We start from the raw sequence: 288,358 nt of genomic DNA, 5'->3' as shown, positions 1-288,358 counted from the left end.
GCAATAATCTCTAATGAAAGACCAAATGTTACTTGTATTTGTTGCCGCAGAACTCATTATAGAAAACAAACTAGGAATGTTGATCTCTACAGAAAGAGTGAAAATGAAGATAATTATAAGTGGATGGATTTTGCCACATATATATTTCTTGAAAATTGTTTTGAATTGGGTGAAGATCAGCGTATTTGTAAATACTGCTACAACAAGTTAGAGGAAAATAGAATGCCGACCAGAGCTGTACATAATAATTTAGAATTGGATGCTATTCCTGCTGAACTTTCTGAATTAAATACATATGAGTCTATACTCATTCAATGTGTTCATCCGTTCCAGACCATAGTACGTATGGAGCCCAAAACTGGTAAATTACCTCCTTCAGATTTACTGAGAGGTTTAAAAGGTAGAGTGGTGTATTTGCCCTTGGATTTGAAAAAAAATATGGAAACTATTGATGCGGATACTTTGGAAACTGAACCATTAATTATTCTGGTTAATGGTGTACCTACAAAGAATAAGAAGATTTGGCAGGAGCTGGTAGATGTGCGGAAAGTACAAAGAGCAAATTTGTATTTGAAAAAAAATAACAAATGGTATGAATCAATTTATATAGAAGAAGAAGAAGAAGAAGAAGAAGATTTACAAGGAGACACAGAAACACCAACTGGACAAATTGAAAAAGTGGACAAGTCAAAGGAAGAAGAAATTTATGAACATTTTAGCATACATCCTCTCCATTCGAAAGAAGTTATGGGAGACAATATTGATCTCTTTCAGATGAAGAAAGCAAAAGGAAATCCCGTGAGTGTATGGGAGGAGAGCTTGGAAGCTCGATGTTTTCCCCAGCTGTTTCCTAAAGGAAAAGGAGGACGATACGATGAACGTCCAGAACAGATTCCAGCTTCAGAGTATCGAACTACAAGACTATATGCTGAAGATCCCAGATTTCGACAAAGTATTCCTTATTTGTTCCATCTTTTATTTGAAAGCGACTTGTCTGCACTGTCTTATGCAGTAAATCACATTTTAAAAAGTGGAGTACATTTACAAAATGTGTCTGCTAAGGATTTTATGGAGAAAGTGCAGCACCGAGATGATCATTTGGAAACACAACTGATCAATCTGATGGCTTGTCAGCGTGGGACAAATGAATATTGGTACCGACGCCATGGTGAACTAAAATGCATGTTACGCAATTTAGGAACACCAACATGGTTCCTTACCCTAAGCTGTGCCGAGTACGCTTGGGATGATTTACTGGATTTTCTACGAGAGGCCAATTCAAACATTAAAAACATCGAATACAAGACAGCAGGAGAACTGTGCTCATTGGATCCGGTTAATGTTTGCAGATATTTCAATCATAGATTTGAGGCTATGATGTCCTTCATCTGCAATAAAAAAAATCCACCCCTTGGAGAAGTAGTGGATTTCTTTTGGAGAAAAGAGTACCAGGCAAGAGGTGCTCCTCATATTCATATGCTGCTGTGGATCAAGGATGCCCCAAAGTTTGGAACAGATACTGATGAAGCAGTGTTATCTTACATTGAAGAATATGCAACATGTGCTATACCTAAAAGCACAGAAGAGAACAAGTTAAAGGAGCAAGTTCTACGTTTCCAAAGTCATCGGTGTGGAAAATACTGTCGACGGAAATACAAGAGCAAAGAAAAATACTACACTAAATGTCGATTTGGATTTCCTAGACCTGTTCTTACAAATGGAAGAGTCAACAGTTTTATGTCAGCTGTGAGACATACTATCACAAGAAAATCACCTAAGAATACCTACAACCTTAAAAGAAAAGAAGAATCAAAAAATATAAATGACTACAACCCAGTCATTTTATCCATGTGGAACGCTAACATGGATATACAGTATGTTGCTGACAATTCCATTGCTGTTGCTCGATATGTAACGTCTTACATTACGAAATCAGAAAAAACAGAATTGAAGGAAATGTGGGAAGAGATTTCTCACGAGAAGACTGTCAGTAAGAAGCTGTACAGTTTCAGTTTGAAGATGTTATCGCATCGAGAAATTGGATCCTACGAATGTTCAGATAGGTTATCTTCTGCAAGTCTCTACTCGAAGTCAAGAAGAATAATTTGGGCAAGTTTAGGCCTTGCAGCAATGAGAAATCGGGTACTGAAATCTGTTGGAGAAATTGAATATTTGGCTGAGAATGACCCAGAAAGTACAGACATATTGAAAACAAACATGTTGGACACATATTATCCCAAGAGAAGTCATCATCTGGAGAACATGTGTCTCTATGAAGTGTTACAGAACTACATTTATTCACGGAAAGCTGCAGAAGACATCAACAGTGGAAAATATAAAGTTGTTGGTGAAGAAGGATGTTTGGTGAAGCAAACCAAAGGAAGTTTGATAAATCACCGGAAGCTGAGTTGCGACACTACCGACAAGAAAGAATTTTACTACTTGGCTCTTTTACAGTTGTTTAAACCATGGCGTACAGAGGATGAACTACTGGGAGAATTTCAAAGCTATGAAGATTCCTTTAATGCTTGCAAAGACAGCATACAATGCAGTACATTCTCAACTTATCTGCAAATGTTAAATGAAGAAATTAAACAGGAAACTACAATTGCAGCAGAAATAGCTAGAGACAGTTCTCAGGACAGCCAAAGTTCAGGAACACACAGTCAAGATCCCCTAGGACAACCAATCGTTGAAAATGAAGCATCAATAGCCATGAATGAAGTGGAAACGGCTATGAATCAAGCTCAAGAAGAATTTATAGACTTAGAAAATTTGGAAAGACAACTGAATCAAGAGCAGCAACAAATTTATGAAGAGATCAAAAACAAAATTGATCACGGATTTCTACATATCAAAAAAGAGTGCTCATGCACATCATTTCATCCAATCAGGATGTATGTAAGCGGACAAGCTGGCACTGGAAAAAGTTTCCTAATTAAAGTCATCAGAAGCTACCTAAAGCAAAAAACGGATTCTACTTTGTCTTGTGTGGTTACTGCTCCAACTGGGTTAGCAGCATATAACATAAAAGGAATCACCTTACATCGTTTGCTAATGTTACCAGTGGAGCATGAGAACAAAATACAATTCAACAAGCTAACTGGAGAAGCATCCTTGGAAGTTTCACGAGTATTGAAGAAGATGCAAGTTCTCATTATTGATGAGGTGAGCATGGTATCAAACTTAATGCTTGCCTTTGTGCATTTAAGAATGCAGCAAATTTTGAAGACAGACTATGACGTGTTATTTGGTGGAAAACACGTCATAGTTTTTGGGGATCTTTTGCAACTTACTCCAGTTAAAGGACAACCAGTGTTTAATACTGTGACACATGAAGACACAAAGAAGTCATTGGGAAGCATTGGAAATACAAATATTTGGTCCTTCTTTGAGTACAAGGAACTTACAACTAATATGAGGCAAGCAAACGATGAAGAATATGGAAGTATTCTGAAAGATATCAGGATTGGACTACTCACAGATGTTGGGAAAAAAGCATTACAGAGTCGGCTGCTACATAATTTATTTCCAAAGGAAGAAATAGTTGCAGAGAAAATATACAAGAATATTGCAGAAAACAAAAGTGTCATCTGCTTAATGCCAACTCTACGTGAATGCTCAATATTTAATGAGGAGCTTTTGAAATTGGAAAAGGAAGACATCAGGAAATTGGAAGCAGTGGACAAAATTGAGGATGGAAGAATTACAGTCACAGTAACAGGCAAACTGAAAAATAAATTGGACTCACTAGAGAAGAACATCTCCAAAACAGCAGGATTAGAAAAAAATCTTTATGTTTGCATGAACTGTAGAGTGTTTTTAAGGAGAAATTTGGATGTTGAGAAAGGCTTAGTGAATGGAGCGATGGGAAGAGTTGTGGGTTTTATTAATTATCAGAAAAAAGAAGGAATTGAATGTTTACAGATAAAATTTGATCAGATAGAGGAAGTTAAAGACATTTGTCGTTGTTCAGTTCGTTTCATGCTTGTGAAAGACTTATATGTACGTAGGAAGCAGTTTCCGTTTTCACTAGCATATGCTGTAACTATCCACAAGTCTCAAGGATTGACTGTAGATTGTGCATTTGTGAACATTGGTTCAACTGTGTTCAAAGAAGGTATGGCATATGTAGCTTTGTCACGAGTCAAAACATTATCAGGTTTATTCATGATAGACTTTGATGACTCAAAAGTTAGTGCTGATACAAACTGTGTAAAGGAGTATAATAGATTAAGAAGAAGCTATGCTCCTCATTTAGGTCAGTATCCTGTGTTGGAGAAACGTGTAGTTTCTCGTAAAAGGAGAAATGAGAATATCTGTAATGAAGATGTAGAGAAGAGGAAAAAAAAGAGGAGTGATGTAATTGCAAGCAAAAAGAATAAGGAAAATGAAGAACAGGTTGTAGGATGTCATTTTGAAAATAGCTCTGGTGTCAACTGCTACGCTAATGTAGTGCTGAATGTTGCATTTTATCTGGAAAGTTTGCAAGAGCAGATAATAGTAAATCAGGGAAAAAGATTCTGTTCAGAGCTCAGTCTCCTTTTTGAAAAGCTGAGTAAAGATAAAACTCAAATAGAAAGTGCTACTGAAATTAGAAAACTTTTAGATGTATGTTCAGGACGAACACAGTTTTCTCAAAATGAACAGCAAGATGCACACAAATTTTTGATGTATTTTCTTCAGGTAGTGGAAGAAGAAGGAGTTCCCATTGACATTTTTTTTGGTCTCTCTTATAAATGGGAACATAGTTGTGATAATTGTTATAATATATGTGGCTCTATTGTTGATAATGAAAGGTTTATTTATTTGACATTGCCAGAGAGTAAAACAGTCACTTTTGCAAAATTAGTTAAAGATGCTAATCATAGCATGAAATGTGGTGAGTGTAATTCTGACATGTTTTCAACATTAATTTTAAGGGAATACGGACAGTATGTAATTTTAATGATGCAACGATGTAGAGCTGATGGATCAAAATTGGATACTTTAATAAAGAAGTTTACAGGACAGCAATTATCAATTTCAGGAAAAACTTTTGTAACTGTTGCAATAATTTTCCATGATGGACCTACTGTTACTTCTGGACATTACACAGTTTATCTAAAATGTGAAAAAGGCTGGACACTGTGTAATGATTCCCAATTGATTTTCAAACAACGTTTGCCTTTTGATTTAGCAAATTCCTATCTAATCTTCCTGAAACCTAAATTTTAGAGAGATTTGGCAAGATCTGGACAAAATAATTTTACCATTTTACTGGATTACCATTGCAATTTTGTAGAAAAAAGATTTTTAAAATTATCATTTGGCCTAAAGGAAAGATAACCAATTGTAATGTGGACTTTTTTAAATTTTAATGCAATTTTCAAAAACCAATAATTTAGAGATAATCGGTAACTTCTGCACATTTTAAATTATGGAATGCTATTGGACTGCCATTGGAAATTTTTTCAAAAATGATTTAAAAAATTACTATTTGGCCATGTGGAAAAGTAAGCAATTCTATTGTGGACTAAATAAATTATTCAAAAAATTTTCGTGAACCAAAATGTTACAGAGAATTGGTGAGATCTGGACAGATTAAACTTTAGAATTTTAATGGTTTTCCCTTGGAAATTTATTCCAGGAAAAAAAAAAAATACTATTTGGCCTAAAGGAAATAAAATCAGATGTATTTTGGAGTTATTTGAGATATAATATTGTGATTATACTTCTGAAACAAACATATCAGACGGTATTTTAAAGAAAAAAGTATTGTTTTTAGATGATATTTTTTTAGAATAATATGCATTTCTGTAATGATAAGTTTAAGTGAGAAGACATTCTGGGCTTTTTTAATACAATCTTTGTGATTGTTAATTTTTTTTGCCCGCTGTAAAATGATGAATGCAATTGCTTTCACAATTAATAGTGAAATGCAATATATTCTGAAAACAGCAAAAATAAGGCAAAAATATTTTTTTGTTAAAAATGTAAATATGTGTATTGTATTATAAAATGGATAAAAAATATTAATACTTTTTTCTTTATTTTCAGATCGATATAGAAAATTTTCGGAAACTACAACCATTTTAAAAACTATTTTTTAAAAAAACAAATGAATAAATATTTTTTTTAGTGAGTATGGTAAGTTAAAAATAAAAATTGTAGTCTCTCAAGGACTTTGTAATGAGATAAATGATTTTTAGTGTTTTTTTAAAAAAAATAAAAAAAAGGTACGCTTACCGTACGCGTACGGTAAAAAAAAAAAAAAAAGTTTTTAAAAAAAAAGAAAAAAAAAGATGAAAGATAAGGTTGGCTCTTAAAAGAACCGTTGTGTTCATGCAGGGACAGAGGAAAGAAAGATTGGGAATATTAGACGGTACGACAAGTGTGCTGATCTATTTTACTGTTCACCAGGGAAACACTGGTCTCCCTATAAGTAATTAGATCGTGACAAGTGGCGCACCGTACTTCAACCCTCGCAAACCGAGGGTTAATTTCCAGAGGGCCAGCAAAAGGAGATTCTCCCCCCACAGATGAAGGGCTCACCTGACCTGCAGAAGAAGGAGTCTGCCCTGCAGATGATGGTCCAGGCTGAGCTGCTGTGGATGTACTGGCTCGTCTTTCTGAAGAGTTACCTCCAAAAAGATGACCATGTGTCCTTCTGTGTACTTCCTGGAGGTGTCTCTTCATGGTGTGATTCCCAAAGGAATACTTCCTGTTAGGATTACCTCTAGAAAGTACACGCTTACACAGCTTGCAAGTAACTAAGGGTGCATTCACCTTTTGCTGGCCTTCTGGAAAAGTAAAATACTCCCAAACGTAAGAAGGCTTTACTTTCCTCGCTCTCTGCCTCAAGACAGTGCTGCTGGTGCTAGCCTCACTCTCAGAAGAGCTCTGCTGTTCTGCCATCGTATCCCAAAGACAAACCAGCTCCTTCTCCCAAGGGATCACAAGCAGAAATGAGGGGAATGGGTGTGGTGTAGGAGAGTTCTAGAACTGAAAGTAGTTTCAACCAATCAAAAGTTGTGTTTCAAGATCACATGACCTACCGTACGCTTACGGTACGCTTACGGTACGCTTACGGCAAAAAGTACGCGTGCGCGTAAAAAAGACACGCGCTTGCGCGCATGCGCATAACAGTCATTTCCCGGCACTTCCGCGTAACGTGCGCGTGTTGCGTAAGCGCGCACGCGTCCCACGCGCAGTACGCGCGGCCACGCAAAGTACGTAACTATGCGCAAGCAGCGTAGATAGATTACGGACGTTGCGTAAACCGTACGCTTACCGTGAGCTTACGGTACGCGTACTATAAAAAAAAAAAAAAAAAAAAAAAAAAAATCTGGAAATACATTTTACATGTTTATTTTAAAAAATATATATAAAAAAAATATTTAAGGATTTTAAAAATTTAAGCATAGTCTTTATAAAAGATAACAAAAATTAAATTAAAAATATGTTTGAAAAAAATGAAGAATAAAAGAAAAAAATAGCATTTAAAAAACCTTGCAAATTCACTGAAAAAACCATGGGTTTCACACACGTTATAGTTAGGAATTAGCATTTAAAAAACCTTGAAAATTCACTGAAAAAACCATGGGTTTCACACTCGTTATAGTTAGGAATTAGCATTTAAAAAACCTTAGAAATTCACTGAAAAAACCATAGGTTTCACACACGTTATAGTTAGGAATTAGCATTTAAAAAACCTTAGAAATTCAGTGAAAAAACCATAGGTTTCACACATGTTATAGTTAGCTGGACATTTTACTCGTAAAAAACCAATGAAATTGCCCCGTTATAGTTAGTTCAGCTAACTATAACTCGCGCGCCCGCAATGCACTGCTGATGACGTCACATATTACATCACTCATGACATGGTCAGTGACATCACTCATGACATCACTGATGACATCTCAAATGACATCACTGATGACATCACTGATGACATCATCCTTGTGATAGAGTGGCAGACCTCCTCTCACCTTAATATAAGCTTTGATACACACATTCAAAAATAGAGACTAAAAATTTCAAAACAATGGACATACCAATACCAGTTACAACAACCTCTTCAGTAATTCTAAGATCCACATACACATCCACTCATTCACCAACAGTCCTATACAGTCACTCATACATGTACTCACTCATCATATGTACTCATACATCTATACATCCTGTTACACAATGCCACTCATCCATAGAGTTACTCACACACATAGTCACTCATGCTAATAAAGAATAAAACATACATTTACTTGCATATACAGTAATACACACACCACCATACTTACTTCTACGGAAACTTACACATACTTAGTCTTTTAAACAATCACTTATAGAAACACATACTTATTCATACAGGAACTCTTTCAATCTCTCCCTCTCACATATACTCACATATATACACCAATAGTCACATATACTAGTTAAAAACATATGTAGTTACTCCTGAAGACACTATTGAGACAGTCATTCACTCAATAACACACCCATACACACACTCATCCACACATACAGTCCTGCACACATGCTGTCTTCAACACATACAAACAGTGAGTCACTCATTCATACACCTATGCACTACGTAATACCCCCCACCGTACCATACAGACACTCAGACTGATACTCAAAAAAACAACTAATAACCTATATAGACACCCATGTAGCTACTCACCAACCCATGCAGCCACTTATACACAAAGTGAGAGATACACTTAATCAGTCAGTAACACAATCAATTTTTCAAAAACAAATCATCCATCTAGACACTTATATACCCATTTATTCTTCCATCGACCTTGAGATACACATATATAAAACATATTTAATTTTCAGAAAAACACACATTCACTGGACGATGTCATCAGTGATGTCATTTGAGATGTCATCAGTGATGTCATGAGTGATGTCACTGACCATGTCATGAGTGATGTAATATGTGACGTCATCAGCAGTGCATTGCGGGCGCGCGAGTTATAGTTAGCTGAACTAACTATAACGGGGCAATTTCATTGGTTTTTTACGAGTAAAATGTCCAGCTAACTATAACATGTGTGAAACCTATGGTTTTTTCACTGAATTTCTAAGGTTTTTTAAATGCTAATTCCTAACTATAACGTGTGTGAAACCTATGGTTTTTTCAGTGAATATATATATATTTTCCAAACAGAAAGAGCACCCACAGTTGGAGAACCTCTCACTTTTGTGTCATATTCTTTTATTTTCACCAGGCAGCATCGCAATTGAACTTAGTAGATAAAGGCTAGTCTTGCCACAGTTCTCCCCAATGCGTTTCTGGCATCATCTTGCCCTTGTTCATGGGCAATGCTCAAGTGGAGAGGCAGCGTCACAGATATTTGAACCGTTCAAGTCCCGCCCGGTGGGCGTATCCGCTCTATGTATTCTGGTACTAGTAGTCTTTCATTAAATTATCCTCTCGTAGGTATCGCTGCCAATTCTCCTAACAGTTTCTTAACTTTCACAATGGATTGCTGTGTCCACATCGGGTCATTGCGGTGCTGTTCTCACCCTCGTTGATTTGCGATGCTGCCTGGCAAAAATAAAAGAATACGACACAAAGTGAGAGGTTCTCCAACTGTGGGTGCTCTTTCTGCTTGATATATATATCAAGCAGTAGATAGTTATAGTTAGGACCTATAGTTATAGTTAGGACCTATTTTCCATAGGAAATCTGCAACATTCTATTCCCAATAAGTCTGGCGCCGGTTGATGAATCCTCGTGAAATTTTCAAATCTTTTGCCCAGCTCCGCTCCGCTCCTACCCTGAAAGTTTTGTGGTGATTCGTCAAGCGGGGGCCGAGAAAAAAGGGGGGTCCCAAAACACGTTTTCCCCATGAAATTTCCCATAGGCTCTGTTGTCGCAGCTACAGCCCAAACCGCTGAACGGAATGACACCAAATTTGGCAAAGAGGTAGTCCTCAGTTCAGACTCATGCCTTGTGCATATATGCTGTGAATCTGTTCAGTAGTTCCTGAGAAAATTAGAGTTAAATGTACATAAATATCTATGGCCGCGGAGGATCCGCGGACCGTACACGCACCATAAGCGCACCCTCCCCGAACTGAGCGCGCACCCTCCGGATGGCGCACTGAATGCTAATTGGCTGTCGAGTGTCTCTCTACATTCGAAACCAGGAACTGTTGGTGGCCATTTTCTGCCTCGGTAGAAGCGAGGCTGAAGAAGCAAGGGGAATAAGTATGTAAAACATATAAAGGGGGCAGAGTGGAAATACTCTGACCCTCTAGAGGTGCTTAGGGGATCCCAGAAGGACCCCCTGGGGCCCCCCTTTTTTTTTTTTTTAAACGGCGAAATGCGCGCACGGTGCGCGCTTCCTATTGCGTTGGATGCATGGATTCTCACCCGGTGGGTTCGCGGATCCAAGGGAAAAAAAATGAAATTGTTGGGAGATAAAGATTAAGCTTAAGTGTTTTGTTCTTGAGTGGCTCTAAAAAGAGCCGTTGTGTTCATTCAGAGTTTTTGGTACTTATACGTAAGTATCTATACAGAGTCTAAAGTTGTTGAGGAAGACTCTGTTTCCTTCATCAGTAAAGCGTACTCCATCTCTCCTATACATCTCTTGCATGTGAAAGAGCAGATTGTTATTGTAAATGGACCCCATTCTGTAGTCTCGGAGAAAAGCAGAAACAGATTTATTCACATGTTTCCTAGCTTTCTCAATCTGTGGACAAAAATGATCGGACCAGTTCCATTTCTGCCTTTGGCATATGTTAGAATACACAAAGGCAGTTTTAGGGAAAAGTGAAATCAGTTCTGCAAAGGTGTCCTTCATAAGCATTTCCAGACCTACCCCAGTCAAAGTGCCTAGGTCATTGCCACCACAGTGCACTATTATGAGGTCAGGGTGTTGGATTTGCATGAAGGATTTCACCAATGGCATCAATTGGTGCCACTTTAACCCTCTCTGTTCAATCCATTTAATGTCTACATTTGGCAAACCTAGGTCTTTGTGAATGCCTTTGTTTTCTGCATACCTTTGGCTCCAGAAAATGTAGCTGTGTCCCACAATCCACACTGTAAGCATCTTGTAAGGAGGTCTGGATGCACTCAGATGGTCTCTGTAAATGAAATGGCAGTTTGGAAAGTAAGATGTTTGTAAAATGGTGGCTAAGATGCAATTTTGAAAAAAGACTAGAAATCATTGGTTGTTTGACAACCTTCTACACTGAAAGGTAGGGTGCATATTTCTGTTTTTTAAACGTGTGATTCTTATTGGTTAACAAAAACTTATTGTAAGGAACATAATATATGATAGATAAGCTGATATGTTGAGAAGTCAAGCACACTTGCTGTTTTGATTAGCAACATTGTGTGTGCTGAACTTGTGACCTGTGTGCTCAGTACAGTGTTCCATGACCTGTTTCTATGGTAACGGGCAGAAGGCAGATTGGGGGAAGGGTTGAAGTTTATGTCATTTGGAAAGGGTTGAAATGTTTAACCAATAGAAATGTGTGTTTGCTTTTGAATTTATGTGGGAAGGAATGTTATTTGATGTTTACATGTATATGTGTGGAAAATTAGAGGGAAACTTTGACATTCTTTGGTTCTGCTGACAGGTGCACAGTGCAGAGATTCTGTATAAGAAAATCTGGTGTGTGACTGATATCTGGTGTGTGACTGATATACTTCTTAATCTACAAAACATCTTGAAAGATGAGTTATTTAATTGTGAGGGGATGTATGTAGACTATTTTTATTTTAATCAGACTAATGTATTTCTTCTGCTGAAGTGTAGGGAGTTCTTTTTTTCTCTACAATCTTATTGACAGTGTGTGTGCATGTAGAAAGCATTTTGTGATAAGGATTTGTTTTTTTCATGTGTTTGTAGACAGATAACTATGCAGTTTTTATATTTTGGTAGAATTAGAAAGCAGTCATTGTTTATGAATTTGTGAAATGAGTTATGTTTCTGCAGTAAAATGTAGTTCTCCTTGTAGATGAAGAAATGTGTTTTGATATAGTGCAAGGGATAGTGTTGTTTGTCTAGAATCACACACAGAGCCTGTGTGTATTTGGGAACCACTGTGAGAGAAGCATTTAGTAACATCTTGTATTTGCTGACAGATAACTCTTTTAAAACCTGTCATGTTGTCAAGTTTTAGTAGCATTAGTAGCCAATCTTAGCTTCTGCGTTGATTAAATGAGTCAGGCTTTGACACAAAAGTGCACTTTTGAAATATGCACATTGTGTGCAGTTCCCTTACCACTTCCATAGCAGGAAATAATTTTTGGTAAACTCGTAGGGATAGTGGTTGTTGTCTAGAATCACATTGTGAGTCTGTGTGCATTTGGGAACCAATGTGAGAGAAGCATTTGGTAACATTGTGTATTTGCTGACAGATAACTATTTTAAATCCTATCATGTTGTCAAGTTTTAGTAGCATTAGAAGTCAGTCATTGCTTATGCGTTGATTAAATGAGTCAGGCATTGACACTAAAGTGCAGTCGTGAAATATGTAGATTGTGTGCAGTTCCCTTACCAGTTCCACTGTAGTGAATGAGTTTTGATAAACTCCTAGGGATAGTGGTGCTTGTCTAGAATCACACTGTGAGTCTGTGTGCATTTGGGAACCACTGTGAGAGAAGCGTTTGGTAACATCGTGTATTTTCTGACAGCTAACTGTTTTAAAACCTGTCATGTTGGCAAGTTTTAGTAGCATTAGAAGGCAGTCTTTGCTTATGCGTTGATTAAATGAGTCAGGCATTGACACTAAAGTGCAGTCGTGAAATATGTAGATTGTGTGCAGTTCCCTTACCACTTTCACTGTAGTGAATGAGTTTTGTTAAACTCCTAGGGATAGTGGTGCTTGTCTAGAATCACACTGTGAGTCTGTGTACATTTGGGAACCACTGTGAGAGAAGCGTTTGGTAACATTGTTTATTTGCTGACAGATAACTGTTTTAAAACATGTCATGTTGTGAAGTTTTAGTAGCATTAGAAGACAGTTATGGCTTATGCTTTCATTAAATGAGTTAGGTATTGAGAGTAAAGTGTAGTCGTGATGTAGATTGTGTGCAGTTCCCTTACCACTTCCACTGTAGTGAATGAGTTTTGGTAAACTCCTAGGGATAGTGGTGCTTGCGTAGAATCACACTGTGAGTGTGTGTGCATTTGGGAACCACTGTGAGAGAAGCATTTGGTAACATTGTGTATTTTCTGACAGATAACTATTTTAAAACCTGTCATGTTGTCAAGTTTTAGTAGCATTAGAAGCCAGTCATTGCTTATGCGTTGATTAAATGAGTCAGGTATTGACACTAAAGTGTAGTCGTGAAATATGTCAATTGTGTGCAGTTCCCTTACCACTTCCACTGTAGTGAATGAGTTTTGGTAAACTCCTAGGGATAGTGGTGTTTGTGTAGAATCACACTGTGAGTGTGTGTGCATTTGGGAACCACTGTGAGAGAAGCATTTGGTAACATCGTGTATTTGCTGACAGATAACTATTTTAAAACCTGTCATGTTGTCAATTTTTAGTAGCATTAGAAGCCAGTCATTGCTTATGCGTTGATTAAATGAGTCAGGCATTGACACTAAAGTGCAGTCGTCAAATATGTAGATTGTGTGCAGTTCCCCTACCACTTCCACTGTAGTGAATGAGTTTTGGTAAACTTCTAGGGATAGTGGTGTTTGTGTAGAATCACACTGTGAGTCTGTGTGCATTTGGGAGCCACTGTGAGAGAAGCATTTGGTAACATCGTGTATTTGCTGACAGATAACTGTTTAAAAACATGTCATGTTGTCAAGTTTTAGTAGCATTAGAAGACAGTTATGGCTTATGCTTTCATTAAATGAGTCAGGTATTGACAGTAAAGTGTAGTCGTGAAATATGTAGATTGTGTGCAGTTCCCTTATCACTTGCACTGTAGTGAATGAGTTTTGGTAAACTCCTAGGGATAGTGGTGTTTGTGTAGAATCACACTGTGAGTGTGTGTGCATTTGGGAACCACTGTGAGAGAAGCATTTGGTAACATCGTGTATTTGCTGACAGATAACTATTTTAAAACCTGTCATGTTGTCAATTTTTAGTAGCATTAGAAGCCAGTCATTGCTTATGCGTTGATTAAATGAGTCAGGCATTGACACTAAAGTGCAGTCGTCAAATATGTAGATTGTGTGCAGTTCCCCTACCACTTCCACTGTAGTGAATGAGTTTTGGTAAACTTCTAGGGATAGTGGTGTTTGTGTAGAATCACACTGTGAGTCTGTGTGCATTTGGGAGCCACTGTGAGAGAAGCATTTGGTAACATCGTGTATTTGCTGACAGATAACTGTTTTAAAACATGTCATGTTGTCAAGTTTTAGTAGCATTAGAAGACAGTTATGGCTTATGCTTTCATTAAATGAGTCAGGTATTGACAGTAAAGTGTAGTCGTGAAATATGTAGATTGTGTGCAGTTCCCTTATCACTTGCACTGTAGTGAATGAGTTTTGGTAAACTCCTAGGGATAGTGGTTGTTGTCTAAAATTACACTGTGAGTTTGTGTGCATTTGGGAACCACCGTGAGAGAAGCATTTGGTAACATTGTGTATTTGGTGGCAGATAAGTGTTTTAAAACCTGTCATGTTGTCAAGTTTTAGTAGCATTAGAAGCCAGTGTTTGCTTATGTATTGTTAAAATGAGTCATGCTTTGACACTAAAGTGCAGTACCATGTAGTATTGTCTTCACTGCACCAGAACTGAAAATGTAAAATTTTTACCCAGGTACTGTCCTAGAAGTAGTCTGATGATTTAGTCAGTTTCTAAGTACTTATGTTGTGAACCATTCATTACCAAATAGACTGCTTCAAATGTCTATGCAGTATGCATGTAGTTCTCTAACCACCTACACAGTTGTTTTTCACACCTTCAACTCCCTAGTCAGTATCTATACACTTCCAGGAAATACCCTGTCACTCCCTTTGCAGTCTTCTAATGACCCATTCAGCACCATGTAGTAATCCATTCACTGTGCCAAAACCCAAACACTTATACATTCACCAAGACACTCTCTTTCCAGTACTCTAATGATTCAGTCACTGCCTAAGTATTCATGCACTGAGCCAGGCCTTAGCACATGGACTGCTTCAAACCCCTATGCACTATGCATGCAGTCTTCTAACCACCTAGACACTTGTCTTTTACACTTTCAATTCCCTAGTCAGTATCCATATAGTCCAGCAAACATCCTGTCACTCCCTTTGCACTCTTCTAGTGACCCATTCAGTACCAAGTACTAATCCATTCCCTGTGTGAAAAGCCTACCACTTATAAATTCATCCAGGCAGTCTCCTTGCTGTAGTCTAATCATTCAGTCAGTACCCAAGTACTCATGCAGTGAGCCAGGCCTTAGCACATGGACTGCTTTAAATGCCTATCCAGTATGCATTCAGTCCTCTAATCAGCTACACAGTTGTCTTTCACACTTTCAAATCCCCAGTTAGTATTCATACACTTCAAGAAAATGCCCTGTTACTCACCCAGTGTGTCTCCTTTTAGTACTGTAATCATTCAGTCAGTTAGCATGTAGTCTTTCAGTGAGGTAGGCTTTAGAGCATGAACTGCTTCAAAGTAGTATGCACTATGTATGTAGTGTTTTAATCATCGTCACACTTGTGGTTCAGGTCTATAGTTTCTTAGTCAGTTTTTATATAAAATGTGTTTGTACAGTAATGGAATACTGTAAATTTGAAAGTTATTAATATACATTTATTTGTGATTCTTTTTTACATATACTGTTTTCAACATTAAAATAGAGAAATTATGCCAGAAAAAGAAAGAAAAAGAAAAGAATAGAGACAGGAGGATTATATGAAGAAACATCAACCACAAGTATTGAATGAACAAGATAATGTGGCTAAAAGGAAAAAATCTTCTGGTAAGATCACGAAGCAATTTATTAAAAATGTTTGTAGGAGCAAACAGAATGTAGATAATGCTGCAACTTCAGAGAATTTTTTAAGTAAGAAAAAAAATCAAAATAAGAGGAAAAGTAAAAAAGCAAATGTTCAGTCAAAGGAGATAAAGTATGGTAAAAGAAGCCAAAATCAGTATAAGGAATTACGCAAAAAAATATTTTACAAGAGAGTAGTGCATAATTTGCTCAAAGATGTGAAGAAATATAAAAAGAGAGTTTTATTTTATAAAAAGAAGAAGCATATTGAAAGCATTGTGGAAAAGGCTTTTGAAGTAAAAAGGAAACTGTTTATTTTAGTGTTAAACAGAATTCGATCACTAGATAAACCAATATATGTAATGAAGGCCAAAAGTAGGAGGAAAAGAGTTAATAATAAAAAAAAAATTGTGATGTGTTTTTGGGAGAATGGAAACACAGTTCCAGTTCAGAGCCTTTTTTTAACGAAGAGAGTTATTCACTGAGCGAAAAATTACTGTATGCAGTTGATACCAGTGGTTGAGGTTATGAGGTTAGCGACAGTTGTCCAATTGATAAAGAGAAAATGGTTGAAAGAAATGCAGAAGAAGTGATAGCTGATGAAGTTTTAGGGAGACGTGCTAAAAATCCTGTGTACACTTGGGATTGCAGTAGTGTTTGTAGTGTACGACAGGAATCTATTGAAAAATTATGTCGTTTTTTACGAGTCTATACTAAAAAAAGTGTAAAAAAAAAGATTAAGCTGTTGCAAGGACTAGACCCTTGCAGAGTGCGAAAACATACTGGTTTGCAAGGTCATTCTCTGGCATGTCTTTCTAGGAAAGTTTGTGAAAGTGTTTTTCACCATTTCAGAATGCTGGCAGTACATCATACTCAAATGCAGAAGTTAGTGAGAAGGTTGTATTATGCAAAAAGTCCAGCACTAAAGTTAAGTGAGTTGAACAGTGCTTTTTTACGTGGGTCAGTTTCAGATGTGAAGCAGGTCTGCGAGGAAATTGAGTTTTGTTACTTTGGGCCTCAGCAAGAGAGTGAAGAAACTGACACATTAGTAGAACAAAATGTTGACGACAATGTAGAACCTGTAATTACAGAAAAATTTGAGGATGAAATCACAAAGTTTAAGGTAATTTCAGGTGAAAGACCAAATGTTTCTTGTATTTGTTGTCGGCGAAGTCACTATAAAAATCAGACTAGGGGTGTCAATCTGTATTTAAAAAGTGAAATAGAAGATAATGATAAGTGGATGGAATTTGCAACTTATTTGTTGGTAGAGGATTGTTTTGATTTGGTATGTGAGCAGCGTATTTGCAAATATTGTTATAATAAATTAGATGAGAATAAAATGCCTGCTAGAGCTGTTCATAATAATCTAGAGTTGGTTGCTATTCCTCCAGAGCTGATAGATTTAAATACGTATGAGTTTATTCTGATACAATGTGTTCACCCGTTTCAGGCTATTGTTCGTATGGAGCCCAAAACAAGTAAATTACCTCCATCAGAGTTAAAAAGAGGATTGAAAGGAAGAGTTGTGTATTTACCATTAGATTTAAGGAAAAATGTTGAAACTATTGGTGTAGCTTATGCAGAAAATGAGCCACTAGTCATTCTAGTTAATGGTGTTCCTACTAAGAATAAGAAAATCTGGCAAGAGTTAGTGGATGTTAGAAAAGTGCAAAAGGCATCATTGTATCTGTTAAAAAATAATGAGTACTATAGAAATGTGTTTGTTGGAGAAGAAGAAATAGATTTAGCTGAATATAGTGAAATATTAAGTGGACAAATTGAAAAAGTGGACATGTCCAGATGTGAAGAGATCTATGAACATTACAGTGTACATCCACTTCATTCCAAAGAGGTGATGGGGAATACAATTGAGTTGTTTCAAATGAAAAAAGCAACAGGAAGTCCCAAGAGTGTGTGGGAAGAGAGCTTGGAAGCTCGTTGTTTCCCGCAGTTGTTTCTGACAGGAAAAGGTGGACGATATGATGAACGTCCTGTGCAGATTCCTGCATCTGAATATCGGACAACAAGATTATATGCAGAAGATCCAAGATTTCGACAATGTATCCCTTATATGTTTCATCTTCTGTTTGAAAGTGACTTGTCTGGACTTTCATATGCAGTAAATCATATTTTAAAAACTGGAATGCATCTTCAAAATGTAACTGCAAAGGATTTTATGGATAAAGTGCATCAGAGAGATGATCATTTAGAATCTCAGTTGATTAATCTGATGGCATGTCTGCGTGGGACTAATGAATATTGGTACCGTCGACATGGAGAACTGAAATGTATGCTACGGAACTTGGGAACTCCTACATGGTTTGTTACACTAAGCTGTGCTGAGTATGCTTGGGATGATTTACTTGAATTTCTTCGAGAGGCAAATTCCAATATAAAAAATATTGCATACAAGACACCTGGAGAAGTGTGCTCTTTGGCTCCTGTCAATGTATGCAGATATTTAAATCATAGATTTGAAGCTATGATGTCTTTCATCTAAAATAAAAAGAATCCTCCTCTTGGAGAAGTTGTGGATTTCTTTTGGAGAAAGGAGAATCAAGCAAGAGGTGCTCCTCACATTCATATGTTGTTATGGGTCAAGGACGCCCCCAAATTTGGAACAGATTCAGATGAAACTGTTTTGTCTTTCATTGAAAATTATGCTACATGTGCTCTTCCAAATAGCAGAGAAGAGAAAAACTTAAAACAACAAGTCTTACGATTTCAAAGCCACAGGTGTGGAAAATACTGTCGACGAAAGTACAAGTCAAAGGATAAGTTCTATACCAAATGTCGTTTTGGATTTCCACATCCTGTATTATCCAAAGGAAGAGTGAACAGTTTTATGTCAGCTGTATGACATACCATCACAATAAAGTCTCCGAAAAACATCTACAACTTAAGAAGAAGCGAAGAATCAAAATACATAAATGACTACAATCCAGTTATTTTATCCATGTGGAACGCTAACATGGATATTCAGTATGTTGCGGCCAATTCCATTGCTGTTGCTCGATATGTAACATCTTACATTACTAAATCAGAAAAGAAATGTGGGAAGAGATTTCTCACGAGAAGACTCTAAGTAAGAAATCATACAGTTTCATTTTGAAGATGTTATCGCATCGTGAAATTGGAGCATATGAATGTTCATATCGGTTATCATCTGCAAGTCTATATTCCAAAAGTAGAAGAATCATTTGGGTGAGTCTAGGTCTTGCAGGAATGCAAAATCGGGTACTGAAATCTGTTCAAGAAATTGAATATTTAGCAGAAAATGACCCTGAAAGTACAGATATTTTGAAAACCAATATGTTGGACACATACTATCCAAAGAGAAGTCATCATCTTGAGAACATATGTCTCTATGAAGTGCTGCAAAACTACACTTTTAAACGGAATATTACAGACAACATATACGATGGAAAATATGGAGTGATTGGTTCTGAAGGATGTCTGGTGAAACAAAGGAAAGGAAATTTAATTAATCACAGAAAACTGAGTTGCGACACTGGTGACAAAAGGGAATTTTACTATTTAGCCTTTTTGCAAATGTTCAAACCATGGCGTTCTGAACTGGAATTACTTGGAGATTTTCCCAGCTATGAAGATTCATTTAATGCTTGTAAAGATAGCATACAATGCAGTGCGTTCGCAAATTATGTCAAAATGTTGAATGATGAAATTGATCAAGAAGCTACAATTGCAGCTGAGATTGCTAGAGACAGTTCTCAAGACAGTCAAAGTTCTGCTGCACTGAGTCAAGATCCAGTAGGAAAACCAATTGTTGAAAATGAAGCAGCGATTGCAATGCATGAGGTGGAAACTGCAATGTATTAAGCACAAGAAGATGCAATACAGTTAGGAAACTTGGAAGAGCAACTAAATGTTGAACAGAAACAAATATATCAGCAAGTGAAAGAGCAGATTGACCATGGATTACTTCATGAAAAGAGAGTGTGCTCATGTACATCATTTCAAAATATCCGAATGTATGTGAGTGGTCAAGCTGGAACAGGAAAGAGTTCCTTAATTAAAGTAATTACAAGTTATCTGCAAAAAACAACTGAGTCGCATTTGTCTTGTGTTGTCACTGCTCCAACTGGGTTGGCAGCACATAACATTAAAGGAATTACTTTACATCGTTTACTAATGCTGCCAGTAGAGCATTAGAACAAATTGGACTACCATAAGCTATCTGGAGAAGCTTGTTGTGAAGTTTCAAGAGTGCTGAAGAAAATGAAACTTCTCATTATTGATGAGGTGAGCATGGTTTCAAACTTGATGCTTGCCTTTGTGCATTTAGGAATGCAGCAAATTCTTAAAACAGAGTATGACGTGTTATTTGGAGGAAAACACGTCATAGTTTTTGGAGATCTACTGCAACTGACACCGGTAAAAGGACAACCAGTATTTAAAACACTTGCCCATGAAGATACCAGAAAGTCTCTTGGCAGTGTTGGTAATGTGAACATTTGGAGTCATTTTGAATACAAAGAACTGACAACAAATATGCAACAGGCAAATGATGCTGAATATGGAAGTATTCTTCAAGATATAAGAATTGGAAGTCTGTCAAAAAAGGGAAAGAAGCTTTGGAGAGTCGATTACTTTGCAATGTCTTTCCAAATGAAAATGCAGTTCCTGCAAAAGTGTACATGGAAACTGCTAAAAATAAGTCAGTGATTTGCTTAATGCCAACACTGCGTGAGTGTTCAATATTCAACGAAGAATTATTAAAATTGGAAAATGAAGAAATTGTAAAAATGGAAGCCATCGATAAAATACTACATGAAGAAATCACTATTATTTTGACGGGTAAGTTGAGATCAAAACTAGATTGTTTAGAAAAAGAAATATCTAAAACTGCTGGGTTGGAAAAGACACTGTATGCGTGTGTAAACTGTTGAGTAATTTTAATTTGGATGTAGAGAAAGGTTTAGTTAATGGTGCAATGGGTAAAGTGGTGGATTTTGTGAATTATTAGAAAAAAGAAGGAATTGGATTTTTAAAAATTACATTTGATCAGATTGATGAAGTTAAAGAAATTGGTCGTTGTTCAGTTCGTTTTTTGCTTGTTAAAGATTTATATGTCCGTAGGAAACAATTTCCATTTTCTCTGGCATATGCAGTGGTTATTCATAAATCTCAAGGATTACGTGTAGACAGTGCATTGGTGAACATTGGATCTACTGTATTTAAAGAGGGTATGGCATATGTTGAGTTGTCGCGAGTAAGAACATTATCTGGTTTGTTTTTGATTGATTTTGATGAGACAAAGGTTACTACAGATGCAAACTGTGTAAAAGAGTATAATAGGTTAAGAAGGGTGTATGCTCCAAATTTAGGTCAATATCCTGTATTTGAAAAGCGTATGGTTGGTCGAAAAAGAAGGTTAGAGAATATCTGTTCTGAAGGTATCAAGAAAAGAAAAGAACAAGATAATGTTGTGATTGCAGGTAAAAGAAATTGGACACTGTTGAAGAGATTGTTGGTTATCAGTTTGAAAATAGTTCTGGTGTCAACTGCTATGCTAATGTAGTGGTCAATGTTGTTTTTTATCTCGAAGTTTTGCAAGAACAAATTATGCAGAATCGGGAAAAAAGATTTTGTTCTCTGTTGCATTCTGTTTATGAAAAATTGACAACAGATAGAAGTAAAATACAATCTGTTTCAGATGTTCGTAATCTTTTGGATGTGTGTTCTGGTTCTACACAATTTACACAAAATATCCAACAAGATGCTCAGGAATTTGTAATGTATATGCTTACCATTTTTGAAAATGAAGGTGTAGAAATAGAAAATATTTTTGGCCTTTCTCACAAATGGGAACATTATTGTGAAAATGTCATGTATATATGTAGCACCAATGTAGACACTGAGAGATTTCTGTATTTAACATTACCAGACTGTAAATCAGTGTCTTTCAATAAATTAGTGAATGGTGTAATTCAAAACATGGAGTGTAAATCAGAAATGTTATCCACATTATTCTTAACAAAATATGGAAAATACATAACTTTAATGATGCAACGTTGTACAGCTGACGGAAGAAAATTGGATACTTTAATAAAACAATTTGTAGCAGCACAACTATCAATATCAGGAAGGACTTTTGTAGCAATTGCAATAATTTTCCATGATCGTCCTTCCACCACATCTGGACATTACACTGCCTATCTAAAATGTGACAAAGGCTGGACACTTTGTAATGATGCCCGGTTGGTTTTCAAACAACGTTTGCCTAGTGAATTACCAAATTCCTACCTAATATTTTTAAAGCCAAAGTTTTAGGAAGATAATTCACTCTCTGAGGAATTTATTATTATAATTTAATAGGACTACCATTGGACAATTTACATAAAGAAGAGGTGCAAAAATACCATTTGGCCTCAAGGAAAGGTATAATCTTGAATTATGGACTTTTTGGTGGTCATTTATTCGGTGATTATTTTAATGCGGCGACATTTACAGTTTTTATAACTTAAAGTTATAACATTTTGTAATCTGTAAGCATTTCATATATGTATGATTTGTATTTTCTGGTATTTTACTGAGAATAGCATGTTGTTTTTTTTTAGCAATCTTTCTGATCAGTGATGAGTACCATTGAAATCACTATTTCTAGTGAAATTCAATATATTCTGAGAACAGCGAAAAAGGCAAACAAATTACTTTGTGGAAATTATTTTGTGTTGTAAAAAATGTATTATTACACGTTATAATTTTTTTTTCTTTTCTTTCACAGATCCAAATTTTAAAATAAGCAATTTTTAAGAATTTTTTATTTGAGTGAAAAACTGAAAAAAATGTATACATTTTTTATTCCTATTACTGTGAAGGTAAGTTTAACTAAGTCTCAATATGCAGAATGAAGAGGCCTGCAAGAAGCTACAAAGTTGAAACACGTTTCTAAAAACACTCTGTTTATGTAGTTCACTCTTATTGTTAATCATTGAGACTACTTTGTCAATTCTACTCATCAAGATTTTAAACTGAGATTTGATAAGCTATTCCATTTGGGACTGAAAATCGATTATTAAGTGAGTGGTCCAGACCGGGGATGCTAAGATGGAGAAAGGGGTGCCTAAATCATCCTGAGAGGTGTCTAGGGCAGATGTATTAGTCTTGGATAGTTTTTTTTTCGTTTTTGATTTCTTATTTCTGGGGCGGTGATTAGGTGCATTTTTAATCGCCTTAGGAGCTGTCTCAGTGACCAAATTAGTAGGATAGCTAACATCTTGCACTACCTGTGCGCAAGGGAGCTCAGCAAAGGAGGAGGCTAACAGTGAGTCAGGTGAATTACAAGAGGCCAAAGATATATTCCCAGACGGCAAAAGGGGGGTATAGCTGGAGTAAGGGAAAGGCGTCTTTCGGCATTCTTAATAGCCGATGCTACCACCCCTATTGTTTTTTGTAACATTTTATCTATAGCAGTTAAACTTGGGACTGGGGGTATTAGGGCTGCTTTTTATCGTGTGAGAGGGCGAGCGGTTGGAGGATTTGTTTTGCCCATGATGCAACACGTACAATGCTTAATCGTTTAGGATAGCAGTAACCCAGTACTTCACAATTTGCAAAGGGTAGTGGTCTTTAAGGAGTTAACAATAACACCATTAAAAACGCTGTAACAGTGAGTCATATGAAATAATCACTTTAAAGCCTAACTTTGACTGAACAACATATTAAAATTACCAAATGCGGTATGTCCCGCTTGGAGGGATCGCCCGGCCTTCTTTGGCCCCTGACGGCCACAGACGACACGCCCTTTGCCCGGGCTTAGCCCAGCGCACCCCCGCGCGCGTCCTGCGCAGCGGGGCACCGGCTCTGCTTTAATGCAGCCCTGGGGCTGCCTGGTGACGCTGGTGTCAGGCGCCTGGGCTGGGGCTGCTGGGGAATGAGTCTTCGTTGGCCGTTTCCCTCACGGCGGGAGAAAAACAGTCTATGGCACGTCCCATTTTATGACTTGGGGATTAAGCCCCTTTCCTGGAGATAAGTGTAAAAAAGATACAAGGGGGCAGGGTAGGTATACCATGTTTCCTAGGCCTGGTGGGGGCCAGGTCACAAAGTAATTACCCCTTGGGCCAAAATTATGATATTGAAAACTTTACTGCAAATTTGTGCTATGAACTTCTCCCTGGAGAGGGCCAGCATCCGGAGTTGGCACTTTGATGTATTTTACATGCCCCCCTCCCTGAGACTATAGGAGGACCAGGGGACACCACACCCAGGGGTATTTCAATGAAGAGTAACCCTCTCTCTGAGTCTTAGGAGGCCTCTGTGACCCCATCCCTCAGGGCTGTTTAAATTATAAGAGGAAGAGGGTACACAACCACCTTCCCCAAGTCCCTAAGAGCTCCCAGAGAGAGACCCAATTCCCCATGGCTGTTTAAAATATTAGAAGAGGGGTGAGTACTGCCTCCCATCTGTTGCAGCAGAAGATTGGCCCCGGGGATCCCATCTCTCAGGGCAAGATGTAAGTAGTGTCAGGGGACCCATTTCCTGGGACAATGCTGATTTCTACCCAGGAGATTGAGTGCATACCCTGTATGCACTCTCCCAAGTGGAAAACACAACAACTTTGCCCCTGCCCAATGGGAGCAATGAACAACAACTGCTTACGCCTAGGTGAGAGTGAAGGAATTATGCTGGCTCCTGTCAGCACCCAGTACGGTGCTGGCCAGGGGGCTGGATGGGCTCCCTCATGCTACAGTCCCCAACAAAAGATGGCTTGCGGGTGCCTAAGGTATGGCCTTCACCCTCCTCTAACATAATGACTTCATCAAAACCGATAACTTGTCAAGGCCATCACCTACCAATGTGAAATGCTACCCTCATTGATTGTGAAATTTTTCTATGGATATATTCTTAAGGCCCTCCTCAACATCATCAATCAGGTAATACTCCCAGGTGCCCTGTAGTGAGGACGGATCCTCCTTCAACTGGAAAAACCCACACGGAAGCATAAAAACTGATGAACTGCTTCCAACTCACCCACCTTCCTTTCATGTGAATAAGAAAAAAGAAAGCAATCTCCAAACAGATGAGTAAGGAAAACCTTTTCCAGGCCCACAAATCTGGCTTTAGACCACAATGGGGCAAACTACCATTTGCCCTTCTGATTACTGCCATCAAGAACCTGACTGGTCCTACTCAAATTTTCAACAGCCATTTGCACAGTTGACCACCAAGCACTGCTCCACACACTGGGTTTATAATGTGACTTTGCCCTGGAGAGGTTCACCTACTATCATGCTACTGTCACTGTTAAAAATAGGGGTCTCTAAGTGTCAGAGGTATGCACCTTGTCCAAGTAGGGACCCTCCCTTCTAGTCAGGATTAGGGAGCTTCAGACTTTAGATAACCACTGCTCACCCCCTTGGCAGCTTGGCATGAGCAGACAGGCTTTTTACCAAAGGCAATGAGTGAAGAATTTGCACCCAGGCACACATCAAAACATTGAAAACACTACACATGGACATCAAACTGATTTAGAAAAATAAAGTATTTTTGTCTTAACCAAATATGAATAAAATGACAAACATCGAATATACACAATTCAAAATATGACTTTTAAAAGATTTCAAGCAATTCTGTTCATGTCTATGGATGCATGATGTTACATAATGTACCTTTAGGTGTGTTAAAATTCACAAGGCCAAACAGCTGCAGAGAAGGGAAGCATTGAAAACACAGTGATCCATCAGTTCCTGACTCCTTGGTGAGGCAATGCAGCAGTTCGGCTGCACGCAAGAGAAGTGATGCATCGAATCCGGAATGTAGGGAGACGTGATGCATCGATAATAAGAGGGTTCTGGTCTGCGGGAAATGAGTCGGAAAATTTACAGCTTAGGTGCGATGCATGGAAATCTGGGCACACTGGAAGTCGATGCAGTTGCAGCAAACAGGCACTGCATTGATTTCTTCAGCTGCAGTCTCACGATGTGTTGATTCTTTCAGCCGCACAGCAGGGCCTGCTTCGAAGTCGGTGATCCCAGACTTTGGAGGTAGGTGCACTGGACTCGGCATGTGGCAGATTTTTCAGTCTCTGACAGGCGCTGCGTTGATTCAATAGCAGTATGGCAGCGGTGCAGCACTTCGGTGGGCATCAGAAAAACAGGTGCTAGTAGGCCGATGTAGTGATTTTCTTGGTTTCTTCAATATTTCTCAGCTCCCAGCAACAGGAACAACCTCCAGAGGCCCAGAACTGGAACACGCAACCCCTGGCAGGTCAGAACTCCTAGCAGTGGAGTCCAGGGAAGCTAGTGGTGAAATCTTTGTGGCTCTGATACTTCAGAACAGGAGGCAGGCACACACAATTCCTTGGGGATTCTTCACAAGCAGGTTCAAAAGCAAAGTTCCAGTCTTTGTCCTCTCCTTGGCAGAAACAGCAACTGCAGGCCCACCCAGCTAAGGAACACACAACTAAGAGGCAGTCTCCTCCTCACAGCTCCTCAGCGCTTCTTACTTGGCAGAGGTTACTCTTGATTCCAGAAGTAATCTAAAGTTCTGGGGAATTAGATCTAATATTTATACCCAATTTTCTCTTCGCAGTCTTTGTTGCAAGAGTAAAAACCAGCTCTGTCCTTTCTGGTCCAGCTTCCTTACAGGAGGTGGACACAGCATTGTGAAGAGCAGACACAGCCTATTCAGGTGCTAGTGAAAACTCCTCTCACCACTCTAAATGCAGAAAGGTCTATTCAGCCTGGCTATCAGTCACCTATGAAAGGCAGGACACACCTCAACCTCCTTTATGAATTCTGGAATAAATGCCCACCCCCAGCTTCTGTTACTCCAAAACCAGATAGTGAATACACAAACAGGCAGAGTTACTCAGGATGGTTAAACAAGAAAAATAACATTTTCTAAAAGTGCCATTTTCAAACACACAATATAAAAACCAGCTTCACTAAAAGGTGTGCTAATAAATTCTGAATTCAGAGAGCGTAAACTCCAAATCTTTTTTTTAAATTATATTTTTATTGTAATTTGCAAATTCTTAATACATGATAGAAAAAAATTCATTAGGACCTCGATCCCAGAAAATTAAAAGAGCCCCCCATCCAACCACCCATCCTCAATACACCATTGGAAATAAAAGAAAACAGACAAAACCAAAAAAAAAAGAATCAAAAAGCAAAAATGCTTAGATAGCACTGCCATACCATCAGATTCATACATCACTTTGATTACTACCAATACAAGCCATAAAAAGATAAGCACAAAAGAGAGACAAAGAAAATATTCATTATTACCCTACTAACAATCAGAATAGCAAAGTGCATTATATCTTGGTGTGCCTCGCGCCAAACATCAGCCACAACTGACTTTCATCCAATCCAGTAGCGGATCCCACCTCTTCCATCATTTCTTTTTGTTATGTATCCCTTTCCTTAGAAAAATTGCCTTCTCTAAATTACAAGCAGCGAGTACCCTGGCTAGCCACTGCTGGAACACTGGTGGATTACTATCTAGCCAGGCTGAGGCAACACATGACCGAAAAACAGTCATAGCAATAAAAATCAGCTCTTTGCCTCTTTCTGGACTCTTATGTTCAGACACTCCCAGAAAAATCACAGTAGGGGATAGCTGTACCTGGATCTTCAGTTTGTTGATAAGAATTCATTTATCTGGTGCTTAATATTAGATTAGGATGGACAGGTAGAAAAAATGTGGACACTGTCGGAGTCCCTCAGATGACATCTGGAGCAGAGGGTTCCTTTCCTTTCTCCCCATTTATTTATCTTACTAGGGGTATAATGTAAATTGAAGCATGTTTTGTAATATTGAACATGTAGTGTAGATGATATAAATGACGTCTGTGCCAGAGCAAATGATTACCGGAAGCAGGCATCTGAGATGGCCAGCTGTTCTTGCCATCTCTGCGAGTGTTTGTGTATATCGTCTCCCATGTATTTGTTGAGGAAGGAATAGATAAATCTTAATGAGGGCTTATGCTCGGCTATCAAAGCGTAAACCAGAATACACTGCCGAAATCCAATTGCTCCTCCAGCCTTGCGGAGAAGAAAATCCCTTACTTGTAGGAATTTAAAAAAAGCCTTAGGACTAAAATCATAATTTTCTCAAATTTCTTGAAACTACTTTATCTCCCTAGTGAAGAACAACAGGCCTACCTTATTTGAGCCAGTATTCATCCACCCTGACTTATGTTGATCTGAAAAGATGCCTGTGAAAATTGGGTTATCCTTCAAAGGAGTGTAGAAGTTGAGTCAACCTATACCCATCAGCTTGCGGACTATAGGCCAGAACTCAAATGCATTCCACAGGGTCTTAAAACATACACACTTGTAGTAACTTAATTCAATTTGTCTCTAAAAATTTCCCCACACCCTCTCACCAATCAATAACTCATTTAGAGAGGGGAAATAAACTATACCTGCAGGCCACACAGAGTTTTTTCTTGTAGTAGAGGGACAAGATTCTGAAGCAGAGTAGACCAGTAGTTCAGCTTTAAATTTGGGAGCCCCCACCCTCCCCCATCTTTGGGGAGCATCAGAAATTTAATTGCACGCCTAGGCTTAGAATAAGCCAACATAAATCGGGAAATTAAGTAATTTAATTTTTTAAACCATAGCTTACTTATTCCTAATGGGAAGGCCCTAAAAAAATTAATAATTTTAGGAAATAAAGTCATTTTAATGACGTTGCATCGATCTGCCAGGGATAAATGCAGATTATTTAAACTCATTAGTTATTATTTAGATTTTTTCAATTAGAAGCTCAAAATTGTCCCTAATAATACAATCCACCTCAGGCGTGATAACTACTCCTAAATAGGTCGCATTTGTAGCCACCCGTGAGTCCTGCCAGTATATTTTGCTATTAACTAAGATTACAGTTTTATCTTTATTTAGTGAATAGCCCAAGATAAGACCAAATTCCCCTTCTCCTTTCTCACTTTCCACCATTGCCAAGGCGGGCTCTGGCGTCACTACCACAATGTCATCCACATACGCAAGCATTTTAGTATCCCACCCGTTATATGTCATCGGACAGATCTTTTCATTGCCTTCTAGCCTACAAATAAACGTGTCAATATAGAGGTAAAACAGCAATGTGGAGCAGGGGCAACCCTGCCTCGTCCCTCGTGATATTGGAAATTAGTCTGATAGGTCCCCGGCCACAAACACCCCAGCTTCAGGTTTCTATAAAGTGCCTCAAGTGCTTGCCTAAATTCGGGCACTATATTTATTTGTTCGAGCACTTTCCACAGTTAGCCCCAGGAGATTCTATCAAACATCCTTCTCTGCATCTTACAAAACTAATGCCATAGGGTCTCCTGATACCTGGGCAGCATCAAACAGCATTATTACCTGCCTAATGTGGTCTGGAGTGCTCTTCCAAGGTACAAATCCATGTTGCAACCCGCCTACCACTTTCCTAATACCAGGGGACAGCCAAGAAGCTAAGATTTTAGAATATATTTCGGTGTCCCCGTTAATAAGAGTGATTGGCCTATATGATACGAGTTCCCTGACCGATTTTTCTTTTAATGAAAAACTACAATCTTCGCTTGAGATCAAGAGGGAGGGGGTTTATTACCTTCAAAAATATGTTTGACTAATCTCACAAGACTGTCCTTAAGGTCCAGAGCAAATGCTCTATAGAACTCTGTGGGATGCCATCTTCACCCGCGGCTTTCCCAGTCGCCATAGATGAAATAGCGGTTAGAATCTCTTTCCACGGGGGGATCTCTTCTAATCCTGCCTGGTCATCTTCATCAAATTTCAAAATTTTACTTAAATCTATATAGTTATCAATATCTTCCTGATCCCCCCGTACCAGTTTCGAGATATAATTTCTGGTAAAAATGTTTAAGTGCAGCTCTTATCCTCTCTGGATCAGAAACAATACCCAGGTCAGGGTCCCTTAGTTCCCTAACTTCATTCTGGCCATTATTTTGCTTTGTCCTTATAGTTAATGTGCGGCCCATTTGTTCTTCATATTCGTAGGCTTGCTCCCTATTGGCTAAGAATTTTGCTGCAGTTTTCTGTACAGCAATATCATTAATGGTTGCTTTAACCCTCATAACTCCTATTTGCTCTTCCTGGCAATCACCCCCCTGTTGTGCAGCTGTTATTAATTTTTCTTCTTCCTGAGCTAATAAGATTTATAGTTCTCTCATCTTTTGCTTCTCCTTCCTTATCCTAGTCAACGAGAACTGGAGGGTTGCCCCACGAATCTCAGCTTTTAGTGTATTCCAAACTATTTCTAGGGAAGTACTACCCAGATTCTCACAAAGTAACATTCCAATCCAGTTTTTCATATGGGTTACATATTCTTCATTTACCAATAGTGCGCGCTCAAAGCTCCATTGCCTGCCACTACCCCCACCTTGATCATCAAAACTAGAGGGTTGTGGTCAGACATGACCCATGGGAAAAGTTTGATGTCACAGTCTTGTATTATAGCGTGTGAGACAAAAAATAATCGAGACGGGCATGTGATTGATGGGGTGAGGAGAAAAACGTGTAACCATGTTCACTTGGCTTCCTACACTGCCACATGTCCATCAGGGTATAATCTTTGCACAAACTTTTAAGAGACCAAAATATCCTTGGTTTCCTACCATGGTATTTATAATGTTTCTCACATGACCAGTTGTTGGCTAAATTGATGTTTAAATCGCCACATAAAATAATGGGTGCTGGCCAAGACACAAGTTCATTATTCAACCAGCCATTTAGCCCGGCATCATCTAGAATTGGTCCATATAAAGAGCACAATGTGAAGGTGCACACATTGGACCAATATTCCATTAAGGCCCATCTCCCCCGACTATCGGTATGCATTCGCAAGAAAAACTAAGCTAGATCCCTTCTAGCCAACACAGTCACCCTTAAAAGTCTGCATATTTTGACATGTGCCCGCAATTAGTTTAAAGCCTAACGTGTCCAGTAAAGACTGCTGCTTTCCTTCAATATGGGTCTCTTGAAGACATACAATGACTGCCTCTATTGCTTGCAACTCCAGGGCTACCCTGGCCCTTTTTTCCTATCATTAAGACCACAGATGTTCACCAAGGCAATTCATAGTTTAGTCATTGGCCCAGTCTCCTACCTCCCCTCTTTACACAAATCTGGGACTTAAACCCTTGCCATTTACTAACCAGAAAGGGCGCTTTCGTATCATAGGCAGCATGATTTCCTCCTATATTTCCTTCTATTTCCTTGTGTCCATTCCTCCCCTTGTATAGCGCCCTTCCACCTGAACCCCCCCAACAACCCCTCCCTCCTCCCCTCCACCAATAAGCAATCAGGCCAACAGCCTGAATGATAGCGCCTATGCAAGAGTACCTCCCCAATCACTCCTAACCCATGCCCCCCATAAAGAGAGAGAAAATAGAAAAAGCACCGCCAAATGGAAAAAAAAGTCCCCCAAAGCCTAAAAATCCCCTCTAACCTCATTCTGTGAAAACTAAATCATCCTTAGAGCCCCAGGAATCTAGTGATTGGTACCACCGATCATTAACCCGGAATCATAGAGCGGAGATCCCTAACTAATTACAGTTCATATTTACTCTACATTTCCTCCACCTATTTCTTTTAAATACTCCTGCGATCTGATTTCCGAAGTGAAACTTTGTGTTTGTCCTTTATAAGTCACTTTTAAGCGAGCAGGATTGAGGAGAAAAACTTCTGCTCCATGCTGCTGAAAATGGTTGAACAGCTGTTGCAGCCGCCACCGCCTCTCCACTGTAGCATGGGCAAAGTCTGGTCTTATGAAAAACGAGGTATCTCCGAACACCTTCCTTGCATTGGGATGGGCTTGATCGTATATTTCTTGCTGCAAGAGGAAATTCCCAAAATACACCAAGATTGCCCTAGGTCTTTCTGAATCGTTAGATCGTAATTTCTTTATCATTAGGGGGGCACCTGTGAGCACGCTGGATCTCTATGCTCCAATCCATGTGAGTTTTCTCGGGGATGGGGCCCTTGAAGAGAGATATGATTTAGGCATGTACATCAGGGCCTTTCACCCCCTCGGCAATCCCCAGGACTCTCAAGTTGTTACGTCTCTGCCTATTCTCGCACTCTTCAAGTTTCCATAAAACATCAGCCATCGTTGCTGCCTGTGAAGCTTCTTGTATCCTTAGTGTCTTAGCATCGAATTCCAGATTCTCAGTACGTTCCGCCACCATGGGCAATCTGCCAGCGATATCGGATCAGGTCTTATTGATCTTTTTCACAGTCCCATGTAGCTTCTTGGTGCCAAGTCTCACCCGGCGACACAAGCTCCTGGCTTCATCTTGAACTTGTTTTATTGTATGTAGGATTGTCGCCAGGGACCACCCTACCAAGGGTAATTGCGGTTGTAGATCGGCTGTGCCCGTAGCCCCCTCTTTAGCCTCCTGAAAACGCCAGCCTTGAGACAGAGTAGTCCCATTGAAGCTTTCCCAAGGAGCCATCCTCGCTACTTGCTTTAGAGCTTCTTTCCCTGAGATCCTTTCCCCAACCTCCTCTGTTGGGTGGCATAGGTAGTCTCGTCTGGGGCCTCACTGGAAGAAGATACTAAAACAGGATCATCGGTTAAGGAGCATGATGATTCTCCAATATTCTAGAGTTCTGAGTCATCCGTCAGTGAATAGAACTTATCACCACCCTCTGGAGATTTAGCTGCGACTGGGATTAACTTGTCTTTCATCTTCCCAAGATCTAACACCGGATCCAGGGCAGCCCGGGAGCTAGTGTCCTTAAGGACCTTGAGGTAGCCAGCATTCGCAGGTTGAGTCAGACATTGTGCTTCCTTATGCTTCCTGCTTGCTTGCGTCTGTTTACTTCTGTCTTGAATCTGGCCCCCATTATCGTTCCCTTTTTCTGAGGCCTCTCCTCTAGTATCCTTTGGGGTCACTGTTATAGAAGTTACCTCTGCCGGCCCCCCTACACCAATAGTGGGATTTAAGGTCACACTCTGCCCAACGCTGCTATTATTCACAGTCCCCAATGTCAAAATAGCCTCTTTGGAGGGAGTATCCGCTTTTCCCACCATTCCTTCTTCAGACTTGCCAGCTAGAACTTCCCCTTGCCCCTTACTAGTTTTCTGGTCCATTGCCTTGCTACTACCAGAAAACAGGGTAGTGATTTGGGACTGTTCTTGTGCCCCATGTGTCCCAGTCTTCCCAGGCCGGTTCCTGGTACCACTCTCCAAGCTGGTAATTTTGGTCCTCCCTTTATCGACAGTCACTTCCTGATTTGGAATTCCACCCCTCACCCCTTACCAGCATCTTGGGAGGAGGAGGAGGAGGAGAAAGGAGCCCCCCCCCCGGCACTCCTGTGCTCGGGCTGGTTTTCCCCGATACACGGCCAGGCTCTGCAGCAGCAATGTATCAGAAAATGTCAAAACCGTAGAAACAGCGTCGGAAACCACATAACGTCGAGGAAGCTGCCAGTTAGCATCTGCTGTCCTCGTTTTGTTGGCAGAGCGGTTTTCGATGCAGGATGCCTAATCTGCACTAGCAGGTGAGTTCCGGATATAAAACTCTGATAAGACAATTATTTTTCCTTCGTTTGCTAGCTTCTGGGGAGCATTACTGGCAGAGCGGTCCGTGTCCTACTCATCTTGCTGGGTTGTTACAAGTTTTTGCCTATTCTCTATCTTGTCCCAATAGAAATGTATACTTGTTGGATGTCACAAGGCAGCTCACACATTAACCTATGGAACAGACAGCCTTTCAATAGTGAACCATAAAATGTGCAGTAATTTACTATCAGGACATGCAAAATACACCAGCACATGTCCTACCTTTCACATACACTGCACCCTGTCCATGGAGGTACCTTGGGCTTACCTCAGGAGTCCCTTACTTGCAGAAAAAGGGAAGGTTAGGACCTAGCAAGTAGGTGCAGTTGCCAGGTCGACATGTCAGTTGAAAACTGTGCTCAGACACTGCATGGGCAGGTCTGAGAAACATTTTCAGGGCTACTCATGTGAGTGGCACAACCAGTGCTGCATGCCCACAAGAAGCATTTGATTTATAGGCCCTGGGCATACTCAATGCACTTTACCAGGGGCTTACCAGTTCATCAAATATGCCAATCATGGATAATCAATAAGAATCACAATTTACCCAGAAAGCACTTGCACATTGGCACTGATCAGCAGTGGCAAAGTGCCCAGAGTACCTAAACCAGCGAAAACTAAATCCAGCACACAGTCCAAAAATACAGGAGGTAGAGGGAAAAAGACAGGGGAAACCACACCAATGCATGCCAGGTCTAACATTCACCAATTCTATTTGATGGCGTCCTCGGAAATTCTCTATATGCTATAAAATACAGCAAATTTTCATCTTTTGCTCTTCAATCTCTACATGAACTCCCTTGTATTTGAACTCAACAAGAGCAGCATCAAGATCCATCGATATATTGCTCATGACATTCGGCAATAAAAAAAAAAAATCTTGTTCTCAGTTAAAACTGGATACACAGCTCCTACTTAAAGCTCATCCCATCCTGGGTAGAACTTCTTCTTCCTACCAGCCACAAAAATTAAGCATAAATGTAAGATGGGCTCTCAGAAAGGAACTTACCATTGCTTCTCCCCTCCCCCCCACGCGGCTTCCGATATAACATCACTTGGGTTCACGAGCACTTCACCATCCGAAATAGCCTTGCTTGTTCTGTTTCTGTAACTTCACCAATATACGATGGAAACTCAGACTTATGTGTATTGGTGATCATTTAGTGATATATTAAAATGAAAAAACAAAGTTTGAACTACTGAAGAAATATTCCTTTCCCAACAGAACCCATTGTAACTATATACTGTTGTAAGGCCAGGTTCTGAGGGGCACAGGGTCGCCCCATTGTAATTAATGGTCTTGGAACGAAAATAAGCTGCATGGATGGATGACTATGGCAAATATAATAAAACACCTAATTACATTTTCCACTGGATAAAATGATGCAAAGTCCAATTTGAGATGTACTTAAGTTAATTTAGCATTAGATCACGTCTTAAACCCTCAGTTCGTTGCTGCTAACAGAACATTCTGTCAAAACAACCACCACCCAGGAAGCCACACATAAAAACGAGCGCTGCTGCATGTTCCCTGAGCATAAACAGAATTAATTTAAGCTGTTTCCCATTAAGCTAGAGGTTGGAGACAGCTGTAATGTCAGTGTCCAGGCGTGGCACAGGTCCAAACCACAAAGGCTTTTAAAGTCAGGGCAACTATTTTCAACTAATTGATGTAGCATAAGGAACGCGATTTGTAGAGAGTTATTATCACCCCAGGCCATACATGTGCCCAGGGCAGGACACACGCAGCATGTCTGAAGGCATTCCATTCAGCATTGAAGAGTTCTCTTGATAAATGCAGCGGGGAAATGAAGTCAAGCGAAACTTACATGGAGTGAGTGGAGATAATCTAAGGACGGAGAGGGGGTAGAGGTCTGAGGAACATGCTGTTTTTGTTTTGTCACACACGGAAACCTCACCATGGAATGTATTTACTTCCTCCCACTCTCCCCTTACTGAGTCATATCTCATGGCCTTCACAATAGAAGAGGGGCCCTCCCTGCGCCTAATGTAATGTGTGCAGGTGGTGGGCACCAGCACGCGTTGTGGAGGACGGCAACTGTTTTCATCTTCACCTAGAGGAAAACAGTGAGCAAAAGAGAAAGCAGGGATGAAAAATAGTTTTCAAGAGAGAGATGAAGACAAGAATATTAGTCTGGATGAAGAAAGAGGCACTAAATGGAATCAAGAAAAGGCAGCCTTGCTGATTGGCAACACTGGCATTTCGGAGAGCCGATGATGTGCTCCTAAAAAAAGCTGTGTGAGCCTCTGGACTTATGTTTTTTTTTTTTTATTCTTTTTTTACCAGTAGAGCACCGAGCGCCCTCCTCGGGAATCATTCATAGTCTCATTTGGAACATTTAGTTCTTACTATTCCATTTAAAGTGAATAATTTCCAGAGAAATTGTCCTAGTTCCTTTCCCTAGTTTGCAGACCAAGGAGTGTGAACTTTGCCCAGTGAACAAAAGAGGGTTTCTAGAAGGATAGATCTGAGCAGTGACTCTGCCAAGGCCCGATTCCTAACTAGTATAAAATGATTTTAGACAATTAAAGGATGCTCAGTTTGGCTTTCACATTCAGACAACCTTTTTTGTGACTGCAACACATTTAGGGGCGCATTTATGGGAACGGGAAGCAGTGCAGCTCACTGCCATACAGGAAAGGGCAAGAATGCCCTGTTTTTAAGGAAATACAGCACTTTCCCGTCCTTTCCCTTGTGCTGGTGCTCTTTTGGCAGCCTAGCCCCAACGCAGGCACCCTTGCAACATGGTGCAATTGTGCCTGTGTTACAAGTAGGATTGTTTTTATGCAGGAACAGGCACCTTCCTGCACAAAAAGAATCCTGGAAGGCATATTCTTCTTTCTATGTGTGCTGCAGAATGCAGTATACATAGGAAGAGGAAGGGATCGAAGAGAAACAGAGATATTTCTCCTCCCTATACCTCCCAGGAAAGTTGTGCAATTTGGCAAATCCCCAGGTTTATACATTTTTGTAAATCTGGGGATGCATCAAAATCCATGGGAGTTGCATGGAACACCTTCCCAGGGCAGAGTAACGCAGTGATTTGTGCTGAGCTGCACTACTCCAGATTTTTGAAGCCACTCAGAGCCTCCTAAAGTGGCTATGTGTGGCTTCAAAACTCTGACCTAGAGGTTTGCATCAGAAATGTACCCCGTGGCATGGTGCAAACAAGAGAGAACCCTCTCATAAATCAGCCCCTTGAACTTCTCAAAGGTTGTTTTTGCTCTAGGAAAACGATTTACTCATGCAAAGAATCTCATGTCCTGAGAAAAGTATGAAGTTTAGCCCTGTCATGGAATGAAATTAGTTAATTTCTATTGTAAAACAGTGAAGGTACCACTCTCAAAATTAGTTGAGGTTTTAGGGACGGAACTAAGGCTTCACAGTCCCCCCTTTTCAAAGGCATCTGGCAGTACTAGATGCCAGCAAACCACAAGGAACCCACTGTCTGATGTTTGTGCCCCCTGGAACCTATATTTTTAGACAGATGCTTGCTCACCCTTCAGTCCTTGATGCTGCTTGGCGATTGAAACCTTAATGGTGGATTGTCACTATTAGGATGATATCGCTATACATATGATATGTGAGGCTGAGAACTTGGAAGCCCCAGCCTCAACTAATTTGTACCCTTAGCTTATTGATGCTGTCTGACCTAGAGAGCATTGAATGGCATCTTTACAAATTAGTAATTCCTTGCTCCCTTGATAATTGTTTTTTTGTTTTGTTTTATGACTACTAGTATCCACCAAAGTGCTATTTTTGGAGTTTCATGAAGGATATTTCCATAAGAGTGGGATGATCTTATGACTGAAGATGTCCCAATCTAATAATTTACTTCCAAAATAATAATAAGAATGTGTTTTGTAAAGCACCTGGTTACACCTAACGGTGTGTCCCCGCGCTAAGGCCCAGACCAACAGACAGAAAGAAGAGATCAAAATGAATCGAACCAAAAGACATCGGGATAGTTAAAGAGCCAGGTTTTCAGTTTTTCTTCTGAAACTTTTCTCCAAAGGTGCTGCTCTCAGATCATAGGGGAGGAAGTTCCACATTTTAGAGGCCAGAAAGGAGAAGGAAAGAGCCGCCGGTCTGGCTTTCATTGCCCTATGGAAAGTAGCGAGTTTTGCAACAGATGATCTGAAATCGCAACCAGGAATGTACGGCTGGATCATGGAGTGCAGATATTTCGGACTTTGTTGGTGAAGTATGTGGTGGCAGAAGCACATGGCTTTGAACTTTGACTATAGTAGTTTTACTATGAAACTACCAAAATATCATGTCAAGAATTCCAACTGCCACCAACACTATGAACATCAGTATTGATAAATTAATTTGTAATAATTAAGTAACAAATAAGTAGGCCTGGGCGGTGAACTTCGCTCCGTTCGCAGAGTTTGCGGAGTTTTCTACACTCCGCACTCCCCGGAGCACGCGGAGTGCAGAAAACTCAACTTAGCGATGTGCAGCGGGGTAATTTCTCCGTTCGCAATTGCGAATGGTAAGTTCGCTATCGCAAATAGTAAGTTCGCGAGCTGCCGCTAGGGTAGAATTTCTACCTGAGCTTCAGGAATACCAGCACAAACTGCAGTTTGCACTGCATTCCACCACTCGTGGAACTTCGCAGAGTTTTTTTATAACTTTTTGGGAAGTTCCGTGTAGCAAACTCTGCGAACTACGCCCAGGCCTGCAAATAAGTACACCTGTCCAAAGATTTTCTTCAAAGCATATTGATACTAAATTGTGGGGTTGCCGGATACCAAGGCTGCTTAATTTGGATTCAACACCATGCCACTTTTATTCCCCCTTTACTTCTCATCTCTATCTCTTACTCTTGTAGGTAACTTTTCATCCCTGCTTTCTCTCTTCGTTGCTGTTTTTCTATATTTTTTCGTCCTCGTCCTTTTTCCTGTTCAGTCTTTTTCTCTTTTGCTCTCGGTCAAAGTCTGATGATGACAAGTCCTGGTCTTCAAAAAAGAAGTGCTGGTGCCCAACATCTGCAACATCATGCACAGATGTATCACTGCGCATCTGCCAGTTTATGTAAAATATGTAACAGAGATATTTTGATCGGTATTTTTTTCCTCTTGAAACATCCAGTATTATTACACAAGTTTAAAAAAGGCAATGCATTGCTTAGATAAGATTAAAGCTGAGTACCAGTTGTTGTGGCTTATGTTCTCAACCAGGGTGAACAGCTCAAGTCGGCAATATGTTTACAATTTAAAAACACTTTTGAACTCTGCGTTTTATTTTGTCCTTAAGAGAGAGAGTCTTCGCGCATATTGTCAGCCCCAATACATGTATGTACACAAGGCTCCCCGTGTATTTCCATTGTACCTGCGGTGCGCTACGATTACTGCACCGCAACTAAACACTGATTTTAATTGCATTTAAGAAATATGTCAGCCTTTCCCTCAGGAGCATAAAGAGAAAAATCACACAGTTCGTTGTTTCTATTCAGATATTCTCTGCGTGAAATTGTTTTTGCTTGGATTTCATTTCCTATTGATTGGTCACTTCTTCTGCTTAGTTAGCCAGCTCGCGCCTCCCGGCAGTTTTTGTAATCTCACAGATCCTAGCATGCCTCTGTGTTTTTTCCTCGGCTTTGCCTTATTACGGCAGTGCCCTTTCGGAAACAAATTCTGAATACAGAAAACACAAACTGGAGCTTCGTACGTTATCTCATTTCCCGCTTTTGTGGTCTTGATAGCCTTAAAGGCATTTAAAACAATGTTTACTGGGAAATAAACAGCCGAGAATTCCAGCCCAGGGGAATGAATGAATGCATGTTATAGGCCACGCTGCTGCTTCATTTAGTAATTGAAGTGTTTTGTTTATGTAATGAACACGACCTTGCATGGTCACATTTGATGCTTTTTTAATGTCAGAAAGGGAAAATGACTTGCTGAAAACACCCACAGACTCAAATGGATTAATAAAGAAAAAAATCTCATGGGCATCTCTTGAGAGTTTACAAATAAGGCATCCTTGCAAAATTTATGTTCCTGGAATTTATTGGCAGATTTACCGAAAAGTGACTTCTCGGGTACTGATCATTTTATTGCACTATTGAGGGTTGTAGCCGGTATGGCGAGGGGTGCAGGGCTGTGAGGATAATCTGGGGGCAGGAGGATTTAGGCAGATTTTCAGTGTAGAGTCTTAAATTTACACATCGCTTCTCCCACCGCCCTGCTCCCAGTCTAAACCCGCTCTCATATATTGAGGCTAAGGGGCATAGCAGCAACAAATGACGATATATCGCAAAGCGCTCTTAGCGTTAACTTTTTTTATCGCCGGCGAAGTCCTGTTTTTTTTGCCGTGGTAGTGACGAATTCACAATGCGCCGCTACCTGGCACAAATGGATGGCGAGAAATCCTTAGCGCCGGTGATAAAAAACATGCACTAACACGAGAAAAGTCGCGTTGGGCCAATTATTGAGAAAAGCAGCCCGATAATTGCTATCAGCCCTGCATTTTGCACGCTGCAAGCGTGAAAATGCACTATAAAAGGCCCCCAAGCAGGGGAGAAAAAAAAATGGAGAACACAGCAGAAAGTAGGAGAGACATGGAGGAAGCTGGGACCAGCGCTGAGCCAACAACCAACCCCCCAGCCAGCCAGGAGGAGCAGAGAGAGACCCAGGAGAAGGCCAAGAGGAAGAGGAGCCCCAGGTTCAGCCACCAAGAAAATCAGGTCCTGTATGCCCTGGTGGCTGAACATCAGCAGGAGCTGTTCGTAAAACGCAGTGCCATTGTCCAGAAAAAAAGATATATGGGAGGACATCACAGCTAAGGTCAATGCTGTGGGATACTGCTGAATGTGAGCAGACACAACCACAGGGTGAGTACAAACTATGGAGTGGGTGGACTGGGGTGGATGGGCACAATGGCACTCATGTATAATATAAATAGCATTGCCTACCCACAATTACTGTGGTTCAGGTCCCAGATAGCCCTGTGCATGGTGGCATGGACACACATCACCTGATCCAACCGAAACATTGCAAGACACATATTGCCGGACACACTGACATTGAAATGTGCTCTGAAAAGTCAGCCAAACACAGTCCAGGTACAACATCAGACCACAAAATAAGGGCAACATCAAATAGCAAAGTGCCACATTACCTAGAGACGCTGCATGCTGCCAAAATGCACCCCTTGCACCATTACAACCCATATCCAAATCATCTTCACAAGGCCGCATCTCCCATTTGCCAAAATGAGTATGCAGTGTCAATGTGACTGATCACGTGCACGAGTAAGCATGCCAGCAACAAGCTCAGCACACCTGCAACCTTGCACTGTGTCTGACTTGTGTGCAAGGTTGTGCGCGGCCATCAAGGGTGACTTGGATGGCCACACACAACCTTGCACACGAGCCAGAGACATGTGCAATGTTGTGCAGGTGTGCTGAACTTGTTGCTGGCATGCTTACTCGTGCACGTGATCAGTCATATTCACACTACATACTCATTTTGGCAAATGGGAGAAGCAGCCTTGTGAAGATGCTTTGGATATGCGTGGTGATGAGGCAAGGGGGACATTGTGACAACCTCATGCATTGCCAACAAAAATGCTCCCTTGCCTGTACATGCTATGCAGTAATGCGTACAGCAAGATGAGAAAGCACCGAGTGAGTCTGCATACTGGCAACACATGCCATGTCACAACAAAGTGACCATGTAGGCCGATGCCCAAAAGAGTCATATGACTAAATGCACACATGCGGCAGACTGTACTCACGGGGCAATGGCATGCAATGAACAGGGGGGCAATATCTGCAACACCACGGTACGTGGACAATGCATGTAAGCAATGTGTCTCACAAACTTGTACTACTTCACTTGTTGTTGTGACAAGCTCACACAACCACAATGTCCACGTAAAGAAGTATGCCAAACAAAGTATGACAACAAGCAAGGATAGCAAATCTGCCACAATAAATTAACAAGACACAAATGCCACACTCAAATATAAGGTCAATTTACCCTGATACACCACCAAGTGTACACATCGACGATTCTGAGAACAGCATTCCATCTCTGTCATCATTTGAGTTGGCCGTCACACGATAATGTGCATGTTAACACATCCTTCATGGTAAGTCAACTGTTTCATCGAAGAAACATCCCGTCATGTCAGTAATCACCCACACGCAAAGCCAAGCATTGAATATCATCCATGTCTGCAGCTGTGTAGCACATACACAGATACACATCACCATGACATTTGCACCTGTTGATAGGGTTGCACTGACAAGGACTGAACAACATAAATACGCATCTGAAAATCAACTTACTATAAATCATGTACCACACACCAGTAGCGGACATCATAGGGTGTGCTGCTGGACTGTGACGTGGGGTGGGGGAGGTGCAGTGTGGGGGCTAGCAAACACTGGAATACGGATGAATGTAGGTAAGGAGACATTTAAAACAACAAAACTGATTTTGTTGTGCGCCCTCAATTGCTAAATGCGATGCAGGGCGCAGCACGAAATCCTTTCATTCATTCAAAGTCTACCTACCTGCATTCATCTGCATTACTGTCCATACTACCCACCACCCTCCCCCTCCCCACGTCACCGCCTGGCATTTACTATATTGTCTTGTAAAAAAAAAAATCCTTAGGTCTGAGAAAGCAAGATCTTGACATCTACCAAATCACCAACCTAGTCCGCCTCCCCTCACTATGATGTACATGTGTACAAGCATAGGATCCTTGGCTCGTTCCTATGACATTTCTCCTCTACTACCTTGAAGATTAAGAACCATATAATAAGGGGAATAACACAAATATTATCAATGGAGCCCATATAAACAAACATCATTATCACTAATAAATCTATCCTTAAGCTAATTTCCACCTCCCCCCTCCCTCCAGGCATGTCACAACCCATGTTACTCTGTACTCTTCGATATCCATTAGCAGTGCGTAATCGGTGGTCTCCAGAAGGTAAACAATAAAAACCCATTATGCAGGTTGCCGCTTTAGATTCACTCATCATGCATATCTCCAATGGGGTCGTATGGTTACATCTACTCGCTATAAAGGCTCTAGCCTGTTACCAGCTCTCCTGGCTCAGTGTTGACATCTCTATCAGTGTTTTGGTCTACCAATAGTCCAACCAAATGTTCCCATGCCCTAGCCGCCTCAAGTGATCCCTCGCTCACCGTTCCCTTGACTAGTAGTAGCCTAACTATCCCATCACACTCTGCCCATTTGGTGAACTCTCTCTTCCATTGATCTAAACTCGTGGCCCCACTCGCCTTCCAGTGCATCGTAATTTCCCTGCCCTCATCCCCACCGGTGGTGGTGATGAGGGCAGTTTCAGTGCTGTAGTTGCCTAGACGGTCTTTCAAGGAGGCCCTTTTACGGATCAGATGAGGTGATGGTGTCTGCAGGTGGCATTATTTTGGGCTGCGTAGCTGTCCGGTGTCTGTACACATTGACATACCTCCTCTGGGTTTTGGCACGTTTGCTTGGAGTCTAGGAGGTCCTCACTGAACCTGATGGCTTTCCTGCTGGTGTGTCTGTTTGAGGGGTTCTGGAAGTTGAAGTGGATGCGTAGATGGGCGGTCCAGTTGAGTTCGGTGGTGTGGTTGAAGGAGACGTGGAAGCTTGCGGAGAAGATGTGGTCAAGCATTTTGCCGGCAGAGTGGGTGGGTGTTGTGACGATTAGTCTGAGTCGGAGTCTGGCGAGGCTGTCAATCAGGGCGGTGGAGTTGGTGTTGTTGTTGTTCCCGAGGTGGAAGTCAAGGTCCCTGAGAAGGATGCAGTCTGTGGAGGCAAGGGTGTGTGTACTAACGAAGTAGCCAATGGAGTCGCTGAACTGTGATCGGGGTCTTGGGGGTCTGTAGACAATCGTTCCTCTGAGGGTGGTGTTAGGATCGGTGTGGATCATGAAGTGCAGGTGTTCGGCATTGCTGAGGATGTCGTTGGTGTTGGTCGAGACTCTGAGAGTGTTTCTGTGGAGGATGGCAATTCCTCCTCCTACTCCATTGGTGCGGTCGCTGCGGGTGATCTTGTAGCCGTCCAGGGTGGCTATGGAGATGTTGGGTGCCGAGGAGGGGTTCCCGCAGGTCTCCGGCAGGAAGACAACATCTGGGGATGTTGTGACGAGTAGGTCCCAGAGTTCAACGGCGTATTTGCGGGCGGAGTGTGTTTCGAGAAGAATGCATCTGAGGTAGTTGGGTTCTTACCCGGTTGGTGGATTTGTGGATAGGAAGCTGGTGGAGCTGCAGATCCAGCATGAGAAGGGTCCTTGTGTGTGTTCCATTGCGGGTCGGAAGCAGGTGTGTGATCGTCCAATGTTGAGTGCGTGGAGGCTGCTGGCATCGTAGTGGCGTTGGGTTTTGTGGCATTTGTGTGAGCCAGGCGTTCTGGCGCTGTGCGTGGTCCAGGCGTGGATGGACACAGACGGGCCTGCCTTATGTGTGCCTTTGGCGTCCCAGCGATGCGGACACAGAGTGGCTGCCATAAGAAGGGAAGGTGGGATGAAGGAGCAGCTGTGAGAGGTAGCAGGACAAATTGCCGTGCGTGGAGGCGTCGCCGCAGTGGATGCTGCTGTGGGAAGTGAGGGCGGAGATGTGCGGAAAAAAGATGGACACAATACATCGGTAAATATTGAAAAGGAGCAATACTACCAAATCAAGCAGAAGGGGGCACAGTGGTCAAAATAAAATTACATTAGCATAAAAAAGGCACCGAAGAAATTACAGAAGGCAGACAGTGAAGAAGAAGAACAGGGGTTAAAACATGAGTACACGGGCTAAGATGCTGTGCCCACATTTATCAGATAGCAAAATCTAGCATTGTACTAACTTTGACCCACTTCCATTGATGAAAAATGCATGTGTGATAACATGTACAAGTCAGGACACAAGTAGTGTCACCCAGAAGGATAGCAAACCATAATCTCATGGCATATCTACTTACACTGGATGTGGTGGACGAAGATTGTTGTGATGTTGCGCATTGCATATCACATGCCTAGATGTGGCACAGCAGATTCACATTGATGAGATGACCTAAGGGCACATGTGTAACATACATATATGGAACTACAAAGTCAGCCACACTATATTTGAGACCACAATAGTGACTGTAGCCAAAGTGTAAAGCGTCAGTCAGCCCCTACCTGTGCACAAACAATGCCAAACAAATTCTGAGCCCTCTCATGCTGTGCACACTGTGAGCATATTGGCCAAAGTTTCAATGGATGTCTGTAGAACTGCAATTAGCACATAGTCTGATTCAGTGGTAACATTTCAAGTGTCATCACTATGAGCCAATGCCAAAAGTAACAGCTGGGATGAGTGGCTATGACACTGTTGGTGCAGGTAGCAATGCAACATGTCACCACCTGGGTGCTGCAGAACAGTGTGCCTGCAACAAAACGCCATAAGTGACTAAAGCATTACTTAACTTATTAAGGGTGTCACAAAAGGAAGATAGTAGAAGATAAGTCAGTCTACCCAACAGTGCAAATCATAAATGACATCTGTGAATGAGCTCAATTTCAAAGTCATAACTCAGTACCACATTTTTCATGTGACTCCCAAACACTGTTGTGCCCTGTGACGTTACCAATGGACACACATTTGACCTACATCATGCATGTAAAGGCGATTGGTCGTCCATGCACAGGAACATGTAGGGCAAAGCAAGCTGATGAACTGGCACCACGCATCAAGTGTGCCAAGGTCTGTGCAATGGTGATGGACTCAGAGCCTGGAGCCTCTGATATGCATTTCTTTGACGCAATATGTGTTAGCCGGGGCATACATACATCTCCATGATGGATAACTGTAGAAACTCTGACAGACACACAATGCTAAGTGCCTACTTTGAGTTGTAAATGTGCAACAATGTGCAGTACAACTCTGTGCATCACACCTAAGATGTTGGACGTCACAAAAAGCTGTCACTAGACTAGGCCGTGAACTATCCTTGCAACTCTGTCAGCCATGCAAGTTCACTGTGCTCACATCTAAGGTATCTGGACAAAATCCATCCTGCTATAGTGACAAATACAAGTATTATTCCACTGATGGTATGAGCTGCATACAATGGAGCAAGCCCCACACCCAGCATCGTCCCTGACATCAGTGCAAACAATAATCAAAGATAAAAAGATTTATTATACAACTGAAATGTTATAATTCCCTACACTAACACTAATCCCTAATGCTAACACTAAATCTAAACTATCTAAAAATATCTTAAAATTTACTAAACTTTCTAACCTAACTAATCACTACCACACTTAAATAAAATGGACATCAACCCCCCACCCAAAGCAAAATGTAACTTACCCTCAAATACTATCACAATCTAGAACAAAAAAGAGTCAGAATCTAAAACTAACTATGCCTATGCTAAAACTGCTCTACCTAAAACAGACAAAAGATCACTAACAACACATCTACTGTAAACATTAACATTGTGGGAAGGGAGAAGAGGAGGATGGGGGACAACATGGGGAGGAATTACGGAAGTCCAAGATGGCCACGAATTTCGTGGATCTGCCTGTTAAGGTAGAGGAGTTCACTGTGAATGTCAGTCAGCAATGAGTGGTTCCTAGTGACCATACGCAGTAGCTCTGCATTTGAAGCCGACACCTGAGCCACAGGTGTGGGGGCACTGACACCTGGGTGGGTGTGGTTGGAGGGGGATTCACTGATAGATGGCCCACACTGGCCCCAGAGGTTGAGGGGATGGGCTGCCGGCTGTTCATGTCATACTCAGGAAGCACCTTCCAGGTTCCAGCTTTCTTTTCATTGCGGTGCCTCCTCGCCATTTGTCAAAAGCCTTTGTTGACCTTTCTCACATGGAGGTAGTGGTCCTTGGCCACCTGGAATGCATGCTGCTCAGCAGGTGTCATGTTGTCTGTAAAATATGCTAAAAGTCAATTTTCAGGCACTCACACTATGTCATGGTAAAACATGAAATCTATGTTCCAAGTTCAAAACAACATGGGAGGCAAATGTCAAGGCATGAATCATTCACTACAGGTTGTGGAGACTGACATGACAGTGCATGGCATGGGACATGTACTGACATGAAAAAATGCTAATGACACGGTCAAAACATGGCACCATTGTACACCCTGAGTGTGGGTGACATGTACAATTGACTTGAGTAGGGAGGCATTAGCCCTCCGTGCACAACACCACCCTCATCCGATCCTGTGACACACTGCTGATACTCATGTACAGTGCACATGTGCAGCCCTGTGTGTCCACCAGCAACTGTGTGCAGAACATCGAGTCAGTGACAAGACTGGCACTCTTCCACAAGAGTGCAAGGGTGGCTGTATGCAGGTGTGAATGTCAACCTATTGTAAGCTCACCCTACATGCACAGGAACAAGACTGGGACAGCGCTACTCACATTTACAATCATGCTGCATCATGCAGCACACATGGAAACATGTTTGTTGTATGAACGCTGACTATTGCTTGATGTGCTGTTACTCACTCCATCATTACTATACCATATCTGATATTTTGACACTTCGAGGGGCAGACATCATTTAACCAAATATGTCACTCATGCATGTCTTGTTACCACTAATCTCATTCCGTAGTAGATGAGAACACGCACGCATTCACAACACAAACTGTTACAATGGATGCCACATTGTAATGGCACCCTGGGGTCATGAGGGTTGTGTAATTCTGATGGCTAATGCCTACTCACAGAGAGTGTGGTAGAGCCCTGCATTGTCAAAACAATGTGACATCAGATAATGCTGAGGGAAAGCATGCATAAAGAATGCTTGTTGAGTAATGTCACCAATTGTGACAGAGGAGTTTGTACACATGATCCAGAGTCAAGCATGGAATGTCCCCACAGACACAGCCTGACAACACCATTGCAGTGCACAAAGATGCAATTGTAATTAATATACACATCTTTTGCACGTGTGTGTAACATGCCATTGATACGTTTGGCTCTAGGCTACACACTGCCACTTCTGTGAAGCTGCAATGCAGCATACCTTAGAATTCACTGTGCTAACATGTCTGAGCTTGCACGGCCTGAAGAGCACTGCGTCCTTGCGCACTACGCAACACCCACTGCATGCACCTTGGACGATATACACAGCATGAAAGTGTGCCTTATTGACTAGGCAGCGCAACTCAACAGGTGCTAAAATCAAGGAGCCTATTGCCAACACAACTTCAGTGAAAATGACTAGTCTGCGTGATTAGGTGCTAGAAATTATGCACATGAATTGAAAGGTGTATCACTGACTGTTGATGGGCAAAGTCACAACTGTGAATAAGATGCATTGCCCCACCTTCACCTTCCAATTTATACACAAATCTGAAAAAACAAATACATCTTCACATTGTGGGCAAGTGATACCACACCATGTCAATATACCTTGTCCATACTCACCTGTGGCATGTGGGTCCTGGAATCTGTCAATGTCCCCCTGTGTGATAGGTGGACATCCATCTGTGAGTGAACAAATATAAATATGTGTTGTTACCAGACATAAACAAACGTGACATATTCATAGTGAAATCCACTACAGTCACTGAAAATGCAACATCACTGTGGGGTTGACTTACATGTTGTCCGCATGACTGTGTCTACTTTGACTGCCATTCACACACGACCTGTGAATGCAGTGGCGGGCCACACAAAACATCAGTGCTTAAAGACATGCACATATGAGTTGTGTCACGCAATCTCAAGGCATAATTTCTACACAGGCATGAGATAAAAATTGTTCTGTGTATGATGGCATCTCTGAAGTTTGAAAGAGGCAGTTACACAGAGGTTTTTTGTGTATGACACTCTGTAGTTGTCATATCTCCTTGGTGTCTTTTGACTTCCTGTTAGAAATGGGATTTCTGGTTGGCTAAGGCTTGCGCCAAAGCCAGGCAGAAACCACCACTCTAGTCAGGGCCAGGAAGTTACACGCCAAAGATAACCCCTGCTCACCCCCTTGGCAGCTTGGCATGAGCAGTCAGGCTTATCCCGGAGGCAATGTGTAAAGCATTTGCGCATGCACAACATCCCAGGCACACCACAAAAGGACCTCCACACAAGGTTATATATAAAAATAGCCTTTGTATTATAATAAACACATTCGATCATAATCACATAATATGCACTGTGCCAACTGGCACTGGGCAGTATCTACAGGGGATTATATACACATGACAGGGCCAATTGGACCACTGCCAGAACAATCACAAATCACCAAATGTAAATGTAACACAAATAATAAATGTAGAGCACAACCAGTAACTACTGGTAAAAGTTAAGAACACACTATGCGGTGATAATCACATTAGGCATAAAACATATTAGGCTTAAAAACCCTTAGCATAACCAATCAATCAGTCTTTATTTCGACTTATTGTCATAAAAGACAAATTAAAAACACATTTCATCATCAAATAAAAAAAAAGAAAAAGGACAGTTCATCATCAGGTATATCCGTTTGAGCTTACACATTTGAGTTATACACAGAAATCATGACACTGAAGCTAAAAACAGCAGGATTTAAGTTCACTACATAGGTGGTATTCCTACTCGACCAAATAAGAAAATAAATAACTGTCTTCCATAAAAACACACTAAAACTATAAAAAGGTACCACAATTGTACTGGGTTTACTTTAGGGCGACTGGAGGGCTTTCAATTTCCCAACTCTTATTGTCCACATCCATTTCAGAAATTTTGCTAAAGCTATCACTATTGTTTCAGAACAGTCGGTTTGAAATATTCTCAGTGCAGTAATCCCCGTCATAATACCCTTTTGAATACAAACTGCTCTTATCCATTTATGACGGGGAGCCTTATATTCTGGGCAAATAAACAAAACATGGGCTATGGTTTCCGGGTATGTTATGCAAAAAGGGCACAATTGGTCATTTTTACTAGATGCCCATTTGCAGGTGACCGTATTCAGTGGGAGAGTACCTACCCTAAACTGATGGAATAATTTCCTATCATGAGGCATTGTAATCAGATCCCAGTACATCTCATACGCAGGAGTATGTTTCAGCTCCAAAAAAGCCTTAGTATACGATGGAGCAATGTGTGACTGAAACTCCTCCTGGGATATGAATGACCAGTAGGCCTCTTTTAACTGTTGTTTGGTAGGAAATAATGTCCCCTGAGGATTATCCCAAAGATCCCCCAATCCTAGGGACTTAAGGAGAATTTTAACCTTTCTAAACCATAGAATTTTACCCCCAGAATCCATATCACGCGTTTCCAAGAGTGCTAACGCATAGTGATTCAATTCTGGGGTTACCCACAGTCTTCTGCAGTAAGCAACTGGTCTAAATCTACAAATATTTTCTAGACTCTGACATCCCAAATCCATGCGCAGAGGAACAAGTGGTGTAGAATGTGGGAGCCCTGTAATACAGCGGAGAAATTTGATATGTGCTTTTTGTAAACCTGCTATATCAGACGACCCCCACAGTTCCGCTCCATATAACATGGAAGATCTTACACTTGAGTCATAAATTCTTAATACTGGGGCTACAGGTTTAGTGGCTGACAACTTAAATTCTCTTAGAAGGACGCCAGATAGTTGTGCGTGCTTAGAGATTAAATGGGCCACATGCGGCTTCCAATGTCAAGTCAGTCAAGTCAAGTCAAGTCATAGAATTTGTATAGCGCACTACGTACCCAGAGGGTTTCAAGGCGCTTAGGAAGGGGAGGAGGGTTATTTGTCAAATATCCACGTTTTAAGCTGCTTTCTGAACGCTAGGTGGTTCTGGGTGAGGCGAAGGTAGGCGGGGAGTGAGTTCCATGTTTTAGCAGCCAGGTATGCAAAGGATCTGCCTCCCATGGTGGTCTTGTTGATGCGAGGTATAGTGGCGAGGGCTTGGCTGGAAGATCGTAGTTGGCGGGAGGGGGTGTAGAAGGACAGTCGAGAGTTGAGGCAATCTGGTCCGATGTCGTAGAGTGATTTGTGTGCGTGGGTAAGCAGTCGGAAGGTGATCCTCTTATTGACGGGTAGCCAGTGGAGGTCTTTAAGGTGATCAGAGATGTGTTCGTTGCGAGGGATGTCTAATATGAGCCTGGCTGATGCGTTTTGGATTCGTTGGAGTTTCTTCTGGAGCTTTGCGGTAGTACCCGCGTAGAGGGTGTTTCCGTAGTCCAGTCGGCTCGTGACAAGAGCGTGGGTAACTGTTTTCCTTGTTTCGAGGGGGATCCAGCGAAATGTTTTTCTGAGCATGCGAAGAATGTTGAAGCAGGAAGAGGATACGGCGCTGACTTGTCTGTTCATTGAGAGTGAAGAATCCAGGATGACGCCTAGGTTCCGTGCGTGGTCTGTCGGGATGGGTGCTTTTCCGAGGGCTTCAGGCCACCAGGAATCGTCCCATGCAGAGGGGGATGTACCTAGGATGAGGACTTCAGTTTTGTCTGAGTTCAGTTTCAGACGGCTTTGTTTCATCCATTCGGCAACTTCTTTCATTCCTTCGTGTAGGTTAGTTTTGGCGGTGCTAGGGTCATTGGTGAGAGAAAGGATTAGTTGAGTGTCGTCCGCGTAGGAGATGATGTTGAAGTTGTGTCGGCGTGCGATGGCCGCGAGGGGGCTCATGTATACGTTGAAGAGGGTGGGACTGAGTGAGGATCCTTGAGGGACGCCGCAGATGACTTCAGAGGCCTCGGACTTGAATGGAGGAAGGCGGACTCTCTGGGTTCTTCCGGTGAGGAACGAGGTGATCCATTCAAGTGCTTTTCCTTGGATTCCGATGTTATTGAGGCGTTGTAGAAGGGTGCTGTGGCAGACTGTATCGAATGCTGCAGAGAGGTCGAGGAGGATGAGGGCGACTGTGTCTCCGTTGTCCAGTAGAGTTCGAATGTCATCTGTTGCTGCGATGAGGGCGGTCTCAGTGCTGTGTTTGGCTCGGAAGCCGGACTGTGAGGAGTCGAGGGATTTGTTGGCTTCGAGGAAAGCGGCGAGCTGGTTGTTGACGGCTTTCTCGATGACTTTGGCCGGGAATGGAAGAAGCGAGATGGGGCGGTAATTTTTGAGTTCGGTGGGGTCCGCTGTTGGTTTTTTCAGAAGGGCAGTGAGTTCGGCGTGTTTCCAGTCTTCTGGGAAGGTAGCGGAGTTGAAGGAGCAGTTGATGACGTCTCGGAGGTGCGGTGCTATGACGGAGTCTGCTTTGTTCAAGAAGTGGTGAGGGCATGGGTCTGTGGGGGATCCTGAGTGGATGGAATTCATCAGGCGGATGGTGTCCTCAGTGGAGATTGGGTTCCAGGCGTTAAGGGTGTTCACGGGGGGAAGGTGGTCAGCAGATGGTAGGGTGGGTTGGTTTCCGGGTTGGTTGTCAAAGCTGTTGTGGATGTCTGCAATCTTGTTGTGGAAAAAAGAGGCTAGGGAGTCGCAGAGGGTTTGAGAGGGGGTGATGTCGTTGGAGTTGGCCGAGGGATTGGAAAATTCCTTGACGATGTTGAAAAGTTCCTTGCTGTTGTGGGCGTTGTTGTCAAGTCGATCCTTGAAAGCTGTTTTCTTGGCTTTTCGGATCAGTTGGTGGTGGGTGTGGGTGGCGCTTTTGAAGGCGTCCTTGGTGCTGGTGGTTGGGTCTTTTTTCCAGGCCTTTTCAAGGGAGCGGCAGAGTTTCTTGGACTTCTTGAGATCATCGTTGAACCATGAGGCTTTCTTGCTGCCAGGTTTGCTTTGACGTTTTTTCAGTGGAGCTAAGGTGTCGGCGGTGTTGGATAACCATAGGGTGAGGTTGGCGGCGGCTTCGTTGGCGTTAGAGGAGAGGGCTGGGGAGTTTCGAAGGAGCGATGCGGAGATTTGGTCCGTGGTGATTTTGTTCCAGTTTCTTTGCAGGGTAGGTTGGGAGTGGATGATGGGTTTCGGCTTGTTGTAGATGAAGTGAACGCAGCTGTGGTCGGTCCAGAGGAGATCCGTAGTGTGGCAGAAGGAGATATGATTGCTGGATGTGAAGATGGGGTCGAGTGTGTGACCTGCGATGTGGGTGGGGGAAGTGACTAGTTGTTTAAGTCCGAGGTTGGCGAGGTTGTCCACGAGGGTGGAGGTGTTGTGGTCGTTGGTCTTTTCAAGGTGAAAGTTGAGGTCTCCCAGAAGGATGTAATCTTTGGAGGGGAGCGCGTGTGGGGTGATGAAGTCCGTGATGTCTTCACTGAATTTTGCGCGGGGTCCTGGTGGTCTGTAGAGGAGAGTGCCTCTGAGTGTTGTTTTGGGGTCGATGTGGATCTGGAAGTGAAGATGTTCGGAGTTGGCGAGATTGACGTCAGAGCTGGTTGAGATGCGGATAGATTTCTTGTGGACGATGGCGATTCCTCCTCCTGTGTGTCTGGTACGGTCTTTGCGGGTGATCTTATAGTCTTCAGGGATGGCAATGGTGATGTCTGGTGCGGAGGAAGCATTCATCCATGTTTCCGTAAGGAAGGCGATGTCCGGGGAAATGGTGTCTAGTAGATTCCATAGGTCAATGGCATGCCTATGGACCGATCGGGTGTTGAGAAGGATGCATTGTAGGTGGTTGGGGTCGGGAATCTGTGGTGTGGACGTAGCAGAGATGTTGTCGGTGCCGCTGAATTTGCAGGAGTAGCAGGAGAAAGGGCCATGGGTGTGTCCAGGAGCGGCAAGGACCTAGCCTAGAGCCCAATGTAATACCCAGGTAACTGAAGCTATCAGTCTGCTCTAATGGTTCCTAGGCCTGGGCCAAAATTCCGTTCCGTTCGCGGAAATTGCGATATTTTGGCATTTTCGCGTTCCGCGGAAAGCGCGAAAATGTCAAAATTTCCGCATTCCGCAGCTTAGCGATAATTTTTTTCTTGCTCGCGCTGTAAAACAATACATTCTCGCACGCGCGCGATCGCCTTACCTGAATCCCTGCATTCTCCGACAAGTTTTCTTGACCCGGTCGCGTTCTCCACGAGATGTTGGATTTTGGTAGCCATTTTGCGCTGTCTCGCGAGAGTTCGCGGCCGAATTAAAGTCATTTTTCACGCGATCACGTCATTTGTCGCGCGATCACGTCTTTCTTCTCGCGATCATGCACCGCGCGAGTATGAGAAGATTGAGATCTCGAACATGTCATTCTACATCGCGAGCCAGAGGATGAGGACGCGGGCACGTGAAATCGAACGCGAACAGGAGAAAGAGACCCCGAACACGTCATATCCAACGCGACAGGGACAAAGAAGAGAACGCGATCATATCGTTTTCGACACGCCGGCGGAAGTAATGTGAAGCTCGAGAACTCAACAACGTAAAATTTACAATTTGGAGAGGAATATCGGCTCTAGCAGCATGAAACCATCTGCAAATACTGATTTTGGATGAAAAGAACTCCTTACATTCACATTTGGCTTTCCTTTTTTGTGCAAGGAGTCATTTTTTTACAAGGTGGAGAGAGGGAGGAAGTGACACAGAATCTCCAACTTCCTGTTCCTGTCCAGCAGGCTCCTCCCAGTGCTTTGTCCATCTCCTGCTCATTCTGCCTTTGGATTTGGAGCTGGAAAGATCACTCTTTTTGTCTGCTGCATCATTGCAATTGGATTTCAGGATTTTTGGAATAGGATATTTTACAAGTGGTTGTTGTGTTTGATTGTGGGCATTGCAGTTGTTGTGTAACTACAATTTATTTTTGATAATTAATTAATTATCATCATTCCTTTTTTTTTAATTTTTTTTTAAATTTTGTGGGTTGTAGTAGTAGGCCCGAGCTAGCCATGGGCATGGCCTCATGGGTGTGTGTGTGCGTGCATGATGAAGCAACTGTTCCTTTTGTTTTTTTAATATATTTCATTTTCAAGCACATTTAGGGCATGGATGGCATTGGATTGAGTTGGGGAAGTGTGTTTTTTGGGGTGGCCTTGCTGATGTTGTTGGGCCTGGCCATGTGGCTGGTGGCCATTTTGAGGCCTAGGCCTGCAAGCTTGCCTGGCCTTGTCTGCCAACAGGCCTGCTTTCATCCACTGCTACCAGAGCAGGTAGCCACAGCTTTAGTAATCTACTGTTTTCTGTTTGCTCTGTTGAATTTAGACATCATTTAGGGCATGGATGGCATTGGATTGAGTTGGTAAAGTGTGTTTTTTGGGGTGGCCTTGCTGATGTTGTTGGGCCTGGCCATGTGGCTGGTGGCCATTTTGAGGCCTAGGCCTGCAAGCTTGCCTGGCCTTGTCTGCCAACAGGCCTGCTTTCATCCACTGCTACCAGAGCAGGTAGCCACAGCTTTAGTAATCTACTGTTTTCTGTGTGCTCTGTTGAATTTAGACATCATTTAGGGCATGGATGGCATTGGATTGAGTTGGGGAAGTGTGTTTTTTGGGGTGGCCTTGCTGATGTTGTTGGGCCTGGCCATGTGGCTGGTGGCCATTTTGAGGCCTAGGCCTGCAAGCTTGCCTGGCCTTGTCTGCCAACAGGCCTGCTTTCATCCACTGCTACCAGAGCAGGTAGCCACAGCTTTAGTAATCTACTGTTTTCTGTGTGCTCTGTTGAATTTAGACATCATTTAGGGCATGGATGGCATTGGATTGAGTTGGGGAAGTGTGTTTTTTGGGGTGGCCTTGCTGATGTTGTTGGGCCTGGCCATGTGGCTGGTGGCCATTTTGAGGCCTAGGCCTGCAAGCTTGCCTGGCCTTGTCTGCCAACAGGCCTGCTTTCATCCACTGCTACCAGAGCAGGTAGCCACAGCTTTAGTAATCTACTGTTTTCTGTGTGCTCTGGTGAATTTAGACATCATTTAGGGCATGGATGGCATTGGATTGAGTTGGGGAAGTGTGTTTTTTGGGGTGGCCTTGCTGATGTTGTTGGGCCTGGCCATGTGGCTGGTGGCCATTTTGAGGCCTAGGCCTTCAAGCTTGCCTGGCCTTGTCTGCCAACAGGCCTGCTTTCATCCACTGCTACCAGAGCAGGTAGCCACAGCTTTAGTAATCTACTGTTTTCTGTGTGCTCTGGTGAATTTAGACATCATTTAGGGCATGGATGGCATTGGATTGAGTTGGGGAAGTGTGTTTTTTGGGGTGGCCTTGCTGATGTTGTTGGGCCTGGCCATGTGGCTGGTGGCCATTTTGAGGCCTAGGCCTGCAAGCTTGCCTGGCCTTGTCTGCCAACAGGCCTGCTTTCATCCACTGCTACCAGAGCAGGTAGCCACAGCTTTAGTAATCTACTGTTTTCTGTGTGCTCTGGTGAATTTAGACATCATTTAGGGCATGGATGGCATTGGATTGAGTTGGGGAAGTGTGTTTTTTGGGGTGGCCTTGCTGATGTTGTTGGGCCTGGCCATGTGACTGGTGGCCATTTTGAGGCCTAGGCCTGCAAGCTTGCCTGGCCTTGTCTGCCAACAGGCCTGCTTTCATCCACTGCTGCCAGAGCAGGTAGCCACAGCTTTAGTAATCTACTGTTTTCTGTTTGCTCTGGTGAATTTAGACATCATTTAGGGCATGGATGGCATTGGATTGAGTTGGGGAAGTGTGTTTTTTGGGGTGGCCTTGCTGATGTTGTTGGGCCTGGCCATGTGGCTGGTGGCCATTTTGAGGCCTAGGCCTGCAAGCTTGCCTGGCCTTGTCTGCCAACAGGCCTGCTTTCATCCACTGCTACCAGAGCAGGTAGCCACAGCTTTAGTAATCTACTGTTTTCGGTTTGCTCTGTTGAATTTAGACATCATTTAGGGCATGGATGGCATTGGATTGAGTTGGGGAAGTGTGTTTTTTGGGGTGGCCTTGCTGATGTTGTTGGGCCTGGCCATGTGGCTGGTGGCCATTTTGAGGCCTAGGCCTGCAAGCTTGCCTGGCCTTGTCTGCCAACAGGCCTGCTTTCATCCACTGCTACCAGAGCAGGTAGCCACAGCTTTAGTAATCTACTGTTTTCTGTTTGCTCTGGTGAATTTAGACATCATTTAGGGCATGGATGGCATTGGATTGAGTTGGGGAAGTGTGTTTTTTGGGGTGGCCTTGCTGATGTTGTTGGGCCTGGCCATGTGGCTGGTGGCCATTTTGAGGCCTAGGCCTGCAAGCTTGCCTGGCCTTGTCTGCCAACAGGCCTGCTTTCATCCACTGCTACCAGAGCAGGTAGCCACAGCTTTAGTAATCTACTGTTTTCTGTTTGCTCTGGTGAATTTAGACATCATTTAGGGCATGGATGGCATTGGATTGAGTTGGGGAAGTGTGTTTTTTGGGGTGGCCTTGCTGATGTTGTTGGGCCTGGCCATGTGGCTGGTGGCCATTTTGAGGCCCAGGCCTGCAAGCTTGCCTGGCCTTGTCTGCCAACAGGCCTGCTTTCATCCACTGCTACCAGAGCAGGTAGCCACAGCTTTAGTAATCTACTGTTTTCTGTTTGCTCTGGTGAATTTAGACATCATTTAGGGCATGGATGGCATTGGATTGAGTTGGGGAAGTGTGTTTTTTGGGGTGGCCTTGCTGATGTTGTTGGGCCTGGCCATGTGGCTGGTGGCCATTTTGAGGCCTAGGCCTGCAAGCTTGCCTGGCCTTGTCTGCCAACAGGCCTGCTTTCATCCACTGCTACCAGAGCAGGTAGCCACAGCTTTAGTAATCTGCTGTTTTCTGTGTGCTCTGGTGAATTTAGACATCATTTAGGGCATGGATGCCATTGGATTGAGTTGGGGAAGTGTGTTTTTTGGGGTGGCCTTGCTGATGTTGTTGGGCCTGGCCATGTGGCTGGTGGCCATTTTGAGGCCTAGGCCTGCAAGCTTGCCTGGCCTTGTCTGCCAACAGGCCTGCTTTTTCATCCACTAGGATCAGAGCAGGTAGCCACAGCTTTATTGATCAAGTGTTTTCTATGTGATCTGTTGAAATTTTAGACATCACCTTCCTGAGAGTGTAGTGTGTGGCTGTACACAGTACTAGTAGTATAACATAGCTCTAGTTAAAAAAAAGTCATAAATGGCTAGACTATCTTTTGTTTGCACTAGTACAGTACTAAGTAACTGAACCACAAAAACAAATGCAACATTTCACTGATGTTCTTCTCCTGTCTTCTTTGCTTTTAGGTGCACAAAAGACAGAGTAGGAGGTGTCATCGGCATCACCTGGCTACCCGTTGTACTGCCAGCCAGACAGAAGTCCTGCTGCGCATCACGGCCACGTGTGACCAGAACTTGTTGTGCATCTGCCTCCTGCCTGACATCGGAAGAAGATGGCCCCAAAGAAAGGTACCAGGTCCAGTACCAAGAAAGTTGCTGGTGAGAAGAAGGAACAGAAAAAGGAAGTGCCATTAACCACGACTGGTGGTGTGCCGGCCAGGGTTTTTTTTGGCACCAAAGCGTTGTCCGGGAACCAAGCTGGGACCAGCACAGCGGTCCAGCAACCCCACCAACCTAGGCCCAAGGGCTTTACTGTTGCAGAGGTAGCCAGTCTACTAACGGGCAGCGATGTTGAAGAAATGTCATTACCGCAAAGTAGTACACAATCAAGTTCAACGCAGGCGCAAACTCAGCATTTCAGTGTCAAGCCGCCGCAACCAGAACAGCAGCAGCCGCCGCAACCAGAACAGCAGCAGCCGCCGCAACCAGAACAGCAGCAGCCGCCGCAACCAGAACAGCAGCAGCCGCCGCAACCAGAACAGCAACAGCCCACCATAGTAGTTGTTGCTCCTGACGTAGGGGCATTTCAGGAAATCGAGCTTCCTGCAGACAAAGTGGAGCGAAGTCAAACCACTGTTTCAGAAGATCAATTGTCTTCCAGACCACCAGCAAGGAAAAGGAGGCTTAGTCCATCATCTTCTTCTTCAAGCCCCGCTTCTGATGATCGTGATGACACTTGGGTCCCACCAGCTCGGTCTGAGAGTGAAGTACGCCACAAGACATTGCTTCTGAAAAGGAAGGTCCCAGAAAAACTTAGAGTTATGGAGGTAGATGTAGAAGAGGGGGGTGATGATGTTGATGAAGACGAGCCAGTCATCACGCACATTACTCCCGCCCCAAAGGGATTGGAGACTGACATTCTCACCCTATCCAGAAAGGCTGCTACTGAGCGGGATGTAGCACGGATCTCACCAACACAGGTTACACCACCACTACCTCCAGCTGCCATATTTTCCAAGGCCCGGCAGGGACCTACATCCAGCTCAACCATCTCAGTAGGAAGTGGTAGTAAAAGTCACAGTGTAGGTGGACAGGGTCACATATTTTCAAGCACCCCCTCAAGTTCATCTGGTGTTGAAAGTGGCACATCCAGCAGTGCCAGAAAGTTCTCCTCCCCAGTTTGGGACTTCTTTTCTGTTAGCGCCAATGAGGAGAACGTTGCTATATGCGCAATTTGTCGGCAAGGTGTTCGGCGTGGTAAGCTTGGTACAAACTATGGTACCGGAGGACAAGCAAGTCATCTCAGAATACACCACAATATCGTGTCGGAGGATCACCTACGTAAGTTAAAAGAACGTAGGAAAACTAAACCCTTTGAAGTTGGTCAGGAATCAGGGAGCGATATTATTGTGGTGGCAGGTGAAGAACAGGGAGGCATTTCTAGCCCTGTCTCCAGTAGTGCAGTCACTGCAGTGGTAACGCCCACATCCTCCTCAGTAACATCAGAGTGGCACCGCAGTAAGAGCCATACTCAGAGTGTGGGTGAGACACCAAGGCGACCGGCGAGTACCTCAATGAGACAATCTGTGTCGTTGAGCCTTAGTGGGTTAATGAAAACAGCACCACTAAGGAAATTAAGCCAGCCTACCATTGACAGCATGTTTAGGTTGGAGGGGCAGTTCCAACGCAACCACCCAACGGCACGATTGTACAATGCGAAGCTGGCTAAAATGTTAGCGCTGGACCTTCTTCCTTTTTTATTTGTGGAAGGGGTGGGTTTCCTTGAATTTGTGTCTGCCATCTGCCCAAAATGGAAAGTTCCCAGCCGGTCCTATTTCGCAAGAATTGCTGTTCCGGCACTACATCATGATGTGCTGGAATTGGTTGGTCACGGTTTGCAGCAGAGTGCTGTGCACAATATCCACCTGACAACAGACATGTGGACCAGTTGCCAAGCCACAGATTACATGTGCATCACTGCACACTGGATCTCTTTTGTGGGGGTTAGAGATCAACTATCTGCTCGAGGTGTTGTTGACACAGCTGCGATTTTTGAAGGTACTCGGAAACATGCAACTGTAGCCATGTTCGCCATGGAGAAATCTCATACGGCTGAAAACATTTTAGAAGAGTTTCGCACCAAGGTTTTGGAATGGCTGCGGCCCAGAGGGCTTGGTATTGGTTTTGTTGCCACAGACAATGGCAGTAATGTACTTAAGGCCATGGAACTTGGTTCCTATTTCAGGGTTCCGTGTTTGGCACACTGCATAAACATTATAGTGCAAGACTTTCTGAAAAAAGAACCCATAGTAAGCAATTTACTGGCCATCTGCCGAAGAATATGCACTCATTTCAGCCATTCTTTTAAAGCTCGGAAGCAGCTGAGGATCCTCCAACGTGAGCGTAGGATGCCAGTCAAGGCACTCATCCAGGAGGTGGCAACACGTTGGAACTCAACGTATTACATGCTTGATCGTCTGTACGAACAGCAGAGGTCACTCAATGAATATGTCTGGTACAGAAGCAGTGATGCTAGTGTTAAAGGCATGACCCTTCAGAGGGAGCAATGGACCCTAATTCAATGCCTGACTGAGATGCTGTCTCCTTTTGAGGTCTTCACACGTGAAGTCAGCAAGGAGGACTGTACAATGGGCCAAGCTATCCCATTGTTGCAAATGCTAGAGCATGAGCTGAATAATGTGTCTGAATCCTACAAAGGTGTAGAGGACAGAAGGCAAGCCCATGACTTGGTGGAGAGCTTATCCAGGCGCTTATCAGAAAATGTAAGGATACAAAATAAAATTTTGTCACAAGAACATTACATTTGTGCCACAATTCTGGATCCACGTGCAAAATTAGGACTATTCCTTTCTTTTTCCGACACTGATGTTGCCCGCTACAAAAGTTGTATAGCTGAAGCAGCCATCAAGTTTGAAAACGAAGGGCTGCTAATTAAAAGCCCGCCACATCAACCCACAACAAGTTCTGATACTGAAGCAGGCCATGCAGAATCAAGTGCAACTTCGTCGGCTGAGGGCAGTGCGGTTGGCTCACAATCGCAACACTCACCATCACCATCGACTACAAAAACAATAACTGGATCATTCGGCCGAGTACAATCATTATCAGATTGGTATGTAAAGATGGGCCTTAAGCACAGTGCTGATGCACAGAAAAAACAGCACAAAAGCTTACCAGCAGCAACCCTGAACATTGAGCCGATGGTCCAGGCCTATCTGGACGACCCAACAGAGGTGTACGTTGATCAAAACCCAGTGCAGTATTGGTATAGGAAAAGGTCTGAATGGCCACAGCTCAGCAGGCTGGCGATAAGCTATCTGGCTTGCCCTGTCGCAAGTGTCTCTTCCGAACGTGTTTTCAGTGCTGCTGGTTCCATTGTAACCTTGAGAAGGACCAGTCTATCTCCCAAAAACGTGGAGAGGTTAACAATGATCAAAATGAATCAGCACTTCATACCACCAAATTACACAATGCATGAATCAACAGAGGAAGATGAGGACAGCGGCTCAGGTGACGGAAGTATTGTGTCAGATGATTACCTACTACTGGAAGATCCCCCAGAGTTTGAGGACGAGCTATACTTCCCTGACAATTAGGCTCGCACTTACTGTCTTCCTCCCTTTTTTTCCCCTTTGTTTATGTGTCTGTCGTTCCGGTTATAAACTTGTGAATCGCAACAAATGCATTATCACCGTCTTCTACTCTTCTAATTTAAGATACAAGTTTCAGGTGTCTGCCATTTGACACTACAGTCCTCAGAATCCAGCTCCTCTGCTCGATCATACTGCATCTCCTGCTCAATTCCATTTCCCTCATGAATGATGATTGGATGATGGTAACAACAAATTCAAACTTTCCTCGTCCTTCCAAAACAAGTGGACCATGAATCAGATGACTACTATAGCTATCCTCCTTCAGAGCCGAGAGAGACTGGCCATTAACTGAAAATAAGATGCAACAGGTAATGATTGATGCCATGCATTGGCCGCAGAATAGCAGACTGAATGATGTAGATTTTGTTGTGTGTGTTGCGCATGAATTGATGTAATTGTGCACTGCCACTAATCAACTTTCTACAGAACACACTAGTAATTACTAGTTTTCCCCTTCTTGTAAACAAGAAATGTGTACTTCTCCTGCATCTTGGTGATACATTGCTTTTAATTCAGTACAGGAAGGGGACTCACTCAATCTGCGCAATGCAAATGACTGTGACTTAACAGCACCGTCCATCATGATGATGGCGAAAGAGACGGCCTGCAACGTTAACAAGATGAGATGGAACAGGTAATGATTGATGCCATGCATTGGCCGCAGAATAGCAGACTGAATGATGTAGATTTTGTTGTGTGTGTTGCGCATGAATGAATTGATGTAATTGTGCACTGCCACTAATCAACATTCTACAGAACACACTAATTTTCCCCTTCTTGCAAACAAGAAATGTGTACTTCTCCTGCATCTTGGTGATACATTGCTTTTAATTCAATACAGGAAGGGGACTCAGTCAATCTGCGCAATGCAAATGACTGTGACTTAACAGCACCGTCCATTATGATGATGGCGAAAGAGACGGCCTGCAGCGTTAACGAGATGAGATGCAACAGGTAATGATTGATGCCATGCATTGGCCGCAGAATGGCAGACTGAATGATGTAGATTTTGTGGTGTGTGTTGCGCATGAATTGATGTAATTGTGCACTGCCACTAATCAACTTTCTACAGAACACACTAGTAATTACTAATTTTCCCCTTCTTGCAAACAAGAAATGTGTACTTCTCCTGCATCTTGGTGATACATTGCTTTTAATTCAATACAGGAAGGGGACTCACTCAATCTGCGCAATGCAAATGACTGTGACTTAACAGCACCGTCCATCATGAGGATGGCGAAAGAGATGGCCCGTTAACTTAAGATGAGTAGGAACAGGTAATGAATGATGACAATTAATGGCATGCATTGGACACCTGACTCTGAGCTATTGGTCTTTGTGTTTGCGTTGTTTGTTGTGCACAAAGTGATGTCAAAGTGTACTAGTGGTAATCTATCTTTCTGTACACAATAAAGAATGACTCAAGTCAGTAATATTTATATTTCTACTCTTGTTGTGTCATAAAAATTACACTTGTACTGCAGGCCGATCTCCAGTCAGTCAGTAGAAGTATCAGAGCTGATGATGAAGTCAGGAGGATGTTTCATGAGTGGCATAAAACGGAAAAGCCTAAAGGTAAACACGTCAACAACAACCACAGCACACCCAAATGTCTGTGTAGAAGTTGAATAGAGTGTAGCGGTGGGATGACTGCAGTGCATTGATTTTACTAACTTTAACTGTAAAATGCTATGTTTGGAATGGATAATGTGCTTTGCGTTTGTCCAACTCTTTGAGAGAAAAAAAAAGGACTCTAAAGTGTTAACGTAGGATGTGCTAATGGTAAGCACTGTGGGCCTGATCTCTCCTGTTACTGTTGAAGGTCTATGCTGGAAACAGACTACAGTAGAGATGATGCATATGCATACATGCCACCTCGGAAAGTGTTCTTGTTGCACTACACCATCACTTGTGCATTTGTTTTCACTTTCTTTCTGAATATCCCCTTTGGTTTTCAATCTAAAATTACAGGCCGGGCTTTGTCCAAAACTTTGTAAAACATTACAATGCATATTAATTACCTTACCAATCAATCACCTTTTTATTCCAGCCGGGCAGTGGCGAGTGGCGAGGCGACACACCCAAGATTGATGGACGAGAGGAGCAAGAGGAATGCTGAGATGCAAAAAACCAGTCCACATTTTTGACCAGGATAAGACAGTAACAGTATCCACTTTTCACTTCTTTTAAATAATTTGATTAATATCTTGTATACATTCTTTACAACAGTGTGTTCTTGGAGTTGTTTTATATCAATCATCATTACGTTTGCTCTGTGTTTGCGATTCTTCACTACCAATATTTAAAATTTCTATTTGCTATCTGTTAAAGTATTAAGGCCGGAACAGAACAAGAAATAGAAGTGTATGTAATCCGGGTCTCATCATCATGCATGCATTGAATTTTTCTCCCTTAACATATGTGTTAGAAATGAGGGGGCTCTGGTTGACGCAGGTGTGAACCCACAACAAGCAGGGACCCTTTACTTCTTGTCAGGGCGAAGGATGACTCCCCAGAATAACCCCTGCTCACCCTCTAGGTGCGTGGCGCGAGCAGTCTAGGCTAAGTCTCAGGCGTACACGGTTAAGCAAATGCAATTACACATACAGTAAACCCCTTGCATGCACCACAAACGGACACCAATCAGGTAGTATATAAAAATAAGCTTTTATGTAGATTCAGCAGATTCAAATACAAGGCCCAGTAACGTTGATGGAGCCACAATTCTTAGGAATACGGTCAAGTTCTCTTTGTTACGGAAAGTTCTTTAGGCGGCACAAGGTAACTGCAGGCCTCAGCGCACTCCGTGCTGAAGCGGCGACCGGGAAGCACACGGCAGATGACAGGGAAATCAGAACGTTGCGGACCCTGGATCCGATGCGAGCTTGCGGTCGAGTTCGTAAGTACAGTACCTTGTTTCTTGACGCAAAGGCGGGTGCGGGATTCCAGCGGCTCTTCGACAGAAGGGCGAGGCGGCGTCCGAGGCTCCCACACTTCACGATGGGGGTCTGATCTTCAGGCTCACGACAAGAGCGGGTGTTGCAGGTGGCGGGTGAACAAAGCGGGGCAGCCGGGCACGCAGAATACGTCCGGGCCGTCCGTGGCTTGGAGATGCTCACAACGCTGATTCCGGCGGGAGGGTGAAGGTGCACAGCGAGCCTCCGGCGAGCGAGGTGACAGGGGCAGCCCAGCACAGCGTAGGGGGAGCGGCTCCGATCGAGCGAGGCTCTTCCCAAGGCGGGGGCGGCTAAGCAGTCCTGGTCACGGCTCAGGGAGGGACTGAGGCACGAGGGTCACAGCTCCGGCTTGGGGAAAGGACACCACAGTCCAGCGGCAGGCGAGTGAAGATCAGGTAGAGCCCAATGGTCCTGGGGCTCAGTTCAGGGGGCAAGCTCAGTTCCAAGCCCTTGGAGATCGTTTTGGAAAAGCACAAGTCTTGAAAGTAAAAATAAGCAAAGTCTTCAGCAACAGTTCCTCTTCTCCCCTTTGGCAGCAAGGTCACCACTGTAGGCCAATCCCCCAGGATAGGGACAGTCTTCCTCCTACAGCTTTCCCGGTGCCTCCTCCTCAGGCAGAGATTCTTCTTGGTCAAAAGCGGATCTAGTTTCTTAGGAGCAGGGCTCCTACATTTATACAGCAAATCTTTTGTTCTCCCAGGCCAGGGGGGCCCTTGCCTAGTCCAGTCCGGTTTCTGAGCACTTTGTTTACGCGATGCAGGCTTCTTCTTTCAGAGTGCAGGGCAGAGTCATCAGACGCTCCACAGGGGGCGGAGCCGGTATTGAGGTAGCAGAGCACTGTCCTATTCAGAGCCTAGGAGCACTCCTCCCACCCATCTACCTGTCGATCGTCCTATTCACCACCAGGCTACCTAGCCCTGCCCATCTGGGTTCCCCCAGCCCTGTCACTCACACCAGCCAGACATCAGATACACATCACGCAGAGGCGGCTGAAATGTTTAGGCAAGCAAAGGCCAACTTTCTAAAAGTGGCATTTGCAAACCCGGAATATGAAAATAAACCTTGCGAAAAGATGTACTTTATTATTCCGAGTTCAGGCATACTAAACTCGATCTCTTACCATGTTCCCTGGGTCGGTTAGGATCATAGGGTGTAACAATCCAGGCCGCCCATACTGGCCTATGAGAACAGGGTAGCCTTGCAGTAGTGAACAACAAGATGGCGGTCATTCACTACTAGGACATGCCACGCATCCAGGCTTGTCCTACCTTAGGCTTACAATGCACCCTGCCCGTGGGCCTACCACAGGGGTGACTAACATGCAGCTAAGGGAAGGTTTTAGGGACCGGCCAGTGTGGGCACTTGCCAGTCAGCATGTCAGTACCAGACTGCAAGCAGGTTCTGCGATGGCAGACCTTAGACATATTTTACCGGCCGCTTCTGTGGGTGGCACAACCAGTGCTGCAAGCCCACCAGCGGTGTTTGCATTTACATGCCCTGGCGCTCCTGGCGCACTTTACTGGGGTCTGATAGTAAACCAAACAATTCAATCATGGAATCCAACCAACATATACAATTTACAAGGGAGCACTCGCACCGCGACACTGGTTGGCAGTGGCACAGCACGCTGAGCGGCCAACACCATAAAATAACATGAGGCACAGCGACAAAAAGAGGAAGGGAGACTCACGCCAAGGTGCCAGGTCTAACACGTGTCCCCTCCAGCTGAAAAGTGGGGAGAACTACCCTACCCCAGGGAGTTCCTCATCACTAAGGCGGAAAAATCTGGACAGACCGTCAGCATTGGCGTGATCTGTACCAGGGCGATGTTCCACCGTGAAATCCATACCCTGTAGGGAAATGGACCACCTCAACAGCTTTGGATTCTCACCCCTCATATGCATCAACCATCTGAGGGGCCTGTGGTCCGTCTGAACCCGGAAGTGAGACCCAAACAAGTAGGGTCTTAGCTTCTTCAGCGCCCAGACCACAGCAAATGCCTCACGCTCAATAGCACTCCACCTTTGTTCCCGTGGAAGTAACCTCCTGCTAAGAAAGGCTACAGGTTGATCTAGGCCCTCCTCATTAATCTGTGAAAGAACAGCCCCCACACCATGCTCTGAAGCGTCTGTCTGAACGATAAACTCTTTGGAGAAGTTGGGAGCCAAGAGCACGGGCGCCGTGCACATAGCAGTTTTCAAGGCCTCAAAAGCTTTCTGACAGGTGTCAGTCCAAATCACTTTCCTGGGCTGCTTCTTCGAAGTCAGCGCTGTCAAGGGGGCAACCATGTTGCCATACCCCTTGACAAACCTCCTGTAGTACCCGGTGAGACCTAGGAAGGCTCTCACCTCCGTCTGGGTTTTGGGCGCCTCCCAATTCAGGATGGTTTCTATCTTGGGCTGAAGGGGTGCCACCTGGCCACTCCCAACTTGGTGTCCCAAGTACACCACGGAACCCTGCCCGATCTGGCACTTACTCGCCTTGATCGTGAGGCCTGCCTTGCGCAGCGCCATCAACACTTCCCAGAGGTGACGCAAGTGTTCCTCCCAAGTGGAGCTGAACACTGCGATGTCATCCAGGTAGGCTGCACTGAACGCATCCAGCCCAGCCAACACCTGGTTGACCAATCTCTGGAGGGTGGCAGGGGCATTCTTCATCCCAAATGGCATAACCCGGAACTGGTAGTGCCCATCTGGGGTGGAAAATGCTGACCTCTCTTTGGCCCCCTCGGTCAAGGCGATCTGCCAATACCCAGACGTTAAATCAAACGTGCTGAGGTAGTTGGCAGCCCCTAGCCGATCGATGAGCTCATCAGCTCTGGGGATGGGGTGTGCGTCAGTCCTAGTGACTGAATTGAGTCCTCTGTAGTCCACACAGAACCGGAGTTCGGGTGTGGCTCCCGGCGCTGCAGCCTTTGGGACCAAGACCACGGGGCTGGCCCAAGGACTGCTAGAAGACTCAATTACCCCGAGTGCAAACATCTAGGAGACCTCCTCCTTGATGCATGTCCTCACCCTGTCAGTCACCCTGTAGGCCTAGTGCCGCACAGGTGGACTATCCCCAGTGTCCACATCATGGACGCACCAATCAGTGACACCAGGGACCAGGGAAAACAGATCAGAAAATTGTCCCAGCAACTGGCGACAATCATTCTGTTGCTCAGGGGTCAGGGTGGAAGAGAGGATGACACCATCCACTGACCCATCTTGCTCCTTGGCTGACAGGAGGTCAGGAAGAGGTTCTGTCTCCTCTTCCATCCCAGCATCTGTTGCCAAGAGCATGCCCACTTGGGACCTCTCCAAGTGGGGCTTGAGGCGGTTGACATGTAGGACCCGTAAGGGGTTCCTAGGAGACTTCAGGTCCACCACGTAGGTAACAGGACTCTTGCGCTCCACCACCTCAAAGGGACCGGTCCACTTATCCTGGAGCGCACACGGCTCCACGGGGGCCAAGACCCATACTTTCTGCCCGGGCTGAAGCTCTACCAGAGTGGCATTCTGGTCGTACCACCGCTTCATCTCCTCCTGGCTGGCTTCCAGATTTGCCTCAGCAAGTTGCCTGAAACGCCTAGTCTGATTCCTGAAGGCCAGCATGTAGCTATATACATTCTGGGGAGGTTTCCTGGGAGATTGCTCCCAGCCTTCCTTGACCAGACTTAGAGGTCCTCTGACTGGGTGACCATACAGAAGCTCAAAGGGACTGAACCCCAGAGACTTCTGTGGCACCTCACGGTAAGCGAAGAGAAGGCATGGTAAGAGGACGTCCCACTTACGCCTCATGGGTCCTTCTAGGCCCATTATCATGCCTTTGAGGGTTCGGTTGAATCTCTCAACCAACCCGTTTCCTTGGGGGTGGTAAGGGGTGGTGAACTTGTAGGTTACACCACACTCTTGCCAAAGAGATTTCATGTACTTGGACATGAAATGGTACCTCGGTCAGACACCACCTCTAGAGGGAATCCCACTCGGGAGAAAATTCCCATCAGTGCACGTCCCACCACGGGGGCCGTTACTGTCCTCAGAGGAATGGCTTCCGGGTACCGGGTGGCATGGTCCACCAGTACCAGGATGAACCTATTGCCCATCGCTGTCCTGGGGTCCAGTGGCCCTACAATGTCAATCCCCACTCGCTGGAATGGAGTACCGACCACAGGGAATGGCTGGAGTGGAGCCTTCTGCTTCCTTCCACTCTTTCCACTTGCCTGGCAAGTCTGGCATGTCCTGCAGTGAGTATCTGAACTCCTGCGCATTTGAGGCCAATAAAAGTGGGTGACAAGCCTTTCAAAGGTCTTGTCCTGCCCCAAATGCCCTGCCAATGGCACATCGTGAGCCAGCCCCAGTAGGAAGGCTCTGAAGTCCTGGGGTACCACCAGCGCACGGGCTGACCCAGGCTCAGCAACCTTAGGCTCTGTATATAGGAGGTTGTTCTCCCAGTAAACGAAATGTGATCCTGACTGATCACCTGCTGCCTGGTCTGCAACCTGCTGCCGCATACCCACGAGAGAAGGGCACTCCTTCTGCGCCTTACAAAAGTCCTCCCTGGTGGGACCCCCTTCCTGCTGCCAATGGGTCAGCTCCGGCAGGTCTCCCAGTTCAGCTATTTGTTCCCCTGTAGGCTCCAGGGCATCCCCCTCAAGGTCTGCTTCCTCCTGGACCGTGGGAACTTCAGGGGCCGGCTTCCCGCGCCCCTTGCGCCTTCTCTCTGAGGCTGGTTCCTGGGCCTCCCTCTCAGGCTCCAGGACCTCTTGAGTACCTCTACTGGCTGCCATGGACCGTGTGGTGACACACGCCCAATCCGGCATACCCAACATCTCCAGGTGAGCACTCCGCTCCACCTTAGCCCAAGGTGAGCTCTCCAAATCGTTCCCTAACAAACAGTCTACAGGCATGGCGGGCCTCACAGCTACCTGAAGAGTACCAGAGACCCCCCCACTCGAAGGGAACCTGAGCCACCTTGCAGTGCCTCTCTGTGTTGTCAGCGGCAACAACGGGATAGAATGCATTGGGGACCACCTGCTCCTGAGACACCAGGTGACACCTGACAGCTGTCACACTGGCTCCTGTATCTCTAAGAGCTTCCACCCTATGGCCATTTATGGTCACCCACTGCCTGTACTTCTTAGTGTTCTCAGGCAGCTGGGTTGGAGGGACCACTTCACGGTCTCCTAGCGAGACCAGGGACATCTCTGCGGGACCCCACCCACCTTGGACATCCCTCTCCTCCCCCAAGGCTACACTAGTCACCTGCCGGGGTGGAGCACCAGTGGGTGCTGGCTTACCAAACAACGGACACTTTAAATCAGAGGCAAAATGCCCCAAATTGTTACACCTGTAACATCTTACGGGCCCCTTCTGAACAGGAGGACCTGTCGGGGCCCCGGTCGGTTTCTGGGGTGGGGGAGGCTGAGAACCCTTCCCTTGGTTCCCTTGGGGACTATTTTGGGGCCCTTTTTGGAACTGCTTCTGTTTACCCCTGTCCCCCCCACTCTTCTGCTGGGGACCCTGCCCACCTTTGGCGGAATCTCCCACGGTACCCTTGTGGACCCTGGTACTGACTCAGCGGTCCGCCTCCTCAGCAAGCTTCCTCGGGTTAGTCAGCCTACTATCTATCAGGTGCTGGCGAAGCTCAGGAAAACAATTACTGGACAAGTGCTCCCATGCCATTAAATCAAGAAGCCCTTGATAATCATTTACCTTACTACCCTTTACCCAACCATCCAGCGCTCTGCAAAAGAAAGTCACATACTCCACATACGTACTATTGGGGATCTTAGTGCAACCCCTGAACCTCTGTCTATATAACTCAGGGGTCAACCCATACCTAGCCATCAATGCTTCCTTCATATGGGCATAAGAATTATGAACATCAGCAGGTAAATCTAACAGTGTGTCCCGCCCTTCACTCAGGAACCGTCCCCACAACCCCGCTCCCCAATCTTTCTCCGGGACCCGGTGGGAAGACATGGCTACCTCGTAGGCTCTGAACCACTGCCCGATGTCGTCATTCTTGAAGAACTCCTTCACTACATCCTTTGGAATATAAACTCTTGGTTCCGCCGGTACTGGCGGTGTGCTGCCACCAGAGGGATTAAGCTCCAAACTTTTTGCTTTCAGCTCCAGCTCCCTCAGCTTCATGTCATGCTCTAATTGTAGTTTCTTTTCTTCCATGGCTAATCTTTGTTTTTCCATATCCATCTGCCCATGAAGTTTTGCCATCTCCACCTCGTGTGCCCGGGTTGCTGCCCTGTCTGCCAACTCTTCTGGCGACAGGCCTCTGCCAAACTCATGGACACTTTCTGGTGGAACCATTTCCACCTGATTCTCTGGTGCCTTTGACTCATACCAGGCCCTCAGCGCCTTCACGAGGTGGGCCTTGTTTTTTAATCCAGTTTGGGCAATCCTGAACTTGGAGCAAAAACCTTTCAATTCTTCATTGGTACGATTCTGAAGTGCGTCTTCTTCCCAATCTACGTCCTCAAATCTAGAGATTATAGAAGCTGCCCTTCCGGCGGAAAGTGAACCAGGCATGGCTTTAACAACGGAGATTCTTGGCAAAACAAAAACAACTGCTAGCCTTGTGGCTGTGTTACTGGTCTGCTCTCACTACGTGGTGATCAGTGATTCACTATACGCAAACCACAAATGCAAATCCGTAAATCCTCACCGCTGCCACCAATGTTAGAAATGAGGGGGCTCTGGTTGACGCAGGTGTGAACCCACAACAAGCAGGGACCCTTTACTTCTTGTCAGGGCGAAGGATGACTCCCCAGAATAACCCCTGCTCACCCTCTAGGTGCGTGGCGCGAGCAGTCTAGGCTAAGTCTCAGGCGTACACGGTTAAGCAAATGCAATTACACATACAGTAAACCCCTTGCATGCACCACAAACGGACACCAATCAGGTAGTATATAAAAATAAGCTTTTATGTAGATTCAGCAGATTCAAATACAAGGCCCAGTAACGTTGATGGGGCCACAATTCTTAGGAATACGGTCAAGTTCTCTTTTTTACGGAAAGTTCTTTAGGCGGCACAAGGTAACTGCAGGCCTCAGCGCACTCCGTGCTGAAGCGGCGACCGGGAAGCACACGGCAGATGACAGGGAAATCAGAACGTTGCGGACCCTGGATCCGATGCGAGCTTGCGGTCGAGTTCGTAAGTACAGTACCTTGTTTCTTGACGCAAAGGCGGGTGCGGGATTCCAGCGGCTCTTCGACAGAAGGGCGAGGCGGCGTCCGAGGCTCCCACACTTCACGATGGGAGTCTGATCTTCAGGCTCACGACAAGAGCGGGTGTTGCAGGTGGCGGGTGAACAAAGCGGGGCAGCCGGGCACGCAGAGTACGTCCGGGCCGTCCGAGGCTTGGAGATGCTCACAACGCTGATTCCGGCGGGAGGGTGAAGGTGCACAGCGAGCCTCCGGCGAGCGAGGTGACAGGGGCAGCCCAGCACAGCGTAGGGGGAGCGGCTCCGATCGAGCGAGGCTCTTCCCAAGGCGGGGGCGGCTAAGCAGTCCTGGTCACGGCTCAGGGAGGGACTGAGGCACGAGGGTCACAGCTCCGGCGAGGGAAAGGACACCACAGTCCAGCGGCAGGCGAGTGAAGATCAGGTAGAGCCCAATGGTCCTGGGGCTCAGTTCAGGGGGCAAGCTCAGTTCCAAGCCCTTGGAGATCGTTTTGGAAAAGCACAAGTCTTGAAAGTAAAAATAAGCAAAGTCTTCAGCAACAGTTTCTCTTCTCCCCTTTGGCAGCAAGGTCACCACTGTAGGCCAATCCCCCAGGATAGGGACAGTCTTCCTCCTACAGCTTTCCCGGTGCCTCCTCAGGCAGAGATTCTTCTTGGTCAAAAGCGGATCTAGTTTCTTAGGAGCAGGGCTCCTACATTTATACAGCAAATCTTTTGTTCTCCCAGGCCAGGGGGGCCCTTGCCTAGTCCAGTCCGGTTTCTGAGCACTTTGTTTACGCGATGCAGGCTTCTTCTTTCAGAGTGCAGGGCAGAGTCATCAGACGCTCCACAGGGGGCGGAGCCGGTATTGAGGTAGCAGAGCACTGTCCTATTCAGAGCCTAGGAGCACTCCTCCCACCCATCTACCTGTCGATCGTCCTATTCACCACCAGGCTACCTAGCCCTGCCCATCTGGGTTCCCCCAGCCCTGTCACTCACACCAGCCAGACATCAGATACACATCACGCAGAGGCGGCTGAAATGTTTAGGCAAGCAAAGGCCAACTTTCTAAAAGTGGCATTTGCAAACCCGGAATATTAAAATAAACCTTGCGAAAAGATGTACTTTATTATTCCGAGTTCAGGCATACTAAACTCGATCTCCTACCATGTTCCCTGGGTCGGTTAGGATCATAGGGTGTAACAATCCAGGCCGCCCATACTGGCCTATGAGAACAGGGTAGCCTTGCAGTAGTGAACAACAAGATGGCGGTCATTCACTACTAGGACATGCCACGCATCCAGGCTTGTCCTACCTTAGGCTTACAATGCACCCTGCCCGTGGGCCTACCAGAGGGGTGACTAACATGCAGCTAAGGGAAGGTTTTAGGGACCGGCCAGTGTGGGCACTTGCCAGTCAGCATGTCAGTACCAGACTGCACGCAGGTTCTGCGGTGGCAGACCTTAGACATATTTTACCGGCCGCTTCTGTGGGTGGCACAACCAGTGCTGCAAGCCCACCAGCGGTGTTTGCATTTACATGCCCTGGCGCTCCTGGCGCACTTTACTGGGGTCTGATAGTAAACCAAACAATCCAATCATGGAATCCAACCAACATATACAATTTACAAGGGAGCACTCGCACCGCGACACTGGTTGGCAGTGGCACAGCGCGCTGAGCGGCCAACACCATAAAATCACATGAGGCACAGCGACAAAAAGAGGAAGGGAGACTCACGCCAAGGTGCCAGGTCTAACAATATGGAATGGATATGGTATGGTAGTCTTCAATGATTGTCGTTTGTTTGTCTATGTATGCATACTGTTTTTCTATGTCAAACTTTTCCCAAAATCCCCCTTCCCATCCAATCAACGGACCCTAACCCTCTTCCCCCGGGCTGTGTGACTTATTGTCGAGGTGTAACTAAATTAAATGTACACCAATACTTAATCACACACTTGCTGGGGTGGATGTGGTGAAAGCAACACTACTTCAATTTCAATGCAGAGCGATGATCTTCTTCTGCTTGCCCACCCATGAGTAGGATATTTCAGAGGTTATTTTATTTAACAAAGGAACATATACCTCAGCATGAATTGCCGGCATTGATTGGATTTGTTTGTTGTCATTCCTCATATACAGCACTAACTGTTAGACTGTAGGCATAGTCAAGTGACAAAACTATAGTTTGTAACTCTGTCTAGTAGGCTATCCTCATAATAACCAGCATTCAGTTTTTTTGTCAAATATTTGAGCATATAATTGTGGCTCGGTAAATTCTGTGATGTACTTCATTCAACTACTCCTCTAACAGTCTCTCAAAGGCTATTGACTATCTCCTTTTCTTTTTTTGGAAATGCTGCAACCCTGCCAGTGTATACTACTACTACTATACTACCACCACCACCACCCCAATCATGGCATGTATGAAAAAGGAAACCATCTCCACCATGCAGCCAGTGCTGTGCCACAGTTGGACATAAACATCAAGCACCGGTAAGAGAGAAGTTTGGGGGAGGCAGAATTAATAATGGACATGTTGTCAATGATTTCAGTTTCAAACACCACTCCAAAGAATGCATAGTAGGACCAGTCAATGAGTGAGGTGTGTCGCATCTATCTGTTTGTGTCTTATACAGTCAGCAAATTATTGAAATCAAACACACGCTATGGGCGGCCATGCACCAGCAAGGAAACAGTGTGATGTAAAACAGTTACCCCACCTACAAAACATTAACAATATTGCATGTAACATAGAAAAATATATTTAATTGACCCTAACAAATAAACTAAACCCACAAAAGCTGACCCACCCACCTCCCTAACCCCAACGACTGTCCATAGAAGTAGAGAACGCCCAAACGAGTGAAGAACGAACAGGAATTAAAAAAGGGGCAGTGACAGGGACTAACTGGTGGGGCGGGATTGGAGGAGGACACGCATCTGGTCCTCTAAATGGGCGACGCGGCGTCTAAGGCCGCGGCAGTTGCAGGCACAGTGGGGGGAGGCACCGGAGATGACACGGTGGCGGCGGGCAGCCGTCCGGCGGTGGCGCCGTACCGCTGGAGGGCAGTGGCTGGGGCCCGGGGCACTGGAGGAGGCTTCAATAGCTGCAGCAGCCTCCTCCTCCTCCTCGGCTAGGACCACCAGCCGCCGGTATTCCTGCTGGATTGCCTCCAGCTTCCGGCGCCGTGCCTTGGCGGCCAACTCCTTACGGTTGAGTTTCGGAGTTTCTGTGTATCAAAAAGAAAAAAACAAGACAATTGTAAAATATAGTCTTAATAAAACAGTAGGACAAGGTAATTATTTATACACATAGTGGCATGGTAGAGTAGCACTATAAAATAAAGCACAGTAGTACATAACATTTTAAATGTCGCCCGTCCTTCTTCCTTCCACCTGTCTTACACTTTTTAGTTGAAAAGTGCACCAGGTGCTCTTCTCCATAAAACTTTCAAAGCGGAGTTGAAATCAGATAGATGAGGACATTGGTTACTCAATACTCCGGCTCCTAGTCCTATACCAATTAAAGGGAATTCTAGTCTTCTAGTTCACTCTTCAAACGTCCCCAAGAACTCATACTTACTTACGACATCGGATAGCGGGCGGACTTTGTCCGCCCGCCAACCGACTGCTAAAAAGGGTGGGGGTCTCGTGGGGACAATTAATTAGGATGATGCGCCCGGCACAGTGGCGGGCGCACCCTGTTTTTTTAAATTTAAATTCTGGTTGGCTTTGCTGAAAGCAATGCTAAAATGTTGTGCTGTTTTTCCAAGCACAACATGACGGGCCTCGCACGGAGCCTGTCACGTTTTGCTTTGAAAGTCGGGGGGGTACCATAGCATCGGTAGGTACCCTCCATGGGGGCCCCCAAGCATACTCTGCAATGTGTGCATGCCTTTCCGTGGCGGACGGCAATGCCGCCACGCAAAGGCATTCCAAAATGCAGATTATATGGCTGCCGGTGTGGTGAGAGAGACACCACCGCCATATTGAACCCTTTTCCGCCTGGACATGTCTGAATATTTTCTACAGGGATGGCGGGAGGTTTGCCCCTGCGGTGACGGCAGTGAATTCCAGCCGGCCCGGCGGGGGCAATACGCCCACCATCCTAATGGGGCCCTAATACACAACTGTACAGTATACATATACATACAGTACACCTTTGCAGTGAGTGTGCTGTCAAGTTCAACAATAGTTAAAGATTATGGGGCAGATTTATGAGCCCCTTGCGCCACTTTTGCGTCACTATTCCCATGTTAAAAGTGACGCAAAAGTGTCGCAAGGGGCTCATAAATCTGCCCCTATGAATCTAACTTACCACCGCCTGCCACTGGTGCTGCCACTCCCCCTCCGTTGCTATCTGCAACTGCCGCATCCTCGCCCTCGGCGTCGCCTTCGCTGGCCCCAGCAATGGTGGTCGGTAGTGCGCCTAGAAAACATTACACATTTATTAGGCGACATATACACCTCCCCCCTATTGATCAGTAGCAAGGTTGAAAAATGAGTTAATACTAACATACATCACTAGTACAAATCAGGTAGTAGTAGAGTAGACACTAAGTTATATGATCATTGTAGCATTTGCTTGATTAGCCCTAGCCATGCAGATGTGACGTTACCTTTACCTTGCAGCTTCTTAAGACACCTTTGAGCCCACATGACCTGCCTCACACTGCTACTGTCTAGTCTACGCGCTGCGTACAAGCGGTCAACAAACATTAACAAGCCACTTTTTTAGGAAGAACTGGTGTACTACTGTTACTGTTAGTCCATATTGCTTATCCATAGATGCTCCACTTTTTGGCACGGCTGAGAAATGCTTGCAAGTTGCAATATACTAACGCACACCATTTCTTTTTTCGCATTACAGACGCAAGATTCCCTTCTACGAACCAGAGCTTCTGAACGATGCACCAACTACCAGTACTAGGTTCTTCTGAGGTGAGGGGTCCCTTCACTCACATCTTCATTTATAAATGTATATAAACTAAATTGCTATGGGATGGTGGTGCTGCCTTCCACCACTGTTCAGTTATCATGATTTAATTCCCAACTGTATAAGTGTAACAATGTATATTGTTTTAATGTTATTGATTTTCCGGTTGGTGCTGCTAAGAAAACAGTGTACAGACCTTCTCAAATTGAAATAAACATTTTAAACTTACATAGACTTCGTGGTATTTGGTGTGGAGTGGACTAACTTACACGAGTGAGCAAATTAAAGTAAGGGTGTGCATGTGAATTGCTTCCACGACAGAGGTTGGGTGTGTTATGTTCTGGGTTGTCTACTTGTTGGTTATCTTGGGGGGAGGGTTCCGAGACCTAATAGGTATGACAAGACAGTACTATAGTCAAGCAGTGGAATTGTGGTGGTTGCGGAATTTCTGATTGAGGTGTGCAAGGAAGGTCCAACCTACCATCACCAACATCCTATTTTCTGGTGCAAATGTATGTGCAAGATCCCTACAACAGTGGTATGTCCTATAGGGTATCATGTCAAAATATTAAGAAATCTGGTAGGGCTGTTGTTGCTGTGAATTTTCAAAGCCTCAACATCAATAAGAGTAAAAAGTAGTACAAGACAACGACCCAACGGATTGTACGAGCTACTGGTGAATATGAGTTTTATATTACAACCTTTCACAAAGAGTGGCACTGGCCAACTGGGCAAGACTAGCTACTACAGTACAGACAGACAGACTGATAGTATGTAGTAGTACTCAGTCATCATAGCGGAGGCAGGGATAAGCTTTTTGAAACCGTACAGATGGAAGGATAATTGGTGGTAAAAAAATAGCATTTGGAAACACACTATAGTTCGGGAGAAATGGGGCAGTAAAAGTTATGGAATAAGAAATATTATTAAAAACAAGAAGACTTACTGGGGCCAGCAGAGGAGCCCTCAGCGGTGTCCTCCTGGTGGTGTTCCTGTCCCGCCGACTGTCCAGTCCCTGTCGGTCTGCCCCTGGGTGCTGATGGACAGGAGAGATATAAGAATTAAGAAAGAGACAAACATTGATGGATGGTGTCAAACAAATACAATATTTTTCAACAACGGTCAAAAAACACTTATGTAAACAACAATTGCAATAACTACATTGACCGATCTCATCTGGTCAACATGTAATATCGTGGGATTCGCAGTTCGACTACTTAAGTTACTATTTATCAACAGTAATCCATTCTTCCATTCTGATTCCAGAAAACTAAGTTACAAGTAAGCCTAAGTATTAGTACAACGTACCACCCAACCTAGCCCACCTATTCCAGGCATGCCAATTGTACATTAAGTATGCATTTCCACTGTATTCCTCAACATTGTGTATGATCCAATCATGGAGGACACATGAACATGACTACATTTTTTGTATACACCAAATTTTGGTTTGATTGATGCTGATCTGCTACTGCTAAGTAACTGCAAAGCCTACCTCCACTCATTGAACAAACTAGAAAAGGTTCTAAAGACTGCCGTACTAGCAGCACGTCACGTAACTGAGTGAGGGGGGGGGCATCACGCATACCACTAACCAATTAGAAGCTCATACAAAGTACCTAAACCTAAGTATCAATCCGCCCCTATCTATTAGTGACAGGACAAAGTAAGGAGTGGACGTGAGTCACTGTAGCATTACGTAACTTAATTTCTCTAAAATAAACTCGTAAAGAATCACGCTAAGCAAGCGCAAACGCAAAGCTGCAAACAAGTAAGATTAGTAGTAGCGCAGAAGAGCACCTGTGTCATAATCACAGAAGACTTTTAAACGTTATTAACCAGGAATGTATTGTAAGCAGCAACATTCTAGCTGGTTGGAAGGAAAAAAAGATATTCGCAATATATAACATAGAGCAGAAGAACAGACACAAAGTTGTAATAATTAAATAGGTACTCACCAAGCCCCGGGACCTCCACTCCTAGCAGGTCCAGCAGGTCCTGCTCACGGTCCAGGATGTCGGACCACCGGTGCGTCAGCTGTGCCTGGGTGCGCCGGACCCCAGAGATGCGCGACACTGCCCGGCGCACCTTCCCCCACCGCTGCCGACGCTCCCGGAGGCCGTACCCGGACCCAGGCCTGCCACCTGCTGCCAGGGTTGAGGGGAGGTGGCGCTGCACAAAGAAAATTAGTGCAGCCAACTCCGCCTCCCCAAATAAGGCCCGTGCATGCACCCCTTGTGGGCGGTGCCTTCCGCAAGGAAGGCGGTCGCGGCTCTGGTTGCGCCGGCAAACAGCCCTGCCCTTGGACATGGTTCTGGGGACGGGGCGGGAAAGAAAAGGTAAAATAAATAAAGGAGTAAGGAAATAAATAGCGGGCAATACAAAGAGAAAAAGTAGCTAAAAAACAAAAAAAAAGTAGACAAAAACAAAAAATATAGAGGCAGGAAAATAGTTAGAGAAATAATAAGTAATAAAGATCCAAAAAAGTGGCTATAAACAAAGGATTGAAAAGATTTAGGGAGGATTGAAAATCAGGCCCCAGAACCATGCAATAGAGTGGAAAACAAGATGGCCGCGCCCATTGCGACCACGTGCGCAAGTTCGTGCGATATTTTCTCCCTGAGCAAGCAAAAAGCAACGCGATCAAGTAAAAGCGGTCGCGAACAGGAAATATCGACCGCGAACATGCATTGCGCGACCCGGAACAGGAAGTAAACATCGCCAGAGGGCGGGACAAGTGAAAACAAGATGGCCGCGCCCGTGAGCAACCGCATGGGTAAGTTGGCGACCCGCGATCACGGAAAAAATACCGCGAACAGGTGGCAAAAAAACTTCCGCGTCTTCGCGATATTTCCGGCGTGTTTGCGGAGATTTTCTGCATTCTCGCGATAATTTGCGGAAGTTAATTCCGCAAATTCCGCCCACCCCTAATGGTTCCCCATTCATAAAGACTCTGCCCCTAATGTTCCTATGCCTATGCATCGTCATAAATTTGGTTTTAGAGACATTAACAGAGAGGCCATAGTCATTGCAAAATTTTTCAAAGCGGTCTATTGCCTTCTGTAGCCCTTCCTGAGTCTTTGATAATAAGAGGGTGTCATCGGCAAACATTAGCAGGGGGACGGGGATGCCGTTCTGTTTGGGTGCGTCAGTGGTAGAATCCCTATAATAATCTATGATTCTATTTATATATAGTGTGAATAATGTGGGTGCCAGCACACACCCTTGCCGCACGCCCCTTTCTGTTGGAAAACTGACGGTCACCTGGCTCTGGTTACCCCATCTGACCTGCGCGTAATTATTTTCATGTAGTTTAATCAAAACCGTAAGCAGTTCAGGTGGGATACCCTGCTCGTGGAGCACTCTCCACAGCCTATCTCTTGGGACTAGGTCAAATGCAGCCTTTAAATCAACAAAGGCTGCATATAGTGTGCCACCCCCCAGAACCACCCATTTCCAATATATTGTGGAAAATCTAAAAACTTGATCTACCGTGCTAGTCAGGGGTCGGAAGCCAGCCTGTAAAGTGGACATGACTCCCGAATCCTCGATCCAATTCTGGACCCTGAGAAGTACCATTCTGGCCACAACCTTCTGAATACAGGCTATTAGGCTAATTGGCCTGTAGTTTCCCGGGACAGCTCGGTCACCCTTCTTAAAAATTGGTATGATTTCTGCTCCCCGCCATATATCCGGCACCGTAGTGCCTTTGGCAATAGTGTTCGCCAGTAATTCAATGTAAGGGACCCAGACTGATTTGCTATGCAGAAACAAATCTGCGGGAATTTTATCTAAGCCCGGGGCCCTGCCTTTGGGAATTAAATTGAGGGCACTTTCAACATCTTTCTTGGTGAACACTAGCGTGTTTGCTGATAAGGGACGGCTGAGAGAGGCTATGGCAGGTGGTGGGACATTATTTGTATTAGCGAACTGGGACTTAAAGGGCTTTACCCAGTTTTCTGGTGGGACATGATTAACCGGGATTGGTTTTTGGTTCCCCATGCCCCACCTCACAAGATGCCAGAAGTCCGTCGAGTCTCTGGACTTACTGGCTGCCAATAGCTCCTCCCAGTATTTAGTGTCCCATGCTTTTTTCGCGGCATTTTGTGTCCGTTTGTAATGATTCCTTGCCGCCCGTATAGCCTCCCTATCAGTGGATCGCACTGCATCAGCTAAACATTTGTATGCAGTCCTGCAGTTTTTATCATACCATGATTCCTGTTTTCTTTTCCCCTTACCAGGGTTCCTCTTCCTCAGAATACTAAAATATTTACTTAGTTTAAAAAAAAGGGTCGAGTGAATATGGACTACCCTACTGCAGTAATCCTCGTGATCCAGCTGCCCCTGCATTTCAATGATTGCTTCTTTTACCATGTCATTCATTTTACTAATGGTTTCGGGTTTACCCAGACACTCGGCCCATCTGACCCGCCGAGTATCATTTGTCATGGCGATATCATCTATTATATCATCTGGTATTAGCCCCAACCCTTTGTGAAGCTGTAGCTCAAGACTGAGCGGGTTATGGTCACTTTCAATACGATGAATTACAGTCATATCACGTATTGAAGTCCAGAATTCAAGATTGACCAGAATATAGTCAATTCTGCTAGTGCTCAGTCCGTTATTAAAAGTTGGATTACCCTGCTCATCCCCTCGTGTCCTACCGTTCACTGCTCTCAGCCCGTGTTCTAAACTGAAGGTCTTAAGTTGTAGGGCCGCCTGGGTCCACCGTTTAATAGGGGGTATACTAAGGGGGGGGATTTGCCAACAGATATCCTCTGCCTCCGTGAGCTCTAGATCCATATGGTCCAGAGGCTCATAGGATCAGTTGAAATCTCCGCAGATTAATATGTTGGCACCTCCCCTCCAAATACTAACATAGTGTCCCAGTTCCACCACAACTTCTGATGGTTTCCCTCCCGGCTTTCCCCTGGCATACACATTAAAAATGATGAGTTCACCAAATGAGGGAGATTTTAACTTGACCGCCAGAATGTCCCTCGAATTGATTTCTAGTTGTGTAGTTGTAAATCCATCATCCTGTTTTACCCAAGTGGTCAGTCCCCCCTTAGGTCTCCCTTTATTTGTTTTGGTTGCAGCTATTGCAAAATGAAGATACCCTGATCTATGTTGGGGTTCTAATGCCCATGTTTCTTGCATATTGACAATCATATAATTATCAATAAAAGTAGCCCAATCCCGGGAGGCCAACTTATTTTTAAGACCTGCCACATTCCACGAAACCAAAACCTGGCTCTCCACATTACTGCTTAAGGGATTGTGAACATTTGTAGTATCTCCTATGCTGCTTCTAACCAACACTCCCTCTGTCTCTGATCCACTGACCTCCACTAGACATCCAATTTCGTTGGCCTTCCCTGGACAGTTACTAGGTGTAAGATAACCTGTGACTCCGGGGACAGCTTCATAATTGGTTAGACCATGGATAGTTGTATCACTAACACGGCTACCTTGATTGTCTGTTTGTGTACAGTGGTCAGAATTATTTGGCACATATATAATGACACTAGTCGAATCAGGAACTCCATCAGATATATTTGAAACAGTGGGTACATTCCCTTCCAAAGCCTCAACCAAACCACCTACGTTTAAAAAATGTGCACCCACTATCTCCTCCCCTCTTGACTGTAGACTTCAATCACAGGCATCCAGACCACTAAAGATGTCAAACCTGTTAGACACCGCCAGTGGAGTGAATAGCACTGGATAGTCCGTGCTCCTATGTACAGTGATACTTGGCCTAGTAGGTACTGTATTCCACCCAGATGTTTCTGCAATTGTAGCTGCATGATGCACATAGGCAGAATTCCTGTTGTTCATCATAATGGGGAAGTTGGTAGTAGGAAGAGAGTAGCCATGGGCAGGTTGGGATGGAAATACTACAGATCTTGGGTAGAAGTATTAGCATAACCATATTACGCACGAACCTCATAACCATAAACATCATTTGAGGCATAGATCAGGGCATAAAGGCATTGCGCAGTAGACATCACATTTAGGCATAAACACAGTGTGCCCCAAGCGGGGGCACAATACATGAAAACTGTCCCCAGGCCAACTGGCCTCTCACAGGGCTCCTACGCCCTATGTCCAACAGTGTCAGGGCTGGCTGCGCATGCAGCTAAAGCAAAAGTGCGCAGTCACACCAGCCTAAACGTAGCAGCTGCCCACTAATTGCTGTAACAAAAGAAATGTGCCCCAAATGTTGCAGCTGCCTGCGAGCTCGCAGGGCAGCTGGGGAATGCACCCTGGCACCACTGTGCCACTGAAGCCCCACTGGGATTTCTAAAACACAAAGGGCCGCTCGGTGCAAAGGTGGAGCCCCACTAGGACTCCTGACTACGACAACTCCCACGTTGCAGCTGCCCGTTCTTGTAAGGGCTAGCTGGGAAATCAGCAGGGGCACTCCCGGTGCCCGAAGCACTACCACAGGGGGGGGGAACACCAGCAATGTGCCCCGACACACCCCCACCAAGTTAACAACTGAGCCTCACTAACCGGGGCTTGCAGGCAGACTCCACACGGAGGCGAGGTAGGCTCCCGGCTCTTCACGGAGCAACTTCTCTGCCTCGTTCTTTCCAGGCCAGCAAAGCAGGTTTCTCTGCTCTTCACACGGTCCCTCTCCTGGGACCAGGACTTCGATAAGGAGCCTGCGAGGCTCTGGACGTCCTGGGCTGCCCGGGTCACCGTTGACCAGGCAGCAGCATCGTGCTGTCTCTCTCGCGGTCTCCGGTGACTTTTGGGTGTTTTGCCAGAGCGGGGTATGCTCCCGCCTGGCTTCTCTGCATGCGCGGGACTCCCCCGATCACCACGGGAGCCCCTCTCTTCACTTCCGGTGGGCTTCCTGCGCAACACGCGGGGCTTCCCTTTCCTCTCGGAAGCCCTGCCCCTAGAGGCACCACCTGGCCTGACTTCCTGTTTTGCCGGGTTGCGGCGGCGCTTCTCTAATACCGAGCAAGGTAGGGTTCCGCCAACGAGCACCGCAATGCGGGGTGGGCACCCGCTTTTAGAAATCAATCCCACCACTGCCACCAATGTTAGAAATGGGATTCCTGCCTGGCTTTGGCGCAAGCCTTAGCCAACCAGAAATCCCATCTCTAACACCTCCCAAGTACATTAACACACATTAACTATGTACAGGGGCAGCATAGGTACGGATCAACTTTTCATGTAGGGCTGCAATTTTTACACTAGGTTCTGTCCTAGCTCACACATACAATGGCTTGGATTGAACATGTACAGTCACGCTTACTGGACACACACATACGGCAACCTGCACACAGTATTTGCACAATTGTTCCAGATTTGGCACCACATTGCCAAGTGTTGATCCTGCGCAGCGGGTCACCCACAATAGCCCCCTATGCTTGTCAACATGATGCAGCATTGTGTGTCTGATGTGACCACATAATGCAAAGACACATTGCACCTCACACCTCACTCTGCAAATCTTTAGCAATTGGATCACTACTTAATGACGTCCGCTTCGGGGACAGACGAGCAAGACCACTGACTGTTTGTCAGTGAAATAGCTCTCCCCCCTCTCAGATCCACCATTGCATGTGGGCTCCCACAAGCCACTGCACTCTCTAGTGTGAGTGTCTGAAGGCCTCCTCCATCCGCAGGTTCACCTGTGCTTCATCCCTGGTGTTCCAGTGGACCTCTGTCTCCCGCTTACCGCTCCATATTGCAATCATTGAAAATTGTAACATCAAATCTTTTCACCCTCATCCACTAACTATTGCCCCTGCGGGCCTCTTGCCATCTCCATCACCGACATCATCTCCCCGCATGCCATTGTATCCACCAACTACAACCCGCTTGGGAACCGCAACTTCCACGTCGAAAAACAAATGTACCCCAGCACAAAATTCCTACTGGACATCCTACGCAACATTGTACTCTGCCAGATCGTGACTGACCTCACGCACTCATCAGGAACCACTCTTGCGCCACTCTACACAACAGGAGACTCAATGAGCTTTAGCCACACCCCCAAAATTGCATTGACTGACCATCGATGTGTCCAATTCACCTTCACGTCAGTCACCATCCACAGGAACCTGCACCTACTCCCACAAACAGACTGCCCCAGAATCCTCAGTGCTCAACATCTAAACTCATCACTCAGCAACTCCACCCCAAACATTGTTGAAGACTAGACCCACGACAATGCATCACAAGACATGCACAGATGCATCTCCAACAGCGACAACACCATGGCCCCCCAGAAGAAACTAGACAACCCCCCCGAAAGCAAGATGGTTTTTAAACATACTTTGCAAGTCCAGACGCACTTGCCGCCGCATTAAAAAGGCATGGAGGAACAACATGCAACAGAACACCACTACAACTTCCGACTCGCCACCAACGGCCAACACCAACTCATCAGGACAAACATTAGAACCATTAAATGTTGACAGGATCCGCACTCATGCGCACAACATCAAAAGAATATTTCACATCATCCATGGAGTTGGCCCGACACACCAGCGAGTTCACCAACATCCCTCCCTCACAAGACATCTGCGACCAACTCTCCATTATTTAGGATCAATTGTGTTTAAAACACTAAACCATGAGAATGTATGACAAGTCTGACAAAGACAACAAACACACGGAACCCTCACCATCCACCACCACCACCCGGAAACCAGCGATCAACAACTGGACACCCATCACCAACGAAGGCACACTGAAGGCAATGAAGTCAATCCACTCCGGGTGCCGCACGGACCGCTGCCGCACCCACTTTTTCAACTTGTCTGCAAAATACATTGCACCCATACTCTGCCACATCATCAAACGCTCTCTGGCAAATGCATTGTTGCCCAACGACAGGAAACACGCCGAGATCAAGCCACTCATGATGGAACCCGAGGCAGACCCCACAAACATCCAAAACTACAGAGCCATCTCCCTGCTACCTATCCCTGCAAAACTCTTTGAGAAAGCCATCAACAGCCAACTTGCAACCTTCATCAGACAGGACAACATCCTCGACTCCTCACAATACAGCATCATGTAAAACCACAGTCTATGAACCACCATCCTCGACGCAAGGAATGACATCCGCACCCTACTTGACAAAGGAAACACTGCTGCCCTCATCATACTCGACCTCTCTGCGGTGTTCAACTCTGTCTCTCAAAATACACCAATATGCAGACTCCACGACGAAGGGATCAAAGACAAGGCCCTCAACTGGATCTGCTCCTTCCTCTACGGACAAACGCTGTGGGTCAGACTCCCTCCTTTCCTCTCAGACCCTACAACAGCCACCTGTGGAGTCCATCGGCTCCAACATTTTGTAAAGGCAACTGTAGGTCACATATAGACTTTATATTGGTCTCTCTGAGCCTATGGTATTTAATAATTGATTTTAAAATAGATTATAGGACAGAGAGTGACCATCTTCCACTTCAATTATGGTTAGACCCTGAGCCTTTTATATCCAAATTAGCTGGAGAAGCTATGTTAAATAGCTCTCTTGGGGAACCTCAGGCAACAAATAATAGGCGTGCTCTAAGATGGCCTTATATCCTGGCTAAAGAAGAGACGATGCTAAATATCTATAATACATTTGCTGATACCATTGAAGCATGCCAGATGCCTCTATTGGGCACCCAGGGTGTTTTAGATTTGCCCTATAAATTGGTAGATGCGCTAACTCCCCTCTTGAGCAAAATTTACAAAAGGGACATGAACCGAAAAGAAAACTATTTAGAGTTAGCTAGTCAATGGTATAAGAAGGAATGTCGCATAGCTAAGTCACATTTGATTCAGGCTGTCAAATCTAATAACCCGCAGGGTATAAGAGATAGTAGACAGGCATATAATAAAACATTGACCCAAGCAAAAAAAGCTTGGGATGATGCCTTATGGGATGATCTTTTAAATGCGGCTAAATTGAGAGATCAGGGCGCTTTTTGGAATTTAATTTCAAAGGGAAATAAAAAGGGCAGATCACCTGAGGATATTTACCTAGATGAAAAAACATGGTGCGACCTTTTTTCGAAACTTTATTCTAACGACAATGAGGGGTTGCCCATAGGGGATCAAGAGATCAACTTAGCATTGAGTATTGCTCCCTTGCGACTTAGCTTAGAGGAGACTACCCAGGTATTACAGGCTGTCAAAACGGGCAAAGCGCCAGGTCCTGATAAGATCCCCGGTGATTTATTGAAGCATGATGTGGAAGTTTGGGGGCCCTATATTAATTTTTTATGTAACTCCATAGTGGCCGGAACACCAATCCCCGAAACCCGGAAAGGGGCAGAAATCGTAACAATTTTTAAAAAAGGTGATCGTTATGATCCGGGCAATTACCGTCCTATAAGTTTAATAGATCTTTTACAAAAGGTTTTTGCCAGACATATTTTAAATAGACTTTTAGAATGGATAGAGGGGACCCAGATATTAACTAAATACCAGGCAGGGTTCAGATCAAAAACCAGCACGGTTGATCAGGTATTTAGGTTCACGTGCATCTGCTGGAAGTACATTAATATAAGGAAGGGCAGTTTGTATGTGGCATTTATAGACTTGAGGGCCGCTTTTGACCTCGTTCCACGTAATTTGTTGTGGTCCACACTTAAGAATATGGCGGTCCCTGGTGAGTTACTTAAGGAACTCATCAGATTACATACAGGGAATTACGCCAAAGTCAGATGGGGGAAGGGTGGTGAAATCTCAAAAGCCATACCTGTAGGACGGGGTGTGCGCCAAGGCTGTGTGCTGGCGCCTAACCTCTTTTCATTATACGTTAATGATATACCTATTTACTTAAGGGACTGTGACCATGACTCCCCAAAGTTAGGAGATGAGGCGATCACGGCATTACTTTTTGCCGATGATACGATTCTCATCTCACTGACTCCAAAGGGTTTACAAAACTTAGTGAATTCCTTCTATAGCTACTGTGTAGGGAAGGGGTTAGAAATAAATTCATCTTAAACAAAATATATGTCCATAAATCCTCAGAAGTCTTTTAGGAAGAATTTGGCCTTAAATAATCAAAAACTGGAGTACGTGGGGAGTTTTAATTATCTAGGAATTATGCTGGATAGTACCCTTTCATGGAAGGGGCAGTTGGAAAAAAGTAAATTATCCTTGAAACAAAATTTGATGCCTATTTTAAAAGTGCACGGCGGTAGCCATTCTAAAGCCATTACGCCGGCTCTTGAGGTATTTAAGGCGAAGGCCCAATCAGCGGCACTTTATGGTGCTGAGGTATGGGGGCATTCCTGTAAAAGCAACTTTGAAAAGGAAGAAAATTATTTTATACGTAGATTGCTTAAAATACCAATTAGAACCCCCCTAGTCCCAGTGTTCCTGGATATTAATCTTAAAAGGACAGACTATCAAGCCATATTATGGCCAATGCTGTATTGGGTTAGGTTATGGACAACCCCGGAGTTGAGTGATTATAAGAGTGGATTGATAGAAATAATTCAGATCGATGGATATAAGAAAATTGCATGGTTAAAGCACATTTTCCAGTGGTATTACAGGTTAGGGCTCTCCCATTTATGGGAAGATCCTCAGAACATGACGCCACCCTTCAAAAGGCTCGTAAAGTCTACTTTCTGGTCTTATGTCAATGGTGAATTATTTCATAGCTCATCGATTGGCACATTGACTCAGAAATGTTTGACTATAAAGATAATCCTGAATTTGAACAATTCATGGATGAGATAGGACCACCATTAGCAAAAACGTTATATCTGCAATTCAGATATGGGGTCCTACAGACTGCCGCAATTACTTGCAGGTGGGGGGGTAAAAATGACAGTGATTTGTGTACCCTCTGCTCTCTAAAGGCAAAAGAAGATGATGTCCATCTATTGTTCTTTTGTCCAGTCTATAAAAAATGTAGGGACCGTTGGATCAAACCCTTATGCAAAAACATGGGGGTTGAGTCTTACAAAGAGGCAGAACGTATAATCAAGTTAAATACCTCGCAACTGGTAGTGTTTTGTACAAGTAGGTTTTTATTTAACGTGTACCTCATTAGGAAACAGATTGGTTGGTCTGCAGTCTTCCTTAGCCCTGTATAGTTAGTATAAAATGCACTGATTCCTTCTTTTAACGTGTTTTAAAAAAAATATTTTAAAATCTGGCTTTTTAAATTAATTTAAAAAAGTATGTTTTTGATTTTTAACCAGTAATTGCACAATCGTTGATGTAGATTAATTGTTGTTCGCCCCACTGTATGTATTAACTTGAATATTTGGTCTGTGTATTTGTATACAATTGTTGGAAATGTCTTTTTATGTACTTCTTGCTTTTATGGCTATATAAGCCGAAATAAAGCTCAAACAAACAAACAAACAAACAAACTCTGTCTCTAAAAACACAACAATATGCAGACTCCACAACGAAGGGATCAAAGACAAGGCCCTCAACTGGATCTGCTCCTTCCTCTACGGACAAACGCTGTGGGTCAGACTCCCTCCTTTCCTCTCAGACCCTACAACAGCCACCTGTGGAGTCCACCAGGGAACTGCCCTCAGCCCTACGCTCTTCAACATCTACATGGCTCCACCTGCCACAATCGTCATAACCTATGGACTCAACATTGTACCAGACGCAGAGGACAAACAACTCCTCCTCTTCACATCCAAATGACACAACTCCGCCATACACAACTTTTGCGAAGGCATGGAAGGCATCGCCATATGGATTGCAGACAACTGCCTACAACTAACAACAACAAAATGTTCGGTCCCGCTATGCTCCAAAACAGCGACGCATGGATGTACACCTGGTGATCCCACGCACTAGGAAACCCCCACGGACAACGCATGCAACCTGTGAATCATCATGGACTCAAATATCAAAATGAACAGCAAGATCTACCCCATCTCCTCCTCCTGCTTCCACACCCTCTGCCTTCTACGTTAGGCCAACAAATGTTTCCCACTCAAACACACATGGACAGTCACTCATGCCCTGGGCAGCAGCTCACCCAACTACAGCACCAATCTCCATGCCAGAATTCACACAAACCACATCCGCAAGCTACAGGACGTCCCAAATGCCACCGCAGGACTGATCCTCACACTGCCAGGACACTGACACATCTCCCACCACCTGCGCACACTCCACTGTCTCCACATTGGAGCTAAAGTCCCCTTCAAGATGTTCACCCACGCTCACCCAGCCCTCCTCAACACTGGGCCAGTATACCTTAACGTCTGACTCACTTTCCACACACCAAAGGACCCTACGATCTGACCATCTATCCTACGACGTGTTCACCCGCACCAGAGAGACCAGATCGTGAGTCTGCTCCTTTTCCTACCTCACAGACCTAGCCTGTAACGAGATTCGGCTCCACCTCCGACAGACAACATTGCTCACCATCAATAATGATAAACTCTGGACATATCTCTTCGACAGACACCCCCCTTGATTTACTTCATCATGCAAAGCTCCCCGCACCATGAGACCCTTACTGCTGAGTAGCCACTCACAATAAGCATATGAATTTTAGGATGGGTCACACGCGAGACCTCTGTTTCAATGTGGTCTTTCCAGCTCAAAACCTTTTCAACGCGGTCATTACAACGCAACTCGTCACTACAACTTGCACTGGATGGCGCTCTACAATAAGGGATATTAGGAATGACTATTCAAACACCTTCTCGACTGTTTCACACACTGCTGTGGGAAGACTAAGTCATACAAATCCAAAGTACCGTGCATCATGCGCAAGTGTACTTGGTGAATTGCATTGTCTTGACCACGTTGTTACAGTGTCACGGTGTTGAGCATTATGATGTCATACCTTCTTGTCACACACGTCACTTATTTATGTACGTAACATTAGCCATGGACAAAAAATAGGCTTTGTACTTACCACCCTGTAGGCCTGGCAGCACTCCAGTGAAATTGTGGAGGTCGGCCTCACGTGCCAGCATGTCCTGCCAGCGGTGCTTCCACTGTTGCCTAGTCCGGTCCCCTCCAAAGCACCGGAGCATATGGACACCCACTCGCTCCAACCGCAGCTTCCGCACTGAGACATTGTACCCCTGCAGGATACGTCCTACCCTCTCCAACATTAATGGCAGGTAAAAGTGTATCATCCAGAGGAAGCCCCCCAATGACCCCTCAGTCATTCTCCCAGACCTGCCCACAGCCGGCATCTCCCTGTCCCCTAGTAACCACTCAAGCCTAATAAAAATAATAACCCTCTAAACAAACTGTAATTAAATACCCCTACACAAACACAACAAGACTGCGGACAGTAGACAGTTAGACAATTTAAAACAATAAAAACAGATTCTACAGACACTTTTGACAAGACACAGGACACAGCAACACTCTCTAACTCTCAGCACAACACCACAAACCACCAGACACCTCCTTCACTCAGACAAATCATCAGCAATGTGCTCAAAAGTGAAAGTGAAGTCTACTCCCCTGTGAGACAGAAAGCATGCATATATCACTTCGTGTGTGTTTGCGGGCCTTTATTTGGAATGCGATAAAATTCTGCAAACAAATAGGCCTCAAATGTCCCTAGTCTGATACTGTGCTGTGTATGCGGCCCGTTTTGTTGAATGCGATTAAAATCTGCACGCAAATAGGCCGCAAATGTCCTTAGTCTGATACTGTAATGTGTATGCGGCCCGTTTTGTTGAATGCAATTAAAATCTGCACGCAAAGAGGCCGCAAATGTCCCAATGCTGATACAGTATTGTACAGCAATGTTTTTTCCATATCAAGGATGATAGAAACATCGCATGAGCGTAAATATTTAAAGCCCAGACAAATTCCATACACAGATGGACAGTCAGAGCAAATTCCAAATCAAAGCACAATAATAAACTGAAAGGATTGATTTCCACAATGAAGACAGCCTACATTTTATATTTCATGTCAGTTGACAGCCTAACTTGCATGCAACATGAATCATCACCATCTCAATCGCAATTTGCACAAACATTTATTCCCAAAAATGATGTAAATTGTAAGGGCACTACTCACCTGTGGTGGTCTGTAGGTGATGAGTATGTGCACAGATCAATCAGACAATAAGTGTGGCCATGATGTGCGCTACTCACACATGAGGCTCACAAGTCGCTGTGGGGGAGTGAGAGTGCAGTTCCGTCTCAGTCAAATAGCCATGCCTTGTCGTACCGCATGTAAGCGTTCATGGTGGTGGAGCGTTTGATGTTGACTGTCATCTTGTTCATGGCTTTGCTGGCGATGTAGGTGAGAGCTCTTCCTCCCGCTCTAGCATTACAGATCCAGGGAGCGTGCGAGGGCAAGGTTGGCGGAGCAGCCGTTCCTCTTGGGGATGTTGGGGTGACTCTCTCATGGATGTCTTTGAGTCCAATGATGTGGAGTGATTTGTAGGCGTGTGTGAGTAGTTTGACTGTAACTTTTTTCCTGACGGTGTGCCAGTGGAGGTTTTGTATGTGTTGGCTAATGTGTTAGTGACGTGGGGTTCTGAGGATGGGTCTGTCATCAGCCTTTTGTATGTTTTCGAGCTTGTGTAGTGGCGTTTTGTTCAGCCCTGCATTGAGGGCGTTGCCGTACTCCTGGTGATGAGTTCGTTGATGACATTTGTGATGTATTATGGGGTTACCCATTGGAATTTATTGAGTTGGATCAGTATGCAGTTGTAGCTGTCGCAGGCAATAGAGTTGATCTGGCAGGTCATGATGATGGAGTAGAGGATGATGCTGAGGTTGCGGGCGTGGTCTGTCACTGAGGGCAGGCTCACAAGGCCAGAGATCCACCAGGGGTTGTCCCATGCGGATGTGAATGGACCAAGGATGAGGAGGTCATTCTTCTCTGAGTTTAGCTTTAGGCAGATGTTTTTCATCCAATCATCAAGTTCAGACATTCATTACTGGGCGCAGGGTTTTGTGTCTGCGTCTTTCTTCGTGAGGGAGAGGATGAGCTGTGTGTTCTCTGTGTGGGATGATATGCTAAGCCCATGCTGGCTGACAATAGCATTGAGAGTGGACATGTAGATATTGAGAAGCGTGGGTCTTAGTGACGGTCCCTAGGGTACTCCGCAGTTGGTCTCTGTGGGTTCGGAGATGGAAGGGGGGTCTGATCCTTTGGCTTATTGCGGAGAGGAAGGAGTGGATCTATGAGAGGGCGGTTCCTCGTATCCCCGGGTCGTGGAGTGTGGCATATGTGGTGCGGTGTGAGACAGTGTTGAGAGCTGCGTAGAGGTATAGTAGGATGTGTTGGCCGCAATATGATCCAGGTCAAGTGGCATGTGTATGTAATTATTGCCAGCAAGGTGTGCATTCTTGGTGCTGTGCTTGCTGCCAATCCCAGACTGGGAGTGGTCCATGATGGAGTTCTCTTCAATGAAGGAAGTCAGCTGGGTGTTTATGAGTCTCTGGGTGACTTTGTCCGCCACAGGGTGTAGGGAGATGGTCAGATAGTTTGTCTTGTCTGTTGGGTCATACTGCCAATGCGCAGATTTGTTCAATGTAGAGACAGGTCTTGACTGTCTTCATGAAGGTGTTCAGGGATGGGGTGCATGTGAGCTCTGCTGGTGGCTCATTCAAAGTATAGGATGCATGCAGAGATATATTTTCTTAATTGACCCCCATTTCACACCCACTTTTCAGACTTGACCCCCATTTCACACCCACTTTTCAGATTTGACCCCCATTCAACACCCAATTTTTCTATTTGCCCACAATTTCTCACCCATTTTTCCAATTTGACCCCCAATTTCACAACCACTTTTCAGAATTGACCCCATTCAACACCCAATTTTCTTATTTGCCCACAATTTCTGACCCATTTTTCTGATTTGACCCCCAATTTCACACCCACTTTTCAGATTTGACCTCCATTCAACACCCAATTTTCATATTTGCCCACAATTTCTGACCATTTTTCCGATTTGACCCCCAATTTCACACCCACTTTTCAGATTTGACACCCATTCAACACCCAATTTTCATATTTGCCCACAATTTCTGACCAATTTTTCTGATTTGACCCCCAATTTCACACCCAATTTTCAGATTTGGCCCCCTTTTCACAACCTTAACAGTGAAATTTAACACCGACTAAACATTCAAATTCATTATTTACCACTTACAAACCCCTACATTTCAAGATTTCATACCAAGTACACCCTGTGAATCATGATTTACATACAATTTGACACATCAATTGATGAATTGGGTGCCAGATTTTACCCCTTGTAAAGTCAAGTTGTTCACAATTGACACACTATGGCATCTCTGTAATGAGGGGACATACACACCATGATTTAACATTTGGGATCTTACTTGCAATTATTGTACAATGGTAACATTTCATTGAGATCTACTTATGCAGGAGAGTAATTTGCAGACAGGGTATGTGTGTTGAGTTTGTTTATTGTCACAAGCAGGTATTGTGGTAATTTTCCAAAGACCTATCTTTAGTTTTTGACATTCACAATGTGATGTGCTCACGGAAAGTAATTGTTTATTACACTGTCCATTCGGGCAATTCTTGCTGCAGTGGCTATGTGGTGGGGTCCACCTCGCAGATCTTCCTCATCATCGTCCGGTGCTGCAGGCACTTGGATCCAGGCGGCATATGTGCGCACACAAATGTTGTGAAATACACAACATGCTAGTATGATATTGTTTACCATTTCTGGGCTGTACAGCAGTTTGCCACCTGTGATTTCCAAGCAACGGAAACGGGACTTCAGCACGCCAAATGTGCGCTCCACGATACAACGTGTGCGTCAATGTGCAGCATTGTACTGCCTCTGTGCCTGGGTGGTGGGGTTTCGTATGGGTGTCATCATCCACGGGCAGAGAGCATATCCTTGATCACCTGTGACATGTAAGAGGGAGATGGGTTCATGATTCATTAGGCATACTATGTTGGCAGTGTTGACAGTTTAGTCTATAGTGATTTTTGCTATTTTCAGACTTAGGTTAGACATGTGTTGATTCTGGCTATTTAGTGGCATCAATGCTGAGTACATTTCCTCAGTGTTGATCCTCCAAACAGCCATTTTGCTAGTGTTTGCTGCACGGTTGCATCAGCGTCAATACAACTGTACAAAATGTGAATGAGACCTGCACCAAAAACACAGACTCCATCAGGCACCCTGGCTCTCCTACTATCTAGCGATGGCACTGATCCACACTCCTCGCAGTCACCGCCATGTGAATGTTCAAATGTCATAGGCCACGCCTGACACAGCTTACATTCAGACATGCATCTCATGCTGATGGCAGACCTGTGACACGACACAAGCCATGTAATTGTATGTTCAGAGCTAAAACAAAGCAACAGGCAGCAGCCACCTCACCTGCAGGGCCCACTGAGGACAGTGACAGTTTGCACACACCATCAACAACATCACATGACACGACGTAGACTTCCTGGACTGCGTCATCTGTCACGAGCAGAGCATCAAACTCACATAACACAACTTCGACCCTTGACCCTCTGGCAGGTCGCTCCCCACGCCGCACAGCACCACCTGTGTGCCCGTGCCCTCAGCCCGGCTGCCACTGCTGCTGACAGGGGTTCGAGACCCTCCTTTGCTCCCGCTCATGCTCTTGGTATTCTTCACTGTAATTGTTGGTGTCTTCTTTCCCCACCTGCGTCATCACTGTGCCCTTTGTCCATCTTTTTTCCTTCTGCATCCCGCGCCGTTCCACACCCCTGTTTCACGCCACTGCGTCCCCTGCGGCTCCACCCCCCACACGCTCCAATTCGTCCACTCCCCCCTCTCAGCTCTTCCCTCCCACACCGACCCCAACACCACCCTCAGAGGAACCCTCGTCTACAGATCCCCTGGACCATGACCACAGTTCAGCAACTCCATCGCCGACTTCGTCAGCACACACGCCCTCGCCTCCACGGACTACATCCTCCTTGGGGACCTGAACTTCCACCTCGACAACAACAAGGACACCAACTCCACCAACCTGATTGACAACCTAGCCAACCTCGGACTCAGACAGCTCGTCACAACACCCACCCACTCTGCTGGACACACGCTTGACCCCATCTTCTCCGCATGCCCCCACATCTCCTACAACCACACCACCGGACCCCACTGGACCATCCATCGCTGCTTCCACTTCACCTTCTGGAAACCCACCCTGCACCACTGCACCAAACAGATGCCTCGCCGCTGCTGGAGCAAAGTCACTGCAGACCAGCTAACCACCACCCTTGCCCGGAGCCCACCCTCCGACCCCACCGACCCCGACACTGCCGCCCTCAGGAAGTGGATCGACGACTGTGCCAACACCCTCGCCCCGCTCAAGAAACCCACCAACAGTCACACCAAAAAGAATGCCAGCTGGTTCACTGAAAGCCTCCAAGCAAACCTGCTGAAAGCTGGAAAAGAACTGGCTCCATGAACAAACACCAGACAGCTACGCAGCCCACAGGAACGCCACCCACAAACACCATAACCTCATCAGATCTGCCAAAAAGTCCTGCTTCAAAGACCGCCTAGACAACAACACACACACAACAGCAAAGAGCTCTTCAACATTGCAAAGGAACTCTCCAACCCCAGCTCCAACACCAATGACATCACACCTTCGCAAGACCTGTGCGACTCGCTGGCCACCTTCTTCCATCACAAGATCACAGACATCCACGACAGCTTCAATGCCATGACTGCCCCGACAACCACTGAGACCTCCACCCCCACGACCACCATCTGCACCAACCGCCTGCTCTCCTGGACCAACATCAACGAGGACGACACCATCAAGATAATGTACAACATCCACTCCGGCTCTCCGTCAGACCCATGCCCACAACACATCTTCAACAAAGCCAGCACCACCATCGCACCCCATCTCCGGAAAGCCATCAACATCTCCTTCAAGACAGCAACCTTCCCAGAGAGCTGGAAGCACGCCGAGATCAACGCCTTACTCAAGAAACCAAAGGCAGACCCCAAGGACCTCAAGAACTTCCGGCCCCTCTCCCTGCTCCTGTTCCCGGCGAAGGTCATCGAAAAGACCGTGAACAAACAACTGACCCTCTACCTCGAGGAGAACAGCATCTTGGACCCATCCCAGTCCGGGTCCTGCAGCAACCACAGCACTGAAACTGCCCTCGTCGGTGCCACTGATGACATCAGAACCCTGCTAGACAACAGAGAAACTACGGCCCTCATCCTCCTGGACCTGTCAGCCGCCTTCGACACGGTCTGCCACCGCGCACTATGAGCATGCGTCCATGATGCCGGAATCCAAGAGAAGGCCCTGAACTGGACCACCTCCTTTCTCTCTGGCAGAACACAGAGCGTCCGCCTCCCCCTTTCCACTACGATAGCCACCAAGATCCTCTGCGGCGTACCCCAGGGCTCATCCCTAAGCCCAACGCTGTTTAACATCTACATGGCACCTCTCGCCCACATCGCCTGACTGCATGACCTCAACATCATCTCCTACGCCGATGACACCCAGCTGATCCTCTCCCTCACCAAGTACCCCCACACTGCCAAAACCAACCTCCACGAAGGAATGAAGGCCATTGCCGAATGGATGAGGAACAACCGACTGAAGCTGAACTCAGACAAGACGGAGGTCCTCATCCTCAGATCCACCCCTTCAGCCTGGGACGACTCCTGGTGGCTGACTGCACTGGGAACAGCGCCAACACCCACCAACCACGCATGCAACCTAAGGGTCATCCTCAGCTCCACCCTCTCCATGACTAAGCAGGTCAACGCCGTATCTTCCTCCTGCTTCAACACCTTCCGCATGCTCCATAAGATGTATAAGTGGATCCCCACCGAAACGGGAAGAACAATCACACTGGCCCTCGTCAGCAGCAGGCTGGACAACCGAAACGCACGCTCTGCAGGAGCTTCGGACGAAACTCCTGAAACGGCTTCAACGCATCCAGAACGCCTCTGCATGCCTGATCCTCGACATCCCTCGCTGCAGCAACATCACCCCCACCTAAGAGACCTGCACTGACTCCCCGTCGACAAGAGAATAACCTTCAAGCTCCTCACCCACGCACACAAGGCACTCCAATACACCGGACCAGTATACTTCAACAGACGACTCAGCTTCTACACCCCAATCCGCCAGCTCCACTCCGCCGACCTTGCCCTCGCCACAGTCCCCCTCATCCGGGAAGCGACCGCCGGCAGCAGATCGTTCTCCCACATCACTGCCAAGACATGGAACACCTTCCCCATCCACCTACGGCAGACCCAAGACCTGCTGACCGTCAGAAGACTCCTCAAGACCTGGCTTTTTGAACAGTAGCTGCATTCCCCACCCTCAGCGCCTTGAGACCCTCACGGGTGAGTAGTGCACTTTACAAATGCTATGATTGATTGATCGACAATACAACCACACACCGGACTGGGATACCATTGAAAATGACTTTGATTTGCTACATAGATGTTTAGAAGCTGGGGGTTACTCTACGCAGTGGAGCCTGTAGACCTCATCCTCGTACACAATACATCAGCATGTAACACGAAGTGATGTGCCCATGCCTTTTTGCGCCCCTCCATCGGTACCTAGGCAACGTCTTTACATCCTCCCTCTTGATGGGTCAACATGATTGTGTATTTTGGGCATGTGGTGTGTTCAGTTGGTACTTACCGACAAGCAATGAATTTCCATATGTGCCATTCTGGAAGCGGTGGTTTATGATGCAGTATCCAAAGATGAATGCATCATGCACACTCCCTGGGAATTTGGCAATGACATTTGTAAACAGTCTGCGGTGGTCCAGTATTGCCTGCACATTCATTGTATATGTGTGCTTCCTGTTGCGGTATATGTGTGCGCTATCCGCAGGGGGCACAAATGATACATGTGTGCAGTCAATTGCACAAACCACCTGCGGGAAGCCAGCGATGGCATAGAATCCTTGCTTGATGGCAATCTGCTCCTGCACAGTGTTGGGGAAGTGAAGGTGCTGGGGAATCAGGCTAAGTATGCCATCCAAGACAGTGAGGAGGAAGGTTGAGAAGGCTGCCTGTGATACTCCACCAACTCTGGCTAGTGTTAGTTGAAATGTCCCAGAGGCCAAAAAGTGCAGCACAGCAAGCAGTTTTGTCAGCGGAGGGGTGTTGGTTCTCCGCTGTGTTGGTGGCGTCAGCCTGTGGGCAATCAGGGTCAGGATATGCTGGGTGGATGTCCTTTTGATCCTGTAGTCGGCTATGACTTCCTCTGGCCTTAAGTCTGCGAGGCAGACACGTCTACGCAGTGCCCACTGTCTTCTTCGTCGCTGCATCGGTGGTGGTGGTCCTGGGGGTGGTGGCATTGGCGGTGGTTGTTGTTGTTGCCTTGGTGGGACTGCAATCTGCATAATGACTACCTTCATGGCTTCTTTGGCTGTTCTGGGAAAGCTCGGGCCTAATCTCCCTTATATACACCGACTTATCTCCAGTATAAGTCAGGTTTTTATCAGGTGTTAATAACTGGAGTTAACGGGAGTTAGTGTGACTTTTTTTGTAGCTAAGCGGGTTAGCGATAGCATTAATAATAGTGAGAAGCTGTGTTAGCAAACTTTTTTGTGAAATTTCAGTCAGGAACACCTACTTTTCATGTCATTAGCATTGAATATCACTGCCGTGCAAGGCGATAAATTTCCGGTCGCTATCGCCGGAAAACTAACTCTAAAGGGGGTTAGCAATGCCTTATTGATAGGGCGATAAAATTATCGCCGCTTTATCGCCAAAAACTGACGCTAACGCGGCAAAAAATCCCTTGATGATATGACCCTAAATTTTTTAATAATCAGTAGTACGCAGCCAAGATTCTAGGCAAAGCGAAAGTTCTGCAGGGCACAAGTCCTAAAAAGAGAAGTGGGGGGACCAAGTTAGGCAGTATACAAGTGATATCATGGCGGGTGACATCACAGTGTCTGACATCGCACGTGGCATCACAGGACGTGACATCACAACCCATGACCTCACAGGTAGTGACATCAGATCTTAAGACCTCACATATGTTTAGCAGGTCTATCATGACTAGATTTGAGCATATTACAATATTTAACAAATGAGATTTTGCGCTAGGGTTGTGCCAAAAAATTGACACGCCTGTCTTGCTTTCTCTTCGGAACACCTGAGCAAGACTTCAAAACACCAGGATACAATGTAGTCACTCTTCAAAATAGAACTCTACACACTTTAGAGTACCAAAATACAACATAAACAAAAGGCCAACACAAATTTGCTAGGTAAAGAGGAGTATTTATTTCAGCAAGTTCCCATATGTCAAATAGCAATAATGCACATATAAAATAAATGTAGATAGTAGATGTAGATGCACAAGAATAAATGCACAGAAAAAAAACTGCATGTCCACAAGAATAGGGAATTAGAACTTAAAATACTTTACCGGTTGTCTGTTTTGCATCATCCTGCCAGCACGACTGGGGAACCCGGTTGACAGTCTTGGCAGAAGCTCTTCAACCGGGAAAGGTCTCTAGGTGGTGCGTCCACCCCTAGAAGAGTTCCTGACAAAACGCCAAGAGGTCTTCATCTTTATACTCTTACTAACACAGAGAAAGGCTTCCAAAAGCTCGCCTCACTTTATCTGCACTGTAGGTGCTGGCTGCACTGTCTGCGTTGAGGTCACTCAACGGAGCTGGCCCGGCCCCGATAAGAGCTGAGGCAGAATTCGTAACTTTCTCATCCTTGGGCTACATAGCCCACACTGTCGATTCTAGCAACTTATCCCTCCCGCTCGGTGAAGTGAAAAACAAAAACATTTCTGTGTTTGTGTAAGTAACCTGGGGCCTGCCTGCCTCTGCCGCTGAAAGGCAGGGTAAGGCAGAAACAAGATGAAACCATGCTCACAAAATGCAGTTAAAAAAAATGAGTCACTCATCAATACAAATACATGATCTCAATTACATGTAGTTGACTGTAGCATTACACTCCACCCCTTGACCATTGACTAATAAATAGCATACCTTTCATGCGAAAACGTCATGGTTCTAGGATGAAACAAGGTACAAGATTAGGCACACATTGCATACAGCAAGAAATAGATATCAAAATACAAATTATAATAAACATGACACTTAAAATACAATACACAGTAAAGGTATACTGTTTCTGTGGGTGACAAGGGGGGGAGTGCAAGGAGCAGGCCACGGCAGTGGTGGCTATTTTCTGTAAGGTGCTAGGTAGAGTAAAGATTTGTGTACTCATCCAGGGATAGGTCCTATAAGGAGCAAGGGCCCTCACACACCCGAGGGGTGTCATGCTTCGTCATAGGGCAGCTCCTTGTTGGGCCGGTGCTGCAATGCCCAACGGGCTCCCCAAAATCAGGCAACCATCTAAATAACCAATCCCACCACTCCTTGTCCACAGCCTGTTTCACTCCCTTGACTAATTCATCTAAGGCATTCAAATGTGAATGGATGAAAGTCAAAGTGGAATGGTCAGACAAATTAAAACAGCAAAAACCTTCAAAGTCTGCACAGCCATGGTTATGTTTTAAAAGCAAATAATCAATAGCAGCCCTATTTTGTAATGTGGCTTTTCTTGTTCCCTGAACATCTAATAGCAATTCAGTTAAAGCAGCAGAAGTTTCATTTATGTTTTTTACCATTAAACATGCAAGCTTGTTTATTATCCTAGTATTGTACACAGTTAACCCAGGAACGCCTACAAAGGATCTAGCTAGACGAATATATTCAGTTTTGAATAACATGGTAATTTCAGAATCACAAAAAGTGGCACAACGAAGAGGACCCCTGGGTAATGATAAACAGGCAGAAAAATAAGGGAAGCAAAAGCAATGCCAAAAAACAGAACAAACTGCCTGAAAACGTTTTAATTGGCAGAGTACCTTGCCCTACTTCAAGGATGCTTGTCAAGTCATTGAGGAGTTTTAGGGTCTATGTATATGTCACAGCCACATTAATCATGTATATAAGGAGTCATCAATACCTTGATCCGGACTTTTTCAAAAATAAAAGTTACTTATTATAGTCATCATCATATGAAAATACATATATCTAAACATATCAAGTACACAACATTACAGAATTTACATAAATAGCACAGAATTAATGTACCATACATTTAAGCATCATGGAGCCCTTCCCACTAATACCCAAATTCAAACGCCCATACCCATTCATTCAATAAATATTCTTACAAATGTCAACAGCCAACAAAAAGATAAGACAACAATAGGAAAAAAAACAATATTCAACAAAGTGCACAGATGGACAAACAGATATGAACAAAAAAGAGAGAAAGACAATATCAAGATTCAATTATTTTACATACATATACATAACAAATAGCGTCTTAAAACATGATTAGTTAACATTTCATACATTCTAATAATCTAGTATTGTTGTCTGAAGATGCGCCGACGTGCATTTCATTGAAAACCTAAACTTTTGGTCACACCTTCTTCAGGGCTCTAACAATAATCAGTAATAGGATACTAAAGGGTTGCACCTGATAATAAATCTGAAATAACAGGGTAGAATCGTCAATCCATGTATTCAATTATATATTCATACACCTGGACTCCAGAGCATGGTAACGTAGAAATGGTGTACAGAAAGAAAATACAAACTAAAATTTATAGCCCCCAAACGATCCAAGAAGAGAAGAAAATAAGAAAAAAAGTAGAAGGAAAACATAAATAAGAATCCAAGGAGAAGCGGCCATGCAGTGCCTGAGAATTTCTCCATGTGAATGGTGGTAGTGATCTTTACATTTCACCCAACCAAATCCCAACCCAGGGTGAGATATCACCTGAGTATCTTACATCCCACCGTGGATATTATTATAATCCATTTTAGGAGACAGCTGTGGAGGCCTTTCCGAAAATTAGACTTATACCTGGCTTCAAGCCTATCATGGATAGATAAAGGCAAGGCTGCCCTCAAGCTTATGGATGAGGAGGGAGCTCAATTAAAATGCTGTATCCACTGCTCTAGCAGGTATCCTAATAAAGTGCAAAACTTCTGGTTGAGGTTATATTGCTAAAACGCCAGATTTATCCACAAATGGAGTATAATTAAGGAGTTAAAATACCTTAGTGGTGCTAAAACTCACCACTGGGACTCTGCAATGTAATGTAAAGAATGAAGTAGGGGTGGATCAAAACTAAAAGCGCTGCTCATACGGTGTAAAGACAGATAGAGGCTGAATCAATCTCTTTGCATCTGGGACAGGAAAAAAATGCACCATCTGTAAGGACACCAAACAAAGAATGGGATGTACTATTAAACCCTAATGGAAGTAGTTATAGACATCTACCGATGAGATAGGGAGATAATTAGGCCAAAGCCTAATTGCTATAACCGATGGAAATAAGGTCCCCGACTGAATATCAAAGTCAAATGTGACTCAAGATCCTGACAACAGTGAATTAAATCTGCAGGGCTATGCGCCGAACCAATTGACCCGGCGGGTAGTGGGTTAGACAGCCAAGTCAGTTAGAGACAGACAGGCAGCTAACAGCAAGCACAAGGAACAGACAAGGGCAGAGATCCTCAATGGATGACCGGAGTGGTACCTAGATAGTGGCTTCTTACCTGGCAAATTAGTACAGTGGGGCAATAAAAACATCATGTGGCAATGGATTGTGGTGGCCGCCACACTCAGAAATGACCGCACTCTTCATGTCCTCATGAAAATACGTGAGCCAGGTATCCCGGCAGGCCAGGGAGATAACAAACCCAGTCCTCAGCAGCTCCAAGGTACCAAGTAAGACAATTCTGTTGAAGCCATATTGAAATGAACCAAAGATAATAAGAATGCAGATGCTTTAGAAACAAATGCTAAAAAAGCCAAGATCATAAGCAGAACTAATGAAAAAATCTAAAAATGTATATATATATATATATATATATATATATATATATATTATTATTATTTATTTATTTTTTTCACTAAAAAACCATAGGTTTTAGGGAGAGTTATAGTTAGTTGGACATTTCACTTGTACAAAACCAGAGAAATTCCCCCTTTATAGTTAGTTCAGCTAACTATAACTCGCGCCCCGCAATGCACTGCTGATGACGTCACATGTGACATCACTCATGACATGGTCAGTGACATCACTGATGACATCACTGATAACAACTAAAATGACATCACTGATGACATCACTGATGACATCATCCAGTGACTGCGTCTTTCTGTAAAGTTTAAATATAGGTAATATAGGTAAAGGCGTATTGAAGAATGAGAGGGTGTATGTGTCTGAATGGATGATTTGGTAGGTGTGTGACTGACTCTATAAGTGAGTGATTAAACGTATCTTACTGAACGCATGGGTTAGTGACTAAACTGTGTGAATGTCTGTATCCGTTTGTCTGTTGGTGTGTAAGCGGCTGCATGGGTTTGTAAATAGCTACATGAGTGTCTATATGAGTTATTGATTGGTTGTCTGAGTATCTGTATGGGTGCCTGAGTGTTTGTGTGGGTGGGGTGTGCGTGACTCTGTGCATAGATGTGTGAGTGGGTGATTCACTGGGTGCATGGTTTCAAGAGTGCATCTGTGATGGACTGTATGGGTAGGTGAATGTGTGTATGGGTGTGTTAGTGAGTGAATGTATATCTCAGTGGTACATGTGTGAGTAACTACATATGTGGAAGGCAGTATATATGTGTGTTAGAGTATATAAATGGCTATAAGTGAGAGTGTGTGATTATGAGAGTAGCTGTATGGATGAGTGTGTGCTTGTGTCAGTGACTGTATAAGAGCATAAGAATGTGCTAGTATTTGTATGAGTATGTGAGCTGGTCTGTGTATAACTGTATAGGTGAGTAAATGGGAGTGTGATAAATTATTTGCATGACTGACTAGATGTGTGAGTACCTCTATGAATGAGTGGCGGTGTATGAGTGTCTATATAGGTGTATGAGCGTATATAATAGTCCTGTACTGAGTGACCATAAGTATGAGTGACTGTACGGGTGAGAGGATGGATGTGTGTGTAGACCTAAGAATCAGTGAGTGGGTATGTAGTTATTGATGTTGGAGTTTATATGGTTTTGAGAATGGCAGTCTGTAATTTAGAGTGGGTGTATCAAAAGTTATATTGGGGTGTGAGAAGATGCATGAAATTATCAGCAGGATGATGTCATCAGTGATGTCATCAGTGATGTCATTTGAGATGTCATCAGTGATGTCATCAGTGATGTCACTGACCATGTCATGAGTGATGTAATATGTGACGTCATCAGCAGTACATTGCGGGGGCGAGAGTTATAGTTACCTGAACTAACTATAATGGGGGAATTTCTCTGGTTTTGTACGAGTGAAATGTTCAGCTAACTATAACTTTCCCTAAAACCTGTGGTTTTTTCAGTGAATTTCTAAGGTTTTTTAAATGCTAATTTCTAACTATAACTTTCCCTAAAACCTATGTTTTTTTCTGTGAATTTCTAAGGTTTTTTAAATGCTAATTCCTAACTATAACATGCCTGAAACCTATGGTTTTTTCAGTGAATTTCAAAGGTTTTTTAAATGCTAGTTTCTAACTATGCCTACAGAGGTAGGACATGTGATGAAAGAAGAAACAATGCACAGAAAGAAAAAAAGGAGATGCACAAAGAAGCAACAGAAGTCCACAAAGACGAAGAAAAGTGCAGGAAGAAGAAGAGATGTGCAGAAAGAACCAACAGAGGAGCATAAAGTCCTCCTATACCCACAACTTTTTCAGACGGGTACTGGTGGTAACTGACTCTGACTAACCAGGCCTAGACCCAGTGCTATGCTAAAAGACACTTAGAATACAGTGAAAACACATACAGACACACGGGAACACTATGCGTTGGGGGTACCCTGTGATTAGCATGACCTCCTCTGTAAGTCCCTAGTACATGATAGGGCAGGGGGATTAAAACTACCTCTTAAAATGCACCACGGGTGCGTTTGCACACCGTGGCCGTTTTAAGTTGTGGGATAAAGTCCCCTTGAATCCTGAGTGTCCCTGGGGTCCAATTAGCCCACCAGGTACCTCCAGTAAGTGCCACAGAGCTGCGTTGCAGAGAGGTGTAAAAAGGGGCATGGCCTTGACCACCTCTCTGCAATGAAGCGCAGAGGCGCTTACTGGAAGCTCCTGGTGGTCTAGTTGGCCCCCAGGGGCCCTCAGGATTGAAGGGGAATTAATTCCCCAACTTAAAATGCACCACAGGGTGTGTTTGTATACGTCACCTCAGGCCCTGCCCCCTCCCTTCACCACTGTGCAAACGCACAGTGGCGCGTTGTGAGTTGGAGGATTAAGTCCTATGGAAAATAACATGGAGAAAACGCATTTTGGGACCATCTTTTTTCTTGGCCCCCGCTTGGCGAATCACCCCGAAACTTTCAGGATATGAGCTGACTGGACCAACGTTTTGAAAATTTTGCGAAGATTCGTCAACCGACGCCAAGGTTATTGGGAAAAGAATAAACGCTTTTTGAATAGAAACAAGGTCCTAACTATAACTACCTACTGGCGACCGCCAGTAGGTTATATATATATATATATATGATGAAAAAATTGAAAAAAGATAATGGAGAGAAATAGAGAAAATTATAGGAAAACATTGTAAATATTAAGAATGGGTGCAATTAAATGAGGAAGTATACCTACGGCCAAATGCAGATTCTTCTCTTTACCTGGAGGAAATATTGTGTGTATATCTATATCTATATCTCTATATCTATATCTATATATATATATATATATATATATATATATATATATATATATCACAGAAAAAAAACATAGGTTTAAGGGGCGTTATAGATAGCTGGACTTTTCACTTGTACAAAACCATTGAAATTCCCCCGGTCAGCTAACTATAACTCGCGCGCCCGCAATGCACTGCTGATGACGTCACATATTACATCACTCATGACATGGTCAGTGACCTCATTCATGACATCACTGATGACATCTCAAATGACATCACTGATGACATCATCCAGTGAATGTGTTTTTCTGAAAATTAATATGTTTTATATATGTATATCTCAAGGTCAATGGAAGAATAAATGGCTATATAAGTGTCTAAATGGATGCTCTGTTTTTCAAAAATTGATTGTATAACTGACTGATTAAGTGTACCTTAGTGAATACATGGCTTAGTGAGAAATGTTTAAATATGTAAATATCTGTATCTGTCTCTCACTTTGTGTATAAGTGGCTGCATGGGTTGGTGAGTAGCTACATGAGTGTCTCTATAGGTTATTAGTTGTTTTTTTGAGTATCAGAATGGGTGTCTGTGTCTGTATGATTCGGTGGTGGGTATTACGTAGTGCATAGGTGCATGAATGAGTGACTCACTGTTTGTATGTGTTGAAGACAGCATGTGTGCAGGACTGTATGGGTGGATGAGTGTGTGTATGGGTGTGTTAGTGAGTGAATGACTGTCTCAATAGTGTCTTTATGATTAACTACATATGTTTTAATCTAGTATATGTGACGATTGGTGTATATAAGTGAGTATATGTGAGAGTGAGAGATTGGAAGAGTTCCTGTATGAATAAGTATGTTTCTATAAGTGATTGTTTAAAAGAGTAAGTATGTTTAAGTTTCTGTAGAAGTAAGTGTGGTGGTGTGGGTATAACTGTATATGCAAGTTAATGGATGTTTGATTCTTTATTAGCATGAGTGACTATGTGTGTGAGTAACTCTATGGATGAGTGGTGTTGTGTAACAGGACGTATAGGTGTGTGAGTACATATGATGTGTGAGTACATATGATGAGTGAGCACATGTATGAGTGACTATATAGGACTGTTGGTGAATGAGTGGATGTGTATGTGGATCTTAGAATTGATGAATAGGTTGTTGTAACTGTGGCCTGTGGCTGCTTTTAGTTGGAAGATTAAGTTCATTTGAATCCTGAGGGTCCAACTTGCCCACTAGGTACCTCCAGTAAGCGCCACAGAGCTGCTTTGCAGAGAGGTGTAAAAAGTGGCACGACCTGGACCACCTCTCTGCAACACAGCGCAGTGGCGCTTACTGGAAGCACCTGGTGGGCTAGTTAGCCCCCAGGGGCCCTCAGGATTGAAGGGGAATTATTTCCCCAACTTAAAACGCACCATAGGGCATGTTTGCACACATCACCTCAGGCCCCGTCCCCTTCCTTCCCCACTGTGTAAACACGCCCTGTGGCAGTTTTAAGTTGGGAGATTAAGTCCCCTTGAATCCTGAGGGTCCCTAGGGGCAAAAAAGCCCACTAGGTACGTCCAGTAAGCGCCATTGCAGAGAGGTGTAAAAATGGGCATGGCCTGCACCACCTCTCTGCAACGCAGTACAGTGGCGCTTACTGGAAGCACCATCTGGGCTAGTTGGCCCCCAGGGTCCCTCAGGATTGAAAGGGAATTATTTCCTCAACTTAAAACGCATCACAGGGTGTGTTTGCACATGTCACCTCAGGCACCGTCCCCTCCCTTCACCACTGTGTAAACGCGCCCTTTGCCGTTTGAAGTTGAGAGATTAAGTCCCCTTGAATCCTAAAGGTCCCTAGGGTCAAACTAGCCCACTAGGTACCTCCAGTAAGCGCCACAGAGCTGCGTTGCAGAGAGGTGTAAAAAGGGGCGTGGCCTCAGAACAAATGTCTGCAACGCAGCTCCCTGGTGCGTACTGGAGATACCTGTTGGGCTAGTTGGCCATCAGGGACCCTCAGTAAAGAAGGGGAATTAATTCCCCAACTTACAACTCGCCAGGGGGCGCGTTTGCAGAGTGCTGCAAAGAGGGGGCATGGCCTCGGCGCGATGCCGGTCTTTTCTTTCTTTTATTTTTTTAAGAAGGGGGGCTGTGTGGTCCCCCCTTCTTTTTCTAATTTATTGGCCCTGGGGACACCATCCCCAAGGGCCTGCCCCTAATTGTTTTTTTAGAATAAAAAAATTTGGAAGGGGGCCGCGAGGCCCCGCTCCCAAGGCCTTAATCGGGCCTGGGGACCCCAACCCCCGGGGCATGGGCGTTGCCCCCCTCCTCAGGCCACTTATAGCCCCGGGGACCCCATCCCCCTGGGCCGGCCTTTGTTTTTTTGTTTTAAAAAAATATATATTTATAGAAACACTTAGGACATGCTGGACAAACCGTACGTACCTATCACCATGACGTTTTGCGTGATATTCATTAAAAGGTGACTATGCATACAATGAATCCATGTGGAATGAATTTACACCACTAGTGAAGCTCTGACGTGTCTGACGCCATACCGTGCCTAATCCCGGCACCCCCGCTGGTGGGTACTCTCCAAGTAGACACCCTTGTCGTTTATTTATACAAACATGGGTAGCTATTGACGGGCACATTTAATACACACGCACACCAAGCCATTCAAAGGGGATTCGACAAAAATTCGCCCAAAATTATGCAAGAAACCCCCCTTACGGTTAATAAAACACACATCCACTGCCGCATGGGTAATATTTTTTATTTTACTCTCTGGAAAGGAGACGAACCTCACTTGAGAGTCACAGCACGCTCCTGGCTGAGCCCAATGCTGTGTTACACCCACCAGTGCCCACCGAGTGCCACACACCTCTGTGCTGTATTCCATCAGCTAGTGCGTATGCTATGAAACTCTCTAGCCCATGTGCACTGTAACACCACCCCGTGAATATGTCATGCCACACTTGCCTTCACACGGGTTATATTGCCCCATCTAACGTGCCTTCCTCGATGCCTATGTTATAACGTACAGCACTATGCCTTACTTATTACAATCTGGGATCCATATCTTTGTCACAGTGTATATGCAACGTTATACTCCCCAGCACATATTTTATATTACAACTTTCGAGACTAGTTAGGTTACACAACACTGCCGTGTGCATATTACACTCCAAGGCGCATATTGCATAGCACGCGCTAGTTCCTGTGCTATCTCGCGCTCTCCAAAGAATCTGTCATTGCGCACAATGTATTGCATATTATATTTCACACCCGGTTCATCTTATATCACACTTTTTGGTGCATAGTTTATACTATACACTATATCTAGTTTTCATTTTCAAACATGCTCTCAGGACTATGTTCTATATACCACTGCGTTCACCTACCCTTTTCACGGGTATTACATTTTGCAATGGGGGTGGAGGGTCATGGGGTGTTTCTGCCAAGTGAGCCCGGAGACACAGTCACAAACGTCCTCTTCTTCCTGAATAAAAGTGAGATTATGCTGCATACTTGTTCATATTTTAAGTAGTTCACACAGACACACATTTTAAAAACAATAAAGTTCCTAATACCCACCTTCTCTGAAGAGTTAGTTTGCTGCCCCATCCACCTCCTTCCTATCCTCTGTTGTCTGAATCCATGGACTAGCCTCCTCCCTCCTGCCATGCATGGTCTGATGTGCTGCCACTGCCCTCCATTTAGCATGATGTACCAGTCCACTCCTCCTGCCCTCCATTGCCCAATTCTATGTCCCATAATTGACCTCCTGCTTAGCCTCTGTGCTTAGCTTGCTGCCCATATCATCCTTCCCCCTGCCCTCCGATGTCTTTGCAATATGCTCCTGCTCCATTCTTTTTGCCCACCATGGTCCACGGACCTGCCACTCCTATCTACTCTGAGTGTTCTGTTGAGCGGCCACTCCCCTCCCACTTACCTAGCATTGTCAGTTGACTGTAACCTGTCCCTGCCACCTCCATCCTGCCTGTCCACATGCCATGCCCCTATCCCCTTCCACCTGTCCTCCATGGTCCATTTTAGTGCCACACCCTTCTGCCCTCCCTGGTCTGTTGTGCTGCAACTGCTCTTCCTGTCTGCCCCGTGCGGTCTGTTGTGAGGCCCCTTCCCCTGAACTCTCTTGTCTGTGCCCAGGTCCTGACCCTCACTTCTATCCTCCTTGGTCCTTTCTGCATGCCCCTACACCCTCCTTCTTGCCCATCATAGCCATTGTGCTGCCACTAACCCTGCCGCTTGCCATGCATGGTCTTCTGTGCTGCCACGGCCCCTCCCACCTTCCCTGTGTGGTCAGCTAGCTGCCCCTGACCCCCTCCCACCTTCCCTCCATGGTCTGTGTGCATGTCGTCATAGCCTCACTGTTGTTCTCCATAGTGTGTCTTGCTTCTAGTGCCCATCCTGCCTGACCTCCATGGTCATCTTGCTGCTCCTGCCCTGTCCCCTTGCCCCCAGCCCTCTGTTTCCATGTGCAGACCCCTATTCCCTCCCTCCTGGCTTGTCTGTTCCATTGTAATGCCCCTGATCCGTCCCTCCTGCCCTTTATGGCTTGTTATGCAGCAGCTTTCTCTCCTGTCTGTCCATTATGGTCAGCTAGCTACCATTGCCTCTTTCCCCTCTGTTCTCTGTTGTCCATGTGATGGATTGTTGTGCTTCACTCCTGTCCTGCATGCCCTGTGTGGTATATTGTGCTGCTGCAAACCCTGATGCCTGCCCTGTAGGGTCAGTTTGGTACACCTCTCCATGTCCCTCCTGTCCTCTGTTATCCGAGTCCATGTCCCTACCCCAATTCCTCCTGCCTTCCGTGATCCAATGTACCATACTTGCGAACATTTTGAACTTGGTAAGAGGGAGAATTTGAAAAAAACCTGGGATATTGATTTTCCCCTTTAACTTACATTGAAAAAGAGGAGATTGTAGACAGGAGACAGATCAAAAAAATCCCAATTGAGCTTAAAAACATTGGATGTTTCCTGTCGGAATCAGGTCTGTTGGCATGTATGGTTGTACTACCACTGCCTCTTCCTTCTGCCCACAATGGTCTATTATATAGCCACAGCCTCTCTTGCCAGTCCTGTATTGTTGGTTTGTTGCCCCTGCCCCCCTTTCCACTGCCCTCCATAGTCTGTTGTGCTGCCACTGCCCTTTCTGCCTGCCCAGTGTGGTCAAATTGTTGCCTCTGCACCTCCTACCTGCCTTCAATTTTCAGAGTCCGTGCCCCTGGCCTCTGCCTCTCAACAGTGTCCTAATGAACAACTAGATTGCTAACATTCTATATTTATTACAAAGTGTGGGACGTCTGACGTCATCTTGATGTAATCAAAACTGTAATACCTAGAGCATTTCCTTTAGAAATTACATATATGAGAGGGTCTTATTTGCATCAAAATTATGGTTAGTGCTCTAAAAATCTTAAATGAGGACATATTTTCTGAGTTTTGAAATAGCGACAAAGCACTTTTAAATTATTTGTTATCTTTATGTTTTTTTATCCAGTTGACCACTTGATTAAATGTTGCACTAAGGGGAGAGGATGTGGTGTTACTTCCAGAGCTGCAGACTTTGCAACTGGGGAACCAGGTTGGAGTTTCTGCTTCAGCTCGACATTCTGTGATTCTGGTCAAATCACTTAATCTCCCCATGTCTACAACCAAAATGAATTTGTTCTTGTGTGATGTAACCAATGCTCATGTAAAGCACTCCAATACCTGACAAGACTATGTAATACTGCAAAAACACAAAAAATAAGTGTTTTGCACACTTCTGTCGTTGGGCTTCATGTGGGCTACATCTGGGTGATATTTGTGCTGCATCTGGGCTCTTTGTCTCTGGTGGCCATCTTGGGAGATTTATTTGTTATGAAGTTTCCTAATTTCCTCATTTACTGCAGTCTCCTCAGAAGGAAATGCTTTCAGTCTTTTACTTTGACTCCATCAAGAAGGTATTCAGATATGTCACACATTTGCCATAAATTCTGAATGTTAACACTCTAGTTGCTCATTAGATCACTGTGGTAAAGCTACTGCTCACCACGGAAGTCTGCTGCTGGTATTAAAAGTGCATGTTTCAGTCTGCATGTCAGAATGTTTTAATGAAATAGAAGAGGATTTGAGAAGTCACTCAAAATGTGCCCTAATTTTTCTTTCTTCAGCACTAATTATAATTTCTATGGCAAAATGAACCCCCTCATTGTGTTCCTTTTTAAATTAATTGTTTTAAGTGTTACCAGTTTATTCCAATCAAGATGGTTTCAGGTGTGCCATTCTTTTGTCATGAGTAAGACAGTACGCGTCCTAGTTGTTCCTAAGAACACTCTAGGACATTCTGTCATTGGGCTATACTCGGGCTACATCTGGGTGATATTTGTGCTACATTTGGGCTCTTTTGTCTCTGGTGGCCATCTTGGGAGACTTATTTGCTATGAAGTTTCCTAATTTACTCATTTACTGCAGTCTCCACAGTAGGAAATACTTTCAGTTTTTTACTTTGGTTCCATCAAGAAGGCATTCAGATGTGTCACACATTTGCCGTAAATTCTGAATGTTAGTACTCTAGTTGCTCATTAGATCACTAGAATAAAGCTACTGCTCACCAGGGAAGTCTGCTGCTGGTATTCAAAGTATATTTTTCAGTCTGCATGTCAGAATGTTTTAATGAAATACAAGAGGATTTGAGAAGTCAAAATGTGCCCTAATTTTTCTTTCTGCAGCACTAATCAACATTTCTATGGCAAAATGAACCCCCTCATTTTGTTCCTTTGCAAATTAAATGTTTTAAGTGTTACCACTTTATTCCAATCAAGATGGCTTGAGGTGTGCCATACTTTTGTCATAAGTAAGACTGTTAGCGCTCTAGTTGTTCGTTAGAACACTCTGGGACATTCTGTCATTGGGCTATGCTTGGGCTACATCTGGGTGATATTTGTGCTACATTTGGGCTGTTTTGTCTCTGGTGGCCATCTTGGGAGACTTAATTGTTATGAAAATTCCTAATTTCCTCATTTACTACAGTCTCCTCAGTAGGAAATACTTTCAGTTTTTTACTTTGATTCCATCAAGAAGGCATTCAGATTAACCCCGGGCGTAGCACTACGCTTCGCCCACGTAGTGTACGTAGCGCTGCCTGCTTCGCACTTTCCGAAGTAGGCGAAGCAGGTCAGCGCTACGCACACGCCGAGGGCGAAGCGTAGCTGCTTGCCACCCGCCACCCACCTCCCGCCTGCCCTCCTTTTAATAATATAAGCAATGAAAAATAAATTAAAGTAAGTCGACTTACCGTAAGCGCGGCGTCTCCGGGGATCCCTCTTTCTGTTTCTAATTTCTTCTGGCAAATGCGCATGAAGAAGTCACCAGGGAAGTCTGCTGCTGGTATTCAAAGTATATGTTTCAGTCTGCATGTCAGAATGTTTTAATGAAATAGAAGAGGATTTGAGAAGTCACTCAAAATGTGCCCTAATTTTTCTTTCTGCAGCACTAATCATACTTTCTATGGCAAAATGAACCCCCTCATTTTGTTCCTTTTAAATTAAATGTTTTAAGAGTTACCACTTTATTCCAACCAAGATGGCTTCAGGTGTGCAATATGTTTGTCAAAAGTAGGACTGTTAGTGCTCTAGTTGTTCTTTAGAACACTCTGGGAAGCTGCAGTAGAACACAAAGAAATCAACTGACAGTCTCTGCCCTTGTTGGATGTACATGTTTTACTGAGAATGTCAGACTTCATTCTCACATGACTGAGAAAGATAATGTGAATTTACAGAAAATATGCTCTCAGATTAGCTTATAGATCACCTTACAAACCTCTGTGGGAAAAGCATGAGAAAATAGTTTTCTCTCAAACATGATTCATGATATCAGAGCAGAAGGCTTTTTCACATTGTAAAATCACCTTAGAACACACCACAATTCCTAAAATAAGTATGGTACCATCAACAAATGATTGATAATGTAACTAAAGTCTTAAAACCTTCTATTAACTGCAATGCTTTTTAATGAGGTGCTATCATGTATATTGGTCCCAAGATGGCTGCCAACACCTCTTGGATGAAGTGCTGAGAGACAATCAGATGTCACGATGAGATATGTGGTTAGGCTCTGCCAGGCGCGTAACACCCATTGGACTCACAGGGCTTCAGCCCCCCCCGTCGTGTGTGGCAGCCCGGGATGAGACAGCTTCCCGGGCACAACACAGCCGCACCCGAGCACTTCACAGGTCTTTAAAAGACCATTTGCATGTTAATGAGGCCTCGCTGTTGTTTCACCCCTTCTAAGAGCCCCTGCAGCTCCACTCTGCCTATGGCTTAAAAGATTCAGCCCCCCCCGAAATTTTTTCTTAGCCCCCCCAGAAATTTGGCTCTAGTTGCGCCTCTGGGCTCTGCCCAGATATATATGTGATTTTGATTTTATTAGGAACTACTGAACGGATTTACACCATTTAACAGGGGACCGCAAGATTGAAGAGGAATTAATTCCCCAACTTAAAACATGCCACAGGGCGCGTTTGCACACGGCACCTCAGTCCCCGCACCCTTCCTTTACCATTGCACAAATATTCCTCTAAAATCAGCCGAACTACGAATTCTGATTTACTCACCTGTTATCAGGAGAGAATCCAGGGCTGCATCTTTTAGACCAGCAGAGACCCTGAAAAGTAATTCTAAGCGTACTTACCAGTAACTTGTATTTCCTTCCATAGGAATCAATTGTGTGGTTTTCAGCAGAAAAGTTTCTAAGTGTCCATTTTTGAAACGTAAAAATATTCCTCTAAAATCAGCCGAACTACGAATTCCGATTTACTCACCTGTTACCAGAAGAGAATCCAGAGCTGCATCTTTTAGACCAGCACAGACCCTAAAAAGTAATTCTATGCGTACTTACCAGTAACTTGTATTTCCTTCCATAGGAATCCATTGTGTGGTTTTCACCAGAAAAGTTTCTAAGTGTCCATTTTTGAAACGTACAAATATTCCTCTAAAATCAGCCGAACTACGAATTCCGATTTATTCACCTGTTATCAGGAGAGAACCCAGGGCTGCATCTTCTAGACCAGCACTGACCCTGAAAAGTTATTTTAAGCGTACTTAACAGTAACTTGTATTTCCTTCCATAGGAATCCATTGTGTGGTTTTCACCAGAAAAGTTTCTGTGTGTCTATTTTCACAAACTAAAAATATTCCTAAAAAATCGTCTGTATGACTTAAACACATTCTTTCAACTGTTTACAGGAGATTCACCTGTGCTGGATCCAGGATCCACCACTGAGTAAGAAAAAGTAATGATAACAGGACTTACCTGCTAAGTGAATTTTCTGACATAGGATAACATTGGTGATTCTATGTGAAAAATGTTCTAAGTGTCAACTTTTAAAATACAATAATAATCCTTAAAAATCACTACTGTAACCAAATCGCTTTTACTCAACTGTTTACAGGAGATGTCCAAGGACTGAATCTAGCATCCGGTCCTGTGGTTAGAAAAGTAATCCATAAAGTAACTAATTGCATTTGACTAGAAATTCACATTGAGCTCAATGTTGCTTTGTGTTTGAAATTGTGTTGCCTATTGCAACAACTGTAACTACTGTACTTAAAAGTCTATTGCCTATTTGCAAAGTATTTAAACTAAAGTAATTCATTCTGAGAAAGTATATTTTGTATTGTAATGTATAATGTAATTAAAAAAAATAAAATATCTAAAGATAAAGAGTTTAAACAATGTAGTAAGTCAGTATCAAAAAAATCAGTATAACAATTAATACATTAAAAATTGTCATTTACAAAACCTTTGAAATTCACTGAAAAACCATAGGTTTCAGGCCTGATACAGTTAGGAATTAGCATTTAAAAAACCTGTGAAATTCACTGAAAAAACAATAGGTTTTAGGGGTGTTATAGTTAGCTGGACATTTCACTCGAACAAAACCATTGAAATTCCTCCAATATAGTTAGTTGTACTAACTACATCTCGCGCGCCCGCAATCCACTGCTGATGATGTCATATATTACATCATTCATGACATGGTCAGTGACATCACTGATGACATCTCAAATGACATCAGTGTTCAGAGGCCATGCCCCTTTTTTACAACACTCTGCAACGCAGCTCCGTGGCACTTACTGGAGGTACCTGGTGGGCACCCTATGCACACCCTGAGCGCAACCTCTGCGCACCGTGCGCGCACCCTACCGATCACGCGCTGAATGCTAATTGGCTGTCAAGTGTTTGTCAACATTCGAGACCAGGAACTGTTGGCAGCCATTTTGTGCATTGGTAGACGCGAGGCTGAAGAAGTAAGGGAAATATGGGGCAGATTTTTGAAGCCTCGCGCCTCATTTACGCCGCCGTTGCGTCACTTTTGTGACGCAGCGGCGGCGCAAATCCTGCGCCATGGTGCGGGGTATTTATAACGTGACGCATCTGGGAGATGCGTCACGTTGTAAAGCCCTGCGCCACATGTAGGCGTTCCAGGGCAGGTGGGGGCGTTCCGGCGCAGGAACGCCTCCTAAAAGTGGCTGAGTGAAATCTACAAGATTTCACTCAGTCACTTTTAGGCCCATGCTGCGTCAAAACCCTGCGCCTGCTTGAAGCAGGCATAAGGATTGACGCATCATTGTACAGATAGGGCCCCCCAGAACATTGCTGGAGCTGCGTCGCGCTTGCGACGCAACTCCAGCAATGCGCCACTTTTACGGCACAGATGCGTCACGCATTTGTGCCGTTTTTGCCCCATGGTGCGCCGCATTATAAATGCGGCGCATCCATGGTGGCGCAGCTGTGGCGCATAATAATTGGCGCATCCCTGCTGATATGCAGGGATGCGCCAGTTAACATAAATCTGCCCCTAAGTGTGTAAAACATATAAAGGAGGCAGGGTAGAAATACTCTGACCCTCTAGACTTGCTTAGGGGGTCCCAAAATGACTCCCAGCACCCCTTTTTATTTTTTTAAATGACAAAATGCACGCAGGGTGCGCGGATCCGGACGTAAAAAAAAAAACATAATGAAACGTGGGCTACCACGTTTCCTTAATAATTAGCCCCCGGGGGGCCAAATCCCGGGGTCAAACACTGTAACATTTATTGGGGGGCCAGGAGCCCTCCAGCCCCGGGGACCGCTACCCCCAGGGCTAGAAAATAAATGGGTAAGGGGGCTGAACGCCCCCCCCCCAAGCCCTGGGGACCACAACCCCCCAGGGCTTTGTTTTTTGAGGGAGGGGGCTGTGTGGCCCCCCTCCTCGAGCCCTCGAGGGCCCTGGGGACCGCCACTCCCCAGGGCCGGCTCCTGCAGTGTCCTGGGGTGCCCACCCCCAGGACACTGTTGTTTGCTATGAGAGGGCGGGAATCTCCCGCCCTCCCATAGCAAACTTCGTTTGGATTTTGAAAGAGAGAGCAGTGAAACCTGCTCTCTTTTTCAAAATCCAAACTATAATGCTTTTCTACACGGGGAGCTGCATGTCAGCAGCTCCCCATGTGGAAAAGCAATGCCGGCTCCCGAAGGACCAGGGTAGCCGGCTGGGACCATGGGGGCGTTGGGGCTCCCCCCACGGTCCCCAATGTTTTTTATAAGCCCCGGGGGATGGGGTCCCCGGGGATAATAAAAATTAGTGATAGAGGCTATTTATTTATTTTTTACGGTAAAATTCGTAGTCGCGCATCCAGCGTGACTCTCAACGCATTGGGTGCACGACTCCTAACGCGTTGGGTGCATGATTTCTCGCACGTAGGGTGCGCGGTTCCTATCAAGTTGGATGCGCGAATCCAAGCATGTGTTTCGTTCTTGAGTGGCTCTAAAAAGAGCCGTTTTGTTCATTGAGAGTTTTTGGTACTTATAAGTAAGTGCCTATAGAGAGTCTAAAGTTGTTGAGGAAGACTCTGTTTCCTTCATCAGTAAAGTGTACACCATCTCTCCTATACACCTGTTGCATATTAAAAAACCCAGATTGTTATTGTAAATGGACCCCATTCTATAGTCTCAGAGAAAAGCAGAAACAGATTTAGTCACATGTTTCCTAGCTTTCTTAATCTGTGGACAAAAATGATTGGACCAGTTCCATTTCTGCCTTTGGCATATGTTAGAATAGACAAAGGCAGTTTGGGGAAAAAGTGAAATCATTTCTGCAAAGGTGTCCTTGATAAGCATTTTCAGACCTACCCCAGTCAAAGTTCCTAGGTCATTGCCACCACAGTGCACAATTATGAGGTCAGGGTGTTGGAGATGCTGAAAGGATTTTACCAATGGCATCAATTGGTGCCACTTTAACCCTCTCTGTCCAATCCATTTAATGTCTACATGTGGCAAACCTAGGTCTTTGTGAATGTCTTTGTTTTCTGCATACCTCTGGCTCCAGAAAATATAGCAGTGTCCCACAATCCACACTCTAAGCATCTTGAAGGGAGGTCTGGATGCACTCAGATGGTCTCTGTAAATGAAATGGCAGTTTGAAAAGTAAGATTTTTCTAAAATGGTGGATAACATGCAGTTTTGATTAAAGAAAAGAAATGATTGGTTGTTTGACAACGTTCTACACTGAAAACTAGGGTGTATGTTTCTGTTTTTTAAATGCATGATTCTTATTGGTTAACGAAAAATGATTGAAAGGAACATTATATATGATGAACTGATATGTTGAAAAGTCAAGCACACTTGCTGTTTTGATTAGCAACATTGTGTGCTGAACTTGTGACCTGTGTGCTCATTTAAGTGTTCTATGAACTGTTTCTATGGTAACAGGCAGAAGGCAGATAAGGGGTACGGTTCAAATTTATGTCATGTGGAAAGGGTTGAATTGTTTAACCAATAGAAATGTGTGTTAGCTTTTGAATTAATGTGGGAAGGAATGTGATTTGGTGTTTACATGTATATGTGTGCAAAATGAGAGGGAAACTTTGACATTCTTTGGTTTTGCAGACAGGTGCACAGTGCAGAGTTTCTGTATAAGAAAATCTGTTGGGTGACTGACATACTTCTTAATCTACAAAACAACTTGAAAGGTGAGTTATTTAATTGTGAGGGGATGTATGTGGTCTATTTTGATTTTAATCAGACTAATGTATTTCTCCTGCTAAAGTGCAGGGAGTACTTTTTTTTGTCTACAATCTTATTGTCAGTGTGTGTGCACGTAGAAACCATTCTGTGAAAAGCATTTGTGTTTTTCATGTGTTTGCAGACAGATAACTGTGCTGTTTTCAAGTTTTGGTAGAATTAGAAGCAGTCATTGTTTATGTATTTGCAAAATGAGTCATGTTTCTACACTAAAATGTATTACTCTTTCTAGATTAAGAAATGTGTTTTGGTACAATGCAAGGGACAGTGTTGTTTGTCTAGAATCACACAGTGAGTCTGTGTGCATTTAGGAATCATTTTGAGAGAAACATTTTGGTACTACTGTGGAGTAGAACATTTTCTGCAATGTGTGCAGTCACCTTACATCTTGTAGACTAGTAAATGTATTTTGTACAAGGGATAGTTGGTTTTCTACAATCACACTGTGAGTCTGTGTGCATTTGGGCAACTATTGTGAGAAAAGCATTTGGTAACATCATGTATTTGCTGGCAGATAACTGATTTAAAACCTGTTTTGTTGTCAAGTTTGAGTAGCATTAGAGGGCAGTCACTGCTTTTGCAATTGCAAAATGAGTCAGGCTTTCACAGTAGTGGGCAGTATTGAAATATGGAGAATGTGTGCAGTCACCTTACCCCTTCTAGACTAGTGATTGTGTCTTGGTAAAGTACAAGGAAGAGTGTTGCTTGTCTAGAATCACACTGTGAGTCTGTATGCATTTGGGAGCCACTGAGAGAGAAGCATCTTTGCATACACGTAACTGCTTAGAAACCTTTCCTGTTCTCAAGTTTTGGTAGCATTAGAAGCCAGTCATTGCTTATGTATTCGAAAATGAGTCAGGCTTCTAAACCATAGTGCAGTACTGAAATATGTAGAATGTGTGCAGTTAGTTTACCTCTTCCAGAGTAGTGAATGTGTTTTGGTAAAGTACAGGAGATAGTGTTGCTTGTCTAGAATCACAGTGTGAGTCTCTCTGCATTTGGGTAACCATTGTGAGAGAGGCATTTGGTAACATTGTGTATTTTCTGACAGATAACTGTTTTAAAACCTGTCATGTTGTCAAGTTTTAGTAGCATTAGAAGCCAGTCATTGCTTATGCATTCATAAAATTAGTCAGGCTTTGACACGAAAGTGCAGTACTGAAATATGTAGATTGTGTGCACTCCCCTTACCCCTTCCAGAGTAGTGAATGTGTTTTGGTAAAGTCTAAGGGATAGTGTTGCTTGTCTAGAATCACACTGTGAGTCTGTGTGCATTTGGGCAACCATTGTGAGAGAAGCATTTAGTTACATCATGTAGTTGCTGACAGATAACGGCTGAAAAACCTGTCATGTTGTCAAGTTTTAGTAGCATTAGAAGCCAGTCATTGGTTATGCAATCACAAAATGAGTCAGGCTTTCACAGTAGTATGCAGTATTGAAATATGTAGAATGTGTGCAGTCACCTTACCCCTTCCAGACTAGTGAATGTGTTTTGGTAAAGTCCAAGGGATGGTGTTGCTTGTCTAGAATCACACTGTGAGTCTGTGTGCATTTAGGCAACCATTGTGAGAGCAGCATTTGGGTATTTCATGTTTTTGCAGACAGATAACTGCTTTAAAACCTGATATTGTTTGTTTTCTAGAATCACACTGTGAGTCTGTGTGCATTTAGAAACTGTACTAAGAGAAGGATTTGGGTATTTCATGTGTTTGCAGATATATAACTGGTTAAAAACCTATCCTATTCTCATACTTTGGTAGAATAAGAAACCAGTCATTGCTTATGTATTTGTAAAATGAGTCAGGGTTCTACAATATTGTGCAGTAGTAAAATATGTGGACTGTGTGTACTTCGTTTACCCATTCCAGACAAGAAAATGTGTTTTGGTAATATGCAAGGGATAGTGTTTGTTGTCTAGAATCACACTGAGAGTCTATATGCATTTAGGGACCATTCTGAGAGAAGGTTTTGGGTGCTTCATGTCTTTGCATACACATAACTGGTTAAAAAACTCTAATCATTCAGTCAGTACCCAAGTACTCATGCAGTGAGCCAAGCCTTAGCACATGGATTGATTCAAACGCCTATCCACTATGCATGCAGTTCTCTAAACACCTACACACTTGTCTTTCACACCTTCAATACCCCAGTCAGTATCTATACACTCCAGCAAACACCCTGTTACTCCACTTGCACTCCTTCACTGATCCATTCAGCACCATGTACTAATCCATTCACTGCGCCAAAAACCAAACACTTAAAAGATGCACCCAGGCACTCTCCTTGCAGTACTCTAATGATTTAGTCAGTACCCAGGTACTCATGCAGTGAGCCAAGCCTTAGCACATGGACTGCTTCAAACACCTATCCACTATGCATGCAGGCCTCTAACCACCTACACACTTGTCTTTCACACCTTCAACTCCCCAGTCAGTATCCATACACTTCCAGCAAACACCCTGTCACTCCCCTTACACTCCTCCAGTGACTCATTCAGCACCATGTACTAATCCATTCACTGCGCCAAAACCCAAATCTTATCAATTCACCCACACACTCTCCTTGCAGTACTCTAATCATTCAGTCAGTACCCAAGTACTCATGCAGTGAGCCAAGCCTTAGCACATGGATTGATTCAAACGCCTATCCACTATGCATGCAGTTCTCTAAACACCTACACACTTGTCTTTCACACCTTCAATACCCCAGTCAGTATCTATACACTCCAGCAAACACCCTGTTACTCCACTTGCACTCCTTCACTGATCCATTCAGCACCATGTACTAATCCATTCACTGCGCCAAAAACCAAACACTTAAAAGATGCACCCAGGCACTCTCCTTGCAGTACTCTAATGATTTAGTCAGTACCCAGGTACTCATGCAGTGAGCCAAGCCTTAGCACATGGACTGCTTCAAACACCTATCCACTATGCATGCAGGCCTCTAACCACCTACACACTTGTCTTTCACACCTTCAACTCCCCAGTCAGTATCCATACACTTCCAGCAAACACCCTGTCACTCCCCTTACACTCCTCCAGTGACTCATTCAGCACCATGTACTAATCCATTCACTGCGCCAAAACCCAAATCTTATCAATTCACCCACACACTCTCCTTGCAGTACTCTAATCATTCAGTCAGTACCCAAGTACTCATGCAGTGAGCCAGGCCTTAGCCCACGGATTGATTCAAACGCCTATCCACTATGCATGCAGGCCTCTAACCACCTACACAATTGTCTTTCACACCTTCAATTGCCCAGTCAGTATCTATATACTTCAATAAACACCCTGTCACTCACCTTGCACACCTCCAGTGGCTCATCCAGTACCATGCACTAATCTATTCACTGTGCCAAAACCGAAAAACTTAAAAGCTTCACCCAGGCACTCTCCTAGCAGTAGTCTAATGATTCAGTAAGTACTCAGATACTCATGCAGTGAACCATGCATTACCACATGGACCGCTTCAAAAGTCTCTCCGCTATGCATGCAGGCCTCTAACCTACTATACACTTGTCTTTAACACCTTGAATTCCCCAGTCAGTATCCATACACTTCCAGCAAACACCCTGTCACTCACCTTGCACTCCTCCAGTGACTCATTCAGCACCATGTAGTAATCTATTTACTGCGCCAAAACCCAAACACCTATAAATTAACCCAGGCACTCTTCTTGCAATACTCTAAACATTCAGTTAATATCCAAGTACTAATGGAGTGAGGCAGGCCTTAGCGCATGGATTGATTGAAACGCCTATCCACTATGCATGGAGGCCTCTAACCACCTACACAATTGTCTTTCAGACCTTCAATTTACCAGCCAGTATCTATAAACTCGAATAGACACTCTTTCACTCCACTTGCACACCTCTCGTGACTCATCTGGCACTATGTACTAATCTATTCACGGCGCCAAAACCCAAAAACGTAAAAAGATTAACCCAGGCACTCTCCTTGCAGTACTCTAATGATTCAGTCAGTACCCAGGTAATCATACAGTGACCCAGGCCTTAGCCCATGAACTGTTTCAAATGTCTATCCACTATGTATGCAGGCCTCTAATCAGCTATACACTTGTCTTTCACACCTTCATACCCCAGACAGTATTCATACAGTTCTTGCAAACACCCTGTCACTCCCCTTACACTCCTTCAGTGACTCATTCAGCATCATGTAGTAATCAATTTACTGCTCCAAAACCCAAACACTTATAAATTCACCCTTGCACTCTCCTTGCAATACTCTAAACATTCAGTTACTATCCAAGTACTAATGGAGTGAGGCAGGCCTTAGCACATGGATTGATTCAAATGCCTAGCCACTATGCATGCAGGCCTCTAACCACCTTCACACCTTCAATACCCCAGTTAGTATTCATACAGTTCCCGCAAACACCTTGTCACTCCCCTTACACGTCTCCAGTGACCTATTCAGCACTATGTACTAATCTATTCACTGCGCCAAAACCCAACCAGTAATACATTTACCCAGGCACAGTCCTTGAAGTACTCTAATGATTGAGTCAGTATTGAGGTACTTATGTAGTGAACCCAGCTTTAGTACATGCACTGCATCAAACGTCTACGCCCGAATGCATGCAGGTCTCTAGCCACCTACATACTTATCTTTCAGACCTTCAATACGCCAGTCAGTATTCATACAGTTACCGCAAACACCCTGTCAGTCCCCTTACACTCTTCCAGTGACCCATTCAATGTCATGAATTAATCCACTGAGTGTACCAAAACCCAACCACTTATAAATTCAGCGAGACACTCTCCTTGTAGTACTCTAATGATTCAGTCAGTACACAGGTACTTATGTAGTGAACCTGGCCTTAGCACATGGAGTACTTCAAACATCTATTCACTATGCATGTAGGTCTCTAACAGGTACAAAATTGTCTTTCACACCTTCAAATGACCAGTCATTATCTATGAACTCCAATTAACACCCTGTCACTCCCCTTGCACACCTCTAGTGACTCATCTGGCACCATATACTAATCTCTTCACTGCGCCAAAACTCGAAAGCTTAAAAAGATTCACCCAGGCACTCTACTTGCAGTACTCTAATGATTCAGTTAGTACCCAAGTACTAATGGAGTGAGGCAGGCCTTAGCCCATGGACTGATTCAAATGTCTATCCACTATGCATGCAGGCTTCTAACCACCATCACACTTGTCTTTCACACCTTCAATACCCCAGTCAGTATTCATATAGTTCCTTCAAACACCCTGTCACTTCCCTTACACTCCTTCAATGACTCGTTCAGTACCATGTAGTAATTCATTTACTGCGCCAAAACCCAAACGCGTATAAATTCCCCCAGGCACTCTCCTTGCAATACTCTAAACATTCAGTTACTATCCAAGTACTAATGAAGTGAGGCAGGCCTTAGCACATGGACTGATTCAAACGTCTATGCACTATGTATGCCGGCCTCTAACCACCTATACACTTGTCTTTCAGACCTTCAATACCCCAGTCAGTATTCATACAGTTCCCACAAACACCCTGTCAGTCCCCTTACACTCCTCCAGTGACCCATTCAACATCATGTACTAATCCATTGACTACACCAAAACCCAACGACTTATAAATTCAGCGAGACACTCTCCATGTAGTACTCTAATGATTCAGGCAGTGCCTAGGTACTTATGTAGTGAACCCGGCCTTAGCACATGGAGTTCTTCAAATGTCTATCCACTATGCATGGAGGCCTCTAACCACCTTCACAATTGTCTTTCACACCTTAAATTGACTAGTCAGTATCTATAAACTCAAAAGAATAAACTAACACTCCCCTTGCACACCTCCAGTGACTCATCCGGCACCATGTACTAATCTATTCACTGCGCAAAACCCGGAACTTTAAAAGATTCATTCAGGCACTCTCCTTGCATTACTCTAATGTTTCAGTCAGTACCCAGGTACTCATGCAGTGAAGCATGCCTTTTCACAAGGACTGTTTGAAACAACTATCCATTATGCATGTAGTGGTCTAACCACTTTCACACTTGTGCTTCAGGCCTACTTTTCCACAGTCACTATGCATACACTTCAGCAAACAAACTGTGACTGCTGTTGCAAACCCATATTGAGTCTTTCAGTACCATGTAGTAATCTATTCAGTAAAGTAAATCTCAAACAACTGTGAATTCACTCAGTGTCTCTCCTTATAGTACTGTAATCATTCAGTCAGTAAGCATGTAGTCTTTCAGTGAGGCAGGCTTTAGGGCATGAACTGCTTCAAAGTAGTATGCACTATGCATGTAGTGGTCTAACCACCTTCACACTTGTGCTTCAGGCCTATAATTTCTTAGTCAGTATTTATATAAAATTTGTTTGTATAGTAATAGAAAAGTATAATATATAAAGATATTAATATACATTTTTTTGTGATTAATTTTTACAGATACTGTTTATTACCATTAAAATAGAGAAATCATGCCGGACAAAGTAAAAAAAATGAAAAGAACAGAAAAAGGACAGTTACTTGAAGAAAAATCAACCACAAGTATTGAATGAACAACATAATGTGGCTAAAAAGAAAAAATCTTCTGGTAAGATCACAAAGCAATTTATTAAAAATGTTTGTAGGACCAGACAGAATGTACAGAATGCTGAAACCTCTGAGAATGCTTTAACTAGAAAAAATATTCAAAATAATAGGAAAAGCAAAAAAGCAAATGGACAGTCAAAGGAGACGAATTATGGTAAAAGAAGACAAAATCAGTATAAAGAAATACGCAAAAAATGATTTTACAAGAGAGTAGTACATAATTTGCTGAAAGATGTGAAGAAATATAAAAAGAGAGCTCTATTTTATAAAAAGAAGAAGCATATTGAAACCATTGTTGAAAAGGCATTTGAAGTAAAAAGGAAACTATTCATTTTAGTATTAAACAGAATTCGATCACTAGATAAACCAATCCATTTAATGAAGGCCAAAAGAAAGGGGAAAAGAGTAATTAACAGAACACATTTTTGTGATTTTTTTGGGGTGAATGGAAACACAGTTCAAGTTCTGAGCCTTTCTTTAATGAAGAGAGTTATTTACAGAGCAATACTTTATTGTATGCAGTTGACACCAGTGGTCGAGGTTATGAGGTTAGAAATGGTTGTCCAATTGACAAAGATAAAATGGTTCAAAGAAATGCTGAAGAAGTGATAGCTGATGAAGTTCTAGGGAGACGTCCTAAAGACCCTGTGTACACTTGGGATTGCAATAGTATTTGTAGTGTACGACAAGAATCTATTAATAAATTATGCAGTTAACATATAGTAAAAATAGTGTTAAACAAAAGATTAAGGTGTTGCAAGGACTAGACCCTTACAGAGTGAGAAAAAATACTGGTTTGCAAGGTCAGTCTCTGTCTTGTCTTTCTAGGAAAGTTTGTCAAAGTGTTTTTCACCATTTCAGGATGTTGGCAGTACATCATACTCAAATGCGGAAGTTAGTGAGAAGATTGTATTATGCACAAAGTCCAGCACTAAAGATAAATGAGTTGAACAGTGCTCTTTTGCATGGGTCAGTATCAGATGTGAAGAAGGTTTGTGATGATACTGAGTTTTGTTACTTTGGTCCTCAGCAAGAGAGTGCAGAAACTGATACATTAGTAGAACAAAATGTTGAAGACAATGTAGAACCCGTAATTACAAAATATTTTGAGGATGAAATCACAAAGTTTAAGGTGATTTCAGGTGAAAGACCAAATGTTTCTTGTATTTGTTGTCGGCGAACTCACTATAAAAATCAGACTAGGAGTGTCAATCTGTATTTAAAAAGCGAAACAGAAGATAATGATAAGTGGAAGGAATTTGCAACTTATTTGTTGTCAGAGGATTGTTTTGATTTGGGATCTGAGCAGAGTATTTGTAAATATTGTTATAACAAATTAGATGAGAATAAAATGCCTGCTAGAGCTGTTCATAATAATCTAGAGTTGGTTGCTATTCCTCCAGAGCTGATAGATTTAAATACCTATGAGTCTATTCTCATTCAATGTGTGCACCCGTTTCAGGCTATTGATCGTCTGGAGCCTAAAACAGGTAAATTGCCTCCATCAGACTTACAAAGAGGATTGAAAGGAAGACTTGTGTATTTACCGTTAGATTTAAAGAAAAACATTGAAACTATTGGTGTAGACCGTGCAGAAAATGAACCACTAGTTATTCTAGTTAATGGTGTTCCTACTAAGAATAAGAAAATCTGGCAAGAGTTAGTGGATGTTAGAAAAGTGCAAAAGGCAACATTGTATCTGATAAAAAATAATGAGTACTATAGAAATGTGTTTATAGGAGAAGAAGAAATAGATTTAACAGAATATACTGAAACATTAAGTGGACAAATTGAAAAAGTGGACATGTCCAGATGTGAAGAAATCTATTAACATTACAGTGTACATCCACTTCATTCCAAAGAACTGATAGGGAATACGATTGAGTTGTTCCAAATGAAAAAAGCAAAAGGAAGTCCCATGAGTGTATGGGAAGAGAGCTTGGAAGCTCGTTGTTTCCCACAGTTGTTTCCAACAGGAAAAGGTGGACGATATGATGAGCGTCCTGTGCAGATTCCTGCATCTGAATATCGAACAACAAGATTATATGCAGAAGATCCAAGATTTCGACAATGTATCCCTTATATGTTTCATCTTCTGTTTGAAAGTGACTTGTCTGGACTTTCATATGCAGTAACTCACATTTTAAAAACTGGAATGCATCTGCAAAATGTAACTGCAAAGGATTTTATGGATAAAGAGCATCAGAGAGATGATCATTTAGAATCTCAGTTGATTAATCTGATGGCATGTCAGCGTGGGACTAATGAATATTGGTACCGTCGTCATGGAGAACTGAAATGTATGCTACGGAACTTAGGAACTCCTACATGGTTCCTTACACTAAGCTGTGCTGGGATGATTTACTTGAATTTCTTTGAGAGGCAAATTCAAATATAAAAAATATTGAATACAAGACACCTGGAGAATTGTGCTCTTTTGATCCTGTTAATGTATGTAGATATTTCAATCATAGATTTGAAGCTATGATGTCTTTCATCTGCAATAAAAAGAATCCTCCTCTTGGATAAGTTGTGGATTTCTTTTGGAGAAAGGAGTATCAAGCAAGAGGTGCTCCTCATATACATATGTTGTTATGGATCAAGGACGCCCCCAAATTTGGAACAGATTCAGATGATACTGTTTTGTCTTTCATTGAAGAATATTCCACATGTGCTGTACCCAATAGCAGAGAAGATAAAATCTTAAAACAACAAGTCTTACGATTCCAAAGCCATAGATGTGGAAATACTGTCGACATAAGTACAAGTCTAAGGATAAGTTCTATACCAAATGTCGTTTTGCATTTCCACGTCCTGTATTATCTAAAGGAAGAGTCAACAGTTTTATAGCTATGCGACATACCATCACAAGAAAGTCTCCGAAAAATACCTACAACTTCAGAAGAAGTGAAGAGTCAAAATACATAAATGACTACATTCCAGTTATTTTATCCATGTGGAACGCTAACATGGATATTCAGTATGTTGCGGACAATTCCATTGCTGTTGCACGATATGTAACGTCCTACATTACTAAATCAGAAAAGACGGAATTGAAAGAAATGTGGGAAGAGATTTCTCACGAGAAGACTCTAAGTAAGAAATTATACAGTTTCAGCTTGAAGATGTTATCGCATCGAGAAATTGGAGCATATGAATGCTCAGATCGGTTATCATCTGCAAGTCTATACTCCACAAGTAGAAGAATCATTTGGGTGAGTCTAGGTCTTGCAGCAATGCGAAATCGAGTACTGAAGTCTGTTCAAGAAATTGAATATTTAGCAGAAAAAGAACCAGAAAGTACAGATATTTTGAAAACGAATATGTTGGACACATATTACCCAAACAGAAGTCATCATCTTAAGAACATGTGTCTCTATGAAGTGCTGCAAAACTACACTTTTAAATGGAATACTACAGAGACCATTAATGATGGAAAATATGCAGTGACTGGTTTCGAAGGATGTTTGGTGAAACAAAGGAAAGGAAATTTAATTAATCACAGGAAACTGAGTTGCGACACTGCTGATAAAAGGGAATTATACTATTTAGCCCTTTTGCAAATGTTCAAACCGTGGCGTTCAGAACTGGAAGTACTTGGAGATTTTCAGAGCTATGAAGATTCATTTAATGCTTGTAAAGATAGCATACAATGTAGTGCTTTTGCAAATTATGTGAAAATGTTGAATGATGAAATTGATCAAGAAGCTACAATTGCAGCTGAGATTGCTAGAGACAGTTCTCAAGACAGTCAAAGTTCTGCTGCACTGAGTCAAGATCCACTAGGACAACCAATTGTTGAAAATGAAATAGTGATTGCCATGAATGAGGTGGAAACAGCAATGCATCAAGCTAAAGAAGATGTAATGCAGTTAGGAAACTTGGAAGAACAACTAAATGTTGAACAGAAACAAATAAATCAGCAAGTAAAAGAATAGATTGACCATGGATTACTTAATGAAAAGAAAGAGTTCTCATGTACATCATTTCAACCTATCCGAATGTATGTGAGTGGTCAAGCTGGAACAGGAAAAAGTTTCTTAATTAAAGTAATTACAAGTTATCTGCAGAAAACAACTGAGTCGCATTTGTCTTGTGTTGTCACTGCTCCAACTGGGTTGGCAGCACATAACATTAATGGAATTACCTTACATCGTTTACTGATGCTACCAGTAGAGCATGAGAACAAATTGGAATACCACAAACTATCTGGAGAAGCTTGTTGTGAAGTTTCAAGAGCCCTGAAGAAAATGAAACTTCTCATTATTGATGAGGTAAGCATTTTCTCAAACTTGATGCTTGCCTTTGTGCATTTAAGAATGAAACAAATTCTTAAAACAGAGTATGATGTGTTATTTTGAGGAAAACACGTCATAGTTTTTGGAGATCTACTGCAACTGACTCCTGTAAAAGGACAACCAGTATTTAAAACACTTGCGCATGAAGATACCAGAATGTCTCTGGGTAGTGTTGGAAACGTGAACATTTGGACATATTTTGAATACAAAGAACTGACGAATAATATGCGACAGGCAAATGATGCTGAATATGGAAGTATTCTTCTTGATATAAGAATTGGACTTCTGACAGAACATGGCAAACAAGCTTTGCAGAGTCGATTACTTTCCAATTTGTTTCCAAATGAAAATGTAGTTCCTGAGAAAATACACATAACAATTGCAGAAAATAAATCAGTGATCTGCTTAACGCCAACACTGCACGAGTGTTCTATATTCAACGAAGAACTATTGAAACTGGAAAATGAAGAAATTATAAAAATAGAAGCCATCGATAAAATAGAGCATGAAGGAATCACTATTATTTTGACTGGAAAATTGAAAACAAAACTGGATTCTTTAGAAAAAAAGATATCTAAAATGGCTGGTTTAGAAAAGACTCTATATGCATGTATAGACTGTCTGGTAATTTTAAGGCGTAATTTGGATGTAGAAAAAGGTTTAGTTAATGGAGCAATGAGTAAAGTGGTGAGGATTGTTAATTATCAGAAAAAAGATGGAATTGAATTTTTAAAAATTAAATTTGATCAGATTGAAGAAGTTAAAGAAATTGGTCGTTGTTCAGTTCGTTTTTTGCTTGTTAAAGATTTATATGTCCGTAGGAAACAATTTCCATTTTCTCTGGCATACGCAGTGACTATTCATAAATCTCAAGGATTAAGTGTAGACAGTGAATTGGTGAACATTGGATCTACCGTGTTTAAAGAGGGTATGGCATATGTTGCTTTGTCACGAGTAAGAAAATTATGTTTTTTTTTATTGATTTTGATGATACAAAGGTTACTGCAGATGCAAACTGTGTAAAAGAGTATAATAGGTTAAGAAGGGCGTATGCTCCCAATTTAGGTCAATATCCTGTATTTGAAAAGCGTGTGGTTGGTCGAAAAAGAAGGTATGAGAATATCTGTACTGAAGGTGTAGAGAAGGGAAAAGAACAAGATAATGTTGTGATTGCAAGCAAAAAGAAAAAGGACACTGTTGAAGAGATTGTTGGTTATCAGTTTGAAAATAGTTCAGGTGTCAACTGCTATGCTAATGTAGTGGTCAATGTTGTTTTTTTATCTTGAAGGTTTGCAACAACAAATTATGAGGAATTGGGAAAAAATGTTTTGTTCCTTGTTGCATTCTGTTTCTGAAAAACTGAGAACAGATACAAGTAAAAAACAAACTGTTTCAGATGTTCGTAATCTTTTAGATGTATGTTCTGGTTCTATACAATTTTACGCAAAATATCCAACAAGATGCTCAAGAATTTTTAATGTATATGCTTACCATTTTTGAAAATGAAGATGTAGAAATAGAAAATATTGTTGGCCTTTGTTACAAATGGGAACATCATTGTGAAAATTGTATGTATACATCTAGCACTAATGTAGACACTGAAAGATTTCTATATTTAACATTACCGGACTGTAAATCAATGTCTTTCAATAAATTGGTTAAAGCTGCAAATCAAAACATGGAGTGTAGCCAATGTAAATCAGAAATGTTATCCACATTATTTAAAAAAAAATATGGACAATATATAATTTTAATGATGCAACGTTGTACAGCTGATGGAAGAAAATTGGACACTTTAATGAAGCAATTTGTTGCAACACAACTAACAATATCAGGAAGGACTTTTGTAGCAATTGCTATAATTTTCCATGATGGTCCTTCCACAACATCTGGACATTACACTGCCTATCTAAAATGTGACAAAGGCTGGACACTTTGTAATGATGCCCAGTTGGTTTTCAAACAATGTTTGCCTAGTGAATTACCAAATTCCTACCTAATATTTTTAAAGCCAAAGTTTTAGGAAGATAATTCAGTCTCTGAGGAACTTATTATTATAATTTATTAGGATTACCATTGGACAATTTACATAAAAAACAGTGCAAAAATACCATTTGGCCTCAAGGAAAGGTATGTTTGAATACTGGACTTTTTCTTATTCATTGACTCAGTGAATATTTTAAAGCGACAACATTTACAGTTTTTATAAATTGAAGGTATAAAATTTTGTTTGCAGTAAGCATTTTATATAGGTGTGATTTGTATTTTCTGGTATTTTACTGAGAATAGAATGTTGTTTTTTTTTAAACAATCTTTTTGATTGTTTTTTTTTTGCCCGCTGTTACGTGATGAGTACGATTGAAATCACTATTTCTAGTGAAATTCAATATATTCTGAGAACAGCAAAAAAGGCAAACAAAGTACTTTGTTTAAAGTATGCTGTGTTGTTAAAAATATATTGTTACATGTTATAACTATTTTTTCTTTTATTTCACAGATCCTAATTCTAAAATAAGCAATTTACCCCAATTGACATTACAAAAAACATCTGAAAAAAATGTGTACCATTTTTTATTTCTATTACTGTGAAGGTAAGTTTAATTAAGTATTGATATGCACAATGGGCAGATCTGCAAGAAGCTACAAAGTTTGAATACGTTTTTCAAAACACCCTGTTTATACCTATGTAGTTTTGGAATCTCCCTGTCATAGGATATCATGTGACCTGCAAAAAAACAGATTTGAGTGGTTCATAATATTTCCCATTGCCCCTATTGAAGGATCGCAATGATTTCAATCATTCTTCTTTGCGCATCTTTGCAGACAAAACTCTGTGCTTACCTCCTATCATTCGCAAGCAATTGTCCAAACAGAAATATGTCACTTTTTGCAACATAGTTATGGCGCAAGACACTTCTTCATATTTACAAAGAGAGGAAAAGACACTCTGTGTACCTTTTCTTCTCCATGTAAATACGACCTCATCATACACACCACTTTGCGTTGAAATGGCGTTCTGTAAGTGTTGCTGTGCGTGATTGCACAGAATAATCATCGAACAAGGCACATCTCCAGATTTATCAAAAATCATAAATCTGGACATGTGTGTGAATGGTGCACCATCCTCCAATTGGTGTAGCAAGGCACAACAAGGAGAATTTTTTCATTTCTCCTCATTTTTTGTCTTTCAATATATGCTACAATGTCCAGCATACATTGAAGGAGAAAAATGCCTTTACTGATTGTTCTTGTGCAAGAAAGTGTGTCTTCATGCACAAAAACAAACTCCACATGACAAAGATATCCTTGCACCATGGTGCAAGGGTGCCTGTGTCACCACATGGCTGCAGTTTAAGCAGACATGCAGAGAGAAGCATAGACTTGCAACATATTTATATACATATGTTGCATCCCTGTGCTTCGGAAGTACCACAGCACACTGCAGTTAAAGAGCTACTGTGTGATGCTGCAGCACTTCCTCATAGTTCTGCACCTATTCATTCACCATACACTACCAATTCATTTGTTCAGTCAATTATGCACTATACATACATTCATCTAAACTTTCACACACTATCATACAAATATAGCTCTTTTTTAAACAGAGAAGTTTGTTCTGACAAGAACTTTTTTTCTGCTTTTTTGTTTTATATTTTTATGTGCTTTTTTCAACGATTTTGTGATTTAAAAAAAAAATTTCAACAAAAAAAGGGAACAGGATGAACAAAATAGTGAACTTTAGGGAAAAAAATAAACAAAAGTTTAACACTGGTGGTTTTTCTGCGCTCTGCAGATAAGGTCAATGGACTGCTCTCCATAGCAGGGCAGTTTGTTGCATTTAATGCAACTAATTTTCAGTTGTCCAAATTCGGAACGTATGTCCGGGTGACCGACAGATGGCGAAGCCGCAGATGTACTTGGCACTGCAGGCGGAGGGTTGTGACGCATTCTTCTGCACTCTTCCCTTGCAAGGTTGACGGGTGGAGAGTCCTGAGGTGCTTCATCATACTTGCGGTCCCGCAAGAGTACTTTTTGGTTGGATCACCTCTTGACAGGACCCTCTGGCAAATTTTGCAAGTGACTTTAGTTGCATTAGTTTTAGTTTGTCCTTCAGGAAAGGAAAACATTTTCCAAACCACTGAAGTGTATCGTTCAGGGCGTGGAGGATCAGGAAGAAACCCATCATCTGAAGAATGTTCTGAATCAGATGGTGGCTGCTGTCCAAAAGCCATTTTCTTCAGATTGAAATGAATAGCAGCTGTGGAAATCTCCCCCAAAAAGTTCTTCTGAGGTGTGAGATGTTCCTCCAAAGAAGCTCAATAAAGAATGATGGAAATGGGTGGGGACCTTCAATAGTTACAATGGGAAATGTAATGAACCAATCAAATCTCTTTTTTTCAGGTCACATGGGGTCCGCGCACCCTGCGCATAGGTAGCACGCACCCAGCGCGACTTCGTGAAATCGCATTAAAAACTAATATAGGTTTATTAAAAGTAAAGTGTATTATTTTTATGATCAGGTCAGATAATGTCTTGCCTTAATATTTACATTGAATACATATATATATCTTTTTCGACATTAACATTTTTTGCGGGAGTCGCACACCTACCGCGTCGATCACGTACATGACGTTTCGTGGAAGCGTGAGAGCATTTTGTAACGTATTACGTATGTGTCGCGTATGCACCTGGAGTCGCGTACCAGTCGCATAGTGATCGCGCAGTACAATACGCACCCAAAGCACACCCTACGCGGATCCTACACAGCAATCGTAAAATGGTGACTAGGTTCCGCACAGGGATCGAGAAAGATATGCATTGGGTGTGCGACTCCAAAAAATAATTGTAAAAAAGAATAATAAAAAAAGATTAACAATATAGTTTAAAAAAAAATTTAAAAAGAAAACAAAAAATAGAGTTAAAAAATGTTTACAAATACTGTTACAAAAATTTCATTAAAACATGTAATATTTTTTTTTAAGTATGTATAAAAAACAACTTTAAAAAATGAAGAAAAACAGTAGAAAAGACATAAATAAAGCAATCGATACACTGAAAAATAAAGATTTAGAAATCCTATGAAATTCAGTAAAAAAACATAGGTTAGAGATAATTTATAGATAGGAATTAGCATTTAAAAAACCTTTGAAATTCACTGAAAAAACCATAGGTTTCAGGCACGTTATAGTTAGGAATTAGCATTTAAAAAACCTTTAAAATTCACTGAAAAAAACATAGGTTTCAGGTACGTTATAGTTAGGAATTAGCATTTAAAAAACCTTGGAAATTCACTGAAAAAACCATAGGTTTCAGGGGCGTTATAGTTAGCTGGACACTTCCCTCGTACAAAACCATTGAAATTCCCCCGTTATAGTTAGTTCAGCTAACTATATCTCACGCCCCCGCAATGCACTGCTGATGACGTCACATATTACATCACTCATGACATGGTCAGTGACATCACTCATGACATCACTGATGACATCTCAAATGACATCACTGATGACATCACTGATGACGTCATCCATGTGATAATTTGATGCATCTTCTCACAACCTAATATAACCTTTGATACACCCACTCTAAATTACATACTGCCATTCTCAAAGCCATAGACACTCCAACACCAATAAGTACATACCCCATCACAGAGTCTTTGGTCTACACACACATCCACTCACTCACCCGTACAGTCACTCATACTTATGGTCACTCAGTACAGGACTATCATATGCACTCATACACCTATATAGACACTCACATACCGCTACTCATCCATAGAAGTACTCACACACGTACTCAGTCATGCAAATAATTAATCACACTGCCATTTACTCACCTATACAGTTATACACATTCTAGCTCAATTACTCATACAAACTAGCACATTCTTATGCTCTTATAGAATCAATGATACAATCACACACTCATCCATACAGCCACTCACGCGATCACACACTCCCACTTATAGTCATTTCTGTACTCCAACACACATATATACTGCTGTTCACATATGTATTAAATCACACATGTACTAATGAAATATATATTCACTCACTAGCACAACCATACACACACTCTCACCCACCCATACAGTCCATCACAGACCTAGTCTTGAAACCATGCACGCAGTGAATCACCCACTCACATATCTATGCACCGAGTCACACACACCCACCCACACAAACACTCAGGCACCCATACCAATACTCAGACAACCAATCTATAACCCATATAGACAATCATGTAGCCATTTGAAACCCATACAGCCACTTACACACCAGCAGACAGACAGATACAGACATTCACACAGTTTACACACTAACCCATGCATTCAGTAAGATATGTTTAATCACTCACTTATAGAGTCAGTCAAACTTAAGACAGACTTAAGACAGAATTAAGACAAACTTAAGACAGACTTAAGATAGACTTAAGACAGACTTAAGACAAACTTAAGACAGACTTAAGACAGACTTAAGACAGACTTAAGACAGACTTAAGTTAGGATTTTGTCTTAAGTGTGTCTTAAGTCTGTCTTAAGTCTGTCTTAAGTCAGTCTTAAGTCTGTCTTAAGTCAGTCTTAAATTCGTCTTAAGTCTGTCTTAAGTCTGTCTTAAGTTTGTCTTAAGACAAACTTAAGACAAAATCCTAACTTCTGTGAATACCAATAGTAATAAGTTTAGGATTTTGTCTTAAGTTAGTTCTGTGAATCGGGCCCATTGTATTCAGTAATAAAGGTAGGCCTAACGTCTGCACCATGAGTGAGGGTGCGAGAGAAGGGACCCAGAAGGTTGACAGAAAGGCTCAAAAAAGCAAGGACAGCCTGGCAGGGTCAAAACAATAGTCAGATCTAAATTGAAGATCCGACACTTCAAGACAAACCCAAAGGGAGCATAATAAGGGCTGTAGGTGTAAAAACGTATGAATCGAAAAAGTTGCAATGTAGGTATGAGTACAGTGAAGGGAACTAAACAGAAACAATTTTCCTAACGAGAAACCAGATAGGTTCAAGATGAAAATCTTACCTAGATAAAAAAAAAAATAACCAGGAAAGGACATAAAGCTAACAGATCTAATTGTCGCCACTTTTGTTGAGGACATCTTCAATTGGTCATGGTTCATTGACAATATCTTCTTCATCTGGAGAGGAAGCATAGAGGTTCTTAACTAATTTGTGGAATGGATTAATGACTGTGACGTCAACCTCAAATTTACTGCAAATGTAAGCAAGGACAGGGTGAATTCCTGGACATGTGGGTTGAACATCATAATCAACAACTACAGGTATCATTATGCACCAAACCTACGGCCAGGAACACCCTCCAACAATTAAGTTGTTTCCACCCACGCTGTTAAAAGCAAGGTATACCTTTCAGCCGATTCCTGTGGTTGCGCAGGAATTGTACCACCATAGTGGAATTCTTAAAACATGCAAAGCTACACGGCACCGGTCCTCAGTTCTTGAGGCCGTCACTGTACTGGTATTCTCCAAATAGATGCATTTGTTTGGAAGGGGTGAAACTGATGCTCACTCGCAGATGTTGTAAGTCCAACTGGGGCGGCAGAAGTTTCAGAGTGGGGGCTACGAAGCTCTGGATAGCCTCCCCATTTCCATCAGAATTCTCCCTTCTTTGACATCCTTCAGAAAAGCTCACAAAACTTGGCTATTTAACAAATAGAGGCTCCAGCTTTCTCAGGAATGCTTGCGCCAAGACACTGTTTGGTATTCGTGCGCATTATAAATTTTAATAACATAACAACAAATTCAAACTCGCAGCTAGAGGCTATCCTCAAAAACTGATAAAAGACTCCTTTAAAAGAGCTCGATATTTTAATAGTGGTGGTTTTTTGTACCTCTAAGGAATTTTAACTCCTTAGCTATACTCCTTTTGTGGATAAATCTGGCATTTTAGCAATATAACTTGAACCAGATTTTTTGCCTTTCATATTATCCTTTTACACTCTATTAGGATACTTGCAGGAGCAGTGGAAACAGCAGTTTAATTGAGCTCCCTCCTCAATCATAAGCTTGACGGCAGCCTTGCCTTTATCTTTCATTGGTACGCTTAATGCCAGGTATATGCCTCATTTTTTAAAAGGCCTCTACGGCTGTCTCCTGAAGAGGATTGAAATAATGCCCACGGTGGGATATAAGGTACTCAGGTGATATCCACACTGGGTTGGGAGTTGGTTCGGTGATATATATAGATCACCACCATCATTCACATGGAGAAATTCTCAGGCACTGCATGACCTGTTCACCTTGGATTCTTATTTATGTTTTCCTTCTCCTTTTTATTTTCTTTCCCATCTTGGATTGTTTGGGGGCTATACATTTTAGTTTCTATATTTCTTTCTGTACACTATATCTATGTTTATCTTTTTTCTTGCTATGGAGCCTAGGTGTATGCATATATATGTAATTGAATACAGGGATTGACAATTCCACCCTATAATTTCAGGTTTCGCATCAGATGCACCTCTTTGTTCACCCTACTACTGACTATTGTTAGCGCCCTGAAGAAGGTGTGACCAAAAGTTTTGATCTTCACCAAAACACGAGTCGGCGCATCTTCAGACAACAACACTAGATTATTAGAATGTATGAAATGTGAACTAATCATGTTTTAAGAAACTATTTGTTGTATATGTGTATGTAAAATAGGAGAATCTTGATAGTTTCTTTCTCTCTTTTTTTGTTCATATCTGTTTGTCCATCAGTGCACTTTGTTGAATATTGTTTTTTGTTCTACTGTTGTCTTGTCTGTTTGTTGGCTGTTGACAAGTGTGAGAATATTTGTTGAATTAATGGGTATGGGTGTTTGAATTTGAGTGTTAGTAGGGAGAGCTCCATGATGCTTAAATGTATGGTACATTAATTCAGTGCTATTTATGTAAATTCTGTAATGTTGTGTACTTGATATGTATAGATATATGTATTTTCATATTATGATGACTATCATAGATAACTTATTTATTTAATGAAATTTAGTATCGAGGCATTGATGGCTCTTTATATGCTTGTTTAATGTGGCTGTGACATATATGTATATACACACTAAGACTCCTTGAAGTAGGGCAAGATACTCCACCAATTAAAACTTTTTTCAGACAGTTTGTTCTCTTTTATGACATTTCAGAATCACAGTCTTTAGGAATTGAAATGTGTCTCTAGCATAGCGAGAGTGTAAAGCTGAATGCAAAGGAAACATCATAAGTCCTAGTTAAGGCATATGGTCCACCATTTAGGTTCACTGGAACACAGGTGTATGACGCATTTCCACATGAAAAGAGCCATCCCTTGGTTAATTTAACATGCCTAAAGTGACTAGCAACAGGCATGAGGGGCCCAATTTGCAAATGAAACGTGAGACGAAAGTCTAACTTCCTGACTTTCGGTATTAACAAGGGGCATTTACTACTCATAAATGCCCTTTATTGATACTGAAAGTCGTAAAGTTAGACCTTTGGTATTCACAAAGGGCTTTTACGAGTAATAAATGCCCTTTGTGAATACCGAAAGTCATAACGGTAGACCTTTGTCTCACTTTACCTTTGTGAATTGGGCCCTATATACTTGCAAGACATAGTGCTATTTACAGTGGTACACACATTATTGTTCCGTAACTGACACAAGGTATGTTGCTCTCTAGAACTTCCATTTATGGAACCATCAAGCTTAAGCTGCTGCCACTTGCCTATTTAAGCACAAGTATGGTTAAAACAGATGTCTGCAGAAGAGATAATGAATTGTATTATATGGGTCATGTTTCTCAACAGATTTCCTGCCACCTAAGGATTAAATTTGCAGTATTCATAGAGAGAGAGGTGGGTTTTTACATCACTCTCTTCCACCACCTCATCACGATTCATAGCATTATGGCTATTTAAGAGAACATTAGCAGTAGTAGGTATAACAACCAGACGTCGAGATAATGTCAAGGATGCTAATAATATTTCGCATACAGAAGTGGGATATTTTTAGCACATTTTCCGCCAAATAAGTCCATATGTTCTCCGGCTGCTATAAGAATGTCGTCATTTGATACTGGCAGTTGAGTCCCTTGGCTTTGGGCATTCCTGGACCCTCCCGGTCCCCTACAGACACACCCGAACACAGTCCACACAGAACAACCAGGACATAAACAAAGAACAAACAAGTATTATTTATACTAGCAAATAACATTTATCAACAGGCACATGTTCCTATTTCTCCTCTCAAGGTCTCGCTACAGCAAGGTTTCTTTTCCTGCAGCTATAATTTCAGCAGATGTAGGAGGGTTCTTGAGGGATTCAATCCATACTTTGGCTCCTGGGTTCATATCAGTAGAGCCAAACCCTCCCTGTAGGAAGGGGTCGGGCAGTCCCCTTCCTAACAATTCCTCCAGAAACTGGTACAATGATAATCTGTGAGACTCGATCTTCAGCTTGCACTGCTAGATCAGTTTCTCCACTGTTCAACCGTATCACTTTTATCTCTTTTTGGTAATCAGAGTCCACTACCCTCCCAAAACTTGGATACCTTTGAAGGCAAGCCCAGTACGAGGGACAATCAATCCAAAATGCTCCTGGGGAATCTGAATTCCAACCCCGGTTTCAATTAAAGCTATATCTCTGGATTTCAGTATGTGCATCTACAAAGCATGTAAATCAAGACCTTCAGCCTCTGGGGTGGCCCGATATGGAGCCAAGGCTCAAGGGGTTCCTTCCAGGACAAGATAGTGTTAGTGGTTACGCCAGGCTAAATCTGCAAAGCTGGTGTCAGCATTTGCATTAATGGAGTTTCTGCATTTGCCAAAGACCTAATGTTCAAAATTAACAATGCGTCAAGCAAGTTATCTGGCCAACCTTTTAATGACCCATCTGACAATTTTCCAACTGAGCTTTCAACAATCCATTCATCCTGTCCATAAGGCCCACAGCCTGTGGGTAGTAAGAAATATAGAATATCCACTCTATATTGTGTTGTGCAACTTAATCCTGCAACAATATGTCTTTGAAATGAGAAGCTTTGTCACTTTGAATCTGCAATGGAATAGCATAATACAAAATGAGTAGATTCAGGGTTTTCAGAGTATTCTGCTGAGTATCCCATTTACATGGAAAGGCAATCAAGTAGCCTGAGTAAGTATCCACCACTGTACATGCATACTGACAACCCCAACTAATAAGCATTGGTGCTGTTATGTGCCTGGGTTAGTAAATAACAACAGAGGCTTCTCCCTACTATTGCTTTTTAAACACAGTAATGCATCCAGAAATATACAGATCGCATAGACCAATTATTTATCAAAATGTATTATCAAAAGGGTACATATAATATAATTCATTTAATTTTCAGGCATCACGAATGTTCATAAAAAATTCGATAAATACTTTAACATGACAGGAGCCCCACAGTAATGGAGATGAGGAATAATAAATGCAATATACAGTTCAACAGAAACCGAAGAGAAAAATAATAATACAAACAAACAACAAAACAATAAGAAAGACTCCACACAACATCCTGTAAACACAATATATCCCACATACAAATATAATACACAATAGTCAATACATACTAAAACAAAAGACAGAAATGCGCCGACGCGCGTTTCGGAAAGTGTGATGTACACTAAAAATTCCTTCATCAGGGCTCTGGAAAAAAAAGAATACATCAGTGGCCGCAGGCCATCCATATCAGGTACACTGTAGATGTATGTACAGAATCAGAGACTCAGTATCGAGTAGACATCGAGTTTTAGGTCTGTTCACTATGAGAACCACTATTTACATTGGACATGAAGTCTTGTGAATGGAAATAAACTTGCACAGCATGACGTACAATTTCACTGGGCAGATGACTGCAGGCTAAGAATAAAATTGAACCAGTTCCTGAGACGTAGCTCCACGCTTTAGAGAGCGCGAGAATGTATGCCCCAGCTGGAGGTGATCTGAGGAGCCTTGCGTATCAATTATAGCATATGTCTACCCTTCCTTAGCGTGATAAAAAGCAAGAAAATATAATGCCCCAGCCGGGGTTTGCAGGGAGGACCTGCACTTAGGTGCAAAAGAATTCAGTTGATTCTTGATAGGTAAAAATCAGTAGTTACTCAATAAAACCTCATGCATATTCGAGAATTTACATTCTTTCTTCAATTGGATGAGAGTTTGGTGGCCCGTCTGCAATGCGCAAAGTTCAATGTGCCTGGGTTAGGCCCATGTTGCGAAATGGCTCATTTCTTACATTGTCCTATTTTCACGATAACATTTCTGATGTAACCTTTTGCACATATTTTCGTGCATGACAATGTTGGATTCGTTTCTCTGAAACTACTTTGTTTACACGTCTAGCTTTGCACAACATTATCACTCTGCCTCGAACATAATGTACAAGGCCCTTCTATGCACTATGTACAAATGTTGTCCTATCTTCTTCCACAGGGCGACAGGGCTATCTACATATCCATAACATTCCTAATCTATAAGTACATCGCAAGGCTGCTTTCTATTATGAATAAAGATCATCCCAAAACATTAGCAGAGGAGGCAGTTCATCTGACACCGAGTAACCCTGCATGCTGAGACTTCACCAAGCAGAGGTCGGACATCTCCATTATCTGGGTGTCCAGTTTGTGACCAAGAAGGGGTCCCACATCTTTTCCTGCCAGATAATAGGGTTGGATCAACCCTTGCGGGATTCTTGGCTTCACACCTACACGCACTCTAGGTACACTCAGTGTAGGGCTTGCATAGTAGGAGTATGCCTGATTACTGCCTTTCGTATATGCCTACATATATACACTGTTATAGCACCACGGTAGAACTGTATCTTCTATTTACTTTTTTGGTGCTTGTGATCACTTTCATCTGATTCTGTCTACTGATTATCACAGCACATTTATTCTATACCAGAATAATGTTGATTCAATAAATATATTGAAAACATCCTACTTGTATTCTGTATACTTCTCTGAGCACTAGTAAGCACAAGTGACTGAGCGAACGGTTCTAATCTGTTTCCACGATCCCAGAGGGGTCATGGTTGTCATGTTCAGTTGGTTGCTAGAAACCATTAGCTCCCTGGTAAGGTTAGGGGGGCTTATGTTGGGGCAGTGAGCTAGATGGTCTCTAAGCCAACATATCCTGCCGGGTGCCCTGAATCAGTCTAGGCACCTCACCCAAAGCTTATGTTGTCCATCAAGCGTGCAGGTCCTTCGGATTAGTAGGAATACTAGAAAGTGGCGTCGGAATCAATGGTTGGGTTCTTATTCAATGGTCTGAGTGGCTCACGAGGCCAAAGGCATCAGGGTATTCCTACACTACCTCCTTAGCGCACTCTCTTTTCTGTAGGAAAGGGCTCTGTTATATTCCCCTGCAAGCACTATCGTATTTGTGCAAAATGTTTCTCGTGAAGACGGACAATAAGGCAGAGCAAATCCGTAGGCATCCCCAGCTCATGTAGCACCACCCAGAGTTTGCTGCATGAGAGCACTTCGAAAGCTGACTTAAGTTCGACAAAGGCAGCATAAATGCTGCCCTTGCCAAGGACTACAGTCTGCCAGCATATTAATATAAATCAGAAGACCTGGTCTATCGCACTAATATTTGCCTGAGAACCCGCCTGGAGTGGGGTTAGGATATCATTAGCATCTATCCACTCTTGGACCTTTGCCAGGACAAGGCAGGCACCACCTTTTGGATAGAATGGATATGGATTATTGGCCTGTGAATTCCTGGCAACGTCTTATCACCTTTTTTATAATGTCCACCCCCTCTAGGTGTCTGGGATGAGGGCACTGTGAGCAATGGCATTTGCCAACAGCATTATATACCTGCTCCATTTGGCCTTGTCATGTAAAAAGATATCTGCCAGAATACTTTCAATGCCTGGTGCTTTTCCCCCTGTGATGGCACTAAGGGCAGCTCTCACGTCAGCTAGGTCAAAAACCTTGTTGGTTAAGTAAAAATGGGTGGGGGAGAGTTCACTAATCTCTTTATCGTCGTTGACATATTGTATTGCGAAGTGATTTACCCAGGAGTCCGCTGCTACATGGTTTTGAGGGGGCAGTGAGACTCCACCCCTACCCCATTTTACCAAATTCCAGAAACGTTGGAAATTGTTCCTGATGTATGATAGTTTAAGATCCTGCCATCTATTTTCATCTCATGTTTTTTTTAGCATTTTCCAGCGCCTTCCTGTAGATTTTCCTGAAATTCTGTAAACTACGCAAATCTCCTGGTCTAATGGTCTTCCCTAAGAGTCTGCAGGCTTGCTTGCATTCTTTATTAAACCAGTGGTGCTGGGGCTTAATACAGTTCTCCTTAGCCTTATGGGGTCTTTGAAAGTGTGACCGTATTTTAGCAAATAGTGTATTATGGATCTGTACTATTTCATTAATTGGCAGAGAATTAAGGAGAGAAACCTCCATCTCTGCAAGCACATTTTCAACATCTCTGGCAATAGCGGACAGAGTATCTGCTTTTTCTAGGATCATGGACCATTTTAGTCGCTGCATGTCATTGGCAATTTGCAAGTCTCTTGTGGTGGATAAATTAAGGGGTTATGTTGTTTTGTGTAGATTCATAAATTCGAATACGGAACATAATGGGTTGTGATCGCTCTCCACACGGTTCAACACAACCATGTCCTCGAGGGCGAGCCATAATTCTAGATTAATTTAAAGATAGTCAATACAGATAGAATAATAGCCATTGTTGAACGTATTAGCCCCTTGCCTGTCAGAGATTGTTCTACCATTGGTCGCCCTTAAGTCTTTTTCTAGGCATACCGCTTTAGTTGGATAGCTGCTTCTGTACAACTTTTAACTGGTAATATTTCAAGGCATGGAATACCCCACTACGCATCTTCCTCTCCCACCAGGTCATTTTTTCTCACTATCAAGATGCTCAAAAGTCGAGTTAAAATCCCCGCTATAACAACTGAAGTGGCCCAAGAGTGGGTGTCTAGGAGCTCATCAAGGCGATTATAGTTACAGATCTCCGTCCCCCGCTGTGCCCTCTCACATATACGTTATAAATGTCAATGTTACCATAGGGGTGGGTCACCAACTGGATGGCAAGAATATCATTACACTGGGTTGGGAGTTCCTGTATCTTAAGGTCAATATCCTGGTGAACCCAGATTGTTAACTAGGGGTGGGCGGAATTTGCGTAGCTGCGCTATGCAAAGTTCCGCGAAACATCAAAAAATCTCTGCGAGCACGCGTAATTCCGCTTGCTCGTGAAAATTTCTTGTCTTTTGCCCTTGTAACTTTGCCACCACTCTGAAAGGCGCCAGGGTCCCTTGAGTGAGCTGTCCATCATAGTGGGTAAATGGCGAGAAGACTTTTATACCGCTAGTTTGTGTGGGGCAGGGCCAAATGGGCAGGGCTTCTATGCGGGTTCACATGCCTCTGTTTAATAAAAGGTCAGAGACCGATCAGTGCAGCAGATGAGGAGAAAGAACCTCCTGGTCACAGGAACTACATGGGGATTGCGCTCGAGAAAGTCATGGATGCAAAGATCTCCATCACGCATCACAGCTTATGTTTGACGGTAGATATGGGGAGAAAGCACACCTGCCCAGCCTTGACCGAGCTCACAAATTTTTTGGGCTGATTAATGCGTTACCGAATTTGAGCTGCAACTCGGGCACCTGCTTTATTTATATCTGTAAGTGCTTCCTGTTGAGGTTTAATTTTTGTGACAAGGACATCGTGCCAGAATGAATCCTACTCTGCATATTTGCCCACGAGTTCCGTTCCACCGTGGATCGCGGAATTTTCAGCAACTCCACATTCCGTGCAGAACGCAGAATTGCCGACATTTTGCAAATTCTGGGGGCGGAACGGAATTTGCTGCCCACCCTTATTGTTAACCCGCCTGATGGATGACCCTTTCTGCCATGAGTTGCTGAAATGTAATAGTTTGAATACCCTAAGTGATAAACTGGATCTACAGTCCAGGTTTCCTGAAAAGCGCAGAAGTCATACCGTCCAACAAAGCTGTTCCAGTCAGGGGAGATGCCCTTGAACCTCAACCCAGCGATATTCCATGACAAAAGTGCTATTCTACGTGATGTTAGGTGTAATTCCAGTGTCATCCCATTCCCAGGATCTAGAACCCCTAGTGTACAACCCGCCCAACTCTTAATATTGTTTGGGCTAGTCAACTCCAGGCAAGATTTTGCTACTAGAAGGGGTACAATAGTCTTATTGGTGGGTATTGGCATCATGACCTGTGTGCGACCATCCGGTGGTGGAAAAAACCTTCATTCTATCTCTCGTAAGGGAGACGTACCATTTTGTGATGGTATAAGATGGACTGGATTCATCCGTGAAGCCATTTCCAGGGGATTATATTTGAAATGGATATTGGTTTTAGTGAGATGTTGAGTGCCGATATCAAAGGCCACCAGGTTCTCAACTAGATCTTGGTGTGATAACAGGAGAGCAATGAAATCAAAGGCAGTCCCTGGAAGGGAATATCTTTTGGCCCCTATGATGTCGTCCCTTATAACAGACTGGCAACCCCTTACATGATGTGTCCATTGGGTGCACTTATTTATTAGGGATCCCTCATCTTATTTAGATAGGCTGAGAGAAAGCTTTGGTAAATTTGTCATATATACTATACTTCTTGTATCTGGGGCCTTACGGCACAACGTGGGGATTGAGTTACATCTGCCCATGAGTGAACATGATCTAATAAAAGGTCTGGGGCCACAGTAGAATTAACAAATTGGCAATGTTCTCCCCTATTTTGATCTGCCCTGCTGAGTTGTGTAGGATCTGGGAGATCAGTATTAATACGTGTTGATACGTTTTCCCTGCCTGCTGTATTCATACTCTGTCTTGCCGTGCCCCTGTCTAACATGATCTATGACCCCTTGGGCATTAGCTGTAGAAATTGTGTGAGTTCCCAGTTGTTTTTTTACTTGTTGCACGTCTAAAAGTACCTTACTTAGGGAATCAGAGAGGCTACTGATAGTTACTTTAAGAGCTCTAATTTCCTGCACCATGTCTTTTATTTGCAGGGTGAGCGGTCTTTGAGAAGGCTCCTCAATGGGCATGTTGGTAATATGGTTTGGTTGCCTGTCACTATTATTTATATCTATGCTACTTGGGTGTAAAACAGGGCACATTACTAATTGGACATCTTTTATGTTACATGTGCTAGCCTCTGGGCCCTCACTGTGCACCTGGCTCCTTGGACTAGTGAGGGTATCTGATGTTTCTACATGGCCTGCGAGTAATGAAAATCTATTGCTACAGGGAAAAGCAGCCAGATCGGCCAAGGGAACTTGTAGTATCCCTGCTTGCATGTCTCCGAGGTGGTACAATAGAGGCTTCCGATGGCTGATTCCTGCTAGCTGCCCTCTTAAACATAGAAAGTATACTCCCAGTTTGTATAGGACTTTTGGGTGCCTGTGGATTACTGTGCTTAGGTGAGGTGTCAACAGAAGATGAATCAAGGAGACCCTCACATTCAGATAATAGATTATCTATGCAATCCAATACACCGGCCCCAGCAGCTGAGTTTATTGTCACAACTTTCTTTTCACCTTCTCCTTGTGGGCTTCACCCAAATCACCCTCAGAAACTTTCCGCTTCCCCATTACAATTCAAGTTGAAAAGAAGAGAAGGGAAAGAGACTCAACCAGCAGATTGCTATCTAAACATAGTACCTTTTCCTTATCATAGATGTCGTAGGTGTCAAAACATAGCCCTCTGGAGCAAGATGTCAGGGGGTGGCCCAGCCCAGCCTCTTCCAGCTATGACTGGTGCGGATGGGCCCTGAAGCTGCTTATGCATTACTCTGGGTACTAAGGGATAATGCAGGAGAAGTGAGCGAGCCTGGGAGCTGTGGTTCCTTACCCTGGCTCAAAGGAGTCTCATGCCACACAGCAGGGTCCTGCAGTTGCTTATGTGTGCCTCCAGATGTTGAGGGATGATGCGGGTGAAGTGAGGGAGCCTGGGGGCTGTGGTTCTTTGCCCCAGCTCGAAGGAGTCTTTATCCCCCAACTAGTAATGTGCTGAGGAGTGGTGGAGAAAGGGGGCGTGGCTTCTGACAACTTCTCAGCAATTCTACTGTGTGGGACTTACTTGAGCTAACAGGATGGGTACTTGGCCCCCAAGGACGTCCTTGGGGGCCAACTACCCCCATTCCCTCCAGTAAGTCCCACACAGCAGGATTGTTGAGATCTGATAGCAGGCCGCATCCCCTTTCTCCACCACTTTGCAAACGCACCTCCTGATGCACTACTAGTAGGGGAATGAAGTCCCCTTGGCTATTGAGGCTCCTTGAGGGCTAACTACCCCTCTTGCTACCTCCAGGAAGTCCCACATAGTGGGTTTGCTGAGAGGTATTCGGTTACCTCGCCCACTTTCTCATCCACTTTGCTAACTTGCCTCCTGGCACACTCCTATTTGGGTTAAAAATTCCCTTGGGTCTTGAGGGTCCTTGGTGGCCAACTAGCTGTCTTGTTACCTCCAGTAAGCCCCGCACAGCTGGGATGCTGAGAGGTGGTCAGAGGTCCCGCCCCCTTTCTCCACCACTCTGCAAACGCACCTCCTGGTGCACTGCTGGTGGGGGAATGATGATTTTGGCCCAGGAACCCCATCCCATGGGCCCGGTCTTTAATTTCTTTTTTTTTATTAATGAAAGGAAGGGGGAGTGCCCCCTCTTTCCCCGGACCATTTTTTGCACCAAGGACACCATGCCCTAGAGCCTACCCCTTTTTATATCTTTGTAAAAAAAGGATGGGGGCTGCATGGCCCCCCTCCTGAGGCCAGTTACGGCCTGGGGACCCCACTCCCAGGAGCCCGTCCATTGAAAAAAATTATATATTCTTAACAGGTGGAGGGCTGAAGGGCTCCACTCCCGGGCCATTTTTGGCCCCGGGAACCACATCCCCCAGGGCAAGGCCTTTTCTTTTTTAAGAAAAAAAAGGGATCTCCTTCCAGGCCATTTTCAGCCCCGGGGACCCCTCCCCGGGGCATGGCCAGCTGGCTGGTGAAAGCGGGGGGAGCCTGAAGGCCCCCCGCTCCCGGCCGGCTCCTGCCTCTTGCGGGAGGCGGCATTGCTTTTTACACCCAGGGAGCAGCTAACATGCAGCTCCATGCATGTATAAAGCAAAGTATGCTCTGCTTTGACCAAACAAGAGCATAATGCTCTCGCTTGTTCAAAGTGGAGCACACTGTTTGCTATCGCATGGTGGGAGCACTGCTACTCAGAGCCATTTACGGCTCCAGCAGGGGGCTCGCATCTTCTGCAGAGCCCTGAGAAGGTAGTGGTCCGCAGGGCTGCGCGGGCGGCTGGTGGTCCCAGGGGCCATGGGGTGGCAAGTGGGTCACCACATTTTAATATATTAGAGGTGGTGGTCCCCAGGGCTGCATGGGGGGATGGAGCCTCCCCACGCATCATGTTTTCATATAGCCCTTGGGACATGGCAGTTCCTGGGGCAGCGGCGGGCGAGTGCACCTGCTTTTTAATATATTAGCCCCGGGAGGTGGCGGTCACCAGGTGTTAGAAAAGGTAGACGGACCGGGAGGGCCGGCCGGGGTCAGGGGGAGAGGTCTCCGGGGAGAGCCGTCTCCAGCGATCGTACAGACAAGTAACTTCCCCCCCACAGACAGAAATCACACACGGATAAGGTTCAGTGTTCTTTATAGGTACTTAGTTATGATACGGTAGAATGGTACAAGGAGGTCTGGACGCAGGGGTCCCCTCGATTAGAGTCTCGTAAGGTAGGGAAGGGGGTAGCGGGTCAGTCTATTTACCAATCAGGTAGTTCGGATGAGATGAGGATGAGCTCACAATCCTCGAGCTTGGTGTTTAGGTGGTACGGTCCACGGCAGCGCCAGCAGGTCCCGGTAAGGATGGTTGATACAACGGGCCGCGGCAGCGCCAGCAGGTCCCCGGAAGATGTACGGTCCGCGGCAGCGCCAGCAGGTCCCGGTGAGGATGGTCGTTACAACGGGCCGCGGCAGCGCCAGCAGGTCCCAGGAAGATGGTCGTTACAACGGGCCGCGGCAGCGCCAGCAGGTCCCAGGAAGATGACGGTCCGCGGCAGCGCCAGCAGGTCCCGGTGAGGATGGTCGTTACAACGGGCCGCGGCAGCGCCAGCAGGTCCCAGGAAGATGAAGGTTGCAGAAGGCCGCGGCAGCGCCAGCAGGCAGGACGATGGTTCACAAGAGCGGGCTACGGCAGCGCCAGTAGACCGTCAGGGTTGAGTTCACTCGGTGTCTCTCGACTCCAGGATACAACTGCCTTCCTGCTCCGGAGCTGTCTTAGTTATAGGGCTGGTGCCCTTTGATGTCCGGACCCTCGCACTTGGAGGTCGGAGGGTCCGGGATGAAGGTGTCCAGACACCCAGCAGGGGGTGGAGCCAGCGCCTGGGGGCTGCTGGAGGCGATCGGCACCTGGCGGGGGAAGAGCTCTTGACGCTTCGTTCTCCCATTGACCTGCCAAGTGGTCCGCTCACCTCCTGGGTGGATGGTGGTGCCGGGATGTCGGGGCCGGCCAGGCCCGGGGTTAGGGTCGAGGTGAGGCCACGCGGCCGCGTGGTGCAGGGCCCAAGATGGCGGCTTGACCCCGCCGGGGAAGCCGGTGGGGCTGGACCCCGTGATGAGTAGGGGTCCGAGGGCAGAGGGTCCGTCGGGAGACGGAGTACAGGGGCTTGTCACGGGGGTATGCCTGGTGGCCCGGAGCTCGGGCCCTGTCGTGCGGGGGGGGAGCAAGCCCTCTGTGTGGCCTGTCCAACATGCGTCCCCCCCAGCTGAAGGCGGGGAGAGTCACCCATCTCCTTGGGGACTCTCTTCGTCGAGGCGGAAAAAGCGGGACAGGCCATCCGCGTTGGCGTGGTCTTGGCCTGGCCGGTGCTCCACAGTGAAGTCCATTCCCTGCAGGGAAATGGACCAGCGCAAGAGTTTTGGGTTCTCCCCCCGCATCTGCATCAGCCATTGCAGGGGTCGATGGTCGGTTTGTACCCGGAAGTGGGTACCGAAGAGATAGGGTCGGAGCTTTTTGAGGGCCCACACTACTGCAAATGCCTCCCTCTCGATTGTGCTCCAACGCTGTTCTCGGGCCAGGAGACGTCGACTGATGAAGGCCACCGGCTGGTCATGACCTTCGGAGTTCAGCTGAGAGAGGACGGCCCCGATGCCGTGGTCGGAGGCGTCGGTCTGCACCACAAATTCCCGACTGTAATCGGGGGCCTGGAGCACCGGGGCGGTGCACAGGGCGGCCTTCAGCTCCTCGAAGGCCGCTTGACAATCAGGAGTCCAGTGGACCCGCTTCGGTTGATTCTTGGATGTGAGTCCCGTGAGGGGCCCCACGATGCTGCCGTAGTCCTTCACGAACCGCCGGTAGTAGCCGGTGAGCCCCAAGAAGGCTCGGACCTCGGTCTGGGTGACGGGGGGCTGCCAGGACTGGATGGCAGCAATCTTAAGTTGTAGTGGGGCCACCAGCCCGCTTCCCACTTGGTGCCCAAGGTAGGTCACAGACCCTTGGCCAATTTGGCACTTGCCGGCTTTAATGGTGAGGCCGGCCCGCTGGAGGGCTTGGAGGACCTCTTGGAGGTGACGGAGGTGGTCGGACCAGTGGCGGCTGTATACAGCGATATCGTCCAGGTAGGCAGCGCTGAATTCTTCGAGCCCTGCCAAGACCTGGTTCACAAGACGTTGGAATGTGGCGGGGGCATTCTTCATGCCAAAGGGCATGACCTTAAATTGATAGTGGCCATCGGGGGTGGAGAAGGCTGACCGTTCCTGAGCCCTGGGTGTGAGGCCGATCTGCCAGTAGCCCGCCGTTAGGTCGAAGATACTAAGGTAGCGGGCGGCCCCCAGCCGGTCGATCAGCTCGTCTGCTCGGGGGATGCAATGAGCGTCGGTCCGGGTGACAGCGTTCAAGCCCCGGTAGTCGACGCAGAACCTCAGTTCAGGGGCGGTGCCGGGGGCAGCGGCCTTGGGAACTAATACAACCGGACTGGCCCAGGGACTGTCCGAGGGCTCGATGACCCCGATCGTGAGCATCTTGGCCACTTCCTCCTGTATGCAGGCCCGTACCCGATCTGGTACGCGGTAGGCCCGGTGCCGGACAGGGGGACTGTCCCCGGTGTCTACGTCGTGCAAACACCACGGGGTGACCCCGGGGGTGAGGGAGAACAGGGCAGCGAACTGCAGCAGGAGGTCCCGGCAGTCCTGGCGTTGCTCCGAAGTGAGGGCGTCGGAGAGCCGGACCCCATCCACGGAGCCGTCCTTCTCCTGAGTCTTTAAGAGATCCGGGAGGGGCTCGGAGTCTTCTTCTGTACCACTGTCGGTCGCCATCAGGAGGCTTAGTTCGGAGCGCACAAAGTGTGGTTTGAGCCGGTTGGTGTGGAGGACCCGCAGGGGGTTCCGGGTGGACCCCATGTCGATGAGGTAAGTGACGGGGCTTTTACGCTCGACCACTTTGAAGGGCCCCGTCCACTTGTCTTGCAGGGCACATGGTTCGGTGGGGGACATCACCCATACTTGCTGCCCAGGCTCGAATTCAACGGAGGAGGCATTGTGATCATACCACCTCTTCATGTCCTCCTGACTGGCCTCGAGGTTCGCCTTGGCCATCTCCCTGAAGCGCCGGGTCTGGTTTCGTAGGGCCAGGATGTATTTGAAGACGTCGGGAGGGGTCGTTAAGGGGGCCATCTCCCAACCTTCCTTGACTAGGCTGAGGGGCCCTCGCACAGGGTGCCCGTACAAGAGTTCGAAAGGGCTAAAGCCGAGGGACTTCTGGGGGACTTCTCGGTAGGCGAAGAGGAGGCACGGGAGCAGCACATCCCACTGGCGACGGAGAGGCTCTTCCAATCCCCCAATCATCCCCTTGAGAGTGCGGTTAAAACGCTCCACTAGTCCGTTCCCTTGGGGGTGATAGGGGGTCGTGAATCTGTAGGTGACCCCGCATTGTTGCCAGAGGGACTTCATGTATTTAGATATGAAATTCGTACCTCGGTCGCTGACGACTTCTCGGGGGAAGCCTACCCTGGAGAAGATCCCCATCAGGGCCCGGCCAACCACCGGAGCTGTCACTGTCCGTAGGGGCACCGCCTCGGGATAGCGGGTGGCATGGTCCACTAGTACCAAGATGAACCTGTGTCCTTGTGCCGTGCGGGGGTCCAGAGGCCCCACAATGTCTATCCCACCCTCTCGAACGGGGTGGTGACCACAGGGAAGGGTTGCAGAGGGGCCTTCAGCTTCCGACCACTCTTCCCGCTGGCTTGGCACGTGGGGCAAGATCGGCAGTGGTTCAGGACGTCATTCCTCATTTTTGGCCAGAAAAAGTGGGTCACCAGGCGACTGTATGTTTTGTCCTGGCCCAGGTGTCCAGCCAGGGGGACATCGTGGGCCAGGTTGAGCAGAAAGTCTCGGAAGCGGAGCGGTACCACCAGAACTCGACCGCCCCCCAGCTCGGCGATTCTTTGCTCGCTGTAGAGCAGGTCGTTGTCCCAGTAGACCCAGTGGGTTCCGGTGGTGTCCCCTGCGTTTTGGGTATCGGCTTGTTGGCGGAGTCCCTCGAGGGAGGGACAGGTCTTTTGTTCCTGGCGGAACTGTTCTTGGGTGGGCCCCCCCTCTTGACGCCACTGAGCCAGATCCGGAAGGTCCTGGTGTTGTGCGTCTGCTTCGATAGTCGGGTCCGGGAGGTCGGACTCGCCGTTGTCCTCGACGGGGGCAACCGGGGGCGGAGGTGCTGGCCATTCGGTTTCTTCTGATCGGGGGGTGGCCCGGGCGGCCATGGATCGGGTGGTTATGCAGGCCCAGTCCGGGAGGCCCAGCATCCCCAGGTGCTCTCTTTTCTCGACGGTGGCCCACGGGGAACTCTCGAGGTCATTCCCCAGGAGGCAGTCCACGGGGGCATCGTCCCGGACCGTCACCTTCAGTAGGCCGGAGACCCCTCCCCATTCAAACGGGACGCAGGCCATCTTACACATACTCTCAGAGTTATCTGCCGAGCGGACGGGGCAGAGAATGTTCGGCAGGATCTGCTCGGGCTTCACCAGATGACAGCGGACGGCCGTCACGCTGGCGCCGGTGTCCCGTAAGGCCTCGGCTCTCTGTCCATTAATGGTCACCCACTGACCGTATTTTCTGGTGTTGGCGGGTAGGGGAGCCCGCGGAACCATGTCTCTTCCCCCTAGGCATGCCAGGACCATGGCGGCCGGTTCCCACCCTTGCTGGGCCGGCTCGTACTCTTCGGGTCCCTCCGATGATTGCTCTTCCCCTAGGGCAGCGGCCGCTACCTGGCGGGGCTTGGGTGTTTGATTTAGCGGGCAGTTCGGGTCATTGGCGTAGTGGCCTAGTCGCTGGCACCGGTGGCACGTGACGTTGGCTCGGTACCCAGGCCGCAACGGGGGGTTGCCCCGGCCGGCCGGAGGCGGGGTGCTGGCCACGGGTGTTGTTGGTAAGGCGTCTCTCCCTCGCCCCTGGCCCCCTCCTCCTCCCCGAGGACGGTGCTGGCCTTGGTTGCCTCTGTTCTGGTCGTGGGGCCCTCTCCGGCCCACTCGGGTGCTTTCCCACCGGTCAGCTTCGGCGGCGAGCTGCCGGGGGTCGGTCAGCTTACTGTCGAGTAGGTGCTGCCGGAGCTCGACGAAACAGTTGTTTGACAGGTGCTCCCATACCATAAGGTTGAAGAGTTGTTCGTAAGTGGTGACCTGACTTCCCTTGATCCACCCTTCGAATGCCCGGCTGAAATAGTTCACGTATTCTACCCAAGTTGTACCTGGGATCCTGGTGCAATCTCTGAACCTCTGGCGGTACATCTCGGGCGTGAGGCCGTAGCGGGTGAGGAGGGCAGCCTTCATGTGGTCGTAGGACGACATTTGGTGATCGGGGAGCTGCAGCAGGGCATCGCGACCCTCGTTGATAAATCTCCCCCAAAGTCCGGCTCCCCAATCACTCCGGTCGATTCGGTGGGAGGTCATTGCGATCTCATAGGCTTTAAACCACTGTTGTATGTCGTCTTCTCGGACATATTCGCGGACAACATCCTTGGGGATGTGAACTTTTTTCTCACTTGGCCCCGGGGTGTGTGGTCGCTCAGGCACCCCCAGTTCCTTATTCTGTTTGCGCAGTTCTATTTCCGCTAGTCGGCGCTCGTGCTCGAGCGTTATTTTTTTCTCTTCCAGCTCTCTCTGTCTCTGCTTTTCTTCTCGTTCCTCTCGAAGCCGCATATGCTCGAGGTTAAGTTTCTGTTCAGCTAACTTGAGTTCCCCATCCATCTTGAGTCGTGCCATCTCCAACTCGTGTAATCTGACTCTGTCTCTTTCTCGGATCTCCTCTTGCGGGAGGCCCGTTCCCCGCTCCTCGGGAGCCGTGGCGTTCCCCTCTGGTGTGATGCTGGTTTGGTCTGGTGTGACGCTGCTTTGGTCGGAGGGTCCTGTGACCCCCGTTTCTGTCCATGACTCCAGAGCGCGCTTTTGATCATCCTTTGTACTCAGGCCGGTGGTAGCAATGTCAAGTTCTATGCAAAATTGTCTCAGTTCGCGGTGGTTGTATTCTTCTAATTTCTCCATTTGGAATTTCTCGGTGGAGCTGCTATCTTTAGTCGACATCGTGTTTTTGTCGTGGGGTGAGCTACTCTCTGTACGATTACGCGTTGATTCGGATCGCGCCGCTGGCCACCAATGTTAGAAAAGGTAGACGGACCGGGAGGGCCGGCCGGGGTCAGGGGGAGAGGTCTCCGGGGAGAGCCGTCTCCAGCGATCGTACAGACAAGTAACTTCCCCCCCACAGACAGAAATCACACACGGATAAGGTTCAGTGTTCTTTATAGGTACTTAGTTATGATACGGTAGAATGGTACAAGGAGGTCTGGACGCAGGGGTCCCCTCGATTAGAGTCTCGTAAGGTAGGGAAGGGGGTAGCGGGTCAGTCTATTTACCAATCAGGTAGTTCGGATGAGATGAGGATGAGCTCACAATCCTCGAGCTTGGTGTTTAGGTGGTACGGTCCACGGCAGCGCCAGCAGGTCCCGGTAAGGATGGTTGATACAACGGGCCGCGGCAGCGCCAGCAGGTCCCCGGAAGATGTACGGTCCGCGGCAGCGCCAGCAGGTCCCGGTGAGGATGGTCGTTACAACGGGCCGCGGCAGCGCCAGCAGGTCCCAGGAAGATGGTCGTTACAACGGGCCGCGGCAGCGCCAGCAGGTCCCAGGAAGATGACGGTCCGCGGCAGCGCCAGCAGGTCCCGGTGAGGATGGTCGTTACAACGGGCCGCGGCAGCGCCAGCAGGTCCCAGGAAGATGAAGGTTGCAGAAGGCCGCGGCAGCGCCAGCAGGCAGGACGATGGTTCACAAGAGCGGGCTACGGCAGCGCCAGTAGACCGTCAGGGTTGAGTTCACTCGGTGTCTCTCGACTCCAGGATACAACTGCCTTCCTGCTCCGGAGCTGTCTTAGTTATAGGGCTGGTGCCCTTTGATGTCCGGACCCTCGCACTTGGAGGTCGGAGGGTCCGGGATGAAGGTGTCCAGACACCCAGCAGGGGGTGGAGCCAGCGCCTGGGGGCTGCTGGAGGCGATCGGCACCTGGCGGGGGAAGAGCTCTTGACGCTTCGTTCTCCCATTGACCTGCCAAGTGGTCCGCTCACCTCCTGGGTGGATGGTGGTGCCGGGATGTCGGGGCCGGCCAGGCCCGGGGTTAGGGTCGAGGTGAGGCCACGCGGCCGCGTGGTGCAGGGCCCAAGATGGCGGCTTGACCCCGCCGGGGAAGCCGGTGGGGCTGGACCCCGTGATGAGTAGGGGTCCGAGGGCAGAGGGTCCGTCGGGAGACGGAGTACAGGGGCTTGTCACGGGGGTATGCCTGGTGGCCCGGAGCTCGGGCCCTGTCGTGCGGGGGGGGAGCAAGCCCTCTGTGTGGCCTGTCCAACATGCGTCCCCCCCAGCTGAAGGCGGGGAGAGTCACCCATCTCCTTGGGGACTCTCTTCGTCGAGGCGGAAAAAGCGGGACAGGCCATCCGCGTTGGCGTGGTCTTGGCCTGGCCGGTGCTCCACAGTGAAGTCCATTCCCTGCAGGGAAATGGACCAGCGCAAGAGTTTTGGGTTCTCCCCCCGCATCTGCATCAGCCATTGCAGGGGTCGATGGTCGGTTTGTACCCGGAAGTGGGTACCGAAGAGATAGGGTCGGAGCTTTTTGAGGGCCCACACTACTGCAAATGCCTCCCTCTCGATTGTGCTCCAACGCTGTTCTCGGGCCAGGAGACGTCGACTGATGAAGGCCACCGGCTGGTCATGACCTTCGGAGTTCAGCTGAGAGAGGACGGCCCCGATGCCGTGGTCGGAGGCGTCGGTCTGCACCACAAATTCCCGACTGTAATCGGGGGCCTGGAGCACCGGGGCGGTGCACAGGGCGGCCTTCAGCTCCTCGAAGGCCGCTTGACAATCAGGAGTCCAGTGGACCCGCTTCGGTTGATTCTTGGATGTGAGTCCCGTGAGGGGCCCCACGATGCTGCCGTAGTCCTTCACGAACCGCCGGTAGTAGCCGGTGAGCCCCAAGAAGGCTCGGACCTCGGTCTGGGTGACGGGGGGCTGCCAGGACTGGATGGCAGCAATCTTAAGTTGTAGTGGGGCCACCAGCCCGCTTCCCACTTGGTGCCCAAGGTAGGTCACAGACCCTTGGCCAATTTGGCACTTGCCGGCTTTAATGGTGAGGCCGGCCCGCTGGAGGGCTTGGAGGACCTCTTGGAGGTGACGGAGGTGGTCGGACCAGTGGCGGCTGTATACAGCGATATCGTCCAGGTAGGCAGCGCTGAATTCTTCGAGCCCTGCCAAGACCTGGTTCACAAGACGTTGGAATGTGGCGGGGGCATTCTTCATGCCAAAGGGCATGACCTTAAATTGATAGTGGCCATAGGGGGTGGAGAAGGCTGACCGTTCCTGAGCCCTGGGTGTGAGGCCGATCTGCCAGTAGCCCGCCGTTAGGTCGAAGATACTAAGGTAGCGGGCGGCCCCCAGCCGGTCGATCAGCTCGTCTGCTCGGGGGATGCAATGAGCGTCGGTCCGGGAGACAGCGTTCAAGCCCCGGTAGTCGACGCAGAACCTCAGTTCAGGGGCGGTGCCGGGGGCAGCGGCCTTGGGAACTAATACAACCGGACTGGCCCAGGGACTGTCCGAGGGCTCGATGACCCCGATCGTGAGCATCTTGGCCACTTCCTCCTGTATGCAGGCCCGTACCCGATCTGGTACGCGGTAGGCCCGGTGCCGGACAGGGGGACTGTCCCCGGTGTCTACGTCGTGCAAACACCACGGGGTGACCCCGGGGGTGAGGGAGAACAGGGCAGCGAACTGCAGCAGGAGGTCCCGGCAGTCCTGGCGTTGCTCCGAAGTGAGGGCGTCGGAGAGCCGGACCCCATCCACGGAGCCGTCCTTCTCCTGAGTCTTTAAGAGATCCGGGAGGGGCTCGGAGTCTTCTTCTGTACCACTGTCGGTCGCCATCAGGAGGCTTAGTTCGGAGCGCACAAAGTGTGGTTTGAGCCGGTTGGTGTGGAGGACCCGCAGGGGGTTCCGGGTGGACCCCATGTCGATGAGGTAAGTGACGGGGCTTTTACGCTCGACCACTTTGAAGGGCCCCGTCCACTTGTCTTGCAGGGCACATGGTTCGGTGGGGGACATCACCCATACTTGCTGCCCAGGCTCGAATTCAACGGAGGAGGCATTGTGATCATACCACCTCTTCATGTCCTCCTGACTGGCCTCGAGGTTCGCCTTGGCCATCTCCCTGAAGCGCCGGGTCTGGTTTCGTAGGGCCAGGATGTATTTGAAGACGTCGGGAGGGGTCGTTAAGGGGGCCATCTCCCAACCTTCCTTGACTAGGCTGAGGGGCCCTCGCACAGGGTGCCCGTACAAGAGTTCGAAAGGGCTAAAGCCGAGGGACTTCTGGGGGACTTCTCGGTAGGCGAAGAGGAGGCACGGGAGCAGCACATCCCACTGGCGACGGAGAGGCTCTTCCAATCCCCCAATCATCCCCTTGAGAGTGCGGTTAAAACGCTCCACTAGTCCGTTCCCTTGGGGGTGATAGGGGGTCGTGAATCTGTAGGTGACCCCGCATTGTTGCCAGAGGGACTTCATGTATTTAGATATGAAATTCGTACCTCGGTCGCTGACGACTTCTCGGGGGAAGCCTACCCTGGAGAAGATCCCCATCAGGGCCCGGCCAACCACCGGAGCTGTCACTGTCCGTAGGGGCACCGCCTCGGGATAGCGGGTGGCATGGTCCACTAGTACCAAGATGAACCTGTGTCCTTGTGCCGTGCGGGGGTCCAGAGGCCCCACAATGTCTATCCCCACCCTCTCGAACGGGGTGGTGACCACAGGGAAGGGTTGCAGAGGGGCCTTCAGCTTCCGACCACTCTTCCCGCTGGCTTGGCACGTGGGGCAAGATCGGCAGTTGTTCAGGACGTCATTCCTCATTTTTGGCCAGAAAAAGTGGGTCACCAGGCGACTGTATGTTTTGTCCTGGCCCAGGTGTCCAGCCAGGGGGACATCGTGGGCCAGGTTGAGCAGAAAGTCTCGGAAGCGGAGCGGTACCACCAGAACTCGACCGGCCCCCAGCTCGGCGATTCTTTGCTCGCTGTAGAGCAGGTCGTTGTCCCAGTAGACCCAGTGGGTTCCGGTGGTGTCCCCTGCGTTTTGGGTATCGGCTTGTTGGCGGAGTCCCTCGAGGGAGGGACAGGTCTTTTGTTCCTGGCGGAACTGTTCTTGGGTGGGCCCCCCCTCTTGACGCCACTGAGCCAGATCCGGAAGGTCCTGGTGTTGTGCGTCTGCTTCGATAGTCGGGTCCGGGAGGTCGGACTCGCCGTTGTCCTCGACGGGGGCAACCGGGGGCGGAGGTGCTGGCCATTCGGTTTCTTCTGATCGGGGGGTGGCCCGGGCGGCCATGGATCGGGTGGTTATGCAGGCCCAGTCCGGGAGGCCCAGCATCCCCAGGTGCTCTCTTTTCTCGACGGTGGCCCACGGGGAACTCTCGAGGTCATTCCCCAGGAGGCAGTCCACGGGGGCATCGTCCCGGACCGTCACCTTCAGTAGGCCGGAGACCCCTCCCCATTCAAACGGGACGCAGGCCATCTTACACATACTCTCAGAGTTATCTGCCGAGCGGACGGGGCAGAGAATGTTCGGCAGGATCTGCTCGGGCTTCACCAGATGACAGCGGACGGCCGTCACGCTGGCGCCGGTGTCCCGTAAGGCCTCGGCTCTCTGTCCATTAATGGTCACCCACTGACCGTATTTTCTGGTGTTGGCGGGTAGGGGAGCCCGCGGAACCATGTCTCTTCCCCCTAGGCATGCCAGGACCATGGCGGCCGGTTCCCACCCTTGCTGGGCCGGCTCGTACTCTTCGGGTCCCTCCGATGATTGCTCTTCCCCTAGGGCAGCGGCCGCTACCTGGCGGGGCTTGGGTGTTTGATTTAGCGGGCAGTTCGGGTCATTGGCGTAGTGGCCTAGTCGCTGGCACCGGTGGCACGTGACGTTGGCTCGGTACCCAGGCCGCAACGGGGGGTTGCCCCGGCCGGCCGGAGGCGGGGTGCTGGCCACGGGTGTTGTTGGTAAGGCGTCTCTCCCTCGCCCCTGGCCCCCTCCTCCTCCCCGAGGACGGTGCTGGCCTTGGTTGCCTCTGTTCTGGTCGTGGGGCCCTCTCCGGCCCACTCGGGTGCTTTCCCACCGGTCAGCTTCGGCGGCGAGCTGCCGGGGGTCGGTCAGCTTACTGTCGAGTAGGTGCTGCCGGAGCTCGACGAAACAGTTGTTTGACAGGTGCTCCCATACCATAAGGTTGAAGAGTTGTTCGTAAGTGGTGACCTGACTTCCCTTGATCCACCCTTCGAATGCCCGGCTGAAATAGTTCACGTATTCTACCCAAGTTGTACCTGGGATCCTGGTGCAATCTCTGAACCTCTGGCGGTACATCTCGGGCGTGAGGCCGTAGCGGGTGAGGAGGGCAGCCTTCATGTGGTCGTAGGACGACATTTGGTGATCGGGGAGCTGCAGCAGGGCATCGCGACCCTCGTTGATAAATCTCCCCCAAAGTCCGGCTCCCCAATCACTCCGGTCGATTCGGTGGGAGGTCATTGCGATCTCATAGGCTTTAAACCACTGTTGTATGTCGTCTTCTCGGACATATTCGCGGACAACATCCTTGGGGATGTGAACTTTTTTCTCACTTGGCCCCGGGGTGTGTGGTCGCTCAGGCACCCCCAGTTCCTTATTCTGTTTGCGCAGTTCTATTTCCGCTAGTCGGCGCTCGTGCTCGAGCGTTATTTTTTTCTCTTCCAGCTCTCTCTGTCTCTGCTTTTCTTCTCGTTCCTCTCGAAGCCGCATATGCTCGAGGTTAAGTTTCTGTTCAGCTAACTTGAGTTCCCCATCCATCTTGAGTCGTGCCATCTCCAACTCGTGTAATCTGACTCTGTCTCTTTCTCGGATCTCCTCTTGCGGGAGGCCCGTTCCCCGCTCCTCGGGAGCCGTGGCGTTCCCCTCTGGTGTGATGCTGGTTTGGTCTGGTGTGACGCTGCTTTGGTCGGAGGGTCCTGTGACCCCCGTTTCTGTCCATGACTCCAGAGCGCGCTTTTGATCATCCTTTGTACTCAGGCCGGTGGTAGCAATGTCAAGTTCTATGCAAAATTGTCTCAGTTCGCGGTGGTTGTATTCTTCTAATTTCTCCATTTGGAATTTCTCGGTGGAGCTGCTATCTTTAGTCGACATCGTGTTTTTGTCGTGGGGTGAGCTACTCTCTGTACGATTACGCGTTGATTCGGATCGCGCCGCTGGCCACCAATGTTAGAAAAGGTAGACGGACCGGGAGGGCCGGCCGGGGTCAGGGGGAGAGGTCTCCGGGGAGAGCCGTCTCCAGCGATCGTACAGACAAGTAACTTCCCCCCCACAGACAGAAATCACACACGGATAAGGTTCAGTGTTCTTTATAGGTACTTAGTTATGATACGGTAGAATGGTACAAGGAGGTCTGGACGCAGGGGTCCCCTCGATTAGAGTCTCGTAAGGTAGGGAAGGGGGTAGCGGGTCAGTCTATTTACCAATCAGGTAGTTCGGATGAGATGAGGATGAGCTCACAATCCTCGAGCTTGGTGTTTAGGTGGTACGGTCCGCGGCAGCGCCAGCAGGTCCCGGTAAGGATGGTTGATACAACGGGCCGCGGCAGCGCCAGCAGGTCCCCGGAAGATGTACGGTCCGCGGCAGCGCCAGCAGGTCCCGGTGAGGATGGTCGTTACAACGGGCCGCGGCAGCGCCAGCAGGTCCCAGGAAGATGGTCGTTACAACGGGCCGCGGCAGCGCCAGCAGGTCCCAGGAAGATGACGGTCCGCGGCAGCGCCAGCAGTCCCGGTGAGGATGGTCGTTACAACGGGCCGCGGCAGCGCCAGCAGGTCCCAGGAAGATGAAGGTTGCAGAAGGCCGCGGCAGCGCCAGCAGGCAGGACGATGGTTCACAAGAGCGGGCTACGGCAGCGCCAGTAGACCGTCAGGGTTGAGTTCACTCGGTGTCTCTCGACTCCAGGATACAACTGCCTTCCTGCTCCGGAGCTGTCTTAGTCATAGGGCTGGTGCCCTTTGATGTCCGGACCCTCGCACTTGGAGGTCGGAGGGTCCGGGATGAAGGTGTCCAGACACCCAGCAGGGGGTGGAGCCAGCGCCTGGGGGCTGCTGGAGGCGATCGGCACCTGGCGGGGGAAGAGCTCTTGACGCTTCGTTCTCCCATTGACCTGCCAAGTGGTCCGCTCACCTCCTGGGTGGATGGTGGTGCCGGGATGTCGGGGCCGGCCAGGCCCGGGGTTAGGGTCGAGGTGAGGCCACGCGGCCACGTGGTGCAGGGCCCAAGATGGCGGCTTGACCCGGCCGGGGAAGCCGGTGGGGCTGGACCCCGTGATGAGTAGGGGTCCGAGGGCAGAGGGTCCGTCGGGAGACGGAGTACAGGGGCTTGTCACGGGGGTATGCCTGGTGGCCCGGAGCTCGGGCCCTGTCGTGCGGGGGGGGAGCAAGCCCTCTGTGTGGCCTGTCCAACACCAGGGCAGTAGGGTGCATGCTCCCGCTTTTTTATATATTAGCCCCGGGGAGGTGGGGGTCCCCTAGGCTGCATGGGGGCTGGAGCCCCCCCATGCCTTTGAATTTGCCTGAGAGGGCCTGCATTATTATTTCAAATTGCCAAAGGACCTGGACCTGGGGGCCTAATTAAACGAAGCGCAGGAGCCGGAGCTTCGTTTTTAAATTTTTGGGTGGGATTTGTGGATTCACCATGACTCCCGGCCAAAAAAGAAATGCTTTTTGGGCCATAGAGTGTACCTGTGGGACACCCCAAGAGATCCAGGGGGTTAGGGTGTTTCTACCCTAACCCCCTGAATCCTATCGGTGTTTCTACCCTGCCCCCTTATCTTTTTTCAATGTTTTTTCCTGTGACTCGGTTCAACTGAGTCACAAGATGGCTGCCAACATTTCCTGGTTTGAAGTGTCGTAGTCAATCAGATCTCAGGCACGAGATTGGGAGGGTTCCTGGATCCGCCACAGTTGTATATCTGAGAAATCTTCAAATTTCTCAGGAACTACTGAATGGATTTACACCACCTAAGAAAAAGAGTTCTTTCTGGACCAAGAGCTAATTTTTGCCATATGTGGTGTAATTCCGCTCAGCAATTGGGGCTGTATCTAAAGTTTACTATGGAAATTAACATAGAGAAAAAGCGTTTTGGGACCCCCCCTTTTTCTCTGCCCCTGCTTGATGGATCACCCTGAAAGTTACAAGACAGGAGCTGAAGTGACTGGCATATTGGTTTTGAAAATTTTGAGAGGAATCATCAAACGAAACCAAAGTTATTGGCTAATGAAAAAAGGGAGAAGGGTCTTAGTTTAGAAAGCACGCTTTTATTTATTTGGTGTAAATCAGCTCAGTAGTTTTTGAGAAATATCGAAAATTACAGATATCGATATTTGGGAATTCTGCCATCTGATTGGCTGAGGCGTTACGAGCACAAGCTTGCTGCTGATTGGCAGCGAGCACTGCGAGCGTATGCAACTAGAAAGTGTTGGCCGCCATTTTGTGATTCCGTTGAAGCGAGTAAGGGGAAAAAAGTGGGAAAAAAGTGGGAAATAGGAGGGTAGGAGCACTGCAGCCTCTGTGGGGTGTTTAGGGTGTGCTATAGAGGCGGTGCGAAGTGAACTACTCATACCGACCAGTTTGAAAGTGCTAGGCTACAAAAATTAAGTGAGGTATTGCCTAGAGTGTGATGCTGCTAAGGTGAGGTGGTGCGGGACTCGGGGATTAGAGCGTGAGTCTAAATTGTGAAGTCATGTGCCGTGGCCGCTGCAGTACAGCTGTGGAAGTAGTGTTAGCATGTGTTTATAACTACTAGGAGGAACTACTGACCCGTACTGGTCTGAAAGTTCTGGGGTACGGAAAATATGTGAGCTTGTGTGTAGAGTCTCATGCTGTTAAGCTGAGCTGCTGCCGGACTCGGGGGTGAATGCGTGAGCCCAAACTGTGTGTCATATGCTGTGAAGTCATGTGCTCTGTCCGCTGTGCCACATCTGTGCAAGTAGTGTCAGCATGTAGTTATAGCTACTTGGAGGAACTTATGTTTCAAGCATTGACACTTGTATATGGTGCTTAGGGGGTGTTATATAGGGAGTGCGAAGGTACATTTGTGTGTATGAAATGAATTTGGTATTTGGAAAGTGGAAAGCAGTGACTTTTACGGGTCTGATGGCGCTGGGGGCGTAAGGTGAGGTGCTGCTGGAGTTGGGAATAAAGCTGATGAACTACTGACCCCTATTGTGAAGTTTTAACGTGTATGTGCCGTTGAATGTTCGATAAAATGTTGCAAAAGTATACCGTTAGGTTAAAAAAAAATGCTGAACTTTTAACCTGCAGGTGTTGTAGAAGGTTCCAGTAAGTGTGATGATATAATAGGTTGAACTTGTGACCTGTATGTGGCGCGGATTAATAAGTAGCTTTTCGGAAGGAAAATTCAAAATTAACCAATGGAGGTAAGTTTTGGAATGTCGTTGAAGGAATGAAGTATTCTGATTTGTTCTTTACATGTATTTATGTGTGGAGCGACAGAGAAATTGTGCCATTCCTGGTTTCATTCTTGATGAAGTCGAAGCTTTACATCTACTATGTGAGAAAGAGAGAATTGTATGCGTGTGTAATTTGAAATCTGGATAACAACTACAAAGGTGAGTTAGAAATGAACAAGGTGTGTTATGTGTTTTATAGTATTGATTAAGTATTTGAGGTGATGTTTTTAATTTTGAAAGTATTTTTTATTTCAAAGTAATATAGTGTTAGTAAAGTGTGGTGTTTGATATTGGTTATGAAATATGCATAAAATTTGAGCTGTCGTTATATAAGTATTTTATATATGTTTAGGAATTTGTCACAGAGAAGAAGTGTAGTTTGTCATCTTTATAGGACTGTATTGTTTTGAAAATGAGGTACAGCGTTAATTTGAGTTTGTAATATATTTTGGGAGATAAAGAAAATGTTGCACGTTTGCAACTGATACTTTTTGTGGAAATAGTGTGGTGGGGGGTGGTGGTAGGAGACGTATGTGTTATGAAGTTAAAAGCAATAAAACAAAATGCAGAAATGTTATGTGGGAAGGTTGTGGTCTTATTTTTGACACCGAGAGCTAGGTTTGAATGTAAGTCAGGGTAGGTTGTTGTACAGTGGGGCCGTGTACAGTGTTTTGAGATTCCATGGAGAGGAGATGGAGATAGGAAAAGTGATACGATCCTTTTATATGTATGCATAGTTTGAATCATGTGATCCTAAGTTGAGATAAATATGAATATGGTTTCTGGTTTGCATTTGGGTATAGTGAATAGTTTTTGTAATTTCTGACTTGTGAATAATAAAAAGGTATATATACTAAAATATATGCTAGCAAACGTATTAATTATTGTCTGTTCTTATGGAATAGAAGTAGTTGGGGAGTGCTTCTTTAGAAGAGATGTTTTATAAATGTGTGAGAGATAAAAAAAATGTAAATATGCGGTATATTTTCTGTATAACTTTGTTGACATTAGAGAACTACATGCGATTATAAGTGATACTATTTGTCAGGCTGTGTCGCTGTGGCAGATATATGTAGGTGTTGAAGTGGTTCGTGTTTTTCTGATGGTGAGCTTCACTATCCCTTTTGAGACACTCGTCAATTTATTCATTTCATTTAATATCTTTAAAATAGATACAGTAAAGGGACTGTATATCAAAAGTTTGGAAATTAGAACTTTGTTTACTCTCCCCATGCCCTGCTATACACTCTACAGAGTGTTAAAACGACTTTCGTAACATATAGATGTCTAGCTAGTAAAGGTGGTGTAGTTCAACTGGGCCCATTTATAAACCATGCTTTGGGATGGTTTATGTTTTACCCGCCAATTTGCATGTTTGAATACTTTTTGTTGATAAGTGTTCCGGCAGACACCTGTTAAAATTAATGTTGTATATGGGTATAGTGGCGCTACTGGGAATGGTGGGGGTTTCTGTTTGATTTCGTACTGTTAACCAAGGGCGGGGGTGGGTGTGGGGGAGGTAGTTATGTTGCTGTCTGAAACACAGAATATAGTAACGTGGAGATGTGGAGCTACTAAAGGTGATGTAGTACCACTGGGAGCACTTATAAAGCGCTGTATGGCATGGTATATGTTTTACCCGCAAATTTACATGTTTTAATATGCTTTGCTTATGAGCGTTTCAGAAAGTGGGGGTGCTCTAAAGGGGGGGGGGGCAAATCTCTTAAAGGGGTCTGGGCTATGCAAGTTGGGCCGTGGTCTAAATCAAGATAAGTATCATTGTGTGCTTTATAAAATCCTCTCCGGAGGAGCCTAGCGCTTGACCAAGATGGCCGCGTGAGCTTAGAGCTCCCGAGACCCTCGCGCCCTCCGTCGACTATCCTGTCTCTAATCCTGCTGGTATGCATGGCACCGTGTTGCTGAGTTGTCAGGGAGGCGATTGATGCTACCCGCGGTCGGATCGCCCATCGGGAACCGGACTTATGACTGGCGAAAGATTGCAGCCTAACTCCCGGAGATGCCAGGGGCTAGAGTTGGCAGGATGCCCGACTCCTAGTTGATCAACAACGGCCTGGTGAGGTGTGAACTGTCGGACGGAGGCCCTCGCTCTTTCACTTTCGATTTCGTTCCCTTTGTCTGCCCGGACACTGTAGAGCTCTGGGTGGCTTTATAACCCCAAGGACGCTCGGCGGGCTACTCTGGCAGCACGAGGCGGACCTGCTCACTCCTTATTCCTCTCTCTGAGAGGGAACGGTCTTCACTGCATTGGACTGCCTGGAGTCCATTATGTCGGGCAAAGCAGAAGGGGATCGGCTGAAGACTAAGTCCACCAGGCGGGGAACGTATTCCCAAGTCAACAGTATGGACCGCTACGCCCTCCTGAAGACATCGCCGAGTGGATCGAGCCAGGCGCCGGATGCCCAGAAGGAGGACTCGCCTGGGACACCGGAGCTCTCCCTGCAGGATGTCATGGGCGCGCTTGATGGGATGCAGAGCTCGATGGGGAGGCAATTCGAGGCCCTGGCGCATAAGGTGGATGCCATCCTGGTGGATGTCAACTTGATCCGCTCGGACCTGGGCAAGACAAACGAACGCGTTAAGGACCTGGACCACAAGACCACGGGCCTCACTGACGATGTTGCGGATTTGCAGAACGAGGTCCGGAAGCTGAGGGCCGAGAGTGACCTCGCCGCCCGCCGGCTGGAGGACTTCGAGAGCCGGTCCAGGCGCAACAACGTGCGCGTCATCGGGGTCCCGGAGTCCTCGGATGAGGATTCGACGGACCTGCTTGTGGAAGATTTGGTCCTCAATCATCTGAAGCCTAGGGGCCTTGGGAAGTTTTTTGCGGTGGAAAGGGCCCATAGGGTGCCGGGCGGACGGCCCAAGGCGGGTGCCCCGCCGCGGCCGATTGTCTCCCGGCTCTTTCATTTTCGAGATCGGGACGCTATCCTGCAAGCTTCGAGGGTGACGGGCCCAGTCCCCTTCCAGAATGCGTCGGTGAATTTTTATCCGGACTTCACCCAGCAGGTGCAGAGACAGAGACAGAGCTTCCTGGGGGTGAAGCGGAGACTTCGGGAACTGGACCTGAAGTATGCCATGCTTTTCCCCGCCAGACTACGGGTGGTGCATGAAGATCGGACATTCTTTTTTGACTCTCCTGTTATGGCCGACGAATGGCTGGACGCTTTGCCCCGGCGACGGACCGGGGACGACACAGCCGAGCATGGAGACAGTGGCCGGGATGGACAGGGCTGAAATCTCAAAGCCGGCCTGACTTGATTTGACCATACTTGAAGATTTGAACAGAGTGCAGTAACTGTGGAGGGTTGCGGGAGGACGAGGGGTGCTCTTTTCCTCCCTTAGGGTACTTTTTGTAGATTTTTGTTTTTGTAGGGCGACAGGCACACTGCAAGTTGGGGGGGCTTTTTAAGCTGCAGCAGGGGTGCAGGGTGGGGGGAGGTATGGGGATTTTGAGTTTGTTGTTGGGGGGTTTATTTCTGCAAGGCATGATGATTATCCTCAGGACTGTTCCATGGTGGCGCCTCGGGTGTGGGGTGGGCCTCTTTCCGTTTGAGGATGGGGGGTAGAGGCTTAAGTGTTATAAGCTGGAATGTTAATGGTTTAGGGGATCGCATCAAGAGGGGGATTGTTTTGCAATTTCTGAAACGTTCAATGCCAGACGTTGTCCTGCTGCAGGAGACGCATCTCATAGGCAATACGTGCTATGCCCTGAATAGGAAGGGGTATAAATTCATTGCACACTCGGGATTCTCTTCTGGGTCCAGGGGTGTGGGCATCCTCGTTAGAGCATCGTTGCCTTTTGAGGTGGACTCCACCATTGTTGACGATAGGGGGAGGTTTGTGGCGGTGGCGGGGAGGTGGGAAGGAAGGACTTTGGTTTTGGTTTCGGTTTATGTCCCGCCGGCCCTGCAGGCCTCCACATTTGCTGAACTGGGCAGGGCTTTGCTGACTCTCCCGGGGGGAATGCTGGTAGTGGGAGGGGATTTCAACGCTGTGGGTTGCGGACTGTTGGATAGATACCCGCCCAGGGACACAGGGGGGGCTCAGAAATGGCTTCCAGACTTCCTGGATACGTTTGGTCTGATAGACTGCTGGAGGCTCCTGCACCCCACACAGAGTCAATACACGTTTCACTCCGGGGCGCATGGTAGCCTCTCCAGGATTGACTACCTGCTCACTCTGGCCGCACATGCCTCGTTGATATCCGAGGCGAGGCACATGGCACGTGGTATCTCTGATCACTCGCCAGTGTGGATCCGGCTGGATCTAGGTCGGGAGGGAGGAGGGAGGGTGGCCCCCATCAACCCATGGTATTTCCGAGACCCCAAGATGCGCAGCGCCCTGGTAAAGAAGGTAGATAATTACTTTAAGGACAATCTGGGAACCGTGGACTCGGCGGTGTCGCTGTGGGAAGCTTTTAAGACCGTGCTTCGGGGGAGGCCCTCTCCCTGGTGGTGGCTGCCAAAAACCGGAGGGATTGCGAGGTGCGGCAAGTGGAGGAGGAGATTGCGGCCCTTGAGGGGGATATGGAGGATGATGTTACAGAGTCCTCATTGCATGAGCTTTGCCTGAAGCAGGCGGAGTATAGGGACCTGGTGACGAACGCCGCCAAGACCCTCAGCAGGGAGCAACAGGGCCGCCTTTATGACGTTGGGGATAAGGCAGGGAAACTCCTGGCGTGGTTGGACAGGAAAGAACGGGTCAATAGAGTGGTGCCAGAGTTGATTGGAGAGGGGGGAGAGGCGATTGTGGAACCTGAGGGGATTGTGGAGTGTTTCGCGGAGTATTTTCATAGGGTTTATTGATTCCTCTGTGTCGGACAGGCCGCCCGAGGACTCGTCTGATCTCCTCCGTGATATTGAGTTGCCCTGCCTCTCTGACATAGATAGGGACGATTTGGATGGTGACATCACGATTGACGAGGTGGCGGGGGCGATTCGCGCGTTGAACTCGGGTAAGGCCTCCGGACCGAACGGACTGCCGATCGACCTGTACAAATTGTTCCCGGATAGGGTCGCCCCTCACCTGCGCGCCATGTTTTTGGAGGTGCGGGGGGATGGGATCCTTCCGTTGGATCAGCGGCTGGCGTCGATCGTGGTCATACATAAAGAGGGTAAACCCCGAGATAGATGCGCCTCCTATCGGCCCATTTCACTCCTCAACGCTGAGCCGAAAATTCTGGCCAAACTCCTGGCTACCCGTTTGATTAGGGTACTTGGCGATTTGGTCCATCCGGACCAATCTGGATTCATCCCGCACCGAAACACAGCATTGAACCTTAGGCGGCTACATGGCGTCATCGCCAGGGCGGACACGCTGCGTGAACCGGCTGTTGTGGCATCTCTTGATGCCACGATGGCCTTTGACACGGTGGAGTGGGCATATTTATGGGCCGTGCTGGCCAAGTTTGGTTTCGGTCGCGGGTTTGTGAGTTGGGTTCGGTTGCTGTACGAGGGGCCACTAGCGAATGTTGTGGTGAATGGTCGGGCATCTACTCCGTTTCAGCTTGGTAGGGGTACTCGGCAGGGCTGCCCCCTGTCACCTCTGTTGTTCGCCCTCGCCCTCGAACCGTTGGCTGCGTGGATACGTTGGCACCCGGATATACGGGGCCTTCGGTGGTCGCCTGATCACGAGGACCGTATTTCGCTTTATGCCGATGATATCCTGTTGTATCTTGCCTCACCTAAGAAGTCACTTATAGTGGTCTGTGACGTACTCGCATCGTTCGGCAGGAACTCGGGGCTTGTGATTAATTGGGGCAAATTGTACTTGTACGTTCTTAGTGGCGAGGTCCCACCGATCCCTAGAACATGTTCGATACAGGTTGCCCAGCAGGGCTTCGTGTATTTGGGGAGTTTTATATCCATGGATCCTGCTGTGCGCTATGAGAGGAATCTGCTCCCCCCCTTGGCACGCTTGAGGCGAGATGTTGAAGGTTGGCGGAGGCTGCCGCTCTCCCTTGTTGGGCGTGCGGCCCTGTTCAAAATGATGTCTCTTCCCCGTTTCCTCTACGCCCTCCAGAACACCTTGGACTGGGTACCGGCCAAATACTTTCGGGAGGTCGAAGGCCTCCAACGGACGTTGCTGTGGGATGGGCGGCCGCGAATAGCTATTTCAAAGTTGACGCTCCCATGGTACGATGGGGGCATTGCGCTCCCGGACATCCGACGGTACTATTGGGCCACGCAGCTGAGCGCGATCAACCACGGGTTTTATGGCCCTGCCCTCAGCCCTGGGTATGCCATGGATAGGTGGCTGCTGCGCGGCGGCAACTACTACAGGGCGTTGTATTCGCGGTCCTTAGACTCGTCCCTCACGGGGCCCACAGGTGTGGCGGTGCGCGTATGGAAGATGGCGACCGACTCGCTGGGCTGGAAGGATAGGCTAACCCTCGCTACCCCATTGTTTGAATCGGAAAGATTGGGAAGACTCTGGCATACGAAGGGCTTTGATAAGTGGGATCTGATAGGTATATCCAAGGTGGGAGATGTGCTGCATAAGGGGAGGGTGAAGTCCTTCGAGGAGTTGCAGACTGAGTTTGAGCTAGGGCCCTCAGAGTATTTTAGGTATATCCAGTTGCGTCACGCCCTCCGATCAGTCCTCGTGGAGGGTGAGAAGGTGCCGGAGTCCTCTCCCCTTGAGGACCGAGTCCTTGATGGTCATATGCCCGAGAGCACGATTTCGCTTATATATAAGAAGTTGATAAACGTCCGGGCAGACTTGCTATTGGGGGTGAGAGAACAGTGGACCAGGGATGGCCTTGAGTTGGATAATGAGGACTGGCAGTCAGCGGTTTCTTCGCCTAAGGAGGTTGCGATCCCGTCACGTCTGAGGCTGGTACAGCTTAAAATACTGCACCGGGTGTATGTGACGGGGCCAAGGCTGGTCCACATGGGATTCTCGGAGGACGGCCTGTGCAGAAGGGGATGTGGTATGGTGGGTACTTTCCTGCACATCATTTGGGAATGTGGTGTCATTGTGGAATTCTGGAGGAGAGTCCATGCAGTTATGGGGGACGGGCATTGTGGTACAGCCGGAGGCGCGGTGCTGCCTCCTGAACGTCTGGGGACCCTCTGACCTCGATGAGGCGCAGACCCAATGGGTGACTCTGGGTAACATGGTAGCTAAAAGGGATATCGCGCGATTATGGGGCTCCTCGGGACCCCCTACACTGACCGCGTGGAAGGAGAACATGGATTGGAGCATGTTTAGGGAGAAGACGGTCTACTGCTCTAGAGGTCGCCCCCGGAAGTGGCATGCCATCTGGGGGCGGTGGAACCAATACAGGGGGGGAATATGTCTTGCCCCGGAACTGGAACCTCCCGAGGAACAGCTTTCCCCCTGATCTACTTTCCAGCACAGTTTGGTTTTAGTAACCGTTCTGGGCCTCTGCTGTTCCCCTTCTTCCTCCGCACACAGTCTTATACTTAGTAGATGAGTGGGGTCCGGCCTCCCCTGGGGGCTTTCGCCATGGGCTTTCAATGTTCTGCCTTGCTGGGGTTTGTTGTGTGTTTTTTCTGTGTTTATTTAAAATTGGACCTTTGCATTACTTTTTGAACTGTATTGGGGACACATCACTGTATCTAACTTGCAATGCTGCCGAACCTTCGGGCTGTCGGCTGAATAGCTGTGTCCTGAATTTCGAAATAAAGGTTTTCAAAAAAAAAAAAAATAATAAATCCTCTCCAGTTATCCTACGTTTGGAAAAAAACATTCTTTAAAGGATTTCCCTTCCTTCTACAATGTGGGTAACTTAGCGTGATGTCTCCAGTTCTCAGTAGTGAGCAAAATAAGCATGCGTGCAATAAAAAAAATTACAAAATTGACTATGTTTGCGAGGGCCGAAAATAAAATGGACTATGTTTGCGAGGGCTGAAAATAGAGCCTGATAGAGACCCTTTTGGAGGCTCCTTGAACATAAGTGCTGGTCCTCAGACCCGGCCCAATTAAAGCCCAGCATTCCTCTATCCTAAGCACTGTGCCATCCAACCATCTTTTAATTGATGCATACATTCCTACTTATATACATACATACATCTGTTCCTGCACTTATCTTAAGCATCTATGAGCGCATTCGCCTATTGTAAGCACTGTGTCATTCATGCAGCCATATGCCTATATATCCATAGATACATCTGTCCCATAACCAGTTCTAAGCATCTATCAGTCCACCAGTCTATCGTACGTACTGGTCTCTGTATTCATTTATCCTTCCATTTATACATCCATCTATGTATGTATGCATTGATGCATCTGGCCATGCATCCACTCGCCTTTTATTCAACTATACGTTCTTATTTTCGGGCATCGTCAGCCCCCGATCCTAAATAGGACGTATTATACTCATCCATCCAGCCTGTTAACGGGTCGAAAAGGTTGGCGAAAAGCATTGACAGGCAGATTATTTTATAAAGAATAACAAAGCTTTGAGTTGCTCTTTGTGGAGCATACTTCACCATCCTTCTCTGGTGGTGTTTTAAAGAAAGGTACATATAGCGAAAGAAATGTAAAGTAGCTTTTAAATGTAAGACGTTAATTTAGAAACAGAACGTTTTGTCGAGTTGTATAAAGGTACACTGTTTAAAAGTGGCCGTGACTGACAGATACAGAATACCTGTATTTCTTACATTTGAGAAAGCATACCAGAGAGGTAATTTGGGGTGGTGAGAACCTTGATTTCTATATTTCTATGTGAAGTACAGTATAGGAATATAAAAGTAAGTGGAAAGCTTTTATGTTCATATTAAAGAGGGGGTGTGAGAACTAAGTGTGACAGGCAAAGCGTGTGTTTCCATAGCCCTAAAACAAGAGAATGTGTAAGGTCAGAGCAGGTTCATGCTGGAGTTGCTTGCTTGTGGTCGTTTCAAGAGGCGCAACCAGAGCGAAATTTCGGGGAGCCTAATTTTTTCGGCAATAGGCAGAGTGGGGATGTAAGGTCTGTAAAAAAGGGTGAAAAAAGAAGAGAGTCTTCTTTACCAAAAAATGATCTTTTGAAAACCTGTGAAGTACTCGGGTGCGTCTGTGTGTGTGCGCTCGGGAAGCTGTTTGAGAGAGTCCGGGGCAATGGGCGATGCGCGCCTGGTGGTGTGTTTGCTAATTACTCCACAATGATGTTGCTCCTGCATTGCAAAAAGAGAAGGGAAATTCTGAGAAAAAAGTGTCTGTTTAAAGGATTTCCCTTCTCCTACAATGCGAGTCACCTGGCATGATGTCTGCACTTCTAAGTAGTGAGTAATGTGCATGCTCTAACAGTCTCCCTGCAGTGCAATAAAGAAAAAAGAAGGGATGAGGTTTGCAAGGCCCGAATGTAGACCCCCATAAAGACCTGTTTCGAGGCCACCTAAAATAAAGTGTTGTTGCTCAGACACCCACAGACACCCCTCCCCCCCGCAATTAAAACCGGGGGGGCAGTGTTATGTTTGGAAAGTTGTAGATAAAATTGTAGGTTAATAATGGTAATTTGTGTGTGTGCTTTTGGTTGATAATATCATCTTAAGTACAGAGATTAAAAATTTTTAAAAATACTATCTATAAAGTTGTCTGTGGTGGGTTGCAGAGAGAGTGGTGTGGGGTGGTGGGGTGCGACGGAGAGGTAAAAAGTACGAGGTAGTGCACTTACATATAAATTGTAAAGGTGTTTGTAAATAATTAAATAAATACTTGCTGTATGTTCTATGGCACTACTTGTCATGTTAGTGCTGCTCTGTCGTGTTCAATCACGTTGCAGCACTGGGTGTGGAAGTTGTTAGTGGAAGTTTTGTAATTGTATGTTATAATTTTAACATAGTGAACAAATGTGAAAAATAATTGAATCTATTTTTTTTTCAGAAAATTATTTCGTTTGGATTAAAATTTGTAAATGCCAAGAAGAAGTAAAAAAAAAAAAAAAAGAGAAGAAAAATATATATTTGTGCAAAAGACAAAAGTTTGTATTTGGGAAAAATGGGAGTAGTACAGAAAAACTTTGTTCTACTATAAGTACAAGATGAAAAAAGGATCACACAAGAGGAAAAATAGGATTTTTTCAAGTAAGGTGAAGCAGAGTTCAATTTCAAATACCAGGAAAAGGAAAGATGATAAAGAAATAGTATCTGTTACTCGGAGACAAAAGGAGTTTCATGGAAATCGTCAGAGACTTTTTCGATATAGAGTGATTCAGAATTCAATGAAAGAATGCTTCAAATATAAAAGGAATGTTTTTGAATTGAAAGAGAAACAGCATATTGAAAGTATAGTGGATAGTGCTTTCAATTTAACCCCTTCGGTGCTCATGACGGAACGGTTCCGTCATGAGCCACGGTTGAGCTGTGCTCATGACGGAACCGTTCCGTCATGACCACGCCCGCGCAAGATTCCGTCAGCACAGCGGCGGAATCTGCGCAGCATGGAAGGGGTTAAAACAGAAGTTACTCATTGTGATTTTGAAGAGAAAGTATTAAACAGAACGTTAAGTTGTTACAAGGACTAGATCTATGTCACGTACGAAAATATACTGAGAAGTATGGGCATTCTCTGGCTTGTCTTTAAAGAAAAGTTTGTAAAAGTGTTTTTTATCAGTTGAGGATGTTAGCAGTATGTTATTCAGAAATGCGGATGTTTGTGAGGAAAGTATACTATGTAAAAAGTTCTGCATTATTTTTAAGTGAACTGAGTACAAGTCTTTTATATGCTTCTTTATTAGTTGTTCAAAAAAAGTGTGATGCTATTGAAATGCGATATTTTGGTCCAGAGGAGCAGTTCATAGAATGTGAAAGTTTGAAAATTAAAGATGTTGGAGGAGATGGGAAAGTGATTAGCACTGATCAGTTTGCAGAAGAAATTGGAAAGTTTAATGTAGTGTGGTGTGAAATAGGAGAATATGTTTGTGTTTGTTGTCGACGTACTGATTATAAAAGTCAAAGTAGGAATGTTGATTTTGTATTTGAAAAGTGAAAAGGAGAACAATGGTAAGTGGGTAGAATTTACAATTTACTTGTTGGTGGAAGGTCAATTTGAGTTAGGTAGTGATCAACGTATATGTAAATATTGTTATAACAAATTAGAAGAGAACAAAATGCCTTTTAGAGCAGTACATAATAACTTAGAATTAGTAGCTATTCCGGAGGAACTGGCAGAATTGAATACATATGAGTCTGTTCTAATTCAATGTGTTAATTCTTTTCAAACTATAATTCGGATGGAGACTAAAACATGTAAACTGTCACGAACAGACTTGCAAAGAGGTGTGAAGGAAGAGTAGTGTACTTACCTTTGGATTTTAAGAAAAATATTGAAATTATTTCTGGAGTGAATGAGGAAAATTAGGCAGTAGTCATTCTAGTAAATGTTGTAGTAACAAAAAGACGGAAAATATGGCAAGATTGTGTGGGTGTTAATAAAGTTGAAAAGGCTACCTTATATCTTATAGAGAACAATGTTTATTACAAAACTGTAAAAGTGGGTGAACAGGTAATAATTTAGAAGATGAATCTTGTTGATCGATATTCTGAAGCTGCAATTGGTACAGGTGGATCATTATACCGTCCACATTCTCCTGTAGGAAACAGCTGTGGAAAATAATGACCTTCCAAGGTTTTCTCCCATACACTTATTGGAGTTCCCTGTGCTTTTTTCATTTCAAATAACTCAATGCTGTTTCCTATTACTTCTTTTGAATGCAAATGACATATTGTGTAATATTCATAAATATCTTCAGTCCTTGACTTGTCCACTTTCTCTATTTGACCACTTGAAATTTCAGATTATATTCTGAAGATCCTAGATTTCGACAGTGCATTTTATACATATTTCACTTTTTTGTTTGAAAGTGATCTGTCTTCTTTGTCGTATGCAGTGAACCACGATCTTAAAACTAAAGTTCATCAATAAGTTATTGAGGATGTCAGAAGTAAGTTAAAGTCTGTGTTTATTTCTGTGTAACCCCTTTGACCAGGTGCAACCAGCTCTAGGTCCTAATAGTGGAACGGTGTCTTGATCCCAGAATGGAAGATGTCCAATATTACTTGTTGCTTGGTTTTCATAGAACTTACTCCGTTGAGGTGCATCCGACACTGTGCTTCCGTAGTTAACTGTTGCACATGATTATTGTACTTCGTTGACACCAGTCAGTGAAGTACACCGTGATACAGCAGGTTCAAACAGTGAAACGGGATCTTGATTCTGTGATTAAGGATGTGAGAAGTTAAAGTGTGTGATGATTTTTGTGTACCCCCTCTGATCAGGTGCAACGAACTGTAGGTTCCAACAGTGGAACGGTCTTATGATCCCACAATGGATGATGTTAGAACTGCCTCTGAGAGTGGAGATGAAGGTTCTCCTTTTGACCAGGTGCAACCAACTCTAGGTCCCAACAGTGGAACGGTGTCTTGATCCCACAATAGATGATGTCCGATTTAACGTGCAGGTGAATTTTCAGAGGTCCTTCTGTTGAGGTGCATCAGACTTTGTGCTTCCGTAGTTAACTGCTGCACATGATTAATGGCCTTGGTTGACTGTAGTTGGTGGAGTATACCACGGTACAGCAGGTCCGAACAGTGGAACAGGGCCTTGATTCTATGATTGAAGATGTCAGAAGTTACAGTTTGTGATGATGTGTGGTACCCCCTCCGATGAGGTGCATCAAACTCTAGGTCCCAACAGTGGAACGGTGTCTTGATCTACAAATGGAGGATGTTAGAACTTCATCTGAGAGTGGAGATGAAGGTACTCCCTTCGACGAAGTGCAAGGAACTGTAGGTCCCAACAGTGGAACGGTGTCTTGATTCCACAGTGGGAGATGTCCGATATTACTTGTTGCTTGGTTTTCATAGAACTCCCTCCGCTGAGGTGCATCAGACTCGGTGTTTCCGTAGCTATCTGTTGCACATTATTATTGTCCTTGGTTGACACTAGTCGGTGGAGTACACTGTGTTACAGCAGGTCAGAACAGTGAAATGGGGTCTTGATTGCATGATTGAGGATATCAGAAGTTGAAGTTTGATATTATTTCTGTGTACCCCTTCTGATCTGCTGCAAGCAAGTCCATGCTTTCGAATTGAACGGTACATGGCTGTCAGGTGTTAATGAATAGTGAGTCTGGCATACAATGCAGACAGAAGTGTTCTCAATTCAGATCGAGTGCTGATTGTTTAATTATAGAATCCAGTAGTCAAGTAACTACAACGTCTATTGGAATATACATATTATGTTTTTAGTATACTTCTTTGAAGACATTTTTTGAAATGACTTACAGGTTTAGTACAATGACCAAATTTAATTTGCAAGTGCAAAGGAACACTGAATAGTCTGCACTGTAGGCAGCAGAAATGGTATTTGAATTGTTTTGTTTTATTTATTGCAGATTTTTCTGCAATTGATGTTGTTGTCTTTTGTTAAGAGGAAGTGAGAGAAAGTATTCATGAATGTCTGTGTGAGTACTGTTTACGATTAACACTGCAGATAGCAGTGTTCACAATTCGGATCGAGTTGGTCTTGTAGATGACGCAGTTCTGTAGGAAAAGACATTGCTCCAGTGCGCTCTGTCTACACCATGAATACGTATTATTACAGGCTCCAGACACGCTTTTGTTGCTTCGCGTTACGACAAACTGTGTAGCTGAATTCCACCTTACGTAGCTGTGGGCCCTTGCTAACCGCTCTCTCTGGCCTAAACTGTAGACAGCAGTGTTCACAATTTAGATTGAGTTGCTATTGCTGATGATGTTCTGTTGATGGCAACAGATATTACTCCAAGTACGGCTTACCCGTCTACAGCACACATCATTGCTGGTTGTTGACATGCTGAATGATTTTGATGTGGCTTTCTGAGTGCACTAAAACTGATGGACCCTTTATGATAAAATCTTTTTGTGTATTATTTCTTATGTATTAATTGTGTCTCAGTATACTATAAGTTGGGTTTCTTTTACGATAGAATATTTTTCTGTATTACTTCACATCTACTGTCCCTACCTTACTGCAGTACAAACTATTGATTCTTTTATTATTGAATATCTGTGTGTGATCCAATGATTACTGTTGTAGTAGATGATAGCAGCAACTATTCCTTGAGGAATGGTTTAAACTGCCTCCACACGCATCCACCACAGACGTTACTGGATATGTGATCCTGTTAATAAAAAGGTGTCGAGCGCATGTGCTCATACCCACTTCCACTATCTATCTGTATCCGTGTGTTCATTATCTATGCATGATAGTGCCCCTGGGCCGTATGATATTACATTGGGCTGTGGGCAGTGTATGTAACTATGTTACCTCTGGTAGTGGGGAAAACTTTGGTTATGTAACTTGTAGGTGTATGGCTATCACAGGTGGAAGGCTACTTTACAGGCCATGAATATTGATGAAGATGATGGTTGCATGTTGTGTGTAGTGTAAGTTATGTGTATATACAAAATCCTAATCCAATTTGTGTATGCTAGTGGCACTGCAAACATATACTTCCATTAAATAGAATCGAAAGCTTTGGCAGTGTCCAATAACACCGCCACCGCAGGCAATGTGGGGTGCAGAATATGCAACACCGTAAACAGCATACGCAAATTGTGCGTGGTGGACTGTGCTAGCATAAATCCCGTTTGGTCTGGCAGCACCATTGTGGGTAAGAGCAAGTGGAGTTGTGTAGCTATGCCCTTTGCCAATATCTTAGCGTTAGTGTTAAGAAGCAATAGCGGTCTGTATGAATCGCAGCTATATGATGGTTTACCGGGTTTCAAGAATGTAATAATGAGGGGCTCAGGAAGAGTATCAGGTAGACAGCAACACTAATATGACTGCAAATACATAGAGTGCAGGTGTGGGGCTAATAGGTCAACATATTCTCTATAGAATTTACCAGGCAGGCCATCACTTCCAGTAGATTTCCCATTGGGTAGGGTGGCGATGGACTCCCTGATCTCCTCCACCGTTATTGGCTGTGCTAAAAATTCCCGCTGTCCCTGTGTGAGCCATACCAGCGCTATGTCCTCAAAATAGGTTGCGATTTCTGGCTCCTCTGCTGATTCTCACACAGCATACAAACATTTGTAATATTGTACGAATGTGTTGAGAATACCCAGGGTGTCATAACTTGCAACACCTTTGTCAGAAATTGCTTCCACTATCTGCGCTCCCACCTAGGGTTCTGCGATTCTATTGGCTAACACATTCTCAGGATCCTTCCCCATAAGCTCTTGCCTGCCATCGCCGTGACATGTGGTGCACCTCATGTTCTGCTGTCTCATTATATTCTGTGATTTTCACCCTAGTCTCTGCCAACGTGGCAACCCCATGTGTATCTTCATTTGCCCTCTCCAAGCACCCCAAGTGCAATTCAAGCTGTTGAAGCCGCCCTCGAATGGACCTGAGGACCCTGGCCTGGAGACTTATACATGTCTCATATTGTCTTTGGCAAATGTTTAACTGCATTTATCCACATAGTTATGTCTTTTGTGAATAACCAATAGTCTAGTTGTCACCATGAGTTATGTATATAGGAGTGGTATGCCCTCCTTGACCCCAGGGTGCCTCAGCCTCCAGATATCAATGAGGCCCATATCCTGCATTCCTCCCACTAGGACCTCTGCCATTTTATAGGTGGTCCCTCTGATGTGAACAGCCCATCTTCAGATTGTACCAACAGAGTGTTGAAATGACAACCCCATACAATTGCAGAGGGCAGTAAACTATGTAGTTTGGACCATAGCACTACAAAGAACTCAGGGTCATCATCATTAGCCCCATAGACATTGACAATAGTAATCAGTGTGCCACATAGCATTCCCTGCGCTATGATATACCGGCCCTGCTTATCTATTTCAGAGTGTGTGATTGTGAAGGGGATATTCTTTTTTATGAGGATCATCACTTCTCTCGAATGTGAGGAGTAGGAGGATGCTAACTTCACCCCAGCCCATCTTTCGGGCACTTTTTTCTCTGAGGATTTTGTAAGGTGAGTTTCTTGTAGCAGTGCCACCTGTATACCTTGCCGGTCCAAGTAGGCCAGCAACTGACGTGTTTTTTTTGGGTAATTGAGGCCCCGTACATTTCATGTTATCCAGGATAGACCACTTTTAACTTTTACCGCTGCATCGCCCCCTGCAATCTACCCATACCAGTGAGTACCGGACATGAAGTTGTCACTGTATTGGTTTTGCTGCTTGTATCAGGCACACTATGTTTCTGACTAAACACAAAATCCCTTAGCCCACATCCCTCCCACCTTTGCATCCCAATCATACCAAGAGCTCCCCCTAGTAACAATGCACAACAATAACACAATAGGTCAACAATCATAATACCTGGTCACAGGTTTCTACGTACAAGAAGTTCTAATAGTTGGGGTATTCCTTCCAGGGGGTTGCTAGTAGCCCGCTCGTCCACTTGGTGTTAGGGGGGGTCGAGGCAGTTTCTTGAGCCACCACAGCATCACATTAACTGGTCGGCACCTTTCAGCTCAGGCTATTAGTCATTGTCCTAGTCATACTATATGAATGTATGATGTTACAACGCATACATTTACAATGAATGGCTTTACAACGCAGTTTTTACATCGCAACATCCTTTAAAAATCATTGTTTTACATCGCATGCCATTACATAGCATTTTCAGAGACTACCTTTACAACGCATTCCATTACATCGCATTATACCTTTACAACACATACCATTGCAATGCATACCATTACATCGCATCTAAGGTAAGTGTTGGATAGTGTAGGGATAAAAATTACTATTCTAACTCCAGTGAATGCAACAGTAGGGTAAGTGTTGGATAGTGTAAGGGTACTATGCGTTGTAATGGTATGCATTGTAATGACTTGCGATGTAATCCCTGCGTTATAGTGACATGCATTGTAATGACATGCGTTGTAGTGACATGCGATGTAAAGGATGTTGCGGTGTAATGACTGCTTTGTAAAGGTAGTGCGATGTAATGACTGCGCTGTAAAGATTGTTTCCCATACTATATATATGCCCACACCTAGTATGTAGCAATAGTTATCAAGCTTTCTCGTTGTAGTTCGTATATGTATCAAATCTCACTACTACCACCTGGTCTATCTATAACAAATTGGGTTTGTGGCTGCCATATGCAATTTAAATGTCCCCACATCCTCCCCCACCCACTTTCCCCTGCTTACTATGAAGCAGTTTTCCTGGTGTGGCGACCAGCATATGACAGTTCGGTCTTCAGTGTCGACATACTCGCCTGGGCGGTGAACTGCTTCTTTCTAGTTGCTTGACAAATGTCATTGCTTCTATGGGTTACAGAAAAATCTTTGTTTTGCTCCTGTGCTGGATGCTGAGGTGAGTTGGATATAGCATGGCGTATTGAATATTCAAAGTTTACAGTTTCTTCTTGACCTGCATGGAATTCCCATTGTGCCTGCTGCACAGCAATCATGAAGTCTTGGTATAGGGAAACCTTACCTAGCTCTCTTGCCAATCTAAGAGCTGTGTCTCAGTCACCATAGTTCAGCAATCAAGCAATAAAGGGCATCAGCAGAGGTGAACAGCCATTACAACGTGGATGTTTCACCTGAAGTCATTACATTGCATGCGTTACAACGCATGCGATGTAACAACATGTACTATTACTATGCAGGCTGTTACATCACATGTGCTTTTACAACGCATGCGATGTAATGGCTATCAACATCATTGTGAGGAAACTGAGCCTCTTCTGTTTCCACACAACGACGTTGTGACGTGCATTGCCCCTCAGATGATGCTGGAAACAGGAGAGAGCAACCACGAGGAGAGAGAGGTGAGGGGGATTGGGGTAGGGGAAGGGTAGTGCTGGGTGTAGTGTTTCAGTGTAGGGAGCGGACTGGGGGGCTGGGGATGGTCATGCTGGGTGTAGTGTTTTAGGGTTTCGGGTAGTGTTGTGGTATTTGTGTAGTGTAGGTAGGGGGAGGATCATGCTGGGTGTAGTGTTTCAGTGTAGGGAGCAGACTGGGGGTGGGGGGTTGTGCTGGGTGTAGTGTTTTAGGGTTTAGGGTAGTGTTGTGGTGTTTGTGTAGTGTAGGCAGGGGAGGGTTGTGCTGGGTGTATTGTTTCAGTGTAGGGAGCGGACTGGTGGCAGGGGTAGGTCGGGCAGGGGGCAGTGTTTTAGGATTTAGGGTAGTGTTGTGTTTGTGTAGTGTAGGGTAGTGTTTTAGGGTTTAGTGTAGTGTTGGGTCTCATGCAGGGCAGTGTTTGAGTATAGGGACCAGACTGGGGGTAGGGGGAGGGTCATGTAGGGGGTAGTGTTTTAGGGTTTAGGGTAGTGTTGTGGTGTTTGTGTAGTGTAGGGTAGTGTTTTAGGGTTTAGTGTAGTGTTGGGGGGTCGTGCAGGGTAGTGTTTCAGCGTAGGAACCGAACTGGGGGTAGGGGAGGGTCATGCAGGGGGTAGTGTTTTAGGGTTTAAAGTAGTGTTGTTGCGTTTGTGCAGTGTAGGGTAGTGTTTTAGGGTCTAGTGTAGTGTTGGCGGGTCGTGCAGGGTAGTGTTTGAGTGTAGGGATCGGACTGGAGGTAGGGGAGGGTCATGCTGGGGGTAGGGTTTTAGGGTTTGGGATAGTGTTGTGGTGTTTGTGTAGTGTAGGGTAGTGTTTTAGGGTTTAGGATAATGTCGGGGGTCGTGCAGGGTAGTGTAGTGTTATTGTAGGGAGAGGACTGGGGTCGGGGCGTGGCCATGCACGGGTACTAAATTAGGGTTTAGGGAAGGGCATTGTAGAGTCACTTACCTTTCAAACTTTTACCATGATTATACCTTTACCATGCATGTCTTTGCGTTGTAATGGCATGTGTGGTAAAGGTATAGTCGTGGTAAAAGTTTGCAATGTAAAGGCACGTCATTATCATTGACATCGCGTAGTAATACCCATGTTGTAATGGTACGCTTTGTATTAATATGCGATGTAATGAGTCATATACCTCAGCAGAGCGCCCGGTTTTGGTTTAGGGGCCAAGGACCTATTGCCATGCTCTACAAATGAGCATTGGCGAGAAGTGCTCCGCTCCGAGCATATTCTTCAACAAGGCTACAACATAGAGCTCCGTTTTGCCTGTGTTTGTGGTCTGAGGGACTCCCATGATGCGGAGATTTTTATGTTGTGACCTAGCTTCAATATCTTCATTCTTAGCTTGTATCACAGCTAGAAGCTTCTCCATTTGGGAACATGATGTACGCACCGTGCCCAACGTATCTTCTGTCATGGACATCCGTTGTTCTGCCTCCGTAAGGCAAGTCCCTTGTTTATTGAGTTTTGCCGCCATGTGATCCATTCAAAGATTGAGGTTGTCTATCTTGCTGTCAATGGATTGTAAGCTGTGCTGCATCGCCAATAAGGTGCTTTCTAGGGTGTTGCTGTCCCCTGCCTCCGACTCTTGTTCAGGGTCCGATTTCACTTTAGGCTGGGATCTGGTGAGGCGCCTGGACTCGAAGGTAAGCTTGGATTGGTGCTTGTCCGACTTACCCATGGTAGTCTCTTTTGCCTGGGCCCGATGTATCTATGGCAGTGCTCTCTCAACACTGTGTTCCACTGCATGCCTCAGTAGCCTATTCCACCCTGCAGTAGCTTGGTGTCCGCTAGTCGCTTACTGTAAATACAGAAGTCGGTACCATTACAGATTAGCCACCCCACTGAGTAGGTATACTGGGGTTATTGTATCTCCTGCGTGCTCTGCTCAGTTTGTGGGGTGTATTGTAAGAACGTTCTATTTGAGTCACTTCTGTTCACCATGCTTCAGACCATACAATTATTTTCACCAGTAAACAGCCACACCACAGCAGAGCAGGTCCACTATCCATGGCAGTGCCGATGCAACCGTCACTCCCGCAGCAATACCGAGCCCCCCGTTCAGGGCTAGCAGCGCTCCAGGTTCTCAGTTATGTGTGTGGGTCTCTATCCTAGTGATAATACAGTGTCCCTGGCTGCTTATGACTCCCTTCCGCCGCGGCCTGTGCGCTGCTCTCACACTTCGGCCTCTCATCCTTGCGCTGGGCCAATCCAGGCATCTTACCATGCCATTGTCTGCTTCAGCCAGAGGAGTGGATTAGGGACTACTATGCCACTTTGAAATGCCTTACTGTCTGTCCACTCTTGTGTAGCTAGATACAATCTTCTTCAGGGCCGCTCTCCTCTCCCAGCCCCATGATCGTCCTCCACACGAGATGGATGCTGGGCCATGTCCACACTAGCGATCCATCGGCCTTGTTCCGACCAGGCCAAGCGCCCCCTCTCAGTAGCGAACTCAGGACCGGTGCCGCTTGATTTTTGCTCCGGAAGGAGCATGACGCATCAGGCCCCCACTGCCTGGTGTCACACTCATCACCGCTGCTCAATATTGGGCAGGTTCCATCTAGGCGGCTGCACAGAGGATCGGTTTGCCCAAGCTCTCTCAGAGCGATGGTACCAAGCAGTAACGGCCCGCTCACCTGCAGCAGGTGCCAAACTCTCTCACTCCCTCCAAGGACTCGCCAGGTGACTCATGATTTGTCATCAGGCCCGTGCCATGCAGGTCCGATCGGCAGGCGCAGCAGCCGCGGCTACGCCCTTTGTGTGTCCCCACACTCGCCACTTCGGCAAATTCATATGAAGGCTGACATTTTCTCCAGGTCCTGCACCTGACTGGAGCAAGGGGTGGCTTGCACGATTTGTGGCTTGCAGGCAATTAATGTTTCCTTTGGGACATATCTGCACTGTCCCTGTGCTGTTCCGTACTCAATGGCAGCTCTAATGCAGGATTTTGAATCGGATTGTGGCCCCGACCAGCCAAGCAGCACTAATGTGCGGCCATCTTGCTTCGGGCTCACTACTGCCCCCCGCACATAAACAGTTATTCATGGCGTTTTGCTGTTTCTATGTGTGCTGCGCAGTGCAGCCCACATATAAACAGCAAAAACGAAGATGAATAAAGGCTTTTCCCTAGTCTATATTTTGGCGCTGGCTCCTATTTACGCCATCCTTGTAAATAGGGGGCAGCGTCAAAAACATTGGGTGTTGCAGCAGAATGCCCACTGCAACACACATTGCCCACCCCTTTCACACTAAGTATAGTGTGAAAGGGTGCCTCATTTACAAGGCGGCGGAGGTAAGCCACGTTAAGTGGCTTAACACCACCTTGTAAATAAGGCGAAGCCCCTATCGACACATGTACATCACTAAAAGTAAATGTGCCCCATTATTCTTTAGCTAGCCCCCAGACTTGTCACTATTGGTACTCAATTGGGGAACATTGGTTTAGATTACCAGGCCAGCCCTCTAGAGGAAGATCCAATGTAGCCTACTTGTGGTGGGCTGTGTTCTTACAAAAGTTTTGATAAATTCTCTGGGTGCAGATCTACAGCCCCTCTTATTGTCTTTATGCTGGTGCCATTCTTCCAGACCCATTGTTCCCTTTTTGTCTGATTTACCCAATCTAGCATGAAAGCCTTTTGGTGCACCCTCAATCCGAGGCTCTCCTGTTCCATTTTATAAGTGGGAGAGGAAGAGGAAGAAGAAGGAACAGTAATAAAGCACTGGGGATACAAGCGACCAGCTCGAAAGCCTCCCCCATTAATACTGTCATTCCTTGCCAAAACTTTCATACTGTCCAATGGAGTCTGGAGCAATAATACACGACCCTCCAATTTACTGAGTCTAGCCAATAGCGAGGAAAGCCTTGCTGCCAGTACAGACTCAAACTTGCTATTTATATAGTCCAAATCCAAGTCAGATTTCAATTAGGGATCAGAGATTTTAGGAGCTGGAGTCTTATCTGCATTTGGAAGCAAGGATGGTGTGGACATATCAACGACAATGCATTGTGCAGTTGTGTCCTAGTTCAATCTTGTTCTTGGCACTTGTTTAATGCTCATATGCTAAGTTTTTTTTCTTCTTCATCGTGGGCCCACCCATGCAATTTATTGATGGATTTTTTTTTTATAACATACTTTATTGAGGACCGTGATGTCATTATCAGTACAGAAAATTATTACATTAGGTCATTTGCTTTTTGTATAGTTTCAACAATACAATTACAATTGTGTGAATCCACCGACCAGTATTCAAACAGCAGGACCGGAAACAAAATGCAAGTACTATAGCATCATATCAAATATTCCCTGATCATGAAATAAAGTTATCTAAATATCGTGAACTTGTAGCACAGATAGATTTCCAATTAACCAAACAAACCTATCTATTTCCCACCCTCCCTATCCCGCCCACCCCGTACTCCTGGTCTGAAGACGCTAATGAAGCTGTTAGCCTAAGGTGTCTAATAGGGATTCTCCAGGGGACCTACCCCACCCACATAGAGTTGTAAGTACCTCAGATTGTGGGATAATTAAGGCATGCGATCGTAGAACCGTAAGTAGAGTGATGGTGGAGGGAGATGTGGCAGTGGTATTAAATCTAGTAGTTCAAGATCGTGTAACATAATGTCCCATGTCATGGAGATGGGATGTTTCCATAACCCTTGATCTTCCTCCCACCGTAGGGCTATGCTCTCGGCTTTCCCCCACTGTATTATGTCTGTCTGCCAGGCATTTGGGAGATTTCCACCTCATGGTAATGGCCCGTATCACCAGTATGAGGGCCAAGTCTGTGCGTCTCCGAAGGCCTAAGAGACACTCCAGGGCGCAATCCGAGACAGGTAAGTGTGTGACCTCACCTAGAGATTGCCGAACACCTCCCCAGTAGACCTGAAGACGGGGGCATGACCAAAGCATATGGAGGAAGTCTGCTTCATCACCCCTGCACCTAGGGCAATGGTGGTGTGCCTCAGGGAACATGCGATGGATCCTCTGTGGAGTGAGGTACGATCTGTGGAGAACCATGGTCTGTATAAATTTTAATCTGACATTACGGGAGACTCTTTTAGGGTGTTGAAGGATGCACTTCCAAGCCTTATCCGTGAGTTCAATGTTAGCATCCTCGGACCATTTTGTTCTGAGGGACGTAAGTGGGATTGCTGCATGTGCATGTATACCTCTATATATCCATCTAACTAGGTGTCCCCCATTCCCCATATAATATAGAAGATGAACCAAGTTATGTTGTGGAGGTTCTCTACGTTGTGGGGCCCATGTAGTCTTGATGTAATGGGAGACCATAGCATATAATAGATATGAGCGTGGAGGTGCCCCTGTCGCTTGTATGAAGGAGTCATGATCGAGTAGATTGGCTTCCCCAAAGAAAGCTCCAGCATCCTCCACTCCCACTTCTGTCCAGGCACTGATCCTGGTCTTTGTAATCCTGCCCTGTGGTGTGGGGATACCCAGCTGTGGGATGTTTGCTGAATATGGGGACACTGTAGGGGTATATGATAACGCCTACCTCCAACATTGCAGTGCCGTCCGTAGCAGAGGAGGGCTGTCTGTAGGGATTTTGATGTGAGGCAGAAGTAGGGAATGTAGTGCACCTCGCTCTAGATCCCTGGGTGTGTAACCGATTTCTTGTAAATTCCTCCCCACCGTCCAAAAGGAGAGCCATCGAAGCTGACTAGAGTAATAGTATGCCCTGAGGTCGGGGAATCCCAGGCCCCCACCATCAGACTCCAGCTGGAGCTTCTGCAAGCTCACTCTTCGTCGGCCCGCCCCCCATATGAGTTCAACTAATAAAGTATTCAGGGTTTTAAAGATAGACTGTGGGACTACAATAGGTATGTTCACAAAGTAGTACAACAGGCGAGGGAGCATCACCATTTTGGAGATAGCGATACGCCCCATCACCGATAGAGGTAGGGAGATCCAGAAAGTCACACTAGCTCTAAGGGCTGTTATGGCCTTTCCCAGATTGCCATCTAGTTGATCCAGCTTTGTTCTATATAGGTGAATGCCTAAATATTTAAACATGGAAAGGGCTACCGGCAAAGAGTACGTGCCAAATCGTAAATCGTCTGGGTATGGTGTGTCTGGAAAAAAATAAGCCAGGGATTTCCTCGGGTTTATAGCAAGGCCCGACACCTGTTCAAAGGTGGAAAAAATAGCGGGAAGGGGCTCATTATCTGCAGTCAAATCACGCAGGTATAATAGGATGTCATCCGCATAAATCGAAATGAGGTTGGTTGTGCCCTCAATGGGGATGCCCAGGCGGTCTGGCGATCTCCTGAGTGCCACCGCCAGAGGCTCCAGCGCGAGTACGAATAATAGGGGAGACAACGGACATCCCTGTCGGGTTCCCCTATGGATGGTGTACTGTCGGGAAATGTAGCGGCCCATGCGTGCTCGAGCAGTGGGGGAAGTATACAGTAGGCGTACCCATTGAAGATAGGCTTCCGGAAGCCCGAATCATTGAAGTGTCAAAAACATATAATCCCAGGATAAAGAATCTAAGGCCTGTCTGAGGTCTAGTGTCAAACACCCCGCGGTCTGATAAGTGCCCGGGGTGGCCTTCATGACGTAATATAATCGTCTTGTGTTGAGGGACGTGCTGCGGTTCGGTAGAAATCTGCATTGATCGCTATATATGAGAGTCGTGAGGTAGGGTTGTATACGATTAGCTAGAGCTTTACTCAGGATTTTATACTCGGCCGCCAACAATGAGAGGGGCCTATAATTGGACAAGTCAAGGTTATCTCATCCCGGTTTTGGCAACACGGTCACCAATGCTTCCATGGTGGATTGTGGTAAATGGCCGGCCTCCTGAGCAGTCTTATATACGGCCTCTAGTGTGGGGACCAGGACATCTGCATATGTATGGTAACATTCGATCTGCAGGCTGTCGAGGCCAGGTGCCTTATTACGATTCAGACCCTTAATTGTGGTACGGATTTCCTGCTGTTTGATAGGGCCACCGATTTTCTTTTGTACTGCAGCTGAGAGTATCAGAATTGTGAGATCTTGCAAAAAGGCCATGAGGGCAGGGGTCTTATTTAGTTTGGGTTCAGTATAGAGAGTGCTGAGATGTGTATAAAAGACTTCATTAATCTCTTGTTGTGTATGGGCCATACTCCCATCTGGTGTGCGTATCTGCGTTATAGGTGGTGGGTCAGGCTTGTCTCATATTATACGGGCAAGCAGTTACCCAGCTCTATTAGCTTCAGAGTGTTTACGTTGTATATAGGCCCTGTGATCGATCGTCCGTAAGGTTTCTAGTATTTCAGCATGGTTAATACGCACATTTTGTAACGCCTCCCGTTTATCAGGGTCAGACACTGCCTCTTGCTCTAGTGTAGTCATTTGCGTACCCATTGAAGATAGGCGTCCGGAAGCCCGAATCATTGAAGTGTCAAAAACATATAATCCCAGGATAAAGAATCAAAGGCCTGTCTGAGGTCTAGTGTCAAACACCCCGCGGTCTGATAAGTGCCCGGGGTGGCCTTCATGACGTAATGTAATCGTCTTGTGTTGAGGGACGTGCTGCGGTTCGGTAGAAATCTGCATTGATCGCTATGTATGAGAGTCGTGAGGTAGGGTTGTATACGATTAGCTAGAGCTTTACTCAGGATTTTATACTCGGCCGCCAACAATGAGAGGGGCCTATAATTGGACAAGTCAAGGTTATCTCATCCCGGTTTTGGCAACACGGTCACCAATGCTTCCATGGTGGATTGTGGTAAATGGCCGGCCTCCTGAGCAGTCTTATATACGGCCTCTAGTGTGGGGACCAGGACATCTGCATATGTATGGTAACATTCGATCTGCAGGCTGTCGAGGCCAGGTGCCTTATTACGATTTAGACCCTTAATTGTGGTACGGATTTCCTGCTGTTTGATAGGGCCACCGATTTTCTTTTGTACTGCAGCTGAGAGTATCAGAATTGTGAGATCTTGCAAAAAGGCCATGAGGGAAGGGGTCTTATTTAGTTTGGGTTCAGTATAGAGAGTGCTGAGATGTGTATAAAAGGCTTCATTAATCTCTTGTTGTGTATGGGTCATACTCCCATCTGGTGTGCGTATCTGCGTTATAGGTGGTGGGTCAGGCTTGTCTCATATTATACGGGCAAGCAGTTACCCAGCTCTATTAGCTTCAGAGTGTTTGCGTTGTATATAGGCCCTGTGATCGATCGTCCGTAAGGTTTCTAGTATTTCAGCATGGTTAATACGCACATTTTGTAACGCCTCCCGTTTATCAGGGTCAGACACTGCCTCTTGCTCTAGTGTAGTCATTTGCGTACCCATTGAAGATAGGCGTCCGGAAGCCCGAATCATTGAAGTGTCAAAAACATATAATCCCAGGATAAAGAATCAAAGGCCTGTCTGAGGTCTAGTGTCAAACACCCCGCGGTCTGATAAGTGCCCGGGGTGGCCTTCATGACGTAATGTAATCGTCTTGTGTTGAGGGACGTGCTGCGGTTCGGTAGAAATCTGCATTGATCGCTATGTATGAGAGTCATGAGGTAGGGTTGTATACGATTAACTAGAGCTTTACTCAGGATTTTATACTCGGCCGCCAACAATGAGAGGGGCCTATAATTGGACAAGTCAAGGTTATCTCATCCCGGTTTTGGCAACACGGTCACCAATGCTTCCATGGTGGATTGTGGTAAATGGCCGGCCTCCTGAGCAGTCTTATATACGGCCTCTAGTGTGGGGACCAGGACATCTGCATATGTATGGTAACATTCGATCTGCAGGCTGTCGAGGCCAGGTGCCTTATTACGATTCAGACCCTTAATTGTGGTACGGATTTCCTGCTGTTTGATAGGGCCACCGATTTTCTTTTGTACTGCAGCTGAGAGTATCAGAATTGTGAGATCTTGCAAAAAGGCCATGAGGGAAGGGGTCTTATTTAGTTTGGGTTCAGTATAGAGAGTGCTGAGATGTGTATAAAAGGCTTCATTAATCTCTTGTTGTGTATGGGCCATACTCCCATCTGGTGTGCGTAACTGCGTTATAGGTGGTGGGTCAGGCTTGTCTCATATTATACGGGCAAGCAGTTACCCAGCTCTATTAGCTTCAGAGTGTTTGCGTTGTATATAGGCCCTGTGATCGATCGTCCGTAAGGTTTGTAGTATTTCAGCATGGTTAATACGCACATTTTGTAACGCCTCCCGTTTATCAGGGTCAGACACTGCCTCTTGCTCTAGTGTAGTCATTTGCTCTTCAATACTGATCAGGGTTTGATATGTCTCCTGTCGGGCTGCTACAATCTGTCCTATGGAAGCTCCCCTTACCACAACCTTTAGCGTATCCCACTCCACAAGGTTAGAGGAGGCTGTGTTCCAGTTTTCGGCTAGATAATTTGTGATGGTGGTGGAGAGTCCTATTCGGAATGGGGCATCCTCAAGCAGCTGTGGGTGCAATTTCCAGGTGGGTACTGGGGTAGGCACACAACCCCAGGCGAGTTTGAGCTCTAGTGGGTTGTGGTTCGAGAGGGTGTTCGCTAGATATGTGGAATGGCAGACCTGTGTGACAATTGAAGTGGAGCAGAGAAATCTATCAATCCTAGTATGGAGACTATGCACAGGAGAGTAAAATGAGTATTCTTTATGAGTAGGGTGTAGACATCTCCAGACATCCGCAAGCATCCAACCTTTTGACCAGGTAGTAAATATGTCGGCTAATTTACGGACATTCGTACCGTGCAGTGGGGGATGGGATCTGTCAATATTCGTGTCCAGGACTGCGTTCCAATCCCCCCCAATACCCAGGGGATACCATCCCATTCCGCTAGTACTGTACCCAGTCTCTGGAAGAAGTGGTCTTGATCATAGTTAGGGGCGTAAACACTGCCCAGAATCACCGGTGAGCCATCGAGCGCACCCTTAATTAGAACATATCGCCCTTGGTCATCTATGCGGCGCTCTAATTCGACGAAAGGGACCCCATGGCGCACCCATATGGTTGTCCCTCTAGCGAAAGCAGAATAATTAGTAGAGTAAACCTGCCATTTCTTGCGCGTTTTTTGTGCTTCAGACTCAGTTAAATGGGATTCCTGTAGGAATCCTATATGTGTGTTACGCCTAAGGAGATAAGCGTGGATACGGTGCCTCTTCTGGATCGCCCCATCCCTCTCACATTCCATGTTAGTAGGTTGTAGGACCCTAATGTGGCAACAGTTCTAGGCATGAAGTTTTAGACTGCGTGAGGCTCCACTTTAGATGGAGCTGATAGGCTAATGTCGACCAGGAGTCCCCATTCCCTATAACAATAACAAAACTTGGCTCTGCGCCTGAACTACGCTGGGCCCAACAACCAACAGCAACTATCATATAACCAATAACGGTGCATACGCTCTGAGGGGTGTTGCTGCCACCGGCCACAAGCATGGCCATACTGAGGCTACGGTCCCGGCTGCTCAACGGAGCCCAGAGGGGGGGATATACCTAATCATGTCAGTGACAGTGTTGTCGCCCACACTTTTCTGAGTAATCAACAGGCAGAAGTCCAGAATAGCAGCGAGCATTGGCAGTAACATAGGAGCAGTCCCCTACCCCATCCTCAACAACAAGCCAAACGCAAGTCAGAATCATACAAATAAAACATAGCGAGAATATTTGCAAACAGAGCATAGAAAAGGACATATTGGTCTCTGATTGTCGACGAGCACATCTTCTGCACAGGAGTTCACATCGCAGGGGGACCCTGTGCCGCGTCACACTTATTACGTGATCCAAACCCACTTCAGGTATCGAAGAGATCGTCGGCCGTCCGAGGCATGATCGTCGGGAACAAATTAATACTATTAATACTATGTTCAGAGTCTGAGTTGAGGGTGCTGTCCTCCGAGTCCGTATGAGCCTTGGTGGAGTCTTCTCGGAATGTCTCGGCAACCGCAAGGGCCTCTTCCCGATCGAGTCGTTGCTGTTCACGTGAAGGTCCTGCACCACCCCTGTCCTGAGTGGACTGCTGTGCCCGGCGATGACTTAGTCTCTGCGATTTGCCAGATCCTTGCGAAGATAAGACTGTTTGACTACCCTGGCTTGCTCCAATACACATGACCTCAAGCCATTCCTCCGCGTCCGCCGGGCTTTCAAAGAAGTGGATTTTCTTGTCATAAATGACTTTCAGTCTGGCTGGATATAAAAGGGCGTATTTAAGCTGTGCTTTTTGTAGCTTTTTCTTCACGGCTTGATAGGGCGACCTCTGTGTTTGAACCATGATGGTATAATCAGGATATTGAGAGATACGATGGTTTTCATACTGGATCAGTGCTTTTTCTCTTGCTGTTTGTAAGAGGAGATCGCGGTCCCTATAATTCAGTATTTTTACTATCAGAGGTCGAGGCGGTGTGCCCGGTTTGGGTGCACCAGTCGGAATTTGGTGGGCACGTTCGACACAGAAGTAAGGAGACAGACCTTCTTGTGCTATATGGTCCTTGAACCATAAATCCGATTGGCCGCACTCTGCTAATCCTATCAGCAAAGTGCGGCCAATCAGATTTTTGTTTACATTCAGGCTCCCTTGAGCCGGTGGGGCTGACGAGCCCATGGCTACGCACCTGCACGCCTTGAGTGGTACTTTACCTGAGAATATTTTTTGGCAGCCTACGCAGCAACCCTACACACATACCTACTCCCTGCTGACGAGAGGCAACTACCTCGAAAAACGTGTCCAGGGATGGCTAACGCGACACTTATTTTCATTTTAAACTTTTGGCATAGGCGTACCCGCCGACGCTACTTCATGGACCACAATTCTTTGGGGTAACACGCTGGTAGGACTAGCAGAGTGCGGCCAATCGGATTTTTGTTTACATTCAGGCTCCCTTGAGCCGGTGGGGCTGACGAGCCCATGGCTACGCACCTGCACGCCTTGAGTGGTACTTTACCTGAGAATATTTTTTGGCAGCCTACGCAGCAACCCTACACACATACCTACTCCCTGCTGACGAGAGGCAACTACCTCGAAACACGTGTCCAGGGATGGCTAACGCGACACTTATTTTCATTTTAAACTTTTGGCATAGGCGTACCCGCCGACGCTACTTCATGGACCACAATTCTTTGGTGTAACACGCTGGTAGGACTAGCAGAGTGCGGCCAATCGGATTTTTGGTCCTTGAACCATGTTTCCATAAATTCTGCTGCTTGCGTGCCTTCACTGCGTTCCGGCAGGCCTATGACGTGGATGTTATTTCATCTGTTCCTGCCTTCTGCATCCTCCACGCGGTCCAGCAAGCCCGTCACCTGCTGTTGTAGTTGTTGAAGGGTCGTGGTGTTTGCCGTCACTCGAGGATCCATGTCTTGGAGGGTCTGGTTGTGTGCCTTAACGGTATCTGCCAGTTTCCCGTGGTCAGCCCTGAGTAGGGTAAGCCCCATGGTGAGCGTGCCGATTTGCAATTCGAGGGCTGCCCTAGAGTCCTGGATTTCTTTTAATATTAGATCTAGCTTGTCTGAGCTCAGGAGATGCCTTCCCTGGCGAAGGGGGCTGACTGGAGTCCACCGGCCCAGCGGGGGGGCACCTGCACCCCGGTGGCCATCCATTGTTTTCCCACGGACCCTGCCCATGCTGCGTGTCGTCCGCGGTGGGGAGTCATGTCTTCTAGTTGCTTGTGATAGGTATGCAGGTATGAGGATGGAGGGGGGGCAACACTCCTACTCCTTCCTGTACGGTCCCAGACCCCCTACGACGTTACTACAAAAAGAGGTGCCTCTGCAGTCAGTCCACCCGATAATCTCCTCTAGAAACCAGGGCAGCGTGTCAGGGCCATGCCCACCCTACTGGACTGGGACCAAGCAGCCGTCGGAATATCATGAAAATATCAGTAAGGACTTCTGCTCTTCAAACAATTAGAATGAGAGCGTGCCCAGGGGACCTCACCTGGAAAGGTCAGAGCCCAGCTACTCAGCGCAGTCGTCAGAGATCCTCTGGTCCAGCTCCGATCCCCCTTATCAAGGAAAAGGAAGCATCTGATTTATGCCCCACGGCCCCGGCCCGCCCATGCACCGCAGCCCAGGCCACCCCCCCCCTTTGGGGCAGAGTAGCGAAGAACCCGCGCCACAGTCTTACACATGCAGGGCCAGTGTGGGTTCAATTGTCCGGCAAATATCCTGTGCGGTAGTACTAGTGGGGGGAGACTCAGGAGAAGGACACCAAGGACTCCCTGCCCCAACTTCGGGCCTTGTAGTTTCCCAGGCCATAGCAGTTAAGATCGTGCTTTAGTTTTGAAGGTGCGGGGGAGGTGAAACACCGGGTTGTCTAAAGGCTTCTCTCAGCCCTGTCCGGCCATGTTAGCTCCACTCCTCTGTGCTGCACAAGTATCCTGCAGGCAATAGCATGGGGGGAACTGTCCCATAACAGCAGGGGGAAGGGACCACCAGCGTACTCACGGTGCTCCCCACGGTCGACGACCCTCCACTCTGGCCTCCGGGTACTCACAGTGCACAATGGGTGAAACACCACATCGTCCGTGGACTCTCCTCCCCTCCGCACGATCGCAACACTCTCCCCAGCAGCCCGCCGCACAGGTCCCGCCGGCAGCATCAAAGACACCGCCCGCTCCACTTCTGTAAATGTAGAGGTATCACCAGCTCCCCGCCGCACAGCCGCCTCCGGGTGTCAACGGGCCGCATCACCCAGCTGGCGCTCCGCTCCCACCTCATCGGGGACCAGTGCAGGCGCCGAGCGCCATCCCGCAGTCCAGTCCGCTCCGTCGTCAGAGGAGCGCCGGGCAGCGCCCGATCACAGCGGCAGTAAACCCGTCCTCCCTAGATCGTGGGATCGCAGCTCTCAGGGTCTGGACAGAGCTCAACGTGGGCAGCGAGCCACAGTGGGCTGGTGCCCCTCATTCAGGGAGCGAAGAGAGCGCGAGTGGTGGTGCAGGATGATTGTATCCCCCCAGGGCTCCGGAGCTCTACCAAAGCACAACCGCCATCTTAGGCAGCTAGCCACGCCCCTCCCAATTTATTGATGGATAAGGCAAAATTTGAGAGACCTCATCCATAATGCTGATTTCACTAAAGGCGGACTCAGAGTTGCTGCAAAAATCTGTGGGTAATATGATGGAATCTCCCATTTCCAATGACAGGGGGCATTCAGCCAGTGTGATCTCATTGTCAATTACTTAGGGGCGAACCAAAAAAGAGTCCAGAGAAGGACCTTGCGGCCTCTTGGGAGAGACTTCTTTCTCGCCTAAAGTTTTTTGTTTCACCTTTTTCTGTGGGTTTGGTATGCCTGCACACTTGAAACTCAATAGTGAGCAATCACCAGTTACTTGTAGATCAAAATCACATCCAAGGGGAGTGGCCCGACTCAATCCTTACTAGCCCCGGGGGCGCACACGAGCCCGCTCTTCAACTTGGCATGTGTCCCATGCCATAGTGGTGGAGTGCTTTTCAAGCACTACAAGGTTCCTCCTCCTCATGGCAAGATCATGGTTAGCTTTGTCTGCTGGAGGACGTAGCCCCACCCCAGTAGAACAGAGTGAGTCCAAAAACAAAAAATGCATATCCCCAACTGCCTCACTAGACTTTAAAACCCTTCAGCTGGTGGCACTTTCCAGTGAGTACGATAGCACAGGGAGGGAAATCCCTCAGACCAGCAGCACGAAAAGATGACAGCAAAAATGTCAGGCTCAGCAGTCACTGGACTAACAAGTCCAGGGAAGCAAGGAGGGGGATACAGGCAGTGCCTCAGAAGTACAAGTCGCACCTGCTCAATAGAGAGGCTGCATCCGCAGCTCAGGCTGCCGACCCTGTAGTGCCTAATGTACCATCCTCCCCTCACCTAAATCAAGGAGGAGTTTCCCAGCTGCCAATCTGTCTCTGAAGAGACTGGTCAGGAATTCGGGCAGTGCTGGCCTGGCTGCTGGCCCCCACGATCCCCTAGTGAGTCCGTACCCATACTTGGGACTCACATGCTGTAGCGGGCTGGTCCAACACTTTTCTCCAGCAGGTCGAGGGGAGAAGGGGCTGCAATTTGGCACTGCTATGCTCCCATTTCACTTCCACAGAACAACTCCTAACCTGCAGATACCCCAAACTCGCAGAACGATTGATTAATTATGGTGCCAAACTTGGTTGGGAGGGTATGGGTCATGGCATAGGCATTATTCCCTTGGGTTATTTTAATAGACATCTTATTCCTACCCACTCAATAATCGCACCTAGAGGCTGTCCAGCACAGAATATGCTTTTGGAACAACAGAAATCCCAAATTACAATTTATAAAAGATTTCAACCACTTACGGACCTTGACAGACTAGATTGATGACCAATGGGTGTTACTATGTTTACGGTGGTGCCCCAAAACAGTTTTCCCATTGTACACAGAGAGAAAGTATTTGCAAAAATAATGGTTTAACCATTCAACAAGAGAATCTGCCCCGGCTTTGATCATGCCAAGAGATTGGTTGCAGATTAGATGGGAATAAAGCTCTCGAGAGACCCCTAATTCAGGGTAAAGCCCAAAGTCTGGGAGAAATCTTGCAGATGAAGGTAGATTATCAACATCCTAAAGTAATGTCATGGAATGTCGCTGTTTTGAGGTCTAAATTGGGAGATTCAAATTGGGGTGAGTTCATAGATGGGTGTCATATATGCTTATTTGAAGAAAACTGGGCAACTCAGCCAATCTATGGGGTGGGTTGTATACATTTTAGTGTTCAGGCTAGACAACCGCCTGCAGGCCACCCAGCCAGTGGTTTACTTATTTGGATAAAGATTAGTCTGGCCTGAAACATTCAGAGGTTAAATATTGAGTCAGCCAATACATTGGGTGATGACTTTGAATCACTAAGAGGAAAGTTTGAAGTAAGGTTGATTAATATTTACAATCCCTTTAATAGCCGGAATCAGAACTCTGTCACACTTTCGACCCTAAAAACATTTCTAGAGAATTTGAATAGGAGATATTACCTTATCATTGAATGGGATTATATCGGGTCTTCTGAGCTAGTAGATTTTATACAGGACCTTGTTCAAGAAGAAGAGATAGCAAGTGGTATTAAAAACACTGCAGATTCCCCCTCTTAGGAGATGTTTGAAAGTTAAATGAAATGAAGTGAAATGGTTAGCTGTCAGATGCTTCGACGCTGCCCGGAGCCATAGGTTACTATTGAACCTTGCGCCTTCGCTACTGATACATCTGCCACCATAGACAACTCTGACCCTATGGTACACAGTACACAGATAATTGTACAAACCGAGCCTCGCAGGCCCACATCACCAATTTCCAGCACGAAGGAGTCTTTCTGCCGCTGGTGCCCCCCCCCCCCTGGTCTCCATAGAGGTCGGAACTTTGACTTTTTTCCTTCCTTCTACATCAAACCCGGATGACAGTGAATTTATAACTGCATCTGTTGTTTTATGATTTTGCATTGTTTGTGTTTGCCAGAAACCTGGCAGGATAGGTTTTCACCACTGAATGTTGATGTATATATATGTGCACCACCTTCCCTTTGCACAACCACTTGCACTTATCCCAATTTCGCACTCGTCACTTCATGTTATTTGCACCTGGTTTTACTAAAATGCCGAATGTGATATATAGTTTATCCTGTGAGCCCTCGATCTATTGACAATCCCTGTGTAATTGATTAAATTACAGTCATTTACTGTATGAGCTTTTTGTTGTTGTCATAATTTTATTTCCATTGACCATGTATTGGTTGTTGATACATTGTGAATTATTTCCACTGTGACTATTCTTGTTTGTACCGCTATTTACCCGAGTCCAGTGGTCAAACGGGTTACCCCATTTATACATAACTGTTTGAAAGTTGGGCAGCAAGCTTTGTCTCTCACCATAGCTTATGGTTTTCACACTTTCAATGGGCAAATGACCTCTGACTCTTGTGCATCTTTCACTTTTAAAAGGGCAAAGACCCAAGCCAGGATAGATTATATTGTGATTGTTCTAGATTTGTGCCCTAAGGTACATGATATGATAGTAATAGACAGACCTGATAGTGCATCACAATGCATTGGTTTTGGAGTTAACTGACATTCCTTATCTGACCAATTGCACTGATGTGCCGGATTTCCCCATAGTCACCGCAAATAATGATAGGGGGATAAAATGGCCTTTTGAGCTATCTGATGGGGAGTCTCTAGCTGGTATCTATGAGGAAGTAATCCTGATCTTAACCATGTTGGAGAACATTCATTCTGAAGATCCAATTATTATGTGGCTTCTCCAATTTAGTTAAGTCCATCAAGGGATATTTTTGAAGACAATATCAAAACATCCCAGCCAGACGGAAAGATGAGCCATGTTATAAGGAAAACTGTAAGCTGGCAATATCAGCCCTGATTACAGCTGTGAATAGTGGTAATAGCACTGCTATAGCAGGGGGTAGAAGGGCCTATTATAGAATATAGTCGTATGCTAGTTTGCGTGTTGAAAATGAAAGAGAACCAGTTATTCTGGCACTTGTTTGCTAGAGGGGTAGCACATACGGTTAAGGAAGAGGATCTCTTTATAGAACCACATGTATGGGAAGAGCACGGCACTAAATTGTACTCTGGGGGTGGGAGAGTGAGGATTTGGGACTGTGGAGGAAGTCCAGTATATTACTCCAGACATAGAGGAAGGGATATAGTTAGTTTTAAGCTGGAGAAAACTGTAGCCACAATTGTGAGTCTGAAAAGGGGCAAAGACCTGGAGATATTTACTGTTTAGAGCCGTTCATATGGGGCTATTTACTCAATCTAGTGTTTAACGCTATTGCTTGTGGGGGGAAATTCCAAGCACATGGAAGGGTGCTGAAATTATCCCAATTTACAAGAAAGGGGATAAAGGGGACCCTATAAACTACAGGCCAATTAGCCTGACAGATACTGCGCAGAATGTTTTTAGAAACTAATCTTTACACAGACGCAAACATGGATTGAGGAAAATAGGATATTGTCACACTTGCAAGATGGTTTTAGGGCATTCACAAGCACCTTGGACCAGGTGTTCCTCATTTCATTGATCATTTGGAAGATTGTTGTCATTGGGAAGGGGAACCTCTATGTTGAGTTTGTGGATTTTAAATCTGCTTTTGGTTCAATTCTGTGATTGAGACGAATTGTGGCCTGCACTGAGGAATGTGGGGATGCCCACAGGCCTGCTGCAACTTATAGTGCATTTGCATAAAGAAAATTATACACAAACTAGGTGGAGCAAGGTCAGTGATCTCACCAAGAAAATGTATGTTTTAATAGAATAGTCCACCAAGGCTGTGTGCTAGCCTGCACATTATATACTTTATATTTCAATGGGTTAATCAATGCACTTTTTGATTGTGGTGATGACCCCTACAAATTAGCTGGCAGACTAATTCAAGCACTCCATTTTGCTGATGATATGCTGCTGATCTCAAAGACCCCAATTGGCATGCAGAACGCATTAAATAGGTTTGCAAATGTTTGTGACAAATTTGGTCTGGAGATCAATTGCCTGAAAAATAAATATATCACTTTTCGTTCTTTGAAAGCGAAGCTGAGGCTGGGATCGAACATTCTGCTGACCATGTCCTTTTTTGGAGGGTGAGCGCTCGTCATGCCTACGGACTACTCCCCCCCCCCCCTCATCGAGGAATCCGCTAAGGAGAGATACCATTGGAAAGGGGACTTTTCTCCCCTTTCCAATATTACCTTTACCTTGGTGATCAGTGCTTGAGAGGGCTGACATATACCCCCCCCCCCGCACCGATCTCAGTGAGAGCAGCAAAGCCTTCCACTTTTATTGCATGCTGCATGTCAGAGAGAGTGAAAAAAATATCAAAACATCTTGGGCTGTAAGGGTAGCTCTTGCCTCGCAGCTCAAGTTTCATTTATGAAGACAGAAATTCTTCTGATGCTCACACCATAGGAATTTCCTACCTACAGGTTGATTGATAGATGCTCACATGCTCTATACTGGGGACTTAGTAGGGAGTATGCTAATGTCCCATCCTCTGCACCCAAAGGGTTAAACATAATTTTTAGGCTACATCTGAAGTTTTGTGCTTAATTCTAAAGGTCTTTGTGTCCACTGGAGACCTCAACTGGAATCTTCAATCCCATTCTGGCAACCCCTTCCAGAGTTTTGCAAGGAGTTCTAAAGGCTGCTTCCACATTTGTCTGTCCAGTTCAGGAGGCTCCTTCTGGAGTTTTCTGTGTTAGTCTGTAATCTGCATCCCAAGAAATATTAACACTGATTAGAAACAATACGTAATCAGATAAGACAATGAATGTAGTGGAGAAGCCTAATCAAGTGAGGTTTAAGAAGGAAACCTTTGTACACTAGAGAGTTATAGAGATGATGAAAGAGATATTCAAAGTCAGACTTGTAATGCCTAGGCTGTGACAGGTTTAGTAATTTAGTGTAAGAGGACTTCTGGATCCCCTGGCCAGGATGTAAGCTTGTGGAAAAGGATGGTTAGAAGCAACAATAAAATATAAATGTACACAGTTGTGAATGCATTTATTTGAATACTTTCTATAATGCTCTGTCAAGGAGAAATACTGTTCAGATCTATTTTACAGATAGAGAGTTTGAGCAAGTCAGGGAGGTAGAGAGGAGAGTTAAGATGCAAACACCCTATCTAGGGGTCAGCGTAATCATACGTAAATACCTAAGAATTCCACAAGATTGTGCTTGAATTAAGCGAAAAGAGTAATTCTGCATTTAGCACTATTTCTTAGTGCAAAAATGTCCCCACATGTCGAAAATTGATGTGAGGGTGCACTTTGCTCTAAGAAATAGTGCTAAATGCAACATCACATGAGTAGTGAGGACAAGCAGCTGCTCGCTATTGCTTAAGGAGCGCTTGGGGCAGGAGTTTTGTGCACCTTACTAATGGAATTTAGCTCAATTTTCTTGAAGCAAATTGCACCCTCATGTCTAAAATGGATGCAAGGATGCATCATGTGCCAAGAAACAGTGCTTAAAAGGTGCAGAACTCGAATAGAGAGCACTCACTTGGGGTCATATTATTAAGACAGGCAATAAAATTATCGCCGCTTTAGGGGCAGAAAACTGTGCATCTATTTCAGTGCTGCATAGCATAGGCTTCTAGGTGGTGTCTGGGTCTCAACAACTCTAGGGAGTGATAGCTTTTGGGAGGCACTAGATAGTACTGGCACTTGTGTATAATTAACACAGTTGGAGAAAGCGCAGGCATGATGAGACAATCACCGAGAGATACCTAGGTGGAAACAATCAGATTCAGAACCCGAGTTGTGCCCTCCTTGCTGTTACCCGCCTGCACACCCGTCTCCATGATGGGTAAGACAGATAGAAACGAGCCGCGTCTCACCTTTGAATCCTGGCGACTAACTATATCTCAGTCTGAATCAGTGCCGGAGCCAGACGGTGACATTTTGCCTACAAGCACAACAACCCTGGAGAACACATTGATTGACATGCAGCAAAGTCTCGAACGATAGATGGAAAGATAGACTCTCTCAATCTTCATATGGATCTCATGGCAGCTAAGTTAGATAAACAAACTACATGTATAGCAGCTGTGGAGCAGAGAATATCCAATGTGGAAGATAACCTGCAATCAGTCACATCAAAGTGCCTAAATATGGAAAAGGTACTGGCATGATACACGCCAAGAATGAAGACCTTGAAGAGTGTTCCTGCTGCAAAAACATGATAATTACAGGAATAGCGTAATCTACAAAAAAAAGGCCCAATGGAACAGTGTTTGGAAGATATGCTGCGAGCTATATTTGGTGGAGAGAATCTCTCTGCCATGTTAGTCATTGAGCATACCCACAGATCTCTGGCTAAAAAAATCTCCGCCAGGTGCAATGTCATGATCGATCATTGCAAGACTTCTCTATTATAGAGTGTTGGAAATGGCTCTTTTTGCAGGGTTATCCCCAAACTTGTTGCTTCTTCCTCCTTTGTTTTTCCTGACCTGTGGTTATTGGCTATAGGACTCTGGGCACTTTTCCCCTGCTGATCAGTGCTAAAGTGCATATGCTCTCTGTGTAAATTGTTATTGTGATTGGTTATCCATGATTGGTATATTTGTTTTACCAGTAGGTCCCTAGTAAAGTGCACTGAGTGTGCCAGGGCTGGTTATTCAAATGCTACTAGTGAGCTTGCCGCACTGATTTTGCCAACCACATGAGTAGCCCTAAAATGATGTCTCAGGCCTGCCACCGCAGTGCCGATGCGCAGTTTGTCAACTGCCCTGTTGACCTGGCCAGTGTACCCACTTGCCAGGCCTGACCCTTCCCTTTTCTTACCCATTGGAAACCCCTATGGTAGGCCCAAGGTACCCCCCTAGGCAGGGTGCAGTGTATGTGAAAGTTAGGACATGTACTAGTGTGGGTAACTTGTCCTGATAGTGAAATACTGCCGATTTCGTTTTTCACTATTGAAAGGCTATCTTGCCCGTAGGACAGAATGGGGAATGCTGTGTAACATATTTACTTGCATATCTTCCCATAGGAACAAGATAGAAATTTGGAATGTGGTGTCCCTGAACCCAGAATTTGATAACACATCTTTTAGGAAGGATGGTTTTTAAATTCTGTGTTTGAAAATAGCACTTTTAGAAAGTGGCTATATTCTTGTTCAACCTTTCCGTGTGCCTCTGCCTGTTAGTGGATTGACTGTCTGGTTTGAAAGTGACAGGGGCTGATGTGGCTCAAGGAGGCTGGGTGAGTCAGCACTAGGTTGAATAGGCCGATCTGCATTTGGAGTGGTGGGAGGAGTAGCACCTGGCCCTGAATAGGGCTGTGCCTGCCTTCCACAATGCTGGCTCCATCCCCTGCCATGTGTCTGATGGCCCTGGCCCACACTCACACAGGAAGAAGATGTGCACTGGCAGAGTGCACCCAGAACTGGTTTGGACTGGGTCTAGGACCCCTCACACCTAGGGTATAAATACTAGAGCTGAAACCTCGGAAATTTAGACTACTTTGGAATCAAGGAGGAACCTTTGCTGAGGAGAAAAGCTGAAGAGCTGACCGAGAAGTACTGCCCAAGTGTGTCTAGGGCTGGCCTACAATTGCTATTTCTGCCAAAGGAAGGAGAAGGACTTTGCTGTGTGCTGTGCCCCCCCCCCCCCCCGCTTGAAGAAAGGACTTTGCTGTATGCTGTGTCCTGAAAAGAAAGTCTCCAAGGGCCTGAGAAGAGCTGGCCTACTGTTGTGGAAACACAGGGATATAAAAGTTTCCAAGACTACTTCGTGACCAGGAATCCCTGCCAAAGAAGATCAGCTGAAGAGTCTGAGGAGAAGTACTGCCCTTGCTGTGTGTCTGGGGTTGGCCTTCAGTTTGCTGTTTCTACTGAGGGGAGGATCAAGGGACTTTGCTGTGTGCTGTGTCCCCTGCTTGAAGAAGGACTTTGCTGTGTGCTATGTCCATCTGAAGAAAAGTCTCCAAGGGCCTTAGAAGAGCAGGCCTCCTGTTTCTGAAGTCCCAGGCACAAAAAGACTTCACCCCAAGCTTCCCTGAACTTCCTTGCGGGGAGTTCTAATCTACCAGGAGGGCCTGTAACTGTGAATGAGGCCTTTTTGCTGTTGAGAGCTGGAAGCGCGATGCAACGAGGGAGAAGTGTGTTGTTGCCGCAGCAGCCACTGTCGCATCATCGAGGAAGCGTGCCGCCGCAGCTGCTGTTCGCCACCGCACCACCGGAGAAGCGCGTCGCAGGGCCATCGAATCGCTGAGGAAGCGTGTCGCTGCTGTTCACCATCGCATCACCGTAAAAGCATGTTGCGGCTCAGGAAACCACCGAGTTGGCCACACGGCCATCTGGCGTGCACACATCGCTTCTATGCTGTCGCATCGCAACAGAGATGCTATTTTGTCGCATTGCACCAGATGGTCACAACGCATCGAGGTGCCATCTTGTCGCATCAGAACCAGAGGACAGGAAGAATCAACGCATCGCCTTTTCAGCTCCCCTTTTGTTTGTTTTGCGTTACACATCCCAGGTACTTTGAGACTAAAGTGTCGCATTGATCATCTACAAATTTATTTTTGCAACAACCTTTTTAAAGACATTCTTCTAAGTGACTGCATGTTGGATTTTTGTCGTTTTGGTCTTGTTTAGTTTAGATAAAGAAATTTTATTTTTTCTAAACTGGTGTTGTGTACATTTGTGGTGTTTTCACTGGGTTTCTGTGGGTGCTGGTACAAATACTTTACACATTGCCTTGGGGATAAGCCTGTGGCGAACTCTGGGACCCTTTTAAAACTTACCTGCAGCCCCTTGCTGTAGCTCTGGCTGCTCCTGGACCCATTTTCTCCCGCCGTCGCCTTGCTGAAATCGCGGCCGCCGAGTGGAGAGAACTACACACCCCAGCCTCCCCTGCTCCGGTGGGCCAATCAGGTGACGTTATTCACGCGCCCGGAGGCGCTTTAAATTTCTGCATACCTCCGGGGGAGCGGGTGTTGCTCTGACGCTGTGGCGAACTCTGGGACCCATTTAAAACTTACCTGCAGCCCCTTGCTGTAGCTCTGGCTGCTCCTGGACCCATTTTCTCCCGCCGTCGCCTTGCTGAAATCGCGGCCGCCGAGTGGAGAGAACTACACACCCCAGCCTCCCCTGCTCCGGTGGGCCAATCAGGTGACGTTATTCACGCGCCCGGAGGCGCTTTAAATTTCTGCATACCTCCGGGGGAGCGGGTGTTGCTCTGACGCTGTGGCGAACTCTGGGACCCATTTAAAACTTACCTGCAGCCCCTTGCTGTAGCTCTGGCTGCTCCTGGACCCATTTTCTCCCGCCGTCGCCTTGCTGAAATCGCGGCCGCCGAGTGGAGAGAACTACACACCCCAGCCTCCCCTGCTCCGGTGGGCCAATCAGGTGACGTTATTCACGCGCCCGGAGGCGCTTTAAATTTCTGCATACCTCCCGCGTCGCGGGACAGCGCGCGGGCAGTGCCGGGCTAAGCCCAGGCAAAGGGCGGGCCCTCTGTGGCCCTCATAGGCTCGAGGAGACTGGACTGGGCCTATTTATTTATCGATTGTGTTAAAATATCTTTTATTATTGGTATTATATTTTTCTGGTGTGCACATTCTCCTTGTGATTAGGAACCCTTCGTCACTCTCCCTCAAATATTTCATCTTCTTTTAATTTTAACATATATTTATTGTATTCTTTTGGGGCTATAGTACTTTGTTATATAAAGATGTCAGCCAAAAAACTACGGTCCGGGAGAGTAATAGGGGATAGGGTCTGTATAATGTCAAAACCCATTTCCCCTAGCAACAGATCTTCTAGTAATTTGCTACTAAAGGGTCAGTCCCTGCTGCCTCAATTTTGGGAGAAGACGGTATCTAGTAGGGGGAAAAAAGATCAGTCAGACATCCCTCCTCCTGAAGATCCCTTCCTACCGCCATCTGATAGGTCAGGAAATAATGGGGATGTTTCTTTTTATCCTAAGACTGGACAGCAAACCAATGCGCCTGCCGTCTCTGCAGAGTTTCCCCTTGCTGACCCCATTGGAGGTCCACAATTAATGACGGACAGTAAGGGAGTTTCTCAGTTGTCAAGTATTGACCTGGAGCTCTGTGGTCGATACTTAGCTGACGGTCCTTTGAATTTACCTGAAGTGATTAAACCCCCGACTGGTGTTTCTTCCTCTGGTCTCTTTCTTTTTAGTAGTACCCCTTCTCTAAAATTGCCAGATATTTTTTCTCAGTCTAATTTCTCCATGAGTCCACTGCTTAATTTATCTGACACTGGTCATAAGGGTCTACTCGGTTATGATAAAGTGGAAAAACCGATTTCTGAATCCTTGATTGCATTGGAACATTTGCTGGCATCCATCCTACAGTTATTGAGTAAATTTGTGGGAAGTTCCGATTGCATTCTGGAATCAGTCACCCAGATACTAAAAGCCTTAGTGTTAAAAGCTCAGGAAAAGGTTCCTGATGTTGTTTCTAAAGTAAGCCCTCTGGGGCATGAGTTGGGTAGTGTGCTCTTAAATGAAAATGTAAACTCAGTTCAAAATAAGCCCCCTGTAGCTCCCATTTTACCTGTATCTAATTGCGCAAAGCTTTGCGACCTTGAAATTGAAGAAGAAATCATTGAGGTTGCTGCTCCAAATCTTGAAAGAGAACTATTTTCAATCTTTTTACCTGAATCAAAGGGATCAGGGGGGGTTGAAAAGGGAAAAATTAGAAAACAAAGAAAGAATCTAGGAAAAAAGAGGAAACCAATCCGTAGATTCAGAAAGAAAAAGCAGAAACAAATCATTTTTGAGGATTCCCAGGTCTTAGACTCTAAGTTCCAAATGACGGGAGAATTAATGTGTAAGGAGGTGGTTTCCCATTCTTCTGATATCTTAAAGTTCTCAGTCCCGGGCACAGAAATCATTTCTGATTGCCCTGGGAATGGTCCCCCATCGGATGTAGGGAGATGGGCAACTCCCCTGCCCGAGGTAGAATCGCCTGGGCGGTCTGTAGCTCTTGATCCTTTTGCCCCCGTTTTTCCTGCTTTGGATGTGGGAGAGGTACGGCCCCAGCATTTGCCCTCAAAAATTCCTGAAGTCTATGTAGATACATTTACAGTAGATTTTTTACCCTTATTTGATTCAGACTTATCCCTAAATAGAGCATGGCTACTCAAATATTTTAAGGATATTGAGAGCCTAAAATTGATTCAATCTAATGATATTGATTTAGTCTCTATATTGGGAACAGCGTCCGCTCCCTTTGTTAGGGTAAAATTCTATTCTAAACTTATATTAAACCTTATTCTACAACAGGCCGAGAGTTTTCAGTGTAGGGGAATTGATGTTTTACCTGTTCTTCCCTTTGGGAGAAATTGTTTCCCTCCAAATAGACTTTCTCAGCAGGGCAATGGTCAAGATACTCTCTTTTCCCTATATGATGAATTAAAGATTTCTGTTTCAAAAAATACACGCCGGGTGACTCAGGTAAAGCCAGTTTCGCTTTCCCAGACTATTCCCCCAAACAATGAAAATTCTCAGTGGAATTGGTTGCCTGGGGTTTTGTCTACTAAAACTTTAGACAATCCTAAGCTTTTTCAACATCTTTAGCAATAGTTTAAAAGTAATCTCTTGGAATGCTGCTGGCATTCATAATAATGCTGAGAAATTACAGTATTTATTCTCTATGAAAGCTAGCATTATTTGCCTCCAAGAGACCTGGTGTTCTAGTAGTTTATATGCAGGAAAAGACTATTTTGTCCTAGAGGCTAGGGCATTACCTTCAAAGAAAGGGCATGCAAAAGGTGGTCTTGCATGCCTCTTGTCAAATAGATTGAAATGGAATTTTACACATTATGTTGATCCAAAGAATCTCTTTCAGGCAGTGACCCTCTGCTCGCAATCAAGTTGGGGTACCAATACTTCATTAGTAATAATAAATGTATATATTCCCCCGGATGAATGTTTTAATATTTTATTGAAGCAAGTCTTTTCATACATTAAACAGCTAAAAGAGCTAGATCCTTCCCCCCATGTACTGTTAGTTGGCGATTTTAATTGTAAGGTTTCCAACACTAGTTTAGAGTTATTCAGAAATAAATGTAAAGAAGAAGCCTACCTTATCCCTCAGATTCTCTTCCCTAATAAAATTAAAACTAATAAAAGAGGGAAGTTGTTATTGGAAGAACTTTCTGCAACTGAGGGGATAATAGTGAATGGTAGGCTTCCCTCCGATTTTCCTGCTAACTATACTCATAGATCCCCCTTCAGTCAGTCAATCTTGGATTATGTAATTATTGATTATGATGTCTTTTCTCTAGTAAAAGATCTGGTAGTCTTACCGACATTATTCAGTGATCACAACGTGATCACTATAGATTTGTCTTTATTTTTTCCAAATTCTGACTCATGGCATCTTAATAGCGATATATTTAATTTTCATAAGAATACTGGAAGATGTTTCTGGAATTTTAAAGCCAGGAAGGGCCTGAAGTGTATTTTAGGAAAAACTATCCTAGAATTGATCTATTGGCAGGGTTCTGAACTGACTCATTTTGAGGATTTTATGAAGGAGGTTATTCGTGTTGCTAATAGATCCTCCTTTTCCAAAAAGAGGAGCTTTGTTCCCAGTTCGCTGATCCCTTTAAATAAGGCAATAAACAGGTTAGTGCGGGAACAATTTCTGTGTAGATCTACTGAATTAAAAAACAAAATATATTTGTTAAAAAGAAGGAGAAGTCGCATCAAGAAGAAACTTAAAAAGGAAAAAGAGGATTCTCTTTGGATCAGATTAAGGGAGGCGGTTGTTCATGGCAATACTAGAAAATTTTGGTCTCTCATCGGAGAGGGTTGTGGAGCTAGAGTCAGCCCTCATCCTATTCCTATTGCCGAATCATTATGGGTGTCGTTTATCTCCGCCCTTTATGCTGGGAATGGCGTAACATTTGAAGGTGAGTGCTCCTTAGAAGCTCCGAGAGATGTTGAGCTTTCTATTGAAGCCCCTTCAGAGAAAACCATTGAAATGGCTATTAAGGATATGCGTTCCTCTGGAGCTATGGGGCCCGATGAACTTCCCATTTCGATACTAAAGTTAGATCCTGTTCTATGGAGTAAAATCCTCTTTCCTTTATTTAGTGCTTGCTTTTCAAGTAAGACTGTGCCATCCTCTTGGAAGGGGAGCATTTTGGTGCCCCTGTTCAAGAAGGGCGATAGGAATAATCCAATGAACTATCGTCAGATAGCTCTCCTTGATGCTATTGGAAAAGTCTTTTCCAAATGCCTTCTAGCTTTAATCACTGATTGGGTCGAGGCGAATCAGATTTTGCCTCTTGAACAAACGGGCTTCCGCAAAGGGCATAGTACTTTGGATAACCTTACAGCCCTGCAGGTTATCCTGGACAAATATGTAAGAGTTCGGGGTGGAGGAGTCTATGCGGCTTTTATTGATTTCTCTACAGCATTCGACAAAGTGGATCGTCCTCTGCTGTGGAGAAAGCTAGCTATATTAGGTATGCCCCCTCTTCTATTAGACCTAGTACGATCTCTACATTCGGACACTTGGTGTCGAGTGTTACAGGGTGGAGAAAGGGGACTCTCGTGTGCTATTCCCTCCACTAATGGTTTAAAACAAGGTTGTCTTCTGGCTCCTCTGTTGTTCTCCCTGTATATTGCTGATCTTCCAAACTCGCTCGCATCTTGTGTTGGTATAGCCCCGGTAGTGGGGGGTTATAATATAGCCTGCCTTTTATATGCTGACGATATTTTAATTTTAGATTTAACTCCTAAAGGCTTAGCTAATCGTCTGCAGGCTTTACATGATTTTGCTGAGTCCCACTTTTTGAAGATAAATGCCTCAAAAAGTAAAATTATGTGCATCACAGGGAGGAAAAAATCCAAATCTGAGAATTATGGTTGGTCAGTAGGTGGGCAGAAATTAGAAGTGGTTAAATCATATACCTTTTTAGGAAGAATTGTTTCAGCAAACCTGAGCGAGAGGCAACACATTGATAACAACTCTCGTAAAGCCCTGTCTCAAGGCAAAAGCTTGAGTTCTCTTTATTCCGCTACAGGGAGAAGACATTTTGCTCTTTTATTAGAGGTTTATAAGGCAAAAATCCCCTCAACCCTCCTATACGGAATAGAATTGATGGATTTAAAACACTGGGGCTTCCTTCATATGATTGAAGGAAAATTATTAAGGTCTTTAACCACCCTGAATTCGGCTTGCTCTACAGCTGCTCTTAGACTAGAATTTGGTCTGCGTAGCAGTTGGGTACAGGGCCTGTCTGCATTAGTACGTTGGGTCGCCAGCCTTGCCAGAGGAGAAATGGGGACTTTGAGATCCCTTCTCAAGAGTGAATTATTGGGAAGTTTTAAAGAGCACTCTCAAATTGTTAAGAATTTCAGAAAGGCAGTGGCACTTCTTGAATTAGATGAGAGTTCTATTTTTATTATTTCTTCTTCCCAACTAAAATCTCTTTTGAAGCAGGCTTCCTGGTCTCTTTGCTTCAGGAGGGATAAAGAATCCATGATAGCTAAGAAGCGAAGTGCCCTACTGTGCAATTCTTACTCTAGGAAGTTTGTTCAACCTTATGTATTTTGGAATTTAACACATGGTATTCGGAGATTTTGGTTTCTTTTGAGGCAAGATTTATTGCCGCTTAATTCCCTCTTGGCTAAATGGTATGGGTCTTCCCCCCTATGTAATCTCTGTAATATGTCAGCACAGGATCGTACTCATGTATTGTTTATTTGTCCTGCATTACGTTTACTTCGTTTAAGGTGGTTAAAATCAATTTGTCTACAACTAGGAATCCTTGATGCGAATTCCTTTTTAAAAGCTTTATATACCCCTCCCAATGAAATGTTTTGCTTCAATATTTTTAACTTTTTTAAAGGTTTTTTAGATATTTATTGATGAAATGAGGAGGATTGTGTCATAGTATGCCCTTTTCGATGGAGAATGTTGTAATTGTTTATTTTTTCTTTTTATGATGGAATATGTATATGTATTTTGTGTATTTTGTTTGTGTGGCCCTCTTTGTAGTGCCAAAACATAATAAATAAATTGAATTGAATTGGATAAGCCTGTTTGCTCGTGCCAAGCTACCAAAGGGGTGAACAGGGGTTATCTAAAGTCTGTATTCCTCTTACCCTGACTAGAAGCAAGGGTCCCTATTTGGTCAAAGGTATCTAGCTCTGCCCACTAGAGACCCCCTTCTCCAACATAGAGATAGAGACGCAGTACTCCGCCGATCAAGGTAAAAGGGCAACATTCAATATTAAAGTAATTCTGTAGCGTTCTTCCCATACTTTACAATAGCAGCACAGGCAGCACGCAGGGAACTTGATACAGTAAAAAAGAAATTACAGCAGCTAGGGATCAAGTATGCTATGCTATACCCAGTCAGTTTGCGAGTGGATCACTGTGGCTAGCAAAGAATTTTGATGACTCCCAAAACAGCACTGTCATTTGTGAAAAGACTAAATTAGATCTAGAAGATCAGGTTGACTGAACTACCAAGATCCCTGAATGATACACTTCAATGTCTTACTAGCTTTGATGACCTCATCTCACACAGTTTTGGTACCTAAAGTCCATAAAGTAAAATTTGCACATCTGGGGTATAAATGCTGGTCCCAGATTAGTGGACATACATCTCTGACAGTGCCACTCAATGAGTTAGCTTCGGCAATATGAGGCTACACACTAGTCTGCTGAGAGTACCTTGAGCAGTATCAGGAAACTATTGCATCAGAACATAACACTGGGAACCCTGATATTCCCTATGACATAATACTCTGTGGCCAATACATAAATATTCCTGGCCACCTCCTCACCATCAGGAGACTGGTGAAGCACTGGGGATACCCCAACGTGGGTACCCCAAATGGTTTTTCCCTTTTTGTTGTTGTTGATACTGATGGCAATACTTCATACTGCTGATGTAATTGTTTCTTCTTTATTAATGGGGTGTTGGTACGATGATGTTGTCTTTAGGGAATTTGGGTTGCTAAGGTGGCACTGGATAGTTCTCATTTGTTTATGTTTTTAGATTTTCACCATGGTGCAGTCAAAGATAATATGCATGTACTAGGTGGCATATTTAGATAGGCAGCATGTGCAGATTGCTCTCCTCCAGGAGACAGACCTCACTAAGCAAACAGAAGGGGGTATTGGAGCTAGTTGGGCATGTGTCCAAGTGACATCATCTTATCTTCATACTTGAGGAGGTTACCCATATTAGTAAAGTGGGGCGTTAAATTCACACTTATCCATTCTAAAACAAATGAAGAGGGACGCTTTGTGATATTGCAGAGCAGACTATATGGCACTCTCATCATCCTTATTGCTACGTTTGGGCATAATATAGATTATCTTGAGTTTTACCCAGAAATATGGCATCAATTACACAAGCTACAACCCACAGCTGTTATTTGATGAGGTGACCTAGACCTATATCTAGAGCCCTCGGTGGACAGATCAGCTACAGGAGACTGGCAGGGCAAAAACTTTGCCCAGGTCCTGAGTGAGGGAATGGAGTAAAAGAGATTAGTGGACCTATGGCGACTAAGACATCCAGGTGGCACTGAGGGAACATTCATCTGATCTGTGTACGGAACATGGTCCAGATTGGATTGTTGGTAAGTGACCAGAGAGGTAAACACATGGACATCTGTGCTACAACATATGGCAAGAACATCATCTGACTATGCACCAGTGAGAGTGGTACTGGAACTGCCAGCACATATTCCTGCACCCTTCTCCTGGAGATTTCAACCCACAGCCCTACATGACTCTGTAATTAGGGATGGTCTGAGAGATGCAATCGCAGATTACTTCGCAAATAATGAGAGATCTGTGAAAGGGGCTGGCATGCTTTGCGAGGTGTTCAAGGTGTACATAAGAGGTATCTGCATTAGTAAGCAAGCAGCGGATTGCAAGCGTTGCAAACTCAGTTACAAAAAATAGAACAAAGTCTTCAGACTTTGGAAAATCAATATGAGAGTACACCCAGTCCCAACATATTAGCTGACATTCAAGAACATTACACAGTCTACAAAGATATAGCAAAGCAGGAAGTCTGCTACCTCTCTAAGCGATATATTGTGAGGTCATAGGGGGAGGGGGCGTCACAGTAGAAATTTGGCATTCAAAGTTAGGGAGTCCTGGGCTTCATCGCAAATAACACACATTAATATACAGGAAGGTCTACCCTATTCAAGCTCGACAAGACACCCAAGAACTGTGATTCTTATAGACCACTATCACTTATCAACATAGACGCAAACATACTAGGCAAAATTCTGGCCACTAGGCTCCAGTCACTTCTTATTAATATGATCCTACCAGACTAATTCACTTTTATTCCCACCAGGTTTACAGCTCATAATTGTTTTTTTGGGGGCTTTGTGTGACTGACTACTTGACCTCGTGCCTATGAGTTTTGCATGCATCTATTATATTTATTTACTTTGAATGCTTTGTTTTTTTTAACCGCCCACGCGTCTCTCCTCTTCCATGTAGTTCCCCTCCGCCTTTTCTTTCTCGCATCTTTTTCTGATTTTCGGCTTTGTGCGACTGACTACTTGACCTCGTGCCTATGAGTTTTGCATGCGTCTATTATATTTATTTACTTTGAATGTTTTTTTTTATTTAACTTTACGCACCCAAAGGTTTTTTTTAATTTAACGTTACGCACCCAAACACGTTCATTGTTTCCTTTCCTTCTTACATTCTTGTGCGAAAAAAAAAACACTCTCTCCACAAACAGCACTTTTATCCTGTCTCGCCTCTCTGTGTTTTGCTGTCTGCCCTTGTTTTCAATAGTTTCCAGCCTCTGTGTTCTGCTTTACGCATCCAAACACGTATGCTTTTGTCTGATTTTCCTGCTTACAATCTCATGCAAAACAAACAAAAAATCACTCTCTCTATAAACAGCACTCCTCTCCGCCCATGCGTCTCTCCTCTTCCATGTAGTTACGCCCCGCCTTTTCTTTCTTGCATTTTTTTTTTGGGGGGGCTTTGCGTGTCTGACTACTTGACCTCATGCCTATGAGTTTTGCATGCGTCTATTATATTTATTTACTTTGAATGTTTTTTTTAAATTTAACTTTACGCACCCAAACACGTTCATTGTTTCCTTTCCTTCTTACATTCTTGTGCGAAAAAAAAAACACTCTCTCCACAAACAGCACTTTTATCCTGTCTCGCCTCTCTGTGTTTTGCTGTCTGCCCTCGTCTTCAATAGTTTCCAGCCTCTGTGTTCTACTTTACGCATCCAAACACATATGCTTTTGTCAGAGTTTCCTGCTTACATTCTCATGCAAAACAAACAAAAAATCACTATCTCTACAAACAGCACTTTTATCATTTTATTCTGTTTTACCTCACACAATGCCCTACACACATTAGACCACACAAAATACCACCTCACACACTGCTCTACACACATTAGACCCTCAAACTGCCACCTCACACACTACCCTACACACATTAGACCCCACAAAATGCCAAATCACACACTGCCCTACACACATTAGCCCCCTCACACTATGCACTCCCCCACCCTCAAATAAATAAGAATACAGTTTACTTCCAAGGCACTGCAGTCATTTATGTGAGCCAGTGTCAGATTGTGTATTTTTTTTCAATACTAATACAGCCTTTAAAGAAAATAGAAATACAGTTTACTGACAAGTCACTAACCAACACTGCCCCCTCTCACTCAGACCACACACACTGCCCCCTCTCAAACAGACCACAAACACTGCCCCCTCACACATACCACTCACTTACCCCTCCACACGGACCACTCACACTTACCCCTCCACACAGACCACACACACTGCCCCCCTCACACAGACTACACACACTGCCCCCCTCACACAGACCACACACACTGCCCCCTCACACAGACCACACACACTGCCCCCTTCACACAGACTACACACACTGTCCCCTCTCACACAGACTACACACACTGCCCCCTCACACAAACCACACACACTGACCCCTCCTGACACACTGACCCCTTGACACACTGCCCCCACATACACTGCTCTCACACATTACCCACTCACAGTGCTTTAGGTCACACACACTGCACCCTTACACCCCGCACACACACACACAGCCCGCACCCTTACTCACTCATACTGTGTCCTCATACAATTCCCCCTCACACACTGCCCTCTTACACACTGCCCCCTAGTTTGTACGATGTCAGTAGGTGCCTTTTCTAAATTTTAACAAAAACACAAACATTACAGGATCAAAGCGTTTCTAAAACACATCAGTAGATTTTTGGGTTTTTTCGTCGGTTAATGTCTATTGGTGCTAGGTGTTTTGTGCTTGAATTAGAATTTTTGTTTAACTTTATTTAACAAATGAACAAAGTTCACACTGCCACCCTCTCACACAGACCACAAACACTGCCCCCCTTACACATACCACTCACACTTACCCCTCCACACAGACCACTCACACTTACCCCTCCACACAGACCACACACACTGCCCCCCTCACACAGACTACACACACTGCCCCCTCACACAGACCACACACACTGCCCCCTCACACAGACTACACACAACTGCCCCCCTCTCAAACAAACCACACACATTGACCCCTCATCACACACTGACCCCTTGACATACTGCACCCACATACACTGCTCTCACACATTACCCACTCACAGTACTTTAGGTCACACACACTGCACACTTACACCCCGCAAACACACAAAGCCCACACCCTTACACACTCACACTGTGCCCTCATACAATTCCCCCTCACACACTGCCCTCTAGCACACTGCCCCCTAGTTTGTACGATGTCAGTAGGTGCCTTTTCTAAATTTTAACAAAAACACAAATGTTACTGGATCAAAGCGTTTCTAAAACGCATCAGTAGATATTGGGGTATTTTCGTCGGTTAATGTCTATTGGTACTAGGTGTTTTGTGCTTAAATTAGCATTATTGTTTAACTTTATTTAACAAATGAACAAAGTTCACACTGCCCCCCTCTCACACAGACCACAAACACTGCACCCTTCACACATACCACTCACACTTACCCCTCCACACAGACCACTCACACTTACCCCTCCACACAGACCACACACACTGCCCCCTCGCACAGACTACACACACTGCCCCCTCACACCGACCTCACACACTGCCCCCTCACACAGACCACACAGACTGCCCCCCTCACACAGACTACACACACTGCCCCCTCTCACACAGACTACATACAGCCCCCCTCTCACACAAACCACTCACACTGACCCCTCCTCACACACCTCCTTGACACACTGCCCCCACATACACTGCTCTCACACATTTCTCACACACGCTCTCACACATTTCCCACTCACAGTACTTTAGGTCACACACACTGCACCCTTACACCCCGCACACACACACATCCCGCACCCTTACGCACTCACACTGTGCCCTCATACAATTCCCCCTCACACACTGCCCTCTTACACACTGCCCCCTAGTTCTTACGATGTCAGTAGGTGCCTTTTCTAAATTTTAACAAAAACACAAACGTTACGGACCAAAGCGTTTCTAAAACGCATCAGTAGATTTTGCGAAAGTTTAAACTATTGGAATTGTAAATGACAAAGCTATTAATTTAGCTTTTTTGAAAACCAATACATAAATACAAAATTTGGCATTTACAATACCATTGGCTCAAACTTTCCTAATGCGAGACCTATTGCATTGCAAATGCTTGTTTTTATAGCCTTTGAGTGCTTGTCCAACTGTACTGAGTCAAGTGTGGAATGTGTTGTTCATAACTCAGTTTGCAGAGCCATAGTAGGAGGTGCTCCAGGACATCAGTAGAAAATACCTCAACCCCATTGTTTTTTTTTTCTCCAGAGTTTTATATAGTGCGAACTTGACCCGAAGGTATCGGAGCACTTCACATGAGCACTGGTTGCAATACACAAGGAGACGTTCATTTTTTTTTTGTTAGGCACAGGGAGATTAAGTGATTTGCCCAGAATCACAAGATGCTGTGCATTGTTACCGAGACTTGAACCCGGTTCTTTAGATTTGAGGGCGAGCGCTCTAGCCATTAGGCCACATCCTTGTTGCTGACCAATTTTTACTGCTTGCCCAGGTCCCTCATAACAGGGTCTGACAGTAGCAATATGACAGACATACTTTGTGATGTTTCTCCTCCAAGTTTCACTTTACTAGCTAGCATCCAAGGCTGAATACGATAGTGTGACTTTCATTATGAGATCCAGGCTCATCCACTATAAGGGTGAGGGATGGCCTGGGTAGGTGGATAGGTGGATTATGACAAACAAAGCAGCAACTCCACATTAGAATGCCTACCTCCAAGGCTTTTCAAGTTTTATATTTAGAAGAGAAAGGGGATTGCCGAGTAAAGATGTCCATTTACCAAAATGATAAGATAGTGGAAGTGACATCTCGCTTCGGTGGACCACAAATGACAACAGTAGAGTTGATGCCCAGGCTGATCTTTGGCCCATCAATAACCTTATATTTGCTGCTATGAGGTTAAGGGAAAGACAAATGTGTAAAACTGCAGAAAGAATATTGAACTCATAAAACCAGGGGTAATAACGGTAGGTCCAGGGAAAGCAGTGGACAAGACGTGGTTAGCTGTCACAACTCATGACACCCCCGAGTGAGGGCATTGTCCCTGCTAGTATCTTTCCAAGTATATGACGTCCTCTATCCACTGGAACTCGAGGGGTTATCTTTGGAATGACTATCCTACTCGTCAATACTTCTCCTCAATGAGCTCTAACCTTTTGACACTTCTAATGTGTGGGAACATGCTAGGAGCTCCTTCCTCATGAGGACACTAAGGCCAAGTTGTTGAGGTATTTGGGAAACAACTTTTTTTAGGGCTGGGAAAATATCAAATATGTCAGTGGATTTGTGTAATTTCAGGAATTTTGTGTTATTCTTGTTGCATCCCAAAATTACGCCCGTCGCCAGAATGCCAGCAACTGTCAATGCTGGTATTTCAATTTTGGTGCTATTTTTAGTGTGAAATGAGTCATCATGTCCAAAATGGACTTGACAACTCAGTTCACTCTAAAATGCAGTGTTAATTGCCATATTTGCATTTTCTGTAATTGTGCATAATTTCATGTAATTTTCCAGATATTGTACCTAATTACTGAAAAGCAAATGACTCAACTTTGCACACCCCTGCTTTTGTTCACCATCACATACTCAGTTCTGTGCCAATCTGACTTTCAGAAATGCCGTCCAAAAAAGTCACTTTTGGAACTACTGTCCACTGTCATTTCCACTGCAAAAACATTTAATGATGAAAAGAGAAGTACACACAGAGCACTGTATGTTGTCAGTGTACTGCAAACTGCCACGTATGCAGAAATAAGAATGATGAAGCCAAAGACACACATTTTATGCCCCTGGAGATAAATGTTCTTCCTCAGTCAAACTCCACAGTTACATCTATTTCTGTGAGAGAAACCAGAGTCGTGCCAGTTATAGGTCTCCGGAGCCAATATCCTTGCCAGAAGTCCCAGTTCTCGGGCTCCTGAGCACTCCAACAGCTATATGATGCAAAGAAATGTCTAGCACGGTGACCTCCTTCGTCTGTGCTCCTCAGATGATGTCCAAGCTGTTGCAGCCCTCGAGCTTGAGCCCGCTCCCCTTCATATTTGAACTTAGTAGTCTTTTTTGTGAAGTGTTCCCCTCTGGTTGACCCATAGCTACGTGTTATTCATTTCAGTAAGGCCTAAATTGTCCACTTAACTTTTTGCAGTAGGACATTTGGTCAAATAATGAAGCCTTTGATACCACTCAATTGCAAAGTCACGCAGTTGATTCTATAGTGCACTTTTGAGGGGGACTGCCGCTAATTGAAAGCAGGCATTACGATAGACTCTACAGTGTAGAGGTAGGAAGGGACATCATGTGACCCCAATAGTCATCAGTAACCCATTGGTAGCACTGGAGCTGTGCCTGCTACCCCTGGTATCAGGGGTTATGTGGAAGGTGGCAGTAAGTGAAGTAAACAGGGTTCGATGAGAGCTGTTTACATGTTGTAGATTCCACGCCATGATCTTCCTAGCAGTAAATCAGAGGCAGTGGGAGGCCAACGCTATGATGTCACCACGGATCAAAAGAAGGCCGATGCAGGCTAACCTGCACTTTAGTGAGGCTGCTTTCACGTTGTGACCAACAAAAACGTGTAGCTACTGAAAATACACATTACTCAGTCCCGCTGTGCACTTTCACCGGACTATTCGCACTTATAAGATACTTCTCATGTCTGGAATCTTCAAGGTGCGCTCGTGCCATTGATCGGCTATGTTGTTACTGAATGATCAGGTTTTTGTTTAACATGACTTCGCTCTCAGTGGTATATGTCAATGATGTCTTAAATTTAAAATGAATGGCAGGAACAATTCCACCAGAAAAATTATGCTACGATTCACAGAGAGAGCTAGCGAGATAGCTCTGTTGTGCATCCACACCTAACGTATTGTCTATTAGTCAAGCCCAAAGAAATCCTCTGCGCCGTGCTGTGCATCGCATGCATGGGCCGAATAAATATTTACAACATGTTAGTTTAGTAGTGCTTCGGAATACTACTCAGCGTATCAGGTTTCATTGTACACAAGTGACAGTTGTCAATGTTAAGGCACTCACTAAACATGTAAACGCGTTGCTTGCCTTGCAGGTTGTTTGACAGCACTGCGGTGTACCTCACTGAAGAAAAAAGAAAACAAACCAGCCGCAAAAGCACTGGCGAATGAATTGGCCCGTCTCTTCCACAGCCCCTAATTCCTGGAATTACGCATTGATCCTTTGTTTCATTTCACTGGGAGATCTATTCCTGTCTAGGGGGTGCGGCAGCCTGCTTGTCATTAACAGGCTCCCCGCCTGATACAGTGCAGCAGCCGCGCGCTCATCGCCGACATACCTCAGGCACGCTGTGGGTGACTGCAGTAGCGCCGCGAGCCAATTAATGTGTACGCTGAGTGCGTGTTTAGTGTTTCCTCACGCTCGGTATTCTGTGAAGTACCAGTGTTTGCGGAGCTAATCGACGGTTTGCGGACAGGCTGCTGTACGACGCCAGCTGGAGATCTGCTGCTAGTCGTTGACTAAAGAGCCCAGTCATGTCTAAAACGGGCGTAAAGGCTGAAGAGTAAGTGTAATAGAAAAATATCTTCACCCAGCTAAAAATATAAGGCACCAGCGTAGTTGAACCGATCTGCAGAGATAGATTTGACAGTAAGTAGGTACATAGGACATACTGCTATAAGCTAGGCCAGAGTGAATCAGAAATGTAGTTAAATTGGTTTCACGCTTGCTTCTGACATCCGGGGTCTTATTATGAAGCTATATTCTTCGTTGAGCGAGTGCAAAAGGGATCTGTGTGTTTCTCTTTGGTTCCCAGTTATTGCATGTTTTTCTGAAAGCAAAGCTGGTAAATAAAAAAAAAGCAACTACTACCCTGTGTTTCCGAGCTCTACTGTCAGAAAAACATGCATCATCTCTGTTAAGACAAGTGCAGACTGGGTAAACCCACCACAGAGCTGTTCAAGAGTACCATCGGCAGTTCAGCACAGCACCTCGCGCTGGTACGCCAGCAGTGAAGAACTTGTAGGGGGCTCCGTGTACATGTCTAGTCCCATAGGGTGCCTGGTAGGATCAAAAGACATATAATCCAGGTGACAAAAGGCTGGTTGTTAACAGTTGTGACCGCCAAGTACACCCTAAGGACCTAGAACTCACACTCACACCAGTGTAGTGACAAGGCCAGGACCAAGCCCAAGTTCAGGTAAGTATTCAGTCAAGAGGCCATGCAGAGGGGCGTTACACCCAGCGACCTGCACCCCCTGCAATTAACCTCTGCAACGTATGCATCCCATGATCAGACCCAGGAGCAGCACATATGTTGTCAGTCCTGGTCCCACGCAATTGCAGCCTGCTTTTAAATTACCTGTAGGGGTACAGCGACGCCACCACCACCCGGACAGAGGCCCCCGGCAGGTCTCCCAGCCCAACGCTTGCTGGAAGTCCCTGGAGAGTGGCAAGTAGCACAGGCACCGGCTTACCACAGCCACGTTAAGGATCTTACAGGGGGTACTGCTTCTAGATCAAAGCACATAGGTTGCTGAGAATGTCCGTTATTCACACCAAAGAGTACGGAATGTCATGCACATTAGACCAGCAAGAAGAAGGAGTGGCCACCGGTCCCCACCCAGGGAAGGACTTTGCAGCACCCCTAGCAGTGCAGGGACAGGGTTCTATCGGACCCAGTGGCAGGCAAGTGTGGGGAAAGCACAAGGGTTAGGAATAGATGAAGTAATTCCAGAACCAATAGTTAAACTGGGAGAAAGGCCTTCATGCTAATAGGTTAGGAAAAAGGTATTTATTTGATAAATACGTACTTGGAAATCAGAATAAAGCCATGGTCGGAGGAGCCAAAGGATTCAAACGAATAAGCCCAGTTTATAAGGCAGGGGAGCTCATGGCGAAAAGATGGCGGAAAGACGCTAGAGGAGCAAGTTTTCTTTTAGATCTCAGTGATCTCTTGCAATAAATAGAATACAATAAACAGGCATGACGTTGCTGAAAATAGGCAGAAATGAACAACGAACCGCCAAACAGACACTGTCAGATTTTACGGGGCAGTGGGAGTAGGATTAAAGGCGTCATGGGGGGTGTGAGCAGCACACGAATCACTAGGTGGATTCACAAACAAGATGGACACAATATAACAAATATACGCCCAATAGAGGCAACCTCAGTAAGGGCATAAAGGTCAGGTATGAACGAGGGCAGCTAATGGCGGCTAAACAAAGGGGAGGTAAAACACAGTCAACAGAGGCCCGGACGGGGGAGGGGGTATATATCCACCCATGGACCCGGTAACGCATATCAAAACCGGATCTCGCAAAGTTACATACCTGATAGAAAATCCTGGAGCGGGAGTCTATGGAACCATCAGCGATACGTCGGATGAACCAGCCCGGACGCCTCAGCTGGTTATACTGACAGGGAACTTCCTTAAGTGGACGGAAAGGAATTCTCACGGGCCAATCGGAGGATTCCCGGCTGAAAAGGCAGATACAAGTAGAGAGAGGACTGCAAGGGTGAAATTAATATGTAACGAAGGTGCCCAAAGGCGGCCAAATTGGAGCGGAGCAAAAAGTTTGTAGATGCTGGTATACAGTGGGGCGCATGTTAGCTATTAAAAGTCTCGAGTGTGTGAGCAACCAAAATCTGATAAATGTCAGATACGAGTTAAAACGAGGACTGCAGGAGAGAACTAAATATGTAGAACAGGCGCCCAATCGCAGCCAAATAAGAACGAAGCATCAGATCCGATGAAACTGACGGATCGTAGCCAAAGAAAACAGAGCGTAAAGGATAAAAGGACATCAATCAGGGTCATTGAGAGCAAGTAGGGATCCTAACATCAGATATAGCATGAAATTCCCAACTTAGGGTCTAAAGTACATGAGCAGCAAACTTCTGATAGAGGTCAGAGGGGGAGGGGTTCAGGGGTGAAGAGGGCATTACATGATAGCATTTTCCCACTGGATCATTTCATTCAACCCATGGTGGACAGAGTCAAGGTAAAAGATCCAGAATGTCTCCCTCTTTTTTCTGATGGACGTTGGATCTCTTCCAGGGGGAGTGCGTATTTTTTCCAGGATAGACCATCTGAGGTCTTTATCAATGTGGTTTGTGTCCAGCCAGTGGTTGACAAGGGGCGCAGTGTTTTTTTTTGTGCGAATATTGGATTTGTGTTCACATATCCTAATTCGTATCTCGCGGCCTGTTTCACCAATGTATATAAGATCGCATGGACATGCAATGATATAAACAACATTGGAGGTGCGACAGTTAGACATCCCTTGGAGGGTAATGGATCGGTTGTTGGTATTGATGGTATTGCCCACAATGGCATTCGGGCATGCCTGACATGTACCACAACGGTGGTTACCTTCAATAGGTTTAAGTCCAGAGATAGAGGTCTGAGTTAACATTTTTTCCTCTGGGATTTTCCCGCTTATGAGAAAGTTTTTCAAATTCTTGTTTCGTCGAAAGGCGAACATGGGTTTGGGGATTTTCATCTCATCGTTGCCCATGTTCAATAGGTGCCATGATGAATTGATGGTTTGTCTGATAGTGTTGTTGATGTTAGAGTGTTTGGTAACATATACTAACTTGTCCATGGGGTTGATAGTCCTCTGTTCAAACATGGAATCTCTATTGAAACATCTGGCTCGTTTAAATGAGTCCTTAATCAATTTCTGAGGGTATCCACGACTCAGGAACTTAGACTTGAGGTTTTCAGCCTGACGTAAAAAGTCATTCATGTGGGAACAATTTCTCCGAACACGGAGGAATTGGCTAAAGGGAATACTGTCCCTCTGGCTTCTAGGATGGTAGCTGCTATATTGTAACAGTGTGTTTCTGGCAGTAGGTTTTATGTACAAAGACACGCATAAGCTGTTTTGCTGATGTTCAACCCAAACATCCAGGAATTCAACCCTGGTGTTGCTGACATGGGCAGTGAACTTAAGGTTGATATCAGCTGCATTTAACCAGGCAATGAATTCACTAAGGGAGCTATTGTCACCACTCCAGATAAAAAAAATATCATCAATGAAGCGTGACCACGCCCGAACGTTCTCGTAAAACGGTGCCAGGTCATTATAGATGTTAATCTGTTCGAATCTACCCATGTAAAGGCATGCTATGCTGGGGGCACAAGATGCCCCCATACTGACGCCCTGGATCTGGTGAAAGTTTTTGCCATTGAATTCAAAATAGTTTTCATATAGCACCATCTTTAGGCATTGAATGATGAATGGGGCATTGGTGATTTCAGTTTCCATCGCCAATATCTCTTCTAGCACGGATAGTGCACCCTTCTGGGGTATGTTGGTATATAGGGATTCTAGATCAAGCGTGACCAGGAATTCCCTATCTGGATCAAAAGGGGTGTTCTCAATCTTGGAAATGAAATGGCCAGTATCTTTCACGTAGGATTCGAGATTGCTCACCAGGGGTTTCAAAAAGCAATCGACGTACTTGGAAAGAGGTTCAATGGCCGAGCCGATGGTGGAGACAATGGGTCTCAGGGGGGGGGTCCAAGGTGTTTTTGTGAGTTTTAGGCACCCCGTAGATGATGGGCATTCGAGTATAGCTGGGTGTCAGGAATTCAGCTTCCTTGGCGCAGATGAAATTTTCATCCGCTGCAGCCTTCACCATCAATAGGATGCGTTGTTTGAGATTGATCTCGGGATTTCTTAGAATACATTTATAATGTTCGGTGGACGACAAAAGAGTATTCATTTTTTCAATATAGGTAGAGGTATTGAAAACAACAATACCCCTCCCTTATCACACGGCTTGATAGTCAACTGCTTATTGTCTTGTAAGGATTTCAGGGCTTTCTGTTCACTAAAAGGTAAGTTGTTAACAGACCTAGGAATATTCTTTAAAATGTTTGAAAATTTAGATGAAACAACCTTCTCAAAAATGCCTACCTCCGGACCGACAAGGTCTAGACAAGGCGTAAACTCGGAGGGGGGTCTGAGTCCAGAGAGATTGTCTCCCGAGTCTGGAGTTGGTTTTTTCATGAAAAAAATGTTTAGCCTAATTTTCCTGAAAAACGAATGTAGATCCTTCATAAATTCAAATTTATTGAAGGAAGATGTAGGGACAAATGATAAAGGCCTGGAGAGAAGAGTTAAGGACTCAGTGTCAACATCAGTGGTGGAGAGATTAAACACTGGTATATTTACTGTGTTTTCCAGTACTGGTTGTGCCTGGTTTGGATATACATCTGTGGTTGGCCCTGAGACTGATAGTAGTTCCTCATTCGTGGTGTTCTGGATCTGGGGCGGTAGTTCCCTCTGCGATTGCCTAAAAAATGATCGGGCATGGCTGGCCTATCAAAGGATTCATGTCGTGGTTGGAAGTTCGGGTTATAGTTAGTCTCATAGTCAGTGGACCCTTCATCTTCTGAGTCAGTCGTATCAGAGAAGGTGATGACTTTCTTGTTGTTGCCCCATCTCATATTACTATTGTTGGGTCCATTCATATCCGACATGTTATAAAAGTTAGACATAAGGTAGGGATATGTCCGTTCCTGTGAGAATAGCCTGATATCTTTCTTTAGTTTATCCGTTTTCCTTTTTAGGAGGTAGGTCGAGAAGGAATCCAGTTCTTGTGCAATTTCTTCTAGTTTTTTAGTGGCCATTTCAACAGAGTTATCTTTTTTTAGTCTCTCTTCTAGTTCCTCTATTTCCTTGTTCATAATGGCTAGAACTTCTCTTGCCGTCTCGATGATCAACATCATCCAGTCGCGTGAGCATCTATTGGAGATTAGGGCCCATTTCTCTAGAAATAGTCTGATTTCGAACACTCAGTAGGAGCTGAACGAACAGAAGGGTAAATTTACCCTTCTGTTCGTTCAGCTCCTACTGAGTGTTCGTCATATGTAGGGACCTATCCTTCAGGCCCTTTTATCTTTGGGAGGTGGTTTTTCTTCCTTTAGAATTTTTGTACTTACCCTGATACCGCCTGTCCCGCATCAAATTTCTTTGGGGCCCCAGGTGGGCTCCCAGCCAGGCTCTCACTTCAATCTCCCAAGGATGGTGAGGGATGCAGGTCTGAGCTCGCTCTCCGGGCCGCTCTGCTTCTGCTTGATGTCACGGCCTTGCACAAGGCCTTCAGGCGGAGAGAAGTGTTCCAGTCCCCTGCTGCTGTCCTTTTCCTTGGACCCTGGCAGCCACGTCAGACAATCCCGGCCAGCACACAGGTATGGGTGCTTGGGGACATTAAAGTTCCCCTCCGGAGTGACAAAGGCGGCTGAGATTCGCTGGCCGTGCTCTGCACCATTTCACAGGCCAGATAGTAGGCCCTGTGGCCCATGCTCTCTCCCATCCACGTGGCTGTCGGCGAGGAGCTGCAACAGGGTCCCAGGTGCTGTTGCGTTGCAAAATTTCAGCTTGGTTAGTTATACCAAGTAAGCAGCAGATAGGGCCACTATAGTGGCAGCCTTGATTGTCGATTTGGGCACAGGAGTATTAAGAATAAAAAGTGTGGCCAAAGGAACTTGCCTAAAAGGCAGCCATTTTTAGGCCAGGCAAGCTCCTTCCCCAGAAGAGAGCTTACTTTAACCTTATCACCTACTAAACTCACTTATCACCTAAGAGACATTTCTCAGCATATAGTACTCTCTTCTGAACCACTACTCTAAACACTAATGACCAAAGTGAAATATCTAACCATATAGGCTAGGATATTGTAAATTACAACAACAACATTTGTGAACCTGGAAAGAGGTTTTAGTGCAAATGTCAGATTTACACAAACTGCTACAACATACAACCAATAGAGAGGTCTTAGCAGAAAGGTCACTGTGTTACAAACCACTAGTGCAATTATTCTTCAACCTGATGAAAGGTGTGAGCAGAGATTTCAGTCTTTTGTAAATTTCTACTACACTGAGCCATCACCCTGGAGAATGGTCCTGGTAAACAGATTAATTTATTGCAATCTACTACTACACTCATTCATCACAAAGGACAGAGGACAAAGGAAACTGGTCCGTATGTCATAAAACAGAACTATACTCAGAAATCACTGTGGAGTGAAGTCTCAATGAACAACTTAGACTGTCGAAAACCACTACCATACACAGACATCAGTAGGGGAAATGTGTCAGTGCACATGCTAGTTCACTCATAAATAGTACACCCACTTTAAAAACGGGATTACAGATCAGATGACATATTTGAAATAGTATCACTCCTAAGTAGTACAGAAGTATTAGTAAAGTTACTAATGTAGTAGCTTAGCATATATCTAAAGTCTCTGTACTTTTACAAAACATTTACACTCACTGGATGATGTCATCAGTGATGTCATTTGAGATGCCATGAGTGATGTCACTGACCATGATATGAGTGATGTAATATGTGAGGTCATAAGCAGTGCATTGCGGGGGCACAAGTTATAGTTAGCTCAGGTAACTATAACTGCAGAATTTCTATTGTATGGGTGAGTGAGTGGATTTGTGTGTAGATCCATGAATCAGTAAGTGGGTGCGTAAGTACTGGTATGGGTCAGTGAATGGGTTTGTAATTGGTTGAGTGGGAGTGGGTGTATGAAAAGTTCTAAGGGGTGTGATTGGGTGCATTAGTAATGTTGTGGAGGGTGTCATCAGTGATGTCATCGGTGATGTCATATGAGATGTCATCAGTGATGTAATATGTGAGGTTATAAGAAGTGCATTGCGGAGGCATAAGTTATAGTTAGCTCTGCTAACTATAACTGCTGAATTTCTCTGGTTTTGTATGAGTAAAATGTCAGCCTAACTATAACGTCCCCGTAACCTTTGTTTTTTTCAGTGAATTTCTAAGGTTTTAAAAAAAATAATAAGATTTCTTAACTATAACGTCCCTATAACCATTAGCTTTTTCAGTGAATTTCAAACATTCTTGAAATGCTAATTCCTAACTATAGCTTCTCTATACCATTTGTTTTTTTAGTGAATTTCTATGGTTTTTAAAGTAGTAGTCATGTTTGCAGAGTGGTGGAGAAAGGGAGCGGACCCTCTGAACAATTCTCATGAATTCTGCTGTATAGGACTTATAGGAGGTACCAGGAGCGGTTCTTGGCCCCCAAGGTGTCTCAGGAGTAAAGTGAACTTCATCCCCCAACCAGTAGTGCACCAAGAGCCACGTTTGCAGAGTGGTGGAGAAAGGGCGTGTGGCCTCTGAACACCTTTTAGCAATCCCACTGTGTTGGACTTACTGAGGGTAGTTGCTCCCCAAGGATTTCTTTGGGGGCCATCTACCACTGTTGTTACCTCCAGTAAGTGTTACACAGCACGATTGCTGAGAAGTTGTTAGATGCCACACCCCCTTTCTCCACCACTCTGCAAGCGTGCCTCCTGGCACACTTCTAGTTGGGGGATGAAGTCTCCTTGGCTCTTCAGAGTCCTTGAGAGCCAACTAGCCCTCCTGTTACCTCCAGTAACACCCCTTCAGGTGCATTGCTGGAAGGTGGACAGAGGCCATGCCGCTTTTCTCCACCACTCTGCAAACGCAGCACCTGGCACACTTCTAATTCGGGAATGAATTCCAGTTTAGTCGTGGGGCCTCAGGAGGCAAGGAAACCTCATCCCCCCACCAGCAGTGCCCCAAGAGGCACGTGTGCAGAGTGGTGGAGAAAGGGGACATGGCGTCTGACCACCTGTCAGCAGACCCACTGTGTGGGGCTTACTGGAGGTAACAGGAGGTCTTCTTGGCCCCTAAGGACCCTTAGCAGCCAAGGTGACTTCATTCCTCAACCAGGAGCTTGCCAGGAGGAGCATTTGCAGAATAGTGGAGAAGGAGGAAGTGGCCTCAGCGATTTGCCTACTTTTTTGATTTGCTGTTTTTTAGGAAGGGGGGCTGTGTGACCCCCCTTCCCTGGACCATTTAGGGCCACAGGGACCACATCCCCAGGGCCTGACCCATTTTTTGTTAAAGAAATTGTAGGGGGGCCGTACGGCCCCACTCCTGGGCAGATCCCCCGTCCTCCATCCCCTGGTGCCTGGCCTCTAATTATTTTTTGATAACCAAGGGAAAGGGGGCTGCACGCCCCCTTCCAGGGCCATTTTTGTCCCCGGGGACCCCATGACCCAGAGTCTGCCTGTTTTTTTAATTTATATTTTTGAAAAAAAGGGTGTGCTGCAACACCCCAGGCCAATTTTGGCCCCGGAGACCCTATCCCCAGGGGTCAGACCTTTATATATATAAAGATTTTTTTTAGAGGGGAGGGGGCCATGGGGCCCCTTGCCTGGTCCAACTTTGGCCCCGGGGACCCCACCTGCCGGGCCTGGCTTCTCCGTTGTAGACCATGGGGGAAGCCTGAAAGCCGCCATGGTCTCTGCTTGCTCCCCGCTTCCTAAGGGAGCTGGCAATGTTTTTGGGCAGAGGGAGCTGCTAACATGCATCACTCTCTGTCCAAAAGCAAATCTGCTCTGCTTTGTGGAAGCATGAACATTTTTTATATAATATATGAAACTTTTACAGTGATACCGCAAAACCGAATTACACTACATTTGTGAGAAAGCAAGATCTTGCTCTGAAAAGCACACTTTTTGTGACTTGATAAATTCATTTAGCAGTTTTGAGAAATTAAGACTCAAAAAGTTTGCATTTTTCATGCTGAGGATGATCCTTAGAAGCAACAGACCTTAATACAAGTTCTGATTGGCTGCCAGTGCATCAAGAAAGCTGCGGAGACAGCCATTTTAGGACTTGTGGACTGAGTCTCCTGTCCGGTAAGTAAGTTTAAGAAACATATGAGGTAGCACTGTAGGAATACGCTGCCCCCCAAAGACCTGGTCGGAAAATAGAAAAAAAAAAAAATACTGCTGACTCTTGGAGAATCGCGGTTTGCATGCAGGGGAGCTGACATGGCTGTGGGGACTGTGGGGCTCCCTTGTGCGTTCCAATGTAAGAAATGTTGTTGGGTGCCCCGGGTAGTCACCAGGACATACCAGTGTTAGAAAAAGAAGGTGTCTGGGTCCTGTATATCCCCATACAACAAGGCCACATGTATTGAGCAAGAGGAGCCGCGGGGCCAATGGAGCCCCCCCACATTCTCCAATGTAAAAAATGTTATGGGATGCGACGGGTGGGCACCAGCGCACCCTGAGTTAAAAGTATTTTTAAAATTGCTGTGGCCGGCTCCTGAGCGACCCCATTTAACTGAGTCATTTACAGGTTGCTGGCAGGGCTGCAAGCGCTTTGGCGCTCACCCGAAGGGGCCACTACAAATATTAATGCTGTGCAAAAATGAAAGCTGTTAAACGGAGAAACAGAGGTGCTAATTTACAAACCCCTTGCTCCGCCAGCGCATCACTTTTTATGACACTCCAGTGGTGCAGAGTGCAGACCCATATCTACAAGGCCATGCAAAGCATCTTTGTATGGCTTTTCATGGCCTCGTAGATATGGTGTAAGGCAACGCTGTGCAATTTGCTGCTTTTCCTAACACTGTGTCAGGGAGGCGTTCCATGGGGATTGCGGTTGGTGTTCCCACGCAACACCCATGGGTTTTGTGGCATTCTCAGATTTACAAGTATCTGTAAACCTGGGAATGTGTCAAAACTGTATGCCTACCCAGGGCAGGTGTAACAAGGAGAGCTATGTTTTTTTATCCTCCTTTTTCCTCGTTCCATGTGTGCTGCATTTTGTAGCACACATAGAAAGAGGAAAATGCCTCCATGGTTTGTATTTGTGACGAAGGTGTCCCTTCCTCCCCAAAAACAATCCTGCCAACAACTCATACACCCTTGCACCATGGTGCAAGAGTACCTGTATTGGTGCTAGTCACCATATTGTGTGCCAGCACATGCTGAAAGCACATGAATGCACAGTATCTCATAAATCATATATATTCCTGTCCTTTCAATATGGTGTAGGGCAGCACAACAAAAAGACTTTTGGTGCTGCCCTACACCAAATCATTGTAAATGAGGCCCAGTATGTACAAGAATGCCTCCCTAGTTTTGTTTATGGTGAGTTCTCCATAAAAAGTATTTGTTGATGGCCAGATAGAGGGCATGGAAATAATCAAGACAAGACCCAATTACTTCAAAATGGTTTGAGAGAATGTTGACTTTCGGATGTTATAAAAAGGAAGAATTCTGCTCAGCCTAATAGGTGCAGTAGGAGATAACTGATGAAACCTAAGTTGTTATTTAAAGTTCCAAAGTTTTTCTTTACCTGGAACATTTAGAACAAACAGAAAAGTTGGGGACATGGTCCATTGGCCAAAGGGAGAGTTGCAAGAGATCTACACTCAAACCAGCCAGAAGCACCGCAGTCATTTTGGCTTGTCTTTACTCTGAGTGGGATCCAGCTACCTTACATGGCTTATGCTGCTTAAACTTCTTGATCAGATTTCCACTGGTCAGAAAAGATTATTAGGCGCACTGCACCTGCATAATGACAATAACTGGTGTATATCACCATCAAAATGGAGAATTATGGAATATGTGTAAGAAAAGCTAAATAACAATTGGTGTCTGCTAAAGCTGTGTTTGGAAATCAAAAGAAAATAAAAATATTTGGGGGTCAAATTTTGCACTAATCTGAGCCTAAGCCCACTCATGAAAAAAACAGGATAGTCTACCCAAAAGGGGCCCTTGCAACCTTGCCCTGTGTGTTTGTGTAATTTGTGGGAGACGTTCCCTTCTGAAGGCAGTTGCAGCTAAACTTTACTCCAACACAGACCTGCCATCCTTAGACTAGTTTTCACCATATGATGGCTTGGGGAAAAGGGAACAGGCCCTTAAGATGGGGAGGGGCCATGGAGAGTGGTAGTCTGGGCCCTCTGTACTGCTCAAACAATAACTTCTCCACTCCCCACAGAAATAACACAATCATCTAGCACTCTTTCTCAAGTCCTCTGGGAGTTTTATTGGAGCCCAGCTGTGCTGACTGTTCATGTCAGAGCTTGAAACCTAGGGGCTTATTTATCACAGGATTGCATTACCGGAGCATCACTTGTTTTGATGCTCCAGTGGCACAAGCCTCTCAATCATATCCATGAAGCAACGCAAAGCTACTCTGTGTAGCTTTGCATGGCTTCATAGATATGAAGTAAGAAAAAGCAGTGCAAGTCACTGTCTTGCCTACTCTGTGTCAAAGAGGTGTTCCATGGGTGTTGCAGTGAGCTTTCCCATGCAGCACCCATGGATTTTCACGCGGCCTCAGATTTACTTAATCACGTCACCCATCTGAGAGTACTGGTGTGTTAAAAATCATCTATGGAAGCCAAGTGGGCGACAGCAGTGCATGCTGAGGGACAGGAGAATACCAGGGAAGAACTGGTGTTATGCTGGGAGTGCTGGCGAGGATATCAGGTTGTGATGTACAAAAAAGAGGGATACATAGTATGCAGGCTTAGAAGTGTAGTGGGCAATGGATGTAGGAGGGGATTTGGTACAAACTAGAAATCCATAGGAGGGATGGGTATAATAATCATAACCCCTACTCCTCAGGCTTCGTCCTGTAACTTGATCCATTCCAAGAGTGCATCCCATTCTAGTGAAATGTGTCTTTTTCGCAACCCTCTATATTCTTCCCTCTGGATCTCTCCACTCTCCTTGAAAGTCCCCCATGTATGACCTCCTCTCTCCATATACTCACTTCTAGGGGTTTAGGGGATTTCCAGTGTCTCATAATTAGTCGCTTTGCCAGAAGAAGGGTCAAGTCAAAAAAGCGTAATGCCACTTTGGACATTTTTGGTCTGAGATACAACCTTAATAGACAGCGTGCTGGGGTATTCCATGGTGTGATGCCAGTCAGATCTGTCAGTGTTATCGAAACCTTTGTCCAGTATGCGGTCAGTGATGGGCATGTCCATGCATGCCTCCCTTCATTGTGCAGTGAGCTGATTAGCTGCATAACCCTGTGACCTACTGTTGCTCATCTCTCCATCTGGGGCTCTTTCTCCCCTTTTATATTACCCACAGCCGGTCGAGGCCTGCTTCTGCGAGTGGGCTGGATTTTATTGGGGTGCTGCCGGTGGGATGCGGATTGACTGTTAGAGGTTCAGGTGAGCAGCTTTTGGCTGTGCAACTTGTGTCTCTTTGTCCTGCCTCGTGCTCAGCTGCTTACTGGCTGTCCATTCCCCTCTGTGGTGGGAGGCTTGGATTACAACCTTATTCTTAGCTGCCCTACCGGATGGTGACAACCTCCTTGCCCTTCCCATAACCAGATTCCTCCTGTGACCTTCTCTGTTGGTGTGCTTCTGTGCCCGCTGCTTTCTGCGACTCCCCCCTTCCACGTTGCAATCATGAGTAAAAGCAACAATCAGCAATCCAATGTTGTATTCAACAAAAAGCAGACAACTGCTAGGTCTGAGGACTCCCCTAAGACTGCTCTCTAGGACTGTGTTATCAGAGCCCTGCTATGTGATGTGAAGGATGGTCTGCACAGTGCTGATTTCAAAATCCACACCCTGACACACCGTATATGGATCGTTTCCAAGACCGTATGAGCCAACAGGATGCTAGACTCACGGAAGCTGAAACACACGTCTCTGACATCAAAGACTCGCAGCGTCAGACGTCCAACTCTCTTTCTGATCTCTAGCATGAGCTAGCTACCATAAAGGCAAAGAATAATCATCTCGAGTGCCAGGTGAGGAGGAATAATGTGCACATATTAGGGGTTGAAGAATCTTCTGGCGGCTGGAATATAGAGACCATTGTGGAGGGCGTGTTTGTCTCCTTGTTTGGTCGGGATGCATTCCCTAGTGTTTTCATCGTTGAGCGGGCTCACCACTGGTTGGAATCCGGGCTGTTACCTGGAATGAATCCTAGAACCATCATAGTCTGCCTGCCGAGTTATAGAGATCATGACTAGATCCTGTGGCCCAACAGGGCACAGCCTGACCTTCCCTATGATGGCTCCTCCATGGCCTTCAAGCCCTACTGTACTCTGGTTATCCAGGAGGCGCAGTGCTTTTTCATTCACGTCAAGCAGACTTTGCCGGCTCACGCTGTCCAATATTCCATGCTTTGCCCAGCCACGCTTCGAGTGGAAAATAGTGGCAGGACACATTTCTTCATGAACCTGAATGCACCCTCCGACTTCATAGACATTCACCTGTGGCATGGCGGCTGCCAGGGTTCTTTGTCCATCAGTCTTGTTTCGGCGAGGGGGAATCCTCAACTCTAAGTGACAGCGATTCGTTTTCTTCCACTTCCTGCCCCACGTTTACTGTGTTCCTTATTTGCATTTTAATATAATTACATTTTCTGTACTGACATGCTGTGAATCTTTGTCTGTGCTCCATTGTTGTGCACCGATGTACAATATTTAGACTGATTTGACTGCTAATATGCTTAGGGTTCCATGTTGTTGCAGAACCCCTGGTTTTGCTCTGATTTGAAATTGGGCTTTGGCCTAGGATGGCTTTTCTATCTTACTCCCCCAACACGTTGAGCTTGCAAAAGTCCCCAGCAGGCTTGCCCGATGACAGTCTACTTGGTAAAGGTGTTTTTTTTAGTTTGGGTTGTGTGGGATACTGACTGGCGATTGGGGTCGTTGTGGTAGGTGGGTGAGTTTCGGTGTGCAATTGGGAGTTCTTTGTGTTTTTTGGCTCCTGTTGCTTTTTTGTAAGCTGATCGGCACTGTGAGTACACTTTTTTTGTATCATTTAATAGGATTGACAGATATGTAGTTCAACAGAATTTATGGGACATACAGGCTAGACATGGTCAGGTTACTTAGCATGAATGTCGGTGGCATTAACAATCCGCAGAAATCTAAGTGAGTGTTAGCCTATTAGGACAGGCACAGAGTAGACATTGCACTCCTTGCTAGGAGACTACCACAGCTCGGATTGCCCATTGCCTATGCCAGTGCTGCCAACGACAGTACCAACACAACTACTAACAATCACACTCCTACAAGTGTGACAATTCAGATTCTTCCAGGTCCCAAAGCTATAAGAATAGCTTGGTGCAAGGTATTAGGCATTTGTAATGTATTTTGAATTAATAAACAGTTGTTGTTGTGCTCATCTCTAAATCAGCACCACCATGTGGCAGACAGCCATAAGACCCTGTGTTGACATTTACATGCCGGGCACAGGAAACCATAGGGACAAATTAAGCACGGCCTGGTACAATCCTTTGCTTCCTCCCACTATAGAAAAGCTAACACTACATACTCTAATGTAGTCAGACATTAACACTCTGGGGGACTTTTTCCGGAGATGGTGGGGGGAGGAGATGCTTTCGTTTGGCTGGTTTTCATGGTCAAGCAGGACAATCTCCAATGGTCACTTTATTCTACTACTCAATTGCATATGTTAAAAAATGTAAATATATACATTAAATAAAATGAGACAAAAATAAAAAAAAATGACAAACTGTGTTATGTCACAACACTATAAGGGTTAGTGTGAGTTTTTAAAGACCCACGGGGTTATGATTCTCTATTTAGTAAACAATAACACACTATTTCCTTCTGCAGCATAATCCATGTCCAGGCTATCCTTATTGCAAGGATGTTTTGCCGCTTTGAGTTTGCGTCACGGTTAAGTTGGAAATTTATACCTGGCGTTTGTGGATGCATCAACCTGTGGATCTCTGATTAAGTGGAGACCACATCACCAATGGTTTACCTTAATTTTTTTTACATTGTTTCAGAAGCTTCTATTAGGTCTTGAAGAAGTCCGCCACACCTCAATTTAGGGTATCGGGTTGAAACATTTTGAACCATTTTTCCACACAATGACCAGTTGAATTCCCTCATGTTGAGGCTTAATTTAAATGCTGGCCCAGGTGTGCCCCAATAAAGTTGTTTCCGAACCTTAGAGCTAGTTTTAGATCACTATTTTCTTGCTCTACACCACTCGCCGTTCCTAGCTTATCCACAGTATTTAGTATACCTTTCTCTACCAAAACGTCCCTGATCTCCTCCTTCTCAGTGAGGGAGTTGTAGCCAGCTTTGTGAGTAGGTTCACATTGCAAGGAGGTTACCCTATGATTAAGCATGCCACCTATGGGTGGAGGAGGGAAATCGTCCTTTAAAAGGACTACTTTGATAGTACTCATTCCTTTCTGTATCAGACACAGGGGTTTCTTTGTTTGTTATTTTAAACTGTGTTATGTACTTTTATTATATTAAAGAAATCTAAATATAAATATGTCCTATAACATTTGCACAACTAACTCCAATGTAAATTATTTGTTTGACATTCTGGGATACTAATTACATTACATTAACTACTCCTACTGTGTGCTAAACCATTTTAACAAAGGTATTGGACACTAAAAGGGTCCCATTTACTATTCCGACTCCAATCTAAACAATATTGCAAAAGGCATTGGACACTAAAGTGGTCACATTTACTATTTCCACTCCAATCTAAACCAGTTTGGGGAAGGTGTTAGACACTAAAAGGTTTACATTTAGTATTACAACTGCAATCTAACCCATTTTGAGGAAAGTGTTGGACATGAAATGGATCACATTTACTATCCCCACTTCAATCTAAACCATTTTGAGAAAAGTGTTGGACTCTAAAGTGGTCACATTTACTATTCCCACTCCATTCGAAACCTTTTTTGGGGGCGGTATTGGACACCAAACGGTTGACATCTACTATTCCCACTCCAATCTAAACCATTTTGGGAAAGGTGTTGGAAACTAAAGAGGTGCCATTTACTATCCCCATTACAATCTAAACCATTTTGGGGAAGGTGTGGGGCACATAGGGGTCACTATTGCCTATTCCTACTCCTACGTGACCAATTTGGGAAAGGTGTTGGACACTAAAGGGGTCACATTTACTATTCCCACTCCAATCTAAATCATTTTGAGGAAGGTGTTGGACACTAAACATGATACGTTCAATATTCCCACTCCAATCAGAATGGTTTTGAGGAAACTTTTGGGCACTAAATTGATTAAATTATCTATTCCCACTCCAACATTAACCATTTGTGGGTATGTGTTGGACACTAAAGGGGTTGCATTTACTATTTCAACTCCAATCTAAACCATTTTAGAGAAGGCATTGGTCACTAAAGGGTTAACAATTACTATTCCCACTCCAATCAAAAGCAAAGACAAGAAGTTAGTAAACACTAAAACAGATATATACAAAATACATTCTCCATAGTAAAACATAACAACTATTTATCAATAAAATAAATAAAACATTACTTTTAACACACTATTTAAAAAAAACGATACATTTATCATGTACCGATAACATAGTGAATAATGTGTTGTTCATTTGAAAAAATCTAAAATTATTTATAATATTTAGTAATGTAAAATAATTAAATAAAAAATGAAACATAAATATATACATAATCAAAATTTAAAAAACACTAAAATATATTTAAATTACATATACAAATGTTCTTTCAGCTCTGCTTGACCAGGGCAACATTTTCATCGCATTGATGAAACTAGAGCATTCTGCTTCACTTGAACTGTGCACATTTTCTTCCATTACCGAAGACTGTCTTGAGCAGAAAACGTCTCACAGAGACAATTTCTGCTTGAACCAACCACCTGCCAGTATCTTGTGTCACTTGCCTATGCAAGGTATTTATTTATTGTATTTTGTATAGTGTGAACTTGACCTGAAGGTATTAGAGCACTCTACAGAGTTAGCACAGCAGCAATTACACAAGTTACATAAAGAGTAAATAAAAATACATAATAGCGGTATAAAAAGGAGTATACGATAGACAGCAGTATATGTAAACAGCATAGCAGTAATTGCAAGAGCTACGTAAAGAGAAAATAAAAATTCGCAGTAATAGTATATAAACAAAATATACTCTAGGCAGTAGAATACCAAAAAGATATGGGTCTGAGGTAGTCATGCTAGGGAGTTGCGAGGGTGGGGAGAGTAAAGGCACAGTTTTTCCCGGAGGTAGCCTTGCTCAGATTTAAATAGAGGGTGTGGAGTTGGAGCATAAATGTATGCCCTTGGATTCATTTTTCAGACAAGGTAAAGGCTAAGTAAATCTACGTGTCATGCAAAAAACATATTTTCATGTGATTTTCACATAAATTATATATAATCCATATTTTCTTTCACACTTTCATCCATTATTTCTGCGCCACACGCTAGATCCTGGGTTCAGTTTCGCAGATGGATATTGCAGCTCCTTCCGCCAGTCCCTATATTACTTTGAAAAATATCAGAGTTATTTACAACCCAAGTGCTGTTCACGTGTCTCCAAAGAGATGCTCAAGCACTGCCTGCAAGCATTATCCTGGACACCCACAAGGTAGCCATTGGGCTACAATTAAACACTTTTTTTATACAATGTTTACTTTCTTTCAGCCACAGGCTCCAAGACTCTCTTGTTTCTTTTCACTGTAAGTTTTAGAATATACATTTTATATTTTACCAACAGAAATGATAATCTGGAATCCTCATTTAGTCGTGGATTGACTGGGGGAATGGAGTTCAAGAACTTCTCCCTTCCTTTTCCCAAACACCCCCATGAGGATGCTAATATCTACCTCCCAAAGGATGCAGGTCTAGAGTACTTTTCCTGGAAACCATCTGCTTGTACAACGGTTTGATAATGGTAGCATACAAAAGTTTCCTGCTACATGCTACAGTAAATTGTTACTGCGGCGGATCGGGCAAAGACAACTTCATCCTGGATGAATTTTGACCAGGCCAGGAAACATTAATGGTGAGGCTAATTCTTCACAAAATAACCTCCAACTGCCACTCCAGTTACAATTTGAGTAACGACCGCAAATTCTTTGGGACCCAATTCATAGTTGAACTGATGTAGTGGATTCATAAGCGAACTTGTGCCAATTACTTATAAATCACTTTTATTGGTGTAATGTTGGGGCACATGACAAACACAAAACCAATATTTGATCCAAATTACCAGTGCAAATATTATATTTTGTTCTATTAGAGTAGTACAAATGCCAGCCCAAATTTAGTGTAAAAGCCCACCTATGCAATGCACGGAATCCGACCGACCTTTTTTCTTTCCCTTGCTAAAATGTTAGAAATTGACTCAGATAAGACACTCTCTAGAGATCCACAAATCTGTACCAGGTTGACAGGAATAACCCAGTGCGTTGCTGCTTAAACCAGATACACTTTAAAGGCATGGGCAAGTGGGCCTTGACCCGGGCCCCAGCCTTTCAAGGGGCCCCCAGATAAAGCCAGCTCTGTTCTGCAGAGAGTCTTGGCCTGATGACCTTGAATACTTCTTACACAGAATGCTTTAAATGCATTTTTCCTTAATTTTTAATGTGGGAACTATGCAAGTGTCGTATTGACTTTGCAGAGAAATTTTTGTTTTCCAACACCATGCAACTTACATAAAACTTTTATTTTAGATAAAAAAAGACCTCACTTATGAGAAATGGGAGGAGGAGATCACACAGCATATTTGCAATAATATTAGTGTGCTGCTTTTTTCCCCATAATATTGAAAACAAACATCACTATACCTCACTATTAGATGTAGACACATTTACGGCCAAATTCACAAAGGCAAATTTACACTTTTGTGTAAGTTTATGACTGTTTGCAATCTACGAGTGATTTGCGATTAGTATGTTTACGAGTGTGGATTATCCGCACATAAAAAGATAGGCCTTTTGCATGTGCAGAGATTCCTCACTCCTAAAGATACTGCTCGTAAAACCCTTTCCCAGGGCTTTAAGTGGGATGAAAAAACGGCGGGGGGGGTCTCTCAAAGGGGCGTGGCCAAAGTAATTAAGGGCATGGTTTAAGAACAGGTAAGCTGAAAATCTGTGCTTAGCATTGTGAGCCGCCCGACTTGAATCTTGCTGTTTCTGTAATTGCATCCAGATATATGATACAACAAGTAACATCATACCTACAACAAGTCGACTATTGGCTTTGTCAACGGTTGTTAGTTGAATAAGATAAATAAGCAGCAACTATGGCTTGTATATAATATTGAAAAATCTTCCACTTAAAGCCCTGGTGACACCACGACAATGTTGCTGTGCTGGAGCAAGGGCTCGTATAAAAGAGACTTGCTCGGATGCAACCCTCTCATGTAACTCATAACACTGTATTAATAAAGTATTGTGTAAATTAACTTGCAAATCCATAAATTTTTAGCAAGATGAAGCTTGCATATGTGTTTTACTAACAAGTAACCCGAGTGAGATTTAAAATGGCTGCTAACGCAGGAGACTGTACTGCACATGCATCAACTGCATCTACGCAGTATGACGAGTCTTTGCTTGGAGGGAATTTCCTGCACCTGCGCAAACGCTTTTAAAATGGCTGCTTGAAAGCTCACATGCTAAGCAACCTGCTTTGCTGAAACTAAAACATGCTATGTACTAAATGCTAATGCAGGGAGAGCTATTATAAGTATATGGGGTTAGAGAAGAGATAGGTGGTATACAGTGAAATAATTTTATTTTGAATTTAATATGTTTTCTTTTAACCTCTCTACTAGTTCGTATCTGGGCCTCCGAGAGATGATAATGGTTGTACAGCCCTTGACTCCTTACGCATGCGCAGTAACAACAAGCCGGGAAACCATGATGGTGTACTTGAATCTCGCCCCAGGGCTACATTCGCAACATGCCCTGGGAACCTGGTGAACATCCTGATATTTGAGCAAAAAATAAAGCCACATGTATACAAATTGTTGATAAAGATGTGAATATGGGTGGGAAATAGAGTTTGGGAAAATAAATTAATGGGCGGGAACATTGAACAAAAGACTAAAGAAAATTATTAAACTTAGCATGGTGTCATGATCATCACCCCTTGCCTCTCCAATCAGAATTAGGGCTTGTATGAAACTGAAGCATTAAGGGGTGGTACATGCTATTAGAAGGGTATAATTGAGGTAGTTTAGATAGTTAGTTATGCTCGTGTTGCCGAGATGCTGAGAGACCGGGATGCTGTCCGCGAACTGAATAAATGCTGAAGAAATTGATTTCCAGACTTAGAATTTGAGCCAATTAATAGAAGAAGATTGGGGAAGAATCGAGGAGGCACATAATAGAAGAAGATCGCGGAAGAATCGAGGAGGAAGATAGTGTCAGAGAGGGGTGCAACACAGGCGTCGTTTCTAGAAGAGGTCATCTATCCTGTCCTGAATCCTGTCCTGAAAACCTGTCCTGAAGTCTTTGTCACCTGATCTTTCCCAGGGGACCTTCCCAGCTCCTTGGCCAAGGAGTTGGTTTCCACACCATCCTAGGTAACTATAATTCTGTGCAGTATGTCATTGTGCTGCTCTCTCTATCTTCTCCTTTCTGAAGTACCGTCATTGTGAAATATTAATTTAATATAGGTGACAGAGTATTAATTCACTTTTCCTCCCTGGAGAAACGGAGTTTGTACTGTATTCTTGTTTGGCTCACATGAATTAACTAGATAAACATAAAAAAAAAATCCCGAGTATGTGGTTATTTCAGAATGATAAGGAATATAAATAACCTTGATGTCATTTCACCATCAACTAGTTCCAACTATATGGTCCATTGACCAGAGGAAAGAACTTTTTGATCAGTGAAGATTAGTTAAATTTTGACAGGTAACTAATCTCATAAATATTATAAAATTGACCCCAGCGGTATTTACTAGCCTATGTGATAGTGTGTGTGTTTATGGGCCCAGGTGAGTTCATGTTGGACATGTTGGAGTACCTGAGGTTGGTAACCCACTGGATCAGCTGCTCCTGAGTTTGAAAAAGAGAAGGGAAATCCAGAGAGAAAATGACTCTCTTTAAAGGATTTCCCTTCCTCTACAAAGCTTACCTGTCATGATGTCATGCCGTAACTTCTCCACTAGTGAGAAGTGAGCAGTTTGAGCACGCACACATCAATATGTCTTCTGTCACTGCAGTCCAGAAAAAAACAGACCACCTGTGCCAGGGCACAAAACAGAGCCTGATAGAGACCCGTTTCAAGACCCCTTTAAAAAACTGCTGGTGCTCAGCACCGATGAGACCTGGCCCACTTAAAACCCTGCCCTTTGTGAATAAAAAACAATCATAAACTTGCACAAAATTGTAAGTTTACCTTTGTGATTCGGGCTGTTGGAATTTGGACCGGTGTGGCTGTGCACTATCAGTGGCCTGGCCAAAGAGGCCAAGAAAGAGCTGCTCCAAACAGACCGCCCCTAAATACGTTTTGTCCAGGACCCCCAAAATTCTTAAGATGTCCCTGGTTTCAACCAGTCCTCCTCCAACTGTTGCCATCAGAAATCCGCAAAGTTGCAGACCTGCACTCCAAACACCTCGCATGGAGTGCAGACCTCAGCTCGTGGGCACTCTCAGGAGCAGTTTTGCCAAAGGGAAATGTTTTCAATGTGATGACAGAGCATATTTTTAACCCTTACGTGTACGTAATTTGAGTGTCTTTCAATTTTAAAGACTTGGGGCCCGATTCACAGAACTAACTTAAGACAAAATCCTAAACTTACTACCATTTTGGTATTCACAGAATGCACTTACTGCTTTTGGTATTCACAGAATGCACTTACTACTTTTGGTATTCACAGAATGGATTTACGACTGCTATCTTTACGTCCGCACTCGGGCCGGAAATTCCGGCCCGGAGGCGGAGCTTCCAGCTCAGGGGCGGAGCTTCCGGCCCGGAGGCGGGGCTTCTGGCCCCGAGGTGGGGCTCCCAGGCCGGAGGCGGAGCTTCCGGCCCAGAGGTGGAGATTTTGGCCATGGCTAAATCTCCGCCACTAGCCGGAATCCCCACCTCCAGGCCGGAAGCTCCGCCTCTGGCCTGGAAACCCCGCTTCCAGGCCGGAAGCTCCGCCTCCGGGCCGGAATTTCCGGCCCGAGTGTGGACGTAAATTTAGTAGTCGTAAATCCATTCTGTGAATACCAAAAGTAATAAGTGCATTCTGTGAATACTAAAATGGTAGTAAGTTTAGGATTTTGTCTTAAGTTAATTCTGTGAATCGGGCCCATACTTTTGAAGGGATTCAAATGTGATTCATTATTGCTAAGTTCGAAGTAAGTGAAATTGGATTTAAATGAAGGCACACTGTGGGTCATTTTTCATTTTGGACTGCACTATATTGATCAAAAGAGTGCTAATTAATATTTCATTATGTTTTAATGGCGCTTAGCTTTTTATATCTTACTAGATACATGAGCCTCATCCTCAAAGATCTGATTCACACCATATTACGAGGTCAGCTTTGATCAGTCCTGCAGTTTTGTACCCACACTCACATAACAGCCGCACTGTGACCATTCCAGGAACAGTACTATACATGTGTATCTGCATTACTACACACAGCCAACAGTCATTGTATTTTTTGTGGTGGTTGTTGGCCGCAGTTTTATTACTCATGACGTACGTCATATTTGTACAACTCCCCGGGACACTTTCTTGGGGCCGGGGTCATAAATCATGATCATATATTGTCGCAAATTGGGTGTCATTTGGACATCATAAATCATGGGTCATAAATCACCGCGTATCATAAATCATTCTGCCGCAATCGGCCATCATTTTGTTGTCATAAATCACTCTGCCTCATCATCATAAATCAGCAGCCATAAATCATAGTCATAAATCATCCGGATGTCATAAATCATTCTATCACAAATCTGTCATCATTTTGTTGTCACAAATCATTCTGCATGATCATCATAAATCCTCAGCCATAAATCATCGGCTTGCCATAAATCACTGGTTTGTCTTTTGCTCATTGGCATCTCCTAGGGTCGTAAATCACCCTGACAGCTCGTAGATTGTTCTTTGTTGTTTTCCACAACCCTTTGCGTGTGGGGGGTAGCCCTTCCCCGGAGTTAGGCCCCAACTCTCTACCTTACTAGTCTCTTTTGTGCCCTGTCATCTGGCGGGGGCTGGGCAGCGAGTGCCGTCTCCGTTTGCTACCCCGATTTTTGTCAGGTGTACTCACCCAGCTGTGAGGCATCCCAGAGTGAGTGGCCCTCCTTCTACACACCGCCCTGTCGGTGTGTTTCCATAGAAGGCACTGTTCCAGGGTCGGTATGGTTGAAAGTCAACCAAGACCGTACCTCAACAAGAGGAAAGTAGAGGTGGATCTATCTGTTCGTGGTCTAGGATGGGGTACTCAGGATGGGGGGGAGACAACAAAAGTGTCTCTTGTTGCCCTCACACACCCCGAAGGATGTCATGCTTCATCATCGGGCAGTGCTCCTCGTCGGGCCGGCGGTGCAATGCCCTACGGGTCCCCCGAAGGGTCTCTTTAGCGGAGATCTTTTAAGAGAGCTGCCGATTGGTGCATGCGGGTATGTGGAGGGGGAGTGCCAGGGTCAGTGGTGACGGTAGTGTGTGCAGGAATAAAAATACCTAAGGGTTACCTGGGAAGCTAATTTAATAAGAAGGTACCCTTGGTACACTAAAAAACGTGGAAAGATGTTACTAATCAAAACGTAATGTGTCAGTAGTAACTGAAGATACAGGTCAAATGGTCGACATGTTTCGCGCCTTTTAGTGGTCAGAATGATCCATGGCGCTTCATCAGGACCAGTAGAGGTGAAGAGTGTGGGGAGGGGTGCCCAGACTATGTGTAGTGGGGGGGGTAAAATATCCCCCTCTCACTCGGCAATAAAGGGGGGGGAGTACAGTGTCTCCTAAACAGGTAGTGTGTGAAAAAAGGAGTCTGTTATGCCCCCTTTGCTTTGTACCTATAATAAGAGTTGGAATTACTCCTTGAGTTAAAAAGCGGCGTAGGAGGCCCACACCATCTAGGGGGGTTGCTCAGGTGACGGCACTGGAAACCTGCCCGGTCCAGACGCCTGCTCGGAGCTGAGCAGGCGTCTGGACGGGGCAGGTTTCCAGTGCCGTCACCTGAGCAACCCCCCTAGATGGTGTGGGCCTCCTACGCCGCTTTTTAACTCAAGGAGTAATTCCAACTCTTATTATAGGTACAACGCAAAGGGGGCATAACAGACTCCTTTTTTCACACACTAGCTGTTTAGGAGACACTGTACTCCCCCCCCTTTATTGCCGAGTGAGAGGGGGATATTTTACCCCCCCCACTACACATAGTCTGGGCACCCCTCCCCACACTCTTCACCTCTACTGGTCCTGATGAAGCGCCATGGATCATTCTGCCCACTAAAAGGCGCGAAACATGTCGACCATTTGACCTGTATCTTCAGTTACTACTGACACATTACGTTTTGATTAGTAACATCTTTCCACGTTTTTTAGTGTACCAAGGGTACCTTCTTATTAAATTAGCTTCCCAGGTAACCCTTAGTTATTTTTATTCCTGCACACACTACCGTCACCACTGACCCTGGCACTCCCCCTCCACATACCCGCATGCACCAATCGGCAGCTCTCTTAAAAGATCTCCGCTAAAGAGACCCTTCGGGGGACCCGTAGGGGATTGCACCGCCGGCCCGACGAGGAGCACTGCCCGATGATGAAGCATGACATCCTTCGGGGTGTGTGAGGGCAACAAGAGACACTTTTGTTGTCTCCCCCCCATCCTGAGTACCCCATCCTAGACCACGAACAGATAGATCCATCCCTTCCTCTTTACTTTCCTCTTGTTGAGGTACGGTCTTGGTTGACTTTCAACCATACCGACCCTGGAACAGTGCCTTCTAGTAATTACCCTATTGACTTCTCGGAGCACAGGCACTGGACCATTAACCAGCTCCTGGTCCCCCCCTCCCCTTTTTTTGGATACGGTGTGTTTCCATAACCAAACCAATACACCTTTTGTTTCAGCCATGCTGCCAGGGAGGCTTCCATCTTCCTGCGGCTCCCCCACCCTTATGTCATCCCTTTGCGCCTCCCGCTGCTCTTACTGTGGAGCCTGCCCATGCCGTTGCCCCGCTCGAGCAGTAGTATACCAACCTCTAGCTGTGTCTCCGGGAGGCTGACGTCTGGTAAGCTCTGATGGTAATCTTCACACAAACACCATGGTGTGCTCTGCTCCGTCCTTGCCCTTATGTAGTGGCAAGCTTGTGTCCTGTTCAGAGTCTTACAGCACTATATCCACTCACCATGGGTCGTACATGAAATCAAACAAAATTGGGAGATAGTCAGATACCGCTTGGGAAGGGGTGATACTACATAAATTACTTAAATTCCATCCTCTACTTCTCTCATGCTCCTGGCAGGCTCCCCCTGGTAAGCACCCCTGCGAAACCAGTACCCTGATTCGTATGCGCCCGGCTGTAATACCCCCTCCACAGTACTTATTTCTTACTCTGCCACTCTACCATACTGATTTTCTACTTTTGGAGGGGGAAATCACAAGTTAACCTCTCAATCTGTGTTTTTATTTTAAGCTGCCTTTGCCATCCCCTATTGAAATAACGTAAATCATTTCCCTCTCTTAGAGTTCGCCTTGGCCACGCGTTTGCTTAATGTTCTTGAGCTTGCACACTCAATGTAACATTTTACAAATAAATACATATTTATTTATTTATTATTATTTTATTTTTTTCAATGCATTTGTGGGTGCATTACTGTCTTTAATTTGTCGCCTGTAACTTGATTGCGCATTTCATAGTAGTACTGTCAATTTGGACAGTTATACTTTCCCTACCACGCAACTTCACTGTTCTTATTTCTTACTTTGGAGGGATGTAAATTGCGAGTTGACCCATCCGGGATTGCAGGACACCTACCATCCATATTAGTAATGCACATGTTACCCAAGGGTATCCTGGCACTGAGTAACAGTTGTTTATTGTTACCCACTTGATGGTGCTGATCATTTCTTTTTTTTTTTTTACCTCAGCAGGATGAACAGCTGAGGGGCCCGCCGGGTTTGGACCAGTGGCCCTGAGGCAAGCAAAGGCCTCGACCTAGGTATGTTCTTCTCATCTATCATTCTGTGACCTGGTGTTTCTACAACCTTCCATCTCTCACTCACTTGTCTCAAATACCTGCCCAGCATATCGGCATATAAATAACTTAGTGTTCCCCTTGCGTTTCACTTGATGGGTGTGTAAGCTTATGCCCCTCTATGGACTCTGGCCCCTTTTAGTGGACGTAGATTCATATGGGCCTAGGCACTGTATGTGAATGATGTTAATTTCTCAGAGGCCATTACGTTAGCACCCGGCGTGAGATAAACACATCTGATCGCGTTTTGTCGGGGCTTCTAATGTCTAGAGTACTCTGCTCCCAGTTGGTGCCTTCATGTCCAACTGTGAAACTATTTGATCACAACTTTTTTTTTTTGTCTTAAACCCCATGGGTTGTATTCTGACGCTTTTATCTAGCACGTACTCTGCCTGAAGGTAACCAAGCACTATACATGAGCACCAGCCATGTTTCCCAAGAACTGCTCCAACCTGCTATGCACGGGGGGATTAAGTGGTTTGCCCTAGACTCACCGGATACTGAGCCATGACATTTTCGCGCACCCTTTTTTTTGTGGGGTGGGGGGGGTTGGACCCGGAGCCTCGTAGCTGCGAAAACCTGCGTGCTGGCATGGAGATCCCTGAAGCGTTTACTCGCTGACCAATAAAGTTAATGGGGTGACCCTGTGTCCCTAGAACCCGGGTATTTATGAGTTGAACAGAGCATCAGTTTGACAACCTCCATTAATACCTGCTTACTATATTCGTCACAAATCTCTGTCTTAATGGCTACACTACTGTGTTCCACAAAGGTCAGTGAGTCTCCATTGAAAAACATCACATTTAAATATTTGCCTTGGTAAATGCCCGTCAGCCACATTAGTTAAGCCACGTTTTCATTCGTAAGAGTAACACAGGACCTGTACTTTTGTTTCCACTATGCTCATACCGCCCCTCTCTGCTCTACGAAGCTATCAATTCTCGTAATGCAAACAAGTCAATTATTTATGAGGCCTGACCCAGATTCAACTTAGAAGAGCAGGCTCACAGGGCGTAGTTCCCCACTTCGGCAGCTCAAGCACCGCCCCAGTGTTACCTGGTGATACAGGCTTGGCACTGTGTAATTTCAGCACAGTTCTCCCTCTCTCAGCACCTGAACTATACCTAGTGGAATGGCACTCTGTTACGGGCGCCAGAAGGTCGGGAAGCACGGCGATGATAGGCGACACACACATGCTTAATTCTGAGACTGGAAAGGCACTCTGTTACGGGCGCCAGGAGGCTGGGAAGCATGGCGATGATAGGCGGCACACGCATGCTTAATTCTGCTACTACTTCCTGCCAGGTGGTGCACCACTTGATCGCACATGATTTAAATGGTGGGAGATGCTACCCCTGTCTGCGAAACGTTTTGTATCGTTTATTTATTTTCTGGAACTTTTATATAGCGCAAGCTCGACTCAAAGGTATTAGAGCGCTTTCTGTGAACACATGCTACATTGCGCAAGGACACATTCATTTTATGGCACGAGGATATAATGTGATTTTCCCAGAATCACAGGATGTTTTGAGCAGACGCCAAGACTCGCACCTGGATCCCCGGCTTCAAAGTCGGCCACCCTAGACATTAAGCCACACCCCGTTTTTTTTTGTTTTTTTTTTAAACTCTTGCCAGCATTTGGCGAGATACGCCCAGAGGACAAAAATTCACCATACTTAAGAGCTATTTTAAATTATGGTATCCCTTGTTTGTAATCTCTTGTACATGAATTAGAGCTTGCGAATGATGGCGTTAACAGGGATTATTCTTTGAACACTCACTCTTTTGCTGCATATCACACCGGAATGTTCATAGGGAAAATCTTTAATTCGCCGAGACATCTTGCACATCGCTATCACAGTGCTGAATTAGTTTACATAGTTTACTAGTTATCAAAAAACGAAATTATTTAGCGTATTTGTATTTTTTTTACGCCACCAAATATGCATATTTTCACTCTCTTTTGCTCAGTTTCTAACGTGCCACTGTATGCCTGCTTTAGTACCGCATTTTGCCAACTGTACCCACTGCTTTTGTTATGTGTATATATGCCGAGATCGTATATTTTACAGAGGTAACAGACATATTCACTCAATAGCCGTCGTCTGATTACCCATTCCGTTTTGAGGGTAGGGAGATTACGCAATTTGCTCATGATGGCAGAAAGTTGAGCCGACGCCCTAACTCGAATCGGCTGCTCTGGTTGCTACACCATATCATCTCCCCTGCCCGCTTCAAGTCAGTGACTTTTTACACATTAACCCTTATACGGCTTAGGTTGGATTTATCTATCTATCCACCGCTGCCTGCTGCAAACAAGGGACGTGCAGGCATTCTGCTACCAGTATACATTTAATCCACCCTTACCGTTGCCCTTGGTGGGGAGGAGGCAGCGTGTTCCTGCCAGGACGGTTTGCTTCTTCCTCTCACGGTTGTGGTTGGCACATCTTCATCTGGTGCCTCGTGCTCCCTCTCGTGCCGCCTCGAACCATGGACGTTCCTTTTAAAAAGACCCCACCTCCCGATTCTCGCTGAGGCCTCCATGCGCCTGGACGTGGGAAGGTGCAGCGCTGTACCTATGGCTGCCCAGTACCGGCCTGTACGCCGAAGGAACGAGCACTTCCTCCTCATTCTTTGCTGGGGAGTGAGGGGGGTCATCCTTGCACCACTCGAAAATCGTTGGCACCGCTCCCCCAGCTCCCTGATGTGAAGGTGAAGTGCCCAGGGGGAGCGTCGCCTTATATCCCCCCCTTCCTCTCTTCCCTTTGTTCTTGGAACGGGGGAGAGTGCCTCAGGCGCATATCGCCACGCGGCCTTTCCTGGCAGCGCAAACCAGGGCCAACCAGATCCGTTCCTTTGTGGGCTCTGGTGGCCGTTATAGCGCTGGCCCTCAAGGCCCCCTTCGGGGGCGGCCTTTGCTATTCTGTCAATTCTCACCACATGCCTTTCATCAGACCTCTTCATTTCTTCACTCTTACCACCTCAGATACCCAGAATGCCCCAAACAGCAAAACTAAAATGAGTACACTCAACAGCTGAAAAACCATATGCAGATTGGGGCCTGCTTGATGATGACTTTCAAAATTTCCACTGTAATCCACCACTGTAAAACATTTGCTTTCCTCTCTTCGTAACCCGACTTTCTAAATTCCTCCTACACAACTATCTTTTGCTCGTTTCCTATTCCCAGAAGTATTTCCTGTAGAAAACAATATCTGTCAATTCTCCTGATATTGTAACTGGTGCTAAACCATTTTCAATCTGGTTTATCAAAAGAAATAAATGATATAAAAACAAATAATTTCCTGCAGCAAGGTCAAATCCATGCTATCGTCCATATCTTGCAAAAAGATTTATACATCTTGTCTTCAAAGATGCAAATGTTTGCAAACAAATTCAACTTTTTTAACCATGTAATATGCTAATTCGCTTTTGGTGCCTGATCTATGTATGTTATGTCACATTCTTGACCTTGAGAAAGTTTGCACCCTAGAAAAAACTTTAACTTTCAGCAAACCAATATCTGACACAACAGAACATAAAATAAAAGAGATACCAACTAGAGATGTAACCTCAGGAAGCCATGTGATTCCCAAAGGCTAAAATCACGTATTCAGAAAGCAATTAAAACTCTTTTCCACTAATAGTTCCTTTTTCGGTCAGCATGATTTTGCACCTCGGTGTCAGGAAACCCGTGGATGTCAGTGTGCTTTATAAACGCATTTTAGCATAACAAAACATTGACCATATGTCAGAAACTGTCTTCTCAGCAACCATCCTTTCCTTCTATTTTCACCTATCCAGAGTGGAGAATAACTCATACAATGTCTTGCAGCATGAATTCTGTGTAGAAGTTGACAAGGAATTGTCAGCAATCTGTCATGCACTCACAGTCTGATCAAACACATTCTGTGTGGTATTGCAGACATTGTCAAATCCAGTTCTGGTGCCAAACCAAGGAACCTCACCCACCGTGAGTGAGATTTCACATCAGTCATTTTATCATGTAAAAACATACAGCGCTTGAAACAACATATTGCAAAGTAAGCACAGTGAGACTGGTTCCCACAATCAACTACGCATTCTCGTTTTTCATCGGCTATGTGCAAAGCTGCTTCATTGGTAACCACAAATGTTACCTTCTCGATCTGTAGTTCCTCGCGCCATGGGCAGACAGGAAGCATCACTGGAAAACATTTCAAAAAGCCAATTCGATGTTGCTTCTTTCTCTAATGTTCCACTTATTACCAAGAGAATCAGTGCCCGTGCCAGTAAAGCCCTGCGGCAAAAACATTTCCACCCTGGAACGGGGACACTACTGCTGTAAACTGAGCTGCAATGTCCAGCGCACCATGCCGGGAAAAGAAGATAAAGGTTAGAAAAACAAGATAAAAAAGACTTCTTTAATCCTAGATCTTATCATAAAAAGTGAAGACGATGCACTCAGAGGAGAGGTGGTTGGGTCCTCGATTCTGGGGCCCTCCCAAGATGTGGCCAGGATTCCAGATGCATTCAAGGCTGCTAAATTTGTGCACAAGAAAGTTTATATCACAGAGCACTGTTTTCGAAGAATCAGTATCCAATGCAGCTGGATTATAAATTAAAGGGGGTACTAACCAGTGTGACAGCTCTTGTAATGCAGAGGGAACTTGCAAACCCGATGGGGAGAGTCATCCGAGATTTAAAAACTGGGCTGTAGCATTCCAGTTGTGAAGAAGAAAATGTTTATGAAAAATGTACCACATAATAATATAGAAAAGTGTTGGAAACACTTAACATAGAAATGCATAATAAAGTAGACCTTAGTAAATGCTCTTTTGTTAAATTAGCAAAAATGGAAATGGTGTTTAAATTTGCGGAAAGCTTTCATTACTATCCTTCTCCAACTGCTAGCTCGCACTATTTAAATTTTCTCTATCCCTTTAAGGAAAATAAATGCTTTTCATGAATAATGATTTAACCTTAAAACTGAATTATAGAGCCTGACCTTTTTGTGAAATGTTCTGTTTCATGCAAAATGTATTTCTCTTCTTCTCACACCATGTGACTTCATTGTATTTAGATTTTTTTATTTGCCACATATTCATAATGAACAAGCGTATTTATGAAAAGAAAATGCTTAATGCAGCTTACATTTCATGATACAACCAGGACCTACTAGAATTCAAATGTTTCATTTCATAGAACAGCTTATTGTTACATAATGGGACACCATAGAGCTAATAGCGTAGGCTTTCAAAATGTTCCCATGAGAACCTTCGGAGATGTAACTTTTTGTAATACGTTGTAAACAACTCTGAATATCTTCATGTCAACATGAACATTTACAGTGGCAATCAAGGACAAAGATGCCAGACTATCAAATCTTCCTCCATTGGATGCTGAGAACATATTCACCTGTTTTTGCAACATGTTTAGTGACCTTTCTATATAGTACTTGTTCCTAGCTAGAGAGTCAAGCCATTCTATGCACTCCTACCCTGCCATGCCCCTTGGCTCTTCTTTGTACTAGCTAGAATTACCATATGCTATTGCTGACAGTAATTTTCTTTGACTTCTCCTTATGCAGACTGAGGAGACTTTCTGTCTTTATGCTGATCATAGCTATGTTAAATGGTAGCGGCAGTTTCAGTCGATAACCTTTCAAGTATTTGCCCGGCGGTAATCGCCTCTCATACCACTCGATAATTTACCAATAAAAGAGGCAGGCGCCGGAGACTGGAAGGCAGGAAACAAAGTTTTATTCCGTCGGAGCAGAACACATCAGATCAGACAGCAAGGTATCGTCACGAGGTGCTCTAACTGCATCTCTGAGACCTGGTCTCTTATACACTGGTTTATTGCTTTATTACACATAGTACATTCTTGAGATTCCCTTGAAGTATGGGGGAATATCCCCTGAAGCCCTGGTTCAGATCCGATCCCACACATAGATACAGCAGAAGTTCCCACCCCACCCACAGTAGGAGATGGCTATTGCGCAGCAGGGTATTCCGCCAATTCCTGGGGGTGTGTGTGACCGGTCGGGTCTCAGGGAGTAGGGGCTTTGATCTACTGTAATCCCTTTGATGCGGGGTGTTTCCCTTACAGTAGGGGCAATAAACTGCATCCGCAGGGCTAGGTGTTGGCCTGGGACCAGTTCGGACAATGGGGCGCAGAGGAAGGGGGTTATCAAAGGAGAGGCATGACCATGTATGGGATGTCGGTCGGATGTGGTTCCGTAGCAGGGTCGCGCAGAAGGAGAGGGTTTATGGCCTATATGAGAGAGCGGGGGTGGCCGGCGCGCGGGGGATGCTCGCAGCGTCAGGGGAAAGCGCTGGTGATCGAGAATGAGCGGGGAGAGAGTGAGGTGCCTAAAATGGCGGCCGTGCATTCGCTGTGCGTGGCGTTGGGGAGAGGCAAGATGGCGCAGATAATGTTCAGTTTGCACGCTAAATTTCCACAGTCCTCCCTTTTAACATGTCTCGCCAGCTTGCCTGGCCGTCATTTATTCTTCGTTAACCTTCAGCTATAATATCGTTAATGTCTTTCGTACATTCCTTAAAGATACAGAGTTTTTAGGGCATGCAGGAATAATCTGACACATTTGCTTATAGTTATTTACAGGTGATAAAGTAGGCGAGGAGGTAGTACATACAGAGTTACAGTGTAGTCGTGTACATGGCTGGTGTTGTATGGATGTTACTATACAAAGTTACATTTCCTTAACTTCTCAGTGTACAGTCGTAAGTGATTGATGCAACACCATAAAAACTTGATAAGAAGATAGTTAGTATAAAAAGGTGGTTGGGAGAGGATTTTTCGATTTTGACATGGGTTCTTCTTTCCAGTGTCCTTTTGATAAAAGAGCTATCACTGGTAAGCTCTCATTGTTGTTCTTCTTTCGTTGGCACTGTTGAGCACCGGCGGTGGAGCTAAGGTCCAGCTCAAACCCAATTTCTCACGTTGCAGGGTGTGATCATTCATTGTTCTCCGATCACAGCCCTGTTCCTTAACACAGTTCACCATAGGTACTTTGAGACAGGGTACCTGCCTTTTGTTCTTCTCTGGGTAGGTCAGATTCATAATCCATATAAAAGATGGTGAGAGAGAGAAGGGTGTGACGTGCTTCGGGACGCCGAGGGAAGAGGGGGTGGAGTGGGATCAGATCAAAAATGTGGACCAAGGGGAGCAGAATCTTCCAGCACTGGGCCCATCAATCGGGCCCGACGGGTTGGGACTTCAGGCACGCTGGTCGGTGAGCAGGGGGTCTCGATGTAGCCCCTCGCGCTTATCATCCTGAAAATGGTGTCTCGTCCCACGCCCTTTTTGCTTCGTAGCCTCCCCCTTGGTCGATGTCATAGATGTTCCAAGGTCTGCAGCCAGGCTGTGCGTCACGTCCGACCCCTCCCTTCCGATGGCAGCACGTTATCTTTAAATGGGTACAAGAAACAAAAGTCTTAGAGAGTTGGCAGGGAAGACATTTACATACTTCATCCTCTCTCCCAACCACCGAGTAGTTGCGGACATGTTTTTATCGGTTGCTGCATGATTGGTGTCCTTTAACTCTGATGTTAGTGTGTGCGTTACTAATCTATTAATCATTGCTGTGGTGCAAGTTTCTGTGGGTGTCTCTGTCCATCGTCTGGCCCCCTAGGTGCCGATTCCTGCGCCCGATACTGGTTGCGGGAAGCCTGACATCTGTCAACCTTCTAGTCTATTAAAAATTCGAACCGGCTTCTCCGGCAGAGGCTCGTTCGTCTCAACACAAGTTTTGTTAATATATATATATTTCCTTCCGAGGACTGCTAAGTTTATGAAAAGAAAGTGTGAGGTGCTACTGTCACGGGTTCACGAGTATCCATTTCGGGGAGGAACATAGGCTAAGCATTATTTTTGCTGGCGACAATAGGTAACCCTTTAATAGTTTACGCGATGTATTATTAGTGAGGCGGCTAATATAGGGCTGGGGTTATCTTGGGAGGGCGGGGTGCTTTAGACGTTCTATTTCGGGGTAATTGGGCGGGGGTAATTCTGGGCGGTGGAGATGGTGTCCCTTAAAAACAAAAAAACCCACTGACATATAGTCCCCGTGTTGAGGGTCAGATTGGGGGACATCAGTCGTCTTACCTGTCCTTTCTTTCTCAGCCGATTAGGCTCAACATTTGCAAAAAGGAGAGGTAGTAACGTGGTAAAGTATGGTCGTTTTGTTTCTGTCAATTTGTTCGAACACCACCGTGTTCAGGCCAATTATACACTTACCGAAAAGGTATGTGTCGTTAATTTATTCAAGAAGAAAGAGGGCAAGAAAGAGCCTTTCTGTGAGGGAGGGGGAGAGAGAGAGAGAGAGAGAGAGAGGGAGAGAGAGAGAGAGAGGGAGAGAGAGAGAGAGAGAGACGTGTGCATCAAGTAGGCTATTTGGCATACATACGACACAAAACGAGAGAGAGAGAGAGACATGGGTAAGATAATAGGCCACTTGGTGCACACACAACATGGAGGAGCATGGGTTTGTTCCATGTAAGAAAACACAGGCGGGGAAAAGACATAAATTCGGTGATCACGTGAACACAAATGCCGGGTAGGGTGTGACGGTACATGCATGCAAGACGGAGACTCAGGGCTACGTTGAGTATGGGGACCTCTCCTTTCCTGTCCTCCTTTTCTATGCTGCGTACTTTCAGTATTTTGTAGTTCATCCTAGGGGGTGTCGGACCCTTTATTCTCCTCCCTTTGATCGGTGGACGAGCGCTTCAATCATACAGTGACGCTCTCTTCAAGTGACCCAAATATAAAATGCATACACATTCATGCCGTATAATCGTAGTACACACGCACAATCATATCATACAGTTTTTCATGTTCCTAATGGTGGTCTGTAACTTTACGCACTATCTCACAACGTTTGCCTATGTTTTTCCCTGATGTTGAACTCGGTGCGGTCCATGTCCACTCCACTCTTCAGTCGGAACTTCGTTGTGACCTATAGAGGGGAAAAAAGAGGGGAGGGGATGTGCAGTATTCAAAGTACCCCAACGCGCGCAGACATGAAAAAGTTCTACTTACCACGTACCAAGCTAGTCGCAGGAATGGGTGATACTACAGACCTATTATTCTCTTTGTCCGAGACAAAGATGCTCTAATTTATTTCATTTCCTAAATTCGTGTTCCCTTGTCATATATGCATTTCTCAATCGGTCGTGTATTAGGGTGCAAGATACCATACCTTGCGTTCGGCATATACCCTGAGCTATGGTTGACCATGGTTTAACAACTCTTGGAAAAGATAGGTGTGATGGGTACAAATTCCGTTAATCAAACAGATTCAGGCAAATGGGGACTGCATTGTCTGTTTTCTATTGCTTGGGGGTAACAATCATTTATTCAAATGAAGAAATCTCTATCAACCTATGTGATTAGTCATGGCACTGATTCCGTAATTCTTTCAAGAGACCCTTTATTTAAAACAATGTCAGCATACAAGATACGGGCCTACAACCGTTCAGGCCGGCCACGTGGTGGGGAGGCGTCGAGTGTCATGAGCAACGCTACTACGGCATAAAATCGGTTCCCTTGCCGCCCCTCCCCGACCATCATGTGTGGAAGCATCGCATATATATATATATATATCTGTTTAACACAAATGTCACGTGACTGGGACGCCACAAGGGTGTGTAGGCCTCTCCTACATCGGCGCCATCTTGGGGCGAGGTCGGGCCAGAGTACAGTCTAAGTCTTTCCATGAATTAGTTGTTGGACTAGAATCCCTTTCAGCAGTTCGAGAACTTTCGTTAGCGTCAATTTTTGCGTCAGCATGGCGTCACTGCGACCCCGTAGAAATGCCATGGTTCGTTCTTGGGGCGGGGCAGGAGGCGGGTTCTTCCGCCGACGCTTCGAACCAGTCTTTCTCACTGCATCAAGCGGAGGCAAGGTGGCTGCCGTCCGGGGCAAAGAGCAATGTCGGCGGTTTGTCCTTACCGGAAGTCCGCGGGAGTCGAGTGTCAAATGACTCCAGCCGATTCTGCAAGGCTGAGGGGAGCATCTTGTCAAGGGTGGGGCCCATGCCCAAGCAGACAAGCTTTCGAGTCCAGAATTGTCTCACGGTGGGCTTTAGGCCTGGATCCGGAGGAGTCGACCGCCGGAGTTCAAGGGCAGCAGTAGCAGCAGCTCTTCGGTACGGCTATCGGAGAGGGGCCAACAGCAGCTACAGCGGCAGTTCAGATGGTATTGCCACCGGGGTGATTCCAGTAGCAGTGACGACAGCAGTTTGGATGGTATCACCACCGGGGTGGGTCCCCGATTACCTTGCTGCGGGGGCCCACTCCTCACGTCGGGTGCTAGCGGCAGTCCTGGTGAACCCGGTGCTTGGGTGGTTGCCTGGCGGCCGCGTGCAGGGGCGCCGGCTCAGCCGAGCTGCGAATGAAGTGGCAGGGCGCAACTCAGCTGGCTGACGTGTGAAAGATGCGGTTGGGGTGCCCTCATCTGCTGGCGAGCCTCCACCTGGGGAGGTGGGGGAGGCTCGTCCGCGTCGCCTCCCCCCGCCAGGGCACCCTCCGTTATTGAAGGAAGAAGTGAATGGGAAGATCCGCACAGCGTGTCAGGGTGAAATCCAGCAGGCCGATGAAAAAGATGGCTGGGTGCAGCTTAGCTGGCCGGCGAATCAAAGACGGTTGGGTGCAGCTTAGCTGGCCGGTGAGTTAAAGACGGTTGGGGTGCCCGGCGATCCTCCACCTGGGGAGGTGGGGGAGGTCCGTCCGCGTCGCCTCCCCCCGCCAGGGCATCAGCCCTTATTGAAGAAAGAAGAAAGAAGACGGGTAGGCCCGCACAGCATGGCGGGCTCCGCCTTGGGGTTGCCAGAACTTCGGCGCTTCGTATAGCCTCCGGCCTATTCGCACAATCGTCCGCCACTGAGGTCAATGGATTTTTGCATGGCTTTTATAGCCCAAAGCCGACTAAAAGAACCGCCCAAAACAGGCCAATGTTGCAATTTCGAGAGAGGCGAGGACGGTGTCACGTGGACGTTAAGGCTTTGGGATGGAGGTTGCAGCAGACTGTCATGTAAATAGTTGTTTTAAAACGTGTTTTAACCTGTTTACCCTGTTGGTGTGTTTGTTATATCCTATAAGTTATTAAAATGTTATAACTATACTACTTCGTTGGAGTGTTGGTACATATTTGCAATCTGATGACGAGCACAAGGAGGTTACTGTGCAATCGGAAAAATAACATAGCCCAATTGTGCGCGATCTAGCCCTAGTTTGGTGACGTCGATGGTGGGTGTCAGCAGGCTTCCTTTTGTGCGGGATTTTGTCATGCTTATTGGGCGGGGTGGGCAGTAGGGCAGACATGTTTAGGTAGCGAGAGTAATGGAGTCGGGCTACCTCGTGGTCGTCTCGACCGTGAGCTTGACTCCTTCCCTTGGTTTCATATGTCCCACAAAGGGCTAACTCCTAGCGTTACTTTAGTTTTTGTAAGGTCAAAAAGGATCCTACCAGTGCCTTTACTATCTTGTCGATTCCTGTTCGTTCATCCTTCGCTAGCCGATTCATTCTGGTGGACTCTTTCTTTCTCATCTCTGGGTCGTCTAACGTTATAGCCGACGTTGTGTTCAGCACAGGAGGCTCGGCCGGCGCGGAGGCCGTGAGGACCGAGGCCCCTGTACTGCTTTCGCTCGTGTTCGAGGGTTGTGGGTGTTGCACTACTGATTGGGAGGGTGCATACGGAGGGGGCATGTAAATGATCGGGGGACCTAACAGTAATTCGTCATTCGTTCGCTGCTTGGAGGACAACACAGGGTGGAGCAAAGAAGGGGTTCTAACAGCATACTGGCCTGAGGTTTCGGGCTCCTGTCTTATTTTAGTCCTTTATGTCTTCGTCTAACTTTCTAGCGGCAAGGTGAGCTGCCTTTCGTAATTCCTTTTCTGCTTTTACTTCTTCCCTCTTTTTCCGTTGCGTCGCTTCTTTGCGCCACATGCCGATACTGTCAAGCATAGTAGGCGTCGTCTTGTTGCTACGCAGAGCTATTTCTAGCGCTTCTATCTTATGGTCGTCGAAGGATCCCATCAGTGGCCACTGACTTTCGGGGTCCTTCTTGGTATACTTATGCCACAGTTTGCTATAAGCTACGGCAACTAGTCCATATTTAGTGAACATGTCCTTATTAGGGGTGCCTTCCAGTGGAGCCGGGTGGTTCACCTCTAATAAGCGGTCCGGGCAGAACCAACTACCAATCAGTGGGGAGAAGATAGGCATGACGGGTTTCAACGGGGACAAAAGTCAGCACTACCTATCTTTTCAGTGCTTGCAAAGACTAGACAGAATATCTCTATTCTTCGTTATTTGTAAGCAGAGAATACCTCCAAAGAACCAATATCGAACAACTAGTGTTCGGACAATCAATCAATCAATCAATGGGGAGATAAAGATAGGCACGACGGGTTTCAACGGGGACAAAAGTCTGCGTTACCTACCCTTCACTATTTGCAAAGACTAGACAGAATATTCCTATTCTACGTTATTTGCAAACAGAGAATATCTCAAAAAGCACTATTCTTCAAAACAATCAATGTTCGGACAATCAATCAATGGGGAGATAAAGATAGGCACGACGGGTTTCAACGGGGACAAAAGTCTGTGTTACCTACCCTTCACTATCTGCAAAGGGAGAGAGAGAGAGTATTTCTACTCCTCCCCGTTTGTAGACAGCGAATATCTCAAAAAGAACAATCAATGAGCAATACTAGTATTTCCAAAGCATCAAACAATCAATCAATTATTTCTCAATTTGTCGTGTATCACGACCTTACCCGGACCGCGTGGACAGTTTCTCGTCTTCCGCCTCCAGCGCCCGATCGTCCTCTACTCTCCGTATTTGCCGCGGCACTCCTGATGGTTCCCAGTCAGGACCGTAGATCACTCGAGAGAGGTCTGCTCGGAACCAGTGAAGTTCGGATGATCGGCTGCCAGACGAGGGTCTATTGGGCAGGAGCTCTTCCGATCGTTGCAGTCGTTCACTCTGTCGTCGGGACCTCTCCCACTGGATCCACGTGTCGCTGATGGGCCCCACGTTGGGGACGCCAATTGTTAAATGGTAGCGGCAGTTTCAGTCGATAACCTTTCAAGTATTTGCCCGGCGGTAATCGCCTCTCATACCACTCGATAATTTACCAATAAAAGAGGCAGGCGCCGGAGACTGGAAGGCAGGAAACAAAGTTTTATTCCGTCGGAGCAGAACACATCAGATCAGACAGCAAGGTATCGTCACGAGGTGCTCTAACTGCATCTCTGAGACCTGGTCTCTTATACACTGGTTTATTGCTTTATTACACATAGTACATTCTTGAGATTCCCTTGAAGTATGGGGGAATATCCCCTGAAGCCCTGGTTCAGATCCGATCCCACACATAGATACAGCAGAAGTTCCCACCCCACCCACAGTAGGAGATGGCTATTGCGCAGCAGGGTATTCCGCCAATTCCTGGGGGTGTGTGTGACCGGTCGGGTCTCAGGGAGTAGGGGCTTTGATCTACTGTAATCCCTTTGATGCGGGGTGTTTCCCTTACAGTAGGGGCAATAAACTGCATCCGCAGGGCTAGGTGTTGGCCTGGGACCAGTTCGGACAATGGGGCGCAGAGGAAGGGGGTTATCAAAGGAGAGGCATGACCATGTATGGGATGTCGGTCGGATGTGGTTCCGTAGCAGGGTCGCGCAGAAGGAGAGGGTTTATGGCCTATATGAGAGAGCGGGGGTGGCCGGCGCGCGGGGGATGCTCGCAGCGTCAGGGGAAAGCACTGGTGATCGAGAATGAGCGGGGAGAGAGTGAGGTGCCTAAAATGGCGGCCGTGCATTCGCTGTGCGTGGCGTTGGGGAGAGGCAAGATGGCGCAGATAATGTTCAGTTTGCACGCTAAATTTCCACAGCTACTGCTGTGATTTCTCTCATCCTTTCACTCATTTAGACATTTGCTACTGCAACTGTCCAGAGTACTCAGCTCGAGTATCTAGAACTACCCTTTATGGGAAGTTTGAGCCTTTTCTTAATTATCTGACTTTGCTTCAAAATTCTACTTGCTCTTTTCCAGAAGGAACTCTTTATGGGTCCTTGATAGCATAGATCCATTAGATTAGAATAGGAGCTAAGGGCCCAATTATGAGTTTGGTGATTAGACAGCCAGACAACTGCAGTGTCGTGACAGAGTACTCCACCGAGCAGCAGGCCTCGCCGCCCACCGCATTAGGAGTGTCCCACAGGGTCTGCAGGGGCTAATGTTACGCCACTGATGTTACATCTTAAGTAATGGCTATAGAGATCTTTTTGAATAAAGAGATGCTGAAAATTAGACAAGGCACAGGTCAGAGTAGACAATGCCTAGTAATCTTAATTAAAATTGCAAAACCAAGGGAAAGGGACACTAATTATGGAGACGTGTAAACCTACTGAATGGGAAATGATGGTAAATGCATTTTGATGTAGTGAAAAACATTTTCTGAGGCTTAACAGCCACTAACCAACCATGACAATGGTAGACCAATAATGAGGAGAGGCCAACAGCTGCAGCGGATTAAAAAGACTTCAAAGCCTTCAAAGATGGCACATCCCGATGGCTTCAGCATGACTAAGAAATAACCAAAATGGCAAAGCACATTTTTTCCCAGAATGAAGCTACAGAATTATGGACCATATTTATTGTCCATATTCAGTGTTGGACAGATCATTTTCTAGTGATTTTTACACTACGATGGTGGGGCCAGCCGAGGGAGCACCGTCAGATCTCTGCTCTAAAGCGACCTTGGCATAAGCTAGATAGCAGCAGGCTGGCCCCCTATTGGTCTAACCATAGGCCGCAACTATCGCAGGATATTGAGACTGCGGATATGCTGGTACAAGACTGGGTAACATCTGGTCTGGATAGCTGTATTCCATCAAAGCTGACCAGGATAAGTCGGGATCAATCCAAACCTTGGTTTAATGAGTCGCTCTCTAAAGCTAAAAAGCACTGCAAACAACTAGAACGCGTGTGGAGACGCTCGTACAATGCAGATTGTAAACTAAATTATAGAGCGGCCATTAACCAATACCACAAGCTAATCCGCAGAGCTAGGGCCGAGTATGTGGGCAATAAAATTCTAGCGAGCTCCAATCCGGCGAAAACTATATTCTCACTACTTAAGACTATGAAGAATGGTGATGTTTCTAGGACTTCACCCATCTCCTCGAATAGTCAATGCAATGAGTTGGCCAACTATTTCATTAATAAAGTGGAGAAAATATATCAAAACCTCCCCCCAAGGGTTAATTCTGATGGGAAGACCGGGTCTGCTGTCCCGCTTCCCCAAGGACTCAACAGCTTGCTATCATTTCCAGAAATTTCCTTAGCAGGGTTGGAGATCCTATGTAGGAAAATCAAATCAGGATCACCCATAGACCCACTGGCTCCTAAGCTCTTTTGCCAAGTCATGCCAACGCTCCTGCCAGTATACTTGGAATTGGTGAATCTCTCTTTGTCCTCCGCCATAATACCTGCTGCGTGGAAACACGCCAAAGTGATCCCACTGTTGAAAAAACCGTCTTTGGATCCAGCCGAGCCGGGCAATTATCGCCCCATCTCGCAGCTCCCTTTTCTGTCGAAAATGTTGGAATTACACGTCCATACTATTCTGACGGAGTTCATCGAACAGAATGCAATCTTGGACCCGTCCCAGAATGGCTTTAGAGCCCGTCATGGCACGGAATCTGCCTTGCTGGCAGTAACGGAGGAATTTAGAGGGATCCTGGATGTTGGGGATTCGGCGGCCTTAGTTCTTCTCGATCTAAGTGCCGCCTTCGATACGGTCTCCCATGAAATCCTGCTGAAACGTTTGCATGACATCGGGGTGAGGGATCTGGCGTTAGATTGGTGCCGAGCTTTTCTTACAGGAAGAACCTTCCAGATCTGGATGCCACCTTTTCAATCCCAGAGGTATGCTTTACAACAGGGAGTACCCCAGGGTTCTATTTTGAGCCCCCTCCTGTTCAATATATATATGCAACCTCTGGCTCAGGTGGCGCGTAGCAGGGGATTGTCAATGGTGTCATACGCTGATGACACCCAATTGGTGATCGCCTACTCTAAGAAGAACAATGCCAATCTAGGCAGGTTCAAGAATGATCTGCTAGAGGTAGCAGACTGGATGGCCAAAAACTACCTGCAATTAAACTCCAGTAAGTCGGAGGTGTTGCTGCTGGGAAAAGACCGGGACATGTGGGACAACCAATGCTGGCCAGACAATCTCAAGCCTGCCCCGGTACCCAAAGAGGCAGTTAAAAATCTGGGGTTCTGGATTGATAGTAGGCTGACGTTTGATACCCAAGCCAAAGTTGAGGCCGGGACCTGTTTTGGTTTATTGCGCGGCCTGAAGCCGATATTAGGCTTCTTTCCCCCCAAAGTTCGTCAGACCATCATCCAAGCAACAATACTATCCAGATTAGACTATGGAAACTCATTGTATCTTGGGGCGAATAAATCTTGCATCCGGCGCCTGCAGCGGACTCAGAATGCCGCAGCTCGGCTCCTGGTTGCACTCCCGAGATCGGCATCAGTTGCCCATATTCTACCAAAACTACATTGGTTGCCGGTTGAGCGACGAATTCAATTTAAAACCCTCTGTGTCGCTCATAAAATTCTCACCCAACAGGCCCCTCTGGGCTTGGCCAAGCTGCTGCAACCGTATCTGCCTCAGCGACCTCTTAGATCGGCCAATCAGATGCTGGCAATTGTCCCTCGGGTTGCAAGAGCAAAAGCCGGGGGGCGATCATTCCGCTGCCTTGCGGCGACCCTCTGGAACCAACTCCCGCTGTCAATTCGAGAAATCCAGACTCATCTGACCTTTCGTAAAGCAATTAAGACCTGGCTCTACCCCCAAATGGCATAATGCCTACCTGCCTAGCTTCTCTCTTGCGTCTCTGATCGCGCTGGGACACCCCATTGCTGGGGCAGCTATGCGCGTTATAAGTCTACTAAATAAAAATAAATTATCAAGGGGTTATATCGCTTTTGCACCACACAATGTGATGCAAAAGCAAGGAACCCCTAAGATTAAATTTATCAAGCCAAGCAGGGCCCCTTGCATGGGCCTGAGTGGCTTGATGAATCCAGAGTTACGCAGCACTGCGTAAATCTCTGCATTGCACTACTCTCCACCAGGGAGGTGTTCCTTGGATGGTGCGTGGATGTTCCCACCCAACACCAATGGATTTTGATGCATTCCCAAATTTAGCATTAGTGAGACCTGGAAATATACCAACATACTATGCCTTCCCAGGGGAGGATTAAAGAGGAGAAATATATTCACTTCTTTTTTTTTTAAACTGTATTTTTATTGTTTTTATGCAAAAAGCATCAACAACAGAAAACTAGATAATCTTGCACAACAAGTGCCAAGCACTGAGTTCATCTATCAATGTTATAAACGAGCATTTGTGTAGTGCACCAAACAGTTCATCATACATCAAACTATACATTGCCACCACAAGAGTTTGTGAGGTGCTCTCCCATTCAATCCTAGGCCACCTGAGAATTATCACATTTGTTGGCCACTGCATCTTGCACATTGTCCAAAGTAAGTTCTGCCTCCAGGGGCTCTGTGTCCAGCTCCAGTGAAGTGGCCCAGTCCAAATAGGAAGCAATAGCCTGGGAGTTGTAAAACTGTCTTGCAGCGTAACACCATTTCAAATTTTGTGTTAATTCTGCCACTATCGAGATGTTGATGTGGAGGAGGTCCCCTGACTGGCGCACTAATGTCTGCACCCAATGGGCATCTTGTTCCCTACGGCCCAATCATGCTAATATTTACCTACTTTAACCCCAATTTTGTACAATTGGTGTATGGAAGCCAACAATCGTTGTTTGGCCTTCTCTTGCACCAGGTCCCTGTATTCTGTCTGGAATGCCACAATCAGCCATATAATCAGGGGTCTGTGGGTGCACTCAGTAACCCCTCAAGCAGCAAACTCGTACCCTCCAGTGTCTTTAGTTTGTCTCTTCCCTCCTTTTTGGGGGGCAACCAAGTTCTGGCCTCTGTTCCTCAACACTATCCTAAAGGCTTCCTACAATACTATCTTGGAACTCACTGAGTGTTAGTTTTCTTTGAAGTAGTAGTCAGTGTCTACTCATTGACCCTTTGCTACCTCCTTGTCCTTTAACTCCCCTGCATTAAGTGCCCATTCTGTCTTGGTTCCCCCTCAGAGGCACGCCAGAAGGACCTGCAGGGGCAAGTGATCAGAGAGACCCCTTGCCAGATATTCAGCCTGAGGCACTTTGCCTACTTTTACTCCGGGCACAAAGACATAGTCCAATGTAGAGTAGAAACCCAAAAACCCCAGGGCACACCAAATCATTATATCTGAAATCCAAAAGCATCACACAATGGGATTGGAATTTTTTACCACTAAGGAGAAATGATTTTCAATTTGCCATTAATCAAATGTCCTTTCAATTGAGGAAATAGAGAGGAGTCTTGAATCAAGTTCTTCTTTGTACTTTATTTTCACTTCTTAATAGCATGGAAAGCAACAGCAGCCGACGTACGTTTCGCCCCCCTGGGCTTTTTCAAGGCTGCAAGAAGATATTTCTAGACCATTTTTATACACAGTGACACTCAACGGTCACCTTTTAAATAGCACCCAAAGAAATGCCCTTCAAAAATATGCCTGCATTACGATTAAACAAAATGCAACTATGCAACAAATACAGTAATTTTTGAGCATGCTGACATTTTATGTAGCACAAGTAAATCTCTATATTAATCACAATCTTTTAAGTGAAATTTGGCAGTGAACCCTAACATTCCATTCGAAAAAACTTGTAGAGTCCAACGTGTAGTCACAGATATGAGTTTAGACCCCAATTTAGGACCCGTGTTTACTTTAAGTAATAAAGTGGACAGAGATTGAAAAAAAAGAAACAAGCGTAAAATGAGCTGAGTTTGTGTAGAAAAGTCCGTCACCAGTGCAAATCAGTTGTCAGAAATAAAACAAGAAACCATCCTACACCAAACCACCCTAAATAGTGATAAGATCATCCTTCTCAAAACCGGCCTCACCTCAAGTTTAAAAGCACAATTTGGATTGATATCCGTGTTACTCTTATCATAACGATGGCTTCCTTATTGTAGATTTCTTTAATGCACATAACATAGCGAAAGTACAGACAAAGAGGTGATTAGTAATCTCTGTCCACTTTTTTACTTAAAGTAACCACGGGTCCTAAATTTGGGTCTATCCTCATATCTGTGACTACACATTGGACTCTACATGTTTTTTTTAATGGAATGTTAGGGTTCACTGCCAAATTTCACTTAAAAGATTGTGATTAATATAGGGATTTACTTGTGCTACATAACATTTCAGGATGCTCAAATATTATTGTATTTGTTGCATAGTTGCATTTTGTTTAATCGTAATGCAGGCATATTTTTAAAGGGCATTTCTTTGGGTGCTATTTAAAAGGTGACCGTTGAGTGTCACTGTGTATAAAATGGTCTATAAATATCTTCTTGCAGCCTTGAAAAAGCCCAGGGGGGCGAAACGTACGTCGGCTTCTGTTGCTTTCCATGCTATTAAGAAGTGACAATTATGTACAAAGAAGAACTTGATTCAAGACTCCTCTCTATTTCCTCAATTGAAAGGACATTTGATTAATGGCAAATTGAAAAACATTTCTCCTTAGTGGTAAAAAATTCCAATCCCATTGTGTGACGCTTTTGTATAACAGATATAATGATTTGGTGTGCCCTGGTGTTTTTTGGTTTCATATTGTTCTAGGCTTTTTAGTCCTAGTATATATATACCCTGGTGGGTGGGTATTGTAATACCATAGGAGCACCCGTAAGATCCATTTTTGCAATACATGTTCTGGAACTATCACTGTGAATGGATGTCCAGATCATCAAGCAAACCCATGGTCTTTTGGAATTAATGCAATGTACAGTAGACCTTGTTTGCTCCTGAAAAGTGCAAATATGCCCTGATAGTAAGATGTCGCTGACGCCAGAGATCCAAGAGGCCCAGTCCGGGCCGGTGTGGCCCCAGCAAGTGAGCGCCAGAATGGTCAAGATGCGTAGCCATCCCAAAATTAAAGTCGTCCCCCACTATTTGGAGGGTGGAGGTAGATTCCAATAGGATGTCTGTCACCTTGGAAAGAGTGGATGCTTGTTTTCGGGGTGGCACATACACACAGCAGTGTCATGGCAATCTTGCCTCGGCAACCCTGTGCCCCAACATATTGTCCTACAGGGTCTATCCATGTTTTCGATATTGTAAAGGGGGTTTCTCACAAATGTTGCCACTCCTCATGCTCCGCTGGAGAATCCAGCATGTGTCAGTGTTAAATTAGCTCCTATCCCCAAAACATTACAGTGGGTCTTCTGCAGGAGCACCATGTTTGGTTTGATTCGTCTGATGTATTAAGGCACTAGACCTCTCTAATACTTGTTACCAAGCCCATTAACATTCCAGTAAAGCACAGTTACAGGGTAATTGTGTAGATGTGTCTGCTGGGGCATCTAAGGTCTTGTAACATGACTAAGGCCACATTGCAACTCCCATGTTTGTAGTGCATAATCTGTGTTTGTAGTTGTTCGCTGTCTGCTGTGTAAGGTGGAATGTCAAAACATAAAGTCGCTGAAACCTCCCCATACCCCTCAACTTGTCCCGCCTCCCTGCCCCCCTGTATCTTCTCACTCTACACCTTGCGATCACTACCAACTGGAGTAAGAGGAGAATATAAGAGGTCTGTAGCCCAATGGCCATTGTAACTCACAACACCCTAATAACTGCTGAGAATGTAAGTCAACAACTTAAAAGCAAACCTAAAGAGGGAGACAAACGAAAATAAAAGAATATATAATGAAGAAGAAAATTAGCAATCAATAGAGCATGGGGGCACTCTCTACCCTTGAAGTTTTTGAGTCATCCGCTACCAGACTCCATTTGTTCAGTGGTCTGTGGTTCATTTCTGAGCTCCAGGGAGTCCCGGCCCAGCACATCCTGTTCCATATTTGTGATTTTTTGCATTAAATGGTGTTTGGGATTCAAGTCTGACAGGCAGACTGATTCTGAAAGTTTCAGTGTGGCAACTTTGAGCAGTTCAGTTTGTTTAGTCAGATTTGAAGTTGAGCCAGGTGCATTCCATGTTCGATGACATACCGGATCTGGTGCATGGTTGCCATTCAGGCAGCAGGGTTCCATTGGTATTCCTTCCACTGGAGCCCCCTGTTATATAACACTACCAAAGTTGTGCAGGAGCAGAAGGACGTAAAGTCCTAATGCCTCTCTGGCAACCCCAACCACCCAGTGATATACACTAAGGCCGATTGATCTACCAAGGGGGAAAGGGGATGGAGAGTTAAGAAGAGACAGCCTGGTTAACGTGGTTCTTCTCAGAGGGATTTCTATCTTCGCTCCCTTCTGTGAAAACTAAACTGTGAAAGAGAGAAAGTATGCAACAAATATGTATTATCTTATCCTAACAATAACATGCAATGACTAATATTTTTCTTAATGTTAAAGTCCATACCCACTACTTTCAGGCCCTTGCTGCTCTTCTTGTTCAAGTTTTCTTATTTACACTCTCTTATTATGTGAATCCAATTTACATACAGATTTCATGCAAATTATCGTTTTCAACGTCATGTAATTATTGTTCTCTTTTTCCCATATGGAATGGTACTTGCGTGACCAAAGAATCGACTGGAAATGCAGGATGGAAGTTCCTGAAGGTAAAATTCTTGTGTGTACTTCCAATTGTTCTCTTATCCTTCATTTTCTCTGAGTACTGGAGAATTTCTCTAGAAGTGATTTCTTATTTATTTGGAGTGTTTGAGGAGGACTAGACTTAATCTGAATAAAAATGCTTCATTTAGAAACTAGAAACACTGAGACCCAAAACTCTTCAATTCATACAGAGTGAAAGAGAGCACTGATAAACCTCTTTAGAAATGCTGCTTTCTCAACATTGCGCAGTGTTAAGCTGAGGCGCACACTATTCACTTGAATTTATCAAATAGACAGGAGCCGAATGACTGAAACACTATTCTTTTGTATCGAGCATGTCAATAGAATTTCACGGCACGTATCGAAAGACCTTACAGAGGAGAACCAAAGGTTCTATATGACTGACAAGACGCTTCTTCCCTGGCTAGCTAAACACAACAGAGAACTCCAAAAACGCTGTTGCCTCACAGAATTACTCCGATGAAGTGTGCATTTGTTTGACAGCGCGTGCTCCACAGTCCATTTGTGTATGCAATAGCTTGCTTAATCTCCACAACGGCCCCCACAACGCTAAGGATGCCTGGCCTTCACCTTGGGGGTGCCCGGGAGTGGACGCCTCACAGGGAAAAGCCAGGATGGGTTCCACAGCCGTATTCGTACAAGCGCCGAGAGGCCTCCGGGTAGTCGTGCGCTATACAAGTATCCATACATACATGATGGTAAAATCAACTAGTGTGCTGCTGGAGAGGTTGAGTTGGCAGCAATCTTGAGTTGCCGGTGCTGCCTGCTCAACGTCCACTTATTACTCACTGCGCTACCTTGTAGACTCTTGTTCAACTTGTTTACATAAATACAGGCGATTGTAGAGTTCTTTGCAGGAATCCTCCTAAGGATCCTGACACCCCCCTCCTCCTCCTCAAGGAGAGCTGACTTTTCCGCTTTGCCAGCTCCTATATAGCTGTTTTTCATTGTCCTTGTCCTCCCACCCCAGTGCCGAGTGGAGGGCTGTCCTCAAGCCAGCTATAGGCCTCTTCTGGAGTTTGAAAAAATAATATTTTCTCCTTCATACAGAACTTTAATTTTCGTTGGAACATCAGCATATACTGGAGGTGGAGGGCTCACAATTTTTTTTGACTGATTCAAAAGTGTGTCTATGCTTTTCCACCTCACAGGAGGAATAGGGGAACGCAAAGATCTTCGAGTTCTTGTGGTGTATCTCCCCCATATGCGACACTGTACTCAGGATCATATCCCTGTCTTTTAAGTTTCAAAAACGGGCTATCACAGGCCTTGAGGGTGCTCACGGAGGAGGATTTGCATTTAGAGCTCTGTGCACATGTTCTATTATGAAGCGGGAGGAGAAGTGGTCTGGGGCCGGTTACTCATAACCAGGATTCCAGGAAGGCCTTCATATTTGTCCCTTCAACCCCTTCAGGGATACCCACAAAGCACAAATTATTGCACCACAAGCAGCTTTCTGCATCATCAGCTCTCCACGCCATTACCCGCATAGCAGCAATGAGTTCTCTGTGGAAGGTATGGGTATTGTCTTCCACTTCTGCATTTCTTGTTTTTTAGTGTTTTTTACTATCTCTGTTCGGATCTGGATGTAAATCAGTGTCTTCCTAAACTACGTTTAGGTCTAAGCTTAACAGGATGGGGACCAGAAATTTTAACCTGGTCTTCTGAGGTCACATGACAAGCAACATGCAGCAATTTCAGGACAACAGTCAAAACACTTAGGCCAACATTTACTATAGTTTGATGCAATGCAAGGTAGCAAGGGAAGTTTCTGCACTACATCAAACGGAGAGAGCAGCAATTCACCATACCTACTAAGATATGGTGCATTTCTGCTCTCTCGTAGCAGTGGCGCACTTCTGGCTTCCTAGTGCAATAGCACAGGGATGTCTGCATTAAGGGCAAGGTAGTTTTTGTGCAGGAAGTGGCACCTTTGAGGCGTATTCCTATTTGCATGTGTGCTGCAGAATGCCTTGCAAGGCTCATAAGATCGAGTCGAAACGCATTGGATTTGAATCCCTGAAATAAATTGCACTTTTCGAATCAACAACACACATCTCCAGGTGCTTCTCTGGTCTTGTGGATGTGAATGAAATGTATGTATATATGAATATCCTGGCTGACTGTCAAAGTCGAGTAGGTCAGGTCGCAGCAGAGACGTCATAGGTCACAGCTGGACTGTATCAGCACTTCACACAGTGCAGGATGAGCATTGGGCATCATTGTGAAAGGAAGAGGCAGTCTAGTTGGCAACTATGCATCATCACAGGTTGGAAAATGAACTGCGTTAATGTTGAGAACAAAACTATTTGCACAACAGAGGCTAGAAATAAAAGAAAGAAAAGACGTCTCTAATTCTCACACGAGACTGCACACCAGCCAGCAATCACATGACACTGCATACTACCTAACTCTAGGTCTCACACGAGACTGCATTCCAGCTAACTCCTCACGAGACTGCATAGAAGCTTTTCTTCCAGCTCTTGCAGAAGACTTCAGACACCCGGTCTCACAGCAGAGCGCCCATCACACCTGGTCTCACAGCAGAGCGCCAATCACACCTGGTCTCACAGTAGAGCGCCCATCACACCAGGTCTCATAGCAGAGCGCCCATCACACCTGGTCTCACAGCAGAGTGCCCATCACCTCTCACTGCAGAGTGCCCATCACCTCTCACAGCAGAGACTCCACAACCTCTCACAGAAGAGTGCATAAAACTCACACACCAGGTAATCCAAGAAGCATGATTCAGAGTTGGGTATTAAGAGAAACAAATCCAGTATTTGGAGGAAATGATAAATCAGAGGAGGGATCACTAGTCACATCTCATCCGCCATTCTCTGCCTGCATCAGTGGAAATCCCACCAGTGGGTTTCTCCTTCGCATTTTGCATTTTCTCCAAGAATCGGAGGATTGCACATTAGCACACAACTCTAAATTTGGTCCTTAACTTAATGGCGCAAAGAACGGCAACCCATCGAACACAACCAGTTCAACATTTGATTTCTTTATTCAATACAGAAACCAGATGCCAGGCGAGATGACCAGGAAGTGACTGGTTGCTAATGTCATCACCCACCAAAGCCAACACTAAACACAAGCCCAAAACCCGTCAATGCTCACCAACGCTAAAGATCCCTCCTGCTCGGTCTTGACCCCGAAGCATGGAATACTGCAGGTGGTGAAGCTAGAGCTGTGGGTCAGCTTCTTCACCCCACTGATCTCACACATCGGCCTCTTCTTCTTTTTGTCTTTCGATGTCGGCAAAGGGATTTCCACTTCATGCTGCTTATCTAAGGACGACAAAGAGACAGAAGCCAAGATGTGAGACGCGGGCCAGCTGGGGTCCAAGCCCGATTAAAGTACACCGGTTCAGTTCTGCACTCATCGTTGACGTCCATCAAATTTACTCTACTGGAGACACACTCCAGAAGATGGCACCATTCAGTGTTGTTTACAAATACCTAACGTTTTATATGGTTTATTCAGTTTTACTCTATTTAAATTTTACAATATTATGATTTGACTTCAGTTGCATGTCATTTTTTTACCACTATGGTTTTCCCATTTTTTCACTGTTTTACTTATCCAGCAAGTATCACTTCAAGCCAACTTGCTGGCACTGAAGTAAGGCCGGGCTTCTGGTGTGATGTACCTGTGTAAGCTGAACAAACACCATCACACTGGCACCTCACTTACTACATCGACTTTGATGAGGCTTCAGGGGTACTACATGGAGAAGTAACAATTATTTAATAAAAGGTTATGGAGACACAAGAACATGCCATGTCTATTAAAACTGACTAAAACTGAACAAAAAAACATGAAAACCCATGTAAAGGATTCTCAGCCTGGAACCGAGAATAAGGCGATATTTGGGAAAAGACTAGATTAAATTTACAGGAGCACTGAAGTTCTGGTCAGAATGAACCCCATCAACGGTTGGGTTCATTGGGCGCATCCTGCAGCCAGATGTAGATTCAAGCCTGTCATCCACCTCCCATCCCACCCACCAGCCGAACAGTGACCAATCAGAAGTCTTCCCTCCTCTGCTATCTGGACCGTGCCCTTTGAGGAAACTTAAGGTTCTGAGTCCACCCAACCAGTATCCACTCCCGTGCTCCCCACACTAGGGTGCCACTTTAACTTTATGGAGTACACGGGTAGCCAGGAAAGCCTGTCCTGCCCTCCCAACCAGGTGGCACAGTTCTTCTGGTGCACGGTGGCGGTATCGTGCCAGTTTAATGTGGATGGACTGGCAGAGGAGGCGTAATTGGCTAAATGTTTTATAGCACATAAAAAAGCAATAATGGAAAATATTGCACCTGCTGCATTTTGGTGAGAGTACAATACCTGTTACAGGCTAACAAAATAATGTGGCCCTTAAAATGTGAGACAGAGGACAATTTACACATCTCTGGCAGAGGTGCTATTGTAATATGGGCCAGATGTGTCGAGGCACAGTTCTTGGGGAGCCAAGGGGTGCAGGGGAGGGGCCACACAACGCATCTTGCACCTCTGCCAAGTGTCACACTGCCTTGCCTCAAGCACAGCTCCGATTCGGGGAAACCCCAGCACCGCATCCCCCCTCGTGGCCTCGCGCACCCACCTAGAACCAGCACCCGGAGCTCCCCTGGCTGAAGGTGCATCTCCCCCCAGGTGGCTCAGCTTCTCGGGCGGAGCCCCACAGCAGGCATCGTGCACTCCGCTTGGCAGCTTCCCTTCGCCTAAAGCTCCAAGCCCTCGCAAATATTATTTAAACAATGCCAATTGATGCAAGTTGGGGTCTAATAATATTACCTCTGCCATGGCAACGGGAAACAATGTGTTGAGGAATGTCGGTGCTTCCCTTAAACGCATGTAGTACAGACCCCCTTCGCGGGCCTTTCTTCTCGGATGGCAGTGAACCAAATACCTCGCAGCCCTCAAGGTCGTATAGTGGCTGGGTCACAACATGCTAATTTGTGTGCCCTTGAGAGCTAAACTGTGTCTTGTATTATTACTGCACAGAAAAAAAATGAAGACATATTCAAAATCCGTTCTGCCAATTTTACATGCAATCAAACAATGTTTAAAATCTAATTATCGATTGTGTCTTAGCATCATGCAGGATATGACGGCACAATGTAGGAAATAGGGAGAACACACAAAAGATAAGGTGATGTCACAGAGAACGGAACCATAAAACACAAGCGTGTGCGCCTCGCGCCTCAAGGTAAACCAAGCGCGTGCACCTCCCGCAAGTAGGGGGTGGGGGGAGTGCGGTCGAGAGCAGGCAGAGTTTCTCTTACAGGAGCGAGCTCGATAATTGCTAACACATGGCGCCGCTCGCTCCCGCACCGGAATCGCCAAACGTGCACGCGTTGCCATTCAAAGCAATGCAACGCATGCACGTTTTTGCCTACTAAACCGGACCGATTTCTAAAGGTCTTTCTCCTAAGCGGCGCATGCACGCTGCATAGGCGAGACCTAACAATCTGTGTCCAAAAGCAAAAAGAATTGGTTTTATCAACACTTGTGTAAGCTTTCATTCATTACTATTTGGCTTCTGGATTCAGGCCCGTTTGAGCTTTCTGATCTGTTTGCATGTGCCTATTTCTGACAGTTTAAATTACAATTCAAAACGGTTTAGTGCCAAGAGGGCTTGCACTAGTTAAAAAAGGACAATAAATGTAGAGTAGTTTGGAACGGAGGTCCCCAACATATGTCTGGTCCAGTGCCCTAAAAATCCTAAAGATGTTTTCAGTGATTAAAATGAATACTAGTGCATGCTATTTATGATTGTATTTCCTGTTCTCTCCAGACTGCAAACAATTATCAGTAGCAAGCCAAACACACATTATTAGTTAAGGTGTCAGGTGAACATTTGTTAGAGGTCTAGCATCTATTTTGAATAAGCACTACAACTTTAAATTATACTCATTTTGACGTCCCAACACAGGGGTGTTAGATTCCTGGGAACATGCTTTGGACTCATTCACCCAAGTGGAAATTTCAGTGACAAATTACAATTCTTTTCTGCAGTGTCTGCTGTAATATATTGTTTTTTGAAGGTTTGCCTTATATTGGCAGTTGAAAAGCAAAAACAGTCAGGTAGTTAAAACAAAGGTGAAACCAACCAAAACAGATTTAAATGCAAACAACCAATTCAAAGACGCAATTGTAATCAATTGAAACAATCTCTATAGCAGTTCAACCAGAACCAAATACCACTAATGTCAGCAGTTGCTTATGTTCTAAAATGAGGGCTTTTGGTGAAAGCCCCCACCCGTTTAAATGCTTTAAAAATATGATTTTAAGGCTGACGAGTTAAATCAAAGAGCAGAATTCCTTGTAAGTTTCGCATTTCTCCTTTTCTCATTTGCAGATTTGCACAACACTAACATGTCCTGTCATTTCAGAGGAATCTTAACAGTGTAAGACGGCTACTGGGATGAAGGGATATTGTGCAGTATTTACACTAAACTGGGTCACACCTCGTCTGCCGCCGACTGGCGGGAAATCAGCGAGATGGGCTCTGAGGCATCAGCTCGAAAACGACATACTTTGACTCTGGCATCGAGACACTCAGAGGTAAGTGGGGCATCGTTAAAACCTGCTGTGGATATGGTACTTCAGAGACTCTAGGATTTAAAATCAACTCTGGCAGCAGTCGGTGCCCGAGGCAAATATTCATGTTAAATCAGCTTCGTAATGCCGACATGGTTCAGAGCAAGCAGTGTGGCCTTGGATTGCTCTTTCTGTGATGAATGAATTCAACTTGAAAGCTATGGGGCAGATTTATGTTCCCTGGCGCATCCCTGCAAATCAGCATGGATGCGCCAGGGAAGATGCGTCACGCAAGTTTGCCCTTGCGCCACCGCAGATGCGCCGCATTTACAATGCGGTGCATCGTGGCGCAAGGACAAGCAGATACGTGACGCATCTGCCGGCGTAAGGTTGGCGCAGTGCTGAAGTTGCGTCGCAAGCACGACGCAACTCCAGCACTGTTCCAACCTACCCTATCCCTAACATGGTGCGTAAAGCCTTACGCCTGCTTCAAGCAGGCGCAGGGTTTTGACGCATCAGCGTTGGGAAAGTGAGTCAGTGAAATCTTATAGATTTCACTGAGTCACTTTTCAGGGGCGTTCCTGCGACGGAACGCCCCCCCTGAGAAGAAACGCCCACATGAAACCTGATGCAGGTTTCATGTGGCGCAGGGCTTTACACCGTGACGCATCTCCATAGATGCGTCACGAGGTAAATGGGGCGCAACATGGCGCAGGGTTTACGCTGGCGCTGCGTCACAAAAGTGACGCAACGGCGGCGTAAAAGTGGCGCACGTTTGATATAAATCTGCCCCTAAGTGTCTTTTTATATTTTTTATTATTTTTATTTTATTTGCCCCCACGTCAGACTAATTCGATGCAATACATCAATATTATGCCCTAACATTTCGGCAGTATCAACTAGCAGATACACAAGGAAAAAAATTAAAAAAGAAAGAGTGGGAGATGATGTAAAAGGTTAGGAGGAAGGGACAGATCTTTGACATTTCAAATGATGACTATGAAAATTCAGAAACTAAACCCAATGCAGACTGGACTAGATCCTTTTCACCCTTTTGATCAATCTACGACCCCTAGCCTTAGCGACTGCTAGTTCATATTCATATTGCCCGCCATTCCGTCCCTTTTGGTGGTATGGGCTCAATCCATAACCTAGCAATGCATAAGCGAGCAGTAACAGTTATAATCGAGATCAGTGACCCTAAACTGACAGTCACACCCAGCTCATGACCCAACATAATTTCCTTACTACTCAAATGAATTTCGAACCCCAAATGTTCTGATGCCAGTTGAAATAGACTACCTCAAAATTCTTTAAGAAGTAGACATTCAACAAACATTTGAACTATATAAGCCGCATAGAGGCGGCACTTCGGGCAGAATGACTTCTCAGGAGTTTGGGATGATACCCATTTGGAGATACAATCAGGTGTGTAGTAAAGCATCCAGATTGTTCTAAATTGCTGTAACTTGAGGCTAACAGCGATCAATGATTGATCTAATATTGCAAGAGTATCCTGTATTTCGGTAGCCGTGGTTTCAGTTGAATGAAGCTGGGTCCATCTTAAGGCGAATTGCATGCTATCATCCTTGATGAAAGAAATGAGCTTCTGATAAATACTGATATATACTTATTGGAATTGTTTCCCACAAGCTCCGGTACAAACAGATGAGGATTTCAGATGTTTCTTGATCATTACTAAACTCACAACTGTCTAGAAAATAGTCTGTCACCTGCAAGTATTTGAAAAAGTAAAGTTGCGGGAGCTCATATATTTCTGGAAGTGAAGCAAAAGTCTGCAACCCTTGTATGTCATACAGATGCCCCATGTTACATACACCCATTTATTCCCCGGCTTTCCTGACATTATCATGAAATGTATCTGGGATTGATGGATTGCCCCATAGTGGAGTATAGGAGTGAAATGCCGGTAAAGAATATTTAGTACAGATTTCCCACCAGATTGTACTACATCTCTAATCACCTTGAATCTTACCCTCTTAAAGTAATTAGGCTCAGTCAATTTATGTAGCGAATACCTATCAAAGCAGAGTGCAAGTTGATATCCAAGCACCGCCAGCCGAGGTTTACACCCAGTTAATCAGCTCTGAATCCATCCAGCGAACGATGCCCAGAAATATAGCTTGGAAATCTGGTAGCTTGAATCCTCCTTGTATATATGATAGTTTCAGGAAGCGAATCGCTCACCTGGCTCTCCTGTAGCCCTATATAAAACTGTTAACCACACCCTTTAGACGTTTAAAAAAAAGATTCAGTGACACAAAGTGGTATGGATCGAAATAAATAAAGGAACGTCAGCAGTATATTCATTTTCATAATGTTGCATTGTCCCATAATGCACAAGGGAAGACGATGCCATTGCTGCAATTTGGAAGTTACTGGCTTCAGAAGGGGCTCATAATTAAGCATAATAATATCTTCCACCCGGCTGCTCAGCCATATCCCTAAAAAAGTAGCTGTGTCAGTAACTCCTGTTAGCGGGGAATATAGTTGAAAATTAAGAATTATCTGTGTTTTCTATAGGTTCAGTTTGTACCCAGAGAAAGCTCCAAATTGGCCTGCCTCCTTTGATGTAAGCTCAGTAGTAACACTCGGGTTAATGGTGAAGACTGCTATATCATTAGCATAGGTAGTTATTTTAAGATTGATACATTTAATCTAACTGACTGTATGCCCGCGTTCACCAATAGATGTCTTAAATAGGGTTCTAAGTAAAAAGCGAATAGCAAAGGGGAAAGTTGGAACCCCTGATGTTTGCCTCTATGTATTGCGAATAAAGGGGAGAAGTTGTCACCCAGCAAAACCTTAGGCACCATATTCTTATATAGCATCTGCACCATTGCTATAAACTGGCTGCCTAGCCTGAATGCGCCCATAGTCAACCATAGTGATTCCCAGGTGACCCGAACAAAGGCCTTCTCCACATCCAACATTATAATGCTGATCCGGTCTTTGGTTTTCCCAGAGACATCAAATGCTGCTATTGCAGTGTTAGCATGTGCCGTAGAATCTCTAACAGGGACAAAACCATGCTGTGGTTCTACACTAATTCATGCTTGAGTGGAGCAAGACATGTTGCTAACATTTTGGAGAAGACCTTGGCATCTGCATTTATCAAGGAAATAGGACGGTAAGACCACCTTTCCTCAGGTGGCTTATACTTTTTCAGAAACACCACACTATTAGTCACCCTCCATGATGCTGGGGCTACGCATTCGTTACCAATAAATGTAATCATATTGATAAATTCTAGTTTAAAATGTCCATAAATACTTTATAACACTCAAGGGGCATTGTATCCTCTCCAGCAGCTTTCCCTGATGGAAAAAACAGTGATGGCTGCTTCAATCTCCTTCAAGCCAATGCTCCCTTGTAGCAAGACTTCCTGCTGGGTATGAAGCCGAGTCAGACTGCTCCCCTGCGGATAGCTTGTAACAGTATGATGGTCAATGCTGTCAAGCTTGCGATAAACCCTTTGGTAAAAGAAGGTAAATTACTCGGCTATGGATTGAGGGTGGGTGTATACAGCCCTGTCATCGCCCATGATGCACTATATGGTGCATCTCGATCTTTTATCAGAGATCTGATGTGCAAGGATGCAGCCTATTTTCTCCACATAGTCATATTGATACACCTTATTCTTCTGGTAGTTGGTGGCTACCTTCGAGTTAGAACCCTATTAAGCATTTGCTGCTTCTCAATCAGCCTTAGTTATTTGGGCTGCTCACATAGGTTTCTGGAAAGTATCGACTGCGCATGCTGCAGCTCTAACTTCAGGCAATCCTGCCGACATTGGACCACTTCATCCTACATGCATTTATTTTTATTTAAGATAAACTGGAGTGTCACCCCGGATACATACCTTCATGCAGTGCCAGACAATTGCAGCTGAAGCAGAGCCCTTATTAATTTGTAAGTATTCTACAAGTGAGCTTCTAAAGCATGCCCGATACTCCAGATTGGCAAGAAGATAACGAGAAAATGAAAATGGGTGTCGACTTCCCCTGCAAATTGTAATACTTGCATGGTCAACATGACAGGGTTGAGATCTGATGTAATCTTAGGGCAAATCTCAATGCATGCTTCCTCCAATATCTCCCCTTTCGTAAGGATCATCTAAGTACAAGGCTCCAGATCCCAAGGGGATCCCACCTGATCTCTATGCCTCTGATGTAGAGCTCTGGGTACCTGTCCTTATGTCCATCAATAATGCGGCAGTTACTGCAGGTCCCCCAAGATCATGGGCAAAATCGATCATTGTGCCAGTTTTCAAGAAGCGTGTTAAAGATAGCACACACTGCTATAAGGCAATGTCTTTGTTTGATACCATTGTAAATATGATAGGGCTTGTTCTTTTGGACAGTCTTTCCATGTGGGCAGATGATAATAATGTGTTATCCGACGTACAGTATGGTTTCTGCGCCAGGTGTTCTACAATCAACCAATGTTCGAATCTTTTGCTTGGTATTAAGCAAATACACAGTGTGCCCACCCCGGTTCTATCCACTTGACATTTATGGATTTGTGATCTGCCTTTGACTGTGTGAACAGATCCGAACTTTGGCAGATTATGTTGTCTATGGGGGTAAACCAAGATATTGTTCTTTTTTAAAGGGATCTGCATAGGGATACCGTGGCAGTGGTGCACTGTTCTAAAGACCTAAAAGTCTCCCACCAATTTTCGATACAAAGAGCGGTCCAGCAGGGCTGAATTTTGGCTCCATCTCTTTCTAATCTTTATGTTAATAATCTGTGGCGGCTATTATCAGACTTAAAAGTAGATTGCCCCCTGGTGGGGTTGCACTGTCTGTCAGTATTATTATATGCAGTCGACTGAGTTTTAATGGCCAGTGCTGCCAGGGGACTGCAAGTCTTCCTGAATTCTTTCACATATTTTATGAACGATCTGGATTTATCCATCAATGACAAAAAATCTCATGTGATGGTTGTGTTACCACGATCCACCAAATCACGGTCCTTTAACAGTGGGCTTGCACCAGTGCATAAAACATGTGTATTTTCCTATCTGGGAGTGTTGTTTGATTCAGCCATGAATTGGCGCCCCTTGATATGTAGAAAAATAGAGGATTTAATTAGGACGAATGGTGCCATTTTTTATTTCGCCTCACGGCTGGGCCCTTTTACAGACCCACAGGGCTAAGTGTATCTCCAAAGTGACATACAGGAGTGAGATTTATGGAAACACCAATCATGAGGAGCTTCAAAAATTGCTGAAAATATGATTCTGAGAGGGTTTTTGAGTATTCCACAATGTACCCCTACATTTGTTGTGCACGAAGAATTGGGGGTATCCTACTTATTTGATATAACAGCTTTTCACTCCCTCTTCCTTTGGTTAAAAACCTGGTCCAGTCCCGGTAATCATTTGAGTAAGGAAATCCTAAGGGAGTGTTTGGCTCTTGACCATCTTTATCTTACTTCCTGGTTCAAATATATCAGAGATTGTTTTCTGAATCTAGGCGAGGCGACTTATTTAGTGCACCTGATCAGATCTGTAAAAAGGATTTCACCTGGGTATAGGATCATTTTTTTAGCATACACTAGCAGTAAAGGGAGGGGGCTGTCCTCTTGAAGTCTAGTGTTTGCCGTTATGTCATATTGAAAATTATGCCCTCAATGGAGCCCTATCTCTTATGGTTAAAAAGTAGGTATGGCCTTTTTCTTTTAACCAGGCTTTCGGTTGGACCTTTTAGCCTTACTTTTAGCCCATCCTAGTGGGATAAATATGGGCCATATCTTTTTGCCCTGTGGCTGTGACAGTAAGTCTTCACAGGACGTTACATTTTATTATGTTCTGTAGTTTTTATGCAATGCCCAGGAAGATTTGTATTCGTCCAATTTTAAAAAAGGACAATTTCACCCAGGTCCGTCCAGCTCTTGTCCACTTACAACTGCTTTTTAGGGACAGTGTTCCTAATCTTCTTAGCTTTTTAAAAGTTGCTATTAGGCGCAGAAGAAATTGTGATTAATATCACCAGATACTGGAGTACTGATTCATAGCCAGCTTGTGCAAATGTTTTGCCAGGATCCATTTGATTTTAAACCTATATGGACAGCTTTTCTACAGGATCCTAACCTATTTTTATTGATTGTATGTATTTTTGTAAGTGATGTGTGTAATGTGATTTGTTGTACTTTTATGTTTTTTTTTCAAAAGCTGAATAAAGTTCATATTGTTTGATTGAGCCATGCAATTTATTCTAATTCTTAGACAATTATTGTGAATGCACACATTGTATGTTTTATCTTGATGACACCCTCTTCTCACCCAACTCTCAAAGTTATTTCACACATAAGATAGGAATATGCAAAGTTGTGATGACTTTTGTCTCTCAACTTGGCATTTGAAAAAAAAATCTTTGCAAGCTTCATAAACAACTTTTACACAGGGATCGAAATTCTGAGATGATGTGTACTGTAGTCAATACTGCACTCCCAAAATCAGTTTTAACCAGGTAAAATTCAGCAGTTCTGATTGTTTCAGATGGGGTGAGTTAATTACCACACATCATAAATACCTGAGGATGCAGCATTTACCAGGCCTGGCAAATATCTTCAATACCGAGTTTTCTTCTTGAAAATAATCAATTACATCAGAAATGGTGCTTGCCACAGCAAATTTCAAGTCTTGGTTTTTACAGGGCATTTTTCCCTGGGTAAATGTTGGCTAGTTTAACCTGTTAAAATATACTTGGGAGAAACGGAACGGGAGGAGGGTACACGACGAGGAGACATCCAGGAGACACAGCCAAGTCAGGGCTAGCATGGGTAAGGTGTAGCAGATGCAATGTTCTTGCGTCAGACACAGGGCATAGGAGGGTGGGAAGTACAGGTAATGAGTCGGTGTGGGGTTCTGTCCAAAGAATGTGCTGCTCTAGAGGCCATCGGAGGAAATCTAGTGGGAGGGGGGAGACCGCACTGTACTGTAGGGGGAATGAAGTTAGGGCTGGGTGGGGGGAATGTTACCATATATTTCTTCGTTTGATTGTATTACGTAAACATATATGTGTATAAATGTGATACACAGACAGACACAAACTTAACCAATGTAATCCAAACAATATGACAAACCTGTGCAAAATGAAGTTCAATAAAAAGATTTACTCCCACCCCAAAAAAAATAGATATATATTTGGGGAAAATTCAGGGGCGAGGCATTAATGACCCCATATCTCAAAATGCAATCCCTGTGCAAATAGGGGTTTGAGAGGGGGATACGAAGTTTACTGCCCATTCAAGATCAAGGCCGAAGTAGGAAAATGTTCCTCTACCTCTCAAGAGTGTGAGAAGTGAGTTGTAAATCCACCAACGCATGCTGTCGTTTTTTCCTTCTAAAAGTTGCACCGTCTAAGGCGCAAAATTGTAATCAAAATGAGATACCAGTAATAGGCAGCAGGGTGCTTGCTACTTCCCAGCTGCCACTCCAGGGCAAAATAATCTACCGCCCCCAAGGAGCGCTTTCTCGCAAACCTTACTGACCCTTCTGGAGTCATATACGGACTCCCACTCACTCACAATCTTGGGCGATTTTAATTATCACCTCGAATTAAACAATAACCCGGACACTATCAGACTCTTAGACAACCTTATGGCCTTCGATCTAAAACAAATGATAACTGAACCTACCCACACAGCAGGTCATACGCTGGCTGGGATTTTTACCAACGATCCAGACATCATCCTCTCTCAGTTATTAGATCTGCCATGGTCTGACCACAGGGCTATTTATTTTACTCTTAATAGCCCTCAATCCCAGCCTAAAGTACAAGTAAGCTCAGTTAAATGTCCAATAAGACGATGAGGTAAACTCAAAGACGGAATATTAGAATTAGCACTTGACCAGGGCCCTATTAAGTCAGAATATGATAACAATAAAGCTGTACAGCAGTTTAATAATTGGATGCTGGCAGCAGCCGACAGGGTTGCCCCACTAAAAATAGTCACAATAAAGGAAGCAAAGAAATCTGCCCCATGGTATACTCTCGAACTCAAGGACTTAAAGGCCAAATGTAGAAAGGCGGAACGGTATTGGAGGACAGACTATAATGACCTAAAGAAAATCGCTTATAGTCTTTCTGTGAAAGCATACAAAGAAGCAATTGTAGACGCTAAAAAGACCTTTTTCACAGTTAAAATCAAAGACGCAGGAAATTCCACTAGGGAACTGTTTAAAATAGTCAACCTGCTGGCAAAACCCCAGCAGGTCAGCACCTTCAAACCCGACCAACACTTTTGTAACTCCCTCGTGGAACACTTTCAAGAGAAAGTAAATAAAATATACAATAGCTTTCCACACACTATGAAGTCTCCGGATCCGACTGAGTCCGTTACATGCTCCAGCCGGACGCTGATCAGCTTCCTGCCGGTGAGTAAAGAAGAGGTTAACTTCATTCTCCTCTCCTTAAAATCAGGAGCACCTACAGATCCATGTCCACCAACTAACATGCATCAAGCTGCAGGTCCAATCACTGAACATCTTATCCCACTCTTGAACCAAATTCTGAGCTCTGGAAAATATCCCGCCATCTGGAAAAAGGCAGTCATTACCCCTCTGTTAAAAAAACCTAGCTTGGATCCCTGCAATCTTAACAACTATCGTCCTATTGCAGGACTTCCCTTCGCAGCTAAGGTTCTAGAAAAACATCTGAACAGATCCCTTATCGCTCACCTAGACACACACGGCTTGCTCGACTCTTCCCAGCATGGCTTTCGGCCACGACATTCAATGGAATCAGCACTTGTAAAAACTGCTGAACAGATCCGTAAGGTAGTGGATGGCGGCGGGAGGGCAGTCTTGGTACTTCTAGACCTATCGGCCGCGTTTGACACCGTTAATCACACCGTCCTGGTGCAGCGGCTGAGGGACCTGGGAGTGGGAGGAACCGCCTTGGCCTTATTAGCCTCTTTCCTAGAAAACAGAGAGCACAGGCTGTTCTGGGCGGTCATGAGATCTGACAGTTTCCACCTCCCCTGCGGAGTGCCACAGGGATCGGCCCTTTCTCCTACTCTTTTCAATCTCTATGTTACACCTCTGGCCGACCTGGTCAGGAAACATGGTTTCACGTTAGTATTGTATGCATGCATGCCTCTCGGAAATCATGTCCTGGATGTGTCAGAATTATTTAAAAACAAACACTGATAAAACAGAGGTGATGGAGTTTGGACCCGGCCTTCCTTTGTGGAAATCAATCATGGTGGCCGGCAGAGGCGGGAGAATGTCCGTCCCCTGTAGAGAAGGTCAGAAACCTGGGGGTCCTTTTTGACAGCAAACTCAATTTTGCTGCTCAAGTCAACAGCTTGACGTCTTTGTGTTTCTTTTTACTGAAGACTTTAAGAAAAATGTTTCCTTACAGACCCCAGGAACTTCAAAAAACAGTAATGGTGGCCCTTTTTTCTCTCCAAGCTAGATTACTCAAATGCCCTTTTATTAGGGATAAACAAGTTTCAACTGCTGAAGCTACAGTCCCTGCAAAACGCAGCTGCCAGGCTGACTTTGGGCCTATACAAAGGGCAACCCACTTCGGACGGGATACGTTCCCTACATTGGCTGCCTATAAAACAACGCATTAATTTTAAAGCACTTACATATGTGCATAAGGCAATCTATGGTGGAGTAGCTGAAGGTCTTGAAAGTTTCTTCATACCATATGCTCCTCTGCGCGACCTAAGTTCAGCCACTCAAGGCTTGGTCAGAGTACCAAAGATCAAAAGAAAAGGCTGGGGTGGCTGCACAATTACATATTGTGCAACCAGACTTTGGAACAAGCTGCCCCAATCTATGAGGCTCCAATCCAACCTTCAGATTTTTAGAAAACATCGAAAAACCAGGCTCTTTGCAACTACATAGGCCGTTAAATTCCGCCTTTCCCCTGCTACAGCACCTTTTAGTGCCAAGACGCCTCGGCATTTGAGCGCTTTAGAAATATATAAACATAAACTCCGTTGGCAATTGCTCACTTAACTACATGAAGTACCACTAGAGCATGTGTCATTGGTACCCAGCAGCTGTGAAGTCGGAAAACAGAGGCCAAGGATTGCATATGTATGATATCTCAAGCTCCTGTCACTGTCTCAGTGGTATCATCACTGTCAGAATGGAGAGTAGCACATTAGTGTAGCAATATAAGGGGTCATCTTGCCACACCAGTGCAAGACTTCTAATAAAAGAAATGATTGCGAACTTTGTTGAAATGAAACAAAAAATTTCAAGAGACCTAGCAGGCAAACATTTAATTTTTTCATGCAAAAATAGCAAAAGGCACAGCACGTAATAAGGCAACAATTGTGATTTCAATCAAGTAAAACTCTAGCTTGAAAAAGGCAGTCGGCGCATGTAAAGCTAAAATGCATGCAATTCTGAAGGGTTGTTATGCACTTTTCTCTCAATACAAATGTATGCAGCATAAACACATGGCAAACAGAACTATCTTATCAGGGATAGAATGTGAGAAGTCTCTGAACGGTAGATAAAGATACATAAACATACTGTTCAATTCTTTATTTTCCTAAAATCTCACTTCTGTTTGCCATCATTGAAAATTAGCCTTTGCTTTACTACGAAATGCAGGACATGTGCTGATGTACTACCTAAAAGAAAATGGCTTCTAGGCCTACTTGAATCATAAAACTTAGAATCCATGTTAAAACCAATGAGCGCTTCAGGCTAATATAAAAAACGATATTCGGATTGGATGATGTACTATATCGGTGCACATTGAAATACATGTTCATTCTGACGCCGGAATCTGGGGATCACGGTTCGATCCCTGGCCCCGGAGGCAGATTAGCCCAGCACCATGTGACTCTGGGCAATAGCTTGCTTAATCTTCCCGACGGCCCCCAGTGCCTAGAGACCCTTACGGGTGATTGTTCGCGCTTTACAAATGTGGGTTATTATTGAAGGAAATATTACTACTTAAGGCAACAGGAATACATAGTCATGTTTTCTTATTTTGAGCAGATGGTTGCAGATGGTGGGCACTAGCACTCATTTCTTAGGGCCGGAACTTATTTTTCATAATAACACTTCCAGAGAGGGAGTGAGAGCAAAGTAGAAAAAGCAGAAAGATCAAGGAAACAGTAGTAAACAGATAAAGCAGGGACGACAAAACTTGCAAGAGCTAGAGAACAAGAAATTAAATGTTAGGTGGTGAAAGAAAGAGGTATGAAGTGCTCACCATGGCACAGGATTCAAGCTATCCTGGCTATTGGGAGGTGATACCCCGAAACCGGTCCCAGGATGCTTGTTTCTGGTCCGGAGAGGACCTGGCCTGGCAGTTCGGGCTGGATTACTCCCATGAGGCATACGGTCAAGACTGATTTGCATATGGCTGGGTCTTAACTGAAATGGCATGTTGGGCAAAAACGATGGATTTAGACCCATATCTCTGTACTGGGGGTGAATGTTTAACATTGTTCAGCATTCTGTCCATCAACTGTTCTTTTTGTGGAATCAAGACAAGCCAGCCCAGTGGAATTTGCAAATTAAGCTCCAGGAAGGTTTCCATTTCCATTAGAATTCATGTCCCATGTTTCATCACAACTAAATGCACGTGCATTTTTCACACCTACACAAACACACTACCTCATACATGGATGCACACACACATGGACACAAACGCACACGTGCTTTCTCTCCTTCACACATAGAAGCACGAAAATAGCTGCACGCTCATATCGATTTTTCCATCTTCCTGAAGGGGTCGACTTCCAACATGCCATTTTTTTAGATGTGTGGTTGATAGGGGAGCCATTGTGAGCAGGAAAGAAACATTGTGAATATCTAATCAGCACCAAGGGGGGGCCGCAAGCAACCGAGAGAGGGCAACTGATTTCCAGAGGCACCCTACTGTGTAACATTAGCAGCTGATTAATCATATTCCTCAGACAGGAAGCATCTGTCTTGGATGGTAATGTTATAAGGGGTTCACATTACGGCTCCACGGAGCATTAGCAGTGTTAATCCCCAAGCACGCTGCTAAAATGCGCTCTGCCATATAGAAGACACATATATACATTTTCTGCACTTGGGCATAGATGGCGTAGGGTGATTTACGGCAGTCTTCCACTGTGCCCGCACGTGAGACTTATGGATACCGAAAATAGACCCACTTGGAGTCTTTCATTTTCTAATGACTATCTGTCACTTTGACGAGCACTTAGCGGCCAGATATCTTCCACCAGAGGCAAGGGTCATCGGCACTTTTGCACGCTGGGCCAGAAATGGCGCTTGACTCTCTGAAGGACATGGCGGGTCATTGCTATGAAGGAAAGGGCCGTGTTCCAGCTCACCTGCCATCCGCATGCAGTGGGATGTCAGGTGTAGTTGGTGTAAGGTGAGGTTGTCCTACGTTCACCTTGGGAATCTGTCAGTGCTGCAGACCTCAGCATGTACCTCGGACCCACTCAAGCGCGTGGAAAGGTTTGCTCGCATTTGTAATTAAAGTAGCAGCCTGGTTAAGAGAAACCAAGGCACTGCATATTTTCCGAATGACAGGATGAATGGTGACATACAGCTTGCAACACAAACACCTTGTTCCTCCGATATGATCTGATTTTTCAAGTCAAAACAAAGGTTTCAAACCTCAAAAACCGCCGTGTCCACAGTTAGCCAACGAGAGGCTTAGATTTTTAAAATGTTC

The 288,358-nt window shown here is 45.1% G+C and overlaps 1 long non-coding RNA gene across 1 annotated transcript; it reads right to left on the bottom strand.

The window, feature by feature from the left end:
* Window positions 1–93,709: 93,709 nt before the first annotated feature.
* On the bottom strand, window positions 93,710–222,989 carry LOC146867833 (uncharacterized). The gene is made up of 4 exons (XR_014966145.1): window positions 222,921–222,989; window positions 113,130–113,244; window positions 100,155–100,178; window positions 93,710–94,055 (listed from the first exon to the last, which is right to left on the bottom strand). It is a non-coding gene; the product is annotated as an uncharacterized LOC146867833 (long non-coding RNA).
* Window positions 222,990–288,358: the final 65,369 nt, after the last annotated feature.

Source organism: Triturus cristatus, chromosome 1_2 (genome assembly GCF_964204655.1).
Source record: "Triturus cristatus chromosome 1_2, aTriCri1.1, whole genome shotgun sequence".
NCBI lineage: Eukaryota > Metazoa > Chordata > Amphibia > Caudata > Salamandridae > Triturus > Triturus cristatus.
The sequence above is the reverse complement of the archived record's forward strand: the minus strand, read 5'-3'. Positions and strand labels throughout refer to the sequence as shown.